The 288,358-nt window shown below is 41.9% G+C and overlaps 6 protein-coding genes and 1 long non-coding RNA gene across 17 annotated transcripts; 3 read left to right on the forward strand and 4 right to left on the reverse strand.

Annotated features, from left to right (window-relative positions):
* The first annotated feature begins 14,028 nt into the window (after positions 1–14,028).
* Positions 14,029–17,446, forward strand: SMIM36 (small integral membrane protein 36). 2 transcript variants are annotated; one of them, XM_062612715.1, is made up of 2 exons: positions 14,029–15,756; positions 16,783–17,446. In XM_062612715.1, exon 1 carries the CDS (start codon positions 15,333–15,335, stop codon positions 15,660–15,662), a length of 330 nt encoding a protein of 109 aa, XP_062468699.1. In that variant the 5' UTR covers positions 14,029–15,332; the 3' UTR covers positions 15,663–15,756; positions 16,783–17,446. The 2 variants fall into 2 exon arrangements, with proteins under 2 accessions (XP_062468699.1, XP_062468698.1); XM_062612714.1 differs by having other exon boundaries at positions 14,030–15,756; positions 16,720–17,446.
* A 22,219-nt stretch (positions 17,447–39,665) lies between these two features.
* Positions 39,666–58,544, forward strand: MMD (monocyte to macrophage differentiation associated). Its single transcript, XM_062612716.1, has 7 exons — positions 39,666–39,910; positions 45,947–46,028; positions 53,498–53,658; positions 54,474–54,548; positions 54,926–55,027; positions 55,499–55,568; positions 56,275–58,544. The coding sequence occupies exons 1-7, from the start codon at positions 39,882–39,884 to the stop codon at positions 56,473–56,475; spliced, it is 720 nt and encodes a 239-aa protein (XP_062468700.1). The 5' UTR covers positions 39,666–39,881; the 3' UTR covers positions 56,476–58,544.
* An 8,789-nt stretch (positions 58,545–67,333) lies between these two features.
* On the reverse strand, positions 67,334–102,556 carry HLF (HLF transcription factor, PAR bZIP family member). The gene is made up of 4 exons (XM_062612717.1): positions 102,200–102,556; positions 100,600–100,935; positions 74,533–74,753; positions 67,334–71,550 (listed from the first exon to the last, which is right to left on the reverse strand). The coding sequence occupies exons 1-4, from the start codon at positions 102,303–102,305 to the stop codon at positions 71,335–71,337; spliced, it is 879 nt and encodes a 292-aa protein (XP_062468701.1). The 5' UTR covers positions 102,306–102,556; the 3' UTR covers positions 67,334–71,334.
* A 1,263-nt stretch (positions 102,557–103,819) lies between these two features.
* On the reverse strand, positions 103,820–105,362 carry LOC134160498 (uncharacterized). The gene is made up of 2 exons (XR_009963567.1): positions 105,280–105,362; positions 103,820–104,181 (listed from the first exon to the last, which is right to left on the reverse strand). It is a non-coding gene; the product is annotated as an uncharacterized LOC134160498 (long non-coding RNA).
* A 15,830-nt stretch (positions 105,363–121,192) lies between these two features.
* On the reverse strand, positions 121,193–189,983 carry STXBP4 (syntaxin binding protein 4). Of its 5 annotated transcripts, none has more exons than XM_062612721.1 (23): positions 189,846–189,958; positions 186,056–186,104; positions 183,126–183,199; positions 182,842–182,937; positions 181,803–181,872; positions 180,924–180,998; positions 178,669–178,754; positions 177,726–177,855; positions 177,042–177,174; positions 174,900–175,006; positions 173,817–174,000; positions 172,733–172,811; positions 169,993–170,075; positions 169,404–169,476; positions 168,328–168,440; positions 167,579–167,665; positions 166,604–166,669; positions 160,858–161,034; positions 158,622–158,738; positions 158,064–158,113; positions 157,176–157,309; positions 139,308–139,365; positions 121,193–124,276 (listed from the first exon to the last, which is right to left on the reverse strand). In XM_062612721.1, exons 1-23 carry the CDS (start codon positions 189,850–189,852, stop codon positions 124,165–124,167), a joined length of 2,160 nt encoding a protein of 719 aa, XP_062468705.1. In that variant the 5' UTR covers positions 189,853–189,958; the 3' UTR covers positions 121,193–124,164. The 5 variants fall into 5 exon arrangements, with proteins under 5 accessions (XP_062468705.1, XP_062468703.1, XP_062468704.1 ...); XM_062612719.1 differs by having other exon boundaries at positions 169,404–169,500; positions 189,846–189,957; XM_062612720.1 differs by lacking the exon at positions 186,056–186,104 and having other exon boundaries at positions 169,404–169,500; positions 189,846–189,983.
* A 1,794-nt stretch (positions 189,984–191,777) lies between these two features.
* LOC134160580 (cytochrome c oxidase assembly protein COX11, mitochondrial) lies at positions 191,778–194,092 on the forward strand. Its single transcript, XM_062612723.1, has 4 exons — positions 191,778–192,072; positions 192,155–192,310; positions 193,169–193,294; positions 193,784–194,092. Exons 1-4 carry the CDS (start codon positions 191,791–191,793, stop codon positions 193,964–193,966), a joined length of 747 nt encoding a protein of 248 aa, XP_062468707.1. The 5' UTR covers positions 191,778–191,790; the 3' UTR covers positions 193,967–194,092.
* A 1,818-nt stretch (positions 194,093–195,910) lies between these two features.
* TOM1L1 (target of myb1 like 1 membrane trafficking protein) lies at positions 195,911–223,307 on the reverse strand. Of its 6 annotated transcripts, none has more exons than XM_062612727.1 (16): positions 219,380–219,674; positions 219,142–219,226; positions 216,828–216,906; positions 210,734–210,883; positions 210,199–210,318; positions 208,716–208,823; positions 207,915–208,031; positions 204,387–204,520; positions 201,933–201,993; positions 200,407–200,524; positions 199,481–199,562; positions 198,915–198,975; positions 198,054–198,126; positions 197,705–197,777; positions 196,929–197,000; positions 195,911–196,462 (listed from the first exon to the last, which is right to left on the reverse strand). In XM_062612727.1, exons 1-15 carry the CDS (start codon positions 219,435–219,437, stop codon positions 196,937–196,939), a joined length of 1,383 nt encoding a protein of 460 aa, XP_062468711.1. In that variant the 5' UTR covers positions 219,438–219,674; the 3' UTR covers positions 195,911–196,462; positions 196,929–196,936. The 6 variants fall into 6 exon arrangements, with proteins under 6 accessions (XP_062468711.1, XP_062468710.1, XP_062468708.1 ...); XM_062612726.1 differs by having other exon boundaries at positions 196,935–197,000; positions 219,380–219,673; XM_062612724.1 differs by having other exon boundaries at positions 195,911–197,000; positions 219,380–219,673.
* Between the last annotated feature and the right edge of the window lie 65,051 nt (positions 223,308–288,358).

Below are 288,358 nucleotides of genomic sequence, written 5' to 3' on the forward strand. Positions count from 1 at the left end.
ATCTTCAAATCCCGTTTCTTCCTTCCCCTCCCGTGTGAGTCAGGGAGCTCAGTTTAGAGCCACCAAACTCACTGTAGTTGTCACTTCCACACTGGAGATGGTGGCACCGTCCTGCCAGCCCAGCCACAAAGTGGCCCTGTCACTACTCATCGTCCCAAAAACTTGCACTTTAACCCTAATAGCAACCCTACTTTTACCCATGCTATTGACCCACTCTTTCTTTTTCCCCCAGTTTATCTGAGTGCTTGAAGCTGTGGGATTCTGGCAGGGTTTTTGGACAAGCAGGGCTTGCAATGCCCCAGGCAGCACTGCCAACCACTGGGTTGGACCAGTCTGCACAGCTAGTGTGGGAGCCCAGTTAGAGCATGGTGCAGCTGATACCACAACCTGGCGAGAAAGGCCAGATCATTCTTTGTGGCTCCCCCTCTCTGTGTTTCGATAAACACCCAGTTCACTTTTTTCCTCCACTTTTTCCTTGGTTTATTCTTCTGGTTCAGCCCCAGCTGGAGTGGGAGAACTGGATAAAGCCTTTAGCGAGAGCCTGTGCCCTGGACAAGCTGCAGGGCTGCCAAGTGTTTCTCCTGAGCGTGCGTGCACTCATGAATACAAGGGAGTTACACTTCTCATCTGAATGAGAAAATGAGCTTCCTCTTAGATATTTTATTCTCAATGATCAGTCTCATTAATAAGTGCACTTCTCCCTCTCAGGTGGAGTGCTCTTGACTGGGTGATTTTTGTTCTGGGAGCTGGTTTATTTTGCACAACAGCTGCGAGGAGTCACCAAAGGCTGTAAACCGAGCCATAAATCCAGGCTGCAGTCCTTTGTGCCCAGTTGTGAAAACACAAAACTAAATGATGACGCTGTCTGCTTCGCTGGCTCCACTTGCATTCACTTGAGGCAATTTCTTTTTTGCAGCAGAGTTAAGCCATCCAGGGAGATGGTTGCTGCAAGAGGAGCTGTGTGTTAACTGGGACCAACACCTCTCTGAATAACCCATTGTGTGAGACCATGCCAGAGCTGATTTTCTATAGAGGAGCTTCTCAGGAACAAAGCCTTTTCCCTGAGATAAGCGATTTTGCTCAGAAAGGGAAGGCAGAATTCCCTTTCAGCTTCTTGCCTGTGGGGTACAAATCCATACATAACAAGCACCTACAAGATGCATCAGTCCTTTAACTGTCACTGGGGCGAAGGGCCAGTGGAAATGCTGTGTGTAGGAAGATAGGAGGTGGGAAAGCCTAGCTGGTCCGGGATCTGGACATCTTCCAGCACGGCTCTGGCCCACAGGGGTGGGCTAGGACTGGGAGCTGGAAGTGCGGTTTTAAGAAGAGACTAAAGAAGCTGCATGGCCCATGTTAGCTTTGGTGCATGATCTGGAGAACCCAGAGTCTTTCACCACTCCCGTCACAACAAATGAGCAAACAAACACACACACACAAAAGCACAGTATAAAGAGAAGTGTCTGGTGAGCAGGAAAAATGGAACAATTTATTGCCAGTAAATAAAGGAAAATAAAACCAAATGGGCTTAAGGGATACCAGGAAAACAACCCTCCACATTCCTCTCACCGGAGAGACAGACACATTGTAGGGGCCTGAGGCGTATGATTCCTACCAGAACTGGTGTGGGTTGGGTGGCTGTCTCCTGGCTGGCTGTAAAAATCACTTCCAATCCATATGTCTGTGGGGACATGTGAATTATGGTAGGGAAGGCAGCCCGGCTGAGCTCACAGCCCTGATCCAAATGAAGATGTTGTTATTTCCTGCTCTGCTTGAATCCCTCTTGTTGCCACTGATAGAATACTCTTAACCGTTGATGCTCAGGTTGTATTTACTGTGAATCTGGGAACTCAGAGAGGCTCCTCTGCACACCATGGGGCCAAGAGGGGCCCAACCCACTGATTTATCGGTTTGCAGTTATATTAACATCTTGATGGCTGGATTTAGCATTTCCCCCAAATAAACATGGTGGTGTAAATGGGCCAGTGATCAGGAGATGGGATTAAGGGAGCATTGCTGCAGTGCAGGTCTGGGACACTGTGCACACCCCACAGCAAGCTCTGAGCACCTTGGCTGCGAACCTGCAGACAGAGCATCTGCTTTCTACAGCGTGGTTTGAGTTACCCACTTCTTTTTGCAACTTCTGGGAAGAAAACCCCAGGCTGGTGGTGCTGTGGGCAGTGCTGCAGTGTCGTCACTGTGGTGGTGGGCAGCTCTTGCCCAAACCATCTTCACAGGTCTCATGGTGTTGCTGCATCTCCACTGGCACATGGCAACCATCCTGTGGCCGGAGCTTGAGTTTCTGCATCAATGCACATAGCCTGCACCCAGCCAAATGATCCTGTCCCCATATTTTGCCCTGTGGCACAGTGGAGGGCTTGTCCTTCAAGAGCATCTCTTCATCCTCTGGACACACCAGGCAGGTGGGAGATTTTCTTTGCAATTTGATGGGGATAAGGAGCAGCTGTGACTTTCAAGAACATAACACGTTAGACTTACCTAACATGGACACTGTTTTGGGTTACAGCAGGGTGTGTGCTTGATGCAGTGCTGGTCTTATCATGGGATCAAAAGGACCTTGGCCCCAGTTTCTTTCAATCCACTGAACTGTGTTTGCAGGACTGATGTCAAAGTGAAACGTGAGCAGGTCAGAGGTTGCCACACTAACAGCCACTGCCATCTATTCGAGGACAAATGCAAAGGGTTTGGCTGCAGAATACAGTTTTTTTATATGTGTGCATGGAATTCCCACAAACAAACCCATCAGTTTTCATTTTTAACATTTCCAAACATTTTTACTGTTTAATGTGTTGCAAAGTGCTGGTGCTGCAAGTTTGGCCTCTCCTGGGTTAAAAGGAATGAGTGTCTTGCACAGGCTTTCACAGGCTCCTTCTCTCAGTTTGTGGTTGTTGAGTTCAGCATTTTTGGTGTGTGTGTTTTAAGGAATGATTCACTTATTTTTGCTCAGGGCTAGCTCGGTTTCAGTAGGACCAGGCCAAGGAGGATATGGGTTTGGTTTTGCAAAACCTCATCAGTGACTTTTAATTTGCTAATCCAAACCCAGAACTAAAGGGTGGCTTGGGTCCAGCCTTTTATTTATCTAAAATTTATCTAAAATGAAGTGATTGAAAACCAAAGCTGAGGTCTGGGGACATGGATCTCCTTTTAACCCGCTCTTGCTCCATCATTTTATCTTCTTTGCAGAAAAAAAAATGAGGAGACTTTCTAAATGAGCATCAAACACCAGAAAACCTTTGATGGCATCTTTTTTGATGACATGCTTTTTTCCTGATGGTGACTTATTTCCAGCTGGTTTCACTTTCTGCAGAGCTCAGCAACACACTGCTCTGGGGGGCTGGAGTCTCAGCATGGAGCAGATTTGCACCATGGGGTCGTGGGACTGCAGTGCTGATACCAGCTTGCTCACACCCAGGGAAGAGCCCAGGCTCTCTCAGGGGCCATGAGTGCGCCCTTGCAGCCCCAGCCATGAAACCTCTCCCCAGCTCTGCCCCTGATAAGCCCAGGATGTCACTGGCAAAGGGACATTGTCCTGTCTTACAGCTGAAAAACAAGTCTGAAAGGCAGAAACAGTTTGCCCAAGGATACGTGGCAGAGCAGAATGCTGAATTCAGGTTTCTAGCTCTTCTGCTCCCTCTGACACAGGATCCCCTTTCCTTGCTGGTCTCAGGACCACTGCTTGTGGAGAATACAGGGGACTGTTGTGATTTTAGCCCTGGCAGGGGGATCCTTTATTCTCCTACATAGGCAGGCAGTACACAGTATAACCCTTTTGACTCTTTTTAGCTGATCTCTCCCGAGGCACTCTCCTGGGTGAGCAGAGCTGAGCCCTCCGTGCAGCCCATGGTATGGAGCAGCTCAAACAAAAGAGTTCGTGTCAGAGGGTTTTATTTCCACTTCAGCATTTTAGATTTCTGAGAGCCTCCAAAGCACAGTGCTGCAGTGCCTGCGAGGGAGCATGAATTGAACATCTGGTAAAGGTTAGGGTCAAACATATAAATGGGGGAAGCACAGCACATTTCATTAAAATACTCGATCTGTGACGTCAATTGAACTGATCAAGCCCTTCTGCGTTGCAGTGAGGGAACCATTAACTTCATCCAGTGGAGAGTGTTTATATGGAAAATATGAGGCCAGGAAGTTTCTCCTGATTGTGATATTAAAGCTATCAAAGGAGCTCGCTCTCCTTTTTTTGTTTGTTTAATCTCTACATGTTGCTTTTCCACCCCATTGCCATCACACCAGCATCTTCCCTGGCTGCTGCAGGGTGCCACTTGCCATCTCCTGCCAGCCAAGCTGCTGGCAAGACAGCTTCTGCTTCTCCTGGACTTGGATGCCATGAGAGCTTGTGGAGCCACTCTCAGTTGTCCCGTTTTGCAGGGAGCCGTGCGAGACAGCTTCCTACCACACGTGCACAGGTTGGCCATGGTCCAAAGTACACTTGGAAGAATTAAGATTAGGTTTAGGAGTGTAATTAAAAAAAAATAGCTTCCATGGGAACAAAATTCCTGCTCTTGCAGTTGTTTAAAACTCAAGACAGTATGTCTGCATGGACCTAAAATAGCAGGGATCGATGTGTGACGCCCCGGTGTGCTCACAGAGCACGTATAGCTGTTGGTCTTCTGTATAAAGCATTAAAGTCCTTACATTTTTCTCCAGCAATTTTGATTCATTCAAAGCCTGTTTGGTTCCTGCCAGGCAAGAAAGGGCCTTGATTTGTGTGCTGCAGGAGAGAGGAAAAAAGCTCCTATTAAATGACTTGATTACAATATTTCTATTGCTGAAGTCTTCCTGAAGTTCTCTTACTTTAAAGAGGCAATCACATCTCAGCCACTGCACACACCTTGGCAATGGTTGTCATGGGCCAGTTCAGCCTTGGATGTCTTGCAGCCAGGCCTCCAAAGCAAACTCTTCTTTCTGGGAGAAGGGGGCTCCCTGCAGGTGGACTCTTTTCTTTTTTCCTTCTTTTTAAACTTGAAAGAGCTTTTGTTTAACTTCTAAGCAAGCCCTTTGCTTTCAGTGACCTCAGCTCAGGCACATGAACCAGCTGGGAAAACAAGGTTGCTGTAAAAGCAGCAGTCCAGCAAAGACACGGCTGAAACCATGAGAAAAATGGGGTTCCTGCCATGCAACTGGGTGGTCCACATGGAGCAGGAGTGCTGTGCTGAGTCTTGTGAAACTTAACACACCTCTGAGCACAAACATCTCCTCTGCAGGATCAGGCATCTCGTTTGCCTCCTGTTACATCCCAAGGCTTTTACTAAAGCCATGTGCTGCTGCTGTAAAATCGTGCCCTTTGTGAAGCTGAAGGACAAGTACTGGGGGATGGCTACTGATTTCCACCTGAGGTATCTCTAGAAAGTGGTGGGGTGAATGGAAAGACCTAGAGCAAAATTGCCTTTTCTGAGAAAAAGATACATCCTCCTTGCTTTTTCCACATGAATCTGACCTTTAAATCCATACTCTTACAGACACACATTCATACAAGTGAGCCATTCCCTTCAACACTGAAGAACTGTCCATGGCTTCTTGTAGACTGCTTTGTGGTTCAGGGTCATGCAGTTGGGGATGAGGTTGGGGTTGATAACACGCCAGTGTGAATCATTTGAGACCTCTGTGTCCTTTGAAACAGTGTCAAGGGGGAGAGGGGCAACTCCTCTCACCTTTCTACAGCTGTGAAGCGTCTTCATCCAGTTAATGAGGCAAATCACAAACCTTGTTTTCACAAACATGTATGTGGAGCTCTCGAGGTCATGATGCGGGATGGGTCAGCCAATGTGCTGTTTGAAAAGCATTACAGTGTTCAAAATGAAATAGTTTTTCTCCTTTGAATCACGACAGTCCACTGAAGTGCTTCAGCCCGGAGCCAAGTGTTTGAAATTGGATATTTGTTTTGTGTAGTTGAGCACTGAGTCTCCATGTTGTCTGGGAATAAAAAATACAAAATCTTTCAAAGTCCAAAGGATTTGCCAAGCATGAGAATGTGATTTTGCACTCGATTTAGTTGATCTGTCAGAATAAGAGTGAAAACAACACTTGGCTGCACTTAATTAAGGTACTGCCTCAACTAGGACAATACTGGTGGTGGAGTTCAGACTTGTCACTATCAGGAGGTTCAGCCATTGCTGCCCAGATGTAGCCCTCAGGTTCACTGAAGTGTGGTGACACCAGAGAGGAGGATGGCATTTACCAGTCTCACATTACACAGTGTTTTCCTTTGGTTTGGTTATGTCTCTGCACTGATTGGGTTCATGTGGGCTGCAGCTGCTGGAATGCATCATTGACTCACAAAGATGGCACATAGCTAAACGATTTGACTACAGCATCTCTGTCCCAAAGGACTACTGATTATCTGAGTATAATTGTGACCAAAAACTATTAAACATCAGACAAAAGACAGGTTTGATATATTAAATTGAAAATAGATATCCCTATATAGTGTGACAAGAGCATAAATTGTTGTGTCATCTTCCCTTTTCACAGGAGGACCTGCCTCTGACACAAGTGGTGGATTTAATGCCTGGAGGATTTAAAGCTTAAGCTCTCATAATTTCCTCTTTGGCCACCTTTGCTACATGAAGATTAAGTGTGCTACTAATCAAAAGAAGTTGTGGAGCAGTTGGCTCAAAATGTTGTAACTGTTCTCAGAATATCATGTATTTGTCTGATTTGTCTCCACTGAATGACCCAATACACAGTTAAGTGCTACTGGATAGTGAATTACTTGAAAGCATGAGCTGTATTTTAGTGGGAGTTCACACAAATGGATCTGTGGAGCATCACAGGGGTTTTAGCCAACTGGGCTCAGCTCCATGGCTCTGGGGAAAGCTCAGGGCAAAGAAATCTTCATTTCATCTTGTGCTTGTGAACATTTTCATGGTCACCTTCCCACCACTTTGAGTTCCACTTTCAATCAAAGGACACATTTAACTTGAGTTCAGCTGAGTTTTCACTCAGGGAGGTTGAAATACATTAACAGGAACAAAGAGAAACCAGAATGTTATGAATTAGCACTAACAAGGTGTCTGATGAATGACATCAAAACTTGACTAAAGCTAAGCCTACAGTGGTACACAAAGAGCCAGAAGACAGATAGGAACCGCAGAGGAAGCCAAGAGAGAACAACACAGCAATGATAAGACAGCAGCTGGGAGAGAACAATGCAGAAATGACTGGGGCTAAATGTGCAGCAGAAAACCAAGCCTGGTGCCAAGAAAGAAACCCAAGGAACACAGCAGGACTGATAGCAGTATAACTGATGGGTCTAGACAAGAAGTCAAGCCCAAGTGTCAGGAGCAAGGCTGGAAGGAGGAGATTAGAGGCCCAAACCTCTCAACAGCATGGGGACGTGGTTTCCTTTTCATCAGAGATGAAAAGCTCCCAGGAAAAGTCCCTTGCTGCAGACAGGAGTCCTGCTTTTGTCCAAGGGAATACAAAATTAAAAGGTGGGTGTGGAAGAAGCAGAGAGAGCAAAACCCAGAAGCTTGGTGGAGAACAGAGTGGAAGTGGGTGAGGCAGGGGAACAGGATTCAGTTCAGACTGACACATCAGTTATTTATTACTGTTTGTATCCCCATATCTTCCATCTCAAAAGGAAGGCAAAGGCTTTGTCCTCAAGGGCCGGTTATCTGCACCCGAGGGCGGCTGGCAGCAGCGGGGTTCCGGTGGCAAGGGACCACATCCCTGGATGGAGGTGGCGCCAGGCCGGCCTTGTGCGTCAGCTGAGAGGCGCAGTGATGGGAACAGGGGCTTGGGGTGCTGGGACGGTCACATTTAACCTTCCCTTGCAGGCAAATGAACTAACTATAAGAAATGCAGGTTGCTGTGAAGGAGGGACAAGAGAGGTGACGTGGCTGCTTAGGTTTGAACATGGTGGGAATGGCACAGTTCAAGCATCCATCTCTGCTGAGCAAAGATGTCCACATGTGCCTAGCTGGAGGCATCGAACAAGTCCTGCAGTCTTGATTGAGGATTAGGTTTAAGCCTGTTCTGTTTTTCTAAATTAAACTGTTGCTTTAAAAACACTGAGAACTCGAAATCAGGGACAGCAAAGCCAGTCTTGCTCTAGTTTTCATATTTGTTCCCAGAGGCTTGTTGGCAAAATTGTACTCTGTGTCCTTTTGCAAAAGAAATCTAGGACAGAATTGTTTGAATAGAGAGCTATAAGTGATAAAAATCTGTTTATACCACAACATCTCCAGCCAAATGATTGACGTATACATTTCTGTCCTTCCATTGATGTAACTTTTCAATTTCCTGTTGATGTCTAAGCTTGATTTATTTTTCCATTTATTTGGGTTTTACAAAGAGCACTAAAGAGCTTGGCACTTGGGTCTCTATTTTTTTTCATCATTCAACTCTCTTAGTCCTCGATTACTTCATTGTTTCTGCAAACAATGAAAAAGAGAGATGGAAAGAACAGCTGTGAACAGCTGGTTTGTTCACCAGGTGTCTGACTGGTATTCAAGTATCCTCTTTTGAGGGAGGTCTGTATTCCCTGAATAACCCTAAAAAGGCAAAATTCAGAGGTCACTTTATTTGCTGCCTTTGTACATGATGTAACACAGATCTGCAGGGATCCTAGCAAGGAGCCTGAAAATCAAAACAAACCAGAAAAGCTGCTTCAGGAAACCTCAGGGTTTTTCCTCTCCAGATGCACCCCAGCTGAATAAAGCAGAGAGCTCTGCAAGACCTTCTCAGGCTGATTTTGCCAAGTTATTTTTAGTGAATCTTCCTCTTCTCATCATCCAACTCCTCTCTGCCTCCTTCACCCAACATCACATTCAACAAAGCCGTGGTCAGATCTAGAGACCACTGGTTCTGCAGACATGTCAGCTGTGGCTGTTCACAACCACGGCGCCTCCTGCACGCTTGGGCAAAGAGCCTCTATAGAAATCCTCTGGTTCCTTGAAAAGTAGCTGTGTGTTGCCAGTTGTCCCAAGGTAGCAGAGTCTTGAAAGCAAATCAAGGAGAAGCAGATTGAATTCAGAAGCAAAACTGATTTATTGCCTGCAATCTGTAAGATGATCACCCCAGCACTCAAACGTGCCCCAGGAACACTGATGTATTCCTTACATCCTGCCTCACAGAGGTTTATTCAAGGTAAACAGAGAGGCAAACGCACATAGATCATAAATCATAGAATCATGGAATGGTTTGTGTTGGAAGGGACCTTAAAGATTGATATGTCACATATGTCACCCTAAGGATAGATGTACGGGGTATGTGCCAGTCAGGACCAGGGAACTGCTCTGCAGCCCGTCTGCAATGGCAAAAATGTGTGAGCAGCACTGCCAGGAGTTGGAACCTTCCATTCCTGACCTTCCCTCTCCCAGCTTGGGCCCTGGAGCTTCTCTTGCATGTCTTTAGCACCAGGCTTTTCAGGGAGGTCACCTAAGGGTGCCAGCACCTATTTTCCTCTTGCAGGCTGCAGTTGTGCTGGTGAAGAGGTTACCATCCCCTGCACAGCCTGGCTCTCAGTGCATCAAGTGCCTCTTGCTAACACGCTCCAGCAGCTCCAGTCCCAGTGAGCCAGATCAGCAAAATCCTGATTTACTGGGAATGAGGAAGGAAAGAATATAGCCCTTAATCTTCATAAGCAATAAACCAAGAAGTTGTAGTGCTCTAAACCAAGAAGCTATAGCTTTCATTAGTGATTTCTCATATTAAGTGCTTGACTACCTACAATAATACTTGTATTCCTGGCAGCCACACTGTAGTTAATAGCCCAAGTTCAGCTGAACACACACGCCTGAGCTAAGTGCTGTGTGTGCCTAAATCCATCCCAGTTTGGCAAAGCATATGAGCATATAGTACAGTGCCAGGGAAATCAGGGAAGTGCATCTTTAAAGTCTTGGCTAAAGCTGTTTGTGCATCACCGAGTCAGAACAGTGGGAAGGAGGGGATAGTTTATGCGCTGTAATTTTGAGTTTGAACTCAGTGAACTCCAGTGGGGTAAGCAAAAGAAGATTCATTGAATTTGATGCAACCACATTTATACACTTTGATTTTAGATCTGCATTGTGTGCATTAGCTCTTGCAGACGATATATTATGGGACAGAAGACAAACCAAGCATGCAGCCCAGCTCCAGCAAAATTGAGACCCAACTGGAGACTGCTTTACCCATGCGTGGCCCATTTCAGGAGACTTGCATTCAATATCAAACATCTTCATTTTCTTCCTCCTGTTTTAAGTCAGTCTACCATTAATAATAACAAAGGCATTCACAATTGCATATGCTTCTCAAGCAGCTGAGGACAAGTGGACTGACCACATATTTCACAGCACATCAAACTAGATCTGCTACAGGATGACTTATTTGAGCTCTCACTGGAAAGTTACCTAGAGATGAAAAATAATGTTGCCTTTCTTCAGGTACTAACCCTCTATAGGCGCTCTCCCTACAAGCAGCACTGACTAAAATGCACTCAATGCTCCACTGATATCAGACCAGTTATGTTTGTAAAGTTATACAGAGAAATTTGTCTCACATGAAGGTTTGGGTCACTGTTCTAAAATCAAGTGGTGGGTTTTACCTCCCATATCCAATCTGTCTTCTTGGTTAACAGAAAAAGTCGATTGAAGTTTAAACTATTTTTAATGAACATTCATCATCATTTGAATTACATCCTACAGGGACCATGAAAAGGATTGCAGTCGGATGGTCACACCTTGTGAAGCTCCTGGCTAAGGTCACCTAACTCCAGTGTCACGCATCACCCTGGACTTGTACACACTCTCTTAGGAAAATTATCTTTTTGTCTGCATAATCCCTATCCAAAGTGAAACCATCACAGCACAAAATCAGATCCCTTTGGGTTTTGCTTCTTGCAGCACCAAATAGACCCAGTTCTGACACCAGCAGAGCTCTTGCAGGGAGCTGGGGTAGGAGTAAGCATCAGCACCCCATGTCTGTTTGATGTATCTCAGCTGGGCCACGGGTTTGAAGCATGCATCTCACCTGGAGCCCTGAGATGAAGAAAAAGCAATCAGAAAAATAGCTGATCAACAGCTGCCACCTTATGGCAACTGCCTTTCTTTTACCGAGCACCAGATCCTCTCCAGCTGAGGCTTTTCTAGTAAGTTGATTTGCAGATAAGCGAAATTGGATTTAAGTCTGTGTGTTTGTCTGCTGGGCACAAGGGGTTGTGGGAGAATTGTTGTTTATGAGTGTGGTAGCAGTGGTGTTTAAGGTGAGGCGCTAAAGACATGCAGGTAATGTTTGTGAGTGATGCTTAATGTGATAAGACTTCAGCCTTTGTTTTGAGCTTCTGTTTTTTCTCAGTGTGATTCAGCTTCTCTTTCACCTGTGTAGGACTATTCAGCGTCTCAAAGTCAGACGCTTTACTGACTTGTGTATTGCAGGTTTAGGGTCCAAGGAGGGAGCTGCAATGCAAGTAACAAAGTAGACTAATTCTGTATCACGATGGCTATTTTGTATTTTTCCTTTTCATCTTCCTACTTGAATTTCTATTTCTTTCTCAAAAGCAGCATTTTAGTAGCTGTTTTCTAATGTTGTCGAGGTCAAATAGGTAACAAATGCACCCCTAAAGCAGGAAATAGTTTAACCACTGCACTCAAGTGCCTCCTGAGAATGAGGACAGTATAAACCCTGCACAATAACGGTGGAAGCTCTTTTTCTCTTGTCAGATGCTGACGGAGGCTTGACACCACTGACCAAAAGGGCTTATGAAAGTAGAGCTCTCCTTCCTAGGAAGCGGTGCTGTATCTCGCACAGAGGAGTTTGCTTGGTACCGAGGGGTGCGGACACTGCCCGTGGTCTCCCAGCGCCGCGCTCAGCCGCTCCCGGTGAAAGCCGCTCCGATGCTTTCATAGGGAAAGCAACAGCACCTACGTGTGGCCAGCCCGAGCGCGGCGTTTGTAACACTGGGCATGATCCTACAAAGGAGCTGAAGGAGATCTCTAGGGAAAACCCGAGTCATAAAATCGGGATACCGCGGGTCAGTTTTGGTCCCTGCTGTACAAAAAAAGATGGGGACACGATGGAGAGGGCCCAGAGAAGGACCACAAAGATGATCCAAGGACTGAGAAGCCACATGAGGAAAGGCTGAGATGGGTTTATTCAGCCTTGAGAAAAGAAGGTTTAGGGGAGACCTTAACGCAGTGTTCCAGTGTTTAAAGAGTGGCTACAAAGAAGGAGGAGACTCCCTTTTTGCAAGGAGGCACATGGAAAAGAAAAGGCAGGACAAGGTGTTATACAGGAGGTAGGCCAGTCCTTTCTGATACTTCAGAAAGGGACAAATGGTCTCAGACCATTTGTTATTCTGTTTGAAATATGCTGGGATTGTTCTCATCCATATTCCCCTCTTTCACACTGCACTATTGAGGAGATTTATTTCCTAGGGGCTATTTTTAGCCATGGCACTGCAGTTAAGCCAAACGAGCCTGGCAGTGATGGCTCCCTCACTGGGTTGCAGCTCTGAGGTGCAGCCGCTGGTCAGGCATGTTGAGCAGCGTGTTCTGCAGCACATCAGGCACTCGGGCTTCATCTAGGAAGCACCAGGACTGGAAACTGCTTTTTGCTTTCTTATGGCTCAGTCCAGCAGAGCTTGCTCCCTTTTGGATGGTCAGCTATGTACAGCCATCCCGATGCATTGTGTGATGGGTCCCCCTTCTGAGCTGCTGCAGCTGGGATCCACCAGCCAGAATGCTGGCGTGATCAGCCGTGACCTACTGTAATCAAAGAGAGCTGGCACAGCAGACACCCACTGTTGAACTCTTGTGTTAGATGAGAAGATGCCGGAGTTTCTCACAGACTGATTTCAGCTACGAAGCTGTAGCTACAGGATGGGCAGGAGGGAGCAGTGTTGGGCAGCGGAGGGCTCTGGGATACCAGCCCTGGGAATAGTGCCAGTGCTGGAGCGAGCCTCTGCTATAAAAAGCCCCAGTGTGTGTGCAGACGAGGTTCCCAAGGTGGAGTGATGCTCCTTCTTCTGAGCAGGGGTGCTGGCAGGTGGAATTAGACCCTGGCAATCCTTTGGCACAGGAATATTAAACAGTGAAATGAGCTGGGAGGAGGGAAGAAATAATGGTATCAAAGCCAAGTCCCCTCATAGACTTCAGTTTTCAGCACTCTGACCTCAGACATGGGCTGCTGTGAGCAGGTCTGGCTCAAGGGCAGGGACCTGGGAATACAACAGCATTAATGTGAGGTCTTGCTGCAAACAGGCCCTGGATACAGCCTTCTTGGGGTGTTTTGAAAGTATCGTCTATTTTCACTCTATTTATTTTCTCTGAGAAGCTGCAGAGATGTAGGAACATGGAGACTTTTCTCTCTCCAAGAGATTGTGTCTGCAGCAGCATGGAAGGTGGTGCAGTAATCTAGTACCAGATTTGACAGTTTGAAAAGTCCCCTAGGAGCTGGCTCGATGCCTATCTAAACTAAACACTTAATGGCATGTATCTTCCAGCTGCAATATTGGACAGACACCTGAAACCAGCCTGGAGGACTTTAAAGGAGACAATTCAGATTTGGCAAACTTGCTGGTACTAAATAAATGCAAAGGGGAAAAATCTCACAAACTCTCTTTTGTGAGAGCAGTGTTGCCATTTGAGGACAAGTTTAAAAGACTTAAAGGAATGTAAAATCCCATATCTCTCTCAGCATAAGAGCTATACAGTATTTAGTACTTTGGTACTAAGTTTTTGTAGTGCAACGTGATTGAAACCTAAGACCATAAACTCTATTGCCTTTCAAAGACGCCTGTGCTTCTGGGGTGTTTTGGAGGGATTTTCACAAGACTTTTGGTTTCCCAGCAAGCATGAAATGAAATCCCAGCTCTGAGCATCATTGCTGTGGAGGGGAAGTGTGTAATCAAAATCCTCAGCCTGTCTTGAAAAATCTCAGCCTCATCAAAGCTACAGCCAATAGCCAACTGCCTGGTCTGCTTCAGATGTAGTACATGGTAATGTAACAGGCACAACATGAGGGTCACACACATGCCTCTTGTGTTTTGTGCTCCCTTCTAAGCATGCCTCTTGCAGTGCCAGGCTTGGGATTACTTCTCAATACAAGCTACTTCTCAGCTAAAAAGCCATGAAAGCAGATGGTGGGGAATGCAGCTGATGTTGGCCTTAAAGCAAGTGGCATGTGTTGAGGTCCGTGGCAGCAGGATGGCCCCATGACATATTTCTTACAGCTTAGATGCACCAGATCGCATTCCTGCTGACACGTAAAGCCCTTCTCCACAGCTCTGGCAGTGCTAATTGCTGGGACAGCCTAATCTTTTCCTAAACCCTTCCTGTGCTGTAATGCTGGCCAAAACCTTGGAGTTTTGTGTGGAAGGCGTGAGCATGTTGACATAGGGTCTGTGGTGCTCATCAGCATCACCTCCTGCCCTTTGTCTGCCTTCCTGGTATCTTATACATCTGGGTTTTATGGAGGAGGAGAAGGAAAGGTGGTCTCTCTAGCACAGTCTCGAAGCAAGTGCTGTGTAGGCAATGTGTGGCTGCTGTGTGTGTTCCTACTCGCTCATCAGCTTCAGAGGTGTAAATCTGGAAGATGCAGAAAGTACTTGCAGGTTTTGTGGCTGGGCAGTGGGGCACTGCTGCCAGGCAGGGAACAGTCACATCACAGACTTCACCCTTTGTTTTAGCAAGCAGAGGGTCCATGTAGGAAAAAGAAATGAGTGGTGCCCAGGCTACAGAAATGCTGCAGTCGTGTTGCACCTTCTCGCATGTGGGAGATTGAAAGAGGACAGAGCAGCTTGTGGGAAGCAGGATCCTAGAGCTGAGTTCATGCAAGGACTGGCTGGGCAGCATGTGATATGATATGGTGTGACATGTCCCCGTAATCCTGATATGGAACTTGATAACAGAAGTCTTTAGTTCACTTTAAAAGCCCTTCTGTAGCACTAGTGCAGGACAATAAGGTCTTAGTTGAAATCAGAACCAGTGAGAAATTACCTTGCAAATTACTTTCTCCCTGATTTGTTTCTGTATTCATTTATTAATTACATAGCTCGGTTCTCTTCAGCCCACGGTCCCAAACCTACTTGAGGAAGGGAGATTCTGCAAAATGCCCTTAGATGAAAGCTGGTTTGATACCAGCCCAGTAAGGAAAGAGATATTCCCTGAGCAAGGAGGATGTTTTCCTGTCAATGTAGCATTCAAATTTAGCTTCTGCCACTGTAGGCAACGTGGCATTAGAAGAAGGAGCTTAAGTTATTAAACTGAGCTGCTTTAATCATCCAGTTCAGGGAAATCCATTGCTACAGGAGACCTGAGGATTAATGTATTTTTACCGCAAAGCCAATACATCTATTCTGATCAGTTAGTGATTGCTCACTCGAGCATATGAAACTTCATTCTCCGGGTTTGCACTCAATAGCATGGGACCAAATGGAGTTTTATTTGGAGATTGACCCTGTTACCTTGAATCTCATAATTCTGGTAGCTAGTTATGTTATTTTGCTTCTGGTTTTCCTGATCTCCTGTGTGCTCTATGACTGCAGGGGGAAGGATCCCAGCAAGGAATATGCTCCCGAGGTCCCTGCAGACACCCAGCCTCCGATCCGGTTGGTGGTGATGCAGCAGGGCTCCCCCAGCACCCGCTGGGCAAAGGGGTTCATCTCTGCCTACGAGAATTCCTCTGATCTGCCAGGGAAAAGGACTACTGTTGTGTAAGGGGACCTTGCCTCGGAGCTCGGGTTTCTGCTGATCCGCTTGCCTGCTCTGCTATGTTTACTCTCCGTGTGCAGAAGGATAACGTGTTCACAAGGTAAGATGAGATGCTGATTTATTTGATACGGTGCCATTGTCAGGGGGTCATTTTACATTTAGCTGTTTTCTGCACTGATATAGGCTTGCAGTCCTGCCTGCCATCCATGAAGAGACTAATTTCCATTAGCGCTGCTGCTGCCTTGCAGCCCTCTAGCAGTCAGAATCAGTGATGCTGTATCGACTCAGGCACTGAAAAAGGGCCTTGGTTTAATCTGGAGTCGTGCTTGCTACTGTTGGTTTTGCAGGAACACGGTGTTGTTCAAAGCATCCCACCTACAGCACTGCCCTGTAGCCTCAGCACGTCTTCTTCAGCCAGCAGAGAGCAAATGACCTTGGTAGGCTGTTTATCTCTCCAGTGAGAAAAGAAGCACAAAGGATTTCAAAGGGATAGAGATAGTGCCTGTCTGATAGAAGCCAGCTGCTGCTCCCATCAGAACTTAATACTTTCCATATTGTCCCCAGAGGGCAGTGCCAAGCCTGTCTTGGCACTTATTTTCCATACGGAGAACATGAGCTCTGCTCTTACCGGGCAGAGTACCCCTTGCCCTGCACAAATCCCCTGATAGGATACAATATGCTTCCTGGAAAAGCTGGGTACGATGCTTCCTGCCCAAGGGAAAGTGTGAACCAGGGTAAATGTACCAGTAATGCAATATGTGTGAGTCATTGCTGCTGTCTGCCCCATGAAACAGGAATCTCTGACCCTTTGCAGCAAGTCTGACCTACGTCCTCACTTTCAATGTGCATCTCCACGTGTCTGACCCTGCTTCTTGTCCCCAAGTCTTCTTTCAGCTGTATTGTGCTCCACTGGGCCACATGAAGGCTCTTATTGTATCTCCAGTAAATCTACTCTTTATCTGTGTCACCTCCTGTTATTCTCCCCATCATTTGGGAGCTATAAGCTAGACATCTTTTTTGCCTAATATGTTTCTTCCATGTCTTGCTGGTTTTCTCCCTGTAGGTGTTTGATGGACTAAAGTTCGCATCTCTTGAAAGGAAGGAAAATGCTTTCTTTGTCCTCCAGGTAAAGCGCAAACGGACAGAGACAAGAGGATTGTTGATCCTGTAGCCACAGAAGTGGCTGCAGTGTTATCTAGCTGTTCCCAAGCACAGCCAGCTCAGGTCCTGCTCTGTCCCCATCAGGCTGGGCTGCAAAACTCACCTGAGAAGCTGGGGAGACGCTGCCTGGGTTGGTTCCTGCTGTGTTCCATGCTGGCAGAGGCACTTTGTCACTTGTGGCCAAACCAGATTTTAAAACTTATCTGGCTACAGGGAATTTGTGGCTTAAATTGTTTTTTCTACCCAAACATGCTGTGATCAAGCAAAAATCTGAAATTTCTTTTCTGAAATCCAGAGATGTATAATGCCAGCTTCCTGTGTCCCTCTGGTTAACACAGAGTTACTGTGTGTGGTACTCTTTAACTGCTGAATTTTAACTGGTTATTAAGGGAAAAATAGTGCTGGACCCACACAGTTCAAGATATTTGTCCCCTATGCTATTTTACATCATCCTAATGTGAAGTACCCTCAGAATCCTATAGAAAGCTTCAGTAAACATGCTGAGATTTATTACCTGCCTACATCAGGTGTCATGGATGACTCACTGGACGCAGTGGTCCTACTGCCTTCAGCACAGGCATTTTAAATACTTCCAGAAATAAACTGCAGTGAATTCAAACCGCAATCGAGCGAAGCTCTTGTTCAGCAGGGTTGCATGCTTTGTACCTCAGCTAGGTGGTAACCATCTGCCTGCGCTACATCCCGAAGTGGTGATTTATGCATCAGCCAGCAGAGCATCCTGGTACAAGCAGAGAAATCTCAAGTATCTTTTAATGTATCTGTATTTTTAAAAGCAGCCAGTCGCTTTCATTTTGGTTTCTAAATTCTTAGGGTGAGCCTAGTATTGTATTCAGTCTGTCCTCTGCACCCCTGTGAGTTACATATACCCCTGGTTTTGGAAGGAAGCCTGAACTGGAAGGAAGGCTTCTGGGAAGCTTGATTAAAACCCTTGGTGTGATGAAACTGGTAATAAATCAGAAGTTGGAGGCATGATCCTTTGCCACACAGACTGCAATAATTCCGTTGAATGTCATGTTTTGGTTATTTAGCAGTGAAAAAGTTCAATTAGTAACCACAAGTTGTAGCTGCTTTGCCAAAACTTGGCAGTGACTAAGCTGCTGGTATGTTATTGCCACTGTCACCGACGCAGGGCAGTGTTATCTTTTCTTGGGCTTTCCTATCTGCCTTATCTTTAGCTTGTAAGCTCTTGAAAGCCTTTTGTGTGTTCATATATCATCTAACATGGTAGGAGCCTTCTCAGTGATAAGCGATTCTTGGTGTTAGGGAACAGAATAATAATCTTTGCTAAGAAGACCTTGGGGGATGAAAACCAGCTCAAAAATATCACAAAGTGTGTGGCACAGCTCTCTTCATTGGTGGTGAGATGTCATATAACATGCCACAATGCCAGAGAAGAACTGTGCGGTTCTTTGACAAAGGTCGTGCAAATAATGTAATGATACCAGGACACATTTTGTTTCCTTTCAACCTACTGGAGTTAGTTCATAAAATGCAATTCAGGTGCAGCCCCTGCACGCCGGTATTGTAGTAACCCCCTTAGGAACCACACTAATGTCTAAGAAGAAAGCAATCTCATTGCAGAGAAGGAAAGATTTAACACTGAGCAGACAAAAGGGGTGAAGTGGGAACTGAGCTGCCCAAGGATCTTTACCACCCTGTTGTTTTTCTAAGTAACAGTGCAGCGATAGAGGCTTGCAAGGCTATGTGAGTAAGTACTTTTACACAGCTGCAGTTCTCCAGATCTGCAAACCTTTTGTGTGCACCAACCACAGACTCCTGGCTCCAACAACTCAATGGCAAAGTCATTGATTTTCAGTGTGGGCAAGTTTCTTTGCTTAAGCTTTAAGCAAGCAGCTGGAGCGCGCAGGGGGGCTGCAGGCAGGGGGGCAGCTTCTAGGAGCACAGTGTTCACATCTGTGGAAATTTATCAGTTGTGATAGAGTTGGTGCACTCTGCCCTGAAACATGGAGGTAGAAGCAGTACATGACACTTTCCTCCTGATAGTATCTCTACTGTGGGTAAAATCCCCTTCCAGAAAATGAGAGACTAAAGTGCATCAGGACTTCGTCTTTCCAATGGGAATAAAATGGCTTTCTTAGTTTTGTCTCTACTAGAATAATATTGCTGTGTGAAAGCAGTTGGAGAGCCCTTGGGTATGTACAGAGAATTGCAAGTAATCAAGTCGCTGTGAGTGAAATTACTGCTTTGCAGTACGTGGGTCTCTGCTACAAGGCTTTACTTAATGACTGTGGCAGGATTAATGCATGCAAATGGCCTCTTATCAGGCCAAGCTTGGAGGAAATCACCTGTGAAGCTGCATTCCCTCCAGCATTTGCAGTCCTCTGCCACGTCCTTTGCATCATTGTGAGAAACTGGGCACAAATATTCTTGTAGCAGTGCAGCTATTTTCCCTAAATTGTGCCATGTAAAATGTGTGTCCCCTGCTGGAATTCACACAGCCTAAAAAGCATCCTGAAGCAAGGCTCTGCCAATAGCTGTAACAAACCAGCCACTCAGGGAAGTTGTGCAGAGACTGAGGTATCCCTTTGAGGTATCTGCAGCATCGTGCAAGCTCTGGTCCACGGCTGGCAACACGGGGGAAGCACTGGGATGGAAATGCTGTTGAGATCTACAGCTGCAGTAAAACAGCACTCCTGGAGCTCTTCACATACTCTGTCTGGCTCTTACATTGCTGTTCAGTTGATCAGGGTCTGTGCCTATGTAGAGGTGTTTTGCTGAGAGGATTAGGTGGTATTTTAAGGCTTGGGTATCTAGCATAGAAATACTGTTCTGACGTACGTGCCATGTGCAAATAAGATGTTGGTAAGAATTGTGTTAACATTTATTCAGAAGCAGTATGATCTGGAGAGTGTTGGATGAATGAGGATTTAGGAAATATGCTCTGTTCCCAATTCTGCCCCTGGCTTGGGCAGCTCAGTTCCCACCTTGCCCCTTGTGTCTCTGCTCTGTGTTAATTTTCCTGCTCTGCTGTCCTCTGTACTGAGATTGCTTTCTTCTTAGACATTAGTGTGGTTCCTAAGGGGGTTACTACTAAACCGGCGTGCAGGGGCTGTACTTGAATTGTGTTTTATGAACTAACTCCAGTAAGTTCAAAGAAAGCAAAATTAAACTCCAACAAAAAATGACTGGAGCTGGTGGAGCAGCAAAACTGGAGAACAAACCATGGTAAATCCAGGGAAACGATGGGCACAGAGCCTCAGGACACTTGCTTTGCGTGAGCTCTGGTCATCGTGGCAGTCTGATGATCTGTAACTGTGGCTTGAAGGGAACTGACTGGTGGTGGAAGGATTTATTGCTGTTCTGCAGGAAGCAGGATTTCAGTCTGCTCTGGCTCGCTTTCAATTGGCTTTAGAGCCCTTTTAAAGTTACGTATTGCTGCTTCTTGTAAAGCCTTTATTAAAGGGCTTCACAGAAACAACAGCAAAAAACCCCCAAACCAACCAGATTTCTAGATTTCTCCGACATGAATTCAAGTCAAATGTGTCATTAAATTCACTGAAAAGACATCTTTCATGTGAGCCTGTTCCACTGTAAATATACATCTAAGCCTTCAGGGGTTTTTAAATCCCTAATAAGCCACTGCATATGAGTAGGGGATTAGTCCAGACAGACTTAACCCATACCCACAAGGGAAAATTCCTTCCCCTGCAATAATTTTATTCTTTTTTAATTGGAAAAGGGATAAATCTTCTCTTCTTCTTTTTTTTTTTTTTAGCACATTGTTCTTGTGGTACAAATGCTCATCCTCTGATAGTGCTAAGTATAGAAGCACAGCAACACATCCAAGTCAAACCCCTTGGCTCTAAGAAGAGCTTAAGAATAGTTTTTATTGCCTAGAACCACATCGCCTTGTGTTATCAGCTATTCAGCTTGCGTAATGCTGGTGCTTTTGTGGGAATGCCCAAAGAAGAACTGATATTGGGCGTTTAATTGGAAATACTGTTCTCCCAGCCATAAACCTATACTCTTTGTACTTAGGGGAGCCTTACAGCCCAGCATGCCATCTTTTAGATGGGTTAAAACCTCCAAGCCCTGTCTCCCAAGCTACCTTTGTCCTTTTTATAAGGCAAAGCATCAACCTGTCTCCTGCTCCTGCTCTAGCCCAAATGACTTTGTGAGTCTCCCAAGCATTTGACTCCCTGTGCTGAATTTCAGGGTCTGGGTGTTGAAAGAAAAACACATGAGTACTGCTGATGTCCCTAAGGGACTGCTGCAGCCTGTACCCAGAATAGCTGAATTTCAGTGGGGGGTGAAATGACAGCCAGAGCCATAGTGAGGATAAACACATGAGGAAGGTGGGAGGATGTATGCTGGGGTTATTTGGTGGCTGCTGCTGTCCAGGAGGAAAGCAGGGTGACTCCTGGGGCATTTGTCAGGGCTCTGGGGTAGAGACCTGATCCTTCATGCTTGAGTGGCAGAAAGCTGAATTGTTCATAAGTAAATTGCTCTGACATTCACAGCAGGAAGCTGCCTAACTTAGTAGAAAGTCACACCAGGAATATAAAATGTGGGACAATAGATACGGCTGCCATCTCTAGCTGCAGTTCCAACTCCTGGTTTTGCTGCCTCTCTCCCTCCATCTCACATGTTCCTGTTTCCTTGGAGATGCTGCTGCTTCATTTCCCCCTCTAATAATGACACTGTTTGACATTAACCTTTCAAAGAAGCATTTCCACCCTGATGTGACAATTTGGGTGCAGCTTTTGGAGGCAGATACTTGTCATGAGACATCCAGATCCAGCACTGGATTGTTCAACTTGGATAGGTCAGTCTCTTCCCAGCTCTGCAGCAGATGCTCTGTGTGGGCAATGAGACTGTGCCCTAGTTTCTCCATCTGTCAATGGCAGTAATAATTGTTACACAGCTGGGTGTTGGGTTGATTTAATATTTATGAAGGAACATGCAATCCTTTCACGGGTGGTGCTACAGAGATGTTGTTAATTATGAATGATTATGTATTTGCATCTCTTCCTGAGCACAAGGAGACTTGGACATATTGTTTAAACACCCACATTTCACACTCCTTCAGTATTGAAGCTTATTAGGCTCTTCATTACCCTAAAAATACACTGAACTTAAGTGCTATTGACTTCAGCATGAGCAAAGAATATAGGCTTAGCATCCACCTCTATTTGTATTAATAAGATTGCCTAAATTATCAATATATTTTAATATCCCCACCACCTTTAAATAAAATAAATGTACAAATTCAGGCCAATTCTATGTCAAAACCTTTGAAGAAAGGGATGGGAAGGCAGGAATCGGGCACAACCTTCACCTGAGCCTTCTCCAAATGACACAATGGAGATCTGAAGTTCTGCGGGATTAATGTAGTTATCTCAAGTCTCTTGCTGGAAACTGGGCATATATAAATCATATCTAATAAGAATAAGGTTGGTAGAAAAAAGATCTGTGAGTAGCAGTGCTTGATTGAATGTCTGCATGTGCCATGGTCATTGGGTATAGCCACTATACCACTTACCTTCCCTAACAACAACAAAAAGACAGTACTTGATGAAAGCATATTAATAGTGCTTCTTGGAGGGGATTTGTTTCTGTTCTCTGAATGTTCTTTTTGTACGTAAGTCACATACTTTTTTCCTCAAAGAGAGAAAACCACCTTGTTTTCCTTCCAAAAGAAAAGAAGGCGGCAGCAGCTTTGGCTTGCTAAAGGACACACACTTCACCTGGCTGGAGCCTGAAGGACACATCCCTTACCAGACAGAAAGGACCTATCCGTATCTCAGTCTGTTCCGGGCTCAGAGCAGTGCAGGGATGTGGTTTGCTATCTACGGGGCTCACAGCAACATTTCCATTGAATCATTTCTCATCAGCCACCAACAGCTCTGCAATTTCCAGCCCTCCAGGCAACAAACACAGGTTACAGCAGCAGATAAGGCATGAACCCAGGGACACTGGAGGGCAAGAAAAGCTTTGTAATTAGATGGGAATAGTATTTGATCACTTTTCAGGGCTTTAGTTTTACCGCAGGTTTACACTGTGGTTTGATAACGGGTGGGTGTTTTTATTACTAGCAAAACTCTGATGCAGGCATGATCACACCAGGAAAAAGTAAGTTGACAATAAACTTTATCATGTTTGCTGAAACTCTATGCACTAACTTGGCAAATAACCTCCTTAATTAATTGAAGCTCTATTTACAGTTGATGGAGAGAGACAGCTTGTAGGGGCATGCCATTAAGTCTGCTCTAGTGCAGACAAGGCTCTGTAAAGCTGCATTTTTATTTATATACATCTGCAGAATTGAAAATCGGGGCAGTGCTTGTGAAGCCAAGTGGTTTGTCCCTGGGGTATTGAATAGAAGGCAAACCTTTGGCATCGGGAGGCACTGTGTTTGTTTTGGGAAGGAGACCTGGCAGGGATCCCAATGCTAACTCCGAACATCTGAGGAAAAGGATGGCTGGAAAGAATTATATCGTGACGCAGACAAGGGAAAGCCAGGAAATTCAAAGCCAGGACAGAGGCTCCTACCTTAACTCATTCTGGCATGGAAAAAACAATTGTGAAGTGTTAACACTGCGTCCTTGGGACGCTGTTTACTGGTGTTTTAGTGTTCCTTGGGAGGATGGAGGTTTTTACCACCTTGTTGTGGTGGCAAAGGGGTTAGAGAACTGCTTGGACAAGTAGGAGCTTTAAGACATAACTGAAGGAGAAGATACAGCTCATCATTGTCAAGTCTGTGTAGTTTTGCAACTGTCTTGGCAGGGTTATTTGGTCTGGAGGACACATGCTGCTCTCCTGTTACTATCTCTATAGAGCTGAAAGGACAAAGGGCCCTTTTTCTTTCCCTTCAACTAATTCTCTCTTGCTAGCTTTGCAGTGTGGCAGATCCTGGGGTTCCCTGCTCTTGTGATTTTGTGTTCTCAGTGTTTCAAAGGTCCATCAGCTTGGGGTGACAGTTAAAGGGCCATGAGCAGGGTGTAAGATACTATTGCAGGATGGTTAATGGGAAATGATTTTATACATGGACTTGCTGCTCTTCCCCTTCTGCAAGCAGAAAATGCTTAGCCCTTCTCATCTCCTTAAGGTGAATATGTGATGTGATTTCACTGCCTGTTAGCATGCAGTGGAAGAGAGAGTCCACAGCCTGGTGTGCAGAATCCAAGAGGAACAGGCAGCAGTGCTTGTGGCAAGAGGGCAGAGAAAGGTTCCAGCAGTGGTGGGGCTGTTGAAGCTTCCCCCCAAAGGTTACTGAAGCCTGTCCCAAAGGGCAGAGCTTCAAAGCATGGTCACACTGTAGGGCTGCTGTTTCCTGTTTTGTTTAACAGCTGCTTGGGAGGAGGTGGGTTGTGAGCACAGTGTTTCTGTGTCCTCTGTGCTGGGAAGTGCACAGGGTAAACTGGAGTAACAGCCACTAGAGAAGCCAGTTCATTCCCACTTGTTTTACAGCAGGAGTCAAAGCATACTTACTGGATGAAAAGGATGAAGGAAAATAGCTTAAGGCCAGGCTGTGCCCTTGGCACACAAGGTGAAGCACCTCTCTTTGTTCCTAGGCTTTGCAAAGTCTTTCTCTTACCTGAGCTGGCCCAGGTCCAGCTGTTTGCTCTTCCTTGCTTCCCAGGCAGGTGTACAGCAGCACTCCTGCCTATCTGCAATGCAGAGGGCACCCTTTGATCTCCAAGTACCTCCCTTCCCGTGCAGATGGGTCTCAGCAGCCACCTGCATGTGCACAGAAGCCAGACCCCGTGGGGTGAGCACCCAGACCTCAGCAAGATTGCACCAATGCATGTCCTGAGCAGGGCCAGGCAGGACGTGTGGGGCCAGTGGCATAGCTCTGAGTCGGAGCAGTGTGTGACAATGCTGTAAGTGTGGTGCAGCTTCCTGTCACCGCATCCTGCCCAGTGCAGGGCTTGAAAGCATCTTTGTGGATCAGACGTGTTTTACCACTCTTGTTTTAAGTGCTAACCCATCAGATTAGCTCTGCTCCTACAGGGCACCAGCTTTCTTGCCTTAACAGATAAACCCCTGTCAGCCAGATCACGTCCATCTGAAACTCACAGAATAACCTGCCAAAAGGCAACAAGGGCCTGGATAATCTCTGAGTTCAAAGGGCTGCTTTGCCTGATCACAACTTTAACCTGAGGTGGGGACAGCAAGTGCCCAAGCTGACTGGAGCAGGGCAAGGCTGCCGCACTTGAGAAAGAGAAATAGGTTTGTAGGTACAGCCCTGGGTGCTGGCACAGAGCAGGCTCCTGCAAGGGGCATGTGGTGAAGTCAGAAAATGCTTTAATGTTTTGCCATGGATTCAAAAAATTGAAACAATCATAATCCATTATCTCCTAATGAAAGATAATATCAAAAGAAAAGCAACTATATCAGTTTCTTTGGTTGTTATGCCCATATTAATATACAATGCATGCATACACCTACACATGCAGAGACATATGTCTTCGTGCACATAATTACAGATTGCATAAAGATTGCAGGTGTTTCTGTTTTAACTGTGTATTACAGTATCTTGAATTCAGAAGTCAGCCCAGCTTCATTCTAATTCTTCACCTTCCCTTGGACCACCCTTTCTCTTCTCCAGAGCTAACAGGACAGGGCAGATGATTTGACAGTCAACTGCATCAAGCAGCTACTGTCCTAAGCATCATCTTTCCAAAAAGCATGTTGTGGGACACAGGCACAGCCCATCAAGTGCATCCTGTTTCTCTTCACAAACCATTGCTCTTTCCAGGTTTTGGATTTGCAGGGAACAGATTCTGCTGCCTGGGGCTCGGCTGTGAACCTGGCCAGGCTTCTAAGCCACAGCTGTGCTCTGCTCTTCCTTTCCCCATTGTGGGCAGGAGGTTACTCGAGGTAATTCAGTGGGATTTCAGTGGAAATACCCAAGGGTGACGTGAGTGCAAGTACAGTGCAGGAGAGAATGTCCAAATTTGCATGAATACACCCACAACTGACATTCAGCTGCCATGCTTCAGAGCCTGTGTCAAGGCACAGTTTGGCTGCTGGGCCTGTTTCTGCCATCCCTCTCTGGTTTCAGGATGAGCAGCTCTCAGCCTGTTGGTTTCCACACTCCTTTTATTGCTCTTTGTACAACAACATGACCACTAATTGCTCCAGCTAATTAAGTGTTAAAAAGACACTGTCTTAGTCCTCAGACTCAACCCATGGACTCCAGGAAAGCTTTCCTGAGAGGCAAAGGCAGTTACTGTTGTGAACACCCTGAAGCCATGTCATTAGGGTGTGCACCTGCAGGACAGTACTGTGCTTTGTTTGCCTTTTGAGGGCTTCAAGCAATGTTTTTTCTTAAGTCAGTTAGGATGCTTCAGTGGACATGTGGCCCTTTTCAAGTGGAGATGGGTGGAAGATGAATGAAATCAAGTATTTGATTCAGTTTGACCTAAACTAATTTGTCTCATCAGACTACCTTCCTCTGGTATCAGTCCATGGAAATAGAGTGGCAAATAACAGCAAATGACCCCCTGAGAGGCCGAGTCCTGTTCAGCAGAGATTTCACTGCATTCCCAGGGCCTTCTGGCATCAGTTGAGATTTGGAGCAATGCTAAAAATGGCTTCTTTTGAAGACTTTTTGCATCTCATTTTCTGAGTAGCTTTGCACCTTCAGAACTGAGGTTCTATGGATATAACCCCCACAAAGCCTCCTGTGCAAAGGGGGTGTGTAATGGTACCATTATAGCAGCTCTGGCTGCTCCTCACCCAGCTGGGGCCAGCTGCTGGTAACAAGGTCTTGTTTTTGTTAACCTGAGATCTCATTTCTGGCAGTCCTGTACAATGGCCTGTGCATCACACAAGGCAGACTTGTACACAAGCTATAAATCATCAGGTCCTTTCTTCCTCTAGCTTTTGCACAGAGGGTAAGAGCAGTCCTACTTTCTTTTGATAGTGCAGTAATTTATCATTTGACAGTGGCTTAATGAAAACCATGCTGTTCTCCCTGGAATTTGAGAATCAGCGTTACAAAGAAATCCTTCCTTGACCTTTCCCTCTTGGCCACTCCTGGAAATTAGAGTGTCTTCATCTTAATGAGCTCAGAGGATTGGGGAGTTGCAAGAGAAAAAATATCAGCTTCAAAACTACCTCTTGTGTATAAGTCAGGACATGTTTTTAGATACAGAGTGCTCTTACCTGAACAGGCTTGTGCTCTCCTCATTCTTTGACTTCTCCAGCTGAGCTATTTCTTGGCTCCAGCCTATGGTTTATGATGCAAGGCCATGTTTACTTTGTGTGAGCTTTGTTGCAACATATAGACCTCAGCTGGTATAAATCAGTCTTTGCTCCCCTTTCTATCACTTCTGCAGTCAAATCTAGATGGCAAGCCATGGATGACCCGTCTCTGAGTGGGTATGTATATACATATACATGAATACACACTCATTTGCAATACACATATACATCTTTGCAAGGCTTCCAAGAGCTGGGTCTAAATTGACAATGCAGTCATCCATGCAAAATGGGAGAGAATGTGCTAAATGGAAATGAGAGTAAGAACAGAATGAGGTCAGGAGGTGCTGATTTCAGGTTTACCCTTGTTTTCCCAAGGGTAAACAAAGGGATCCTGGAACTACTCAATTCCCTCCCCATGGGTCCATTCCTTAGACACGTGGGCTCTGGACTGTGCCCATATGCAGGGATGAACCATAGGGGATGTGAACACAGAGCCCAGCACTTGAAGAGCTGCCAGTCTGAAGTCCCATGCTCGGGCCAGGCAACTGCTGCTCTTCTAAGAGTGATGGTTTGTGATGGTACCCACTGGCTGGTATTGACAATTTTCCTTATTTTACCTGTTTTGGCAGGTGAGATGATTTCTTCCAGAATTGGTGTTATGGCTCAATCAGATTTCAAGCCCAATCTCATGCCTGTGGAAGCACTCCTCTCTTCTACCGACCTGAGTGCCTGATTAGAAATCCAGTGTGCTTCCACAACCAAGGGAGAGGGATGGGTACCTCCAGAGGAAATTCAGCCCTTAGCTGGGTTTTGTTTCTTCTGATAGAAAGCTGCAGGTGACAAGGCACTTCATTTGGATTCTCAAGACTCGGTGGGAAGAAGGCAGTTTGGTCTCTACTGTGTATTTTGGGTTTCAGGTCTTGGAGGTGGTGTGAGCACAGCTGTATAGAAGTTCCATTGCAGCTCTGTGTCTTAGGAAACGTTTGTTGTGAGCTATACATTAGGTTTGGATGTGTAAATAACAGTCTTTTGTAGTAATATACACAGACTATCTCACATACATATTTACTTAGTAGCAAGACAGCTTGGAAGAGAACCATGTTTGCAAAGGGCTGTAGTGGCAAAGGTTTCCTTCTCGTGTCAATTTACAGCACATAGGGGAAGCCAGTATATAATGGAGAATCTGCAGGAAAGCTAATTTTCATTCTATCAGTGTGAAAAACACATACAAAATGGCTCTATATTTAGATTTGTAGAGTTTATTAGCACAAATAATGGTGAGGGGGACAAAAAATAAGCCACAGTGAACATAAAATAAACCATACTGACTATGGGAGCAGTGTCAGTAAACTTTTCCTTGCTGCTGCTTCAGCACCTTTATCCAACATCAGTGCTGAGCATTCCCAAAACAGGACTGAATAGTTCAGCTACAAGGAGAGCCAGGGAAGAAAAGATAGTGATTACTGTTTATGAAATCAGGGTAAGACCTGGGTGGAGCAGCCATATGTAAGTGTGAATGTTGTTATATGAAGGGATAAATGTGCATATATAAAATGGCTTTAAATGGTTTTAGCCCACTTTTAGTAACAAAAAGGAAGAGTTTCACTGCCTCACCTGCAAGCAGCAGAAGACAGAGCTCACTCTTTCAATGCTGCCTGAAGTTCCAAAGTAGGAAACATGCTTTCTTATGAAATTACATGAAAAAAGTTAGCCATAGCAAACAGTTTCTGACTGTGGCCTCTCTGGGTGTTAATTTCCAAGTGGGATGGTTAATAGATACCAGCTTTGCCACTATAAAATGAGGAAAACAGCTGCTGTTTTTACTGCAGCCAGGTGGCTAAGCATGGTCATCCCTGAGTGGGAATATTGTGTTCTGCTCACCTGGCTGTGGTGCAGTAAAAACTGGACACGCCTCATCTCCGCAGGGATTTTAGAGCTCTGGAGCTGAGGCACATTCATTATCCTGCCGTCAAAACAAACCATTCTCCTGCACTGAGGACAAAGCTGCTGCTCGGAGCTGGCCTCAAGAGCTGGAATAACAGGGGCTATGTGAGGTCAGGGCTGGAGGTGAGCTCACAGGGCTCCCCAGGGCAGGCATGCAGAGTGGCTGCCTGCATTCCCACGTGCTTAGCTCAAGCTGTCCCCTGCTATCATGCCCATTTTTGACAACAAAACCGCCTCCACCACCTCCTCTGTGTGAACACTGGAGGAAGGATGGGCATTGTCCCATTCTCCTTCCAGCTGGGAACACTCTCCAGTGCGAAAACATTTCCATCTGGTGTAGATATCCCCTAGCCCATGCTATGACCAGCCCTTTTCTGGTAACCGGATGAACAGTGTTTGTGGGGTGTCAGAGTGGGAACCCCCACTGGGAGCCCATCCTCACAAACGAAACAGTAGCAGATGACTGGAATGCAGTCCCACATAGGCTGATTGGTCCCTCTTGGGTGCTAAGACTGAAGTGATGATGGGCAGAGCTGGTGTCTTCATGGTGCTGTTCTCCATCCCTCCACCATCAAACCGTACTTGCAGTGGGTAAACTGTGACCGAAATAGAGACTCTGAACCGCTTGGTTTGTGTTTTCACAGTTCAGGATAAAAAGCAGGATTTGAGATGTAAAGCTCTGCAGAATCAGGCAGAATAAAGGTGCAGAGAGCAGCCCTGGCTTGCACCGGCTGCCCTGGAGTCACAGCTCTCGACACCGACTGAGGATCTGCCCTTCACACTGAGCAGAAGGGCTGGTTCATTCCTGTCATGCCATGTGTGGTGTTGAGTGCAGCACGGCTTTTAGAGGCAGGCACGTCCATCACCCGCAGCAAAGTTTAATGGAGAGCCAACCTTTTTGGCAGCTTTTTATTACAGGGAGGGGAGAGGGTTTATGTGAACAGGATTTGTGAAGGCGGGTGAACAAATATTTGTTCTCTGCTCCTTAGCAGCAGAGATGACTACAAACAACATCTCCATTTAAGGTCCCACTCACTTGTTACAAAAGACTTGGTCCAATTTTGGTTCTGTTATAGATCTCCAGCTCATTTTGCAGGTTGTGTAACGTGTAGCTCAGCCCCCGCTCCATAGCGCTGTACAGAGGCAAGAGTCTTGACAGAGCCATTCTGCAATGATGGAAATGATGGAAATCCTCCACAGGGTCTGGGTAGCGGCTGTAAAAAGGACAGCTTTGTCTTGTACAATTCCACCTATATCTGGTTATCACAAGCATCTGTCTGCACCCCATGAAACACAGGATCGCGCCATAAGCATCCATGCCAACAGCACACCAATGCAGGTGGTTATTTACCCAGTGGGACTGGGCTGCTCCAGGCAGTTTGCTCTCCTGCAGTCACTGCAGCAGAAGATACTGTTCTCGCTACAGGGGAAAAATGTGTTTCTAAAGACAAAAGAAGTCAACAGGAAAAGATCTAGCATGCAGATTCAGTGCTCAAATTAGATTAAGGCTGCCCTACAAACGACCAAGGATCAGATCAGATTATCACAACTGCAGTTTCTAAAACCTCTCCCTCCCAGTTTGGATTAAACCTTAGAAGGCATACAGAAAAGTAAAGAGAAAAATTAATATTGAATAGCTGTGCCCAAAGTGAACATAGGCTATCCAGTGTGTGATTTTTCCTACAGGAAAAAATAGTTTGGCTATGGCATTATGTACTGTGCCATGTTAGATGTATACAGAAAGACTAAGCCAGAGTTGACTAATTCTGGTGCTCTCTAACATTAAGGCCTTTGATTTGCAACTTTAGTGCTATTCTTTTATGCTGTAGGTGGAGAGATTTTGTGCTTAAAAATGTTTATTTTTAACCCACCCCTTGTGTGGCAGAGCACAGGGCTCTGCTGTGCCTGCAGGGAAGCTGTAAGAAAAACAAGTTTGAACAAGCTCTGTTAGATGATCCCCAAACTAATGACATTTATCAACCATTTATTTTAACCTTCTACATCGCAGGCATACCCGTGGAGGTATAGCGTAGTCCTCAGTTTGGATGAGATGAATGTAACTGCACAAAGGTTGGACCTCTGCTCCCCAAAGCTCTAGAACGAGAGGAGAGAGAAGAGCTCCTCCAGACTATCATCTGTCCGCTGCTGAGGGGCGTCTTTCCTCACAGCAGATTCTCTCCTTTCAGTCCTGAAGGACACTAAAGGTCTTTTAAATAGTTAACGTTAGTCCAGATGTACCCAGCAGAGCCCTCCTGCCACAACAGGGGAATTTGGGTTTCTGCTGAAATGTGCCTTTAGAAAGTTTGGATGAAAACTTTGATCATTTTCACTGGAACCTCCACAAAGGGTTTCCCAGTGCCAAAGGAACTGATGGCTTTGGGCTTCTTTTTGTTTAAAAGCTAATATTTAAGTAAAATACTAGGACAAAACTTCACTAAAATTAACAACTAATTGGTAGCCATTCAAACCCCAACATTCCTATTTATGTCAGATGTGAGACTGGTTGAAATGAATTGCGTGCAGTTGATAACAGCAGTGAGGGGCCGGCTGAGGGCACAGGCAGATGCCACCATGGTGGCTGGCTGTGCGTCACACTGGGTGAGCAGCACCCACCTTCCCCATCCTCGCTCTCACACCGGGGCTGTATCTCACCCTGTAATTTATAAAACTGATCCTGCCAAAACCAAACAGAAAGGAGGAGAGCGGTGTGATCTCAGCCAGGAGGAATGGTCCAAGCACAGCGCAGGAATTCCCGGGCTTTGATCTGGTGCCAGCACCACATCCCGGCCGCTGGGGAAGCTACTGAGGAAACACATTTTGAAAGCGTGGCCTTCCTCCAAGGCCCTGGGTTCCATTCCCAAATACGTGGCCTTGCAATTTTGCCTCCACAAGCTACAGATAAGAGGGTTGTAACGTCCAGTGCGGCAGAACAAGGTCAGCCCCGGTGAGGATTCCTGCTCCGCTCTTTGGATAACCAGAAGCAGCTCAGAAGTGACAGCCCTGTGGAAGGAGAAGTTTCTAAAGAGCCATGCTCTGTACATACGTCTCTGTTGCAGCATTCACCAAGGACACTGTCTGTTATTTCTTGAGTTTGCTGAACCAACTTATCTTTGTCCTTGTATACACTGCTATTGTGCCACAAGAGTCCAGGGGACAGGAATTTGCTGTTTGAGGGTCCAATCTCAGAAAAACAGCTTGAGGGACTCCTGTGCCCCTCTGGATGCTTGTTTAGCCATTCACTCTTCAACTGGCTCCTAAAAACCTCCCAACTGTAGGGTTTTTTCCCTGTAGGCATTCCCACAGTTATGCAATGGATCAGCCTCACCGCTGCAGGTCCAAGCACTCAGTTGCACCACAGGAACACTCCAGACTTTCATCCACCACAACAGAAAGAACAGTCAGGTCAGCGTCTGTCTGAAAACTTCTCTCTTCCACCAAAGGTAACATATCTCTATCTTCACTTTTTCTATCTCAAGAGTGAAAATTGGCTGGATAACGGAAGCAAGGCCTCACAAAGGTTGCCAACAGCAGTTACATCTGTTTTGCAATCACTATTTGCCAGCTGAGTAGACAAATTTGCACTGGAATCAAGCCTCTTGATGCCTCTGTCTCTTGCATGTCCTCTAACCTCTCAGCAACTTGGGCTGTCCACCAGTAATTAAATGGTACATACCAAGAATTTCCTGCTGTCCAAAGGAATGTTGTGAAACAGAACTCCCTTTACTCTGTGTAACAGACCACAGCCAAGAGAAAAAGCGTTTGGGCTTTTGTCCTTGAATACCATAAGTGATTTCTGCAGAAACACTGGGGAAAACAAAGTGTCTCAACCTACCAGGGGAATTGCAAGTCAGACGATCTCCAGCTTTTCTTGTCCTTGCCAGCCCTTCTGCTCCCTCTTTCCAAGGCTAACAAGCATTATTTAGATTGGGAGATATGCTAGGAACAGTATGTCTAGTGTTTGTTGGGCTCTAGTGAAGAACATACTCATTTTGCTTGTGAGTTGTGTTGGTAAACATTTGCCAGCAATGGATTCATATTTTATTAAGTCCATTTACAAATCCTTGCAGGCCTGAGGTAATTCTGTGCATTGGAATAGAGAAGTTTTCTCCCTTTCCAAACCTAAACCCCAGAAAGCTAACAAGGTGTCGCCAAGGTGCTCCGTGAGGAAGTCCATACGGTGCTGGCAGGAAGGACAAAGGGAGTTCAGAGCCTGCCTGGTCTTGGACTCCACCCAGCCCCTGCCAGTGAGGCCAAGCTCCCGCACCAGCCTGCCCCTCACATGCACCTCTTTAGCTGAACTGACTTCATTCATCTTCATCTTTATCTCTTCTATGTGTTTTCTAAACTACTGAGAAAACGAGCTGCTGGTTTAAGCTAAAATGCAATCATCAAAATACAATTCAAGCAAACTTACCTTTAAAATCTCAAAATAATCCAGAGTAAAAGTTCACCCCTTTAACCACTGACAAGAAATCAATTTGTTTTCTTTTGCTAATTATGTTTAAAATCTCTAAGCAGTCCAAATGGGATGTGGAAATCATTTCCTCTCAGATGACAAATGATGGGCTAAATTCCACCCCCTCCGTTCACTTTAGGCTTGACCTAGAGCTGATAGGAAACAATGAGAGCCTTTCTGTTAACTTAAATGGATTTTATGTCAGACCCATTAAGTAACAGCTTATTTCACTTCATTGATTGTGATGTCGAAAATGAGGTATTAAGAGTGATTATGGATGGCAGACACGTTCACTGAGTGAAGCCCCAATGGTGGGAAGAAAAGAGAAGGGTGAAATGTTTTTGCATGTCAGTGTCTAAAGCAATGATTAAAGATGGTCAACTTTACCTGTGGAAAGGATTTAAACATGGAACTGGTTTATTGTGGCTTGGGTATAAGTGTGAACATTTTTGCCTGTTAGCTTAAGTTACATACCAATTTCATTTGAAGGAACTGATAGATGTTCCGAGGGCTATGTGCCACACAACCGTCACCAACAGGTTAAAATCCTTCATCGTATTTTTTTATGGTGCAATTACTAAAAGCTATAAACGCCTGACATTTGTTATTTCTAAACAAGCCTTGAATTGTGGCACCTTTATGACTAAAGCTTCCCAAAGGAAATACTACAGAATCAATGTCTGAAAGCAGAATATTCCATGTTTTTTGAAGTAAAAGTCATCTGCAGTCACTAACAGACTTGATTCATCTGATGACTCAGAATCTGTGCAGCTGGTCCAAGGCCAGTACAGAGACTGACAAGTGCTGCTCTTCCTCCTTCTCCTCTAAAGATGTGATCTTTTCTCAGTTACACAAAGCACCTCCTGCCCTTGCATCAACTTCATCTAAGCAGGAGGTTTAATGCGTAACATTCAACAGGAAGGAACTTGATTTTTCACTCCAACAGAAACTTCCCTTTGTAACAAATAAATCACTGAAAACTGTTATTTATGGAAAGATGTTTGGGGTATATCATGAATCCAGATAAACTCAACTCTATTAAGCAAGATAAAAATACCAGTGTTTGTGAAACAGTCTTAACAACTGATACAGTAGAAATGTGCTTTTAGGATCAAGAATGCCATGGGATCTTAGCACCTTTCAAAAGAAGAGACCTTTTCATATTTTCTTTTATTTGAAAGATAAATTAGTATCAAATTTAATCTTTGGTTTTCTCAATATGGATTTTCAAATCTGTGTAATTTTGTTTCCTATCAGAAATGCAATACATGGTACAACTATTATTTGATACATAGACCAAGTGGCTGTGAAATGGTGTTTCTCCATCTTGTAGGTCTGAGGCCATGAAAAGTACACTTTTATCAGAGTTACTGACAAAAGAGAAACTTCAAGCAGAATTTGACATTTCATTTTCTAGCCTACTGTAATCTAAGACAAGGCACATCCCTCCAGAATCCCTTGTTTTGCTTGCTGTCAGTCTTCTCTATTCTGTTAGGTAATGCTGTAATCCAATTTCAGGTTTAATGCTGGCAGCAAGAGCACTGTGACATCAGGTACATGTTTATGTTTCAACATTTCTACCCCAAGCAGCTGTATATGCCAAGGAGCCAGCCCTTCTTAGATACTTGTGTCACCCTGGAAAAGTTGCCCAGGCCAGAACTAATTCCATTAGTGTTTGGAAAGCTATTTATAAGCCTGCCTTCTGTGGGATGACCTTATTAATTAGATTGGGGAAGGCTGAGGGAGGGAGAGGTGCTTGTTTCACAAGCCCATTGACATGCGTTTCAGCAAGAGATGCTTCTCCTTCACACTGCTCTCAGAAAAGACTTAGATAAAGCTGAATCTGGGTCAGTTTGCAACAAGAGACGAAAAAAAGTGAGCTACATCCAGCTGTCTGCAGGACCATTGTCCTGGTTCAGATCCAGAGCGTAACTTTTAGCAGGGCAGCTCTGCTGCTGCGTGTCCTCAGACACAGCAAGAAAGCCCAAGCTCTTCTCTGAAGGGCTCTGTGTTGGTTTGCCCACTTGATCTGTACCACAGAGATGCGTTTGAGGACACATCTCTGCATACAGAGGGAGCACAACCTCAAGCATTTCCCCGGGTGAGCATCCCACTGCTCATACTTAAGCATGAGCTTGTGCCCGAAGTGGAGCACACTGCTTTATCTTGGGCTTGCCTAAGACCTATTGCTGCCCTGGTCTTACAGTCCACATTATTGAAAAACTGATTTTTATATTAGAAACCTGAAGAAGAAATAGAATTTCCTTCAAAAATTGCACCAGTAAGTTATGTTCTAACAGCCAAGGTCTGTTCTAGAATGTATTTCTACAATAACCATGCACACATCTGTAGCAGGCACTCAGTTACAAACCACTTACTTCTGAATTTGTTCTCTAAATCTAAGGAGGGGAAGGAGCTTTCCCTCTAAAGCTTCAAAATCTAACCTTCTTGCCTTATCACATATATCCCTAAGAGACTAGGTCCTCATTCTCTGTTTGTTTTTAAGTCAAAAGGAAACAGAAGGATATTTTTCTCCACCCTCATTCGCCACAAATGCTTCATTTATTCTCCCATGAATACTGGGAGTGGAGTTTCACCTGTCAAACTTGTTTCCCATGCCTCATTAGTGCCCGTGCTGCTTAGCTTGCCTCCCTGCTGCATTAAACTGGCTAAGAGCTTCCCAAACCATAGCACGCTGTTCTGCTCCCTCCAAAGTCAGTCTGTCACCACTGGCACCTCCAAAAAGTAAGTACCTGGGAACATTAGCAATGTCTTGTCACCAATACATCTGTTTTGGCAGCTGCGGTGCTGCTTACAAATGTTTGTTTCTCTGTTATCTGTTTAACAAATCAGGAGACTGGATATTGTGCAGGCTTATTGTAAGAACTTGTCTGTGCCAAATGGCCAGAAGAAACCCAGCTTTTGTGTGAGGTGTTTAGTTTTATTCGTATAACCTCCTGATCAAATTTCATTCACCACTGACATCTCATTATCCTCTTGGGTGGGGAAAAGGAAGCTTTCAGCAATCCCGCCTATTTGTTTCACAGATCTGTGCAACCCAAGACAATTTTACAGTGCAGGAAAACAACAGACCCCGCTTTAGTGTCCCTATTTGCATAATCCTATAAAAGCATTTGATGTCCGCTTCAGGAATTAGTATGTCTCTGTATGTGTCAACTTAATGCTTATAAATAGTCCAGGAGAACAAACTCCCCCATCCCTAGACAAGCAGATAGTGCCTGTGAGGGACCAGCAGGAGATTCAGCATGGGAAAATTTGACCTAGAAATAATAAGGGCAAACCACATAGCTCATGTACTCATTGACTTCACTGCTGAGACTGTCAGGAACTGCAATTACTAACAGATTTGCTACACAAGTACCTTCTATTAGGTGCCAGAGAGGGTCTATTAGATATCAAACTGGGATTGCCTAGTTCATTTTGGGCAATCCATTTTACAAATACCTCACAGGCCTGATCAGAACCAAATTCTTTTTGCCCAGTGAAAAAAGAATAGGTTAAATTTCTTATTAATGAATTATTCTTGGCTGTTCATTTTCAATACATTGCTGCTTCTTCCAAATGCACCATGTGATAGTGCCCTACAGCAAGGATGCATTCAGTAAGGAAAGTTCTTCCATCTTCTCATAACCCCGACTCATTTATTAAAATACATTTCTGGCTGAGCTCACTATGACATAGTTCCAGTCTTAAGAACATTTTTAAATCAGATGGACATTGGGTATTTGAAGGCTTTTTATTCTTTCTTACTTGGTAAATAAGAGCAATCAAACTAATAGGTTTTTGCTTCCTTAATTTTGCATACTTAATGCCAGTGCTTAGTGCCAGTTTTGGGGATTTAAGTTTGACAGTCACTTGGCCCATAATAAGGGAGTTCTTTTGCTGTGATTGTTTTTAAGGACATTCTGATTCATTACATCATAAAAAGCAATTACAGAGATGAGTTCAACAAGAGTCACTGGTATTACAAACATGTTACTAGTCAGGATGGCTTTAGCAATATCTATGCTGAGTAATCTAGTGGTCTCCTTAAGAGACATAGACATTCAGGTCAAAATCTTCCAGTCTCGTCATTGCTGTCATGATGGTTGCTGGTCTTATCCTGGTTCCATTTGGTTAAGCTTCATCATTTGAATGTTCTTGTTTTCACTCAAAATGAACAAGCTGGGAACAGTACTGGTTTTTTTTAACTGTATCTTGAATCTGTAAATCTTTGATGCTCCAGCAACAGGAAGCCACAGCATTTGTTGTTTTAAAGATCTCGCCATTCTGTGACCACAGAATGAAGGTGGAAAAACAGGCTTTGAAAACTGTGAGGAGAAAAACTCTCTGAAACATTTGCTGGTTGAGTCCAGCTCAAATGGTAAAGGCAGCAGGGAAGGAAATGAAAATGAAAGTGGCTTGGAAAGAGACAGAAGAGTCAAAGAAGAGCAGAGGGGGTGAGAGGAGACAAAATGCAATGCCTCTGTGCACACAACTCTGAAGGTCTCAGCAGATCCATTTTATAAGTCAGTCCAGCTTTTCACCAGAAACCCACAGAAGTCAGCCTTGCAGCCATGGTGTCCACAGCATCGCCCATTCCGGAATAGTTTTATAGCCTGAAAGAGCAAATGACTGGGGCAGCCACAGGGCAATGCAAGGGTGTGTGGTATTGAGCAGGAAGGTAGCTGCGCCACCACAACTTCAATCTCAAAGCCGTGTATTGGGATGCTGCTGAAGCTTCAGATGTTCAAAGGCAGCCATGCGCGCATGGCTGGGTTCATCAGTGGTGTCCTCAAACTCTGTTCCTTTTGGATTAACAGATAACATAAGCAATATGAAACTTCATAAGCAGTGACACTGTTAAATCAGGTGACAGATTGAACTAATTTATTAACAGTGATACCTCACTGAGATTAATGGAAGTATTTCTCAGGGAACTAGCTTGGCTTTGCATTTCGGGAGCTCTCCTTTTCAGCAACAAGCTCTACCTCCTCTTTAAGCAAAGCTGAGCAACCTCCTGTCTGCAGTGGTCCTCTGGCCCAGCCCCAGCTGTCCTTGCTGGAGACCAAAATCTGCAATTTTGACCAGAAGAGCTTATTCTATCCTGAAATTACGGAAACTGAGGGACAGTTTACAAAGCTTTTACCACCCAATCAATTCCTCACTCCTGGCATGAAGGATAAATTAGTAAAGGGACTGAGCAAAGGCAGATTTGGACTGACGGCCAGCCAAGTCATGATGCTCACACTTCCTTCTGCTGCCTGAGGTGACAGTTCGTCTGTGGAGATAACTTACAAACCATGGCAGCAGCAGTCAGCAGATCCTAACTGTCTGTCTCTGTCCTACCATAAAAGATGTTGATTGTGAGTATAGTTTGTCTAAACCAGTGGTTGGCTTTGGTGTGCCTCTGCTAATCACTTCTATTGAGGGCTGAAACCGTTCGAAATCCCATTGCAAACAAGACCTTAGATTAGAAAACAGACGTTTGAATAGAACTTAATATTCTTGTAATTCATGTTCTGATTTATACCAATCGAGGAAACAGCATTAGTCTTTCAGAAGCACGCTTGACATGGCCTTTTCTCTTAGTAAAGTAACCCTTGCTTGGAAAAGTTTGGTTTCAGTAGATAAGATGATGGTTTACAGCTGGGGGAACATGGAGGAGAGCTAACCAGTTTATCACAAGATGTCTAGCCCCTGTAATCTTGATTTAGAGACAAGTAAATTATTCCACATGCAGCTTTATGCCACAGCAGAGCCTCTTTTGCCAGGCGCAGGCTGGGGGGTAAGGGCACCATGGGCCAGGGCCTCCCTCAGCCGATGCTGTCCTCCCAAAGGAAGGGCTCTTTCAGCTTCCAGAGTTTAAAAATCAGGCATGTTTAAATCGCTAAATCCTCATCTATGTGCCTGTGTGGGTGAATGCGTGGAGACAATGGCAATGCGGACACCACCTCCTGTCAATCTCTGCTGCTAAATCGCGGCCGCCGCTCCCAGCGCTGCGGGGTTGAGCTGCAGCCGCGGCGCTCGGGAAGCCCGGAGCCTCCGACATTGATGCTGCTGCTGCTGCTGTTGCTGCTGCTGCTGCTGTTGTCTTCCAGGCCGAGCCCGGACACCGGCTCAATGGGGGACCCTCAGGGCGACCCCGCTCCGCGGTGCCTCCCTCCGCCCCGCGCCCTCCCGCCATTGCCGCGGTGCGGCGGGGGCGGGCCCAGGCGCTGTAGGCGGGCAGGGGCGGAGGGAAGCGCGGGCCGGGCGGGCTGAGGGGAGCCGAGAGGCCGGTTAAAGCGGCCGCCCGCCCGCCCGGCTCCCGCACCTCACGACGGACGGCGGCGGCCGTCGCTGCGCGCCGCGGCGGCTCGAACGCCAATGAGGGCCCGGACTCCGGCCCTCGCCGCCTCAGGAGCCGCCCGCAGCCTCCCGTCCCGACCCCCTGCCCGCCGCCCAGCCGGGGCGGGCGGCCCGGACCCATGCGGCGGCTCCAGGAGAGGTTCAGGAGGTGAGGTCCCCCCTTCCCTTGGCGGCGGGGCCGTGCTGCCCCGCTCCCCGCGGCTGCTCTGGGCCATGGGAGCCCCCCGCGCTCCCTCCACGGCCGGGCGGGCGCTCCGGGGCTCGGGGTCGTGTGAGGGCTGGGCCGTGGGTATCCGAGGTCTCGTTCACACGCCCCACACCGCGCTGAGGCGCCGGTCCCCGGAGCATCGCCGGCGCTGGGTGGGAAGAGCGGGGCCGGCCCAGCGCGGTGTGCGGGGTGTGAATGGGGGCTCCTGCGATTGCTCTTTGTTTATGATTTTGTCTTTCTTCCCCCAGTTTAAATGGGTGAAGGTTCACGCATCCGGCCCTGTCACATCCCCGGCCCCGCCGCGGAGCCCGACCTGTGGCTCCCGGGCAGGGCTGGCCATGACAGGCCGGGCTGGGCACAGCAGGGCTGCCCCGGCCCCTCAGCACAGCGCTGGAGGTCTTCGTTCAGGTGTCACTCAGGGAGGGCTGAAGATGCTGCTGGTTTCACGGCGGGTCGGTTGGGTCGCAGTGGGATCTGGGTTCTCGGGTAAACATGGATGTATGTGGGCTTTAGGTACTGAACTGCTCGAAGTCCAGGTGCAAGGCCGGTAACTGTTGAGGCTGGCGCCCAGAGCAGACCAGCTATGCTGCTGTAGGGCTGCTCCGCTCTCCTTTCACCAACTTGCTCAAGAAACCAAAGCCTAAGTATTAAAAAGGAAATAAAATTGAAAGAGAGAAGGATGTGAATGTGGTCACACCTGGTACTAGCCCACACCTAGGCTACTATGCTGGCTGATACCTTGGCCCTGAGCTCAGATGTGCTGCAGCACCTTGTGTGACTTGTGTTCACTCCACACTCTTCACTTGACATTTTGCCTGTCATACTTACCAGAAGGCTGAGGAGGCTTTGGGGAGGTCAGCGGGATGCACAGACACTTTTTTCCATGACCTACTCTATGTATGATACCACAGTTGTTAATGGATTCTCGTAGTATTGCAGATTTCATTTTATCTTGAGTATCCTGCTGTAAGTACGTGAACCTTTACGCAGCATGTGATTTCACTGATATTTCTAAAGAAGTGGTCTGCTGCTGTGCAGATCTGAGTTATTTCTGTGACTCAGTTGTTTGGTGATAGCAAAGATTATGTGAACAGTTACAAACCACAACTAGATGTTTTCTAATCCCGGAAGGAAGGTGCTAGTCCTGAGGAATATGGCTCTATTTTTAACTGAATGGAACCAAGTTGTAAATAGGGAATATCTGCCAACTTGGTCAAAGAAAGCAAGCTTTTCATAAACCTATTTGTTTCTTTTCCAGATCTTACCTAAATGGTCATCATGAAAATGTAGTGCTGATCTATTTGACATGCTTGTGATTTTTTTTGCTTTGTTTTTTCCTCTCTAAAACAAAAAGCCTAGGTAACATAAAAATTGCTTCAGTGCCTAAATATGTAACCCCATTTAATGTATGCTGCTGCTGCCGGTTTTGTGGAGTTATCACCGCCTTGTTGCAGTTCCTCATATGCTGTTATTTGTGGTTTATTACATCTAAATGGCCTCTCCTGCTGCTGGAAAGCACAAGAAAAAGAGCTATAAAAAGGGGTAATGTGCTTTTAAGCTGGGAAAAGGAAGTATGAGGCCTTTTGAACTGTACAAAGGAAATGGACTTCCTGAAAAGTCTAGAAAATCCAGATCTTTGAGGTTTATTATCAGTGGCTTGCTGTTTTCACCGACATGCTTAAAAGAATAACTAATTTAGCACATGGGACTCAAGAATAAGGCAAGATTTGAAAGGGCTTTTCTCTTCTGCAGTTTGGGTTATAAGCCATGATACCAGACAAATTCCAGACGCATACGTACAATAGATTTGGGATTTTATCATTTATTTTTCTAAGCTGGTTTGCATGTAAAGACAAAGCACTAAGAAACCTCAGATTTTCCCCCTGCTTGCGGGAAGCACTATGAGACATACAGCATCTGCTCCTAGGAAATGAATAGGAACTGGAGATCAGGGGTCTCACAAAGAATGGATCGGTCCATATGTTTAACATCATAAATATCTGAAGTGTTTCAAGATCTATGTTCAAGTAGTATAAAGGGAGAGGTATGAAGTTTTTCTTTCTTGTTTTAAACAGCCATAAGTCTTTCTCAGTACCCCTTTTCCACTTACATTGGGAATGTGCTCATCAGAGGTTGTTGCGTGCTGTGAAATTATGAAGCTTGGGCCTCCTTGGCTTCAAGTAGATCTTGAGCTTTAAGAGCGCACTTAAATTGTGACAATGATCTTGTAACTCAGTTCAGTGCAAAAGCGTTCTGCGCCCATGTTACTAGTCTGATTCAGAAATTTCATATTCTGATATTGCAGGAGTTAATAATTTATCCTTAGAGGTCTTAGATTCTAAGTATCTTGAATGGAGACATATTTCTGTGTTCTTGTGATGTAATGCTGCACATCCCCTGATTAAATCACTTCAGTTTTCACTGGAGCCCCTATTAAAGAATACATTAGAGATTTGTTAGAGAATCAAAAGGCTTCGCTTAAAGATGTTTCCTGTAAACTGTAGTCTAGTTCAATGGGATCCTCTCCTGCATTTGATAATAGTCTTAATGGTTGTGTTATAGAGAGCATTTATTTAAGGGTAAACAGCATCTGAAGGTTGTATATCAAGTTTCCACTTTTAGGAAGGTGAGATTATATTCCTCACAATTATCTTTCCCAGAAGAGGCAAAGTTGACCTGTAGAGAGGAAGGAAAACAATGTCTCTGTGTTGCAGCATTCATGTGGCAGAAAACAAAAAGCACCCATTGTTGGTGGTGGTGTGAGGCTTATTAATTTATTTATCTTTAAGAAAGAACAGAACAGTTTTTGCCTCTAGACTGTGAGTAAGTCTGCAACCAAATTCTTCTGCCCTCATATTACAGTATCATGCATGCAGGAGTGTATGACTGACTTTTAACAGTATGTGTTGAAATAATTGTTCCTGGGTTTGGTGCTTACTTCAGTGTAGTATCACAAAGCAGCTACTTTCAAACTTCAAGTCTGTTCCTTGAGACATTAAACACCAACTGTCAAACTGGAAATGAAACAAACACAAGAGAAGCATTGGCTGGAATTATTGCCCTATCTAGCTACTTTTTAAATGACCCTTCCTCTAAAGTTGTTTCCAGTAACTTTTATAAATAGTATTATAAAAAGGTATGGGGAAAAAAAAACCTGAATTTCTGCTTTACTGAAAACGGCTGTGAGCAGTGACCTGAGCACATGTGCTCCAGCATTTGCAGTCTGGGTCTTGTTGTTGATGTCCTTCAGAAAGGACAGGTTCAGGTATGTCAAGTGTCCATCAGAGTTAGGTCCTGGGGTGTTGCGAGATCCTTTTCTTTAAGGCAGAGGTAAAGTCTAACACTTCCTCTGCTGCCCAGATCAAACACAGTACTGGTGCTGGTGTTGTTAGCATAAACATGTAGGTGAAGGGGATGGGTAAAGCATTGCTAATGGGGGTGTTCTGCTAGGACTCTCTCTGCTGGAAGAAAAGCAAGTTACAGCTGCTGTGGGAGTCCACTAGAACTTTCTGTTCAACAACCATTTGTTGCTGTTGTTTTAAATAATCAGAATTGAAATATATAATAATTAAAAAGAAAAAAAAATTGAAATGTTTTGTAAGTGTGAAGTCTTCTGAAGCCAGGTCCTTGTCTGTTTTCCAGCCTGAAGTCACCACACAGGTGAATGACCCTTTGCATGATTCCTGTGCTGGCACAAAGAAAAGGGGAAAACCCTGACCGTAGATAACAGAGAAAGTATAGCTTTGTTCATGTCTGTGTTCTGTTTTACTGTAATAACACTGTCTTTAAATCAGTGAAAGTAAGAGGTCCTAATAATAAATGGACTTTTCTGAAGTGTTTGTTCATAATTCTATCTAAAAATCTAACGTTATCCCAGGCTCCGTTGTATTTTTTCTACCAAATAAATATGAATGAAAAGTAAAAAATACCAGAAGTAGTCCTCTAGTGGGTAATGGAAGGTCCCATCAGCAGGCTTCCTTCAAGTATTTATAGATTTTTAGATAATAATAATATCTTCTGTAGAAATTTGGAACAAGAGAAATGGTAAAGCTCATACTGAGGACAAGCTTATGCCTTTTGTTGTTTATTTATTACTATTTTTTACTTCTTGTGAGACTTCCAAAGTACCACCATGGCCTTTGGAGAAACATAATAAAATCATAGATGTCATCAGGGAAAGGTTTCCCATGACTCTGGATTTATGGAGTGGGACAAAGGCAGCCTAATCCTGGTCACTCAAGTGAGCCAACAGATGCTTTTATTTCACAGTGATTTCCTAACTTGGAAGCAGAGCTGAGTAACTGAATGTTCCATGTTTAGAGGATGCTGAGATGGGCTTCAGCAGCTGTTGAAGACCTGCATGCACTGGGCAACAAAATCAGTTTCCAAATGTGTGTGAGTGTGATGGCATTATCCTCTTGGAGATGAGAGCAAGGTGTCATTGCCACTGACAAAGACTTGCCAGTTTTTAACAATATATTAACTCTCATGAAATTGTTCACTTGCCGACAGCCATTTATACTCATGGGCTGTGAATGAAATACACATTTTTCTTATCCTATGTATTAATGACAGTTAAAACTGGGTTTTGAAATTGCCACAATTTGAAGAGCTATCATGGCACTGTTGTTTTATAAATGATGTTAAATTTTCATATATCAGTTTAGAAATGAAAAGTTTACAAATAAATCACTTAATAAATCAGTCAAGAAAACCCAGTGTTTGGTATCCCAGAAATCTGGAACTGCTGACACAAACTGTAAGATTCTGGTTGGCTGTTTTGGGTTTGGTTGGTTTTATCCTGGTTTGAGATTGGCCAATATTTTATGGGGGTCATAAAAATAGGACTGGGTTTGACTTAAACCAGGAGGGACAAGGGGGAAGGCCAAAGTTTGTCTAACAAGCTCTTTCCATCAAGCTAGCTAGCAGAGCTGCTCTCAGTGCTGAGCACACAGGCATATCCCCTATTTGTTGTGAAGCTGTTCCTGGCTTGTTTGATGCCTGACTAATTGTCAATGCGTGGTTTTCTAATAGTCTGCAGTAAACTGGAATTTATTAGTGGAAGAGAATCCCTTTTGTATGATGGTAGGCTGTGCTGGGATAACATACATGGTGCTGTAGATGCAGTAGCTCATGGCTTTGATTTGGCTGTCTGGTTGTATGTATGTGTGCGGTCTTATAGAGGTTTTTAAATTGTGTAGTCTCACGGAAACAAGTGTTTGGTTTTTTGGGATAGTTAAATGTGATGTTTGTGTTGGCAAGCTCTTCCAAAGCTTTCTCAGGTTTCATCATATTCCCTTTGGCTTGAATAGGCTGTGTTTGGTGTGATTGTTGGGTAACATTTGAAAATTCTTAGAGAAAAAAGTAGAAGTTTATGGTAAGCCTCTTGAAACTTTTCCTCTTCGGAGTTAACCGTTAGAGTCTCCTTTCATCCCTGTGTAGCTTGGATCTTATTAGAAGCAGAAGATAGCATTAGCCTCAAAGAAAAAGTGAACCATCCAGTGCTCTAAACATGAATATTGCTTGCTGTAGGAATCAAAAAGTCAGTGTTCAAGTTGGTTTATTCCAAGGAATACTGCTCTACTTTCAGGAACTTCTTTAAAGAGTATTGTGGTTGAACTCAGGACAAAGAGTAACCCTTGGCAGTTATAAAGTCCATATTTCAAGAGTAATTTGAACCCGTATTATGTAATTTAAATAGGAAATAGTTGATTCCTCAACCAAGCTGTCAGAAAAGAGGAGGTCTGACTTTTGTATGCAAAGACTTGGTTAAAGATAATGATCCCCTGTGACAGGCGGTCACAGAAATGTATTTAATGTACGTTTCTGTTAAGAGCTCTTACAGTTTAAATAAGTTACTTTTAACATGTCTATACTTACGATTTTTAACATGACTAGGTTGGAAGTGTTCCTCCATGATACTCCAAAGAGATGGTTTATTAACTTTCATAAAAATACCTCCTCTTCATTCACCAGGTTCATGAACCACCCAGCTCCAGCAAACAGCCGCTACAAACCCACTTGCTATGAACATGCTGCGAACTGTTACACACATGCAGTAAGTACATTTCCTTTCTTGTTTAAACCAGCTGTTTTGGTAAATTGTTGTGGGTTTGGATGGCTAAATGCTTACTTTTGCCTGGGCGTATAACAGTCCAGAAGCCATAATGCCAATTAGGTGGTTGGTGATCACTACAGTATCACAGTATCACAGTATGCTGGAGATTGGAAGGGACCTCAAAAGATCATCTAGTCCAATCCCCCTGCCAGAGCAGGAACACCTAGATAACGTTACACAGGAATGTGTCCAGGCGGGCTTTGAATGTCTCCAGGGAAGGAGACTCCACAACCTCCCTGGGCAGTCTGTTCCAGTGTTCCGTCACCCTCACTGAGAAGAAGTTCCTTCTCAAGTTTAAGTGGAACCTCTTGTGTTCCAGTTTGCACCCATTACCCCTTGTCCTATCATTGTTTGCCACTGAGTAGAGCCTGGCTCCATCCTCGTGACACTCCCCCTTTATATATTTATAGACACTTATAAGGTCACCCCTCAGTCTCCTCTTCTCTAAACTATAAAGACCCAGCTCCCTCAGTCTTTCCTCATAAGGGAGATGCTCCACTCCCTTAATCATCTTGGTTGCCCTTCGCTGGACTCTCTCCAGCAGCTCCCTGTCCTTCTTGAACTGAGGGGCCCAGAACTGGACACAATATTCCAGATGGGGTCTCACCAGGGCAGAGTAGAGGGGAAGGAGGACCTCTCTCGACCTACTAACCACCGCCCTTCTAATACACCCCAGGATGCCATTGGCCTTCTTCGCCACAAGGGCACAGTGTCGGCTCATGGTCATCCTGTCGTCCACTAGGACCCCCAGGTCCCTCTCCCCTACACTGCTCTCTAGCAGGTCGTTCCCCAACCTATACTGGAACCTGGGGTTGTTCCTGCCCAGATGCAGGACTCTACACTTTCCCTTGTTATATTTCATCCCGTTATTCCCTGCCCAACTCTCCAGCCTGTCCAGGTCTCGCTGGATGGCAGCACAGCCTTCTGGCGTGTCAGCCACTCCTCCCAGCTTAGTGTCATCAGCAAACTTGCTGATAGTACACTCAATTCCCTCATCTAAATCGTTGATGAATATATTAAATAATACTGGTCCCAGTACTGACCCTTGAGGCACTCCACTAGTTACAGGCCTCCAACTAGACTCAGCCCCATAGACTACAACTCTCTGGCTTCTCTCCTTCAGCCAGTTCACAGTCCACCTCACTACCTGGTCATCCAGTCCACACTTCCTCAATTTAGCCGTGAGGATGCTGTGAGAGACTGTGTCAAAGGCTTTGCTGAAGTCAAGGTAGACCACATCCACCGCTCTGCCATCATCCATCCACCGTGTTATTTCCTCATAAAAGGCTAAGAGATTGGTCAAACATGATTTCCCCCTGGTGAAGCCATGTTGACTGCCCCTCATAACCCTCTTATCCTTGATATGCTTTAAGATGGCACCAAGGACAAGGTGTTCCATCACTTTCCCAGGGATGGAGGTGAGGCTGACCGGTCTATAGTTACCCGGGTCCTCCTTCTTGCCCTTTTTGAAGACCGGAGTGACATTTGCCTTCCTCCAGTCCTCAGGCACCTCTCCCGTTTCCCAGGACTTGGTAAAGATGATGGCGAGTGGTCTAGCAATGACTTCCGCCAGTTCCCTCAGCACCCGCGGGTGCATCCCATCTGGACCCATGGATTTATGGACGTCCAGATTGCTCAACTGATCTCTAACCCATTCCTCATCGACTAAGGATCACTAGTCCCTGTTCTGAATCTCTAGGAGCTCCAGATGCTTCGTAAAACTCCTTTTCACCCAAGTAAGTTGCATGTCTTTAAGTAGATGTTTTTCCTCTGTCACAGTCAAAGGGTGACTATGGTAAAGTGAATACAGGCCTGTGCAAGTTAGTCTTGCAAGGCAGATTTCCCAGTACTGTGCTGACATAATACTGTGCAAATCATGTTCTGCAACTCTAAGATTTATTCATGTTAGAAGTAGAAGGCTTCCGAAGACTACCATGTGGATGTTAGCTAGAAGATCAGGAACAGCCTAGTTCTTACACTTAGTATCTGTGAACTGATTCCTTGAGAAAACTGCTGTTTTGAAAGAGGCACTAATAATGCTGACAGCCCTACTAAAAACCTTACTCTGCCCTTATCTTCATACTGTAAGGACCCATACTAGATTTGAATATATGATATAGACAGAATAAGGAAAGCAGTCATGTTGATCCCCCCCCTTTTTTTTTCTTTAGTAATTAGGAAGTTTAATTTGCCGTCTGGCACTTTGAACAAGACTTAAAAATGTGTTTGTTTGTTCTTCAAGATAGCATTTGCCCTTTTATAAAAGCAACTTGTGCTTCTCCTCAGCCCCTTGTTTAACTCCAAACATCTGAAGTATGTTTGACTTTGTCCTTAGTCTCTTATCTCCAGTGTGTCTGAGTGAGCTACAGATAGGAATGCTCAAGGTAGTGCACAGGACTCTTCAGTTCTAGAAAGAGCTCTGCTCTTAAGGACCCTTGTGTATAAATAACCAACATACAGCTCAGTGTTGCTGGTAAAAACAAGATCACCTTGGTTTACATATAGAAAAGGTAATTGAAGCTTAAGTGTTTTGTAAGCCAAGGGTCTCATGTACAGCATTATGTAAATATATGCTTATTTGTCTAGGGAATGAAGCAACATTCTGTTAGTTAGCACAAATATGTAGTTTATCTCATAATCCTTGTGCAAATCTTGTTTACTCTGGGCAAAAGTTAGATTTCAAAATACCTGGCAGAAGTTGCTGAACTCCTTAGCAATTGTAGCCTTCATCTAGTTGGAAAATAGGCACGTCTTATTCCTGCCTGTTAGCAGTATCTTGCAGCCAAGGGGTTCTCTCGGTGTTTTCTGTTATGCTCCAGTTGCTGGTGAAGCTCTCTCATTGCTTTCTGAACAGCCAAGCTACATGCTAAAACCTCCCATGAGCTGTTAACGCCTTGGGGATATGCAGTGTTGGCATACCCATTGGAAGAAGATAGTGTGGTATAAAAGAGGGATTGTTACTCCTTAAATACAATTGTGTGCCATAAATAACTTTTAATCAAAATTTAAACCCTTGAAATAGGAGTCTGATCTGGGAAAGCACAGTGGATTATACAGAAAAAGCTGTGGGGCATGCTTGCTTCACCTCCGTGTTGCAGATTGGTTTACTCAATGTTAGATAGTCAAGTGGTCTTTGAGTCTTTGCCACTAGATTACAGCATGAGTTTTCTGTTTGAGATTGATGTAATTTTTACAGAACAGTTTGAAAAATACATGGAGAACCCCCGCTAAAGCTTTAGTCATGCTTCAGGAAGTAGACAGCTTGCATTTTATGAGCGTAGCTGTATCCTCAGTAGCTATCCTGTCTGGGTTTTGACTTAAAAATACGCAGTTTATGCAGCTGCTTAAAAACCAAAACCCCCAAAACCAACCAACCAAAACCTCCTGAACAGTAAATGGGGATACATAACCCCATGCATATCTTTTTGTTACAATGCTTGAAAGGTAATTTTGTGTAGCATAGTAAAGGTACTTCAAATTTCTAATTAGTAAGGCTGTTTAAAATGTCTTGACTTTTTTAGCTTTAAATGAAGCACTGACTTGTCTTTAGACACGAGGAGAGAGGAAGGGCAGCTAAGCAGTTGAATACAGAGACAGAAAAGTCTGCTCGCTGTGTTTAGAAGAACAGGAAGGAAACAGTGTATGAGAGAAGCAGGAGTTCTAAGAATTTGAGTTGTAAGGTAAACTAAATCTAAGGGGAGGGATAGCTCTTTCACAGTGAAACTTTCTCATGTACGTAAGGTTTATCAGACAAAAGATATGATCTGCTGTATTAAACCCTCAGGATTCAGGCACAGCTTGCTTTATACTGCTCTAAGTTTCTTCCAACTGCCTTAAAAGGAGGAACTATTCTTAACATAAGTTACAGTCTCTACATTCCAGTCTTGGTTTGTGCAGTGCATGGAAAAAACAAGAAATAAGTATAAATATTCCAAAAATGAGGCCTGGAGCACTTAGCAGGCCATTTGAGCATGGGAGAAGGGCTCATCAGGTTTCAGGAAGACTCTTGTGTTGAAAAAGTCTCTGTTCTACCTGACTGATACGAGCAGTTTCCCTGCTGTCTGTGTATTGACCAACACAAGTAGGTGGTTCGTTTCCCACTCTGTCATGCACATCTTCTGATTTGGGAAGAGAAAACTGGTGAGTAGGGAAACTTTGCTTCAGGACTGCGCTCTGGAGTGGGCAGCTTGAGATGGACACAGTCCTTCATGGCTCCTTCTGAGTGTCACGTGTGCTTTTGGCTCCCTTGTTGATCATTCCATTGTCTTTCCCAAGAGGAAGTGTGGAGAACATCTCTATGTTACTGTTTCTCAATGAAAGGCACATGAGATTGCAACAGTAACTCCATTACAACCATGACACCATTGCAACAAGAACACCATGCTTTGCAATGGTGGCTTGTGCATCACAAGTTGTTGCTGGCTACATGACGTGCACAGCCTGTGCGCAAAGAAAATAACATTCATGGCAAAGTAAATTATATACAAAAGCACAAGTTTAACAGATTTTTAAACCTCTCAGTGGGAGAGATTGTCTGCAGAAATATAGAAAGAATACGGTAAAATAGGGACCAACGTACTAGTATCCTAAGCAACCCCAGATAGGTGGAAGATGTAGCACCTTTCAGCATCTTTCTTTGTGCCTTAAGGCTTTTTGCAGTGGCTGCAATTGCACTCACATTCTATTAGTTCTTACTCTTTGGTTGAATACCTCTCATTTTAAGGGACTGATTGCTTGCTTCTCCCTTGTGAAGATCAAAATGCCCTTCTTGCACTAGAGATTGATTTTTTTCAAACGAACATGGAAAAATCTGCCTTATTTTGTTGATTAAAGTGTTACATTTATCTTGAAAGATGGATGTTAGATATAATGAAGTCCATTGTAGCATATGTTATGTGTTACGACGTTAGTATCTGAAGAACTCTTTTCCAGTTGGCTGGAACAGCAGGGTATCATTTCTGGATTTTGTCTTTAATCTAGCTATTTTTAGTCAGAAAAAGAGTAATAAACCATCTCTTGTTTAGTCTAACTGCTCTCATGATGCATAGCGGGTACAGAGGGAAAAGTGTTTCCAAATAGAATGCTTAGAAAAAACAGTAAATCCTTCTTATGGTAGTATAGTGCTGTTCCCTGTGAGAAGACATGGCAGAACAGAGATTAATTCAGGTCTTCATTCACATACTTATTTGTAGCTGCATTCTTCATTCTGAAGATGCAAAGAAGACTGATTGTTTTAATCCTGTAACTTTATATACAGTAATTACTGGAAGGAGTGATTGACATCAAAGCCTGTGTTGGCCCATTTGAGCATTACACATTATAGCTTAAGTTGTGAAATACTTACTTTGGTAGACTAGGAAAAGCTGGGATACCTGTGTAAGAAAGGCAAGTTGTCCTGTGTAATACCTAGTTTCTAAAGTGGCCTTCCTTCCTATAAAATGGTCTCAGTCTGAGCTCCAGGCAAAATCTTTGAGCAGCTTACGCCCAGGCTTTTAATAGGGAATTAGTAAGGATTTGCTATTTTACCCAGTACTTGTGTTCATGATACTTGTGGGTGCATAATCTCTCTGAAACCTTTCAGTTAGTTTAGTCAAAACTGGAATTTGCACTAGAAATTGGGAAGGAATCTGAACACGGATACAGCCTGACTGCACAGCTTAAAGAATCATGGCTAAAAAGCTATTTCTGGAGCTCAGTATCCTCCTGTCTCCTGCAAAACCTAAATGAAACAACTGCCACAGCTAATCAGACCCTTGCTGTCTCAAGGGCTTCAGCCACGCTTTAAACTGTATGTCGTATGTGGAAACCAGGAGTGACTAATCCCCTGAGGAGTAAAACACTTTAACCTTTCCTGAATCTGGGGGCTGTCCAGGATATGTAGATGGAAATTTATGGTTTGTGATAAACGAGAAGCCAGGCTGGCAGACTATTTTTGTCCTGAGAGTGCATGAGGTCAACTTCCATAGTCTCATTACAGAAACTCGGAAGGTGTTTTCTCCTCTGATCCAAGTGCTGTGAATAGAGGAATACCATACTTTTCGCTTGCATGGCTCTATAGCTTTTGGTATAAATGTACTCAATTCTTCAAAAAGGAAGAAAACAGAGTAATGAAGCTACAGTTCATATGCTTCAAAAGCCAGAAGTAAAAGCCCCCTTCGGTTGTTTGGGGTTTTTTTACAGCTCTGGATTAACAAAGTACTCTGCGTGTTCTGCACTGTAGCTGTGATCAGAACCTCAGTTTCTAGTCCTTAAGCAGGTAAAGGACAAAGACACTGCAGGCTAGACCAGAACTCTGCCCTCTGAGCTATCAAACCTGTAATGCAAAGCAGAGCTGCGGATTCGTTTAAATAGTTTTTGTTCTAAGCATTATTGTTTAGCATGTGGGACTTGGGTTTAACTATGAAGAATTTAACCTATGAAGGTTATTCACAATTCAGCATCTTAAGATACACCATAAGGACCGGAAGGGAACTTGTGTGGTGTTTTTAACTTAGAAGGCTGACAAAGATATGAGGATATGCATTGGTAGTGGAAGGGAACAGGTAGAAATGGCTGAGCCAGCAGGTTCTTCTCTTAAAATACTTGTTGGACATGCCTTTTTCCCCCACCTTCTTCCTAGTTAGCTTTTCTCTGAATGAGGCAAAGGTACCTAATACAATTTATTCTGGAAAGGAGTTATTCTGTAAATGTATATGAAGCCTGAAGCCTACTTCTTAGATATGTCATATAAGCATGCTAATTCCATCATGATGTTCTAACAGCGGTTGCTTTGGAAGATCTGAATTAAAGCTGCTTGAGAGGGAACTGGTAAGGAGAGCAGACTTGGATACACTGCATTAAAAAAACATCTTTGTAGACTCTATTAATAAAAGAAGTTTGCAGTTAGTTTATTTATGATATCTGAACCCCAAGTTCTGCAAAGCTTTTGCTTAATTCTCTTAACCTCATACTTGCAGATAATTTGTTTCATCATTTGGAATTTAAGTTTATTTTGGTCTGTCCCATGCTCTGCCTTTATGCACAAGAGGTGGTTTAGGGTCAAGCCTAGAGTAAGGTCAAAACACAAAGCAGAATGTGAAAATAAACCCACTATTAAGATGTGGCAGATTCTTTTGTCTCGTTTTTCATGGCTAGAGGAGCTAGCAACCTAGCCTAATACCACGTGAGGAGAAATTTGTCACAGACGGGTATAACATGGATGTCTGAGACATTGGTGAAGTCTTGATGCTTATGTGTCAACACCCAACTGAAGGAGAAACGTGCTCTGGTTCAGAGCACGTCACCGATTGTCGGATGTGTACAGTCTTACTAGGCACGCTGCAGTTGTCTCTGCCCTGCTGGTGCTGTACTGTGGGTGGTACTGCGCTGGCTGCCAGAAAAGACTGAACAGTGGCCTTTTGTTTCCTTAGTTCCTCATTGTTCCTGCAATTGTGGGCAGTGCCCTTCTCCACCGGCTCTCTGATGATCGATGGGAAAAGATAACAGCATGGATGTACGGCGTGGGGCTCTGTGCGCTCTTCATTGTCTCCACAGTATTTCATATCGTTTCCTGGAAAAAGAGTCACTTAAGGTATCACTGTAAGATGTAGGAGGTGCTTTATTTTCATGTCCTGTGGGGGGTTTTCCACTGTGTTGATGGCTTTAAAGAAGGCTGGAGTGGTACCGTGTACTGAATCATGCAAAAAACACCCTTGATTCTGTTGGAAGAAATAGTGAGCCAAGCTTTTGCACAAATGAGCTTCAGTGTCTGCTGTTTTTCTAGGTCCTAGTGGCTCTTAATCCAGTATTTGGATGGGAAAAACATTATCTAAGTGCATAGTGAATATGATCCCACTGCAGAAATGAGAACACTGTCTGGGACTATGGCATGCTCAAATACTTTGAGGAACAGAGAGTTTGCCAAGAGAATTATAATACCATACACAGCTAACTGGCAGGAAGCCTCCTGGGGAACAGGGCAGCAGCAGCAGAACTAAGATGGGATTTTTTTTCATTATTACTTATGTTTATATTTTTGGTCCCATTAAAATTCCTGTATAATTCTGGGCCATAAATTGGATTTAACCGGTGGTCACTGAATAGTAACAGCTTCTGCATTAGGCAGAGTTGATGTGCCAGCTTTTTGCCTCCTTGCCAGAGAGCAGGATATATGTTGGGGTGGAGAAGGGAAGAGAAATGGAGGAGTGCTCATCTCCTTGCATCTTCCACTTAGAGCCTCCTGTCAGCTGAACAGTCCAACAAATAGTTTTAGGAGCTTATGGAGCTGATGGTATTTTCCCTAAATTCCAAAGTGTGTCAGGGATATAATACAAAATTGTATGTGTGTGTGGTATAATACAGAAACCTTTCAAAAATCTAACTTCATGACTTGTTCTCTCTTACCAGGACGATGGAGCATTGCTTTCACATGTGTGACAGAATGATGATCTATGTCTTCATTGCAGCATCATATGCACCATGGTAAGAAACCTGAAGCGCAGCTTCAGAATTAAAGCTTTTTCCAATATAAACAGTTTATTGTTGTGGCTTTCCAAAATCTAGAGGTATCTTCTTAGGTACAGTTGACTACATTTTGCATTGCAAAATGCTACATAATGTAATCTCCTGGGTTTTGCTGAACAAAAAGTAATTTATCTGTATCCCACATCCATGCTTCCCTCACATTAATACAAATGCACCTTCTTCCTCTCTGTATAGAATGTCCAAGTGTCTTCTCCCCCATCGTGCCTATGTTATAGCTGTGAATATTTATTTATTTTTATCAAGCCCTACCCTTCTTTTGTCAATATGGTCCCTTTGTTCATCACTTTTGTCTCTTGAAATCTTTGTACCTCCAGGTTAAATCTACGTGAACTTGGACCTCTAGCATCTCACATGCGTTGGTTTATCTGGCTGATGGCTGCTGGAGGAACCATTTATGTATTTCTCTACCACGAAAAGTAAGAATTATTATTTGCATTTAAGCTTAAACTGAAAGCTTAAAAATTGAAGGATGTGGGCTTTCTTGCTTTATGAATGTTCTTATCCAGCCTTCTTGGTTTTGTTTTGAGGTGAGTCCTTGAATTCAGATCTGAATTCTTGAGCTGCTTTCAGTACTTGTCCTCAGGGAGCAAGACCCAGCTTTTTTGTTTTGGAGATGAGCTATTCATGTTCTTGTCAAATAAAAAAATACAAGTTGTTTCAATGTTTTATTCTCACTAGTACTTAATGCAATTGAATGCATCTGGGCAGTATTTAGAGAAGAAGGTATTGGCTATAATTGTACAATGCACAGATAAATACTAGCTTTATTTTTGGTTATCTATCTGCGTAGAAAGCTTTTTGAATAGTTAAAGGGACCCATGCTAATATAAAGTTTCTGTTCCTCCTCTTGTACACCTCCTTAAATGACTCCAATCCTTCCTTTTTAGGTATAAGATCGTTGAACTCTTTTTCTATCTAGCGATGGGATTTTCTCCTGCTCTGGTAGTGACATCCATGGTAAGGAATGTGACTATTAACATTACAAACACACAGACTTTCCTTTTATAACTAGCTTAAGTTCCATTGCAGGTCTCTTTTATCTGAAAAGATGTTAATTTTAGTCTCTCATAATTGTGAATGTTCTCTCTGCAGAAGAACCAAATATAGTCATTGTATTTTGGGTTTATAGTTTACATTTCAGTTGAAATGCTACCTTGTTTGCTTCAATCTGGGCTGCAGGTTCTAGATAAAAAGAGTTTAGGTTTCAGACTTCACTTTTGAGACACTTCTGAAAGGATATTGGACATACAATTCAGTTATCTCCATTTGAGTAAAAACAATGCAGATGTGAAGTACCTTTTGGTATGCCAAAACCTTGCTGGATGCTTCCCCCAACTAGTAGGAATTGCATTAAAGGCACCCTTACACACAGTAATGTGGTTTTCTTTCTCTGTGTGTGACTGCTCTGGTAGTGAGCATGAAGCAAAACATCAAGCTTGTCATAATTCTCAAGCTGCCCCACTATTACTTCTATAGTGCACTGATATATTACATATTTCACAAAATATAATTAATTTTCTCACTTGTCCATCTGTCATATCCAAGATGTTCTGAGCTATAACAGCCAGCTTCTCTTGGGGAGGAAATCACTTTGTATTTTGTATATAAAATACCCTTTTCCTTCTCTATACCCTATCCCTAATCTTTCCTTGTCAATTGACAGAGCAACACCGATGGACTTCAGGAGGTTGCCTGGGGAGGCTTGATCTATTGTCTGGGTGTGGTGTTCTTCAAGAGCGATGGAGTCATCCCATTTGCCCATGCCATCTGGCACATATTTGTGGCCACAGCAGCTGCTGTTCATTACTATGCCATTTGGAAGTACCTTTACAGAAGTCCTGCAGACATAATTCGTCACTTATGAGATATATATGTATATATATATATATAATAGTCTGCATTTGGCCTCTGTAACAGTATTATTTGACTTAAGGAATTCGGGGGGAGATTGGAAAATTGCACAGAAAAACTGCACTGACTTTGGTAGTTCTCTGAACACAATTACTGTGAACTGATGTCGTGTGTGTCCTGCAATTGCCCATCGAATGGCAAGTGCTGTCAATAACCAAGATACTGTACTGCAGTACCAAGAGTCCATTCCACATTAGCAGAACTGGCTACCTGATGTTTACAAATAAATTTTGTATTCTAGTTTAATTTTACAATTTTTAACTACTTGGATTTTTCTAAATTAGTGATTCAAAAGGTGAAGTCAGTGCAAGAGTGAAAATGTAACTCTCTGGATTTGCAATTGGTTTCTATCACCTTTCCACTAATCATGTATTAAACACGAATCACGGACAGATAATCTACTTTTACCACCCATTCTCTTGGTATGATGTGACTTTTATAGAAACTTTGTGTTTTTGGTAAACTTTGAAATTACACTTCTTGAACTGAAACCACACAAGCGTCATCTATGCAGTTCCTCATGTTGCAAAATCTTGCAAGAAATGGTTACATTCCGCACACTGTACTGACAAGCAAACGTTGTACCTCTTCCAAAGGTTGTATTACAGGTGTAATTGTAATAACCACTTTTACAAACTAAAATCTAAATGTGATTCTGCTGATTTTTAACATGATAGCATCCTGCTCATCTATAGTACCACTTGAACAGCACTTTAATTTGGTTTTATTAGTGATGGAAATGAAGTGCTTCAAAGGAATAGTTAATGTGATTTTTCTTCTCCAGATTCCCAGTTCCACACCATGCTGCCCAGCCAGGCAGCAGCTTGGATGAAAACTGACTTAGGAAGGGTTGGCAGAATTAAGGAAGGCTAACAGCCAAACCAGAGTCAGTCATTTCTCCAGGATAGATATACGTGTATTGGTGCTGTAATAGTAAGGCTTGGATTTTCAAAGGGATTTATATTGTCCAACAGAGCCCATTCCCACCAGCTTCTGCTGGGGTTATTCTGTTGGGAGATCCTGGTCAGAGCAGCAGCTATAGAACAATTGCTGACCACTTTGAGTCATGGTTACTGGTTCATCACAAGCACAGCCTTTCAAGGGGGAGAGCTTGAAGAACCTGATGCAGTGTCACTTGTCACTCTGAGATGTTACACAGAGCAAAACTGGTCGTTAATTGTGTTGATGTCTTTCTGTACAGGAAAAGCAAATGTGGTAGCAAATCATGATTGTAGAACATGTGCATTAAATGACCAGCTGTAGAAGAGTCACTGTAATACTGGTTGTCCAATAATTGTATCCTGTCCCACTATATAATGAATGTCTTATATTAAGATTGACTTTATCCTTTTTCTAATTTACTCAGTTTTTCATGACAGTATTTAAAAGCAAAACCAAAATGTGTTGCCTTTTTCAGATTTTGTTCTGGATATTGCCTGTCTGCAAACAATGAACAGCAAGATAGGGATGTTTTTCAAGGTACCATTTAATACTGCACCTGGGTTTGCCAGTGGGTTCCATATTTTAGAGCACACACATTTGTATACAGAATTTACAAGAGGGACAAACTTTAAAATCAAGGCATTGAAGAGTTGCTGGATGGTGCTGGCAGGTGTAGGAGAAATTGCACCACCACAGCAGACTAATTGACTGCCCCAAAAGAGAACTGATGGAACATCTGGGCAGGTGATTCCTAGTACAACACTCGCACATCTGGATGCCTCAGTTTTTTAACATTGTGTCTATTTTAATACTTTCCACTTTTTGTGGGTTCATCTGTTTTGTTTAAATGCAGTACTGTTAAAACCACTAAAATACACATAAGGGGTTTCTGTAGTCAGAAGTGAAATTATTGCTTGAATATGTTTGTTTTAAGTTAATTTTTCATGGCATTGCTTTTTTGGAGTATTTGAAATGGTTTTTAAAGATTTCAATTCGCCAAAAGTATTTTGAATTACTGTGTTCTAGTCAATACGATACTGAATGTACCAGACTAACAATAAACATTTTGTGCAATTTGGACATTCTTGTATCCTCAGTGGTTGTTCTTCCCCCCCCCCCCCCCCAACACTTACGCAGGAAAGTAAGGGACTGGCTTGGTACTCCTGACATGAGAGATCCAGAGGTGAACCAATGACCCTCAGCCAACTCTTCAGAATAAAAGCAGTAGGAAAGGTTACAGCCCAAGTTATTCAATTTGTGGTATGGAAAAATGTCTAAATTTGGTCAATATTGGGAGCTTGCTGCTTTCTCTTTTGCTGATATGGATTACTTTTCTTATCCTTTGTATACTTCTGGGTTTTTTCAATGATATAGCACTAAAATACATAATTATGCTCCTATCCCTATAGCAGCATCATTGCATAAAATACATGCAAGCTGAATTAAAAATGCATTTCTGTGTGGAAAACAAGTATGTCAGAGAGACTTACTTACTTATTCCCCCCCCTCCATCTAATTCCAGCTCTCCAGTCAGATTGCTCCCAGGAGTAGCAGCAGTGCTTTTCCCAGCAATGTTTGCTGCAGTAGCAGAGATGGGATTTCTTTGCCTTCTGAAGCAAGTGTTTTTAAAGCGCTTGCTCCTGTATTTTCTATGCCTCTACATTTGGAAGTACAACACCGAGTCTGAAGCAGTGATAACGTGTGTTTTGCAGATGGACTTTTCTGGAGGATGTCTAGGAGACAACAGGTACTTTGAATACCACATGCTCTCAGTCCCATCACTTTTAGGCTGCATTTTTCTAACATGATCTATTATGTTCATCTAAAAAATAATTCAGTTATCTGAAGGGATTTATTTGTTTATTATAGAGTGCACTTCGAGTTGTATTCATTTTCTTATTCAACAGCATCAATATACAGGTATACACAAAGAAAATAATTGCCTCTTTTCTGTCTGCTAGCAAAAGCAGTCATACAAGCAGGCTGCTTTTCCAGTGCTGTCTTTCCCCAGAGCCCTCTGAATTGCTTGTGATTATGGTAAGAAACTGTACTACTGTCTCCCAGTTCTAGGGAAGTAATGAAGTCCTTTCAAAGGAGGCTTGAGTGTCCAAACATGGTTACTGTGTCCAAACCACAGTGAGCTGTGGTGTGAAAATGGGGTCCTTCAGGGACTCTTTGCATCAGTTGGTTTACCAAAACTTAAAAAAGCTAAATCCCAGATCAGGCAGACAAGGCACTTCCTTTTAATGTGCATGTTACACAGGTTTGTTCTAATTGGTTTTCTGCCTGAACTGAAGCACCAAGCCTGGGTCAGGCATGCAGGGTTCTGGTTGTTCTATAGACCAGCAGTTGTACAGTGTTGGCTGGATGGAGTAATGTGCTCCTGAGGCTCAGGGTGATCGCTGTGGCAGATCATGAATTGCAGTATGGGACTTTACATGACTTTCACAGCTGGTAACTGAACTCTTCCACGCTGATATGTGCCTTGTTTAAATCATACAGGTGGTGTAGCATTTGTAGAGCTGCTGCTTGGTGCAGTGTGTGTGTCAGGGGCTGGAATGAGCAAGTTAAACTTTTTCATAGACTTTTTCCTATTAAACCTCTTGCTTAAATGCCCCTCATGCTCAGGACCCCTACACAATTCTTTATTTAGGGGTGTGGTGTATTCAGCCCCGTGATTCCTCTGGAGGATAAGGCTGTCATGTTCACATCATGTGCTTGACTAAGTCTTTTCTCTGTGCTTTGCTATTTTTAGTCAGTCTCTGCTAATTGCTTTCACCATCAATAGGTGTCACAAGATTACAGCTAAAAATAGTTAACAAAGGAACGATGGGGATGGCAAGGCTCCACTGTGGGCGCTTCCAGCCTTTTGCCTTCCCTGTAGAGCTGAGCAGGTTGGTGGCCTGTGGCTTGGACTGTTGATAGTCAACAGCCAGAGGCCGCTTGCTGTCATTCTGCTGTTTGAAAAGGTTTCATTCATCATTTGCCTGAATAAATTCACTATCACAGGCTGGAAAGGGAATGCACAGGAGACACCTGAAGTGTTCACTGGTGGCTATTTAGAAGTGTTTGGATGCTTTGGTGTTAGAGTGGTGCTGAGGGAAGCGGTGCTGGTCAATCATGGCACACCAGTAGTGTAGAGGTAACCCTGTGCCTTGGGCTGAATGCTCCAGGCTGCTCAGTGTCAGGTGTTGGACCTTCTTTGCAGCCTGTCTTGAGGATTCAGCACAAAGCTGTTTGACGTGAAGCACTTTCAGAGTATCCATACACACACAGTCTGAGCCAATGGAGCAGTTCCTTCTTACAGGTCCAACCTCTTGGGAATGTGCTGGCTTCTGTAAAAACGAGCTTTCAGATTCCTCTTTGGGTGGTATTTTGAAGTAGGCCGATGTTCTGTTACCAAGCTGGGTGCCTGCTTTCACACCAGGCACCCTCCTCCTGTCTGTGGTGAGCCTGACCACAAGCAGTAAGGGTGGCAATGCCTGTTTCCTTCAAGGAACCAGGGCGCTTGCTGCTAAGGATAAGCTGGGGAACCAAAATCCTCTTGCAGAGGTCTAGCAGGAAAGGCAGCGCCGGTTTTGTAACAGAAGTTACATCACTGACTCTAATGAGGCTAGCGTGCTCTCAGGAGGATAGAGTCAGATGTCTTTGTTGCTTAGCAGCATGAGCCCTGCTGGCAGTGGATTTGGGTGTCCAGATCCTTCAGGGGCCTTTGAAAGTCTCCCTTAAATTTTCATGTAGGTGGAAAGCCATTGGTAGAGACCAATTGAGTCAGTGGTGTCCGCTCCAGCAGCTGTCTCCTCGCTTTCTGGTGTGTTTGCTTCCAGGAGTGACACAGAGGTGTGGTGAGCAGTGACCAGCCACAGAGTGTAGTTCTGTCTGCTGACCGAGCCTTGTCTCCAACAGGACGTTCAGAGGGACCACAGGATGTTTGGATGCAGAGCTGTTGTTACTCAGGAGGTCAGAACACTGGAACCCGACCCACAGCACTCCTGACCTTGGGGAACCCACAGTACATCTGGATTCAAACAGCAATGCTGTAGGAGCATCATAAAGGTTTGAACATTGCTGTTGTGGAGTGTCTGCCATCTTCTCAAATTAAAACCCATGCACTTGGGAAGCTGAGGATTAGTTTAGGAAGGGAATACGGGGTTTATGTTTTTAAATACCTCTTCATATGTGAGCATGCTTGAATGGAAATGCCTTTTTTCTTGAAGCAGACGATGGCACTGGGGGGTTTAATCAACCTTCTGCTAAACCACTGAAAATAAAGCTCGAGGGGCTCTGAGGTATTTTTAGCCCATCCTCTGCCTGCAGGCAGGCCCAGCTCTGCCTGTCATTCCTGATGTGCTTGTCCAACGCGGTGTATAAAGCCTCTAACAATGGGGATTTCACAATCCTCCCAGGCAGTTTATTTCAGTGTTCCACCCTCTGCCCTCTGAGATGGTTTTCTGCTGTCCAAGCAGTATTTTCTTCACTGTAATTCAAGCCCGTTACTCCTTGTCCTGTCTGCAGTGGGCACAGAGAAGAGCCCTTTATAGGCAGCTTTTATGTAGCTGGAGACTCACTTCTTGCCTTGCTTTTTTTCTCCCCTGGATTCAGACTCAGTCCCTTCAATCTTTCCTTGCAGCCACCTCATTTAACAGAACCAGACGGTGTTCCAGAGTGGCTTCAGGCACTGTTTCCCTGCTGATAATGTGACACAGGGACCTGGGAAATTTAGTGACAGTGCAAAAGGGAGGAGAGCGGGGAGCAGGAGCTGTATTCCTGGGTCCCGGAGAGGGGGACAGAGAACCTGGCGCAGGCAATACCCCTGAAACCAGCGGAGAGCCAAGAGGGAAATCTTCATGGAGGAGAAATCAGCCCCTCCTGGGCACAGCATCATCCTCGAAGGAGGGGAGTTCCTGAAGGACTGGGCAGGAAAGGAAATGGGAGCAAGGCCTTGATAATGGGGACCAGCTCATCTGCACTATGGATGTAGGTTCCAGGGCTGAGACAAAGCCTCGGGGCTGAGCAGGTGAAGGTGTCTTCTGAGTGAAGGCTGCAGAGATGGAGAGGTTGATCAGAGACTGAAACACAGGTGAGAGGAGCAAGGTGCCTGGGTCAAAGCCTTTATCAGGAATTACCTCTGGCTGGTTTCATCAATCCCAGGTGAAACTTGGCTGTTATTGCTGCCTAGAGGTGGGGCTGGTTCCGTGTCTCCCAACTAAAACTGGGGCTGCTGATGGAGTGATGCTGCACTTGCCCCCTAATCCCTGGTGCCTTTTTGGTCTTTGGCCCCGCAGCCCCTCACCACGGGCTGCAGCTTTGCGGGGTCTCTTACCTGCTGCAGCGCCATGGAGGAAGAAAGGCACGAGGGAGGAGGAGGAGGAGAATTTACCAGACATCAGGAGGAAAAACCGATGGTTTTGAGCAGAGCCCAGCGCACGGCTCTTGTGTGACCCCTTGTGTCGGTGCTGCCGCAGGGAGCTGGTAATGCTGAAATGAAACACGGCCCCGCATTCACACCCATGGGTATCTCCCGTTTCCATCGCGCACAGTTACAGTTAAGGGATGATTACATATAAAAAGGTGTAGCAGAAACGCAGCGGTCTTAGGCATGGCGACAAATCCTATTCGTTACCTCTAAGAACCACCTTCAGGCTTCTTTTTGCCCTGGTCAGACTTACTGAGGACACCGCTGCTGCCTGACGTGCTGTGGGTACGGCTGCATGGTTATTTTGCTCCTGAATAATTGCTTTAAGGAGAGGGGAGAGTTTAACAGGGACCTAAAGGGGCTCAAAGTGGGGGTCTGGGGCTGTGTCTCCCTGTGGGCAGCTCCAGAGGGCACCAGGCAGTGGCTGATTAAAAACACAATCAAAAGTTGCTTTGATTGAGCCTGGTCTGGGTTAGGGGGTGGCTGAGGGGACCTGCAGGTTTGTTTCAAAACAAGTGTGTACATGTGCATATATGGACATACATGTGGATATATGCAACTAGGTGGAAGTATCTCTAAATATGTATCAATACACATAGGTTCAGAGCTACCTACATGCATTGAAAAGTTTGATCTATCACCATAATCCCTGTTACAGACCTGAAATAGTTTATTTTATATATTTATGTATTGTATTAAAATGCTGCTAATGACGCTGTATTAACAATAGCTCTGAAATTGTATAGTAAGCCATTACCATGACTGTCTCATTGTATGTACAAATATTTCATTGTGTTAGTGTATATAAAGAATACAAACATCTCCAAAACCATGCTTTATATTCTGACTGTTATGAGGTTATATAAGAATATACTAATAAAAAGCTGGTGAACAGACACCCTATACAAGCCCGCATGGCACACGGCACGATTGCAGTGTGGTTGTAGTGACTTACCCTGGGCTCGGGGCTTGGCCAAGGGCACAGCCCCAGGAATTTGTACCTGTGTATTAAAGCCCATTTTATACCACTAAAACCTTGTTCCTATATAGACATATCAAGTAGATCTATTTAAAATATGCTGCTAAATTGGCTTTCTGAAAATCTGATTATTAAAGGTACCGCTATAAATATACGTATGCACGTGCACAGAGACACTCTGCGTGTTAAAACAGATGCACTTTGTGCATAATAGCTAATGTATATGAAACACAGACCTTTTATAGCAATACATTTTATAATTACAGATCCATACAGACCTAGATTGTTAAATTATATGTTTTATATATAGATATAATAATATAGATGAAAAGATAATTGTATTTATACCTGTATATACAATGTAGATGTTGTATATACAGGTATATGTATATATACATATACCTGTATATACCTGTATATATATATACCTCTGTGTGTATATATATATATACAGGTACATGTATATACAACTTATATGTTGTATATACAAGAAGTACATGAATATATGGTGATACAGCTATAGATACATGGACACACACGTGTGAAAGTGAGAGTGCACATGCATGTGTGTATTATAACCATTCTATTTTGTGCCTGATGTATCACATATATTGTAAAACCAAATCTTAATAGCAATAATATGTATGTATGTATCTAGCAATCATAAAGCTATGTTAATCAGCAAATTGCTATATTAAGGATCATTATTAAACTTATATATATGCATACAGGGAGAGAAAGCACGTGCTAATGGCACGTGTGCACATGCACACACACACAGAGGCAAAGTCAAGGTGCTTGTGTATTGCAAGTATATTTTGTGCATAATATAGAACATATATAGCAAAATTAGTGCCTTATATCAATAAAATCCACGTGTGTGTATCTATTAAAAGCTATAAAGCCATCAGAGCCAAGGACCTGCTCTTAGATGTGCTATGTGGAAGTCTAATTATTGAATTTATAGTTATCATTAGCTATGTGCCTTTACAGGTAAATGTGCACTTACACAGGGGTGAGTGTATGGGTGTTTGTTAGAACAAATGCCCTTTGTGTTTCATTTTTCATAAAACTCAACTCTTCATACCAATAAAATCCAGTTTAAATCTTTTTAAATGTATACAAAAATATAAACCCAGCTTTTAAAGACTGCAGCCAATTATGGGGCATAAAATACAGGGGTTTTACCTTTATCAAATGCACATTATTCATATGTGCATCTGTGAGTGTGTGTGTAAAAACATATCACTTTAATACAGCTTTTCCTCATGGGTGTGTACACACACACACGTGTACACAGGGGAGGAGCAACTGAGCGTGACTGGTATTAAAACAGATATTTGGGTCATAATATATACACTGCATATTCAGACTGAGCCCTCTGTATGTCAGTTATGACTCTGTCATCTTTATTCAACTAATTAAAAGCTTATTAAAATTAATTGTTACATACACTATATGGAAGTTAAATCACTGAATTGCTGTATGGGTAGACAGACAGTGTCTATGCATTCATATGGGTGCACGCGTGTGTGAGTACTTGCACATGCATCTGTATGGTGTAACAAATACTACTTTGTGCATAATACATAATGGCTATTAAACACAGACCTTTACAGCAGTAAAATATGTAATTATAGATATATGAATATAAACCTAGATTATTAAAGCCTGTTAAGTATGCTGTATGACCATATATTTGTATTATTTATTAATATATATTTTATGTATATTTTTATATATATATAATAGATGTATATGCAGCAGCATATAGGCATCTAGATACACCATTTGCAGGCATATATGTGTATTATGGCAAATCGTGTGCATAACACACAGCATTTATCCTAAAACCAATAAAAGCTTTAAAAATATCTGTTTTAAAGCCATATTCAATTAGTAAATTCTGGTGGTGCAAGGTGTGGTGTGTATTACAGCAAATATAGTGTATGCATAAAAAAATAGTCATAGTAATAAAGTAAATGCTGCTAAATACATGCTATGTAAGTTCAATTACCCAATTTAAACCAGTACTCTACAGCTACATAGAGAGCTCAGTGTGCACCTGTGTGTCTGTGTTGGAACAAATACACTTGTGTCGCATTAAAGCCAGTCTTTATATTAATAAAATCTACTATATGTATTGATAAATATAAAGCTAACTTTTAACAATAAATGCTGATAAATACGGTTCATGAAAATAGAATTTTTAAGTGCTTTTCAATAGTCACATTCTTTTTTAATGTTGGTGCTTAAGTGTGTTAGAATGTACCATTTTTATATATTATATAGCTACAACTAATGAGCAGATGCATGCACACAGGGGGGCTGAGCAAGAGAAGGACTGTGTTATTTAAACTTTTTTGTGCATAAAGATACTAGATATTAAAACTTGGCCCTTTATATATATATAAGAATAGAGATATGTGTCTATCACTTGTATATATATATGTATATGTTTATATACATATGTGTGTATATATACACGTGTCTTATCACATATATCTATATATGTGTATATATGTTTATATATGTGTATATATATATACACATATATATGTGTGTCTATCATGCGCTGTATCTACGTGGCTGGAAGGACAGCAAGAAGAGAGAAGAGCACACACGTGCACAGGTACATGTGTGTATAGATGTGCATGGTTTTGTATGTGTCTACGCACGCGCCTGTGTGTATGTTCATATATGTGTGTGCACGTATCCGTGTGTGTGTTAACAAATACACATTGAACATAGCAGATAATAAATTAAACATATTAAACATATTAAACCCAGGCTTGATATCAATGCCCTCTGCATCTGCAGATGCGTGTCCTGTATAGAATCACCCATACACCTATTTAACGACTTAAAATGCATAAATAGTGGCAGTTACAGTTTTTCTCTCACTATCTGTATTATATATAAACTCTATATCTATAAGCATGGTGGTACATATTACCTATGGGCTATACAAAATATTAACTATAATGGAGATGAAAATTAATGCATTATTTTGAATGCTAGAATAAAAAATACTCATTAAGCAGCATTTTAATGAACGTATTGCTGGCTGTGCAGTGTGTAGTCATACATGATCACCTCCCATGATATATGAAGTGTATAGTGTCTATCTATGTAAATGATGGAATATAGCCTACACTGTTATCAGTTTAATAGTTATATAGTGTGATATAAGTGCATTATTAAATGGCACTAAATACACCACAATTAGCAATTTATGCTCTAATCCAAGTGCACGGTTGCGGTGGTACTGGACGATGAGCCCCCATCGAGGCTGCCGGCAGCAGCAGGGTTGGGCTGGGGGGAACACTGCACCCCATTACCTGGGGTCCATCCCCCAATGGGACACAGCCCCAGACCATCATTTTGGGGGAGAAAGGTTCAAACACAGCCTCCCAAAGCCCCGGGGGAAGCGCTGACAGAGCAGAGCAGGCGCTGAGAGACCAAAGCACACGGTGAGAGAAGAAAAAGTTCAAAGTTTATTAAACATTAACGACAAAAAATAAAATAAAAACAGAGAGGATCTGGGCCGAGCAGCGCAGGCTGCATCCACCTCATGTCACACAGCTCCGCTGAGCTCGCTGCTAAACCTGCATTGGAACAGACGCTGCCTTGTGGTGTTGCCAGAAATACGATGGTTGATCACTTGTGAGTTTTAATACATTTTGTTTTTCTCTTCACATATAAAAAGAAGTCGACAAAATCAAACCGAACGGCACATCTCTAGTGTGTCACATGCACAAACAGCTGTAAAGCGTCAATGGGGGCATTACAAACCCACAGAGGCAAGAGAGTCAAACGCCGGGTCCCTTGGCCCTGCTGAACTCACCTCCTGTGCGGTTACAGAGCACAGCCAAGCACGGAGCCTCTGGCACCGGCCTTTCATTGGGAATTTCTTGCTTTTATGGATTCAAGTCCGAACGCTATTCCCATGGTGTGAGGGTCAGTGCCCTGAGCACCATTTGGAAATGAAAAGGAATAATCCCCCCCAGCCTCGTCTGCCATGGGCTTTCCCACAGAGAGCCCTGCAGTGCTCACAGACACGTCCCAAACACCGTTTGATTTTAGAGGGCATTCCTTTGTAAGTGGAAATGATTCACTTCTAAGTTTCAGCAAAAAACCAACAGAAAAGAAAGCAGCATTTGATCAATGCTTGTTTACGGTTTAATACAAGTCAGTGAATTATTCAGATGAGCTAGTCATTATTCTGCAAATATATATATTTCTATTTTTTATAAAATTACAATTTCATATACCTACAAGCTCCTTCATGAGCAACAAAGCCACCAGAGGTGTGATGAGCCCAGCTGAGCTGTCCTCAGGATCTGGAAATGAGCTGAACTGGCCTGGATTTACTTGGTACTGGTTACAGAACCTATTCCGAGCTTCAGCCCCCATCCTTTGCCTTGGCTTTTCCTCTCATTTTAATGGTGAGCATTTTGGAGGCACCAGGAGAGCCAGTCCTGCTCCCCCTCAGCCCGTTTCCAGCCCCCAGCCACACACTTGCCCTCCTGTCCACCCGCAGAGCGGGATGGGGCCGGGAGGCACGGCAGCAGCTTTGGGACCGCTGGACGAGGTAGCTGCTGGAAACCTCTGTGCTCCTCTGTGGCTGTGACTTAACACATCTGTGCTCTCCAGCCTCCAAAAACTACCGCCATCTCCCACCCCTTCCCTGCCCAAAGCAAACAAAAGAATCGGCTGTGATTGTTTTCCCAAGCTGCCTTTTCCATGTTAAAGGAAGTTCTGTGCTCACACCACAGCCCACCGATGGCTCGGGCTCAGTACAGCTGATCTCATTCACACCATTGCCTGTTCTAGCGTCACCCCAACAACAACCACTGTCAGGGTGACTCTAAGCTGTTGCCGTTTGCTGTGCTGCTGCTGAAAGTGTCCTCACAGCAGCAGGCGCTGAGCCCTGCCATGGTCACGCTGCTTCTAAGAAGAGAAATGAAGTTTATCTCCTAGAGGCTGCAGCAGACCCTGGGTTGTGCCCAACACCGCCACTCTCGTTTCTCTACCCCTGCATCCAGTGGCTTACACTCACCTTTAGAAAAGAACTTACTGCGCTTTAAACTCTGCTGCAGCACACGGAAACTCAATCTGCTGAATGAGTGGTCCACTGCAAGTCCTGCACGTTAAGGGCTGCTGACAACTCGGGTATGTTTGAGGAAATATACTGGAAAGAAGCCATTCCTGCGAGGGTATTTTTAATGCTGAACAAATGGGGAGTCCTTTGTATCAACCTCCTGAAGCATGAATAATGATTTAATGGAATGAACAACCTCTTTATTTGAAAATAAGGTCAAAACACTGCGAGAACTGTGAGCAAGACGTAGCACCATGTTTTCCTCACCTGTTAATAACCAGATGCAGCACGTACAACTGTATACCCCAAACAGAGCTAGCTGTAAGAAACATTCCAGCTGGAAACAGATTCTAGCAGCAGCAGCAGATTAGAAATGACTGACATTTCTTGTCTTATACATCATTTTTCTGCCTTTACAAAACATTGTCCTGTCCCATCAACAGTTGACTAAAATCCAGGTTGTGCTTTGTCCCTGTTAAACCATTCCTTTATGTGTTTTGGATGGGAAATAATAAAGAAGTCTCTCTTTTCCAGTAATATGGAACATCCTGGAAAGCCATATCACTGCCATCAAAATTTAATGTAAAGCACAGAACATGCCAGTGTGCCAGCAGTAGGCTTAAAATATTAAAGAATTAGTTAAGAAAAGAAAACCAACCAACAAACCCCATAGCATTTCCTTTCTGTACAATATGGAGAATATATATCTATCTTTGCTATATAGTTTTAAACATGGAATAGCTTTTTCTTCCTTTTTGCTATATATATGTCTGTCTTTCAAAATACATTGTCAGTATTTGTACTTGAAAAATACTGTACAAAACGAACATACTATAATTATTCTGTATAAACTTTATACACTTTATAATCTCTATCCTTTTGGTCTATAGTAAACACTTAGATTGATTGGATTAACCACAGTATATGACAACACCATCCCCTTCTGAAATACACCAGTGTCTCTTACATTCATTTTTCAGAAGTCCACTTTATATTAGAACAACATGTTCAGAAGCAAACAGAGTTTAAAACAATAAAGTTCAGAACCATCAGTTCATGTCACACTCAGAACAACAATCACTAGGAAAAATGGGCTTTGCAAACCAGTGACTTCTTCCAACTGAATAAAAGTGATCTTTAAAACAGCAAGATATAATCCACAGAAAATATATTACAAAACATGGGGGGAAAAAACAAATTAATCAGGGTATTTGTTTAATTTTCAACCACAAAATGGAACTTGAAGAGATGCAAAACTAACTGAAGACAGAAAAGCCCCTCTGATTTTGACATCGGCTCTGGGTTGACACTATCGATTTTGTTCTCATTTCAACTCATTATCCTGCTTCTCACACATGCGCTCCCTAGAGCAGGGACACAATCAGCATGCTCACGTGAAGGTGGCTTTTACCTTTAGCTTTTTGTTAAAGACATTAAAAACTCCTGCTGGGGAGGGAAACCATCCTACGTCCACTGGGAACACCCGGGCAGCATGCGCGCTAGCGGACAACAGGATTATTGCTTCAGGTACAGACAGTGCAAATACACACTCTGTGGTCCATCGACAGGACTCCTACCTACCTGGGGTCTGTGGAAAGAAAAGGAACCTTAATAGCTACAGAGAAGCCATTATGGGCTCTATAATGAGTACAGCTAACTCAGTCTAACAGCACTTTAAATCTGAAGACAATTACCACCAAAACTTAAAATACAACAAAAGCAATCTATAAATTAATATTTCTGCAGTGTAGTACTAAATTATGTGTGCACTTTATTAGCGTGTTAACGTTTCTGATTAGACAGACTCAAACACGAGCTTGTTGCTCTCCAAAAAACTGAGATCTACTTTTTTTTTCTTTTTTTTCTTTTTTTTTCCTTTTTTTTTTTTCCTTTTTTTTTCTATAATTTATACTGGGATCTTTCCGAGTCCCTTGGGATGGAGCTGATTACAATAACATAAAACCCCTACTCTGAAGCAGCACTGAAAAAAAAACCGTATGTAATAAAAAGCTTACTATGGTGGCTCTCACCAGTCCAGGTAAAAACGTGGCACCCTCTTGAAGAGGGCTTCATACAAATGGGAAGTGCTGAGATGCGCACGCACGCACACACATGCACACACACGCACACACGCACACACACGGGTACAGACGTGTGAACACACGTACGCAGGTACACGCATACGCGAACCAAAGAAGAAGTTAACGTTTAAGTCAGTTTTGTTTCTGCTTCTGGTAAAGTGCTGAAGACAGAAAGGTTGGTTTGGGTGTGGTGCTATCAAACAGGAAACACATCGTCCATCTAGTCAAACGCCAACCCGCAACGAAAGAAGAAAGAAGAAAGAACCCCCCCCATCGCCCCCCTTTTCGATTTACAGGGGCCCGTGTCGAGCTTCGTACTTCGCAAGGACGTTCTTGCACTTGCCCAGCTCTTTCCGTAGGTCGGCCACCTCCTGGCGCAGAGCCGAGTTCTCCTTCTCCAGGAAGGAGGCGCGGATGGCGATCTGGTTCTCCTTCAGGCGGCGCGCGTCCCGCGATCGCTTCGCGGCCATGTTGTTCTTTCTGCGCCTTGCCCAGTATTTGTCATCCTGCTCATGAAACACGGAGAGAAGCAAACGGGGCGTTAGATTTCAGTAAACCGAGCAGCCACCAGGATGTGCTCTTAGCCACAGCCTCGGCTCCGGGGATGACTTCACTTCTCCTGCTTGCCCGGCTCAGCCAGGCGCTGCCGGGACAACCGTTACAGATGGACACGGCACAACCCATCCGGGGAGCACAGATGCTCGTGCCTCCTTCTGTCAGAACGCTTACACCAACCCCCCCATCCTCCTGACTGTGAATTCCTCCAAGGAAAAGGAAGCGATATTCCAGCAGCACAATGCATCTCGGCTGACCTAGTTAGCACATCCACCTTTGCGTGCCATGACTCACTGCCTACCGTTGCTGGAGCGGTGCTAATTACCTCTTGTATGTCCCTGCTCATCTCTGCCAGCCAACACCTGGTTCACTCTGTTCGCTGGTATCATCCATTTCATCTTCCGTGCAGCTCTTTTTCATGTTCAAAGCTCTTTCTCTGCAGAGCCCCAGAGCATTCCTGTTTCCACCCTAGTCACTGGGAGGGGAGTCCTTGGCACTACAATGACGGCTGCTTTGGTACCATCCGCAAAGAGCACAACAGGCTTTGAGCATGGGAAAATAAGCTTTTGCCAGCAATAAGTCCATTAACACCGAAGTTTCATAAGTTAACACATTCCCAAAGCTTTATCTCTAAAGGCTTGCCTCTAGGAGATCACTGCATTGGTGCATCAAAGGCTCTAGGCAGCTACAGCATTTTACCTGATTTTTCCCACTCTTCCAAGGAAGTGGCCTTCAGTGAAATGGCAGCTTCAATGCTGTGTCGAAACTGAATTAAGCTCTAGAGATTTGGAACAACGCAGTAAATACAGAATCTCCCATGAGAAGTGAATTCAGTCCCCTGCAGAGTAAGGGGACACACCACAAAGTGATGCAGCCCTTCAGGCCTCAAACTGCCTGCTCAGTAGAGCTCACACTTCCCCTCCCAGTCATCCCTTCATTTTCACATGCTTCCATGTGCTTGTATGGCTCCTGTTTCACCACGCATGGAAGCACAGCACCATGTCCATGACAAGGCACAGGAGCCAGGTCCTACATTGCACTGAACACACCCCACCACTCCTGTGTCTTTCAGCATAAACCAGGCCAAGCCTAATACTGCTGCTCTGCATCTTCTCCAGCTGCTCGCGTAAGGCAAAGCAAGAGCAACACAACTGCTAGAAGTCCCCTAGAAGTGCTCTGTATCAGTTTAGCTTCACCAGGTGTGCGGCAATGGTGGAGCCAGACCATCTCTAAATTGCTCTTCACCTGTACTTAGATGGGACCCCCCAAAATCCTCTTAAAAACAGCATGCAGCAAAAAGCTATGACCCAAATCTTACTTATAATTTCCCATCTCATTCCACTCCATAAAAATCAGCTTTAAGCAATTTATTAGTGTGCCACCTAGGCTTCATCCCTCTTTATTTTAACAAATTGCTATGGCAAATCCCTTAATCCAGGCCTGAAAGAGGTAAGGCTGGCATTTCAAAATCACATGCAACCCAGAGACGATTGACTGATCTAATCTGCTTACCCTCCCCCAGACCTCAGCAGCCGCTCCACATGCCAGGGCAGAAGCAGCACTTGGGTCAAGCACTCTGAAATGAGTCAAGGGCAACGGATGGGATTATCTCAGGGAAATGCAAGACCCTGAACTTCTAGCTCAGTCTTAGGCTAAAAACTTATGTGTCCCGCTGCTGCATGCAAGATGCTGGCACTTTCCACCTCTGGCATGGGGTAGTCCAACAGCATCTTTGGTAAGTTTTGCTTTGATGAGTAAGGATATGTAGGAGACACCTCAAGATGATAAATGGCACCAAACTCCTGTCCCCTTACAACCATTTCTGTACCACACACCTCTCTTCACCTCTTTATTCTCTGCAGTAAAATTTGCCTAGGTAAGTAATGGCATGATGCAGATAGGCCTGTGTAAAGGAAAGCTGAAGATACCACAGACCAAATGACAGCAACACACACCACCTGAACACTACTGGAATCGTGATTTCTGTGCTTTTAACTTGCACAGCAGTATCCTTAGGGATAAAAATAGCAAACAGCATCAGCTTCTTTCCCTAATGCTATCAATCTGGTGCGAACACGTGGCATCCCAGCCTCTTCACACGCGCAGCCAGGGATTCCCACCAACTCCAACAGCCTTCAGTCTGTGCCCTGGGGGGCAGCGGCATCCTGCACTGAGTACCTCTGATAGAAGAGACCCTCTTGGAAATCACGTGTTGAGGACAGAATTTTGCAAATCACAACAATTTTCACCGTTGTTTGATGGGCTGAATCTGCTGATCGATTTGTGCTGCTCTCCTCATGCTCTTTGCTCTTCATATCTCAGAAGCAGTGAGAGGCATAGACAAGGGTGCTCTTTCTTTTAAAATATTGTAATATTATCCTTATAAATATTGTATTAAAATACACAGATCAGCAGAAGAGTTTTGTTCTGTTTTCCTACAACCAGTTTAGTTTCTTTCACCTAGGCTTCTGGTATATTGCTCTATATTGCTCCCACTCATTACTGGGATATAGTTACTGGCACAGAGCTAAAGCAACTCCCAAACAAGACACAATATACTTCATTCTGTTACTGTCAGGGACCTCCATGAACCCTGTAAGACACAGATTCTTCCTTGCAGAATTCCCCATTTACGCTGATGGGACACCCTGAGGCTGGAGGAAAAGGAAACATGATCAGGCTGTTTCATTAGTGGGCAATAAGCTTGTCCGAGGTCACGCGGAAATGAATATTGATCTCATGAATTTCGACTGTTGCATAACTAATAAGGGACATCCTCCCCTCAGCCTTACTCAGAACCGCTGACAGTTTCATTCTACAACACAGTCTGGCAGATCTACCTTACAGGAGAAACCAGATTGATGCTGCAAACCTGTACCTCAGAGAGGAACTGTTACAGAGCACAACCAACCTCGTCACCAGTTCCAATTTACCTTCAGGTCATCTGGAATGAAGACTTTGCGAGCTTTCTTAATCATCGGCTGTGGTTTCAGCTCCTCTTCGGAGAACTTGCGCTTACGAGGGTCAAACATCTCCTGGCCAGGAATGCTGGAAAGAGCAAGATCTGCAGGATCAGGTTCGTAGCCAACAGGAACTTGGATAGTCTCAGGATCAATGGGACTCGGTGTGTTTCGGTTTGCTGGCAAGATCTGACCTACAGAAAGAAAGGATAAAGCCAGATACGTTAGAAAATATGTAAATAACATCACCAAACAAGGATTTTAGAAGATCTCGCAATGCTTTACACGGATTAGTTCTTCAAGCCTTACTGTGAATTCGGGATCTACTCTTGCTAAAATCAGACTGCCCATTCTGCGTATTCAGATTCAGACATACTCATGGTGTTATGTTCAGAATTGGTTCCCAAATCCAGCTGCTAATCATCGTGGATGCCCACATAAGATCAGTGAATCCAACACTGATTGCACTAGACATTGCTTCGACTCATGCCGCTTCATTAAGATCACATCCTCGGGAACAAATCCTAAGTACTGTCGCTTAGCTCCGATTTATTCACCACACTGTAATGCCTCCCAGTTTTCTCATACACAGATTTATTCATAGATACCTTTGGGGGTACATTTAGTTTACAATGATGTACAGTACTTGCAATAGGCAATACCTCATGAAAACGCACTGTCAAGCTGTGCTGAAGCACTCCGCTAAGGAGATCTGAAATCCTACCTGTGATACTGTAAATGACAATGAAGAAAACTTGAACATGAAAGGCTACAATGACTACTTAAAGATGCTCTGCAAAAATGAACACTGATTCATGCCACACTGCTCTTTTATGGTATATAAAATCTAATGAGAAGGAGCCTATCCCCAGCAAAGAACGATATCCCCCCTCAGTTTTCCTTTTTTAATCTTAAGATATTGCCTTCAGGATCCTCCAGCACCAATTCAGGCACCATTCCCACTAAAAATCCAATTTAAAATCCCAACCAAAGGTTCCCAAAATAGGACCCTGAAGTCAGCTGCCTAAACAGGGACTATCCCTGGGGGCAGAATCTTCAGAAGTTCTCACATGCCTCAGAAGCACAAGCCCCACAGGCTTCAGAGGCTGGACTTGTGATTGAAGCCCATTCTTCTTTACCATTTTGGCTATTAGCTAATTCACTTTGCCTTTAGAAATACGGGCGGCTTTCGGAGCAACGACACAAACATCCTGTGACTGCATAATATTTCCTTATTTGAGTCTGTATCTGCACTATTTAGGGTGCAAAATGATCAACGTTTCTAATTCCAAGCCAAGGCTGGTGTTAACAATGCATTATTTTAATCTAGGTGATCACAGCAACACTGGAACTGCACAGAAAATGCACCAGGGGATTGCACTGCGCAGAACAGGCTGGCTAAGGGACAGCTCGGCTTCTGTAAGTCCTGTTTTAACACAGCGCTGATAACATCAGCTTCCAGGAAAGGCTCGCGAGGGCCTGGGAGAAGAGAAAAGGAGGATCAAAGTCATTAATGCGTCTCCATGGCTGTAGGAAAGGGAGCGGGCTTTCACTAGCGGGCGCTTCGTGTTCAAAACCCCGCAGCAGCGCCGGGGGGAAGCCCTGGTCAGGAACTGCCCTAACGCCGGCCTGACCGGCTCAGAGCACCGAGGCACGGCCGCAGCCCTGCTCCACAGGGATGGCTAATCTCATTTCAGATACACGGGCTTATTTAAAGGCTTAAACGCAGGAAAGCTTCCTTTGATGTGAGCATGCTGGTACCACAACAGCCTGACATGTTCTTTATGCAGACAAATGTATAGACACACGCACCGCAAGAGCTAAGACGGAAGCAAGACACCAGCTCTAAATACTTCTGTATTATTTCTGGTGAGCATGCAGGGTGTTTCTAAAAGTCAAGTGGATTGTGAAATCTGTCTCAGCTTTCTAATTGCCCTAAACAAAAGAACCTGTATTTACATATTGCCGAAGCTCTAGGTACACAGTATCAGTTTACATATTATCATTAATCTATAATGTGCTGTTATTACATAACCACATGAGCTTTGTAATCATTGGCCTCAAGAAATTCTACAGTATCTCTCTGAAAAAGGGCACTTTTTAATCATGGGAAATTGAGGGCTTGCACCAATGCAATCACGAAATAAAGGGAAGAGGGACACATCTCCAAGGTGATCTGGGAGCAGAATCTACAGCAATCAAGATCCTGCCTCATTCCCTGTGTGCACACATTTCACTCCCCTGGGTCTTAGAAGCTCTCACTACTAAAGATCTGGTTGCTTCAGCAAACGTAAGCCATCCCAGGTGCCGGTGTGAAGCTCAGTCAAGGTGAATGCTTTTCACCACTGCAAAGCCTGAACACATCATGCACACAGCTAAACGTTATCACCTGGAGCCCAAAAGATACTGCCCTGTAAGGCATCCCTCACTCGCGGGGTACACTCGCCTCCATCAGTCTATGCAGGCTGACTCCGTCCTGTCACACTCCTGCAGGTGAGCAGGAACTCCACTGAGAGCAGAGTTACACAGGGTGTCTGAAACCCCAGGCAGAAAAACCAGTATTGCCGTGTCCAGCGTTCTACATTAGGCAACTCCTGGCACTTGCTACCCTTTTATTTATTCTACCAAGTTTTGCCAATAACACATGCCAGGAACCTGTCTTCATTAGTTTACTGGCTAATGGCCATTACATCTATGTGGTGCTGGAACTCGTTGTAACCCAAGACAGCGTGGGCTGCACTGGATTTGGCACCGCTGTTACTGCAGGAGTACAGGACATGGCCTCATGTTACGCTGCTCTCCAAGCTCCTTTCCCTCTGTGTGCATGGCTCTTCAGCCGTGCATCCTTCTGCCAAATTTGTTCTGGGTGTTATTTTTATGCACTAAATTCCTTGCAATCAGAGGTAGGTCAAATAAGCACAAGCAATCTGAACGTCATGTGCCCAGCAGCAGACTAATCCTCACATCAGCAAGCTCCACAGCTGTCACAACATCCAGAGACAGAGCTGGTCAGAGGCTGCGATGCGCAAGGAATCAGCCAAGGAGGAAGCCCGCAGCACCAGGCACCAAGGCCAGTGAAGGTGAAGCACCTCACTGCTCAGCATGGGCAGCCAGATGCCTTTCTTGCCAGTCTGTGTTATTTAACCACTCTGCCAAATCTTCACAGTGAAGTGGCTGGACTGTTTCATGTGCTGAGCTTTGTTCTCAATGGGGGTTGAGGACTGCCAAGTGTTTTGGAAAGAACTTAGCCCCTCTATTTAAGTTGCTGCAATGAGAGCTTTTGAGCGTTAAGCTCTTCTGGAAACCCAGCTGCAGAACTCCACGGTGGTGCTGGATGCAAGCTGGGAACAATGGTTAATGGAAACTTCCCCTCATACCACCCTAGTGATGTGTCACAACCGTGGCCTGGACACACCACAACTATGTCAACACTGGCCTTTTGTCTGGAGACCTTGCCGCTTCTCTAGAGCTCCACTCAAGCAACACTGAGTATGCCAGGACAGACAACAGCTCCCGGTGTCTCCTGGCAAAGGGACCACCAGGTTTTGGCAGCCCCGGTTGCTCCGGCTGCCCCAACATCTTGCCTTCCCTCACACTCTTGGTGTTGCCCTGGCAGATATGAGCAATAGCAGAAAATTTTCCAGGTTGGCTGTTCCAGCCCTTCCAGTCCTCCTCCCAGCAGAGATGCCAGCGAGGAAACCCAACGTAATGGCAATATTTTCACTGTGCTTCCTTGTTCAAAGAGAAATGAACTGAGGCCATTCACTTGTGTTATCTAGGTCAGCAACGGCTGGTGAAAGAAAAAGAACAGCAGCTTTTAATTGCTTGCAATAATTAAAATTCACTATTCAGAAGTCCAGTCGCTTTGTTTTACACCTACAAAACCAAAACGCTGACCTGGTATCGTGGGGAGCTCAGTCACTGCATCCTCACTTTTAATTTCCCCCTTTTGAAACATCCCACCTTCCAGCTGTGCCCAGGAGAGTTAAGACGGAAATAACCTCTTCAACTGCAACCACTGCTTGACAGACTTATCTGTACGGCAAGAGATCCCTGCTAAATTATGTGGAACTCAATTTTGCATGAGTCAACTCCCATGAAAATGAGCCTCATTTTCACAAAATCTCCCTTCTCACAGCCCTTCCACACTTTTCATCAGCTCAGCAGCTGGCTGGAGAACAGCGACGACAAAAAGAAAAGGGAGTGGAAATTCTAATCAAAATATTTTCCCCTATTTTTCACGCATGTATTGGAGGGAAAGAAAAGAGGAGCTTCTTATTCAATTTATTAGCAGCCCAGAGATAAAATATGTGTTTGCTAATCATTTCTCTTTATATAAACTAAAGGCACTTTGGGAATGTCAGTCAGACTCTATAGTGCAGCAGTTAAATTGACAGATAATCCTCACCCAGAGCTGCTCCAGAGAACAACACGGCTCTGCCGATAAGTTTTCCAAACTGTCTATCCGCTTGGTGCCTGGCCAGCTATTTGGAATAGTTCTCTTACTCCAAATCACAGCCTGTCCCACACTAATCTGTCATCTATTTCTGTGTTAACTCCTTCAGCCTCCAGAAGTTACCTCACTGCAGAACACGGGGCAACAGTCTCCACCTGCAGTGAAGCAAAAGGAGTATTCTGGAAGTCAAGATATATCTAAGGACGGTATCTTATCAGGTTGTAATTCCTCCCTTACAATATTATAAGCAATGTTTTATCTTCCTCTCCAATTTTCCTACTATTAGGATTTTAGTGTCTTCCAGAAACGGAACATTTACACAGATAGTAAGACCATAATCCATACAGGCACTAAAGGGAATGACAAGCTGCACTGTATTGACCTTCCAGCCCTCCCACTGGAAGAACAAAACGAACCACTCTGCCTGGGGGTGCAGAAGACACTTCGCCTCTGGGGGTATTTATGTAAGCACTTATTAGAGGAGCTTTATTTTCTTCTGAACTAGCAATCCGTGTATTCTGACCAGTGCTCCAACCTGGCGCAGACATTCCTCTATTGCTTACCTTACACAAACTTTCTTTCGCTGAACACGGGGTGACTGCAAACACTTCCTGTAGAAAGAAGGATCTTAATCCAACACAACCACAGCATACTCACTGCTCTTAACACACACTGACCGACCGGCACGTTGAAGCGCTTTTAGAATGTGTACTTTTTACCGATATCAGCACTGCTCACAAACCTTGTGCATTTAATTACGACAGAATTGTCATTTCCCCTCTCGACATTGCGTGCCTCCCGCTCTGGGCCCCTCCAGTACTATTACAGGCAGGACTGGCAGTCTTACTAAGATTGTCTGACACTTCCCATTAGAGGACGCTGTCTTCAGTTCCTTAAGACTTTTGCCAGATTTCAACCGCTCTGTTTGGATTTAAGCGTGCCAATTATGTTTCTGCCAAAATGGTTCTACAGTTTCCCGAAAAAGGTTTAGCAAAAACACTTTGTTTTGAACCTGTTACAAACTGCTGGCACACCTTCCAAAGAACCGTGCTAGTGGCCTGTGCACTGGAAGCGAGAGCAGCTCCCGATCAAGGCTATTTCCCTTTTGGTGGCTGCCTTGAAATCTACTGCCTGCATGCAAACGCTGGGTGAGAAAGCAGCAGTTTCCCTAAGTGATCAGGACTCAAAGCTGAGAAGGGGGTAAGGGGGTGAGGATGAGGGAGACTGGTGGCCGAAGAGGAGAGCGGGAGAGCCTGGAAGAGGAAGGCTGCTTCAGCAAAGGCTGGGATGACTGCATTCAGTAGAAGAGCATCGTTGGAGGGAACAGGGCAGAAGAGTACCTGTGCTGATGGTACAAACACAGCTCCAGATGCCCGAGTCCCATGGATCCTCTTTGATCAGCAAACAGTGCACTGGCAAAGTGCCCTGTCCCCCTTCAGCTCCTAAGAGTGAGAGTACTCCACTCAATCTGAGCAGCAGGACACTGAGGGTGCTGTCAGACCCATTCCTACTCATTTCCAATGTTTTTGTTGTTGCGGTGGCCCATGAGAAAATCCAGGTTGACTTTTCAATTGGTTTTTAAAATCAAGTTTTAAGCAGCACAGTCATGGTTGCAACAACCTTTAAAGCTTGGATCACATTACTTTTTTCCAGACTCTTTCCTCCATTTAGGAGTCACTCGTTTGACCCATGTGGTTTATCCAAATGGATCCGTACCTTATTTGCCACAACTTGTTTCAACCTCCTTTAGAGACACAAATAGCAACCTCATAGGAGTTTCCTCTAGCTACATCTGCATGCTTCACAGAAACAGGTTTTCCCCACAGTCCCCCAGCCTAGGCTCCTCACAGTACGGGAAGCAAGCACGCCGTGCGCAAGCTCCCATCATCGAACGGCTTGCTCAGAGTTCTGCTAAAACTCTGTGGCAAAACCCAGTCTCTGTAGATAAAATCCTTCTGTCCTTCCTGCCGGATTTTCCCTTCTCCTCCTGCCGCTCCCCGCATCCTCTCACATCTGCAGTAAATGAGGTCAAGATCCAAGATCCTACAGACAACCGCTTCCTTCCTGATACAGCCCTGATTCAACTCAGAGCTGGTCTGACTTCTGCATTCAAAAGGGAAAAGGGGAAAAAGAGGATATAATGTAATTAAAGCCTGCGAGATCCAAGCAAACAAGGGCGGGGGGGGGAGTTCTATCTGAAGCTGCACACGTGGCCTTCAGTTGAGTGCAGGCTTTTGAGGGCTTGATTTGCAGCTCCTGCATGTGGTTAGAATAATGTGCATGCAATATGCTATGCCTGCTCTGCTGGTAATAAAAGCAATAAATAAACAAGTCTGAGGCACCAGCAGGTAAAATTTTCCACTATATCCACTGTATTTAAGACTTTTCTGTATGATCAGCATTCTGCAAACCTAGCCCTGTGTGAAGGCAGCTCAAGGAGGCCCCATTTCTGAAAGCTATCAGGAAATCCAACTTCCATTCCCTTCCAAACCAGTCACTGCAAGATGCCTGAAAGTAGTCGCTCCTGTTCTGAATGTTTCCCTTGCAGAAGTGCTACACGTGGAAACAGAGGGGTTGATCCTGCTCCCAGGACACTGCACAGGGATTTTCACGTTCTTGAAAAGCATGAAATCCACAGCCCTCTTAAATGCCTGATTTTCTTGTAGGGTGCTGCTTTTCTCACAAAGGTAGGCAAAGATGGCATTCAGTGGGGACAGGAAAGCTGCAGGAAAGAACATTCAGACAGGTATTTCATTTTGATTTACATTTGGCTTAGAAGCACGTTTCACTTCAAGATGCTGCTATTCTCTGGTGCATCGGAGCTTCGTGACATCCTTTGGCATAGCTGTGTATATTTTTGTTAATTGGCAATTCACACATATTACAGTTGTTCAAAAAGTACAATTCTTCTTTCTTTTGTTAAAGGGAAGGTTCCAGAGAAGCATCAGAATTTTTAACCTATTCTGAAGGAGACAAAAAGATCCGTTTTTCTTTCCTTGGACAATTATGTACCCAGCTTTCATAAACCAGTCTGAAACAGTAGATTTTAGATAGAGTTTCTGCTTTAGATAACAGCCTCATATGACGTCCATAAATGTACCCTCACGTGGAATCCCACTCAAAACAAAGGCAATGCTTGTTCTCAAGATGGGTTCATGCTACAGCCAATGTGCTCTGCAAGGCTCCAGCCCAAGTAAGCTCGTCTCACATTGTTCTATTTATTCGGGTAATGAACACCCAGGACAGCATGCTCTCAGTGAGTAAACAGGTCTTGCAGAAAGCCATCATGTAATCCTGAAAGCATATGCCACCCGTGACTCATGTATCTCTTACCCAGTTCTGGTACCCAAGCCCTTCTTGCTTGGGTGTGTTATCAAAACACAGCCAAGTGAGATTTCAAACGGCATGGAAAAGCCACGTGAAACAGGTACATTTCCTCTGACTCCCAATCGGTAGCTAATGGCAAGGCTGAGAGACAGACAACAGATGCTATCAGCTGCTGTCTGAATACATCCCTTAAGAAAAAGGGGTCACTGGGCAGAGTTACAGGAACTTGCAAATCTCTTCTCTTTCGATCCGTTCTGCACACACAAACCTGAGCTATGTGCTGCAGGAGCTTTGTGTTCTTGCTTTCTTACATTTTTTGCTCGCTAAAGCAAAGTACACTCCTTTTGTGACAGAACTACAGCAATGCTTTATAGAGGGTGACCTGCAGGAAGATGAAGGTAAACCATGCCACCAGAAAAAACAACACACACTGAAATCTTTACGTTTCTATCTTTCAAACAGTAGCAGTGAAAAAGGGTGGCGATGGGATCTTTCCTGAAGAAATCCTGGAATCCTAATACTTTTTTTCCTTCTGGGACCTCCTCTGCAAACCGCCCATAGCCCAGAACTGTGATTCCGAACACACTGCATGAACCTGCGCAGATTCTGAACTACATAACAGATGAAATAAAAATGCCACAAGACACCAAAGTCAAACCTCCTTCCGTCTCCTGAGCAGTGCATTTACTGTGCTGCCTTCAGAAGGAACCTCAGCAAAACGGATCAGGGAAACTGGACTGCTACTTGAGGCTGCTGTTTCTTTCAAGCTCTTTTCCCCCAGTTCACAAGTAACAAGAGATTTTACTTCTGTTATCACACACATTTTGGCTCTCCATTGCCAATCAATCATACAAATATGACCAATACACCAAGTCGATATATATTAAAAAATCAATATATTCAAAATAAGAATAGATTTGAGTGCAACCTTGAGGCCAACATGAACTGGCAAATCAATTCACTGCATATGGGAGCTTTTAAAGACACACATCATCTGCATTTTATAAATATACACTGAGGACCCTGTTCAGTGAGAATTATCATTAAGAAGAGTGCAAGCCAACAGCAGCCTTACTGACAGCAACCATATGTTTAATACAGGGTTTCTCTTCCAGTAACCATAGCTGCAAATTTCAAAATGAGTTGTCAATCCAGACACACCAAATCACTTTCCAACAACGTTTGGCACTGAAACGTTTCTCTAACAGAGACCCTTCTACTCCCTTCAGTACAGAACATTTTGCAGTAGTCTCTGCCTGTCCTGTCCTGAACAAAGCCCTCTGCAGCAGCTCCTGGGACAGCAGTCAGACAACCAGCTCAATGGCACTCTGATGCAAATCAGTGTGTTTTCCTACTTTACATACTACTGGTACGGAACACCGCTATTTTGGGTTTATTTGGGAGGGGGCAAAGTGCCAATGTCATAGAATCATAGAATGATTAGGGTTGGAAAGGACCTTAAGATCATCCAGTTCCAGCCCCCCTGCCATTGGCAGGGACACCTCCCACTAAACCATCTCACCCAAGGCCTTGTCCAGCCTGGCCTTGAACATTGCCAGGGATGGAGCATTCACAACCTCCCTGGGCACCCTATTCCAGTGCCTCACCACCCTAACAGGAAAGAATTTCCTCCTTATATCCAATCTAAACTTCCCCTGTTTCAGTTTTAAGCCGTTACCTCTTGTCCTATCACTGAAATCCCTAATGAAGAGTCCCTACATCTGATGTAATAAAACATTCTGATAATGAAGATGTCCCTACCTCTGACACCTTCAGTCTCTACAATACTTAACATAACACTGCTTTACTAAAAGCTTATTCCCACAAAAGCAGATTAAGTGGTCTGGTTTCCTTTTACAAAAGTGGTCATCCCATTCTCTATACAAGATACCTGTAAGACAGCAAAGGCCTTACAGCATTTTGTTGTCCAAGGCTTTAGAGAGGATTCGGGAGGGAGGACAGGACGTGACATGACACAATCCTTCACGTTACTGCCCTCTTATTCACCTGGTCAGCTGGAGGCAAAAACACTGCAGGCTTCATTGCTCCTGCAGAACCCCCACTGGGTGCCCCTGCTGAATACAGGATTGGGTCTGCAGGAGTTGGCCATGCAGAAAAAGGTGTATCTGTGCCCAAATGGAAGGAGAAACACCAGAGAGTTGGAAAGCAGTGCAAGCTGAGGGCAGCAACAATTCATAGGCTTGGAAAATTATGTGGGCTTTACCTTTTACACTCCTGTTAACTCTGATTTTCATGAAGTAGGTGGTGTTGCTACAGCAACTGTCGTATCACATCATTTCTGCTGTCTCTGTCACAGAGATCATCTTATTTTATCTTAAACTCAGATATGCAGCTTTTCTTCTTCTATTCTAAAGCCCTCTATCTTTTGGACATAAAAAATTACACAAAATAGAGCTGTGCCATAGAAATGGTATTTTAAAAAAAATGTAGCAGGACATTTTTATTAGTTTTCCCATTACAAATGCAGAAGGAATAAAGAAAATGGCACTGACCAGATCTGTGGGGCTCCCGAGTGTCAAAAATAAATTAAGAGCTAGTTTCCTGATTAAGAGGCTTTGCGCCACCTTTAATGTGTTCTTTCTACAGAAGCCAACCCTGTGCTCTGGTGCACTTCACCAGAAGTAACTCATCTATTCACAGGTGAAACCATCTTTGCTTCCTCATGCCCAGGCCATTTATGTGCATGCATTCCACCCAATTCACACCCAGTTTAGATGCTGCTGCCCATCCACCGCACACAACATGCCGTTCAACCCGTGCACCTCACCACATCAACCTGCAGCCTGGAAGAAGCATCTACTGAAGCAGAAGTCTCAACCCATCTTTACCCACTCCAAGGCTCGCTCTAGCTGCTATGGATGGGGAGGCCACCCAACTTTGCAGATTACTTGCTCAGTTAACCTGAGAATTTGCTCTACCTCCTTCGCCTCCGTTTTGATGCCTGGGTAAGGTCCTTGAGGACTCAGTGCACAAGCAAAACTCAATAAAATCCTGATGACAGAAAGCCTCTATTAAATTTTTGTTATTAACAGACATTCCAACTCGTGCATACAAAGATTTTCCTTTATAAAACCAAACAAACCAATGTGGAACAGTAGTAAATATTCAGTTACGCCCTCAGGCTACTCACGAAACAAAAGAAAGCCTTATCTATAGTCAAAGGATATTGCAGAGACAACTCGGCTGCTAGCACAGCTCAGACCACCAGGTCATGCTCTGCAACAGCCACAACCTAAGCTGGTGAGTATTTGTACCTACTTCTTCATAAGCATTTCCAGTCACTTCCAAAACAACCAAAGCAGGCACCAAATTACACTTCACTTCTGCCAAGCCAGGTCCAGGGCAGATGGAAATCTGCCTGTGTGGATCTAACCTGTGGGCAAGAACTTGTGTTCCTGGTTAAAGGCTATGTACACAACTGAGATACCAAATGGCCTTTCCGCCCTTTCAATTACTTTGCAAGTTCCTTTCAGTGTCCCAGTAGTTGACAGTTACTCTTTAGCTGAGTTTCCTGGAGAAATGAGGTTTGTGCAGTCGTGCACATGCCTGTCTAGCCTCCTCCCAACAGCTTCTGAAACTGCTGGCCAATTCCAAACCAATTTGGCAGTGAGGTATCCACATGCATTACTAACAAGCTTTGTGAAAACAATGTAAATGAAAGGAGCTGGTAACCCCCTGGCTGAAGGAAGGCTGCAGGAGCCTCCTCACCCATCACAGGACCCACAGAGACGCTGTTGCTCATGGAACAGATTCCTTGGGCAGGTAGTGGGAAGGAGAAAAGTATTCACCATGTTACTGTTTGTTAGAGCAGTCAGAAAAGTCACTTAATGCTCCTGTTCTCTACTGGAATTGAGAACGTCTTTGCACGTTATCCCACCCACCCATTTACTATTTCCAGTAATCACGAGCAAAATTATTTGTTTGACAACTGCGCTGTCACTTTGCCATCTCTGCGAATTCCACACAGACACATCTGGTACTGATAGCCATGAAAGCAGTCATGCACACGTCCTGCCTTAAAAATCAATGCAGAAGGCAGTCAGATGCGGACAACCCAGCTGTCTGCTATCAGCTGAGCATTTATTTATTCTTAGAATATGTAGAGGAAACCAGAGCTCTACTTGAAAGAGCTTTTTCATATTATCCACAGCACTTATTACACAAGCAATTGAAGTCTTCCAAGCAAGACACAGTAGGAGTGTTTAGGAATCAACAAATTTGCTCTGGCAGCAATGAAACATTCATTATTGGAGTGGGGAGGGGGCTGATTGGAGGGGGAAATTTATTTCTTTATTTCTAAGATATTGTTAAAATGCAAGACCAAAAGCTAGGCGAGGGGCACGAGACAGGGCTTAGACCCAAGAATCCGAGTGCTCTATGTTTCTGCTGGAAACTGCATGTCTCTGCCCACTTGAGGGATGCAAATACTGATGTGTGTGTAAGATCAGAGGTCCCTTCTAACACCCTTCTGCTTACTCTCACTGCTGTCATTCCAGTGTTATGAACATCCACAATTACTGAAGCCTGGGGAAGAACGGGTTAAACTTAGCAAAGAAAAAAACAGAGAAACACCTTTCCTCTTTCTGCTTAACTGGATAATTGGTTAGCAAGAACCTGCTTGATGAGTTTCAGCAGCTCCTAGAGATCAGGCAAGGCTGTTTCTGAGAGCAGCTGAAGCTGCTAACTATACAAACATCTTTAAGTCAACCAACAGGGTACCCCCTCACTAAGGTTGTGGTTTTGACAACTAAAACTTCTAGAAGGCAATGAAGCAGTTTGTATACCAAAGATCCATCCAAACCCAGTAACAGCAGTGAACGGAGTTATTTTAGGCAGAGTATTTTATGGCTGTTATACACATAAAACTGTCTTATGGTCAGAATAAACAGATGATTTAAAAACATGTTTAAGTGAATGAAGAAAGACTAAATCATTCTCACTTCAATGGAGAGAGTGTAACAGTGAGATTCAAATGAATAAATAACAGGCTCTGCCTTAGTAATTCAAGGGGCTAAGAAAATTCTAGTCTTTAAGGTCCAAGTGACAAATCAAAGGGCTTCACTGGATCTGTACAATCCTCTAGGCTTATTACTTGATGCCGTTTATCTATAATGCAAATATTTTACTCAAGTAATCAGTGATTCTGAGTCCAGTTAGCTAAAAAGAAATACAGAGGGTTGATGTTTTTCACATAAGGATCATCTTGTCCTATAGATGTCTGCAAGCACATGAGTTTAATTAAAAAAAAACCCCAAACTCTGGTAAAATCTTGCTGTAAGTTCAACCCAGTCACAACTGTATGATCACCAAAGCAGCACCTATAGCCATGAGTATAAAACACTGCAGAAGATTTACTTAAGCACTGTCCATATTATTATCTTCATTTCTATCTATTCCCCTTGATGTTTTCGACTACACTGCAAGTGATAAATGGACATTTATACACGCCGAGATTTAACATTAAGAACCAAGCTCTCCCTTCCTGAAGCACTCAGCCAACACCAGCCGAGGGTCTCACCATGGCGCTCTTTCTCCCAGGTTCTTTTCTGTCTGAGGATTCAAGACAGACTGAGAGAAGGCAACTGTAAATTATAATGCTAAAGAACAACAGACAGATCTGGGGAAAAGTCTGCAGCTTTTGCCAGCATTTATCTGCTCACACACAGCTCTGATAAAGTTACTGTGAAAACAGAATTCCAGGCTTGGTACCGTCCATATAAAACCAACCAACCAACCAGCCACCCTCCCTCACTCCTATTTCAACACAGATGTCCCTTTATAAAGTAACAGGCACTGCTCCTAAACACTACTGCTTGTTTCGTACCCCCTCCCCAAGCGTTATGTCTTTCTGTACTATTTTTTCACACAAGGGTGCCCTCAGAGATGTTTGGGTTTCAAACCGGAGCCAACTTTCCAAAACACGCCGTATTTTGAAAAGCCCGTTTTCATTTCACACAGAAATAAATGAGTTTGCATCATAAAGCCTTTATGCCCCCGAACCCGAAGCCTCCCATACAGTTAAAAATCAAATCCAGCTTTCTTTTCCTGCGTGAGTCAGGCTGCATGCAAACAGCTTCAGAGGAAGGCAAGGCTTGGGGTGGGGAACAGAACTGAAGAAATCCAGAGAGGGATACTTGCTCTCCGAACAGCACACTCCTATTTTCCCAAGACATTTGCTAATATTTTCGAACTAGAGGAAAGCCACCCCCTTCCCCCAAAAGAAGTTTCAAATATGATAAAGACACACAAGGACACACTTTATTATTTTAACAATTATTGCTATTTTCAGAGCTCCAGCACAGCTACTTCCTTCCATAATTGGCCTTCAATCAAACCCTAGTGAAGCTTTTGATCTTGGAAAGAGTAACAACACAGCTCTGTTATCAGCACATAGGGGGCAAAGAGTCGGACATCCACAATTTTTCAATAGAAGAAAGTTAATTGCTTTGACTTATATTTATCAAAGGTCACGGCTACAAGTTCTGTGTGCACATACATAACGGTGCACAATGAGAAATCTTGTACCGACTGGCCACAGTAAGTGTTGGGATTATACTATCTGTGTGCATTAACCAAAAAAAAAAGAGAGGAGAAGAAAAAAAGCAGCAAAACAATGCTAGATTACTATCCAAATATACCCCAGTGGATGTCCTGCCAAACAGCAAATATGTGGCTGTAAGCTCCAAACTGAAATAAAAGCTTGGCCAGAAGCCCAGAGCTTCACTGTATTTTGCTCAGCTAGCCATAATCTGGCAGAACAGAGTGAACACATTCTCAGCCACGTGATAAAGAAGCCCGTCGGGCCAAGCTGATTTCCTTGTGTTGGTTAAATGTGATCTTCAGACTGTACACACCAGCGGCTTTGGGAAAACGTGAGAAAGTGGGAAACAAGCAGCCAGGGGCTAGAAACTGAAGGGCAGCAAAAAAAAAATCACTTAAGGAGTTCACTTAAATACTAGCACTGCCAGTGCTGTATTTTAACTAGGTGTTAACTGGGCTTAGCACATCCAGTGAGGGTGCTGAGCACCAGATATTCACCTGGATTTCGATAGGAGATGAGGATGCAGACCCTGAGAGGACCTGCCTTGGAAAAGGCACTATAAAACCTTCATCGCACAGGATTGTGAAAGCTTCCCATCAGTGGCTCAAAAACGCAAAACATTATGACTTTAAATTCCATACTTAGGAGAACCAGAGGTACTTCAGCCTCTCAGGATATGACCCAGTACAGGAAAGGTATGAATCTGATGGTGCTATATAACCCCTATGGTTCAGATTTTGCTGACGCTACTTAAATAGCCCCCAAATAGTACTGCTGAACACAGTAGTGTTGATGAAGTGAGACAGAATTTGGCTGAAGGATTCAAGCCAAAAACCATGCAGGATCTAATGGGATAAAAGCTGCCCTGATGGTAAGGTATCATATTTTGATAGCAGTGATAATAATGTTTTTAAATAACTGACTTAAGAAGAGACAAACAGCATCCCCAGCCAGTGTCACAGGTGCACATGATTCGTGAGAGCATGTTGCACGTGGAAACAGAAACTAAAGCCTCCAAAAGCAAGACCTCAGAAGTACATCCCTGCTATAGATAAGAGCCACTCGGCTGAAACAGTCATGAGGATGCTGAAGAAAAGTGAGATTTATTTACTTTCCAACAGAAATAACTTGATAACCCAGACACGTGCAGCAGCTGGTGAAATCAGAGACACACACGAGTTTGATAATTACACCTCCAGTTCTTCTATTTGGCTAATGATTTATTTTCACGTGTTCAGAATAGCTTCCAGACAGAGACTACCACAATTTTCAATGATGACTTCGACCACGCCACACTGAGAAAACCAAGCAGATAAGAGTTTGGAAAAGTGCTCCTTAAACCTGGCAACGAGGCCAGCCCAACAGAAAGATCAGGCTTTCTGAGAGCAGCCATGTGATTATGGATGCATGAACAGGAGGTCCCTAAGTTTGGGCAATGCCCTGAGATTTTAAGTGCTGAGACACCAACAGCTCATGTGTTTCAAGCAGACACCCAGACCACAGCTGCCCAACATTTATAACTGAAAGCTTGGGGATTAACCTCAAAAGGTAGCTATACAGGTTAATTCGAAATAAGCTGCACTCCTAATTCTTTCATTGCAGTACACAGCAGTGATGCAGATCAAACTCCTGCCCCATTTTACTTGGTTTTTTGCTCTCAAAAAATGGCTCAAATACCATTCCATGCTATCACTTCAGGAAAACCTACAGCTGATGAGCAAACCACACTATTTTGCTTATGTGAATTAGAGTAAGGCACTGTAAGAACATACAGCTAAGGAACGTGGCACTCTCTTGATACCCAACTTATTTAACCTTATCTGCTAGTTATGCTCTTCTCTTCCCAGAGAAATAATTTTCACTACAGGCAGAAGAACCAATTCCTTGTTTTTCAACTGATACAGAGGGCATGTCCCTGGACAGTTGGAGACCACACTATGGTCAGTCCCCTGTGACTAACCGGCTTGGGTATCTGTGATCCCCAGAGAAGTCTGGGAATCAAAAGAGGGAATTAACCAATGGCGCCCTAAGGTATTCATAGTTTCATGCCCTCAACTCTGCACACTCTTCATTAGTCCTCAGAGCAGTGACCACCCAGCTCAACAGGGCTCCAATTCTGGCCACCTTTCTGCAGCTGACTAGCTGCAGTCACTCATTACTGCACCCCATGCTTTGCAGTAGGCAAAGAGAATCAGGTTACTCCATAGGGCTAGCCTGGCATATAAAATGGATCCACCAAATTAAATTATCTCAGGATGTATGTAACACCAACCGAACAAACACATGCTGCTGTGAAAATTTTACTTTGACATCGATATGCTCCTGCAGTGTACTTCAAACAACAGTGAGCTCAGTACTTGCAGTTAGTTCAGATCTGTATCTGATTTTCTTACTCTTCCAAAGTCGATGTCTTAGTTTAAAAAAGACAGAGAAATAAATCAAAAATTACAACATTTCCCAGTAAACTTTCTCCAACTTAATCCTGAGAAAGCAGGAGGAAACTCGAGTGTCTCCATATAGCAGTCCCTTATTTTGTTTTTAAAAAGACACTTCATATAGTGTGCGCCACTGCCAGACCAAATGGACTTTCAGGCCTCAGATAAATCTCACCTTATCACAAAGTGTATTCAAATGTCTTGATGCTGTGCTGGAAACAACGTAGGAAGGTAGAGAGGTTCTAACAGATTTGTAAATGCCCCAACAAGTATTTGTGTTGAGTGGTAAAGGGAATGGGACGCAAAGGGAGCAGGGGAGTCCACCCAGCAGCACTGCATTATACTGTGAGCATGTTGTGTCATTACAGCTTTATCCCAACACACCCATATTTTACAGCACACAATGTACTGTACAATTCACAATGCCAAGAAACTCAACATATCTAATCTGGCAGAAAAACAAAGTCATATCAGGTTAATCCAATTCTTAAATTGCACAACTTTGAAAAGCCAATAGGAAAACAAATCTTCCCCCTACTTGTGCTCCCCCTTGTCCTCCTCCCAACACACATACCCTGCCGCGACCTACTTTTCCTCTTTGAGCCCTCAACATTTTTAGCCCATTCTTGCTCTCCCCTGCTTCTCATTCACTTCTAACCTACCTCCACCCCAAACCCCAGTGGCAGAACGGAAATTTGCACTGATTAGAGCAAGCCATGAAAGGCAGCTTTGAGCACAGAGCCCCGGCCGAAACAGGCTGGGAAGGATGAATGGCCAGATGCATACACAAGGTCACTTGGACATCTGCCCACCTGTGAGACTGCAATAATTGTGATAACAGGCCTCAAATTTGAAGCTGGCCGACTACAAGGTAGCTTCAGACTTGCTGCAAAAGAGGAAAAGCATATAGCAAGGCTGTGTAAAAGTTCAGAAAACTTTTAGGTAAAATAACTGTGCTTGACTTTGGAGAGGATCTAGAGCGCTCCATTGCCTGGGCTGAGTGTTTTCAAGAGCATGCCCTACAAATCTCATAGCTGGTTTTCTAGCTTTATAAATGAAACCTAGGAGTCTCATATCACAGGACCCCAGGAGCTGAGAGCACTTCAAAGGAAGAATGGTGGAAAAAAGTCTGTGACACCCCCCCTAAAACACACTAAACCAATTAAACCTGGTTTCTTTCATACACATTTCTCAAAGTGAATTGACATCTCATGGTGTCTAAACGGGTGTCAGCTTTCCCATAAGCTTTTCACACAGATCAGGCATTTTAAAGGTCTTATGTAAATTTTCTGATGTAGAAAATGCACATTTACATTACAGCCCTCCCTGCTCAGTAACAGATTCCCACCCTATCCACTCATCTACTTTCATGAATTTTTAGGAATGTGATTATTCTTTCAGGATCACAACTTCCTTGACACAGTTGGTTAACATCAGCCAATATACTCAAAAATCAGGATCAAGAGGCCGCACATACCTAGCATGGCTGGATATAGTTTGTTTTCATAGCAAATCAGGCAAGAAAAATACCCCAATGCTCATCTACTACAGCAAGGAACAGAGCCGCAAGAGTTACATACACAGCACAGCCAAATGCCCCGCGCTGCAACAAGGGGCCGCAGCTGCGGGGATTACAGACGTCAGTAACATCTATATTTCCACTCTGCAGCACAAAGCAAGAGGGAACAGTGGTATGTCTGATTGCTGCAGGGGCCTTCAAAATAAGTCCGTTTAACCCTCTTTGTTTTGATGAGGAACAGGAGTTGGGTTTGAGAGCTTAGTTCCTACTTACTAAGCATTAGAATCTGAGCATACAGCTGGTTTTTAAGCAGACTTCTTGATGGAACCCGACTCATTTCAAATGCTGAAATGGTGAGTTTGTAAAAAGGACTAAATTGTTTTAAGTTGCCTCCTCCATTTCAATGCAGCCCTCTTGCTTTGAGCCTGTGCTTTGTATCTTGCAGCCTTGAGTAATGTACTCTTCTACGAGAAGGTTTAGTGCTGTAATTTCAGTATTCTTGCTGTGCTAAAAATATTGATTGCTCCATCAAGCAGAGTGCTGCAGGAGTATTTTGTGTGCAGAAGTTTCACATTATTCTTCCTTCGGTTTTTCAAAATGAAATCTACAGTTTTCTTCCTCACCTCCTTAGAATCTCAAGTTATAAGCAGTTACTGGTAGGCCTGCATTTAATTTCTGGTTTGAGTGCTGTATCATGATTGCAGAGTTACCAGGTAGCCTCAAATAAAGCAACGTCCACATACAAGAATTAAGTTAGTGGGGAGCCTTGCAAGAGTTTAAAAGAAAAACAATTCAGGATCCAATCATTGCCACACTAATGGATCTTGCAATGGATGGAGAACCCTGTTCATTCATTTGTTTATTAAATTGAGGACTACCAATCAGTTCTGTAATGAATTACTTAATCTTTGACCTATTGTCCACAGCCATGTTCCAGAACACAGAATTTATAGCAAGCTGAGCTCCCTAAGGCTAAGTGGAAAAGAATGCTTTTTCTTGTTTTAAGCCATTCTCCATCCTCAACAAATCTGTCAAACTAAGTATTTTTGCCTCTCTGCTTATACACCTACATATCTAAGGATGGTATTTTGTCACAGATGAGTTACTGCTGTAGTTCACTCTAGCTTCTACTTGTAGTAAATGCATGCGAATGCATCGATCTGTGGTTCCTGTCAAGTTTTGGTTCAGTGATAATCTCAATTTGTGTTCCAGTAATAAGGACCTGAGCTCTCTAGGACCCTAATGCAATTTTTTATTTCCTCCTACAAACAGCCATACCCCAAAACACAAGCAAAGAGCTTCAAGATGCTCAATGCCTGTTTTCATTAAACGGCAAATAACATGAACAAGAGAATAATACCAGTAAGATGAAGAGCTAAAGCCACTTCCCCTCAAAGTTGAGCGGAGAACCCTGCAGCAAAAGCACACCACATCAGAGAAGCTAAGCAATGGTGCTGGATGGTGTGCAATGAAAATCTGGGCCAAATTTAGCCCTGGCAAGATTTAGCTCAGAAAATGGGACTGGGCAGCCTAACCGTACAGCGGCTTCAAGCGTGTCAGGACTGTGAGAGGTTGAACAATAACTTGTATTTGTTTAAAAGTTGATGGATAGCACCTCAGTTATGCAAAGCTGAAGTCCTGTGAAAAGCTCTAGGAGAAAAGAGAAAGAAAAAAGACAAAAAATAAATACTGTTGCAACACATGCTGCCATACCTACCTGTGTTACCGCTTCCCACGCGAGCTCTTAAGCTCTCAGGACCAAATTCAGCTTTGTGAGAAACAGCCAGCCTCTCTAATGCCATTTGTTCATACATACATATTAAAAAAAAAAAAAGGTGATACAAGCTACAAAATGTTTGTCATGTATTTGTTTTGACACTGCCGAGTATTTTATATTCATTTTCCATACTAGCTCATCATGCGTAACTTACTCCATTTAATGGAGTAGATTTGAGGTTTAAGTAAATGTTTTTTTTTCAGAGCTTTCATTATCTACTTAATGCAGAAGAGCTCAAACCACAGGGTTTTTTGTATATAACTCCGTTGAAATAGCTTTTCTGATCATCACAAGCTTCTGCGGAATTCAGACAAAATACTGAAAAAATGTTTTATTCGTCACGAAAGCAAGACTTCAAAAAAAGGAAATTTAAGATTGTGTTTGTGCAATATAAACACTAAATAGCTTCACAAGGTACTGCCAGGCAACCAAGCTTCTGATTTCATAATGCTCTCAAGTCCTCTTTACTGATGATGACTACGTCTTTCCATCCTGAGCAAACTCCACTGGCACTCCAAGAGCTGTAACCCCCCCTTGAAAAAAGAAATCCAGAAAGATGAATGACAGGAGTGAATGGTGACATTTTACTGCTCCACCTAGGAGTTGACAGAAAGCAGTCAACAAGCTGCTCACCTGCTGAGCAATACTGAAATCAGTAAGACCACATGAGGAGTAAAGCACTCATTGCCAAGATTAATTGGGCAGAATCTTGCCACTGCTAACTCCCACAATTGCTAATCTGCCATCGTACAAACATGTAGAGATTGAACAATTTAATGTGCTTCCTAGGAGCTTCATCTAATCAGATAACGTCAGCGTCTTCACTGTATATATCTCCTGATGACATCTTCTCTCTTAACTATAACATATTGTTTTATCAAAGACTTCAGGGCATACTTGCTTCTTAAAAAAAAATTAAAAAATAATCAGATCACTGCACTAGAGCATCATTCAATCAAACGCTCTCCAAAACACTTTAAGATGGGAAGCACGGCTGCAAGAAAAAACACCGCACTCCCGTAGGTAAGAGCAACAAGATCGACACTCAAACATCCTTGAAATGTCTAAGGTGACAAAACCCCTGTTTGTTCCCTCCGTGTATTCACTTCCTAATGCTGGATAGCCCTTACTTGCCCAAGTAGCTCCGTCTGTGGGGAAAGCACTATTCCCGATGAGAACTGAAGGTATATTTTGAAAGCACAGCATAAACCCCAAGATGTTTCATGCTGTTTACTATTTGAACTAACTTCAAGCGTTTTCATACAGTCAAGCAATTATTTAACCAATAATCAACATTTAACAGTGAATATTAAAATTAGATCTCTTGAAGGAGACATAGTGTTCTTGCTTCTAGCATTAACTTGCTTGTGCATTCAGCACTTTTTTCCCCTGTTGTCATGTGACGGGCTATTTTTAATATTTGCCTGAATATATTTTGCATCTTCCTTTGATCCAGAAAGCAGTTTTGTGAGGCTTGTCTGCAGATCGCACTTCCCTTGCCATGGCATCCAGAGCGAAGCTTTTCCATTTCAGTGTGATTCGGCATCGGCTGGTAATGGCAGGAGCACACAGCCCTGCGTGCGTGCCTGCAGCTCTCGCAACAGCCATGCTGAGCAGGCTGCACAGGGGACTGCCACGTGCCTACAGCACATGGTCATGCAGGCAACAGCCACCCAGAGCCTCACGTGAGAGTCAATGTGAAGAGCAGCTCTCTGTACCAGCCTGCCTGATGGTTTAGCTGGTCATTCCCATGTTGTCACGTGGGAGACCAAAGGTCAGGAAATTCCCAGCTCCTCTTGGTGCTGGAGGTAGAGTCCTTCGACTCTAAGAAGGGGGGCTCACAGTGTGGCTCATGCAACACCTAGCAACTACTTGTAAACAATGATGAAAGCACACGAGAGGATTCCACATAGAACCTGGCTGCTGGGAATGCTGCCCTTCGAACTACAAAGGCTGTGCTGGAGGAGGAGGGAGGTCACGTTAAGAAACACAAGGGAAGGAAGACTGCAATAAAGGGAGTGTTGTGCACACACCCTTTTGTGGGCTGCCCCCTTCACCAAGTCATCCCCAGCACGCAGCTGAGAGGCTGGATGGAGCAAGACCAAACCTCCCCCACTTGGCTGTAGTGCCCATTACAAACAAGAGTTAAAAGAAAATGCTGAAAACCACCCAATCACGCCTAGTGTCAATCACTACAGTTTGGTATCTATGTAAGAAGTAAAAGGTAACGGATACTGCACTGTAGATAAAGTATCTTGGCTGAATAAATAAAACATGGCATGTAATAAAGTCTTTTGTGTTCTTGGGGGAAGGTGCAAGCACACTTTAAATGGAAACAGTTTTCAGCTTTGATTAAGGTACTTCTGAATATATGCAACTTCTTTTGCTTTTAAACTGAAAGACTTGCAGATATTGCACATAGGTGTGTTTCTGCAGCCGACTACAAGGCTTTATTTCATTTTTATCTTCCCTTAAATAACCTTCAACAAATCCTTTGCAAGTAGTCTAAGGCACCCAGCCATCCAGGCAACACAGACTCAAAACCACTGTCATAGGGACACAAAGAATGAGCGAGTTTCTCCAAAGCCCATGTCAGCCCCATCCTCCTTAAGGAGCAGGGCAGCAACACCACACAGGTTATCACTGTGCTGCAGCCCTACATCCAAGGCTTTGGGGGCAAACAGAACATTCATATCTAAACCACAAAATCCCCAAACCATTCTAATTAGGGTCTTCCACCAAACGCAAGACAATGCTTCTGAACTCCAACTCACTCCGCTTAAAACCTTTACAGTAACTGCCCCATTCACCCAAATAAGGGCTACACAGGGAAGTGAGCCAGGTAAAAGCAACCACCAACTAGTTACCTGTGAAATATGAATCTCCCTTTACATACAAACAGCTAAAATTACTACAAAATTCCTTAAAGGGCTCTGCAGTTAAATGAGAGATTTACATTCCGGCAAATAAAAACCGGTGAAAGACAACACAAGGTGTGCAACAGATGAAGAACCACGAAAATGCATTTGCAGTAACAGGTTCAAAAGCCAGCTTTTATAAAACCTGGTTTTGAGGGAGACTAGATTTCAACTGACGAACCAGCATCCAACACAGAAGTTTTGAACGTGTCTACACATCACGTGGTGGTCTGCAATGCTAAAATATATCGAAATACTATTTATTAACAAAGTCGGAACTGTAAAAAAAGAAATACATGAGATTGGAATCTTGCAACACCCATTATGCCGTCCCTCCTCTTCAAAAGAGGCAAAAAGCCAGATTTGCTATATATACATCCCCTGAAATTCATGGAAAAGCAGATGCTTGCTTTAGTTTTTGCTATAGTCCAGAAAACAGATGATAAACTGGTGAACCTAACCGTTTTTCCATTGACTAGTCAATCCAAGCCAGAAATACAGAATTAAGTTAAACTTACAACAAACCTTTTTGTTGATAGGTTTTGTGATTTGGGTTTTTTTTACCTTTAAGAAAAAAAAAGCAGCAGTGAGGATTATTGTATTGTCAGGTTTACAGCCAGGGTCAGCTCAGCCTTGCTGAGCCTGATGACACTTCTTGGTGAAAACCAATGCATATTTCCCAGAGATGGCATAAAACACATATCTGGGCAATGCCATTAGCTTCTAAAGACAGATAAGGCTTGTATTTCAACACACACACACACACACTTAAATCTTCTAATGCCAATCTGCTATAGACCATCTATGTCCGAGATATACCACGTACATACAAGAGTCACATTTGGTGTTCCATGTGTGTGCATGCATCCTCCCCCATACACAGTACATGCAGGTACAGGAGTTTTGACCCACTGCACGTGATACACTGACTCCAAGTGCTGCAGAGCCAGCTAAAGTAAGCACATAAGCAGCACAGGATTTGACCCTTCCTTCAGCCAGAGCCCACACACTCAAACAGGCTTCCATTGTAAGACAAAATTCAGAGGATACAACGATGAAATGATTATAGGAGAATTACTATCACCTAAAAAAAAAAATAAATCTCAGTTTTCCTACAAATAGGAAGATCACATGGAATTAATTTTTATTGAAGTCTTATACTTTATACTATTTGTTCTTGGGTTTTATTACAGTAATACAAATCACAACAGGTATACCTGCACGGTAGCTCACACCAGTTAAAAATAAGAACATATCTTCATGTGACAGTTTAAAAAGAAAGTATTTTTAAAGTCTTAAGATACATTAACCAAAGGGCTCCACTATAATTATTTTAACATCTACCTCCAGACTATCTTCATATTGCAAAGCAGCACATCGGCACTTTCACAGCCACCTTAAATACTCATTTTGACTTTTGCCTTTGACTTTTAAAATACATACTCTCTTGTATTAAAACTTGCTCAACTCTAAGATTCTCTTCAAAACAGATTGTCAAAGAAAGATTTTTATACAACAGCACAACGACTTCAACAACCTGATGAAAAACCAGACTAATGTTAATTTCCCCTGCGGTAGGTACTACGGCTTAGCACTTGCTACAGGGGAAATAGTTTAAGAAATGGAATGAGCTCCCTTTTAAAAACACATTTAACACAAAAAGTGCATTATTCTTCAGGCAAGATGGCATGGGGAAAACAGACCTGAAAATTACGAGGTTTTATCTTGCCCTAAGAGACAGGACTTCTTTGACAAGAGTGAAGAAGTGCACAGTTTCATGAATCAAGCTGTAACCCTGAGCTGGAAACAGCCCAGGAAAAACTCCCCAAAAAATCAATTGAGTTGAAAAGTCACAGAGACAGCTGATTACAAACAAATTCTGACAGGTGATCATTAAAAGCCCAGCTTATAACCCGGCTCCTCTGGAATAAAAAAAGAATGAGGCCAGATTATCTGCCAGATAACTCGTGTGTGCACATGCACCAGAAAACAGTGTAGCATATACGCACTAAAGTGGCTCAGGAAAAACAAGGAGTTTTTTTGTATCCTGCTTTTGCCAACTCCAAATACATTTTAACTTTGGAAACCCGTGTAAGTTATTAGTCAACTATGGAATGCCTCAAAACAAAACAAAGTCAAATCCACATGAAGTAAAAGCAAGTAAACGAAATCCACGACTAAACACACACTTCTGACTCGGGGCCAAGGAGTCTGTTGCCAGGTTTGGGGTGTTTTGGGGGGGTGTTTTATTTCTTTTGAATGAGAAAGGAATGTTACAGGCTTGTAAGACTTTTCTATTTCATCCTGCTCCACAACTTTTGTCCTTCTATTTATTTATTTTGCCTCCTTATCAGATGATTCTGACAATGACTGCGCACGCTGAGCATGGCAAATGATCAAGCAGAAGGGAGAGGAGTGGTTTCCTGCTGCCAAGAGCACACTTTGCTCTCGCAAACCTTGTGTGAGCAGAAGAGCACAATAATAAGTCACCCTTGGTCTTTAAAAGAAAAAAAGAAAGGCAAAGCTCCATGTTTTCCAAACTTCAATGTTGACACTACTCCACTGACCATGATCTCAGCCATGCTGGTGTCAAGCCAGAGCAGTTATTCTGGATTCATACTAGTGGAAGCAACGTCTTTAAAGTTTTAACTTCAAAATAATCGCCCACTCCTATGTTCTCACATCGAATATTGGCCAAAGGAATAGTCTCCTTCTTGGTCCTTCTCCCTGTTCATTTAACATCATGGCACCTCTGCATTACTGTTCCATTTGTGGTCTTTTTACATGCTAATAGCTAGCCTACCAATGAAGAAAAGATAGGCAAGTTTCCTTGGAATTCCCACAGCTTCCTCACATAGCTTAAACAAAAATCCCTATGGAGCAATTTAGCAATAACTACAGCTATTATTTTTATTCTTCGGAGTGCAAGTGACTTGAACCATATTGGCTCTAAGCTGCCTGTCAACCATACAGGGAGAAGTAATGATTTACACAGGGGAGGAGGACTCATGCCAAAATCCACTGGAAGTTCTTAGTGCTGATTTACCTGGTCTGACCGGGCTCTGCATGCAGTTCTGCGACACCATGCCTGGATGGACTGAAGTAGAAGCCCTGCTGCTGAGGTCCATGACTGAAGGTGATGCTGAGGTAGCTTGCTGGAGACCTGACTGGTGCGGGCTATGCTCGTGCTGGTTTGGGCTGGGTGGAATGCCATTTTCCGAGAGGAATTCTTCCAGGTCCATGTATTCCAACTGGAAAGTGTCTCCATCATACGGCAGTGTCTTGTCCCATAATGTTGGACCCAAGAAAGCTGACTGAGGGACTGTGGTACTGGTGCTGTCATCATCTAACTTCTTCTCCTTGTCTTTTTCTTTACCAAATGCTTAAACAAAACATACAATAAGGGTGTAAGAGCTCAGAAATTAAAATATTAGGTACTATTATTTCCATTATTTCTACTGCACTCGGTTGTAAGAAACAAATACTTCCTTCATGAAAATAACCCCTTTGATTCACTCTTATGTGGTAGAGAATCAAAGGCTCATGCCAGCTGAGCACCTCTGCTGGATCCAACATCAAGATTTTTCCTCTATTTTTAGTTAACAGTTCCACTGCATACATGTTTGACTGTCAGCTTCAATCGCTCAGACTTAAAAGTGATTATTTAAGCAAAACAAACTGGAAACTATGGCTGTATTGTGTTGAAAAGGCAGTCTTAACCTAAAATCCCAGCAATTTATTATCCTGTCATACTTCTGAATTAAGGTCCTAGTCTTGCTATTCCTTACATGAGGAAAGCAGTCCTCAAATCCCATACTTCTTGACACTACTTAGCACAGCAGTGAAGTCTGACAGAACACATATTTTGATGTGCAGAAAAGTTAACAAAAAATTCAAAAGTAGAAGTGAGGAAAAAAAGTTAAAATGATGCTTCCTGCTCATTCCCACAACGTCCAGAGGTTTCAGTACGCACTTCTGAAGCGAAACACTCACTTTTGCTGCAAGACTTGCAAGATTCCGAACCAACAAAGCATCCTGTCACTACCTTCAGAACGTTTTCTTTTTAAGCACATGCAACAAACCCCGGTAAAATCCTGAGAACCGCTCTGCAGTGGAACTGGGAAAGCCGGGAATACAAAATGCCTTGGCTCTGGGAGACCTCTCACAGGTTTCTAGTTTTAACACGCGTTTGATTCATCAGAAACACTGATAAACCCGCGCATCGCCTTAGTTCTCCCAGACAGTTGTTAACTTCCCACCGTCAGGACACCTTCCCGTCGCACGGAAGGTTTCTGACCGGCGGATACGACCGGGCAGCTGCGGGAGAACCCGGCTCCGGCTGGGGGGTCCCCGTCGCCCCATTTTGCCCAGCACCGAGGCAAATCGCGCCCTTTCGTTTGCTTTTCCAGGCGGCCGGAGCCGTCCCTTCGGCAGCAATGGGAAACCCGGGCGGGCAGGCTGCGCTCAGCGCCCCGACCGAAATCACCCGGCACTCCCTCGCCTTGGGGAGCGGGGTCGGAGGGAAGGGAAAAGGGAAAGCGAGGTAGCGGGATGGGGCCGCCATTTCGGGGGCCGGGCTGTGAGGGGGCCCGCTGACACCGCCGGCCCCAGCGTGAGCGAGGGACTGATTCCCGAGGAAGCCTCACCGTCTTCGTGAGCGAGCGGCAGCTTGAGCGGGTTTTCCAGCAGCGACTTCAGCACGCCGTAAGTGGGAGGTAGGAAGGTGGGGTTCAGCGGGAGCGGCCGCGACATGGTGAGCGCTCCGCCGGGGCAGCTGCGCGGTCAACGGTTCCTTCCCCTTGCCTCTCGCCAAGCCGCTAACGCAGCGCGGTGCAACGGGCGCCCGAGCCGAGCCGAGCCGAGCCGAGCCGAGCCGAGCCGAGCCGAGCCGAGCCGAGGAGCGGGAAGGGCCCCTCGGCCGCGCACCTCCGCCACCACCACTCCCGCCGCCCGCTCTGCCCCGCGCGCACCGGCCGCGCGCCCATGTGCAGGCGCTACCGGCGCTGACGTCAGGCGCGGCGCGGCACCGCCATTGGCGCTGGGGGGGAGCGGCGGGCGGCCACGCCCCCCCCCCTCCGAGCCACGCCCCGCTCTCCCCGCGGCACGCGCGGCGGCCGTTCCCCCGCGGCGGGGGCAATGGAGGGGAGCGGTGCGCGGGGGGGGGGGGATCGGGGGAGAGAGGCCTTGTGTGTCCCGCCCTCGCCCCGCCCCGCGGGGACCCGTGTCCCCGGTAATCGGGAGCAGTGCCCATGATCCCGGCTGTTTGACCTCGCTCGGACCCGGGTCGGCCTCAGCGCAGAGGGGAGCAGCGGGGGGGGGGGGGGCGGTATCATCCATTCCTGAGGGAACCGGTTACCGGGCCTGTGAGCATTCGCTGGGGGAGCCACCATGACCTTCCGCACGCCTCATTTCCCAAAGCGGATCGCTTCTGTCACCGGTTACCGAGACAAACCGGTGTGAGATAGCAATTGCCCTGCAGAGGTCCCGCTGTCTCATCGCAAACTGCATAGGAAGGAGCTTCCCTCTCCTCCAAGGTCCTCGCTGCGAGCTGGGCTGGCTTCATCCCCTCAGTCCTTAAGCCACCCTGTCAGGAGCGGAGCCCTGTTCATGGGCTGCTCAAGAGCCGCAGTCCTCCCACACATCAGTGCCTAACAGTGTTTGTGTCTCCATCCTTCTCAGCCTTGCTTTTTGGGTGGCATTTTGCAAAGCTTTACTGCCCATATTTAGTTGTTAAGCTTTCTTCAAAAGTCATTTTTTTACCATTAGCAAATATAAATAAATACTCACTGTAAGGAAATAAAGGTAAATTAACTGCATAAACGTTTAGCTGGAGTGCCCAGTATTTAGAAATAAAGCAGCCTGAGGAGCAGAAGTCTGCCTTGGAATGCGCTGCTCTCCCCTTACATACCTGTCTATAATTATGTGCACTGAATAGGGTCTAGCCAAACAATCCAACTCAACCAAGTAACTAATCAAAGTCCAAAGTACATTCAGATCAATAAAATTGTACTGGCACAACCGAAATCTGAGGACAGGCGTCTGGAATTGCCAGGCCCCGAGAACCAGAGATAGTGTAGTACGAATACGGTGATGGACAACTGAGCAGCGCCTGTGGGAGAACCTCCAAGGCCGCAGTCAGTGGCTGGAGAGGCTGGGAGCAGGAATGTCACAGTAGCAGCATGATAGTTTTAAAATCACCTAACCAGAAACAAGCAGTGGATTATTAAATGATTGTACACATACCAACGTTGCCTCAGACGGCCAAATTGCTAGTTACTGGAAACCTTTAATTGCAGGGGTGCACAGTGAGTGACAGAAGATTAGGGCAACTGGCAATCCATATGAAGATGTGGTACAGAATGTTTTTCTGTGCAGTATAAAGGAAAAAAAAAATCCAAACAATACATGTAAGAGATTAGGTAAGCAACAATGAAGAGTAAATAATAGAATGGAAGATGTTTACACTACTCTTGTGAGACCTCACCTGCAGTCCTGTGTTCAGCTCTGGGGCAGCCAACACAAGAGAGACGTGGAGCTGTTGCAGCAAGCCCAGAGGAGGCCACATATATTCTGAGGGCTGGAACACCTCTGCTATGGAGCCAGGCTGAGAGAGCTGGGCTGGTTCAGCCTGGAAAAGAGAAGCCTCTGGAAGACCTTCGAGCAGCTCCCAGAGCCTAAAGGTGCTACAAGAAACCTGGAGAGGGGCTTTGGACAAGGAAGAACTTTTTCCCTGTGAGGATGCTGAGGCCCTGGCACAGAGTGCCCAGAGGAGCTGTGGCTGCCCCATTCCTGGCAGTGTTCAAGGCCAGGTTGGATGGGGCTTGGACCAACCTGCTCTAGTGGAAGATGTCACTGCCTGTGGCAGGGGGTTGGAACTGGATGAGCTTTAAGGTCCTTTGCAACCCAAACCAGTCTGGGATTCTATGATTCTATTATTCTATGACAGGTAAAAGCTATGGGGATACTGGGAAACACCAATAACAAACATGGTTAGGGATGTGATGAGAGCTCAGCTTGAGCATAACTACTTATTATTTTATGCTTACTGACCACTACAGTCAAAATACACTCGACAGCTGCATTTTCAGCTCAACAGAATGACAGTAAAACTGCACTGTGTCACCACTTGACATTGAGTAGGCTAAATTATGTGTAGATCTGTGCAAGCACGGAGCACAGTGAAGCAGCCTGCATACAGTTACAGACCCTGCACTCCCAACACCCAGAAGCTTGCAATTTTCTGGGTGAGAACATTGGAACAACCCTTCCGGATATCAGCCCAGCCAGAAACTCTAAGCAATGCACCTGAGCAGGGTGCTAGAGCTGTTGTTGTCAGTCTCACGCTACAACTGGAGCAGTAATTTAAGCCTAGCCTTGCCACACAGGCAGGTCTCATACCAAGTTGCCTAAACTGCCAGGCTGTCAGGACACTGTGTTCTTTCTGAACACGTGTGTCACATGTACCTGTGAGTTACCCAAATATTCCGGCTACGCCTCTCCAAAGGTGGTCCCCCAATTAAAAAAGATAAATCTCAGCCAATGTTTAATGTTTCTGCTGTTTTCATCACAGAAATATGATCAGTTACATGCCCAAAGATCCTGTTGGGCTCTGTTTTTCAAACTAAGTACATTTAGGTTAATGTTCTGTTTTCCAAGAATACCTCTTTTTTAAATGTAATTCTTTATCAAATACATCTGTGGGGATCTTATCCCCCTCTACAGGTACCTGAAAGGAGGTTGTAGTGAGGTGGGGTCGATCTCTTCTCCCAGGTAAAAAGCAATAGGACAAGAGGAAATGGCCTCAAGCTGTGCTAGGGGAGGTTTAGATTGGATATTCGGAGCAACTCCTTCCCCAAAGGGTGCTCAGGCATTGGAACAGGCTGCCCAGGGCAGTGCTGGAGTCACCATCCCTGCAAGCGTTCACACACCGTGTAGAGGAGGCCCTCAGTGCCATGGGTTAGCGGTGGCCTTGGCAGTGCTGGGATAAAGGTCAGACTCGATGATTTTAAAGGTCTTTTCCACCCTAGCTGATTCAATGATTTGAAAGCACAATTTGAACAGCCTTTACACGTTACACGGTTCTTTCCACCCGAAAGACAAGCAGATCAGGTCAGGCACCGGTCACAGCACAAGACCCGTTGACACCCGGTTATCAGAGCCCTGCCGTTGACCGGAGCGCTCCGACACCAACCGACACCCGCACAGCACCTGCCGCTCCGCTCCGGGTCAGCACCGCGCTCCATCCCGCCCGGTGACCCCCGGCACAGCCGGGCCGCGGCGCGGGAGTACCGGCGGGACGGGGCGGGCACTCAGCGGGCCCCGCTGTCACGCGGAGGCGCGCGAGGGCCGTCACGTGAGCGCGCGGGCTGACCTACTTTGGGCCAATGGCGGAGGCCAGGGCGGTCGCGCGCTCCCCCGCACCGCCCCCCGCCGCGGCGGGAGGCCCCGCGCTGACGCCCCGGTACCGGCCGCGCCGCCGCCGCCTCGTCCCGGGTTCACCCCGAGCCGCCCGCCCGGGGCCTGCGCCTGGCGGTGACCCCGGAACCCGAGGGTGCGCTGCGGTGGGAGCGCCCGGGCGGTGCGGGCCGCGCAGCCGCTGTCCCGCTCGTGTGGCACCCCCGGAGCGTGTCAAACCCCGGCTCCAGCGGGACGGAGGACGGAGGACGGGGGCTGCGGGTGGGGTCGCTGCTCGCGGTTGGGTATCCCTTAGCAGAGCATCCACCTGGTAGCCCTGCTCTCCAGTCTGCCCTTACCCAGCTTTTCAAACTGAGTAAGTGCATTGTTTTCCCAAATGAAGTAATTTTAAGCATGTTTTACAATAAAGGTTCTGCGTATTTAAAGTAAAACAAACAGTTCACAACAACCGTGGCATCTCCACGGTGTTGCTGCAGCTCCCATTCTCTGACCTATCGCGTTTCCATGCCTTGCACTGGCAATTGGGAATTCTGCTCCAAAATACCTTTTGTAAACAAGGTATTGTGTTGTAAACAAGACTGCCGCTTTTCTTCCCTATGCAGAAAGCTTGAGTGAAAGTTTTCTTCAAGGATCCATTCAACCAGGATCTTCCAGGGGACTTACCTGTATTTCCTCCATAAACATGAATAAAAGAGGGCCAGGAAGGCTGTGCAGTAGTCATGGCTCAGCATAAATATCGGTACTGATAGATGGAATCTGATACCTGCTCTGGTGCTGTAAAACAGCTATATCATAGGCACCTTATAATCTGCAGTTTGCATGTATTTAAATATAGATTGGTCTGAAGAATCCAGTCCCTTTTCCTGATCATGTCGTTTGCCTCTGGGTTAAAAAGGAGCCAGCCCTCCACATGCAGTTTGAGAAATCCCTCAAACTTGAGCAAAGCTTCCTCTGATCAAGTATCCACTTGGATACAGCTGGACTGCCAATGCCAATTCCTCGGTTAAGTGCTTTCTTTTAAGTATGTTCTGTCTGGAGAAAAGAACTGCAGAAGTAGGGGGAAGAAAACAAGCAACAGGGTGAAGAGGATAAATAATGCAGGAGAACAAGCTTTTGGGTCAAGACACAGGACACATGGGAAAAGCAAATGGTTTGCAGGACCTTAAATACCACCTGGGTTACTGACAGATCCTCATCTCAGCCCTTTGGGAGACAAAAGATGAAAGGATTGAGTGAGATGCACAGAAAAAACAAGAGAATTTGAAGAGGCTCAAGATTCAGCCTTCGTTTTAGTTCAGATTTGTCCTGAAACAGAGAAACGTTCCCAGATTGGCCTCAGACAGCAGGACATTTCCAGCTGCATTATGTGACGCATAACTCAGAGGTACATAAAAGCCACACGAGTACGATCAGACACCTACACCCTAACCGGAGCTGGAAAACAGCAGCTTTTGAAGAGAAGGTCGAGGAGCCCCACGAGCAAAGCCTGTCCCCTGCTTCCCTCACCATCGTGGAGGTGCTGGAATTAGCCCTTGCTCAGCTTTCCAAGTGAAAGCCGCTACCAGCAATGCCGGATTACTTAAAAATTGATGTTTATTGCCCACATGGTGTGCAGCTGAGTGAGCTGCTGCGGCTCCTCGCAAGGAGGAAAATGCTTGTTGAATGAACCATCATCTGCCCCCGCCTTCTTTTATTATTATTTTATTTATTTTTTTAAGGTTTAATTGAACGTGGGCGAGACAGGTTTGGAACTGCTTTTGGGTAATGGCAGAGGAACTTCTTTTAAGTAATCTGGTGTGGTTCCAAAAGGCATTCCAGTTCTCAGAAAAATAGGTATTACCAGTCATTGCTTATATGCTGTGAGTTGAAAGATTAATAATCTTCTCTGCCAAAGTTTACAGTCCGCCTTCACCATGACAGTAGATCAAATACATGTACTTGCCTGGACAGCTGACCTCGTTTGAACTCAGCAAGTGTTACTCTCTCTGATGACTGCATTTTGGGAACTAATGCTCTGCTATGCTTTTTAAAGCAACCTTAACCTTGTAAAGCATTAACCAGCCTCTCAAGTCCATTTCAAGCACCCAGTGCCCTTGGTGCCTCGGCAAATTATTTAGACCCAGTAGGTGTGAGCAGCCAGATGACAGAACTGGACTGAGACAAGCGATAAGGGAGTAGCTGGCCCGTTCTGCAGTCAGACCTTTCCCTGAATAAGGACAACTCCCAGCTGGTGCCAGTGGGAAACAACTTGATCCCTTCCATTTATTCCTCTGCACTCCATTCCTCTTTCTGTCTCACTTTTGGCTTGCACGCTGCAGAAAGACAGTTGGAAATAGCTGTTCTTACATGCTCAGGCTGTTTGATTTCGGAAGCTGGCACTGGTTTTACTGGAGATAGAAGAGCACCCAGGAGCACAGAATAAAACAGCCCATCCACAGGCAGGGTTGTAACAGAAGGGTAGAGTGAAAGGTGCAGGAGCTGAGCATCTCCTCCTTAATCAGAGTTTCTATTGAAGTCAATGACCCAGATTTCTCTGACTTCAAATGGCTGTTTTCAGAGAGCTTGCCGGAGGCATGGTGCTGGGGAAGGTCAGGAAGAATTTAGCCTGAAGTATTCTGCATGCATAGGCTTATCAGATCTGGATCTGTACAACTTGCAGCTGAAAACCCACGTTCTTCAGTGAGGTCTGTGAAAGTCAGTGACTTGACTGGTACCCTGGGCTTCGCGCTTGCAAGGCTGCACTAACTTTGGGATTTCTTTCTGTCCTGAATTTCTGGATCAGTTCTGTGCCATCCACCTTGGTCCCAAGTTTCCTTCTTAAAAATAAATGTAAAGAAAGAATGCAGAAAACCCAAACTGGCTTGTAATCCTGTGGGGTTTATATCATTAAGAACCCAGAAGTGTGGTAAACCTCTCTTGTCTTTGGCAAGAAAGCCTGACCTTCTGCAGAAGATTGGGAAAATTCCTACAGACAAAAACCAGGCTTCTAAATATAAAGGTAGTAAAATCATGCCATGTATCTTTATGAAAGAATCACTGTAACTGCACATATTTTAAATGAGCAGCAAATAGGGCAGAAACACACATTATTAATCTGTATGCACTTTATTCTCTAGGTTTAGATTCATTACATCTTGCAGATGAGACTGGCTTGGTTTTACAGATTTTTTCCCCCCTCTTTTTTTCAATGTACTCCCCCTTTCAGTTATATGCAGCAGCAGAGCAGGTTCCTGATACGGATGCCAGCCTGCAGCACCCTTCCTTAGCCCAGCCAGGTGAATTCTGCTAAATTATCCTTTGTCTTATGGCCCATTTTATTCTGTTTAAATCTCTGATCAGAAATACCATCTGGAAACTAGTTGCTGTCTCAGTATCAGAATATGCACACTGAATACGTTCAGTATCAGCATGTCAGCTTCCTGGGTTTTTGGAAACCTACTTATGCAAATACCATAATGCAACACACAGACACTAACAATGAACACAGTCTTAGGAGGCAAATGTACCCCGGTTTCTGTGCATGTATCTCCCTATTTTAGCTGATACAGGGAAGTCTGATTAGATCTCTAAAGATTACAGTTTAAAAGGGCTTGGAAAATATAGAGTATTAGTAATGTGGATTTTTAAATGTACGTCCAACCATAGAATCAGCTTTACTGATACAGAGCATCCCAAAGCTGGATTTGTGTTTATCAAAAGGAGGTATTTTCCCATAATCATACATTAGCTTTGTCGTACCAGTGTGCAGAGCCGCTGTGTGCTGTGACGCAGGATGGAGCAGCTGCACACTGGGGATTGTGCTCCGAGGGAGAGGAACGGGTTCAGAGCGTTCAGACCATGAGTTACTTCTCCTTCCCACTGGAGTCAGCAGCTCTGCAGCAGTCCTGCTGCCCGTTTCATCATCTGAAAGACTCGACTAATTGCTAACATCTCCTGCAAAGACAAATGCGTACACATGAGACTTACACCGAAAGAGATGTATAATGTTTGCCATCTCAAACTGCTCAGCTTTGTAAAGTTGTTTTTATGCCCTTGAGTGAAATGTTTAAGTTAGTTGAGATGAGCACAATAGCTGGCAGCTATATCGTAATAACCCTTCAATATGCATGCAGGCACAAGGAAGCATAGACACTGCTATTGTTGCTTTATTCTGCCTTTGACTTTTTTGTGTCATGTATTGTTTTAAAGTGATCTGCTCTGAGCTGCAGTAATGTGGGTGCGTAATTGACTGTATTTGGACTAAAGATATTCTCGCCTCTGTGTTTTCCTGACCAGGCATTTGGACTATAAGCTATATTGTACACATCAGGCAGACATCTATACAGAAAACATCAGGCACAACTAGTTTAATATTAAACCAGCTTTGTATTATTTTTATTTCCATTAATTTTTAAAGCCTTTCAACACAAATCTTTAATTCCCTTGCAGAGTAAATTGGTTTTGAAAGCTCACAATTAGCATTTCCGTAGGCAGGTTTTGTTGTTTCTTTTTCTTGGGTTTTTTTAAAACACCAAAGGGCATAAACATACTTACAGTTTTGTATAGCCATATGACAGTGTTTATGCAAGGAAATAAAGATGTCCCTCTTGTATTTTCCCTTAAACAGCTTTGACCTGGAGAATGCATTATGTTGATTGGCATGAGAATGAAGGCTGTGATCTTATTTGTACTGTTTGTTATAGCAGTTTCAAACTTATCAAAGGAAGAAATAGAGGCTTTTCAGATGGCTGCTTGCCAACATCACTAATCAGAATTTTAATGAGGTTTTTCAAGGCCTAAATTAGGTCTAATTAACAATATATAAAGCAAATATATAATGCCACAGAAGGGATGTAGCCTGCATATAGAATGTTGCAGTCTCTATACAAAAAGAAATGTTGAACAAAATGCACATTCTTGTGGTGGTTTAAACATACGCAGCTGCTTTTTCTTTAACTGTTACGCCTTAATTAACAAATTGCCTTTGGAAAACGTGGTCCTAGATTTTTATAACATCTTTGGCATCTCTGAAGGGGAATAATGCAGGTGCTGATGGCTGAACCCCCTCTGTACTGGTCCCGGAAAACCCCAGGCTGTGTTGATGACATGAACTGTGCCCTGTTACTTCCCCCAAGTGCTCCGTTTGCCATCATCACATCTCTGGATGGACCATGTGTTCCTATTGTTTGTGGGCAGGATAACTAGCCTGCAGCTTCCATTTCATCACAAAAGGCATGGTTATATTTAGTCTACACACACAGTTTTTTCCTCCAAGCATTTAAGACTGAAAATGAATAACAACTACAAAACGTCATCCTCAAAACACAGTGTTGGTTCTTCCCCTAAAGTATATTCTGTGCAAAGAAGGATAAGCCAAAAGGGCTTTTCTCCCCCTGCAAGATTTTGTTATTTATGGTACCATAGTTCAGTTTTCTCCTTGTCTGTTCTATCTCTTACATATGAAATACTTCAAAAAAGGAAAGCATCTTTAATCAGAGTTGCTCAGATGCAGCTTAATGCAATTGAACACCTCAAAGCATGGAATTGCAGCTTCTGCCCAAACAAACCATTTTATTCACGTACTGAGACCATTAAGCAGGAAGTTTTGCAAAGCCTATTTGCAAATTTCAGGCTTAGTCAACATATCTCATCTCTTTAGCCTAGCTAAAGCAATCTCTCTTCTGATTCATTTAGCCCAAGAAATGAAATATAAATAACAACAGTAACAACAAGGGGTAAAAACCCCACCAAAGCACACCAGAACATGATGAGGACGAAACCCAAACCAAATACTCCCCATTGCACAACCTCCAGGTCATCATTTCTAGTAGTGTTTGACAGGAGTGTTCTGACCACTTGTGCAGGACTTTTAAGTGTTGCTTTAAACCAGGTTTATCTGGAAAGCTGTAACGAGTTTCTGTTAACTGCTAGAACCTGTAGTTAATGCGACAGTCATCAACTGACCGGTAGTTTGAACTAACATCAGCCATATTATAAGTGTTTCTTTAAGTGTGTAAATAAATATCTTCACAACAACTTTAAAGAAAGAGCCAAACCACAGGGCAGAGGAAGCCAGAATAATTTTGCATCTGTTACAACACTCAGGATAATGTTTTGGTTGATTTATAGTGGAAATATTTGTTTTTCAGCTGGAACTTTGGTAACTCAGAGCAGATGTTCACAGCGACGCTGGAATACTGGCTACCCATGCTTCTTTCTTAAGTGCTGTTAGGCATTTAATCTAGGAAAACATTAATAAACTGTGAAATTACTATTCTCACAGAAGTTACATAGTAACGGGATTCCAATTCGATTATCTTTCCATTTCACCAGAATCTCAAGACATACAGGGACACATGCAGAAAAAACCTACCAAAGCAGCTAGCTTTCATCTGCTTTGTGACCTTGGACAGAGGAGAAGTGCTTGTCTATCACTGTTTGCTTTTTTCCAAAGCCTTGTAGCATTGAACCATCTCAACTTTCTTTCTTCCACATTCACTGAGCTAGGGAATATTTAAACAAGGGGAGCAAAGAAGGCTCTGGCAATAAGAGAGTTATTCTTATCTCCTAAAAACCACTAAGAATTCAGTATATTGTTTTTTGAAGTCCTGTAATCAGACCCCTGACTATAGTGCAGCCATGAGACCAGCTCTCCCTTCCCCATGATTCACTCATGTCCTGCAATATTCAGCCAGAAGAGCTGGCTCATTAGTTAGGGGAGCACCACGTTCTGAAACCCATAGACATCTTCTCATTTGCTTCAGGAGCACCAAGCTCCAAAGCTCAGAAGTGAACAGCTCTGTCCGTTCGGAGAGGCTGCCTTTTTTCCTAGAGGCAAGTTACAGTCTCCTCTCCCAGTGCAAACATCCAAAGCTGTTTGCTGATGTGAATTCCATATTGCCAGTGGGGCTCTGCCTGATGTCTTTACCTCATGAGGTCTGTTGTTTCTTCTAGGAACTTTCAGATAGTCTAGTGCACCGTTCTTGCTTCCCAGGAAAGAGCCACATGAGCTGGCATGCAGCTATTTAATGGTTATCCCATTTGCAGCTACCTTTCTTTCCAGGTGGCATCAGTATATTCCTAATGACTGATAACGCTGACAGCATCAGAGAGGAGCCAGTGGCTTGACTCTCTGTGAAGCAAGTATTTTGAATTACAATTACTGCATTAAGCATCTTGAAGAGGTTTCCTCACTGATTCATAGTAATGCATGCTAACCTGCTCAGCCTGGGGAGAGCTGCCTGCTGCCAGAGGCACAATGCCAAGCTCAGTACTCTGCTAGTGGCAGCGTAGTGATCATTCCTGAGTGCCATCAGCTGAAGAAAGGCAAGGCAGAGTGTGTGAAACACTGCTTCCCTTTGAGCCTCAGGTGTTCTGCACCAGTATCTCATCTTGAGAGATGCATTGTCAGCGCTGGAAGAAGCGGAACCTCAGTACAAGCTTGTTGGGCAAATGCAGTACAAATGCAGATTTTACTAGAATATATTCTTTGCAGGCAGGATAGTATTTATAGTGGTGACATGAGTCACCTTAGATATCATGGATACAGCGTTTCATCCCCTAACTCCATGAAGTACCATCAGCTTTTCACAGTATTTTGCACTTGCATTTGTACAACCAGCTTATTGTTTTGCTCCTCAGGGTGCTCCTTCCTCTCTGTCCTGGCGAGAACTGGAGCCAGTGGACACTGAAATGCTTCTATGGCCTAGAAGCTTCCATGTAACATGAAACAAAACATCAACCTCTATAGACTTTTAGACAGGATTTTGGGAGCATTTCTCTGATGCTTTGCTCAGACACCCATTATTTTAGCTTGGCTGCTATCTAACTGACTTATCAGCTGTTAGATTATGCAAAGTCTTCCTTGGAAAAGCTGTTCTTTCTGCAAGCAGGGACATACTGTCTCATTTGAATTCCCTTGAGCAGTAAGCATTAGACCCAGGCACTCCCGAGATACTGGAATGCTGGGCTCCCATGGCCCTCTGCATCCTGCACATGGGTCCAAGGAATGTATTCACTCTTTGTCTGATTATAATCCCTTATATTGGGGCTCTAAGCTACAGGGAACCTCCAGTCTGAGGCCCCAGCTGGGTGGGAAGAGCCATGCAACAACACTGAAAGGCACAGAGCTGCATCTGATGTTTGTCATCCATGTGGTCCTGGAGTTTTCATCCCTGGAACTGCTCTTCTGTGTGTTATCAGGTGGAAATGTTCAGAAGCATTACTTTAACACTGTGTTTGAAGAATACATTTTTCTTCTAACTTAAACCTTTACAGTAGATCTTCAGCCTTCACTTAACTTCGGATAGTTCAGTACAGGGGTCAAAGCACCAGGTTGGAGACTTGCACTCATCCCTCCAGCCTCTGCCACCACTTGCTGCATGACCTTGGACAAGTCACTCGGTTTCCATCAGTGTTGTCTCATTGTTTGTCCCTGTTTCCTGTAGGAGTAGGTAGGAGGATCTTAAGGGAGTAACATCTGTATCCCAGATGAGTATTTGCAGGAGTTAGCTGTGTGATTTCACATATAAATAAGGTAATGAGGTCTGTTATGACACTGACAGATTGCAAGCCTCTTGTACACGACAGCCAGTTACTTCTTTCCAGTAATAAGTCCTGGAGCAGCACACTGTACTTCTGTGAACCTCGCAGTAATATCCTCTTGTTGCTCCCTCAAGCCCTGTTAATGGGATGTTCAGAGGCTGGGAGAAGGCATCTGCTTAGTAACAGAGTTGGCAGGTTCATGCACTTCGCTAGCACAGACAAACAGTCTAATAATGGTTCACCATGAGAAATCTGAACGGCTTAAATCCCAGTTAGGGTGTGATCCTGCCAGGTGCTGAATGGTTGTTGAGAGCTGAGCCATCCTCCGCCTCATAAAGGCACTCGGCATGCTGCAGGTCCAGTCTGGCTCAGACAGGGCTCCTCTGCAAGATGCTGCCCTGCAAGAAAACTCTGTGATTACTCTGGATTACTACTAGGCAAAACTAGTTTACTTGTGAGTTGCACTGAGGTCCTTTGGAAGTCAGTCAAAGGCTTTATTATGCTAAGATTAGTAGCTCACGAGTAATCTCTGCTAGAACAATTCACTCTCACTAGGCTGTTGGAATTTGTCAGGTGCTGTACCTGAGCCACAGGGACTGGTTTCTAAAATCAAAGAAGTCTGTGCAAACAGTGTATTTCTGGCATAAGGGTCAGAAAAGGGCTCGTCGTGGTCCATGAATATGTCTTCTCTGGAGAGGTGATGCTGGCTCTGTTATAAATATGGGATTTGCTGTTATGTGAAGGTGTTTGTGTATTGTAACAAAAATGTGCATGAGGGAGAGGATTTACACATTGCAGTTACAGACACAAGATGTTGTGCTTTTGGTTCATGTAGAGAATACACATTTCAGCTCTCGGAGGCACCCTTATGAAAAGGCATCAGCACAGACAGTGCTAATGAGACTTTGCAAATCAACTGAGAAAGAAAATGATTTCAAGCTTTCCAGTTCTATAATAGGTAACCAGAGATGGGATTTCCTGTCAATATTCATAAGAGTTCCCCTCAAAGTTAAAAAAATCAGCCTGATTTAGCTTTTGTCCAGGTTGCAGGTGCTTCAGGGGAGTAACTGCTGCTCCTTCACAGAGGATGTTGCATACTGAGAAGCAAGTGCCCTGACAGCCCGTTCCTGGCCATCCCTGCTCATGGGTGAGTAAGGAAACCAGGAGCTATTCCGAGCTGGTGCCACCCTAGAGTTACTTTCCTTCCATTCAGACATGGGGTATTTTTCTCCTCCGGTACCTGCCGTTCCCGATTGAAAACAAAGATGTCGGCCAGGTTGTCTGTAGCAGAAGTTTGCTCTGCTGGAGCCCTGTGTGAAAGCAATCCACGTTTCCCTTTTCCTTGGGTTTAGGTACTGTTTTACAGCTGTTCATGCATTCACGACCAGAACAACAGCCTGCCACCAGGCAAACCCATCACAGTACTGCCACTGGGTTTCCAAGGGAGGTCGTATTTCACCCTAGCATCCCTACCAGATGAAGTTAGATTTCATGACTTCTCCTTATGCCTCGGTGTTTGGACAATAAGGGCAATGTTTGCTTGCCTTGAGAGCTACAGAGGAACTATGGCATTCCCATGAGCACCAGCCTTGTTCTGAAGGCAGGCGAGGCTTCCCTGGAAATATGGTACCATTTCAAGGGGGGACTCCAGGGAGAAGTCTGCTGGCAGCCTTTTCATCTTCCCTGCACCCCGGCTCATGAATAAACATGGGGAAAGAAGGAGCTAGATGAAAAGCAGCTAGGACCCTTGTTGCTGCAGAGCTGTGGATCTTCCCAGGCGTAAGCTGTAATTGGCTCCTCTCTTTCTGGGCTACCCAGTGTTTTAGCTGGAGTCTCAGTGTCTCCCCGAAGGGAGGCAGAGCAGCCCATAGCACCACGTGCTGAAGCAGCGCCGGCTGCTTTTAGGTCACATCAAGAGCAAATCAGAGGGAACAGGAAGCCTTGGTGGGAGAGCTCTGCTCCCTCTCCTGCCTCGACTCCAGACATCAGCCTGCTTGTGATCTGGCTTCAAGAGGCTTGAATCTATTTGAACCCCACTGTTGTCTGTAATTCTAACATGTCCCCCACTTCAAAACTGTGTCACCGGCACAGGGCTGTCACAGCTGAGGTTCTAAACCAGAATCTGCATCCAGATGTGCAATAGTCTTAAACATCTTGGCAGGTTAACTTGCAAGAAAATCTCTTGCTAGGCAGTAGTCACTACTAGCAATTACCAAGCTTTTATCTGTAGCTGTCAATGCGCTGTGAATAGTGGCTGTTATTCCCATTTTATAGCAGAAACAGCTGTTCTAGGGGTGTCTGAACACATTTAATACAGAAATTGCATGCCTAAAAGGTGTTCTAGAAAATCCCATCATCATCACATGACTGATTTTATTCAGTGCACCCAGGAATTCAGCGGATCTGCTGCTTGTGCTGCGCTTCTCCTCTTGTTTTAAAGCAGTAGTTTTTGGACTGAAGTTTTCGTTTTACCCGTTCTGGGGCAGAGGAGAAGCTGAGATGCTCTCTCCTGATGTTCGTGTTGAGGCACACTCTGAGGTGGGGATTCCTTTGAAACTTCATGAGGTTTAACTTGGTTTTGTGATCAAGTCACATTTGTGAAATCCAATTAGGCTCCAGCCCTGGCAGGGACACGTGACATAAGGCACGTACATCCATCTGACTCCCTGCCCTTCCCTGCTCTTAAAGCCTTCAGTCTCCACGCCAGAGCCGTGCTTCTTATCTCAGGTATTTGGGATTACTGCAGGCTCGGTTCACCTGCAGGATTTCCCTTGCAAACATGGCAGACGGCAGGGAAAAGGCAGCTGAGTCTCGCCTCTCTCTAGGGAAGTGATAAGAACCAGGTAGGGCAAGAGGAGACTCTACATGGTTACTGGAGTACCAGAGTCTATATTACAGGCTACTTCGGCATCTAAAATCTGAATGGGTTAAGCACATATGTAGAGAGTTTAGGCTCAAGTGCTTCGACTACATTCCCAAAGATGGGAAATGAATGAGATTAATTGCATTTACACATTTCCCCTAATAACAAAATGATTCCTTTTGGTTGCATCTTGCAAATAGCCACATAACAAGACAGTCACAGTTCAGCACTGTTGGCATCTTATTTCCTGTTCCTCTGCATCTTCATTACTTACAACACTTTTGTATTTAATTTGAGGGAATAATGCGATCTGAGCATGACAGGCAACTTTCTTAATGGGCTTCTGTGCTCCTGCCATAACATCAATTATGTACAGTTGTCTTTGACTTGGAACGTGTAACCCCCATGGTGACTAATTACAGTATCTAACATTAGGATCCCAAGTGGCAGAGACTGGAGATTAAAAAACACAGTTCAGGCTGCTGCTTGGGGGCTGACAGCTTCACCATCCCTGGAGAGCTCTGTGCTGTTGTGTTTCTCAGGCCATTGGGGTTGGAAAGGAACAGTGATGAATTACCAGCCTTTGGAGTAAAAATGAGAAGATTAGAAGGAAGCCCAAAGCTCTGCCTTTCCTAAGATCCTTTCACTTCCCAAATCACTGTAATTGTTATATTTTTATTTTAGACCACAAACATATTTTAGTTTATTTTCCCATTTTAGTGCTATGTTTGAATGAGTTCTTTTCATGGAAAAGAGAAAGGATTGTTCTTGACAATAGTAATAATTGGGACATAGCAAAATATTGACTGCTTAATAGCATCATATAGTTGCAGTTCAGTATCTCTATATGTTCCTCAATATCCTTCATAACTTGAAGAACATAGCTTACCTATGCTTTAGAAAAGATGTTGAATTCTATGAGTCTTGAGCACCACTGTAACTACTAAATGAACATCATCCTTCCTGTTATGCTGAGACTAGCTGATGTATATGCTCTAATGCAAGAAAATATCCTTAGACAGTAGTTAACTCTACACATATTTAAGCTCAGCTAATGCTTGAAATTGTGAATGGAGATCTGTGTCATATACATCAGATCAAACGTGGCCTTATGGCCTCAGGGACAGAATCTGCAGGGGACAGTCCAACCACCCGTAAGTGGGAGCAGGAGGGATAAAGGGTCTTTTTCATTGACTCTTTTTAAATGAACAGCTTTCACTAGTTTGGGTTTGACTTTGACACTGTACCACGGGGGCAGAATCAGCAGTGGGTATGAAATTCCAACTTCCCATCCTTATATTTGGAGACATGAGGCTCAGTTTGTAAGAGATTTTATCTGTTTATCTAGGCGCATTCCATTTCTTTATCACTTAATGGATGGTACAAAACTCACTGCAGCTTTGTGGGAAGAGAATTCCATACCATTATCTTGCAATAAAATAACTTATCTTAAAAGGCTGTTATGAAACATCAACCTATTAAATCCATGGCAACTTCAGCCATTGTTTGGGGGAAAAAATCCAGAATGAGCAGTAAATAATCAAGCCATCAAAAATATGAACAGAATCTGGCGGGTACAACCTGTGGGATGGCTGGTACTTTTAGTTTTACATGAAAACAATCCCCAGGGAAAGGCAAAGCTGGTTACAGAGGACAAAGGTTAGGCTTTGTTCCTTACTGTTTGATTTTTGGTATGCTATCATTGCAAGCAGCAAGGGGAAAGATTTGCTAAGGTATTTAGGTACCTAAACATGCCTAGCAGCATTTATAGCAGCATCTAAGTAGGTTAGGTGCCTAATTCCCATTAACTCCATCAGCATGTTTAAGCTGCTAAACATCTTTGCAAAGCTGGTACAGGTGACTGTGCGAGCTGCTGGGCTGCACTTGTTTGCCACAGATGAAGCTCAAGCTGATGCTCCTTGGATCAAGGGTTACGGATGGTACCTGAGCACAGAAGCGAACAGCAGCTCCTGGGCCTTTCCCACTAGGCACAGCCTGGCCTGTTCCACACCCACAAACGTTTGTCTTAAAGGATTTTCCCTGCCTTAGCTCAGTGTCGATAAACGCCCTCCTGCGTGTCAGAAACAGACTTAAAGAGATGAACCAACCCTTCTGTTTCAGGTTCATAAAGCAGCCAGTCACGAGAAGTGTTTAAATAGATGGTAAAGGTTACGTGGGATAGATCAACCCCAGTGAAACACTTCCCTTGATTGAGCCTGTCTCTGGCTTTTGAGGTTTATCTTCCACGGCCAAACACACATGGAACTGTGCTCTCCGGCAGTGGGTGCTCGAGGTGATTCCAGTGCCACTTCCTCTGAGGAGCAGAGGAGGCCACCCAACAGGGAAGAGTGCACAAAGCAAATATTTTCTCAACTAAACCAGCTAAAATGATGAGTTACGGGAATTGCCCCTATTTTATTGTATTTCTCATTTTAGTGTGATTTCTTAATCCTTACAGTAGAGGCTAAAGCTTCCAACTTATTCCTAGCTAGAATGCCATTAGCTTTTGTTCTATGAACTACCATAGGGAGTGTAAATAAAGTAGGTGAGGCCCCACAGAGACCTGCACAGGAACTGTAACAAGGCAGGTTTGATTTTTATCTTCCTTTAGAAGTTGGATTTTGGTAATTCTGACAGATTTTGTAAGAGCAGGAAAAGTGGGATTTGTTCTCTCTCTCCCTGGCCAACCGTTGGGAGTTCTGTCCCATGGCATGCCTACAACAGCTCTACAAAGTAAGCACAATGGAAAGAAGTGATTTGTACTGTAATTACATCAGAATAAAGTACCTTCTACCACCAAAATCTGTACACAAGAGACTTCTACCACCAATGCTTTTGAGAACAAAGAGGAACTGCAGTCTGCATCAGTTACAGTTTTAAAGGGGATGGTATTAAACAGGGATTTCAAGGCAAAGGCTGAGGGGGATCATCCTTTGAGAGTAACACTAGTTGAGAATGACAGTGAAATTCTCTGTACAGAGCCTGGCACTGTCACAAACCCATGTGAGCCCCCAAGGCATCAGGGCAGGTTTAGTGCTCTAAGGTTGCATCCAAGGTGGTCCTTGTTATGCACTAAATGTGCAAATAGCAACTGTTGGTGTGTCATCCCTCCACCCTGACTGATCATAAAAATCTACAGTGATTTTTGTCTTTATGTAGCTTAGAGTAGTGTCTTTTCTGTAGACTTCACTGTAGAAAAGCACAGTGCAGGCACTGCAGGGCACTGTGGCTGTGCACTGGCCAGCACATACGCGCCTGGCTACTCTGTGAGTATTTAAGCAATGGTTATGGAATGGCCACTCGTGTATGTGTGCTTGTATTTATCTGATACATATTGATTTATCTGATACATTCTTTCCTGTTAGGGTGGTGAGGCACGGGAATGGGTTCCCCAGGGAGGCTGTGAATGCTCCATCCCTGGCAGTGTTCAAGGCCAGGTTGCACAGAGCCTTGGGTGATGTGGTTTAGTGTGAGGTGTCCCTGCCCATGGCAGGGGGTTGGAACTTGATGATCTTAAGGTCCTTTCCAACCCTAACTATTCTATGATTCTATGATGGTGTTGACAAAAGGATCATCTAATTTACTGAGGCACTGAGTAGCGTTACAAGGAAGTTATTTAGCACCTGTGAAGCCGTGTATCTAATACGCCTGTGTAGGTATTATTTGTGTGAAGCTATTTGCCTGATGGGAGAATGTGCCATTTAAAATTTACTGGCTCTTTGCAGTATTCAAAGGGCAGTGGGGTGCAAGTATTCAGGTAAAGATTAACACCAGCGTGTAGCCCAACAGTATTTATCACAATGTCACCTTTAAATAGAAAATAAATAGAGGTACAAGAACAATTTATGGCCCTGGGGCCATTATTAGCTGTAGTCTCATTATTTTAAAGGATATAACGTGCACTTTCATTTCTTTTCCACTTATTTTTTTAATAAAAACAGAGAGTCATTGTTTATAGGTTGTATATTTTGACAACTGCTCTTTGCAAATCCTAAGTTATCCTAGAACCATTGTCTCAGTATACACAGTTCATCTGAATCAAAATTAATTCCACAAACTGTTTCACAGAAAGGAAGAGACAAGGGGAGCTAAGAGAGAAATAACCTAGGAAACAAGTATGCCAGCGTACAAAAATAGACTGGAACATTTGGAGATTGTAGGTATGAAAATGTAGTCTCAATAACGGAGAATCTGAATTAGTGGATTATCTGAAGAGGTAATTGCGCACTGGAGGAGAAGCCGGAGAGAAGCCGAGATCTGTTTCTAACGTCTTTAATTTCTAGGCAAATTTATGAGGCAGAGGGAGGAATCGTCTCCAGGTTTCTCTCTGTGGGTGGAGGCAGCAAGCAGAGCAGGCAGCGCGCCAGCGCCGTGTCTCGGTTTCTCCCCCTCTCGTGCACAGCAGGCTGAGCACTGCGCGCTCCGAGCCAGAGATCGTCACCAGCTCCCTGCGAAGGGCAAGGCAATGGGCACAGCTGTCCTCCTCCAGCTCACCCTGCACAAGGAGTGCTTTAAATATCTCTCTGAAAGTCTCCGCTCATGCAGCCTGCCTGATCCATAACCTCTGTCTCCAAATAGCTCCTGCTGTTTGAAGCACCCAGCTGGCTGTCACAAAGCCACTAGTGGATAAGTCAAGGCTGTGAGGGTCAAGTGGAGATTAAAGCCTTTCAAACAGAACTGTAAAACTGGAATCTATATGCAGTCTGGGTATCACGGACATATGAACTCAGAGTGCCTGTCATAAAGCATCCAAACTACTACAGCTACAGCAAATATCACAAGGAGTTCCAAACCTTAAATATCCTCTATGGGTGATGAGTCCGTGCCATTTTCAGAAGAGGGCTTTAAATAAAAATGCTTCCAGAGTGTCCAACCCTGAAACTGGAGCACGTGCTCTGTCCCTTCAGACTGTGTTCTGTGAAGCACGTAGGAGCCACTGGAGCAAAATATGGCTAAAGCATTTATGTGTTATTGCTATGAGGAGTTTTCTTAGAAATACAGGTTACTCTAGGTCTGCTGAGCAAGCTCTTCTTCCTAATCCACACCACCTGTGTAGATTCATGGATAATTTGGTTCTGACCTAGTTAAAAGTACAAAACAGATTTTTTCTGGTTGCTTATTCCATGTATCCTGACATCCAGTTCCAGCAAAGCCTGCAAAAAACTCTTTCATGAGCTGCACTTTGTTCCTCTGGGAAGAACATTTGGGGATGTGCTCTACAGCTCCCAGGCCAGATCACTGCACTGCCATTCAAAGAAGAGACTTGACTTGGATTTAAAAAAAGAAGGTTTATTCGTTTTGATTCAAAAGGATCAACAGCTACAGTGTGCCTGACTTGGCACAGCTCGGTAATGGTAAGGACAGAGAGCAGGACATAGGCACCAGAACTGCAAATAAGTCAGGGCTTTCTATCCATTCCTCAGAGAAAAAGGACTTAAATCCAGTGCTACACCTGCTGAAGACAGACCTCAAAAACTGTGATTGCACAGCCCCATCCCTTTGTATCGGCCAGCAGAGGTGACCTGGAGTGCAGGAGCGAGCCTGAACCTTTCCAGTGGGGTTCTCAAGTCCTTAAGAGTGGCAGATTGCAGCCTGTCCTCCCTCACACAGATACAATCGCATTACCCATCTCAGGCTGAAGATCAGAGATAGAGTTCTCCTTTGATGTACTCATCAGTATGATGAGAAACTTCTGCAAAGTTTCAGATCTGTCTTTCGTTCGTTAATCAACACCTACCATATGTATTATATACATACACACATATGTAAAGAGCCTCCAGAGAAACACAGCATAAACTCATATATTTCAGAGAGCTGACATCATACATTGTGCTGTGAATAATGAGATTTAAAATACCCTGTGCTATCAAGGTACAGTGAAACCTGCTCATTAGCTTGCACCAGCACCTCCTGGCATATTCTTTATCCTCTTTAACACATCACCAATGAGTACAAAATGATTTTGTTCTACTTAAAGACCAACTTTGAGGAGGTGACTGATTTCTGCTGATCCTGGAGGTGGTTTCACAGGTTTCATTGTACTTGAAACTTCACAGCTTCCACTGAAGTATTTGATGCATGTATGTACCGGTTTAGCAGAGTACAAAAGTAGAATAATTCTCATTCTTGCCTCACATTGTTGACAGAGTATGATGTCCTTTACCAAACTGTTTCTTTTTCTTGACAACTTATCAAAGACTCATTTTTCTAAAGCCCAACCACCGATCTTCAAAAGTATTTGTCTTAAAAGTCATCAGGGCTCCAATACTTGTAATAAATTGATGAATTTCTGTTAGCAAAGCTTATTCACAAGTGTCTTCCATAAAAATAAAGATTTTCAGTAGTTAAAGAAAAGGTACATTACATTCACTAGCACTGGTTAACAAAACCCCACCACACGTCACCTTGCAGCTTTCAGTCAACCATGCTGGAATCCAGCACGTGAAATTACAACCAGTGGTCCCATCTTAACTCTCCTGCTGGTCAAAGCTGTGAAAATTACACTGCAGGTCAGGGGAGTTAAGCCAACAGAGATGTCTTGAAAAGCCTGGATTGGGCTGCAAGATAAGACTGGTCCCTAGACACTGAATAGTAACAGATTAAGGACTGAAGGGAGACTTCTGCAGTGCCTGCATCTTCTGTAGCACCCATCAATAAACCCAGCTAAAAAATGGCAGAACTTCCTCTGACTTAAAAGGGAGAAACATCATCAAGTACTATTAACATTAGGCTAGAAAGTATGCAGAAAGTGTGCATCTTCTCACTAGTGTACTGAAACTACACGAACTACAACAATGTCAACAGATGTCCTCAGCTCTTGGACCTGGGAAGCTCTCTTATTCCTTCATCGTCATCCTCAGAGCAAAGCAAGCTTAGGGCGCTTGTTACGGGATGGATCCATGATGTTGTCTGTGTCACGTGGCTAAAAAGAAACAAGAAATGCTATTAGCAACCCAAAAGAGGTTTACCAATTTCAAAGCAAGAAATACAAGATGGAGCCTGGAGTTGTCATGGTGATTACAACACTTTCAAATACAGAATCCTCTTTTTCTTGTTAACTATGAGATTTCTACAAACAAGACATGGAGCCTTCTGGGTGCTAGAAATTGGACCAAAGTAGCATTAGAGACAATGCTTTTGTAAGAGACTCCCGATACAGCCTGGTGATACTTCCTGATAATGGAGCTGTAGACAAATAACCCAGCAACACTGTACAGCCCAGAGTAGCAAAGACTTAAAAAACGCCAGGTATTGACACAGGTATTAACATTAACGTGCCATCATACCTGACAAAGCCTGAGGCACAGCGGTCAAGAGGAAGTTGACCAAATGTGGAATCACATCATAGAAATATACTCAATTTGTTAGAACATGAACTAATACTGTAGCATCATTAAGTCCTTCCTCTTCTTGCAGAAACAGGCTGATGAATAAATGAACAATATTCTTCACATGTCCTCTAGACCAGACTCTGGACGTGCTTCCACAGTCTTTACACGTGTAAGAAAAGGGAGTCAGTGGTACTTCTGAAGACTTAAAGCCTACATTTGACATGCAGTTTAAGCTGCTTTATAGTTTTTGGTAAACTTCTGTATGAATGGCAAGAAGCTGACCAAGGCTCAGTAAGGACAGATAAATGGAATATGCTTACTGTTTGTGGGTGAGAACATTGCACACCTTATGGTTGGTAGTATGCACACTAGCCATACTGTGTGTGGGCAAGACACAGCCTCTTCTCCCTTCTGGAATAATGTGTTCTTGATAAAGGAAATAGCTTCTTTTCACTTAAAAAAAAATCTTGCTAATAAATTCACAGTTTTCATAGTCAAGTCAGTGCAAAGATGAATTTTGTAATATAAGTTCATTACAAGAACTAGCAGAAAAATATTGTACATCTAATATACACCATAAAAGGCAAAGAGCTCTTCTCACAACTTCTGACATAGAGCGCACCTAAAGCCCATGCCTATACTCACCTTTGAGGTGCACTGGTTTAATTAAACATGAAGTGCCATGATGGAACTACTCTAGATTTACCTTTTTAAGTGAAAACAGATTTTGTCTTTGTCTTCAGGAATGCTCACTTGAGTATCCGACTATGGAAATGGATATGGTGAAAGCAGGAAACTGAGTCAATGTTATGGGTATGGGAATCGCTATTCCACTCAACATGATCATGGTATGATCTGACCTTGTATTCACACCTTTCATTTTGGTATACTGAGCTTAAGCTGGATATAATGAGGACAACAATACTGTTCACAAGAGGTAGGTATGATGCTAACATAAATCACATCGCCAGCTGATGAACAGACCTACCTTTGAACTGGTAATTTTTTAGTTAAGCCACTACATCAACTTAAGCAACGCCTAAGCAAGGACCAATCAAGGTAAACAAAATGTGGCAGATAAAGGCCATATCCTCACTTCTTATCCTTAAATAAAACCAAACACAAAAGCTCCAGTTTTGTGTAGAAACAATTCATAAGTGCTTTTTTTTTGGTCAGAGAAGCACTGGATGGACTCCATTCCTTTATACTACAAAAATGTGCACCACCTCATCAGAGCTGTAGACACAGAAGTAAGAACAGCCTGTAGCTATAGAAAGTACAACGCAGCGGATACTGACCATTCTCAAGTACAGTAATCACTTCATTCTAACAAAGTGAAGGTACCATATTTTGCTAGCAATGAGAGCAACTTTCCCAGCCTCCAATGCTTACCTTTAGAAAGCCAGACAACAGCCAACAATGAAGGATACGAAGAGTCCTTTTACAGTGTTTTATGAGATTTGTGAATAACATCAGTCTAATCAAGAACATGAGTCCCACTATCCCACAAGACAGGGAAACATTCATATTTATATTACATATAGTATGAATACATTTGTATTTGTAAATATACAAAGGAAAATATCTTTGCTGTACTTTTCTGCAATGTTTTCTGTAATACCAGGAAATGCCATATATTTTAAATTAAACAATGTAATCAGTATGGCTTAATACAGAAGATAGCACTCTAAATTAAAGTCCCAGCATGTGATTTCATTTATCGGCATAACAACACAGAACTCCCTCCAATACCTGTGGAATCATGGGAGCTGAATAAACTGGATTCCATCCATTCCAGCTCTGCCAATGCAAGATTTATTGCCTGCAGTACTATTTTAAGTGTTTATATTGCTTGCCTTTATCGAGCCATTTCTCAGCAATCCATTGCTGAATTTAAATAAGAACAAAATGATTTGTAAAGTCTATTTTTTCCCATTTGGCTTCCCCACGTAGCATGACCTGCTGTGTACTTACAGCCTTAGCTCTCTTTGCTTATGAGCATGTATCAATCCTGTGAAATGGGAGAAGCTGCACAGGAGAAGGGTTATGTGGAAAAGCATCCACAGGTCTTTAAATGTAACCGACTAAAAATTCTTTGTTAAGTGTTTATTCTTCACAAGATTTTCCTCCTACATACTTGAGGCCCAGGAGGCACACGAGAGCATGCCTAACTTCCTGTTAACTGCTCTAAGAACTTGATTTTGGTCTCATACAAATTCAGTGCAAAAATCATCCAGCTCTTCAACAGTGCAGATTTGTGGCACTGAAATCAGGGTTACTATTGTCTACATTCAATAGCGTAACACTGGTTAATTACTGTTAAAAAGAATTATTTTCATCCATTTTCAAAATACGAGGCCAAATTTTGCTCTAATGTCAATCTGCTCTGAATGCTTCTGATGTGAGCTCAGTTCTTTTAAACTTGCTCTAGACTTTATCCCATGAACGCTGCTTCTAGGACAGTTTGTTTAAAACCCACTGCCAAAATCCTCACTGGGAAAAGTACTCTTATAAATAAACTTGAAGTCCAGATACTGTGTCTCACATTGTAGACAGACACACACAATATGCACAGATTATTTAGGTACAGAATAAATGTATAACCTCTCCCCCACCCCCCAATTTATTTTTAGCTCTCCAAAAGTGCTGTGGCTAAAGAGCTTTGACATAATCAGTCCGAGGAGATAATCCCAGATTTAATGGTTTGCAGAGCATTCTTGTATTAGAAATACATCCTCTCCGATTCACATCTGAGGGCCAGCAATAAAAAGTGAACTCAAATCTATCTCTAGGTTTTGGTAAATCGATAAAACTGAATATTGAAGGAATATTTGGACAGCCAGCACTACAAATCCTAGATGTAAAATGTTTTCCATTTGCAAAGGTTCCTGTTCAAAAGATTAATTTCACATTTTCAGGGCAATTAACAATAATTAAAGATTTTTAGGTTTTCAAACAAGTCATTGCTATCGGAGGGCAGCCAAATTTATTGTCAGAAAACAGAAGCATTTGATCTGGAAATATGTCAGTAGCTTATTCCATCTTTTTAACATTAGCAAATTGCAGGAGAAATTTTAGAGCTTGGAAAAACAAAACATCAGAACACAAGTTTTTTTTTGGCAAAGAAATGCTAGTGAATTACTTAAAATATCATTATAATTAACCTCCTTCTGATTCTTACTTCTTTGCAAGGAAAATGCTTTCTTTTAAAATGAGAACCTCGATCTTTTAAGAAAAGATCAATTCAAAGCAAAACTAATGGAAAAAACGCCTGTACCTTTGTTAGCTTTGAGCATCATCAAAACGTGCTTTTTACTAGGGCCAAACTCTGGAGCCTAACAGGGATTCACATCTTGCAGACAATACAATTGCTGTAGGTCACTGCACAGGATGCCGAGCTACAAAGCAATCATGCAATATCTGAAGTTGGGTTTTTCCCCCCTTTGACATGGGCTGACATTCATAACACCCGGATGAATTTTTCCAGTTCACCAGGGTTACTTTGCGTTAAAAGGAGCAATCTTGTGCAAGACCCATTTGCTTGACACCTGTTCAGGAGACAAAATGCAGACTTAAACAATTAATCAGTCAAACTCTCATACTATGAAGGGGCCGGTACTCATTAGAGACCAGGCAGGATTTAGTTGCATCTGAACCTAGAAAGCCCAATTCTGGCCTCGTATGAACCCTTTGCTTCTCTACCAACTTGAGCGGTATTGATGATGAAAGTGAAAGCAGGACTCTGCTCATATGAAATAACACAAACTCCAAGGTAGCTGTTTTCCTCCCTAAATGAACATACCCCATAACCTAAATGCACAGTAGTAATTTTGCTATACTTTTCATCTTTCTTACCTTACTTTCATATTTCCCAAACTTCATTATCCTTTAGAATGCAGTAATGCTCAGCTAGAGTATTGATGCTTGATGGAGGCTTTACTCATCTATGCTCATCTGAAAACCCTTGCAAAGCCATTGTCACAGTGCCATACTGCTGACAGCTCTGAAAGCTTTACCCTTAGAGCTTTCACTGTTGTTACTGAAATAATCATTAAATAAATGTAGCAAATAACACTGCTAGATGCAGATGTAATGGGTTGGAAGGGGACGTGCTCTATACTATCCAGAAATGTACTCCATATTTTTAGTTTTTATACACTTATCCCAGTGGGAAATTCTGAAGTTACTGTGACAGGAGTATATCCCATCTGCTAGAGGATAGCAATACGGGAGATTATGTGTTCCTTTGTTACACACTCATATGCAGGCCCCCATAAAGTGGTGGTTTGGAGGCTAATGAGAGCCAGAGCAACAGGAAAACAAAGAACAATGCCACTGAATGAAGATCCTGAAACCTAATCCTTCATCTAGAGGTTATATCATCTTCCTTGCTTGCTCTTGCACAGAATCTCCCTGTGTAGCTGCTTGCTGGACTACACACAGCTTTGCAAGATTTGTTTTAATTACTGCCTTTGTCTTTGGTTGCTGGGGCTTTCTGTTTCTGTTCCCTTTGAGCCTGGAACAGCCTTTTGCTTTGCAAAGATCCTTTTCTTCTCTTTAAAACTCACTGTCCCAAATTTTGCACCTTTGGGAAAGTACCAGGCTCTTTCATCTCTGTTTTACTCATACTTCTCTAACTTGCTAATGCAAGTCGCTTGGGCCATGGATCGATGTTCCTTATGTACCTTCTGAAACACTACATAATAAGAAAGCGTAACATCAAAAATAGATCCTGTTATTAATCTTTTGTTTCTTCTATGTCAACGTTTATCATGAAATAAGCTTTCAGAGCTATCACATGCTTGCAAACCCAGTTGTGATGCCTTCCGTGTTTGGTATCCTCCTTGAAAATGCTGTTAAGGGAATACCAAATCAAGCAACAGAAAACTCCTGTTGTTTTGAAGAGCAAATGCTGTGAGGATCTGCAAGGAATAACCTGTTCTGAACCGTAACTGAAGGATTTTAATTTAGTAGATAAGCAATTAGAACAAATAAAACAAGTATAATCAATCAGCCCTGAGAGCATTTAGGGAAGACAGTTTCCAGACACGGAACCTACAGGCAGCTTGGGAACGGTTTTTGCATTGTATTTATCAAAAATCAGATTATCTGAAATTAAAAGCTCTTTTTTCTTTCCCCTTTTTGTTAAAATTGGTTTTACACTGTGCCCTCTTTCAAGACAGCATTCCACAAGGAACATACCACATGTAATAGTACCCCAGGAGTTGCTGGGCAGGTCCTAAGAAGGCAGTGACCTCAACTTTTATTGTCTGCAATAAAATTGAGATCACTTGTCACCTCATGGAACCGTGCCCTAAGGAGGCAAAATCGTTTCCTGTATTTCCCTTGGGGTTCACAGATTTTGCTTGAGTATTAATTAAAGATTGAAGGATATAAAATGAAGCCCCAGAAGACAGTCTCGCTATTTATTCCTTGATTAAACTGATTAAACTCTTGTCTACTAAGAAGAAATATGAGCAATTTTGTAAAGCAGTAATCGCTAGGAAGAAGATTTATATAGCCAAATAGTGTGCTGTATCATTAAAAATTGCCAACAATAAGCAAATGACCCAATCTAAAGATAAAACCAGTAATAACAGAGGATCTGAGCCAAGGCTGAATATGCCCAAAGGTCTGAGTGATAGGATATGCAGACTTTTCAGTTTTAAAGCATTACCTGAAATCTATCTCCCCCCAGTATTAGCCATCTGCTCTTAGTCTAAAAGTGCTTGATGTATGCAGTTACTCCTAATCCTGTGTCTTTAAGTGATCATAAAAAATCTGGTGCAGTTGATTTGCAAATGCATCAGAGCGTGCTCAAGGCTTATGTTTAAACTATACGGGTACTACAGTGAAACAGAGCTAGAGCAGTGGCTTAGGCCCATGCTTCAGAGGAAGCACATACTGAAAACCCCCCGCTGTGCATTGTTCTGCTTCTTATGGCTCTCCCCAACATTATTCCCCAAGTGCCAAATCCTGCCGTAACAAAGGAAAATGAGGAGTCTGAGCTTTTACATTTCCAGTCCTGCTCACAGAAGTAGGGAAGAGTTAAACCTTGGGTCACATCAGTGTAAGAGTAAAACAACCCAGCAGAGGCAACAAACCCATCACACTGATTTCAGTGGGATCTGCAGCTCTAGAGTGAACAAATAATCTGTTTCATGTGTTTTCTCACAGAAGACGTTTTAACAGCTGCCTTATGACAGCCCAGAACCTGGTCAGTGTGCAGTGCCTGTGGAAGCTGAAAGACACCAGTTTCCAGCTTCAGTTTCCTGTTTCTCCAGTTTGGTTCTTGATCCTAAAACCAAACAAAGATTGCCCAACCAAAAGCAGCTTAAGGTCTTAACATTCTTGTGTTACAAGCTCATGTTATCATAAAATCCAACACCAAGTTCCCTAGTTTTACATCTGAGATTATTTTCCTTATAGTCATGCAAAATGATTTCAGTGAAAATCAGAGACGCTGAGTTCCCTACAACACAAATGTCAGGCAATCAACCATTCCTAAGCCTTAGGAATTATCTGCAATTTGGATCTTGCCTATCTATAAGGCTTCATGATTTTTTAGATAGCAAAATGCCTTGCACTAAATCATGGCTGGGTTTTTTAATAAGAACTCTTTCTTTACTCTACAGGGACTGTGAACAAAGAACAAGTAGGAGGTACACTTTTCATAAGAGGACTATTACTTCTGGATATATTTATTCCTGGTGACCAGCTTGAGACACAGCAAAGTCCTGTACTTCAGATGGCAAGCATTAACACTTCATGAAAACAGAAGTTCTCTGGGATGTCTCAAGTTAGTTATTCAAAAACCAAAAAGAACAATGCCAGGATTACCCAAATTCATACAGTTACATCTGAAAGTGTTTGAATTGACGTGGAGCTGATGGATGCAGAGCGCTTTGGATCATTCTACATTAAAAAGTAGTAATAACAGCTACCCCTGGGCCAGTTTTATTTAAATATTTGCAACTTTTTGTGACTATGTAACTACTCTTTACTTTCAGACAGGAGCTCCAGTTTTAAGAGATGCAACTTAATTGCATCTTTCTTTGAACTCAGTGAAAACATAAAGCACTCCATGCCTCAAAATACCCCGTTTCTACTCACAGAGCATCAGAGTTATTAAGATGGAGACACCTACAACAATGATTTTGATAACTGATTATTCTGGTGTAACAGACTTGCCTACTGCTATACAGGGGGCTGGGAGCAGAGCTCGTACTGGATTCAATCCAGAGGGATCTCAATTGCACATTCAGTCTGGCAGATCACAGCTTTGCTTAGTTTGCTCCTCTGAACTCTGAAACTTCAGTAGAACATATAGAAGTCCACTTCTAGATCAGCTCTGCTATGATCTGAACTTTGTTGAACTTGATTACTTTTAGGAAGGGCATCTCCAACCACTATTTAGATAACCTGCAGATAACTAGTATATTGTAATATATTAGCACATAATGGAATGGGACAGCAGAGGCAAAACTGAACATACCTCACTATGTTGGGTTTTGGGTCCTTCCTTTGTAATGTAGTTGAAATGTGTAGAGTAACAGTAAGAAGGGAACAGCTTTGTTTATTCAATTTAGCATGCAGTAAGCAAAATCGTCTCTGATTCACTTTCCTTTTATGATGATACCTTTAGTGTTCTAAACCATCGAAGTTTACACTACAGAAGTTCTTCATCTATCATACATGCTTTGCTATTCTTAGTTCAGTCATAAAATCATAAACAGTTTCCATGAATGCCCACCTTTCAGTAAAATTAATGATGGCTCCTTCCCAAGCAAACCCAAATGAAACAGAATATTATAAAAGGTAAGTATGATGTGTTGGCTTTCGAAGTGGCAGCCTGTTTTGCCAGAACATGCCATGTATGGTTTTTATCTATCTGCATTTACAAGTATTGACTTCAGGCTCCTACTTAACATGAACCAAATTCTATACCTTCCAATGAAGGCACCTTCACTGCCTATTTTGTTACACTGAAGCACGCAGTGCTTCCATATGAAACTCCTGAAAGTCTAAATCACGTTATTACCATTTCCCTTTTGTTGTAAGACAGAAAACATCACAGGCCCTAATGCATCTAAGGGAAAAGATCCCAAAAGTTTAAAATACTTGGAAACTTTTCCTTGTCTTTCAGGAAAATTTAAGATGAATGTGTCTGAGGAAAGCAACAGTTAATGCGGAATAGTTGGAACCCAGTCCTATTAAAATGCTAGAAGAACAGTGTTTACAGGGGCAAAATTCACAGCTGGTCCTTACAAACTGTACACATATGCAAGGAGTGGGTAGGAGTAGGATGGAGAATAGCAAGGCCCTACCTAATTTTAGGTGCCAGTCCCATGATACAAAGCTGCCATATGTTAAAGGTGAACGGAGTGGGAGGATGGAAGAGATTGACTATAATGGGTTTCTGGTAAAAAAATTACAGTGTCCCAGCTATGATTTTTTATACTGTTCCTCTGTGATCCGAAAGCACCAGTGTATAACCATTAATCAATTAGCATACATGATACTTCACTTGCAGAGCAGTTATGCCTGCACACTTTCTCCTATTTGAAAATCAAACCCAGAAGTTACTGATTCACAAAATCTGCTCAATGACAGAATACACTTTCTGTCTGCATTGCTACAGTTCCATCACTTCCATGAGGACTTTTAATGCCAGAGAATACAACCGAAGTGCTGAACTAAGCCTAGGCAAAAACAGCCACATGACTAGCTTTAAAAGTGAACAAGACAGACTTTCTCTTACTTACAAAACTCTTCCCATCCTAATACCTCCCAGCTGACTGGTCAGTGCATTGTACACATCTGGATGCAGGTGATACTTTATGAGGGCTCATTAGCCCCATTGTGCTTCTGGGATCTACAAATAAAATGACTATTTGGGACAGGAATTTCTATTAGAAAATCAGTAATTTCATTTCTAGCAACAGAATAGCCTTAATCATCTAATAAATAAAATAATTAATATTGATATATGGGGTTTTTTACCTTATTGTGCGGGGTCTTTTCAAAACGCTGGTCCTCCAAGTTCAAGACAGACAATGGGAAAATTGGAGAGGATCCAGTGAAGGTTGGAGAGGGTTGGAGAACTTGGCTCAGGAAGAAATGTTGAAGGAATTGGGAAAAGGGTTCAGCCTCAAGCAGAGAAAGCTTGGGGCATTCTTCACTGAAAACAACTAAACATTGGAATAGCGTGCCCAGACAGCTGACAGAATCTCCCTCACTGGACATACCCAACACTTGGCTTGACAGGGCTCTGAATAGGGCTTTCACAGACATCAAATCAGATATCCCTTCAATCTGGACTTTTCTATGATTTGATTATATGATTTTGGAACTGTAATGGACTGCCAAAACCCCCATTAGGATGCATTCAATTGTCCCTGAGCAAATGAGGTCAGAATCTCAACTCTTCTTAACCAAGCTGGCTGATACAGTGATAGGAAATGAGAAATGTAAGTTGGTGAGGAAACGGGCACCAGTAATGTGTTTCTATTCCGCATTAATTGATGGGGCATGAATCTGATGCTAGGTATGAATGACTGATTGTGTTGCTACAGGCAAAATAAAAGTGTTTGCTGTCTCCATTAAAGTATGCCAGCTTATCTTAAAACATATCTGGGGCCAAATTCAACCTTTACTCTCCAGCAGCAGAGTAATGCAGAGTTACGCAGCAGGAAAGCAGTTATACTGGCAATGAACCCGATCCCTACCTTTTAGTCAACTGGCTTAATATCTGTGCTTCTGATAACTGCTGTTACATTAGTAAGACACTTGAACTCACTTATTTTCCAGTGCATACAGAGGTGTAACTCAGAGGGGCTGACATTACTGTTTGCTATTTCATGGTAAACCTATACACGACCTTAATGCCTAGCACAGAATCATGTGAGTGTTTGACACACCAGCAGTCTAAAATGTAGTTTTCTCACACTTGTGGCTGATCTTAGCAACCTGGTTGACTGAAAACGACTTACTGAGAGACTGAAATGATTTCCTGAGGTGATTTCAAAGATTGTCTTGAGGTGAGGATGCATGGACAAAATACAGCTTTCCCCAGGAGGTATAGAGAGCTGTTCAGCTCCTTAGGATATAGCCATGTAAATGTTTTATTCATGTCAGTTATTCACATAAGTGGGTTTCACTTTAGTGTGTAACACAAGCCAGCTGGTTTGCTTCTTTTAAACTCTGATTTCTCATGCACTTCATATTGCTACACCCCCTTCAGAGATATTTATGGAAATTTCACAGCAAGCTCTCTCAAGCTTCTGTGCCATTAAGATTCCATTCTGGGGTGTTTACTGCATTAGATTTATAACATACAGATTTATGGACTCAGCTACTTGATGGCCCAATAAAGCATGTTGGAACTGAAGGCAACTACTAATTAAAATAATACTTGATTGTCCTTAGCATATTGTAAAACTGCTGTGGATTTAAACAGAGCCACTGCAGCTCCTATAAAGCCTCCCAGCCTAACTGTGTAATAAGAAAACTGACAGTTTGCATGCAAGATCAGTTTATTTGTGGCTACACTTAGGGAATTATAACGTTTGTCTATCTGTTTGTATACATGGAAGTGAACTAGCATTGAAATACTTTTAAGCACCCTGTGGCTTTGGCTGTTCTAAACACCAAAGAATGAAACTTCACAGCCAGAGGGAACAAGAAGGTTACAGTATTAGTTCCAGGGTTGTAAAGTATCAACTATTCCACTAATCCCCATTTAAACAATTAGCTTAAATCCTACTGAAAAGGATCAGCTGTTAAGATGCACCTGAAGCAAAGTTCCTCATGGAAAAGGGTACTTTCAGTGTTGGGTAGATTTTCATCTTGAAATCTAACATTCAGTGTTAGAAACAAGAGACTTGGCAATGCTGCTCCTTGCTCTAAACGGTTAACGTTCTCAGGCTGACTTCATACACATTACAAAGTGTAGTAAGAGGTATGAATTTTCAAGCATGCAAACAGCCTGGCTTACACTGTAATTAGGAAACAGTGATGAAAGCAAAATACTTAAATAGTTAAAATGAATATTAATTACCATGATGCCTTATTACAATGCTCAGTTAATTCCATTCTAATGAACTGCATTAAGAGCTCTTAACACCAGCATGGTGGCTCCATTCAGAATAGAATTTTTTAGCAGTGGTCATGAAAGGTGACTTCATACCCTTCTCTGCAATTAAAACAGAGATATTTTACTTGCCTGCCACAAAGACTGACATGCAGAACTTTACAGAACAGGTAACGATGGAAAACTGAGGCACTGTCATTTGAAATGCCAGGAGCACATTAAGAAGAGGGAAGAACATTCATGAGTCCTTAACAAGCAAAGATCAGATACTCAAAAACTCCTTTAAAAGCCTTTTCATGTCAAGTGTTGAATTAAAATCTGTAGTTTCAGCAAGTGGGGGTAACGTGCAAGCCATCTACAAATGAGGGTTCTGGTGTCCTCAACATAAAAAGGACATGGAACTGTTGGAACAAGTCCAGAGAAGGGCCACGAGGATGATCAGGGGACTGGAGCACCTCCCGTATGAAGACAGGCTGAGGAAGTTGGGGCTGTTCAGCCTGGAGAAGAGAAGCTGCGTGGAGACCTCATAGCAGCTTCCAGTGTCTGAAGGGGGCCTAGAGGGATGCTGGGGAGGGACTCTTCATTAGGGACTGTAGTGATAGGACAAGGGGTAACGGGTTCAAACTTAAACAGGGGAAGTTTAGATTGGATATAAGGAGGAAATTCTTTCCTGTGAGGGTGGTGAGGCACTGGAATGGGTTGCCCAGGGAGGTTGTGAATGCTCCATCCCTGGCAGTGTTCAAGGCCAGGCTGGACGAGGCCTTGGGTGCCATGGTTTAGTGTGAGGTGTCCCTGCCCATGGCAGGGGGGTTGGAACTGGATGATCTTAAGGTCCTTTCCAACCCTAACGATTCTATGATTCTATGATTTACATTAGCTGAGATGCTGGTGTTGCTCATCTGAATTTACTGTCACATCTGCAATATAGGTCAGTGTCCAAATGCAGAACTTTGGAAGAAATTTCTTGCACATTTTCAGCAAATCCAGCTTTCTGCTGAGTCACCAAGATAAGCACTTATATGAGAAGCAAAAAAAGAGGCGAGATGTTTGAAGAAAATGAGATTTCTTCTATTCCTCCTCTAAATTATATTTGCTATTATTGCTAGATGATACTATCTTCAATCTCAGTTTCCAATTACACAGGTATAAACCTGCAGTATTGCAAGTGTTTTACCCAGAACAGAATCCAGCATCCACCTTTCTAACTGTCCTATAATGGCTCCCTGTACGAACAGATGGAGACCAAGGAAATAAGTGCTCTATTTTAATAGTTGCTCTTGCTTTTATTTCCATTGCTATGAAATTGGCTTTTAATTCACTTTCATTTCCTAAGTTATTTTCCTACAATTTATTTTGGTATAAATCCCATGTAGTAACCTACATCTGTCTGAAAGAAAAGCCACCCTTTGATTAGAGCTGGAATGCAGTATCATATACCGTGTGCTTGGAAACCTCTGCAGAAAAAACCATGTCTGCTTTAATACATCTAGCTCGAGGCACCACGGGGTGAGTCGAGGACAACAGAGCAGTGGGTTTGAAATAAAGGAAAAGCAATGTCCCTGCTTCTCTTGGCTCGCCCATACATAAACTTCACTGCTATTTATGTGACTTTTATAACAGTTTGGGGTAAAAGTAATTCTATCTGCCTGCAAAAATTGATTTGCTGCCTTTCCTGTCTTTGAGGAGACTGTGGAAGTCCACCTGCAAAACAGGGGCTTCCTGCACCTATAAGAATTAATCAATATGCCAATTTCAGCAGCAAGAATAAATTGCTCTTCATTCAACAACGATTCATGATATATGTGCAATGGAGATGAATTATATTTTTCACCAATTATTTTAGTCTTTTAAAGGAATAATAAAAAATCCCTATTATATTAGTTATTTTTCACTATACTCTAAAACAACAACATACTTGTTCAATTCACTTCCAGAAGCTTCTGGAACACACAATGGAACTACCCCTTTTTTCATGCATCTTTCCTCCAGCATCAGAGAATACAACTGAAAGAAAATCTTTCCTATAGCTTACAACAAACTCCTACAGCTTTTATCAAGCAGGTCTTTGTAAAAAAGCTTTCAATTCTCTATGTAGCAGGCGTATTATTATATCCTGCTGACATTAGCAGGATAGAAACCACAGTTTGGATTTGGTTATAAAATATAATACCCCCCCCCCATTTTTTGTAACTAACGGATTTGTACTGCATTTTTTCTTCTAGTCTGTCAGAAAAGTGATCACTACGGAAACCTTACCGTTAAGGAAAGCCAAGAAAAGCTTTGTAACAAGGGCCCAAGCTTAGTGCTTCCCTTTTCTGTTTTTTCTTTCACCAGATGATACATCTCCAAATGATTACTGCCTCTGAAGCTTTTGTGGAGGTTTTCTTTATGCTTCAGCCGCTGTGTGATTGTAACATCTTATCAATGGCACCTCTCCTCTGCTCCAGTCTCCCGAGAGCTCGGAGAAATTTGTTTGCAACATCTCCTGAAAAGTCCCAGGTAACTCCTGGTGCAAAACATTTGCCTGTAATTTGGTTTTTGGCTGCACAACAACTGCTCCCTGGTGCAGTGTCCACCCTGAGCACCTCTAAGTGAGGTTCACATTAGTTATTATGAGTATTCCTAATACGCCACTATGCAAAGTATGGCTTTGTCTTTGTCCTGTGAAAACATAGAAAGCAAGCCCTATGGACACCAGAGGTATCATTTTCACAGGGTAGAAATCAGGAACAAAAAGTATATATGCAGAATATGAGAGAAGGCTTTTGCACCTGGTGCAGCTTCAGTGACACGATCAAGGGAATAGAAGCTGCTTAACCTGCAGCAGTGATACCATGAAATGTCAGTATTTGGTGATGCTCAAGTTAGTAAACTTCCATTTATCATCTGAAGTGTAAAGATTAGAGGATAATGACTTTTCTTCTACATGAATGGTATGGCAGTTGGAAAGCTCTTGATTGTTTGATAAATGTACCTAAACGCTTTCTTTCCTGTTCTTTCACCCTCCTGCAGCAACAGAACAACCTATTCCACACAATGGAGCAGGATATGACCTCACAAAAACCTATGAGTAACTAGATTTAGATGAAACTACAGCATTACCTTCTAAAAATCTAAAAGAATTCTTCCACTCCTCCAAAATATAAGGGCATTTTTAAAACCTGGTATTTATACTTGTAAACCACTCAGGGGACAAGATTTTTCTTCCTTACCTCCTGGGTCCATTATAGGGTCAAACACAGAACTGGGGAAACTCTCAACATTGCAGGCGGTTTTTCAAACCCATGTGAAAGCTTGAGACACACATTTCATACTGAATTTCAGCTGGTTTTGTGACTGACCCTCTAGGAACCTTTGGGCAATGAAGTCACAAAACCCAGGAAAGAACAAGTGATACTGGCAATAAAGATACAAATACAGCAGATGGCAGCTTTTGTTATTTTACTCATTTTTCCATTAATTCTAGGTTTAAAATATGTTTAATGTGCTTTTACTTCAACTCTGACCCATCTTCCCCCAGAAGTACTCACTTGATGAAATATTTGATTCCATCTGCTGTATAAGCTTCCTCCCATCCGTAAGGCAGACCTAAGATGAAATAAAGAAATAAGATGTGTTTCAAACCTTAACTGACTCAAAGAACATAGTTTTGAGATGATATAAATCAGAATGCTGTCATTTCAAACCATGTCTAAAAAAGATCATAATTTTTGCTGTTTTGTAACAAAATAATTTAAAGAATACAATTTAATAACTGTTCGCTGTGCTGCAAAGCTACAAACCATTTCATGATACTTTCATGACTAGCATTTCTTTTGTAGAAGCTGACAGGCTGGTCAAATCACAGTGTAGTAATTAAGTATTTTTGAACTTTACATTGTAATTTACACCTACATAAAGTGACCAAACCCCTCCTGTGCCTGTCTTCTGTTGAGGTCTGGTTTTACAGCTGTTAAATACAGATGCTAATAACGATACAAGGTAGTAGTATGGGCAGAATGAAATCCTCTGCCGTTTGTTTTTTTCACTAACTTTTGTGTTTATACAAAATTTGTGGGGATTTAGGCACAAATTCCACACAGAGACAGATTTGGAGAAAATATGTACAGATATTTCTGTTATATATCCTAAAAAAGGTTAATTTACTAAATGCATTGCTTAATTTTGTGATTTACACTAATGTAATCAGTCACGCTAATCTTAAAAACTCAATCTTGGATGTTGTTCTTAGGTTGAAAGTCCTATCCATGAGACTGATCAGTAATACATAATACTTTTATTAGGGTACAATACTATATCACTTTAAAAACTAAATTTCCATAGCAAACCTCTGCCTTTTCAACTACTGTTCACTCAATACCAGCTCTTTGTAGGGTTTGAAAAGTGCTGGAGAAAGAAGCATCAGTCAATGTGCAAAAACGCTCCTGATGGACGCTTTTGTGACACTGCACTGTAATGTAGATAAAGTGAAAGGTCCTGAAAAACCCCCCTTTCTTGGAGACTAGAAATATGCATATGAAATTAAAATATGCATGAAAACTTATTCTGGAAGTGCTTTAGCTTGGAAGCCATCTCAAAATGTGTCTTAGGAGTTAAACTATTTTTGTGCAAGTCACAGTATCTCAAAGACCAGCTCATTAGAACCATCTGTGAGCCTGCTTTAGATTTAAAACTCTTATTTGGAAAATGTGCTGGCCTGCAAGCACCAGATGATCTTTGAAAGCTGCTTCATACCAAGGAATGCCCTAAGCACACATGTTTATTTTGGAACTTCTTTCTCAAAAGGCTCCTTTTCTTCTCTCCCATCGTCACAACTTTGTCTTTCGTGTGGTCCTTCCCAGTCCGGAAAGGGCTAACTTCAGTTCTCAAAGATAAACAGCATTACAGCTACTGAATCATGACCTGGCACAGTGAAGCAGGTATAAACCATCTGAGAAGGAACTATACCTGTAGGTACCAAGTGAAGAGCAAAAAGTCAGTCAGGCAGGACTCCAGAAGTCAGGAAGGAAATTTGAGAATTAGAAATTGTAGAACAGCGCCATTACTGTTCAGTACAGCTTGAAAAGCAAAAAGCTCACTGGCTTACTTCTCCTTTCATTTCTACCCCATATTAGTCATTTATCTCAGACTTCTTCCCATTTTCAGTTTAGAACAGAGCTATACAATCTGTTCCTCAAAACATGCCACCTACTACCTTTCAGAGAGAATAATCCACAGCTACTTCCCTTTAAATACAAGGTAGTTGCTGCATAACAGTTTTCAGGCTCTGACTCCATCATAAAGAAAGAAAGAAAAGGATGTTTCAAGTCACAAATATGCTAGACATGATCACAAGTTCTTCCTCTCCCATGAAATATGGGACCTTCCTTCAACACGGATATTTTCTAATCATTTAAATGGCAATAGGGTTCATCCTTCAATTGATTCCATCTGCCCTGGCCTTTCCTCATGCCTGCATGCAACGTGCATACCCAAAATAAGTAAGAACATCTCTTCTAAATTATAAATAGAACCTCAGCATCTGCTCTGTGCTCACACGGATCCCCTCTTATCACCTGTTTCATTCATCAGTGATTATAACCCTTTTTTCACTAGAGAGTTGATTAAAGTTATGTCTTTTTTTCTCATTTCTAAATGAAGAATGGTACGTAGGTAGCAATGAAAACTGATGCTCTGTATTCTTTTCTTAACACAAAAGACTGTGCTTTTCAAAAACACTGAATGCATCTGTCACCTATAAATTAAACTCCGGAGATATCTCTACAGTTTTATTTGCCTTTTTGACTATATATGCATTAGATTGTATATCCTATCCACTCTTTATATGCGTCAAAGTTCCACCTACATCTGCAGGTTTTTTTAATGCCTTTCTTTTCCACATTTTTACTTTTTCTCCACTCGTTTTTCACTGCTGTTCCCTTTACTCATTTCCTTCATGGTTAGATTTGTACTTGTATCTCTTGGTATTTCCCATGGTAGCCAGAAGGCTCTTATGTTTTGCATCGTGTTTCCCTAGACATCATCTTCACTTCCTTCAAGCTCCTTTCTCCATGAATCATTCATAAGTTGATCTACTTCCTAGTGCTCTATTTTTTCACACCCTCCAGGGTCAGATTTGTTGCCTGTCCTAGGACTTGCTTTGAAAGACTGCTAAGCTGTCACCTGAAGTAAATGGGAGGTACAGGAGCTCAAACCATCAGAAATACAGTCTGAAAGATACAAGATTTAGCCTATATAAACCCTGGCAGTCTTAGGTTTCCTACATATTTATAATTTCTTCTGTGACTTGCTGCAGTCTTTGATGAAATTTCATGAATAATATATCTTGGCTGCAGTTGTCTGCATAGATCATCTTAAAAAAAATAGAGAATTACAACATTTGAAAGGAATTTCAGCAGAAAAGACAGGACTTCTTCCTATACAAATATTTGTGACTATTTACCTTTTGCAAGGTAAAGAAAAGGTAAAACTGCAAAAGTGATTATGCCTGCAAAAGAAATGGATACAGTCCAAAGCATCCTTTGCCCAAACAGAATGAACAGTCTCCTGAGAGAGCGTTAGCCAAAATACATTATTTGGCTACCATTATTTTCCACTAAGTATATGCATTTAATTAGGGTTAATGCAAAGGAGATTTCTATAATTTGATGTGAAGAATTAAAACAAGAAACCACTTGCTGTCATCTGTATACCAGAACTGTGAGCTGGTTACCGAGCAGCAAGGCAGAACCCCCGGTGCCTGCCTGCCTCCTTGGCTGCAAGATGCCTGCTGTGATAACACGATTGTAAAGTTAACATTATATAAAGCTGAAAGGAAATGAAACCCTAGGGCAAGCAAAATTTTCCTGACACTTGATAAAGGGTGGATCGCATCGATCTGTATCACTTCCTGGGGTTAAAAGGACAGAGAATGCATCAGCATTGACACTTGGCTGGTTGCAGTAAGGAGAAAGATCAGCATCAGCCCAAGTTATAAACCTATATGAAACAACAGACATTGAAGATTTTGTCTACTGTTTCCAGTATACACACTTCCTCAATAAAAGCTGCATACAGCTTGATCAAAGTATGTCCCCAAAGCAAGAAGGGGGAAAATACAGATATTAGGAAAAAGCCTCATTTTACTGGACAGTTAACAAAGCTAGAAACTGTGCAGTAATGTACTTGGATGGGGTTCTCTCCCAGTATATTAGTTAAAAAAATATTAAAGCGAAAGAAATGTGGAGATGAGCAGATGAAAGTAATAAAAGCAGATCCCATAGCCTGAATGTTCAGCTGGCTCAAAACTGACAGTTATTTCCCTAACATCTAAATACTGCTGTTCAAATATGGTTTATTTTTCTTCTTTTCTGACAGAATTATTCAAAGGAAATAAGAGATTTTGAGTCTATAGCAAGAATTGCTCAAAAATTTACTGTTCATTAGGACTCTATCCAGATTTGGCCAAAGTGACACTATTTAAATGCTTCAAGATAAGCATGTCCAGTGCTTTATATTGACCTTAAGGCCAGACTAAAACCCTGCTTCCATTATAAGCAGTCATACAAATAGTACTGATGAGTTTGAAAAGAGTGCTTAGGGATAGCTGCCTACCAGAGGGATAATCTCACCTCAAAACTCTTTTGTGAAGCAGGAACTTATTTCCAGTAGCATTCACAGCTTTGTCATCCACCATAAAAAGGATGTCTGGCTACAACTGGCTGCTGTTAAGGCTAAACAATCCTATGTTTGTATCATTAAACCACCTTGTCTGGAACTCATATTAAGTATTGTGCTTAAGGGAGGTAATATCTCTCTGGAATTTAAAAGCCACATAGTACAAGTATTCTGTTTTACAATGAACACATTCTTTGACCAATTACTGAAATAGGGATGTCTTTTTTCATGTATCCTTTTACCTAGCTTGACTGCTCCAGTTATACATACTTTAAGGTACGTATACAAAAAGAGCACAAGCTAGCTCCGAACTACCCTGTATTTGCCTCCTTATAATTTATTTATACTTTAGGTTCTCAAAAATGTTTACTTCTTTTAAGAAACAGAAATTACCTGATAAAAGTATTTCCGATACGCAAGACTTGCTAAAGGACATTATGAACAGCTTCCTCTGTCACTTGACAAATGAGGTTTTGCATTCTGATCTCTTTTCAATACCCACCAATTCCAGCTCTTACCAACACTTAAACCTTCCTCACATGGCCTCAATAATGATGTAAAATTTGTTAGTTGAGATCCCAAATGCCTTTGGCTCTTCACTCTGAGCTATGTAGGCAATGCAAAGAGGAAGAAAAGCTGACTTGCTGATGCTACTTTAGCTGGTCTTGGGCTCCTGAGTGCTACAGGAATATGGCAATATCCCACATAGGAGACTAGAGGTAACAGATGATGCAAGACCAGCAGAGGAATTCCTTGGAGTCAGGCAATTTGGCACAGCTAAAGCAAAAATTTGTGGAGAAACATCCAGCCTTGCTTATCAGGTGTGTTCAACGAGGTGCAGGCATAAAAGGGCTCTTTATTTTTTGAGGCTGTCAATAATACAGACTGTATTTTACTACTTATTTGTGAACTGAATATAAAAACGCGGGTTCAGAAAAACAGCTTTCAGAAGGGAGCACGCACTCTGGCATTTGTTTGTGTGCCACTTTATTCTTCAGATCATTTCAAGGGCTCTTCCCACAAACAAATGTGTTTCATTTTATGAATAATGGTCTGCTAAGGGGCCATGCCGTTCCTTTCTTTCATATATCAAATCCTATTATAAAGAAATTGCTCTTTTGCTTTTGTTGTTGTTAATTCAATAAAGCAAAGATGGAGTAAGCAGTTTTCAAGTGGAGACATCTGGGAAATACCAGCAACTGAAATCTGTGCTAATTCAGAATAGGGTTGGCACATTGGCTTGTCTCCCTTTGGTCTTGATCCTAGAAACCATGCTTCAGGGAAAATATTTTTCTTTGGATGTCCAGGGCATGGTGACCTTGTGTTTTCCCATCTCTTATTAATCATAAGATACTGACCTGTCTATGCTGGCAAACTCATTAATCTCTTATTAAAACAATTACATCCTATCAAGTTACAATTCAGAACGAGAGCTATAAAATCATTTGCTTTGTGTGCTGAAAAATTATATGATCAATTTTAAGAACTTAATTGTAATTTTGAAATTACAGTTATAAATGTGGTTGTTTTTTTTTCTATTCTAACATTTGTCTGTGAATAACTTGGCACAGTTAATTAGAAACAGTATGAACACAACAGAAACTGTAATATATGAACGATAACCAGCCAACTGACTGATTGAAGGAAGTAAGAATGACCTCAATCAGTATATGTGATCAGACACTGCTGTAGACATACTGCTCTCCTACCTAAACAATAAGGAAATCCAAATTTAGAACAAACTGCCCACCATGTACACTTGAATTCTTCAGAAATGAGAGCTACAGCCATCCAAGCAATGAGGTTGCTGCTATGTGTCCTCAAGAAGGATAAACTATTATCTTCCTGAAACATTGATTTAAAAATATACCTTTTCAGAAGCTGGATATTGGAAATACAACAAAAAAAACCTGCCCAAACCAATTTGGACTGTTATTAAAATGAGAAGCAAAAGGTGTAGTGGATGCTTATTTTTAGCCATGCAGGAGGTTAGCAGTGAACGCACAAAGCAAGCACAGCACTTGAAAAGGCAATAAAATACTTTCTTCTGCTTAGTTGATGGCAATCAAACATGTACAACTAATTATGCAGAAATGGCAGAAGTCACTGGAGCTTGCAGGACATACTTTACAATAACATGACTATAAAACATCCTGACTTCTAAAGAATAGAAAGAATACAGCAAATGAAGTACTGAGCTGTCTGCTTCATCAAATACAAGCTGTTCTTTCAAGGTAAAGTCCTCCTTTTAGCCCAGAGGTAAACCAGAAGATTTATCCATTACCTGCTGTCACAGGATAGAATCTGAGCATCTACACCAGCTACTGATGTGAAACCAGGGACTTTTTTTAGCATACAAAAACCTGAAAAAAGACTGAAATTGAAATGCTGACATGAAAGGAATTTAAAGTACTACTAATGAGTATTATTTTTATAATGTAATCACCTTTCTGAGAAAAGGAATTATTTAGCAACTTACACTGAAAAAAACAAGCTTATTATTTCAAGATACTTACAACACAGTCAAGATGCATCCCATTTGGCTTACAATGCCTTTTCACATACCACACATCTGATAGTCAGGAGTTCACAATTGATTCTTGGGAGGCCTGACATACCATTAAGCAGTACATCCTCCAACATTACAGCTACTTTAGTCATGAATGTAATATGTTTGTTTAGTCATCAGGTCAGGACAGCGTAAGCCCTCAGAGGTGAGGGATAATGAAGGCAGAGAGGAGTTTCAGACTGCTGAAGAGAAGACAGGAAACGTTACGGTCCACAACTGGGGATCTAGACAGAAACGCCTAAATGTAGGCTAAAGGAATTCATAGAAGTACCTCTTGAGAACATTCTTGTTCTGATTGTTGGTCCAATCCACTTTCAGCTCATTAAAGAGAGGCTGGAATAACGCGTTCTTACTCCAGAAATACAAGCCTCTGCACGCATTCATCACCAGGACTTGGTAATTAGGAACAGCCTGGAACAGTTCACTGTATGGCCCAGCTCTAAAGCATTTCTCTTTTCCTCAGTTGTCCTACTCTCTTGCTCTCCTGATTACCCTGGTCCAGAATCCATCCATCTCCTCCCTTCTTTACTGGATCAACTTCTCTTGTCACCATCTATTGTGCTACCCACCCACGTCCATCACTGTCATCTCACATTGCTCACTGACGCATGTGATAGTTAAATATAAGCTTTCTAAAAGCATTCATTGGTAACAAATTAAAATGACTAAAATTAGAATTGAGCAGAAATTGTCTGAGATTTAAAAAGCAGTAGTATTACATGATATACCTTTCTTGCTAAGTAATATCTTACTTTTTTGCACTGATGATGAAATTAAAGTGTACAGGGGGCTGGCATGAACCACCTACAATTGAGAGACACAGAACTACTCTGCTGAGCTCATTTCACACTAAGTACAGACCAAAGCCATACTTCTTCCTTTTGAAACAAGAATTGTGAGAAGTACTTAACGCAAGATATCCTTTTAGCCTGTTACAGAAAACACTGTAGCTGCACATAGGTAAAAGAAGGGGTTTATTTACAGGAAGACATGACTTTAAAGCCAGCATATTTTAAAATGAATGTCAAAAGTTCTTAGACGCTAGGATAGATGCCTTTCCTTTCTGATATAAAACTGATGGGGAAAAATAATCCACCATGTGCCTAAATTATCATAATTCATTTTACTTCAACTGTAAAGAATTCAAACATAATACCCGCAGCAATCACTAATGCAAAGCAAAATCTCAGTCCTTAACTTCCAGTTACAGATTGCCTTTAAAGATGCTTATGGCATAACAGATCTAGTACGAGACTTACGCATGTTTTCTACCTCATGTAGGTCTCCTTCCTAAGCACCAAGCAATTATGTTTTCCTCTTGCAAATTCTCCTGAAAATATACTTTTAAGAAACTTCCTATATCATCCTTGGCAATTGACTTTCTCTGTACTTCTTTCCATTTCAATTATCACACTGTGCACCATATCCAAGGAGCTCTGCTAGCCCTCAGCTTCTCACTCCTACCCACTGAAAAGAAGTGAAAAAATGTGACAACTGAAGGAACTGACAGAAAAGCACACCAACCCTCTGAGGCAAGATGAGCCCCGATAGCTTTAGCATACATTGACACTCGAAACAAAGGTCTGATCGTTCCCCTCTCCCTGACAGCTTGCATCCAGCTCTCTCAGGATGCTCATAGTTGTGAAGCCATAGAAATTAACTCAGCATTAACTGCGCAAGAGTATGCACAACTCCTTTGGTTCAGCTCCATGCTATAATGGTTGCTTTAAGGTTTGGTACCTGACATAATGAGACAGTTCTCCTGGACTATCATGCAGACACATATACCCACACGGAGACATGGGGTTACCCACCTTCCGATAACCAGCCAACTACGTCTGAACTGTACTTCAGTAAGACCAGAAGACAGAAGAGGGGTGTCAGCCTTGAGACTGAGACCTCACGGTTCAATTCCTGTCTCACCTGTGTATTTCCTCTGACTGTGAGCAATCTGCATCTCCATGCTACACAGTGTGGAAGGTTTATTCCTCCCCCCTCATGTCAAAACATCACGTTATAATGAAGGATTAAGGTACCAAAAGTCTAAGCATTTTGTCAACAGAAATTAGCTGATGGGCTATTTAGAAAGTATTTACCATCCAGTAAAATTTCTAGAGGGTTTTGACTTCAGTCTCCATAGTTACCAGAACCAAGCACAACTTGTATGGGAAGAGACACAAAGTCAATTACATTTTTCATAGTGGGCTCACAGTATGAACTAAACGAGTCCGTAGATTTTAAAGGTCTGCTCTTTAATGAAGTCTTCCTTCAGAGATGCTGAAAATTAACCTAATGAGCAAATCTTGATAGCTCATCTGCATTTTAAGGTATAATATCACTTACTTGGTTTTCATTATTAAAATGTTTTGATTTGAAAGTCAGTACAGACAGTGCCTATTCAAAAGCTGACTCATCTTTTCTCATTAAAGGTAAGTGAATGGAGAGAGAATAAATTGCTTTTCTACCAGCAACAACAGGGTTCTGAAATCTAGGTCACATTAAAGAACTGTCTTATATACAAGCTTTAGACATTGAATTGGCTTTTTCCTTGCTGTGAAACATTAGAAATCACACACATGTTCAATCACCAATAAACTGGCTAGCAACATGTTCATAATTGGTAATTCTTCATTTGATCAAGCTATATTCTGCCCTTATTAGCGTCACCTTTTATCTAGCTTCTCTGCTTGTACATAATTACTGTAATGCTCTAACCCTCATACATCAAATTAAACAAGTGGGGTCTAATTTCTACATCCTGTAACAATACCCACAAGTAAGACCAGTTACGTGAAAACCATGTCATTCCTTGCTCACATTCAACAAAATGTGCTTTTAGCCCAAATAAGGAGAGGTCAGGGATAATTCAGGATTTAAAACCCATTTGTAAATGGACATTTCTTGGAATGTCACTGGAAACCAGGATTAGAATTTTGTAAGAGCCTGGCTAACTGGATTAGATGTCTGAAATAAATAGGGTGTAATTATATAAAGCCTACAAAGACAAAGTATTACCCTGGGTGCAAATAATCAGCTGCACAGAAGCAAGTGGGGTATGTCCAGCTAGCCCTTGGTTCAGCAGAAAAGCCTTTGGAAGTCCAGGAAAGCCCAAACTTCATACGATTCAGTAACGTAAAGCTATAAGGGAAAGGGAAAACCATTCGGGGATGTAAGAGCTGGTGTGTCAGATATTGAAGCAAACAAACTTATGCCATTTTTGTCTCCAACAGGCAGGTCTCAAGTACAGAACTCAATATAATTTTGATGAACTGGAGAGAACTCAGAGAAACACAAGGGTGATGAAATGGCTAGGAGACATGCTGTGTGAGGGAAAAAAAAGAGCAAACTGGTATCAGTTTAATTTGGGGAACAGAAAACAGTGTAGAGACGATCTGGTCTTCAGATATGTTAAAAGCTGCTACAAAGAGAAAAACAGCAGGATGTTTTCAATAACTATAGGGATGAAGACAAGTAGTAATGTGCTTAAGCTGCAATAAGGAGGATTTATGCCAAAGGAAAAGCTTTCTAATGGCAAAGATAACTAGGGATGGGAATAGTTAGCCTATAGAAGCTGTGGAATATGCCAGACAAATACCTGTTTGGATTAATGCAGGTATAATTCATGTTGCTGGTGGGTGACTTACCGAATTGTTGGAGGTCCTTTCAGGCTAAATCTTTTCTGATTCCTTGGTAGCAAAGTACCATCTAAGTGCTAGTTTCCTAAACTTTTGTATAATTTACATCACACGCAGACATTTCTGCTGCTTCCCATTTGCAAGGCATTTTTAGGTCTTGTTTCACAGGAGTAATATATTTTACTTATATTACATTCAAAAAAACTCTGTTTCTCTCTTTCTAAATATTTATTACAAAACCAAACCAGTACTGGCCAAAGAAACAGGCTTCATAGTACAGGGTTTTTTTAGGCTTGTCAGTGCCTGAACTTACATCCCGCTAATACTAAAACCAACCAAACAACAAAAACACTGCCAAAGGTGAAACTGTGAAAGGTTTTATTGCTGTCTACTGCCTCACTAATAAACTACTCAACCTTGATTTGGCTTCACTGGCCTTACTTATTTAGGTAACATTATAGGCACTGCTTTTAAGCACAGATATGCACTTAAACATTGCTATTTCAGCAGTGATGACGCTCTAGCTCAGTGATCTCACATTTGTTTGAGTCAGGGATCAAAAATTCTGAGAGGTTATCATTATGAACCCTGCAATTGAAACGAACATGAAAATGTTAAGGTTCTGTAGACAAGCTGTAAATTGGCTGCAAGAGATTTGTGGTCCAGTGGCTGTTGACAAACTGCAGCTTGGAAACCACAGCTGTAATTCTGAATTACTTTGAAATATGTGGATAACCGGGCATTAAAAAAACAATTCAGATCAAATACACAGCAATAAAAGGTTGCAGTAAATACAGAGTACCAAAATACAGCCATTCAAAATAAAAAGGCAAGAAACCGAGCCCAGTAGGATGGAGCTTATGCCTTATGGCTGCCTCTATTCTCAAGTCTACCCTTCGCAATTAGTCATTCTCCTTTTCTAATGCAGACTTCAAGAGGTTAAGACAGTGTAAAGGTGCTACTTAAATGGGGATAACAATCCTAATCAAGGCTTACAAATGATGTAAATAAAGCAGATCCTATTGGATTTATAGACTGAAAAATGGACTTCTCACAGGTCCAGTGCTCCATTTTTAACTCAATTTCCATGCACACTCATTTTAATTTCATTTATATTGGAAGTATTTTAAATATTATATACTACTACATGTCTGAAGTGGAACTCTTCCCTTCCATTGCAATGAAACATTTTCAACTTCTTGAACAGATTTTCCTTTTGGAATCACCGTTCTATGAACACTGTCACAATTAATACCCTTCATTCTTATTTACCATGCAGGCAAAATTGGAGATTTAAATGATTTGCAGAAAATTCAAAGTCTTGCTGCAAGTAAACAGTTTTGTAGAACAAGCGTTTAAATTGTTGTCTGTGACCTTGGAAAACTGCATTAAATATGCCTGGATTTTTTTTTCTTCCTGGTGGTTATAGAATCCATTTTCCCTGTATTGCAACTTTGAATTTTATTTCTTATTAAAGTACATCAGTTGTTCACCTCTGGCTTTCTTATTGTGATTGGATTTGCAGGGTATCTAAAGAGCTGCTGATAAGCTATCGATTTTGTAATATAATAGTCTCATTTGCAGAATGAGGCAAACAATATTACAGGGCAAAAGGGATCCACTTCTCATCCCATGTGTATGTGACGTTATGTGCTGGGACAATTAAAATTAAGTCAAGGGTTATCCTCAGTTTACATCATTGAAGACAGAATAAAAGGAAAATTACCAAGTTTTAGTTCAAGTCCCAAACTCTATTCCTGTGCTGCACCAGCCACGTTTTCAGATCAGTAGAAAAAATGTGGGTATGAACATTTCTTGCAATCTTAAGTGTGATTTTTGGACAAATTATCAGCTTGTGAATTAGCCACTGCTCCTGCATAGAGTCACTCACAGTGCACGGTTGACAGCAGGGACCTACAATCCAGATGGAGCACATGTTGAACTGGAAGACAAGTGATCCCAGTTCCTATGAAGTTTCCCATTCAGCAGAGCTGGAAACCAGAAAACCACTGCCCCACAGAGACCAAACCAAGTGATGCATTCAGCAGCAGCATGAAACTCCTGTCTTACTCTATCTGGTCTTACTCTATGCTGTCTTTACAAGATGAGACTGAGCAAACAAGAAAGCAACCAAATTCCAGTTTCAAGACCAAATTGGGAGATGCTTCAGCCACATAAGGAAGAGGATTTACATCTCATGTTGTCTTCAGAACTTAGTGGAAGCCAGGAAGATGTGCTACAGGCACACCTAAATCCTGCTCTTCTGTAAGGAAAAATTGATTTTGGAGCATTGTTCTTGAGAAGATGACAACATCTGCTATAACTCCATGATGCTACATGAGGAATACAGTGCCAACATTTTGTGGTGTAAGACTGCAGTACCCATAGCTCAGAATTCCACATAATTCTGCAAGTAGGAGCCACAGATGACCAGGTCATATTCCAAAATTACTGATGTGATTCTGGGACATTTCTTTTAAAAATGTCAAGTCAGAAAAAAATCAGCAGTAAAAAGTTCTGTTAATAACTGAATATTATGACTTTTGACAAAAATGAAATGACCCTCCCATGAGGTATGTTTGTTTTAAGGAAAAAAAGTTCAGCCTTCAGGGACTTGCAAAACAGAGAATTCATCCACTGGATAGAAGTTGATAAATTCCCTTTCAGGAAAATTCACCTCTTTTGTTAAAAGTTTCAAAGGAATAAGAAGTTTTAATTTCACCAAATGAGTATTTTCTAATAGAAGCACTGTCTCAGAAAATGTTTAGCTGACAAACAAAACCTCTTTTTAAAGCACGTGGCACTGATTTTAATTCTTTTGCTAGTCGAAAACTATTAGAAAGAGGAGCTGTACAGATGTGTTCAGGATGTACACTGTATTATTTAATAGGTCCCTTCTACTTCTGATTTCAATAATCCCCTGAAATATTTATGGCCTTGCCAGCACCATGAATACACAGACAAACTATCTCTTTATTTATCATTATGCTGCTCCTTCCTGAGCAGCTCTTCGAGAAAGGAAGTAAAGGTACAGTTCTAGTTCATTAGCTGAAAGAACATTGAAGGTATGCTACACTCCCAACGCAGTTCTGTCCCCACAGAAATTATCTGGCAGGAAATAATCTTCTCTTTCTAATACTAACAGTATAAAAAGACATAGCAGTGTGAGTTTCAGCAAACACTGGCAACCAGACAATATTCCTGGGGTCAACAGAAGACTTGTATTTTGATATTCAGCCTCTGCAACTGCATTTTAATATCATTAGCCTAATTATCAGAAGTCAAGTTAGCCAGGGTATGCCTACCCATGCTACAATTACATCTGGATTTCGCTGTACAGGCAAACACCAAAAAGTGGGGGACAAGCCCACACTTGTATGTCAACTACTTCAGAACTCTCATGCTGAACTACAGCCAATTATCTGTACAAAATATAGCGCTGTTTTTCAGGAACAAACCAGTAAAAGTCTATATGGCATTAATTCTGTTGTAATAAACAACAAATAAATAGAGAAGAAAGATGAATACTTAGCGATATTAAGATTAAAAGTTCTCAAAATAGCAAAACTGGTATTTGTGAAGACTTGCTGCTTTACCTTAACTGTGTTTCACCTACGCTGTCAAAAGAATTTGTGGGGACAACTAACACTTTGCTAAACATGCAATGGTTTTGGCAACTGACTATAATATAGTTTAAAAGACTAAACTGAAGAAATGGGTAGATTGCATATTTCAGCCTGAGACCTTAAGACTTTGGTACAAAGATCAAAAGCAACTTAACTATCAAGAGAACAAGCACTAATGGACACTACCACCAGCAGCTTCCATCGCCTTCTTTTTATAGGCAGATGGTATACAAAGAAAAGTAATACAAAAACTGGAAAATTAATCTTCTGCCTGTAGAATCTTCATAATCAAAGGCATAGTAACTACTGTGACTAGCAAGATCAATATCATAGAATCATAGAATAGTTAGGGTTGGAAAGAACCTTAAGATCATCTAGTTCCAACCCCCTGCCATGGGCAGGAACAGCTCACCCTAAACCACGTCACCCAAGTGATACAATATCAGTAAGGGAATAGGAACTTTGGAAGCTATATTAATTTGGAGACCATTTCAGAGGACTTCAGCATGACTGCCGTGTGTCAGATCCCAGGCTGGCAACAGATTAAAGGAACATATGGGCAAAAAGTAGTTCAAGATGCAGTGCTTGAGTTCCTGCTGAGCAGAGAAAGAGGCTTCATAGCACTTAATGGATACTGATGACTGGGATTACATCAACAAAAGCAAGATTGTATCTTGGATAGAAATTTCAGAGGCAGAATGAGGAAATCAGCCGTCAAAATACTTGAAAGCTGCATTATGCTAGTGCACATTTCAAAATGCCGATTGCCTGCTATTTTATGAAGAGATAAGCATGTTCCAGGGTTAATCAGATTTTGGCCATTACCAGTACCAAGGATATTTCTTTTCTAATTTTGTAATAGGAAAGAAGAAAATGCTTTCTCAATTTTTTTTAGCATGATTTGCACCATATGGTCTACTAAGTGCAGCCAGCAACTACTTTTAAATGCTACAGTTCTTTCACTGATGCATTATTACCCTTTGTATGATGAAAGTAATTTTATGTCTTCAGGAGCTGCTCATATACTACAAAGCAGAAAGGCCTCTCAGGACTTTGTTTCTAAAAATAGCTTACAACCTCTCAAGAAGATGAAGGATGAACCTTTCAAGGGATGAGCTTGATTATTATTCTGTTTGTTACTTTCTTATTTGCATTTCTGGATCTGGAGGATCCTGTAGTAGTAAGCACTGGAAAACAAGTTTGGTTTGGTTGGGTTGTTTTTTTTAAACAGAATCCTTACTTGAAGAATTGCCAAACTGATTTCACATAGCTGTCACTCAACCTACACAGCTGAAAACTGATCTGCGGCGTTATCACAAGGCAATATGTGCTTAGAGATTTTCAGGAATACACTGAACTTCTTGAAACCTCTCAGGCAAAATGTTGTGCTATTATGGATGGAAAAGGATAGTTTGGGTGGCTAATAAATAAATATGTAATTTGGACCTGGTTCTCAAGCATGATCTTCAAGAAGGGAAGCAGTTTCCTTTTGGAAGAACATTCCACAACCTTATCCTTGCATCTAGATTTGTTTCACATGTAAATGAATCAAAAGGTATTTTGGTTGGGGCTCCTTTACTTGGTGTTGTAGAAAATGAAGCAACTAATGAAAGAGAAGTTCTACTGAGAAGGTAAAATGGTTGCCCAGCTGTACATTTTCATGCACTTAGCAATCTCACATATATTAATTTCAATTCTCTAAGAACTTATTAAGAAATTATTACATCATGGGCATCTTTGCAGAAGAAAGAAAAACCTTCAGTCTGCAACGTAAAGTCTATTGTACTTTTCTCTTTGATGTATGATATTTACGAGATGCTACATACTTGAGAGCCCCCTCTTTATGACAGCCCATCTGGAAGAAAATGGAAGATCATACAGGAAACATTTTGTGAGAATCTGGCATAGAAGACTGCAGACAGAATGCTACTAAACAGCTACTCTGCCTTAACTACTATATTTTGAGCAAGAGGGACAGAGAGAGAAAGCAAGCAAGGTTTAAAGCTTTAATCTCATACACAAGCTTGTCAGAGCCCAAATCTATCTGTAATACTCTCCAAATCAGAATGAACTCAGAAGGATGACGTTCAATCTTTAAATCCTTCTCTGCAGAGCTATATTTAACTCTCAGGTTCACAAAATGGATCCCTGCTGTGGCTCCAGAGCTTTCTAACATGTATCCTACCTATTACATGCAACACAACGAGATGTTAGAATCCAGTCACATTTAGAACTAAAAGTTCTCCTTGCACGATTTCCTGTGCAATGTGATAGAAACGACTCAATGTGACAGAACTCTACCACTGTCACTAATGGAAAACCAATTATCTCCTCTCCTGGCCACTGTTATTTTTATTTCCAACAGTAACTCTAGTTCTAATATTCTGGGGCCTTCTGAGCAATTTTTGTATCTTACTCCCCCATAGGATGTCATAGTTAGCCAGAAATACTGAATAGTTAACCATTAATATTGTCAAATAAGGCATTTTTTGTATCTTGAAACATTTCCTCTACAAATATATTTATTCAGTCCCTTCTAAATGAATTCTCAAACAAGGTAAAAAAGATATTCAAGTCTTTGATACAAAGATTATTGTCAACCATAACTCACCAGCTTTCCAAAAACTCTTGTAATGTGTCAGACCATTTCTGTTTTGTTTTTGCTGGATTAGAACTGACATTTGTGCCCAACTACAGGTAAATACAATCAAAACATACAATTGTTTCAATGATCTGAACTGGGTATCATATAATAAGGCACAGCTGTTTTTTAGATTTGCAGCTGCATGCATGTATTACAGTAACTGCTCATGAGCTCGCATAATGTTTACCAATGGGAACAGATTTCTGTTAACGACCTGAGGATATACATGCATCTCCCAATGAAACTGCAGGCTGCATTCACTCCCTACAGCAAGAAAGTCTTCATTTAGATACTTTGATACATGTAAATTCAGCAGAACAACGTTTTGTAAACATGCCCATACGAAAATAGAGCGTTACAGCCAGGAAACTGTGCTAACTCCACGTGATTTGGGAAATGTTCATATTCCTCACTTTGGCATTAATTTTCTGCTTTGAGATTTCCAGGAAAAAATGTCCTCTAGAATAACTTAATATTTTAATTAGTTTGATGCAGGTGCATTCTGAACTGACACCGAACCTGCCCTGTCCCTCTGGTGCTATCAATGATTTATTCTGCCATTTCACATCCAATTTGAAATCAAAGTCTCTATCTTCTGATTTGTTTCCCCAAGGACGTTTCCTGACTTCAAAACTCACATTAAAATGTCCTTAACAATAATTCTCTGCTTTTCTAAGAACTTGGAGAAGTCTTCTCATTCTGATGCATCCTTCAGGTCTTGAAAGAAGGATCTCTTTCTCTGTGGTTTAAGATACCGAGTTATTAAAGCTCATGTTCCAAAATCCTGTTGACTTAATCTGCATTCACCACTTTTGTTCAAAGCCCATCAAGATCAATGTAAATATTCCCACCAGTGAGTTGCAGGTGATGTCTTTTGAGACAAGGAAACCCAAGTCTCTAGAATATCTTGTGCTGCTTCCTCCTAATGTTTAGACCCTGAACTACAGAAAGTCCTCTGTATGTTGTATTTGGAAGAGTGATGAATGATATTAACAGCATCAAAATAACTTCTTACTATTACACTTTCATCAGGTCTTTGTTAGATAAAAGCCTGTTGATGAACACAAAAGTAAAGAGACTGTGCAAAAGGCAAAGGAAGCAGAATAACAGAAGTGAAAAAAGGAAAACTGAATCATGGTGACTACTAAAACACTGCTCTCAGTTAGCAAGCAAGATGCTAAATCAGGACATTTGATGGAAAAAAGGAAGTATTTATGTGTGTGTGTATACATGCAGGCATGCACACAAAGACATACATGCTCACTCACAATCTAGTTCCAAAATGGCACGGACAGACTTGGCAAGGTCTCTGGCTTCTGCTGCAAGAGCTGTTGTGACAGTAGGTCCAGTCCTTCCCAACCGTGCGAGAAGTGCTTTAGCAGGCAATGTTGACGTTCTGTCACTAAGTGAACAAAAATTACTATGTATTTGTAAGGTTCTAAAAGAAATGGTTACTTTTGATAAAGCAAAACTGTGTTTCTAGATCGGTTTTGATCTCATTGTATGAACAAAAAAAGATTCCCACTATCAAATTGATGAGCTCGCCTCAGAAGCGGCTCTGTCTGTACAATAAAGGCATTAGGAAAGTTCAATTCCAGCAACATTCATGACTCAAAATCCAGCGTCAAGAACTAGTGGGTGTCAGGAAAGTAACTTGCTTAAAAGTGATTTTCATATTAACATTTAAGAAGGGACGCTGCTTTCAGGGACCCAATTGTTCTATGCTGTTAACCATACTTAAATTGATATCCATATATTCAATTTATATATGTGCTACTGGATTAAGGATGATGCAAAACCACTTGGACAAACCTAAAAATAAAATAAAATTATAACCCACTATTAAGGTTCCTTGCAATTTTAACTAATCCTTAACACATTATAATTACTTTATGGAAACATCCAGACAACCATAGCTATGTAATTACTAACTGCTTTAATTTAATGCTGAGGTTTTTAATGAAGCTGTATCCTGAAAGCCTCATTTATAATTCATGCCATTCCCTCTCTTCCAATAAGATGACACTCAGAAGCATACAGCAAAAAGTAGAGAAAAAAATAGTTACAAGATGTTTTTTAGAGAATTTGAAACAATGGTAGAGTTTTTCAACATGAATTTTGTCAGTTCAATATTAATAACTATGCCATTCCATTACCTTAAAGCTGTTGAGGGAGTAGAGTTATCTGACAGTACTTCATGCACGATCTGTTGGCCATAACCAAAAGTTAACAGTTTATAAACCACCACAGTCAAAAAGTTAATAGCTTATAATATGATGTTCTACTTGGGTGAGGGGGATTGGATTTGTAATTAAAGATTCTAGCCTCTTCCAGCTAGAAGGGTAAAAGTAAAAACCAAGATATTACAGCCACTTTAAATGAAGTGAATATAACAACATCACTCAGTTCCCATAACGTTTCAAAATATTATCAAATATTACTTTTGCCTCTGGGAAACTTCAGAAATTGATGGGTTTATGACAATCTAGGTGAAAAAAAAAATTACCTGATGTGTTTCATTTGTGTAGAAGAGCAAACCATAAAGATTAAGTAAATTCCTACATGGATCTGTACACTTACGTGCCACCTTTATTTGTAACAATAAAGAGATCTCTGCAAACTAGTTTTAGTCAGTTTATTACGTCCTTTCCTCAGAAACATCACCACAAAAATTTTCCAAATAAAATACTTCAAGAAAGGAAAGGCAAAGTTACCTCCACAAACTGGAGTAACTTTTCAGTAGCCACCTCAAAGGTCTTCCTAGCCGATTCCGATTTCCGCAGCTGGCAGTCAAGCACTGTCACTCTCTTTCTCAAGTCTTGGATATTATCCTGGGAAAGATATTTTAAGGCTTTTATTCTAATCATTCTCTGCTGAGGCTCACAGAGATAACATGGTGTGAATGGAAATGGATGTCTGAAATGTTTAACACACACTTTTCCATGTTCCTGACAAACACAGCTGCTCCTGAGGCAGGTATACGTGATCTGCTAGTAAATCAGCTCCCACACTGCAACAGCTCTGGGCAAATGATACAAAGGTAAATTGAAATTGGCAGCTAACAGCAGTGACAGGGCTGCAACTTCAGTTTGAACTGATTCATGAATGGATCAAAAACACCAGCCTGATAATGGTGACAGTATCTGTCAGCAGGGTGGCGTAAATAGCCAGTGAATAAGGTGAATAAAGTCAGTCTGTTGGTTTGTATCTGTACATCCTTTGGGAAACTGAATAATTATGGCATCTCTTGGAGAAAATTACCCCCTAGTATTTCTCTACATGCACTTGTATAACCTATTGATCAGTGTTATGCATCTCTCTGTACTTAAGCTACAGAGAATGTGAGCCTCATTAGCTTAAGTTCTGGAGGCTCTAAGTTTCAGCTTGAGTTCCTAGCACTGTTTGTGCAACAGGACCACGAGTGAAGTCTTCACATGTATATGGGCATATTTGTTTAGCTAAGCTGGCTGCTGAACAGATCATTTACACCAAAATACTCTCCAAATTAAAGAAAATATCACTACCATTAAAAATAAACTTTAACATCCCTGTAGGTGATCTTGTCTGAAAGCCCACTATCTACTATAAAATCCTTATAAAAACCCATTATCTTTACTTGAAGCAAACGAGTAGACATATCTGTTTGTACACACTATATAAAGCAGCAACATCATGATCACTCTGAATGTCAAAGAACCTGTGGATTAAAACACCCTTTTTTTTGCAATCTCACTGGCCACTATTGGAGAAGTGGCTGGCAAGCCCTCACATGGACCTTATTCTTTTATACCAAAAAGAGCATACCACAGAATTGACACTACCTAGAGTACACTACCTCCTTGATACTGCTTCTTTTGAGTAAGAAGTGCAGAGAATCAAACCTCAACTCTGACATTCAAGTGCTCATTCAGAATTTCAGGAATTCAAGCTAGCATCTGAAAACCAAATCGTTGAGAAAACAACCCACATGCTCTGAATGTCTTCAAATTCTGGTATTTATTCAAGTCCTAGAAAACAAACAGTGCTTTGAAAATACCAGACATTAAAGATGGGGCATCTCACCCAGAAAGAAGAACTAGGGTGTGATTCATCTCATCACACACACTGAGGATTAGATGAGAGGAATTCCTCCCTGGGAGCTACAAGTACTCGCTATGTCACTTCTTGGCAAGCTTGTATATCACAGAGTTCAGTTTTAGCTTTCAATACTAATTCTCATGATGAAATAAGATGATGTTTCAGTAGGTTTTCTTCATCAATTCATACGCACACTCCCGTACCATGAAGAAACCAAGGTAAACACACAAACACGAACCTGTCTACACTTGTTCAAACTGTGCGTAGAAAATGGATCTGCAATTATGAGGAAAAGTTTAGAAAGACCTCAAACACTTTATTCCTTAGTGTGTTCTGAAATGCCTCAGTGGAGATGAAGTGGTCTGAAAATATGAGGCTCAATTAAAAATGCTGTGGGTTGGGTTTGGTTTTGTTTCTGCAGGATACTGTTAGTAGCCTTAAATCATTATCTTGATTAAATCTAAATTTACTTCAGAAGACTACTGGATCTTACACTGTTATTTGCCTAACAAACATATACATGAAGGCCATTTTTATATAAATACAAAAGCATACAAATACATGTATAGTCTTTAAAGATAATAAATCTGCAGCCTGGAAGCTATTCCATGCTTTAATGCTTGAGATGTGCCATTTTGACCCATGACCCACATATGCTTCCAACTCCTATTTTTTCAACCCAAAGATATATGGATAAAGGAAGACGCAATACGCTCCACATTACCTCCTTCCCTACGCACCATTCCAGTTATTGAATAATACAAGACAAACAGTGACCTACTTTGGAAGAGCAGATGAAAAGAAAATGAAAACAAGATACATGACAACAGCAGGGAAACCATGGTAACTACGACCAGTGGCTGCTTTGCTTACTTTATTTTGGCCAGAATGATCTGTGAGCTGAGCCTTCAGCTCTACAATTTCAGCTTCCAACAGGCGAATAACTTCTTCATAGTCCATTTCCATTCCCCGAGCCTGCCTTTGTGCGGCTTCTGCAAGATGAATCCTACTTCGCAGGGCTCTTGTCTCTTCTACAGCTGCCTTGGCTTCCTGTAGGTGATGGAATTTAATTGAGAAGTTATAACTCCAGTTCACAAAGTAGTACAGATTTAGCTCAAAAGTGCTGCAGTTGGCATTAGGGCTACCTTTTAATATTTATGGTTAAATGGTTCAGTTGTTGATCTTTAAGTGTAGTATTTGCAAGCAAAGAATAGGTATTTACAGAGAGAGATGATTCTCCTAATAAATTAAATCACAAATTCTATGATTACTGCAAATCTAATTGAATGAAAGGTTTTATAGAAACACACCTGATGCTGTTAAGCTGCCCATCATTTCCATGCTAAAAAAGCACTCTAATGAGATGTTACTTCATTTTATTATTATTGCCTGAATTCACACTCAATTCACAGTTCACACATCATGTAGGTGGAGTTCTAATGCAAATATTCAGTCCACACTATTCTCAAGTAAGTGTTGGTTTCTATTTCTCTGCCTAGTTCCTGCTCTTATAGCGTTATCCTGTATTATCACAGAAGAGTGTTAGATAAAAATGATATATAAATAATGTATGGAAAATCAGGATATTAAAAACTGTTGGCTTGAATTCAGCTAAAGTAATCCCTGAATGTCATGAAATCTGATTTTGAGAAGGATATTGCTCAGTTCATTTTACTATTAATTCAAGTTAACTTTGTTTCGTAAATTTAGAAAGTCAAACTAAAGGTCTGGTGAACAGATGAGTTTACACTAGGAAACAGCAAACAAACTGCTCATCAAAAGTGCAGACGTAGAGGCGCACCGGCACCAAAACCCGTAAACCATCCTTCCCTCAGCTTTTGATGAATTTTCTGAACCAGTAAAGTTATAAATTGAAATATACAAATTCACAGAGCTAGAAATCCTTCAAGTCCTTCAGGGCAGGATACTCAGGTGAATATTCTACTCCTAGTCTACCTATTGTAGACTTATTATCAAAGCTATATCCTGGTGGGGAACAGAACTAGTGAGAAATAGGCAGGGAGAAAAAAAGTAAACCCACTATGAATCCATAACAAGCAGGAAATAACCCTCTAGAAACTAGTGCTGAAATCACAGCTTCTGAAAAAAACTGAATGACCAAATCTTCCTATTTTTGTGGCAGAAAAGTCATACAATGTTTAACAGGTGTCATAACTGTCTAGAGAGGTTAGTGAAGCTTACAAAAGCAGATTTAATTCTATTCTTTCCTAACTTAAAAGCATTTGCTCTGTGCAAGCAACATCCTTCAAGTCAGGTTTTCCTATACTTTGTCATAATGTAAAATGATCTACCAATCTCAGATTCTACAAGTTTTTAACCTGTACACTGTTAGTCTTAAATAATACATATTTCCTTCAAACTGTAAGTAAACTGATCTCAATAACATATATATAGGCCATCATCTTCCTAATATTTACGAGGGTTTTGCAATATAATACCTATTTGGATGATTGCCAGGGACATTCTGGTCTCTTAGAAAATTAAGCATAAAACAAGTCATCACACATGTAGCAAACAGCAACATCATGAGTGAATCCACGTCACATTGGTGTGATGTAGTTTAGAGGTTTCTGTTATAGGCACACAAGTGATTAGGGACATATTTAAATAACCTTTAATTTGACAGCAAGTGTAATGACTTACTTTTTTCCTCTTTTTACTTTTGGAAGCACAAGGCATTAGATGAGCCTATTCTACATGATACGCACCTCCACCTGCAAACACAGACTGTTCAACAGTTTATCACTGCATGTCTGTCTGTTATCCAGGTTGTTAGAGCGCTGTCTGTCTGCACAGCACTAAAAGCAGCGCAAAAGGCTATCACTGAAATCATCCAATGAAAGAATGGAACAATCCAGCCCTCCTGCAAGCTGCTCATTGCTGTTCTTCCTCCTAGAAGCAATTCAGAGAAAGCAGGGGCTTCGGAGAAGCGAAGGAATCTGTAAGGTAGAGGACAAAATCACTGCCCAGGTAGAGGGTGCCTTCTTGCTGCTGTAAGAGATGGTGTGACTCAGCAGCAAGAAAAGGTGGGCCCACTGATACAGAGGATGATGGGTCAGTGAAGGTATCCTTCAGCAATAGGCTGGAGGTGGGAAAAAGACTCAGAGACAAAAGCGAAAAGACGGTCTGATATTAAATTGGACTAATATAAATGAACATAGAGGCCTTGACAAAGGGTGGCATTTTAAAAATGCACACATAGGAATTACTTAAATAAACTGGCATCAGAAAAGTCATGGGAAAATTGCTGTAATGAAAAGGGAGGTCTTAATTTTGAAACAAGACCTCCTTGAGATAAAGGTTTAATCTCTTATAATCCAGAACTGCCTTCACTCCTCCATTGTTTTTTTGGAAGCCCAATTGTTGAATATTAATTTCTCTGTAATAGCAGACTAAGTATGACCAGATTTCAACAGTGAAAGACCTAAAGGAATAATTAATGAACAATGGATTCTTCCATTACAATGAAACGATTATTCACACTACAACTGAACTAGCAAAATTTCCTGACAAACCAGAGCTGTTTGTAGAGCAGGGAGGCACAAAAAGAAACGATACCATCAGGCTTCCCCACCCTACAGTTACTGAAGCCGGCATGGTGGTGATCTTTCTTATACAGATGAGGGCCCCCCACCAGTGAAGAACAGATGGATAACAGCATGCTTCAGCAGCATCTTCTCTTGTCCTGTTCAACTGCTTGCATGAAAGAAGACGCAACTGAAATGGAATCTGCAGCTGCTAATATTTCATGTCTACAAATGCCTGATGGGACCATTTGTCCTAATCTGGTATGAAGCCACTACAACGAATAAGAAACTGCAGGCTGGATGACAGCAACTGAATCCTTACAGAATCAATTTCAAGGTACAGATTTCTTTGAAAGCCAGGTTCTATTTCTTTCTTGGATAAATTCAAGTTTATCAAAGTTACATTCCAGCCACCACAAACACTGGAACAAAGGTATTCTTTTAAACAACATGAAAAATTGTAGTTACAGTTGAATTATGTTTGTTCATTAACTTTACCAAAATTATAAGCTGAAAACATTCTTTACAAAAACTTAAGAGTATCTTTATTATGTATTAAAATAAAAAAGCTAATGAAACAAAAATAAACCCAATACTTCTTTCAGGCATGGTGAAATAAATCTTACATTGCTTCTAAACCAGCAGCCATTCAAGTCCTGCTCTTCAAAGCACCTTTTTTCCTCTTAGAAAACATAAGCACATAACAGCAAATATCAGCCCTATGAAATACAAGTCCAGCAGTATGGGAGACCACAAACAGTATCCTACCTTTACAACCTCTCAGATTTATTATGTTCAGCTGAAGCGATTCAGTGACAATTAAGTGCACCAAAGAAGCTCTACTAAATAAGAGATCATTCAGGTTGGTATGACCCAGCATTTTCAGCCCCAGAGAATACAGTCAAACTCATCCCAGAAGATAAAAGACACCATTACAGATCTCACATTCACGGTGTTGACAAGACTTCAGATACTCAAAAGTGCCTTTCTATGCTTTGTGCCAATTTCAGTTTCCATATGATTTCAAGGAAGACCCAAAGATAGTGCAACATCACCATCTTAAAGTAAAAAATATCAATTAATACATTTTAATTCTCACAGATCAACATTAGAAAATAATTACTACCTCGTTTCAAATGTAGCCCTATTTCCAAAGAGTTTGTTTATGCTGTCAGCTACTGATTCATGCACTGTTTAATGAACTGCTACTAACAAAACATGTTCATTAACCAGAATATTTGTATGCCTGTCCTAATTAAGATGTAATCTCAGCAATTCACAATTAGTTGACAATAGAAGAACCACACAAGATACTCCAAGATATGATGGGTAGCCTGTATCTTCACTTAAAACCTTGCTTTCTCGGGAAAGCAGTGATTTAAAAAGAAAAAAGTTAAAATTATATTGAATTCAGAAGACCTTATGCACATACTTGAGCCAGTTTGTAAGTTTGCTTTTAACCAGTCTCAATAACGTACCCATTATTTCATTTCACTTCAGCAGGAATGCAACATCATAAGGCAAATAGCCACTTGTATTCCAAGCAGCCTCTTTGTACTCCAAGTAGCCTATACCACCATGAATCTCAGCGTCAGCACTGGTTCTGAACCACGGAAATATATGTAAAACACTTGAAAATGCACCATGTATAAACAGAACTAAAATTCCCACTAAAGGCATGCTTGTATCTCCTAAAATAGTGCTGTCATTACCTATAATTTATTATTTCTCTTTCATTTCACTATGCGGAACCTTTTCAACAGCACTCACTTAAAATCCTTACTAGAAAATCAGAGGGCTGCCCTGCAAGCTGACCTACACCACCGCATGATGGTACTTGAGAGAAAAATTAAAGTTCGAGGACCTCGTGTGGTAGAAAACAGGCATTGCTGCCACTTAGAGCATCCTAAACCACCTTTGTCCAAATCCACCTTTGCAGTAAGAGCAGGTCTGTGAAGTGAAACACTCGATGCTGAGGACCTGATATCCTCACTGTCTACATTTTAGAGTCTGTACTTTGTACCAGCTTTAGTCTAGACTGGTAGACTGAACATCTGCTCTGGTTTAGAGCAACAGACTGAACACCCATTAGTGAATGGAAACAAGAGGTGCGCTACTGGCACATACTTCCAGTTCAATTTTATCCAAAAAAGAATCCATTTTATTTCCCTGCTGTCCCACAGTTTAGTGAGGCTACAGCAGAACACTCACGGAAAAAGCTTTCAAACAGTTCTTTTATAGTCAAGGTGATAATGAAGGTGCTGAAGAAATCTACATACATGAGCAAAAATGTAAACCTAATCTTAAGAACAGTACACAGATTTTTTAACCTCTATCTTGCACCTTTACATATGGCATCTGACGGAACAGGCAGCCATGAGAAACCTACAAGGAATACGTATAACAGTACAGGATAGCAGAAAGGCAGCCAGATCACAAGAAGAAAACAGCTGACAGAATGACAGTCAGTACAAGCAGGAAACAGGAAAGTTACTTGGTTTTGAATCCAGGCTACAAGTTACATGGGATTTACATATAATTGGAAATTTCCTTAAAGAGACACAAGAAGGCTAAATTTCATACGAAACTCTGATTTCTTCTCTCATGGATAGGTATGGAGACGTAAACAAAACACTACCATTTTTTTCCTGGTACGTATCAGGAAGAATTGTCAAGTGTCTATATTTTCATACTTAAAACTCTGGCTGACATATGAAGTAGTTAACGTTTGGTCTGTAGAGCAGGCACACTGTTGCCTAAGAACAGGAAAATCACTTCAAGAACACCTAAGACAAGACAGGTACTACTACATTATTACCCAACTTACCTGATCCAGCTTATCTTACAGTTTTCAGCCTCAATTCAACAGCAGAGAATTATTGCTCTAAAAACTTAAGGATCAGTATTCTCCAATTCTAATCAAAAGCTTTGTAGTTACAAAAGAACCACTTTGTGCTGAAGTCACTGGGGAAGTATAGTCTATATGAGATTCAAGAAGGAAATGCTTCCTTCTCCCACAAATAACAGTAAAAAAAGGAGAATATTTTCTGTTTAAAGAAACTTCAACATACTTGCTTGACAATCTGTAGCTGCTCTGTTAACTGTTTCTCTAAATTCATGGATTCAGATAATTTCTCCTGTTAAAAAAAGAAATTAATAATCAGGTCTGAAATCAGAGAGTTTTTATTCCTAAAACCCAATTAGCTTTTTCACAACTACAGGTAGCAACACTTTGGTTCTATCAATGTACTGTCTTGTACTGTGTTTCTAGGCCACAATGTAAGTCTGTTATTAACGTTGCATCATCAGAAACACACCTATCCAAAAAGTTCTGATGGAAATAATAATCAACAGCGTTTACAGAACCTGTGACAAAGCCAAATCTTAATCTAAAAGGCAGTTTTTCAGAGGGTTCATTGATAACTGTTCAAATTTCTTGGGCATTTGAGGATTACTCACTGAACATTCCTGTGAGACAAGTAAAACACACATTTAATTCTGCATCAGGACTTCTTATGTTTCTGGTTGTGAAAAAAGAAATTCAGGAGCATAGCACAACGGGTGTAGACCAAGTTATTAAGAAACAACAAATGTATTTGTGGCTTTGGGTCTTAGGCATTTTGTAATGTCTGTGAAAATAGGTAGTAATTTTGAAAACAGATTAATCTATCCTTCAGTTCTGACTTCTTCCAGAAGTATCAGCAGATGCCAGGGAACTGCAGTTCCCAGGATCACACGTTTCTAAATAAAATTGCTATGCAAATCACTTCTCTAAATTCACTTTTGTTAAAAGTCTGCTTAGACTCATTTCTCTGTGAATCAGATAAAAAAATGCCCTAGTATTCAACATAACAAATCAAATTCACCGCCTCCAGAAACATATTGTAAGCAAACAACCTTCAAACATTAGGGCTGTTTGCTTTGCTTTTTTATGTATTCATCAAAAATAGCACATAAAATTCAAAAGAAAAATAGTAAATTACTATATACACTCAAAAAGAAATTAGCCTCTTGAGTAACTCAAAGCAAAGGGAAAGTAAGATTACCTTTAATTTACTCATTTCTTTTAAAGCATCATTTCTCTCTTTCTTAAGTCTTTCCACATCATCTTCCAAAGAATCAGAGGTTACAATCTGTGCATATTTAAATACTAAAGGTTAGAACATGTTTTTAACTGTATCTTCCATAACATCTTCTCTTAAAAGGTCGTTAGTAAAATAAGAGGAAAATCTTATTTTTACAATACTTTAAAGCTCTGAAAATAATAAAAATGTTTAAGAAAATTCTGCCCAACTTATCTTCCAAAACAATCAATATTTTTCCTGTTAAAAAGGATTAATAATATGTTTTTAAAGTATCAAGATTATACCATTTACAGCCCCTGTTTTCTTCAATATTTTAATAATACATGATTTTATTTTACTATTCCTATGCTGAAAATGCTCTTTCTTAAAGTCAACCCTAGAAGAAAGCGATTTTTACTACAGCAGTTGTGGAAATCACTCGACCCAATAACTGTTTATCACTCACACAGGTAGTTGCAATACGTATTCCATTAAGAAACCTCAGTAAATCACTGCTGTCCATACTTACAGCAAATTACAACGTAATCATGTGAATTGCTTTCTGCAAAGTAGGTTGCTTTAAAAAGCTTCACAGGAACTAGGTTATCTTAAAGAACATTGCAATATGGAGCTGTTCTAAATATCTGTCCATGATTTGGAGTAATCTTATATGTAAGAAACTCTCCAATAGTCTCCCCCAAAATTAAACACTGTGCAGGCACGCATTTTACCTGTGAATCCAGGAAGCTGGTAATTTCATTGACTCCAGGTGTTGGAGATTTTTGGCCATCATCTGTTGCATTCAATTGCATAGAGCACAGATTCTTTGAAACTTCAATGAAATCTAAAAAACGGGTTAGATTTTGTTGCTGTATTTCACAAGTTGAGTTTTGCAGCAGTATCGCTAAATACAACACACTAAAACCACAATGTAAGGCTACTCTTATAAATGCAGCGTCTGCCCTCCATTAGATTTCTATAGGAAAACATGACAATGAGACAGAGCCCTCTGAACAGAAACATTTGGTAATGAATCAGAATATTCAACAAAGACCTTGGGATAAAATATCCCTGAGTCAAGGTATGAAGGAGAAAACAAAAGGTGGTGTGAAGTTCACATTCCAGTGTCTTTCTTGATACCTGATTTGAAAATCCAGTGTCTTTTTGGGTGGTTAAGTACAGAAGTTATCTTTATATACTAGTGTTTGATGCTGTTTTTCTTAAACTTTAGGAAAAGTGAAATTTCCATCAGTTTTAGCATCAGAACTATCATGTCTCACAGTTTATAAGAAATATTCTTAAATTGTTAGTGTCACCTACCAAAATTGTCATAACCAACAGAAGCGACTCGTTCCCACCAGAATTAGACTTAACTAGAAGAAAAATAATGATGGTCTGCCTTTCTATATGCAATAGTTGAAATGTTCTTGCCTCTCACAAACTAAAGAAGTTAAAGAGCTGTCAGTGCAGTTCCTTCAAGAAGTCTCTTTAACCATGAATACTATCCCAGGTGATTTTTGGAACAATTAACCTATTGTCAAGGCAAAAAATGTAGGAATCTGTGAGCACTAATCCCAAGTTTCTCAAGGCTGCTCTTATCAGACAAATTCGTGATTTCCTTCCCCATTACTTAGTTTCAGAATTCCAAGCTTATTTTCATACAGGAGAATAAAAAAAAGCCTCAAAGTATCATTTTAGTTGCAGTAGGAACCCAACACTGACACAGAAGATATTAACGGTTATTATCTATCATCATTTCTATATTCCCACATCTCATTTTTTTCCATGGTAATTAACAAATTATTACCTCCAAAAGACACTGTTCCTTTAGAGTCTTTCTGAAGTTGCTGCCTTAGGGCTTGCTGCTGTTCATCTGTGGGCTGAATCCCAAGATAATTCAACGCCTGGAAGGAGAAAACTTAATTTGGAGGAAAAAAAAAGAGAGGACTGGGGACAATGACTGCAGGGACAAGGGGGAGTAATTAAAGAGCTATACTTCAAAGAGCCTTTGTTTCATAGTACACTCTCACTGACAACACTTTTATTCCAGAGACACTCTGTGACTTTTCCTTCTAATTGAGTGATGCTCAGATATTATTTAACCTTGAATACGGATGAGTGTAATAAGCAAACCCCTTTGTCCTTAATAACTGCCTCAAAAATCCTGAGGGATATTCAGATTCCCGGAAGAGTTTCAGTAATTAGATTAACAAAAACAGCAATTTGCCCAATACATAAAATGAGACATCAGCTTGCAACCTAAAAAAACTATTCAAACAGAAAATTTGGTGTATAATTCATACCTTAAACCTTGTCAGCCTAGAAATACGCTCCAGATGTTTTACATGGATCATGAAGGGATAGAAAGGACAACTCAAGAGATTACAAGTATTTACCCTTTCCAGCTTTTCTGCTTTGAGACGAACAGTGGAGTTCCTTCCTTGCAGCTCATAATCATCATTCTGGCTGGGAGCAGTAACTAAGCAGAAAATAATGAACATTAAATAATGATATAGTTGTAACTCTTCCTTATAAAGATTTGTTCTGAAGATCTGCTTATCAAAAGGATGGCAGCTAAATGCCCATTTGCCACAAATAAATGTTAATATTTAGATTGACTTTTTTCTTAAAGGACATAATTGTAACAAACAAAAAATTTTGAGTATCAATCACTTAAAACTAGTTTTCCCCATCAAAAAGTGACAAGCTGCAAATTAGCAGAAAGAAACCAGAATAACTTTGATTGATCCATCAAGCATATGGCTTACACTTGTGGTATTTTCTCTCAGAGATACACAGTTACTCTGGAAACAGAAGGGGAAACACGCTTGTGAATTCTGAGAAAGACCTTCAAGACACACCCTTGGCACAATCAACAGTTCCCAAAAGCGGATCCAGTGATCTGGAAAACACTGTGGAAAGAGAGGGAATGACCTGTTGCCAACTAAGGGCTGTAGCTTAGACTGAATTCCAGTATTTTCTTCCTGGGAAGGAACTCTTTTTACAAGAACTATCATTCATTAAGCCATCATCCATCATCCCCCTCTTCTCTGGTCCTTACAGACTGCATAGTTTTAGCTAGTTGCATTAACAACTCATGCTGCATCTATTTTATTTCCAACATACCCAAATGATTAAGCTGAGGAAAGGAACAGAAGTTAGCAGCACCAAGCAGTTCATGTGCAAGATTTCAGAGTAATGGACTTCTTTGTGTGTGTGTGTGTGCCACACACTGGTCATGTTTCAAACACACCTATGGATACAACATGAGAAGCAGCACGCTTTGAAAGCTTCTGATCACAGACAGTAGGCAAAAGGAGCAGTTAACTATCAATTCCCTCAGATTTTAAACGTGTGGCAATAGAACAAGTTCATTGACTTGTTTTTTTTTCAGAAGAAAATGGAATACTCATTTTCATTCATTATTTATAAATATAATGTGCGTCTTAATTATTTCGTTAATGAACTAGAGTTGTACTGGAAACAAAACCAGCATTTGAGAGAACTAAAGGCTCTTGCAGGTTGAGATTCTCTCTAAAGGAACAGAAGGAATCTCATAGAATTTTTTTCCCACTTTCACAGCTATCTGTTTCCAAGCTCAAAGTGATTTACATTCTCCTTCTTTGCCAAAAGCATAAACCAAAACATCTTGAAAATCTCTGACACTAACACCTCTCACATGCTATATTAAATTCTGAAGACAGTGGGCTAGAACCTCAGCTGAATTGGCACACGTCCTTTCAGCTCAGAATGAAACAGCCTTGTGTATGAGTTTGGGCAAGAATTTCTCAAAACTATGCTGATTTTTCTTACAGCACTAAGAAAAAAAATCATCTAAGAGCTACTTTGAGTTTTCAAGGTTATCTTTGAGAGTTTATCCTTGAAAAAGGGCAGCAGGAGAGAGCACATAAGGATGTGCTGTTCGGTAAGACTAAAACTTAAAATGACAAGAAACAGTACAAACAGGAGCTGCAGTATTTCTGCTTTCCACTCTACCAGCTAAGCTCTTCAGATGTGTTAAAGAACTGTGGCCTTCTTGGTCTTTTTAAGCAACAATGATGCTCTTGTGTATTGCATTATATTAACCCAGAGACTCATATTCTGAATACATTAAAAAAATAGTCTTTTGTCTTGTTCCTCTGATTTAGTTGCGGTGTTTGTCATGATCAATGTGAAATAAATGTGTGATCATTAAACTCCCGGTGGATTCTACACTACGAGTTTTCAGTTTTAAAAGTTCACATTCTGTCAGCTCACCCTCCAAGGAATGAAGCCAACTGCTCAGATGTGCAATATGGAGACTGCTTCATTTTAAATTAGAATATCTAATACGTGACATGATAAATACAGGTACAATTTAAATAACATCTAGAATCAATCAGATCCTGTATGTCTGTCCTTCCTTTTCCCTGTACGATAAACACAGGTTATGCTTACACACTACTGCCTGAAGCTAAAGAATATAGTTCAGGTATTCATATAGAAATACAGAACAGAATCAGGTCTATTATGGTATGAATTGAGATTCATTATTATATCAGAGGACTGAATTTTCACTGCGTGTAAATACAACACATATTTGTTTCTCAAAGGGATTACAATTGTTCAGTGGTGTTGGGTTTTTTAACCTATATAATCAAAGTGACTATTGTCTTTGTTTAAATGTCATGACTCTTAAATACACACATATGCATTCTACTTGTTATTAATCGAAGAACTGTTACAGAGGCCTGCATGTTATTATCCTTCCAGTATGCTGCCCTGATCAAAAAAGAAGAGCACAAGCAGTATACATCCCCAGAATCTCATCAGATCAAGAAAGCACAGTTTCTATGGCAACCTAATCTTGATCTATATGTGAGTCTTCATTATCTGGTTTCTACTGAGTATATTATCATTACTGCTGTATAGCAAACGTTGTGATCACTCATTTGGTTTCAGCTGTTTGTTAAAGACAATGGAAGTTGTATTTGACAGAAGCTGCTAAACAATCCATTGATCTCAGTCCTTTATTTAGTACTATAAACCCAGTGCAATATTCCTTTTTTAAAGACTACTGAGTCTCACTCTGTACTATTTTCTCTATGGCAGTTACTGAAGGAAAAATGGGTGGCAGGGAATTAAATCAGCCTTTACCAGTGGCAGACACATCAGTAGGATTGCTGTCTAGAGAAGTAATTGGAGACTGCTCTCCTGTCATGACTCCAGTCTGGATCTGTAAAAGAAAAGCAAAAATCACATAATACCATTTCTAAAGCAGATCACAAGCTGAACTAGAAATACACATTAATGTAAATGAGAGGGAGAGGAAGGAAGACGCGGCGAGAAATAGGGCTGGATAGATCAAAACAGCCCTAGGCGAAAATGGAACACATAGGCAGGTTGGGAGGTAAGAAGGAATGCTGTTCAATAAAGTTAGATCAGGACCTTATCAAAACCTGAGTTTGGTTTTGAATATCTTCACAGCTTATGAGAGCACAGTCTCTCTAGGCAACCTGTTTCCGTATCTCAAACAGGAAAGAAAAATGGGCAAGAATTTAAAGTACAAATGTAAGAACAACTGAGGATGACCTGCTTTGACCTTATGTTTGACATGAGGCATTTATTCTTTCTTGTTCAAAGACAATAGTTTAAAAAAATACAAAAAATGAATTTTTTTTTTAAATTGAAATAATAGTTTTTAAATCTTTCTTATGGTCAACATTATTTCTTTACACTAACAGTGTATGAGCTCTATGAATTAAAACACCTGCTGCTTAGCCGAAAGAAAGGGAATAAACCAGAACTCTGAATTTAAGTAAAAAAAGAATCACAGAGGAAGTGTAACATGTGAGCTCATGTTGTACTCACATATGTGAAGTGATCAGAGAGTACTTTATCTCCGAAATATGTAACAATAGGTACACCTAATTCTGAAACTTCACTCCTCCAAAGTGAGGAGAACTTTGTACCTAAGAACACAGTTGATGCTTATTTTATTTGATTTGTTTTCTTACCACAAGTCAAGTCATACTCTTAATCCTCTCATCACTGTGTTTTACTCTACTGTTACACAACATGTTTTCTGGAAAAGTCTTGATGACTGCCAGGAAAAAGAGGCAGTCATTCTTTTACTGGATGGAAACTGAGTTAAAACAACCCTATATTGAAATTCCAGTGAAAATAGGAAAAAACAACCATCTGCTCACTTTATACTAAGAGGAGTAGTACGTATACTCACCGCATTTGGAATGAATGTGGAAACAAGCTTCCCATTAGGAGATGCAAGAGAACTAAGTAGTGCAGCCTGTTGGTCTCCATATGCTATAGAAGATGTTAAGAGGCTGGAAGGACGCTGCAGACTCTCTGAATAACTGGGAATATTTTTTTGCCTAATAAAAGCTATCTCCCAAAAACTTTCAGACCTAAAATTAAAATTAAGAAAGTTTCAGCACATTGTTCCTATCCTGTTGGTAGGAATCTACATTACTCTTGCAAAAATCACGTTTTCCCAAGCACCATGTATGCTTTAACCATTTTTCTAAAAGGATGTTTTATTCCTCATCATTAAAAAGGCAAATACTGTGGATTTGGGTTTTGTTTTTTCTTTTGAAAGGAATTAATTGTGTACAGTTCTGGTGTCCTCAACATAAAAAGGACATGGAACTGTTGGAACAAGTCCAGAGGAGGCCACGAGGATGATCAGGGGACTGGAGCACCTCCTGTATGAAGACAGGCTGAGAAAGTTGGGGCTGTTCAGCCTGGAGAAGAGAAGACTGCGTGGAGACCTCATAGCAGCCTTCCAGTGTCTGAAGGGGGCCTATAGGGATGCTGGGGAGGGACTCTTCATTAGGGACTGCAGTGACAGGACAAGGGGTAACGGGTTAAAACTTAAACAGGGGAAGTTTAGATTGGATCTAAGGAAGAAGTTCTTTACTGTAAGGGTGGTGAGGCACTGGAATAGGGTGCCCAGGGAGGCTGTGAATGCTCCATCCCTGGCAGTGTTCAAGGCCAGGCTGGACAAAGCCTTGGGTGACATGGTTTAGTGTGAGGTGTCCCTGCCCATGGCAGGGGGGTTGGAACTTGATGATCTTAAGGTCCTTTCCAACCCTAACTATTTTATGATTCTATGAAAGTGTCATAATAGCACAGGTCTAAAAGACACATTTCTGTCTTTTTCTAGGAAATAATATTGCAATTGAATAGCTTAAAAGAATTAATATCCCTTCCATTACCTCCAATGAGAAGATATTTCCCATTAATCTGACCATAAATGTCAAACAATAACCATTTTGGTGAGCTGATTTAGAGGGTTACCAGATACCTCATCTTTGTTCTGTTGATTATACTTTTTGCCTCTTCATAGGAGACACCAATCATTGACTCTTTGTTTATGGATACCAGTTGATCTCCCGGCTTCAATCGTCCATCCTAACATAACAAATAAAAAAGAAAACCCATAACATTTCTATTAACTGCTAACACTCTAAAAAGAGCTGTATAATCATAGCAGTTTACCTTATTCCTTTGGATCGGTTAAGAAAATAACTAGCAAGAACAGCTATATGTTTTGCCTGCCAATCTTCCAGAAATAAACAGATCAAATGATCATCTAATCACCATGATAGCAGTCATTAGAAAAGTTCATCAGACAGAATGGATCGCAGGTAGTGTGTAAAGAAGAAATTTGGATCCAGACGCATGTTTCTGTTAAACAAACCAACCACAGGTAGTAATTTCTCCAGTAAGGAGTACCAACCCATCTGACTACAGGAAGGTTCTTTCCTAATTCATTCAGTTGTGACCTGGATTAATTTGTATTTCAAAACCAAATGTTCTTGGCTAAATACGGGACTCTTCAGGCACTTACTAGCCATATTCATCTTGATGAGAAAACAGATTATCCTATTAGAAATTTACCAGTCAAAAATGCAACAGAAATAATATTGACTTTGTGTTTCCGTTGAATTCATTGCAAACATCTCACAACACAGTAACGTATCACATTCCGCTCTTGGAGACTGTAAGACAAGACTTCAAGCATGTGAGGCTAGATATCTCACTATGATAAAGCCTTCTTTACTCACATTTTACAAGAAGCATCAATAACTTCACTGAAAATTCATGTAATTCACCTACGGTTAGAGTTAGTTGGGACATTTGTCTAATACACATCAAATTACAAATAACATGTCTGTGTTCTTCAGCTCCTAACAAACTGACCACAGAATCAATCTGACCATATGATACAAACTGCTCACAGATGTAAGTAAAACACCTTTCCAAAACCAATATAATTTTATATATTTAATACCAACATAGCATCATTTTAACTGTGTTATTTCAAACCTATGGTAGCACTTTACTACTCTTTTTTTGTCACTGTTTTGGTTTTGATGAAAGAAAATGTAGATCTTCTCTTTCACTTGCCTCCGGCCTATTAAAATATATCCATTTCAATGCTGCCCTCATGTGGCACACATTTAAAACATGCCTGCTACTTGGGTTTCTCAAACAGGATAACCTGGATTGGGAAATTACCTCTACTGCTAATATCAGAACCTACTGCAAATTCATGTCTCAGTCAGATTATGTGTGATAGGCTTTAAATTACATGTTTACAACGAGAAAAAATGTTCTGGAAACCCTAATGAAATAGGAGAAAAGAAGAATGATCACCATTTATCTACTAAAAGTCTGAAGAAACTGCATTTTTTCCTTCCATTTTGGCATTTTAGGATTAATCTTCATCTACACAAATGCAGTCACAAATAGTTATAGACTTTTAGGGCAAAACTCATTGCCTCTGAAATTAACTCGCACCTTCTTGCTTGGCAAGAGGCAAAAACTGGTTATCTACACATCAAATAACCGTAATAACTCAGGATGCAAAAGGAGATGCTTGGATAAACATTTGTATGTACTTGAAACAAACAACCATTTGTTCATCAAAACTGACAAGCCCTCTTGATTTACATATTGCATTTGTCATATATGAAAAGTAACCAGGACTGATTCATACATTTTATTAGTCTGTCCTATTTTTCCTCCTGCTTTGCCTACACAAAGCTTTCAAACTGCAAGGATCCAGCTAAATGAAGTCTAAGGGAAAAGTGATTTTTTGAATACCAAAAACCAAGAAGAGAAATGCAATCTGTAGCTTTGCCCCATCCTTGCTGATTTACTTTGCATCATGCAACCTCTTATAGAAGTTGGTTTCTTACTTTCTCATATGTAAACTGGGGAATAAGATCCTCGTTTACCCCAAATGAACTCATGAATAATTGTCATGGCCATGTAACCATGATACAGTGCAATGAGATAACTCTGTTTAAAGAGAAAGCAAAGAGCAACATAAATTTTGTATTTAAAATACATCTGCATACATAAAACCCACTGAAGTTGGTACTAAATGAAGGCAAAAATAGAGGTGACTGAAGGGGAGGGAGTGAAAAAAGGCCTTTACCTTGTGACAATCACCACCAGGGATAACTTCTTGAATATATACCAAAGGTCCTTCATTTCTGTTAATTCCTCCTACAATATTCAAACCTAGGCTTGTTCCTTTGCAAACAGAGATCATCTGAAATGCACTATCGCTACAAAGAGAAAGAAAAGTAGAATTACTTCACAGAACCACATACTCAATAGAGACTCAAGTGATGCAGTATCTTTATCTTACTGATTTCACAAATACGTATTACAGCAACTAATACAAACAGTGGACATGATCTCCATGTTCAAACATTGCTCTGCCTCTTTACTACAAAATCAACAGCCACAATTCTGGCAATTACAGAAAGAATTAATAGGTTATTTTACAAGGCTAAAAGCTCCTCTCTGCTGTATGTATCTACTGTATATATCCAAGGCTTATGGGACTACCTGGGTGCACACACACCAGAAGAATCAATTCATTAGAAGTCAAAAGTCAACCTGATTAATCTATTTCTAAAGCAATAAATAAATGAGAATAATAATTTATGAAAAGTGAAATTTTGCAGTATCAATGGTATTGCAAATTATAGGAGTTAAGAAATGAATCAATACAACTGAATACTTAGTGCTCATCCCAAACGTTTCCTGACCGACCAAATACAACATTTTCTACAGTTCATACAAGAGAGTTACAATTGGGTTTGGAGATTACTTTGCAAGCTTTGGGAATGGTGCTGGGCCATAATTATTTCTGCTGCTGGTCGTGACATTATCCTTCGGATGCAGCTGAGGGCTCTGTGACCTTGAGGATGACCCAGAAGAAGGGCTGTCATTAGATTTTGCTTAAAAAAAAGAAGAAATAATGAAAAAAGAAATTAAAGCACACATTAGGAAAAAAGAACACAATTTCAGCTCACAGAAGGAAGCTCAGTAGGACTATTTTTATATTAGGAAACACAAACTGTAAGCAATCTGACAACCAAGAGACAGATTAAGTCTAAACAGCGTAAGAATTGTGAATCACCCAGGCTTACCTCTTCAGAACATAGCACCTGATGGGTTTTTCAAACTGGGTGCAAAAGCCATTAAATAGATTTGAACTGACTTCCCTAAAGAACAATCATAGAATCATAGAATAATAGAATAATTAGGGTTGGAAAGGACCTTAAGATCATCTAGTTCCAACCCCCCTGCCATGGGCAGGGACACCTTACGCTAAATCAATCATGCTACACATATATATTGATATGTTGAAGCTCAGGCTATATAAAGGCATCCTAATTAGGCAACAATTTCACAAGGATTAGAATTCATGGTATTGTAGCTCAAATTCTTATTAGTATTTTGAAATGCGCAAACACCAAATACTTTTCATGCTGCTCATTAATTAAACTTGCTGAAAGTAGGCATTACTGTATTTATTTTAAGAGTCGAGCAAACTGACACTCAAACCCCACAAGGTGCATGCTTAGAGTACAAACTGAATATTAATGGCTAAACAAACGTGTGTGTTTTGCCCGATTTGCAGTCACTTCCTTCAATATATCCTCCCCCCCCCCCCCCAGATGAAAAGAGTTTTAAGCGCAGGTTTCTACTCCAGCGAAGCAGGACTATTGTCCTACAGGATTACATCAGGTTGGGAAGCAGTCGCTCACCAGATAATGGTTGTGTTGGAGAACTTCTGGCTGAGTTGATGTCGCTGTGAGAGCCGTACTTATCCATCAGGTCATGAAATTCCTTCCTGTGGCAATAAAACGATACTCTGCAGGTTTAAATGCACCCTTTGAAACCTCCTACTGTTTCTACTGGACAGTTTCCCTTCCTCAGAGAAGGCAGCTCAACCTCAACTGAAAGAAGAAAGCCTTATTGAATATTCAGAAGGGGCAAGGAAAAGTTGGTGTGATACAGAAGGCTAAGGGTGGAATAGCAGCAGACTGTGAATGAAATGGACTATTGGTAGAAAAGCCTAATTATTACCCCCAATTTCAAAACTTTTAAAACTTCTAGTTCAAGTCAACAACAGATAATAGGACAGTGATATACTTAGGTCCAAACCAAGTTATTACTATTAGAAGCCATCACATAATATACCTATAGCATATGAATATGCTTAAAGAATGCTTTTAGTTTAACTACACTAAACAGGAACCCAGCAGAGGCTGGCAAACAGAGATGTAGCACCTCAAAAAAAAAAAGACAGAAAATATATATTCATTGGTTATTCAAGAATGAGTAAAACAGATGCAAATTTTTAACTTCTCTTTAGCTTTCTCAGGAATACACAGTCTGAGGTAGATCTCATTACATATTAAATACTGTGCGCGCCTGGGCTTTGCTTATTTTTTTCATTATGAAACCTGTTTTTACATCCCTAACTGATGAAATAAAGGGAAATTCTTGGTTAGAGGCACTGTGGAAAAAACAGTGATAAAGAACAAAAGGAGAAGTTCTTTGCTGAAACCAATCCTATTGTAAGAAATGCGCAGGACAAGATGTGCATCCCGTACCACATGTATTGAAGAGAAAACAAACCCTCTTGATTAATCTGGGTGCAGCTTAATTTAGAGAAGTTTATAATCTGAGCTATGGTTACCCCAGTGATAAGAGATTATTAAAAAAAAGAGATAATAAAGAATGATGGGAGCCAGAAACATCAGCAAATTAATACCGTAGAATTAAAGAGAGAACATAAATTAACTGATTGCTGGGAACATAATTCCCAAGTAATTCCAGTGACTGCAGAGGGCTGCTCCTATCTGCTGGATGCATTGAAGACAAAATTTATTAAACTAATGCCAGAGGCAGGGAGCCGCCATAAACGCAGCTGAGTGTAAATCAAACAAGCTTTTAGCACAGGATTTACAGTCACAAGGAATTAATCCACAGGTGCCTGAGTGAGGACTGAGCGCAGTGACATCTTCTGCGCAGGCCGTTGGGCACACACCAGAACAGGAAAAGGACTGAGAGATTTGAATTATTCAAGGACTTTGGAGGAACTAGGTCAGTATGCTTGAGATAAAAGCAGATTAAGAGTGGACCTCACATATATCTAGGCAGTCTGAAAAAATAAGGAGAGGTCAGAGGTTACAGAGGGATTTAAATGTCTGGCAAATACAAAATATACAAGCGCAGGAAGAGGAAGCTTAAATTGGGCAAAAGGCTAAAGGAATTTAGAGAAAATTCCTTTATGAAGAGATTAGTCTGTAAATGGAACATCCCAGGAAAGGCAAATAACAGCAGGTACTCTTGCAATGATTATCAAATATGGTTACATAACAGCCATCTCCTCCGGAGATTTGAGGGGATAGAGACCTGGATCCTGCCATTTCCGACGATTTGCTGCCAATATTGCTTTATGTGCTTAACTTTAAAGGGCAAGATTAGAGCAATATTTAACACAAATGTCCTTACAATGGATGTATTTTCGACTACCTACTGCACTGAGCAGTTTAACCTACTTACCCGAGCTAATTCAAAGGCTCATGAAAGACTAAAAAGTAAACTTCTGGGGTGAAACAACACCTAAATCTGTCTTTTTTCAGGAGGCAAGACCAGCTTAAACCATGCAGTCTTGTGGCACTGCAGGTCTAATGGGTTCCTCGATTCTTTGTGAGAAGTATAAAATAAAATTATCACAGCAAATGATTTTTAATGGCATTAGCTGGTAACATAACATTTCAATCCTCTTCATTAAGCTGAAATTGGCCTGAGCTTGCTACTTTAATTGATGCAAATGGTCTCAGAATGAATTGGTATCAAATCCTAACACAGAAAAATGTGACATGTGGTGTGATTTTGTGATTAAACTAATCTGAAAGAAAAACACATGCAAGCCCACCCCCCCAACCTTAAATGTAGCTCTGGCTTTTCATTAGCTCTGAGGTTAAAGCAATGGTTTATCTTTTCTTACTTCGCTTCTTCATCTCTAGCAACCAGCAGAGACATGTGGTTAGATGCTGATGCTGTTCGCAAGATGTCAACAGCCCTAGAAGGGGGGAAAAAGCCAAATAAATAAAGCAGGGTGCTGGCAAGAAGTCCATGGTGAGTAATGCCTAAAGAGCAGGAGAATGGACAAACTGTTAGTGCAGTTATCATTTTCACTGCCAGAAACAGAGAGAAATGCTTGCCAGCAGCACAACCCAAATGAAGCATTGGAGAACTGTGGTGAGTCTGTGCCAGGAATAAACTGGGATTGCCCTCTCTTCCCCTTCCCTTTTGTTCTCATCTCTCCTTGGCCCATCCTGCTGCCTTCCTGGAATTCCTTCTGGATTAACAGCCTGCACCAGAGCAGAACATCTGCTCAGGTACTGCCCTAAGCAATAGTTACTGTAATTTCTCTCTGAATTTTTTACCTATGTCTTCAGCTAAGCTGTGCTGATCCCTGGTGATCCAGCTACAGAAACCATCCAACACGTTCTACAGGTTTTCCTGAACAGTTTCTCCTTCATTACTAACAATGATACTTGTTGGCTGCCTCATTCACATTCACCAGTACTGAACCAACAGATAGTTATACAAATATTTTAACAACTTAATGTATTTTAATATTATTTTCACATACATTCTGTAATCTATGTCATTAAGAAACTATCTTATTCTGTCATTATAAAAGCTTATAAAACAAATCCAAGGTAGTTTCGCTGAATTAGATTTACAGGATAAATTAATTGCTAGTTGAACCCCAAGGAACTCGATGTGCTCTATGAAATCAGTGCTCAATAATGGCCAAAAAAATCCACATATAATATTCCAAGATCCAATAAACATTTAGGAATCGGAATAAACATACCTTTCATTGGTTACTCCAATTAAGTTTTCTCCATTGACATCCAAAATCAGGTCGCCAGTGAGCAAACGGCCTTGTAAAGAAATCAACAGTAATGCATGAATCAATAGGAAAACAGTAAACATATTATATCACAGTAATAAAACAGGGACTTTCCTTTCAATTTTATGTGACCTAATGCAATAAACAACGTCACATTTACTGTACAATGTACAACCTTATTACTTGTAGCAGATCAGGTTCAGATCCTAATTAATCTAGGTTACTGTGATAAGACTAGTAACTATCAACCATTTGTACTAATCACAGCATAGTCACTGAAAATGAATGTTATTTAGCTCTTTGTATTATTTACACTTGTGGGACTAGAGTTTACATTTCACTGCTTAACACAGATGTAAGCACGTATGAATGCATTAACATTTTATACATCCATAAGGATACCTACAAGATGTTTTTAGAACCAATTTTATTTGTAACCACCTGTAAATCTCAAGCTCAGGAACAACCACTTTTGAAGTAGATATAGATTATTTTAAATGATCATTGTGCACAAGGCCAGCTGGAATCTCAAAACCCCCATATACAGACCTATGACAGAAGTACAGTCTGTACTAACAACTTTATTACTGCAAACTCTGCCTAGTATAATTTCTTCTGAACATCTTAACCGCCATTAAAAAAATAAATAGCCAGAACTTATTAAAAATCACTAGCTTTATAAAGGAAACACTACTCTTATCCTTTAGGAATTAAAAGGCCAGAACCTCAGTGCTCATTTAGCAGTGCTGAGATTGCCAATGGCTTTCACACCAGCCAACTCGAGATCTCAACACGTTTTCAAGAACTGACAGTATTAAAATCTTCTCCCATGAAGGGTCCAAATTTTGTTTCTCCATTTTAAAGTAAGCCAAAGCATCGTGAACTCTGACTAAATCAGACTTTAAATACCCTTATCCACGAAGTAAAACAAAGATGACTTCTTCTGACAGCTTTTCATATCCCTTATAATATATATAATAAAACCTTTAAAATTACTTACTGTCTACAGCAGCAACTCCTCCAGGTAGAATTCTCTTTATGAAAATCCCATAATCTTCTGCTGTTTGTGCCCGATAACCTCCAATAATTTTAACTCCTGAAGAAGAAACAAATGAAACAAGCAGGAAACTGGTTATTCCACCACTGCCCTGAATGGATTTACAGCCAAATTCATAAAAGCTAGACAAATGAAATTTCCACTAATGACAGTGTGAACTGGAAAACCTCACCAGGTGTTTTTATATTTGGTTTACCCTGAATCAAGAGAATGTGGAACGTGATTACCTAATCCATTTTGACAGTCAGAAAAAGAAATGCGGTGCACAGCTCGATTGATTCCATGAGGGCCCATGATAGTCCTAAGGAATAAAATAAAATCCATTAAATCCCTCTGCAGCATCCCTTCTTTCCCCAGTGAAAAATCAGTCTCCTCACAGCTAATATTAGATGGCAAGGTAAAACGAAGTACACGTACTTTAATTCCTCTTCCCCCAAAACATTTCAGGCTGAATGATGAATTCCACTTTCTTTATAATAAAAGGATTATAATTACAGAGGAACAAAATCCCACAGTCTGGATCAGCTTAGCTTTTGGGCAAAACCCCCATAACATCTTAGATCAGGTAATGAATATTGAACCAAAACCACAGTGAGGACAGTGTATACAAAAATGTTTTCTAAGATGTCTAACATAGAATTTTGAGGTGAAATTGTCTAAAGGCAGACAAGTATTCTGGAGGTAGTTGATAATGCTGAAGAATTAAGGAAGGATTAAGAGTTCTGAAGCCTACACTTACAGCTCCATCAGAGACACCATCAGCATCAGCTCTGAGAATGCAAAGAGTCAAGAATTCCTATAAATCCAGGTTACCCATTACCAATTTTATTTTAATTTAGATGAATGATCATTAATAATCCAAGTGTCTTTTTTACCCAGCTCCTTTGTCCTCTCACTTTGGAGTAGTCTCACCAGATCCCTTCCAGAAAAAAGCAGAAGCACCACTTAGGTTTTTCTGCTTTGACCTACATATTGGTCTATATTAGGTAGGGAGTTGCATTTTCTAGAGCATAATGTTGAAGTGAAATGGAACAACCAGAAATCATTAGCAGAGGGGAAAAGAAGATCACAGTGGAGGACATAGTGACCCAAATCCTCCCATGCTACCAAATCCAGCACATAGCCTGAACTCCGCGCCTGAAACTGGGGATTTCTGTGAACCCACAGTACATGGCATTAAACAGTGCCATGCCAGAGGGAAGAGAGAATTCCAGAAGGTCCAGATGTTCCTAAATTCTAGCCCCAGGCAGGAGATCCAGCTTCTGAACAACGTACATAATTCTTTCTGGCTTTGTGTAAGAAAACGGGATGAGATTTTTATCAAGGGATAAGCACTTGCTCTGAAAAGCAAGAATTTGTTCCACAACCTCAAATTCCCAAGTATTTGCAGAATTAGCCCTTCCTTTAGAAATGCTGGCTGTAAGAATGGACCTAATAATTCAGCCTTAGAAACACAGAAACAGGAAGGCTGTGCTTCAAACACCCACCTTCACTGCAGTATCTCTTGAAGTGTCTGTTTCACAGGCTAAAAAGAACTGATGACACCCAGTTAGGGTATTTGGGCACTGACAAGACTGCACATGACCTTGCCCCTATTTGACAGACATAAAGTACACTTTCTAAGGCTAAAAGTGAATCAAACTGCTTTTACTGAATCACAGTCTGAAAGAAATAAATCCTTAAAACTGCTATTTCTCTAACAGAACTTTGCTGATACGATTACTCCTACAACAGCAGAGTACTTGGAATTCCTACCTAGTATTGCCACTTCAATTATCCCATGAATTTAAACTGTTTTGAAGCTAAAAGGCAACACACTAGTCATGCCCTTTACAGGTCTGTCCTGATTTGTACCCACCTTTGAAAACTTAAACAAGGTACAATGATCTTTAAAACAGACAGACAATTATTCTGGTTTTCTGTGTCTTGCCTTTTGCTACTCCTAGTCTGTTCCTGGCTCTGCCACCCTCTCAGCAGTTCTCACATAGTGGCTTTTAGTACAATAAAAAAGCAAGAACAAATGTTATTTCAACCTCACACAGAAGTTTACTTCAGTAAAGCCTGAAAAGATCAAATCTCAGATTTGAAAGTTCAGAGTTCACCAGGAATCACAGAACCTACCTATATGCAACCAGGCAGCATGACTGTATAAATATGATCTAATCTAGGCACAGAACACTTCAGAAAGGATCCACATTTCTAGAAATAACAGGCAATACTTTCAAAAGACACATCATAACCACAGACAAAGAGGATACAGAGAATAAAGAAACTGCTAATTCACAATGGAGAGGAATAAGATATCTCTGAACTAGTGAAATTGTCGTGATTTCGCCACACAGAATTAAAAAGAACTGACACTTTGACCAGACACCTTTACAAAACATTCAGTTTGTATTTATGCTTTAAAGATTAAATCCCTTCAATACACGTGGTTTAAAGTAACTTTATCACATAAAAGACAAGGATCTTCAAGTGCCCCAAATTCGTTTCGCATACTGCCTCTTGCTGACTTCTGGTGTTAGTTTTGAATCCCATATAATGTAAGAGATGGATCTTCAAATTAAACAATCGGATGTCATGGTTCATGCCTTGAGAACTCATGCAAAACCACTTGTAAGCAAGGGTTTAGCACACAGAAAACACGAGACAACACATCAAACAAACAAGCAGTGCTCCATAATATTTAACCGTGTAACACTAAAATACACTAAACTCAATGCTCTGACAGAAGTTCTGCGATGCTGATAGACTGGGCTAGTATCATTTTGTGTAGATGGTCTATTAAAGGCAATTAAAATGAAACCTTTTATACTGTTTTCTGCTAGTTTTTAGCAGCATACACAAGGAAGTTCACAGCTTTATGTTTTGTATGTTCTAGAGCCTTAGCAGAATATACAGCTGTGCACATTCCTCTGATCTATATTTCACCTTATTAGTCATTTTTGTGTACAGACAAACTATTTACCTAGGTTTACCAATGGATGAATAATACCCTTCCCCCTCAAAATAAGTATTTGACACAAAAATCTAAATTATAAACTTCATCTGCTAATGAAAAGAAGCTGAGAAAATCTACAGCTTTTAAATTATCTTTACTGTACTTTCCCCAATTACAGACTAGAAAATGCTATCAGTACCTAATGGTTAAGCATACCAGTATAAGAGAGAAAGACCATCAAAACGCTCTGGTTCATCTTCATCTCCTGGTGAGAGCAAAGACATTCTTCAGCACAGCAGCAAAGGCAGTGACAAAGCAACCAAAATACACCCGAGGTTTCCAATTCAGCCGGATACAGGGTACGTGCAGGACAATTTCTGCTACTAAAGAAAACCCCAAACAGACAGAGCTCGAGACGAGTGTCTCTGCCTACTTAATCTGCTCTGAAACCCTCTGCGTCACATGGACTAATTCACCTATCAAGGTAATGTTTACTTTTTCTCTCTTTCAAATGGAAATGTATAGCAATTTTAAACACTGATAAATGCAAAGGAGAGAAAATTGCCTTGCACTTGGTACGGCTGTGATTATAGAGTCTCTATCCAGCAGCTGAAAGCAAATGCAGTAATTAAAGCAAACTTATTTTCTCATGTGCTTCCAATAGTTCATTTAGACACTCCCTCCAAACAAGGTCAAAAGCAGTAACTCATGACCTTTCTAAAGCAATCTTCCTAGCAGACTGGATTATGTACATCCACACACAAAAGGGAAAGCCAGCAAAGCAGACAGACTGAAAGCATTAATGAAACAAATGCCAACATGCTATTACTTTACATTCTCAATCACAGCATTCACTTGTGGCATGCTTTAATTTGGTTTTTAGAAGTTCAATATTCAACAGTCAAAAGATAGCACAGAAGTTCTGTATTTTCTCTAGAAATGGAAGCTGATACATGGTTTTGGTGTTGTTTTTTTTTGTGAAATCAAATAAAAATGGTGAATTTATATCATTACACTGAGCATAATCCAGGTGATAAAAATATATACCACCGTTCCCAGAGGTAAGACTCTCTTCTGATCTGAGGCTGGCTCTTTCAGAGATGCGAGTATCTTTAGGAGATCTGAGCACTCGCCATCAGCTCTGTTAACTGCTATTTCCTTCCACGCTTGCACCAGAACACGCACTCCCATTACTCCCCCTCTTTCAAAGATCTTACAGAGATTGCAGTTTAAAAAGAAAGCCAAACATTCTATCTTCACCGAGTTTCAGTAGAAAGGGAGTAACCCTGTGATGAGACAGCATCTGTTAGCGTCTGGAGCTGCACAGCAGGACAGCTCGGCTATGCCAGGAATGCACACGCTGAGCTCAGGCACCTTCTTCTGTTTTAAAGCTGTAGTGACTGTGGTTTCATTCTGAGCAAGATCTGTTTGCTCAGGTGATGTGCTGTGTAGTGTTCAGTCCACTCTGAATGCCTGAGGTAAAGAAGGGTGAAGCGACCCACCACAGATGAAGGAGCAAAGCAGTGGTAGAAGTGGGGAATATGAAGCAGCCTCCACAGTTCCCAGAGTGTATAGAGCTCCACTGAACTGCTCACACCCATTCAGTGAAGAAAACCTGACCCTTTGTAGACTTTTCTCCATCAGTTTAACCCTGCTGGCATCACAGTCTGATATGAAAGAAAAGCTACTGATATTCCAAGGATTGTGATCAATTAGATGTGCTGCAGGCCAGGTTACAGAACATAAAATGCCAACAGCCTTTTTCCGACAAAACTGTCTTGGCAGCAGAGGAATTCAATCAGTGGTATCAGTATGAGGAACATTCATCAAAACAAATCACTCAGACCAATACAACTTATTCCCAGAGATGTGCTTTCTGCAACAGAAACGCACCCACCACCCACCTCCCATTAAAAGTACAGCTCCAGGCTATGCTCTTCCATTATTAAGCAGCAAAACCTTAGTTTTATTAGACCAGACATGACACGCTTCCAAACAATTTAAGCACATATAAAATAGTATTAAGCTTATTGCTCTCAGCCCTTTTTATTAGAGTTATTATCAGTAATACATCACTTGTTCAAACAACTGCTCCTCCATCCCTCCTTCAATGTAAATGATACATCCTGAACTCACCCCCAAAGCTTCAGTCCCTCTTTACCTGAAAATTCTGCTCCTGTGCTGCTTTTAGTGTTCCTAAAGGTCTCATATAGAAAAATGGTATCATTGCTCCTCTTGCAAGTTCCCTTCCATTCAAGAACATACTCAGGGGAACAGAAATTACTTCTTCCTTCCAGAAAGATCTAGGAATACTGTAACAACTTCAAACTCCATAAAATCTAGTATCAGTAAGGCTAAATTTTCAAGAGACATTATTTGTTACTTTATGCAGCAAACAAACTGGGACCTGTTCTCAAACAGCCAGTAAACTATTCTATTCTGGCAACACTATTACAACTCGCCTTTCCCAAAGGAAGTTTTGTAATGCTTTAGCAACTGAGACAGATTACAGGAGGATTTATCATGACAGAAAGATGTGCAGAATCTTCAGAGCCACGATTCACGAGATCTTTGTGTTATAAATACAACAAAGGCCTGTTAGAAAAATCCTGTACAAGTCAATCATACCTTTCAGGTTCATTAACCCTAAACGGGTTATGGTACTAAGGACGACAGCCAAGAGAACGCTGTATCGTACGGTGTGAGCAAACACTGCTGATCTATCCAAACCCGCCAATTATGCAAAATACATTTTGCTGATTAGGTCATAAAGATTAAAAGAAAACACATGTCATTATATGGCAATTGTTAAACATGAAAAAAGGCTTGAGCAACACTGCAATTGGAGGGAGGCATGAATGGTTTGGGGCTAAGCCCTTGTGTAGAGAAGAAAGGTATTATTTAAAGTTTAGGTAAACCTCAATTAACATATAACCATGCGCATTCTTGAAGCATTGTGCATTGATACTGTCTCCCAGAAAATAAATAGGTATAGAAAATGATAGTCTTCCACCACCATGCAGCTGAAGTGCAGTTATATGCACCTTTCATGAGTCTCTTACACTGGAATTCAGTGCTCTAGTACCTATTCATATAATGCACCTTCCACAAGTGTGGCAAGTCACAGCTGTTTTGTAGCTGTATCTTTTATCACATTCCCTGCATTTCCAGCAGAGAAGTAGAGTGTTTGCTTCCCAGTAAAAACCAAATGCACTTTTTTACTATTTTGTGGATTTATTTAAAAAAAAAACCAACTTATTTATGAGGTGGCATAAATCAAAATCTATGCCGAACTGTTTGACAAAGCTTTTGAATACCATTTGCTGGATTCTATTGCACAAGCACAGCAAACACGATAGTCCAGCAAGAGCTGCCTGTGCCTGTTTGTAGTTAAGGTTTTGATGACAGTGTTGGCATGGTTAGTTAGATGTTTGGGAGTTAGGATTTTAAATCACACTGAATCCATGTCTGCCACTTCAAATCTGATCCAACTTTTAAGTGGATAATATTACAGTTTAGGGAATTAATATAATTACCATTTAATATCCCATGGCACTGATAAAAACCAAGGTGGTTCCAAAGCACTCCATACAAAATATTAAAGCATGCAGAGTATTCTCAAAAAGTAATGCATTTTCATACATAAGCTCTATGCAATGTCTTACATTACTGTAGGTGCCCTAGATGTACAAGCGAGTCATTTGCTATGTACTTTACAAATATGTTTTCATAGCTGGAAAAGCATTGAGGAATTTCTATGTGGGGTTCTAACTCTACAGAACCAGCCCAAACCAAGTGCTGATTAACTTAATGAAAAGCTTCAGAGCTATTTCCTCACTTTATGTGTAAATTCACTGGTGTTGGTATTAGCTTTTCCAAGAGTTTGCTTCAGGCTGTTTCAATAACAAAGCTATTTTATCAAAACAAGATCCTACTAATGAAACTGCAGATTACAACCCAGCAATGGTACCCCTGTGTGTGTGCATAAGGGGATAAAAGTACTTACTTTTCATCTGTATTTGGTAGGGGGTCTGTACTGGACATCTTCTTAGGCGCACTACTTTTGTTAAAGATCAAAATGAAGGATTCTGACACAGGTAGCTCTGGCTCCTAAGCAGAATAACTGCTGAAAGAAAGGAGAAACCACTTCTTGAAACCTACAGGGCAATGTTTATTATCAGACACTGACAACTATTCTTGTTTGTTACTGACCAGCTGAAAGCACATACTCTTCATCACAGAGAACATACACTTCATCACTGAAGAAAGGAAGCAGTTAACTCAGGCTGCACTACATATTGTACCAAAACTTCTGACATCTTAACTTCCTCTTCATTTATGAGACAGGAATTAGGGTCAACCTGAACCCCATGTGATTAAAATCTAAGAAATGAAATAGCTGAGATTACAACTCCAGGATAAATCAGTGTAACTGCTAAAGACAAAGCCAATCTATTTCCAGGGAAGGTTACTTGGGGAGGGAATCTTGTTTTGAACATGATCAGGTGTTTGTGCCATGTTTTCTCCCTTTTTTAAACTTAATGTTTAGTGTTTGGGCCTATGGAATTCTCACGTGAAATATGTCAGACATAGGCCAAAACGCATGGAAAATGGGGTTACTCACCACTAATGTAGCAGAAAACAGCAATTCACATTGTACTTTTATTAGTGCATATGACAGAGTGACAAGAAATACAACCCTACATGTACTGAGCTATGATCATTTGAAAGATTACTGCAACAGTGCTAATGCAAAATTACCCCTTTGCATCAGTAGCAAAACCTCATGAGCCCTCACACGACCACCAACCAGGAAAAATCACTACTCCTAAGACATGATACAAGCAGGACAAGGAACTCTCTGAACAATGCACAGGCAGAAGGCAGCCACAGGTGCTACTGGCACCAGTGGTATGCTACAACCTGGGCTGAAACACAACAGCCTCCCTGGGTGCACAGTGCCAGCCTCCATAAAAACCCACTGAACAATTCCTGCTGTATTTCTGCATGAAAAAAAAAAAAAACAGTGGGAAGTTCACTTTGGAATAGCACAAGTTTTCCTGCAGTAAATGTTTCAGATCTCTTGCTAAAGGGTCAGCAAAAAAACACCGTTTAAATAGAGGAGACCACACAATATCGCTTCATTCTGGGCTTTGTGATCCTCTTATTCAGCACACCTAAATGGTAAAAGAAGTGGTACCAGGAGCAGCAAAGGCACTGAATGATTCACGCTACTGGAACCGGCACAAGAGAAGAGCAGCAGCGCCCTGAAGCAGCAAACTCGAGCACTGCTACGGCAAAGTTTGTTCTAGCGCAGGGGCCACCTGTCCCGGTGGCTGCTGTTTGCAATCGGTCTCAATCACTGCAGCGTGTCAATACCTGTGCCTAAACAAAACCAAATCCTTACACCCTACAGAGTGAACCTGAACGGGGAAACACCGGTGTCAGCGTCCAGACAACAGCGGGAAGACGAAGGGATGGAGTCTCCTCTCCCTGTTGGTACCCCGCAGCAGTGCCCGCTCGCTCTCTACACACAACGCTCGGTGATGAGGCGCCTCAACACCTCCCTTCAGGGGACCGTGAAGGAGACTTCACCCCCGCCTGTCCCGCGACCGCCGCCCGCCGCTCCCCGCCGCGGTGTTCCCTCAGCGGTACCCGGGCAGGACCCACCGCTCCCGGCCGCGCTTCGCTACCGGCAGAGCTCCGTCGGCCATGGCGGCAAACAAAGCCGGCGCGGTGCGGGGCCCGCCGGTCCGCACGGCTGCCACCGTTACCTCGATTCGCCCAGCGCCGCCCGAGGCAGGGACAGACCGGCCGCGGCGGGGCCAGGGCGAGCCCTCAGCTCCGCGGGAGGGCGGCGCACGGCAGCCGGGGCGGAGGCACCGGGCCGGCCCCAACGCCGCGCCCCGCGTCTCGCGAGAACAGCCGCGTGCGCGCGCGCGCCCCCGAGCATGGGGCTGTGCGGGTGGGGCTGGGCGCGCTGCGGGGCGCTGCGGCTGCCCGGGGGCACGGGCCCGCTGTGGGCGCTGGGGCTGGGCCGGGTGTCCCCGCGCCTGGAGGGGAGGGCTCGGTGCGGGGCCCGCGGGCTGCGGAGCTCCAACCCCTTCACCCGCAAGCAGGAGGAGGAATGGCGGCGCCGGAACCGGTCGGCGCTGGCGTACATCGCCGCCGCCGCCGTGGGCATGGTGGGCATGTCGTACGCGGCCGTGCCGCTCTACCGCCTCTACTGCCAGGTACCCGGGGCACCGCGGCCGGGCCCTGCCCCGTCCCCAGAAGGGGTGCGCGGGGCTCTCACTGCTGCTCTCTCTGTGCCAGGCCACGGGCATGGGCGGCACGGCGGGCGCTGGGCACAGCTCGGAGCAGATCGAGAGCATGCGGCCGGTGAGGGACCGGGTCATCAGGGTCACCTTCAACGCGGACGTGCACTCCAGCATGCAGTGGAACTTCAAACCGCAGCAGAGCGAGATCTTCGTGAGTGCCCGCGCCTGGGGTGCCAACCCCTCCTTGGGACCGCACAGGCACCGGTTTGTGGTCCTGGGCCCTGGTTTGGGAACCACACGGGGATGCTCCTGGAGTGCTCCTGCTTCACCACTGTGGTGGTGCGGGTTGGGAAGGCAGGGCCAGCCTCTGCTACTCGGGCAGGACTTGGTGCCTCTTACCGTAGTGTAATTGAAGCGTAGCTGCTCCCCTGCCATCCCATCAGGCTGCCAAACCCCAACTGCTGTCACAAGTGTATCACTTTATATAGACACAAAATACATACACCAAAATTATATACACAAAAGTATATACACCATAAAGGATGTGTATTTGGTATATGTTTATATGCATAAAATGTGTGTGTATATACATTTAAATCTATATGGTGTAGCCATATACCTAAACCTCTTCTTGCTTCTATCCTTGTAGGACTGGTTTGATTTTTGTAGTCTAACCTTACCGTTTAAAAATAGCTCTTAATGAAAACTCTCAGAAGGAATTACGCTTCTCAATTGGTTTCAAAGTCCAGCTCAGAAAGAATAACCTCAAATAATAAATGTACATCCTATATAAATCTGAAAGCCCTGTGTGCTGCTAAACCGCTCAGAATAATCAAAGTCTTGCTGGCAAACTGGTTAAGATCAGAAATGCACACATGTAACATTACTGATGCTGCATTTGATTTTGAATGGGGGTGAACTGAATAAGCAGAATGTTTGTAAAGTAACCAGACTGACCCAGCAAAAGAGAAAATCAACTAATTCTGGCTGAAGTCTAAAGAACTCTGTTTGAGGGGTGCAATGCTGTGGTATATTAAAAACAGTACCACTGTGCAATTGCTTCATACAGGTGGTGCCAGGAGAAACAGCACTGGCCTTTTACAAAGCGAAAAACCCAACTGACAAACCCATAATTGGAATCTCTACGTACAATGTAATACCCTTTGAAGCAGGACAGTACTTCAATAAGATACAAGTAAGTGTGAACAAAGCAAAGATCACATTTTCCTCTATGTGACTGAGAATTTATGACTCTCTCATTTTAATCCTGGATCCATTTCTAGTGCTGAGCATTTTGAGAAGATACCTTAATTTTACCAAATGCCAGCACATGAGTTCAGTTTTAGTCATCCTACCTTAACAATAAGCTGCAGCACACATCTGATTCGAGTGGCTCCTAAATAACAGGGTATTTAGTAGCCATGCACCGGGGGCAGGTGGCAAGGACGTGAGCCAGCCTGGCCCCTTTGGACCTGAGGACACTTTGTTCAAAGCTCATTTTGTTCCCCTGTAACACAGAAGGAACAGAATTGCTGTCTTGTTGCTCATAGGGTTGATCCTTCCCAGGATTATAGGGGTGTACGGGGAGTAGATTTTGAAAGATGAAGCTCTGTCACATTGGCAGAGATGAAGTTTACCATAGCTAGTGTTGTCTAACTATGTTTTTTCTTTCCACCCCATGCAGTGTTTCTGTTTTGAAGAACAACGACTAAATCCTCAGGAGGAAGTGGACATGCCTGTCTTTTTCTACATTGACCCAGAATTTGTCGAGGACCCTAAAATGGCTAAAGTTGATTTGATCACTCTCTCTTACACCTTTTTTGAAGCAAAGGAAGGACAGAAGTTACCACTTCCTGGGTATCAGTAACAGGCAGTCTCTACACAAATCAACTTCTGGTACCTCATTACCAGTTTAGACCATTTTTCCATGGAAGGAAGAACTGTGGGAATACTGTGTGGTATGAAATTATATTATTAAACCACCATGGGCACATGCTGCTCTTATGAAAGGATATATTTTTATTAAAAAAACAAAACAAAAAACATCTGTAGTTGGAGTATTATTTCTTAGGGATGAGTATTTCTTCATCAGACAATAGAAGGGAACACTATTGCTCAGAGAGGAACAATCAGTACTGTGAGGCAAATTTTTAAACCCAAGTGTAAAATGAGATCTTCATTTAAACACAATTCATTAACCACCTAATACTGCATTTCTGCCTCTGAAGAGTAACTTCCATGTAAGCTACTTGATAAAAAACAAAATCAGCTCATGAAGTGTCAAAGCTGAACAAAGACTGCATTGCTACATAACCCTCCCATGGCACAGAAGGTTATAATGATTCAGAAGGTGATGCACCATCTTGAGTTAGTACTGCATCAGTAGTTCATTTGGTAAGAGCAGACTGTTATCATCTGAATGAGGAAGAGTAGATGTAAGTGCATCAAATCAGTGGTATGGGTTCCATTTAGAAATGCCACCTTCGAATTTTGATGCTGTGTTCAGTTCAGTACACTGGGCACTTCCCCAGCTGTGTATGAAATGCTTTGAAGGGAAAGGTGGTACCTGAACAACTACTCTACACTGCAGCCTAAATTAGTATCCTAGGAGTCTCAAAACCCCAAAGGAAATCAACCTCATTTAAGTCCAGCAGTGTTATCAGTTGTTCAGAGGTACTCGTAGAGGCTCTCTGTACCATCACAACATGCAAGTCTATATTCAGGTAACTTGGTCATTATCTTGGGGTAGGGATAATAACCGCTTATCATAGCTTTGCAAGTGAGGAGGGAGTTGCAGAGCAAGTTTAAAGTGACCTCTCATTTTTAGGCAGGAATGAACCTTGGCCCAGTACATCACCTGCTGGGCCAGTTCTTTCTACCCCTTTCAGCAGATGAGAGCTAATAAAATAAGGCTAATGTTGGTTTGTTTGGACACTAAGAAGGCAATGTGTATATCAGAAGTAACCTGCAGTTACTTCAGTCTCAGTTATGTTTGCATGCAATAATTTAAGTGTTTTAAGTGGATACTACCTCTAAAATGCATTACTTTAAAATGCACCTAATGTACTTACTAGGTGATTAAATAGATTCTGGATTATATTCCTGTCACATCCGCACTGTAGTAAAGTTTTAAAACTTCATTCTTTCATCTTTCTAAACCATTTTATCCAGCAGAACACGTGGAGGCCACACAAAGGACACAGATCTGTATGAATGAGCTTTAAAATCTATGATTCCAGTTATGCTTCAATAAGAAAACCCAAGACAAATCTTCAAATCCAGGCTAGAAAAAAACAATTCTTACCTGGGCTGCCTTTAGTTCATTGCCTTTTTGGAAGCTGAATGGATTACAACAGTTCTCTCACATTGCTTTATTCTGGCCACGTGTTTCAGGAGAACAGGAGCATCCTCCCTGGCAAGTGCCAGTCCCCTAAAAACTTAAGTTCCCCCCCTCACAGAGACTGAGCACATTCCAACCATCAAACAAGATCCCTGACCTCAGTAATCAGCCAGTTCCCTGCCATCTATCTATGACCATTTTACTTCACACATGGAAAGTTCAGTTCACCATCATCCACTATGAATCACCGCACTGAAATAACCTTTTCTGTTATGCTTCAGTGTCCCAGGGTTTTACCAGTAGAGCTACGCTGTAGGGAAAAACTGATCCACCCCAAATCCCATTGCTCAGCAGTTTTCTCAGCCTGCTGTCCTCACCATTGCAAATAATAAAAAAAAATAAGATACTTCAAATATTATCTACATTTGGTATTTCATGGGATACGCATGCAAAAACTCAGACATGACGGGGTTAACTTCTCAGTAAGCATTTCATTTTATTTGGCATTTTATGCTACAAAGTTGCAGAACCAACTGAGAATTCATCACTTAAATCAGTTTACATAGTGAACGTGTAAAATACAGTATTTCACACCCCCCCCAGCTTATCAGCTATGAACACCAACCAAGTTCTCAAACTTTATATCAATTATAAATTCAGAGAACTATACCTGTTAAAGTGCACATTTTACATTCAGCATTAAAATAGATAAGGCACTTTAATTATTAAGGTAATTGTTATTAACAGGGTTACACAGTTCGATTAAACAGATAACCACTGCTCATCTGCATTGTAGATGACTATTTTTTCCTTCACCAGAACCACCTCTGCAGGGCAGGAACACTGAAAGAAATTACTCATCCCTCTCCAATATTTACTGAGTAAGTAAGAGTAACAACAACAATGGAACAAGCAGGGGTTTTTCTGTTCTGCTCATCATGGATGACAGCACCTCAAGTCCCAGCTCAGGTTCTTATGAAGACAAAAATCCAACTATATTGTGGGCTTGTAGGAGGAAAAAACCTGCATTCAGAATATGAATGTAGGAGAGTTAACACTGTATGTCTTCAGACATCTATCAGCATCCTACATACCAAAGCCCCCTTTAAGCTTTTAGTGAGGTAAACACAGACAGCAATGAGGCCGAAACAGAAACTGGGTTCACAGAGTCTGTAAACCTAATATCCTTTTTGTTTGTGTCAAGAGTTACCTGATACACAGATTAATTTGGAAATCATATTTTAAAGGCCCTCAAAATGCTTGAAAAATAAATCATGAAAGTCACCTTGAAGAAGACACAGTTGAACACTGAGGACAAGTTATCAAGGTGCAGAACTATGTAACACTTCAACTTCCACACAGCTCAATAAACAAGTATTGGAATACTATGTCTAAACACAAAACCTGTTCTGTTATGCACTTCTATGTTACAGAAGCACTGCACAGGGCCAGCATCAGAGAATAACTTGCATTCAGCCGAAGACTTCACCTCCACCTTCAGCATTCAGTATTCTTTTTAGCTTCCGCCTTCAGCACAACATCAATTTCTTCATAAACAGCTCTGAAAGAAGAGGAACAGGGCAACTCCAACATCACATTTGTTTCACCTTGACAAAGTGCACCAACAAAACCATGAACTGCCAAGAACGTGCAGCGTTTGCCCGACGGAGCAGCACCAGCTGCAGGATGCCCAGGTTTCCATGGAAGCAAGGAGCAAATCCTATGGTGTGTCTGTGACAATACATTCTTTTGATGAGATACCTTTGGACGTGGTCACTTTCACTGAAATAAATTTGGGGAGTGCAAAATGCAAATGGCAAAAGCATACTGTGTGCTGTGCAATTAAAAAGAGAAACCTTTGATCAGATTTTTCTACATCAGAATTCCTCAGAAATAAGTTTTGTGTCGATGGCTCAAATTTTCTACAATTTACTGGTACAAAAGGAGAGTTCTGCCATCAGTTTAGTTTTGTATTTATTTTCTGTAACTGGAGAGGATTTTATGAGACTGTTTGACTCGGCATCACTCCACCATTTTTACAGATGCTGTTTAATGAACATATAGGAACTTATTCCTTAATTGGTCATGCCAGAAATACTGGAATAAAATGTACAAAACACAGCCACTCTCATTTACATTAGCAATCCAGTTGGTCACCCAACTCAGCCTAAATAGCATGATGTGTTTTCTCATTTAGAATAAAAAGCCTTCTTGCCTTCAGCACCTAAGACAACTGTATTACTAGCTATTGTAAAAGTTACTTACTCAGTAGGAGCCAAGGGATCAAACTCCATTATCTCATAGTAATGAGGTGATTGTGCCTTGTTCTTTGATGCAGCTGAAGAATAAAGACAGGCAGATAAAATACAGATTTAAATGTAAATGAAAAGCACACTTGCTGCATGTTACTTTTGTGTATCTTCCTGAAAGTAGCAGATTATCTCTTATGAATCTAGCTGCTTATACACAGATATGTGTAGGAGAAGCTATGGGTAATATGATATTTCATCAATGCTTGTTGCACCTAGTCTTTAACAGCCATTACGTAGCCCTTAAGTTCTAACAAGAAAAACATAATCTCTGTAGAAGCTAGGTGGTCTGCAGTATGTATTACCTGCTGCTGACAGTCCATTTGATGGTGTAGTTTGTCCTGGATTCAGAGGCACTGGGCTTAAGACAGTCGCCAACTAAGGACATCAAGCAAAAGACCACATAAAGAGACTCTTCTATGAGAACTCGTTTGACTTAACTTCCACACCTGTTGACTTATCATTGGACTCTATCACATAAATTCTAAGGCCAACAGTAATCAATCTTATTAATCTTGATTCTGCACACAAACATCAAAACATCTTTTAGTGTTATCTACAGCACAATTGTATAAGGTACTTCTGCGTAATTTGTTACCCTACACAAAGACCACAGTATTCACAATACAGGTATCTGCTTTTACCTGTGGTTTAAAGTAGGGAATACGCACATGAGCTTGAGGACTGCTTCTCATCTTTTCTGTTTCATGCTGTCTACCACAGGACAGCATAAAATTCCTAAAATTACTTCAAAGCCCCTTCATCGTATTCTTTTGTTTTTTTAATTCATATTCATTTTGTGTTGTTTTTTTTTTTAATACCTTATATGAGAGAGGAAATACACCAGAGTAACATAATGGCAGCAGGAGGAGTTCTCAGCTTGCTTCACACAGCAACAGATTAAACTCAAATAATAGAGGAACTGCTTTCTGCAAACTCCCCTGTGATTATGCTGGACCCAAGAAAATATACTTCCATACTAGCATCTGTGGTATCAAGAGTGGAAAGTTGGCCTGGTCACCAAATAGAGAGTCTTCACTGACAGAGCAGAGCCACAGAAGACACCTTTGTATCCCATTTGGACAGCAGTCAGGGCAAATCCTAACAGTTTTCATTCTGACAGTTGCCAGCAGAGAATGATTATTCTGAACACGAGCACTACTCACGTTGCTGTATGTGTGCCCAGCTGGATCACTGACACTATTTTTTGATGCTTCAGTTGCAAATCTAGGAGAGAGTAATACAACACATTGGCAGTAACTGAGAAACTATTAAAACTGTACATTCTGATTGTTACGCTGTTTTTTAGCTGGTCTGTCTTTACCTTATGTCACAACTGAGAGCAGAATGGGCGGATGGGCTAGTGTCCCATTCACATTGAAGTTAAGGAACTACAAGGACACCTCTCATCTTGAACTATTCTTACTGACCTGTACAATTCATCTGTTTATCCCTTTCACTGCACTCAAGCACAAAGCCCTAGGTATCTCAAGAATATTCTGACTGTTGAGATGAATTCATGTCTATGACTAAATGGTGCTGCAGGTGTATTTTAAGCATGTTAAGCAATGTCTGGCATACAGGTAGTTTTCACTTGTTTTAATGAACTAATGTGTAAAAGTAGAAAATCTGTGTTCTCAGGGCTTTCTATAAACTCAGAAGATGAACTGTGGAGACTGATACCTCTGAAGATCTGTTGTCTGTTACCATTTCTTGATAAGAGATTACTCACGGGAATTGCTGAGCTAAATCTAGCTGTGGATAAATTGATGGACGATGCTTGGTTTTGTCTTCAGAGCGTGCAGATACGCCATCTGAAATTCAAAGTGATAATTAACGATCGCTTAAATGTTATTAAGCAAATGTTAGTTACTTGTACTATGAACACTGAAAGGGCAAAGTTTTGTTTGGAAGGCATATAAAGTGTCTGAAACAAATTGCTGTTTATAACATGAAAGGCAAAATTTGAATAACTAAGAGGAGTTTTTGGATGCAATATATTTATCTCCTTAAAATGTCAGAACAAAATCAGTAGTGCTGTACATTGTAGATACCACTTAAAGCTTCTTCCACTACCTCTAAAAGATTAAAATAGAATTATAGGCATTCATTCCTGGAGGGACATTCACACCTTTAACTTCAGTATACGGACTCCCCTCGAGCGAATAAAGGAGGGGCTTCTGCAAACAGTCATGAAGGGTACCAAACTTAGGGTCTTTACTCACCCCTCTAACTATGAAAGAAGTCTAAAGTTAGAGGAGATGAGTACCTTTCTCAAAGTGAACTGTTTCTAACACTGTCTCCTGAAAACTCAGGACATCAAGGACATCTGTGTTTCTTTTCTCCAGGTCTACAGAATAAGCAATGACCAGACTGTTTTACAGGCTTCACTGTAACAGAAAACAGAGCACGTTCTCCTGTGCAAATTTATGTAATGGGGGGAAGATTATTGTTTCCACCATAAGCAAATCACAGGCAACCTTATGGTAACTTACATTCTTTCTCCATGTACATATATCAATTCTCCTTTCAAGGAGATTTAAGGAGCAGCCTTAAAGTCAAGGAGTATCTTTGTTTTCTTTCTTATAAGGAACTTGATTGCTCCACTGCTGGTGAAGCTTTAGGAAACCAACGGCAAGAGAAATATGCATCACTTACTACGGCCTGAAGGAGACGCTGCAGAGTCAATAAGCACCACTGCAGACACAGCAGATGGCAAATCCAAGGAGAGGTCAAGTAGATCACTTGAGGGAGCAGATGGTTGTTTCCTGTAGAGCTTAACATTTGAAAAGGAATAAAGTTTTCGTCTGAGTTGGTCTGGTTGGTTGGGTTTTTTAGAGGAACTTGTACAGCTTAAACAAATTGTGGGTTTTTTTCCCACAGAACATAAACTTTTAGAATCACAATATTAGCATTTTAAGTATGAGAGAATACCAGGATTTTCTCTCTCTCTGTGTGTGTGTGTGTGTGTGTGTGTAAGATAGCTAGTGAAACAAAAAGTGCTTCCCAGAGAAGATCAGTTTCAGCTATTTCAAGTTTCTAGTTGAAAAGATTAAGGAAAACAATTCTGAAGTAGGAAACAGAATGAACTCAATTCTAAAAAGTAACCATGAGCTTGTTTAATACAGGTTTGATATTGATCTTCTGATTGATCCTGTACAATTATTTTCATGCCTTTTATTTGTGTTACTGAGGTTTGGTACATACTTGGGAAATTGATTTGGGTAGGGAAAGTTCAAAATCACAACAGCGTTTCCTAGGACACAGGAAAGGGCTCCCTTTGTTTCCCATCTGAATGTGTTAGAATTAAAAATGTAGCCAACCAAAGATTTTAATAAACTCACATGCTTGAATCAGACAGGTTTGGTCACACCAGGTTAAAACTAAAGATGATGCATTTTAAACTTGGGGACTCCTGAATAATGAAAATGTACAGACTGCACCATTTAGGCTATTAAACTAATCCAACAAAGCATCCATCAAGCAAAACCATCCACCTGCATAACCAGAATGCAGTTACAGTGGCTTTTCAAGGAAAAAAAGATCATCTTCTACCTTTTTTTAATTGTCAGCTGTATTTCAGCATTCACCATGCAGTCATTTTCATATTGAGCTCTAAATGATGAGAGATTATGGCTTAGCAGAAACTGAAACATCTGCAAAACTACTCTGGGCAATATAATTAACAACCATAATTAGCAATCAATAAAGGATAGCCATTAAAGATTTGATACAAGCCATTATTCACAATTCAGAAAAAGATTTGACTCAGGGGAAAAAAACCCATCAGGAATAGCGAGTTCTAACAGTGTAACAGTATTTCGGTCTATAAAATGCCTGAGAACAGATGAAAAGAAACATGATGGCTCCTCATTTTGTAGATAGCAGATAGTAGTGCTGAGCTGTAGAGGTATTAAACCAGCATTTGAATAGATCTCTCTCTCATTTTTCCTAACGAAGCTTCCATCTTAGATTTGACATTATTTGCTACTTCAGTTAAAAGAATCTGCATGAAATTCTACAAGTTAGACTTTAGAAAGATCAGTAGGATCTTTCTAAACAGCCCGTTGTCTCCTCTACTTCAACTAGAGGATAAAGTTCTGCATATATCAAAAGTGTATTTTTCATGATGAACAAAAAAAAAAGAGTACTGACAGCCCAGCTGTTCATCTGTATTTACTCACCTCTTCGCGCTCGCGTTGTATCCTCTGCTTCTCCAAAAAACGCACTCTGTTTCGGGAGAACCTGTTGAAGTTGCAGAGTTAGATGTTCATTTTTGCATTTCTGTGAGGTCATTCATAAAACTATAAACCAGGTACAATCAAAGTTTTGATTATCAAGGCTCCACAAGTGCCAAACAATCACTACAGGTGCTTTTCTCTGGGGCACTTGTCTCTGCACCAGACTCTTCCCCAGAGCTGTGGTCCTTCAATCACCTAAACTAACACCAACCAGCTTGTTCTTGGGCTTACTTTTGGAGACAGCCACCTGCTTCTTCCAAAATAAAACCAAGGCACAGCTGACAAAGTTTGCCTCTGTTCATGCCAGGGTAGTAAATATGAATGCCCACTGTGCCAAACCTGGCTCCTTCTCACCAGAACACACTTCCAACTGAGTCCCAGGAAACCTTCTGTCCTCACTGGTCCCCACATTCCCTCATGCCATCTCAGGACAAACCACATGACTATTATGGTATGCACCCTGCTCATTACTTCAGGCATTTGTAAAAAGGGGGAAAAAAATCCACCTGCAGAAATATTTATGTACTAGGAGTAAGAACAGTGCTACACGGGGTCCAAAGGAGACCCAGCCAAGTGATATTCAGCATCCATAAGGTCACCCCATTTAAGAAATACGAGCCCTAAGTGGTATGGCCATGAGACTGTCTATACAACTGCACTGGCTATTCAGGGTTACCAGACTAGCAAGGCTCACATAAGACAGTATAATGCAAGGAAGAGCAGAAAAAAAACCCCAACTTTCCAACTGCAGAACATGAAATATTGATCTGAAATACAGGCAGAACATGGAAGTTGCTGATGCCACTAGAGGGAGTCATTGTTACATTCATCCATGTTCATTGCACAACGGTGATTGCTCCGGATTTAATTTGGACTCCACATTAATAATAAGAAACAGAGAATGCAGCATGACTTGTCTTCAAACAATACACATAGTATGAAACAGATGCAGCTGGTTAAAATCAGTTTGTCCTTTACATATTTCATTGCGCAGAGGGAGTTCCACAGCACCAATCTTCTGCAGCAAACATTAACCGAATGCATTTTAATATTTAGCAACTCTCAAGTGCAATGAAACTGCGCCCAGGAAGACTCATTAGGGTCCATTAAACCATACTATTGCAGTACTAAAAAGCTGTAGTTTTCTGTTCAGTCTCACTATGGCAAGCTAGTTGCTCCTTCAGTCACCAGGCAAGTCATTCATACGGTACTTCTTGAAGTGTACCCACAATCTGTACCTCATAGCTGAAGAAGTTCTTGGCCTTGCCAGTATTCATCCGTTGTAACAAAACCATAAGCCTGCATCTGATTTCAGTGGATTTACAGAAGCTAAAGACAATTCTGGTTTTGCTTTACTCAAATGAAAAACTTCCTAAAGCAAAAAGTGATAACACAATTCTTCCAGGGCAGTTACTGTAAAATATGTCAGCACTGCTGCAGACATAAGATTTAAGGATAAATGAAAGCTAAATGTTGTCAAGATTAGGCCCAGTTTGTGCCACAACACTCAGAAGAATCAGTGATATTTTCAGTGCGGCGTTCAGAAAAGGATTAAAAAGAAAAGATGACTAAATTCTCTAAATCTGCTAAAAACCACTGCATTCAATGCAGAATGATTTCTAGAGCACATCTTAGCCATAGAGGAGATCAACTACTTAACATAGAAGGCTAACTCCTATTAAACCAGAATACTCTCCATGAGTATACTTGTAATATTTTGGGGGATAATACTGGAATTTTGAGTTTAAAATTAATTTCAGTTTTGCTGGCACCCAGTCATGCTACCAATGACGTAATAGATAAATATATAGGATGTCAAAGCAAGCCTTCTGTTGCTTCCACATGTGAAAGAAAAACATTTTCTGCTGTAAGATAAGTAGAACAGCATGTTTCAATCTAGCTGAGAAAAGCAAGCAACTCTTAAGCATGCAAGGAGGCTACTCCATAGCCAGTTTCTGCAATAAAGCTGTCAAAGTTGTTTAGAAAGGAGAACAAGTATTCTTTCCTGGAAGCATATACACTTAGCAGAGATAAGGACTATCATCAGTACCAAGGGGCTTGTAGCAGACTGATGACAAATTCACTCTGTGCTACCAAAAAGGAATGTTAAATTCCTAAATGGTTTTTGTGTGCCTCCATCTGACTTCCTGTCTGTGCTGTAAACTTGTTTTACCCCATTCTAATGGTTTTCCATCTACCTTTGTTAATCATTTCTGAGGTGTTTGGGAGCAGGCAAATACATAGCTTTCTTATATTGAATCGTTTTCTGGATTTAAGCGTAAAAATCTGTCTCCTTGTGGAGGATCAACATTAAATGTAAGGACTATCTGCATCTATTAAGGGCACTTACTCAGCGAAGATACCAAGTGTGAGGAGAGTGGCTATGTACTTGCTTACCTCTCATGTCCCAGGAGGACATCATTCAGATCTTCATTTACTTGTATTAACTCAACTATCACATCTTCATTCTCCACTGTCACCAACAAATCCATGATCCTCTCCTGCATCATCCGACAGGTCTTATACAGTTTCTGCCCAAGGCAGAGGAAGAAAAAAAGAAATATATAAATCGTTACTGTGTCTCCCAGCTTGTCAGTTCTGTAGAAGAATGATAAGACACTTGAGCACTGCAGCCTCATGTGAAACATTCCCCAATTTACACAAACCACACGCATACCAAACATTGCAAATAGCATAATTTTCATGTCTTTGATCTCTGCAAGGCAGGTTGACAACTATCATCACAACCAGCACTCCTACCCAATCCCTACCTCCTGACCCACCTTTGTTTCTCAAGATATATCTGTCTCTAAAGTCTAAATTACAATTCGCAAAATAACGAAGACCCCTCTGGGTGATGCAGAACAAATTTGATTTGATCCTGTTTGCAGCTGATTAAACTTAACACGATACTTCACATGGATATAATGGATGTCATCCTGCTCAACGTCTGCTTGAAGACAAGACAACAGTAATCAAAAAGATAGAAGTGCTCCATGACACCAGACTAACTATTCCCTTAAATGGGAAAGTTTGGCAGCACTTAAATCTATTCACTTTTTGAGGACATAACACAAACCCAGCAGAATCAGATGATAGAATTATGAGTTTGTTGAACAGAATTCTGCCCTATTGCCAGTTGAAATAGAAGACAGTTTATTTATATTCCTCTCCACTGCAGATTTTGCATGCTCAAAGAAACAAATTCTTTAGCAACAGGAACTGCAACTCAAGCCAACATTTTTTGCCCCCCAGTGTGCATTTGCAAATGCTGGCTCTGTGTCAGGAAAAGAGGAAAAAAAAGAGGGAGAAAATTACTCCATTTGCATAGTGCTATTCAGAAATTGCTCTGGTATTCTTTTCAAAGTGATTTTTTCCTCAAAACCCACATACTTCACATAAGTAAATGCTTTTATTTATGTAAAAAAACAGTTTTGCACCCATTTGCTGAATCTGCAAAAGGATTACAGAGTACTGCACCTTTCAGCACTGCATCTTCATAGCCCAGGATAAAACATACACAAATGTATTCAGCTTAATGTCTGTAATTAAGTTTACAACCTCTTCAACTCCAGACTTTACTACCATTTAAAAAAATGTGTATTTCCTATGACTCCATTATACAGGCAGACCAGCTCCTTTGTAAATACCCATATTCAACAGAGAAGAAATTGAGATACTTGTTTTTTGTAGCACGGATTTGCTACACTTTGCTCCTACCCACAAACATTCAGGCACTCCTCTGTTCTGAAAGCTGGAGTTTTACAGCGGTGGATGACCAGCTGGAATAACAATCACCAGTGATTCCAATGAATTTGGACTAATTCTTACCAGCTGATGACCTGGACCCAAATTCTTGCATGTCCATCAAGTACATCTATTCACTATCCAGTACGAGTTTGTTACTCTTCCTTGCTGACACTGAGCTTCAGCTGTTCTTTAACTACTGCTCCTGGTCAGCACATTATTTCAACAGAGATCTGCCTTGTCCAAAACAGGGTGGAGAAAGGGAGGAGCCTGGCCACTAATGAAGCTGCGGAACTGAAAATATGTTGCACTGATCAAGTTTACCCTGTTACAAGTTTTTATTGAGGGACTCCAGATAATCAGGACTCAAATTAATGTCTCCAGCTCTCTCAAAGGCTAAACAAGCAGTTTTTTTAATAAAGGACTTTGTTCTCTGACAACAAAAGTCTAATCCAAGTAGAGCCACAAACAAAGGGGAACATTAAACACTGTTAAAGGAACAGGCTAGCCATGCTTCATGCTTTATACTACTCGGTGCACAGCAGAAAAGAACAGAAACAACAGTGAAATTAACATAGAAGGAATGAATTTTCAGTCACTCTCCCACAAATGGGAACTCCACACCCTGTCCTCAAACTTTTGCCAACAATTTTATGACTGGGAGTGTCAATAAGAATCCACTGGTTTACTGTGGGCAACCTAATATGTGCACCCACATGCAGAATGGCCACAGTAGGAGACAAGAAATCAAAGACATACTTTTCCTGTTTGCAACCAGAAACACTAGCTTTGTTATGGACAGGACAGAGTATATTAAACCAGTGTATTCTCCCACCATTAAGGCCAGTCTGCACCTTGGCAACCTCCTTGGTGTACTTCGCTACAGAAGTAATGTGCACAGAACAGCCATGAAGTAGTTGCCTAGGTGGTGTCCAGTGCTGGAACAACCTACACTAAGCCCTTCAGTGTAGGCAAAGCAAGCCCTCTGCAATCTATTACAACAGCTATTTTGCCCGTGTAAAACGTCTGCTCTCCTCAGCCCCTCTTTTTGCAGGCTCTTCCTCTTTGGACTCGTAGCTCCACAAATCTCTGCAAGACATACAGTGTTGGAGATGTGAGGAATGTCCAGGAGAGCAAAACCCCTGGAAAGATTGCAACCGTCTCCTATCTGGTTTCCTCAGCACTGCCTGTCATTAAAGATGTGAGGCAGCAATGCCATCTCACCCTATCTCACCTCCAGTTGTGAGCTAGTCCGTAAGTGGACACAGATGAACAGCACAACCTTGAAAGTAAACCAACCAATAAAGGTTCCTTGCAAAGGAAATATTCTCCACTGAGCAAGAGCACACTGAAAGCTTGCAAAAATTAGATCAACTCTCCAATACATTTAATGCTGACAAAGTACCCAAAATACTTCCTCATCATAGGCATTTGGAAGCAAGTTTAGAGACAGAAGGATGTGATAAAAGCTTTTTCAATTCTTGCAGATAACATGAAACAGAAAAATGTCCACTGACACAGGTCACTTGAAATGCTAAAGTAATAATGGACTTTTAGTATTTATAATAGAAAATACAGCACAACCAAGTAGAAGAAATCACAGAAAGAACATCTTCATGTTCACCATCAAATCTAAACTAGACTGTTGCAATACACTTCCTTCAGGCTACACTTTAAGAGCACGTGGAGTCATCCATAGCACAGCAAGCTCCCAGTCTTTGAGGTCACGCACTTAAAACCGATGCTTCATATTCTTCACTGCCTTTAAGGTACTGGTAATAATAAAGAGAGCACTGAAAACTCCAGGACGGATATGAGGGAGAGAGACTATGTTATCATCTATTTTCCCACAAGGCAACCGCGTTCAACTGGAATGTTCTCCGGGCTGTTTGACAGAACGTGCTTAACAGAGAACGCTCCATTATGAAACTCCTTTGCCCTTGGAATTCCCTAGAGCTTCAATTTGCATTTCAAGCTGTATTGTCCTTTCCTGATTACATAGATGTCAGGGAAGGTGAAGGAAACAAGAGAAAGCTGAGCAAAACCAGTGACAGAAACCTGTTGTTGGTTTCCATTTGGCAATCTGAATCCAGAGGTTAAAAGAAAGGATATAACGCATTTTAAAATCAACTTTGACTAAACCAAACCAACATACCCCACCAATGAATTATCTTATACCTGTAAAAGATTCATGTCATCTGGATTTTCAGAGCCAGGGACATTTTCTTTCAGTATTGATGACATGACTCTCACATTTGTTTTTGCCATATCCAGTTCACTGTACAGTTTCCCAATCTGTTGAGGTCAACAGGACAGAATATTGTATAGGTGAAAAGAGCGAGCAGAATAATTCTTATCTCTAATATGTACTTTCTTCCCCATTAGGTATAATATAAGCCTCATTAGCATTATTTCACTCTGGTGATATACCACGAAAATGAATGGAATCAGCTCAGCTTTTATATGTGCAATCAAACTATGATCCAAGTCTGATAGCGCTATTAATTTTCCTAGCAGCTAATCCCTCTCACTAATGTTACTGTTACGCTTTTCAGTTAACTACAGGCCAAGCAGGAAGGAAACTGTTCTTTCCTACCTGCTTTTTGGAGCAGTTTCTTCACACAAGCCTTATACAAAAGTAAGTCTGGCTTTCTCACTTATCTTTGAAGTAACTTTCATCAACTTGCATGACAACATTGTTAAGACATCATTACGTACTCTCATACTTGAGTAAACAATTCCACTTTTTGGTTGGGATGCAGCCTGTCATTTATTGAACTCACTTCTGCCTAGTTTGCTTTGGCACACCATCACATAAAAGATCTTCAAGAAAATGAACCTAAAACTGTGAATATAGAGCTATGCTGCTTGAACTGATGGTCCCTTCACTGCATCTGGTGGTCTATATACCCAGTTAAATCACACATTAGCACTACATTTCAAGTGGACCCACCATCCTCTAAACCTGCAGTACTGCACCTGATCAGGAGTCAACAACAGTGTTGGGCCTGTGGGAAGAGGCGGTGAAGGCTGTTTTGGAGGATTAGAAGAAGGTGGTGATGACTTTGTAGAAGGCCGAGATGAAGTCTGCAGAAAGACAAAAGAACAGAGCTCAGGTTTAACAAAAGAATTGAGGCAGACATACTGATGAGAGAGCTACAGAACATCTTTGTCAGACCCGTGCTCACAGGGAATTTGTTGAGCAAGGTTCTATTTACAGGAATAAATCTAATGTTTTTTTTTTTGTAATGAAATGAGTTTTGGAATTCAGGTACCTTTTAAATGGGGTTTGAAGCAAATTCTATCATGGAAAAAGTGGGAATGGTTAAGAACAGGCTAGCTCCTTGAGCTCTTAAGCTATCTAACAGCCAAGAGTCCTTCCCAAAGTGCCACTGCAATTTTATAAGAAAGGATAGTTTAGAATGGAATCACACTTGGAAGCAGTGGAAAAGTTGGGAGCTAAAGTCTGGGTGTTTCCAGATAACAAACTATAAAGGCCTTACGGATTGAAAAGCTGGAGTGCTTTATCTGCAGAAGGCTTCACTTGCATGGCATTTGAATTGACTGTTGTAAGACAAAATAAACCCAAACCTAAAACCCCATGTGCAGAAGACTACACACATCCAAGTCCTTCACTTCCTAGAGAGTGAGGTAAAAACTGTGCTCAGGTCCAGCGCTGATGAGATCAGCAGAAGGTTTGCCACTGATCTGAATTGGCCCATACATGTGGTAGACACGTATCATCTGTACTGTACTTGGTGAGAAAAAACAATACTGTCTATTCAGAATGTTCTTCACACAGCTTGCTCAAACAACCTTTACATACGTAAGCTTTTGTGCATTCCACTATCCAATCATCAAATCAAACTCAGGATAAATCCCAGTCATTCTTGTCTGCACTGATTACAGACATCCAATTCTGCAACTGCAATTGGCTGATGGCTTTCACATTCCCAAAACTCTTGTACAAACAGCTGGAGGTACAGACAACAATCTCTTCTTATAGATTCCTACCTTCTTGGTTTAATTTTAAAGGTAGATAATGTTCATATTCTGAACAGCATATGTTTCCATAAAAAAATCTTACTCCTTTTAGTTGAGGCCTTCAGAAGTTGACATGTTTAGAACACTCAGCTCTCATTCATCCTGAGATAAACAGCATGCCCAAACCCTTTACACATTTCAAAAGTCTCAAGAGAGATGCTTCCTTTTTGAGAACATAGTCACTAATCTGCAGTTTGAAATAAACTATTATATAGGCCAGGTCTCTTTGTTGTTATCTTAGCTGTTATAATTGAAACTGATTCCTCCTCACATGCTTAAGTAGGTTGGTCATATTCTGCCCTGGAGCACTTAAATAAAAACAAAACAGACACACCTGCTTTGTCTACAGAGCTCATACAATAAACACATCCTGTTTCTGATTTACAATGGATAATGAAATATCCTTGTGCAACCCCACCTTAGGTTCCCCTCTGCTGGTGTCAGAAGATGGAAACTCCACTCCTTTCTTCAGCAGTTCTAGATAAACTTCTTTGACTTCACTCACATCCACAGTTCCTGGGAAACCTCGGGCCCATGTCTAGTTTTAAAGTAACAGGAACAGTAACAGTCACAGAAATGGACAGTCAGTGGGTCAGACAAGTGTTTCTAAAACACACAGTCCTAAAGGCAGGTCATGTCCTCCATCCACTCCAGCTAACTCCACATTCAAAGCAGCAGGAACCACAAGAGCTCTATCATCCTGCTTGCTAAGTGCAACCACAGTGGAAGCACATACACAGACCGGGAAGGGAACATAAAAGGTGGAGGTTGACAGTTTTCCAGTTCTCTCCCTTTGTCTTCCAGTTTGTGCTACTCATGCATGAAGCAGCGAGAATAAAGTCTGCTTTAGGAAAAGGTTCCCATGAGCATGTTGCAGTACAGAAATGGGCTGCACCACTAAACGTTTACCATACAGCGGAGACACAAGCATGTATTGTTCACTTTAGACTTACCATGATGAAGGACAAGATTTTCTCCTGCATGTCAATTGGCAGATTATATCTTGGATTCAGTAGTTTCACTAGCTTGTCCTTACAGAAATCTTTCTTCACAACCAAAGACTGGAATCTTGGGCCACAGTTCTCTATACACATGTCAAGCAGCTGCACACACAAAAAGCTTCAGTTACACAGATACTAGGAATAAAAGCCAACTTGACTGCTTTTGTGTCCTTTGGTTTAATTTGTTCCAAGGTGGTATGGGGAAATAGATACAATAGATTATATCCACCTAGATATCTCACTAGAATGTTTGATGGGGTTACTACAGGGAAAGAGTAACTCACTGTGTGCACAAGTATACTTACACAATACTAAATTATGTGTGTGAGATAGAGTTACACTATTTTTAAGAAGTATGATCACCCTTGTTTCCATGTCATGGCAGTTATTGAACATACGGTACCTTAACAGCATGAAATATGAACATAGCTTAAAAATGGCTTGTACAGATTTGGTAATAGAATTAATTCACTGCCTAGCATAGAGGTACCCTGGGCTGAGAGATTCTGAAGAACTCTACAAGAGAAAGTAAGATTACTAAATGCCTCTCTTGTAATCTGCCCTGTGAGAGAGAGACAAATGAAAAAATAGAAAAGAACACATTCAACATCTTGGAGTACAATTTCTTCACATGTTTTAAAGGTCACATTGATTTGAAACAGAATAGTTGAATTGTTCCAATTGTCAGATTCATCTTTATGAAAAAAGTCTACTTCCAAAACTCTGCTTTGAATGCTCAGAGTAGGACCCCTGCAAGCAATGTGTCTGAGCTACGAAATAGAGCAGTATGCGATAATGACATAATACTTCTCCCTTATACACCTGGAGATGCCTGATTACAATTCCCATTTTACAGAAGAGATATCAAAAGCTGTCACTACACCCCAGTCACTGGAAATCAGGCCAGTACAAGTCCTGATAGGAAACTGGGGTTAGTCAGATCAGGTGCAGAATCAGAAACAGACCTTCTCTTGCCTGGCTCAAATCTGGAGATCAACCACAGGACTATGATGGCCCAAGTAGAGAAAACCAGTCACTCTTGTGCTTTTTGCTCTTCAACCATATATTTACTTTTCCTCCTATTTTAAGAGGGAGGATGGAAAGGTGAAAGCAAAGGGTTGAAATTAACAAAAGTTTGCAAATGCAAGACAAAACTTCCCTTGAATCATGCAACAAGCAGATTATATTCTCAAAAGGATACACAGATTTCAAGGGACACTACTGTAATCTTGGTAAGAGTAGGTTAAATATACTTTCCCGTTCAGAGCAGACTATATTTGACAAAGTCAAAATAATTTTAGTAACTCATTTTCTAGCCTCGGGATTTGGGGATTTTTCTCCCAGCGTGATCAGGAACTTATGGGAAAACAGGTTTAAGACCAGAATAAATTGCTGAAATGAAAACAGGGTAGAACAAAGAGATGCTGGCAGACTGCTGTGCAAAAAAAACAACTAACTGAGAGATAATTACAAAAAATTCCTGGCTCCAATCATTATTTTTCATTTGACAGAGTACATGAAACATATGCTAATAAGCCAAGCCATTTGCTTGTGCAGCACTTCAAAGATGATCTGTGTAAAACACTTCCAATCCAGTGCACGGGAAATCTAGTATGTTACTCGCTTTTAATTCGCTACTTAAGAGACTGGGTATTTACTCTTTGAATGAAAGTACTGAACTAATGGGCTAGACCCTCCACTCAATTACACCAGTCCAGCCCAGTCCCTCAGAGTGAAACTAAGCTGGTGTAAAAAAAAAGAAGAATTTAACTCAATTATTTTTAACTGGACTATTCATGAACAACCCACTTTTGTGCTAATAACACCTTTCATTAGAATTTCAATATAGTTATTTATCGCTGCAAATAGTTCTTCACCTTCTCAAGCAGTCCCATTGGAATGAATAGATCCAAGGCGACCAAGTCAACCACTGTTTCACATTGCACACTGCTCTCTCAATAGAAACACATTTTAATAACAGAATTGGCAAGTTAACTTCAACCAAACCATTAATGGCTGAAGAGCAAATGACAGGCAGGACCAACGAACTGTTTGAAGAGACAGAGTTGCTATGTTCCAGACTAGCTGATAGCAGATGTCCAGCTGAGAGATCTGCACTGAGCTAAAACAGGGGTCGAACTGCAGTAAAAGTCCTCTGGTTCACCTGACAGCAATACAGAATTAAAGTGATAAAAGGCATCTAAACAGAGGTGAAGACAAACTGTAAGGCAGAAACAAGATGGGAAGAAGTTGGTGGGTATAACAGAAAGTCAGCTACACTCCTTATCAATAGAGATCTTGCTCAGAAATCAGTAGGACTCTGCCCATCTAAAGCAGATAGGAATAGTCCATAAAGTTGCAACGAATGGATGTAGTTTGTGGTGGATATTTGTCAGACCTAAGTGAATGCAAGAAAACACAGATGGCCAGTTTGCTTCTTTGTTTTTCTGACTCAAAGTAAACAACTCATTAATGCATCTCCAGGATTGCACTCTACTAAACATATAGTGATGTCTACCCAGAGAGGTTTTGAACAGTAAGACACTATTTCCAAGTGCCAGCATTTAAAATAAACCTGTACAAGCAGCTTTTTCAGCTGCCATTCATCAGCTACAGTGTAGTGGCTATGTAGATTTTACCAAGATTCTGCATTTAAAAACTGTTTTTCAGAAGTCTTGAATTTTTCAGATTTTGCACATGCATATATAAACATATATATATATATATATTTAACACTGAAATATGGATTTCTTTTGCTCCCACTCAATATCCTTTTCTTTTCCTCTTTGCTCATATATACCATAAAGTGTAATAAAATTGACTGGGACTTTTTGATAGAGGAGCTGAAGGGTGCTCTCATACTTTTGTTTTTTTAGAGCCTCTGCTTTATGACATGTTAATTAAACAAAGGAAAATCTGAAGACCATATTTGCCATGCTAACATTTTTTTACATCTGAAAACTTACAGAATATTAAAAGCAAAAATAGGATATTTTTTTTGTCAAGGCAAAATAAAAGAACAACCAAACTCCATTAAGTCTAACCAAGGAATTCCTCTAACAAATTTTCCAACAATGCAAAGTGAAACAACTTCACCTTAAATTTCCGTCTACTGCTTTGTATGTCAGAGTATGTGTGGACACAAGTACAGAGAGGGACACATTTGATAAACTATTTCCCCATGTACTCTTCAGCTCCTAAGACCTTAAAGGTATCGGAACAAAAATGCTCTACAAACTCAAGGGAAATCTACAGAGGCAACTGAACAGGTGTCTCAGCATTCACTGCATAAACACAGTTTACGTATCCAAAGTGTATTAGCAATAAGAAGTCAAATAACACATACACACTTTGTTGGATTCCTGCTTAGAAGTTCTAATCCTCTTCACTCTGATTGCAAAATCACCACTGCCAAGCCTGATTTCTTGGCTTTATCAAACTGTGCATGAAGCAACTTCATGGGCTGGCACACATACACCTCTATCCATGTGACTTCACAAGCACCAGGTTGTGCTTCAGCAGATCAAAGTACATAAAGTCAAGCTATAGCCAACACCTTATACAGCTGGCACTCATCCTTCTTCCTCCAAGTAAATAAATCAACACCTATGAGCCAGGAGGAGGAAGATATTGTTGAGATTTAACATCTCTCAATGACAGAATCAGGGCTAACACGTGCAGTGGTGCTACTTCAGATGAAGACTTTCACATTTCACTCCATGTGTATTCGCTGGGAATAAGCTCTGTAAGCAGTTTCATTAGAAAGATTAAATTCCAGAATACCAGGGTTAGGTAAATAAAAGTGGATCAAAGTACATTTCAAATTAAAAGTGATTTGTAGATCTGGTGCTTTCTTAGTTGTATCTAATGCAGGTTAAGAGAGACAATTTTGTGTACAGTCTCAAGAGCAGGACCACCACATTTACTCTAGGAAATAGAAGCGATAACTTATAGTTCGTCAAAGAAAAGAGCCCTTATTTTTTAGGAATTTGGGACAAAAACAATGTTAAGAGGTAAGTGTTGCAAGAGTGGGTATGTGTGTTTTAGGAATTGAAAACTATGTCTGCTGCTCCATTTGCAACGATTTGCTGTTCCAGTCTAAGCATTTCAAAATGGGAAACAGTTTCATTAAGGCAATCAAGAACATAAAACCAGGAGGTACAGCACAAAGAAAGAATGATTTGAGAGCAAAGGAGTTAAAAGTCACACAGAGTGAGCAATGAGATTATCAAAGTGAAGCTTTTATACACACTAAACTGATGTCAGTACTGATAGATAACGAGAAAAAGGAGACAGGCAGAAGGAGAGGCAAAGGATGGAAGATCTTACACAAGAACAAAAAGCATGAAGAATTAGAAGAAAAGCTGGCACTTATTAGTAAAGAATCAAGGAACTCAGGGAGAAGAAACCTGCAGTCAGAAAACAGGAGCTGGGCCAAAAGGATGGGTTTGCCTGGGAGGCAGTTACATGCATACATGTGGGTGGGTGAGAACAGACATGGAGAAAGAAACATGAAATGGTAAAGAGACTGCGAGAAAGTGATGAACTACAAGCACAACTGAAACCTGGTACACACTCCCATCTGCGAGCAAATACGGTGAGCTTCCAGGCTGAGAAAGTTCTTTGTTGTATACACCTGAAACAAGATACTTCTCCCACTTCTATGCTCTTAAGAGCTAATCTAACCTTGGGCATATCGGCAGAGTAAATAACCAAAGCAAGGCTCTTAAATGTAAACACTGGGTTATTATAACTCCAGTTGACTGCTTCAGACGTTGAGAAGGACTGAGGTGCACAAAGACTGTAGGAGAAAGAAAGAAGATCTGATACAGGGACTACAATTACAGCGGAAACCAAGTGTTTCTGTTATGCAAACATATACAGCACACAAAAAGGTGACTCATGAGACAGTGGAGGAGGAAGCCAGGAAAGAAGTGCGGAAATGGAATGAGCAGAAGGTATACATCGGTACGTTTAACACATTTATCTGCACCTCTAACTTGTCAGGAGACACTTGGGCAATCGCTAAGCGACCTACAATTTGACACTATCAATCACCTATCTTCCTTAATCACTTTGCAGCACACATTGATACAGACAATGATTTTGCACAACAAATGCCAAACTCATGAGCAATACTATTAAGTGCAATGCAGACAAGCCCCTACTACCTCAAAAGAGGAAATGGCGAAGAAAACGCTTCTAGACAAATAATGAAAGACAAATCCTCAACAACTTAAAATATGAATGGTATGGTTCTTCTGACAGTTGCACTATTGCTAGTCAGAAGTAATTCAGGTTGGGAACCCTGGACTTAGGACAGCGTTGAGAACTTCCTGCTGCTGCCTACATTATCACTGCAGTGGAAAACAGAACTGTGTGAACATGCTCCTCTAAATCTTATGTTGAAATCAAACTCTTAGATAGTTCCGAAACACTGTCGGATTCTGGAGGCCAGGTTATCTCAACTGAGGATATTCCTAGCTATTCCAACCTTTAGTCATAACATTTGAATCTTAAGTGGCTTACCCTGAGTCTTGCTCCCTTGCTTAACTCACCACTGCTACCCTTTCATTCAAATTTCTCATTCATATGTGATAACACCTTTACAAAACAGGTACTGCACATTCCATGTGGGATGTGCCATACTGCATACCTTGCTCAGCCTAACTAGGATCAGTACCACAAGGCGAGCAATAGAATGGCCAAATGAAGCTTTTATGCAATAACTCAACCTCCGTATCTTTCACAAACAGGCGGGGCACGCACAGAGGGACAGCTACTGCAGTAAATAAGAACTATACTACTTTTATGTACTTTTAAAAAAGTTAACACCCCCCCCAATGCAACAATAAATCTGTGAATTTGTATCATCTCTGGAATGCCAACAGACCATCTAATCTGCACTGTGGTAGTGCTGCACACACAAACAACAAAGACAGAAAACATCCTGGGGAGTTGTGTCAGTGATAATTTGCATGCCACCTTATCGTTTAAAATGTTTGCCTTCTTAGTATCTAATTAATATAAATACAGCTGTACTTACAGACAGGGTAAGCCTGATCTCCTTATGGTTACAGTTTTTTGAAAGCTTTTTCTTTAGTGCTTTAACTGCATCTTTAGGCCTGTGACAAATTAAGTAGAAAAGGTTACCAGTGAAGTCAGACTGCTTTTCTAGTTCACAACTTCATCCAAGAGCCAAAAATACCTGCTGGAGGTACAAGACCAAATTCATCCCTGATTTTACACCCAAATAAAACTAGAGCAATTACCCCACTGATGCCAGCAAAATCATTTCAGCATTGAGCCAAAGTGTCAAAGCAGTGAATCAGGTTTGTTACTGCAGACTCTGCATTACTCCAGAGACTTGTGCAGAGAACTTAAGTTATTATCCTCTGAGAAGTCTCCTCCAAAAATGTATTATTTCACTGTTTTGCAACAGATTTACTTTTCCAGCTTTTATTGCTATGAAAGGGAATTAACAATTGCCAACTGTGTCAAGAGCTGACTGGTACCTATTTTTCATCTATGATGCAATTAAAAAATACTCTCCTGGGAGTGCTGTCAGGAGTAGGGGTGTCTTGGCTAACTCCAATCTTATAATTGCAGGATGCTTTTAACTCATCTGAGTAATTACCACGTACGGATGGACAACCCATTCCACCCCAAAGATAGTGGCATTTCTAGCCCAGTCATTTTGATGTCTATATATATATACCCCATATCTTTTAACTATCTATGTAGGAGGAAAAGGGTGGAAGATGGTATCAAGCTTATCGCATGTGGGAAACAGTTTTGCCTAATTAATATGGGCTATCTATACTGTACAATTATTAGGGCCAGCTCATGATCAACAAAAACAAGATGTCCTAAAGTCTCTTTAGGATTACTCTAGAATCTAAGATAGAGCAATAGGCACAACCACCATATTTCAATAAGAAAAAAAGAAATCTTTGTTGAAAATATTTCAAAGCAAATAAAATTAAACGGGTATTACTGCATTTTTTCAGTTTAAATGTTGTTTAACTTCATCAGATAAAACCAGTGATATATCTGTTTTTCTTAATCCTATGTCATACCCAGCCATATCAGTAGAGCATCAAGAGCTGGATGGGAACATGAGAGTGCAGAAGAGAACCTCCCCTGCAGAAAGCTGAACTACTATTGCTCCACTCCTGCTTCTTTGCCTCTCTCACTGAAGCATCTGGAACATCTGGTCAGGAGTTGGATACTGCATAAAAAAAACCCATTTGCCTAATTAGATACAGCAGTCCTGCTGTTCTTAGTACCCTGTTACAGACTGTGACTAGTAGTTGCCTAGGAGGAAGTTATAAGGAGTTCCTCTGTAAGCATAAGCTGTGCACATGAGGAAATGTTTAATAAAAAGCTCGGCTGTATAGAAACTCCACATAGAAACTAACACTGAGGGTCAAAGTGTGCTGTTGCTTACGGCAATGACGAGAAGAGAGTTATTTACCTTCCAAGCTCTAAGAGCCATGGGTGAGAGTGTGGGATCCAAAAAAAATGAAAGGAAAAGCTGATATAAAACCACCAAAACCCACCTGTGCAGAAGCTTAGGCACAGCTCACTCTCCCAAAGCAAGTTTTCCAGTTGGTGTTAAACTGTGCCACTGCTAGCAGGAAGTTCTCGCAATTCAACACTAAAGCACATCTTACATGAGAACGAATTTCATTCTACATGTAAGAACAGGGAAGCACAAAGCAGCAAGTGGCTGAGTGAACCAGAACGTGGCTGTTCAGCGCAGGAGGCCACCTCTGTCCCGGTTGCCCTGGGTACGCACCTTGGTACGATGGATCCCACTGAACGGAAACCCAGCCTTAGCTTTGCTCCTGCTGTGACAGAGGCTGGCTGAGACTGCACAGTGGGCAACTCTGATTAAGTTAAAAGCATGGAGCTTTAAATAAGCAACCAAATGCTCAAGGTCTTTTTTCAGGCTGGGTTTTGCAGAGCACAAGGATACCCGTTTTGCCCGACAAACAGTACAGCTTACACAAAATACATCAGACTCGGGTGAGAAACCTATGTTACCACCTTTCTTTACGGCTTGGCTACGGGGAACAGCCTACACATCTAATCTACAAGTCCCGATAGCTGAGCAAGGGGCACTGAAAACAGACAAAACTCTTCACTAGGGACCAAAGATACCTGCTCTCTGCTGCTACTTTGTTTTGGGTAACTTCATATACGCATCGTACACCGCCTGCTCGATTCTGCCTTGCCCTCGAGCAACGCCGGTGCTACCTCCGAGACGAAAAGCGGCTGTTCTCAGCCCTGCAGGTAAAGGGGGCTGCAGCAGAACCTCTGACACTGAGCCGGCCGCTGCCCCCCGCACCGCTCACCCCTCCTCCGTCGCGTTGATCACGTCGCAGATGTGCATGAACTGCCCCCAGTCCTCCGTCTGCAGCGATCCCAGCGTCGCCCGGTCTGAAAGGCCAAGGGGAGCCGCGGTTCAGCCGGACGGGACGAGCGGGGACGCTCCGCACCGCCGCACCCCCCACGGACGGGGCCAGCGACAGGGGGGGAAACGGCGCCCCCCGGCTCCCCTCAGGCGGGCTGCGGAGGCCCCTCGGTACTCACCGACCAGGCTGCCCACGGCGGTGCCGAAAGGGTCCTTCGGAGCCTTCCCGAAAGCCATGGCCGCTGCTGCCGGAGTCGCGCGGCCTCTGAGGGGCGGCAGCCCCGTCCCGTCCCGTCCCGCCGGATCCGGCCGCTCCCTTCCTGGGCCCGGGGCGGGGCCGCCTCCAGGTGCCGTCGCGGCTCCTCGGTGGTGATCACGTGCGGGCCGGGCGGGCGGCACCGCAGCGGCTCTGCCCCGCGGCACCGCGAGGCCGCTCCGGCTCTGCCGCGCACCGCACCGAGAGCCCGCTGCTGACCCGGCCCCTCACGGCCGGGCTGCTGGAGCCAGGACCCCCTCAGGCAGCTCCGGGCGGTACCTGGCAGCTGGAGGCGGGGGAGCCTGGGCACGCTGCAAAGCAAACCTCCGGAACACCCGGGTCGGACCGACCCAGGGCTCCTGCCGCCACCTGTGGCTTGGAAACCAATGTTAACAGCAGCAGAAAGGGGAAAAACACCCGTGCAGCACTCACGCACAGACCTGCTCCGTGGCACAGAAGAGTGATGGTAATTTTGTCTTTACAGGTGTTTTGAACAACTTTTCATGGCATAACCGGCTTAAAGGATCAACTTTATACAGGTGTGAAGATCTTCAGGTACAAGACCATAAAAAAATCAGGTTTTCAAGTGCAGCAAAGTAGAATGTGCGCTTGTAAGCTCATACCTGATGCAATTTGCTGGTTAAATTGAGTGCATATCATTCATTCATTTTAAAACAGAGCTGCAAACGCAGGGTGGCAACCTCGGCTACGCCGTACAGCACACTGTGTGCAGGCGCATTTCAGACTTGAGCATCCCGCGCCATGAAATCACTAGGACTGACCACTGCTCCTGCAGCACTCATACGTGTTTTCTCAAACCCATGTATCCTGTTTAACAGGATTTAACAGGAACAGATGCACATATCTCAAAGAAGCAGAGACAAAACAAACAAACAAACCAACCACCAACAGCGTGTGTAAGTTACAGTCATAAAGTCATCCTTTGTATTATGCAGGAACCACTAACACGTTCCTCTCACCACATACACGCTTCCACATGTGGGACTCTCTTGCTACAATTACTATCAATGCCTTCCATTGTGTCACTTCATCTCGAGTCTGACTGTACCTCAGGCCTGTACAATACTTGGGAATGAATGTGGCATGAATAAGAATTAAAACCTCAGCTGTAATTTTTGTTGACTGAGAGTTGTAATTATTTCAGTATCAAACAAATGTGGAATCATATTAACTAGCATTTGAGTGCAGCTTAATCAGTTATACAGTCAGAACATGATATAGCCAAATAAATTATTTGCCTGATATTAGAATTTCATGAATTAACAAAGCTCTATTTGCACTGATTACGGAAGGAGTTCTTAGGATAAGCTCATCTTACTTTCTTCTGCATTTTGTATAACTCCATGGCCCCATCTACTGGATAGCTTTAACAGAAAGGCTGGAGAAGAGCATGTTTGTGTACCTACAGTATCTCTACAAAAGCAAGTTGTTACAAGAACTTTTTGGCAAGTTGATTATGTACAATGAATGTAGGAGCTGAGACTTTTTCTTACGCTCTCTATAGTTAGTTCATCACAGAGCTTGGTGAGGTTCCATTCTAAGGAACGTATCTCAATTTTCCCTACTCTGATACTCGTCATTTGGTTATAAGCCAGACATCATCTGTCAAAACAGGAGTTTGCTTATTCTCGGTTGCAGAATTTTGAAAGACATGCTCTAAATTTTTTGGTATTTATCTCATTTGCTCTTTAACACCAAAACTGAAAATACTGGCCTGTTTAAATTAGCCCTTGTTAACCCTGCAGTGCAAGTCAGAACTTGTTCCAGAGAGCATACTTCATTGAGCTACTAAGGGGAAAAAAAAGTCTGATGAAGCCTTTTTGTTTCACTGGAATTTACTGAATAAAGTTACTCATTGCAGTCAGCTATTAGTCTAGATCTATTAACTGCTAGCAAGTTTCAGGTTCTAGCTTGAAACAAGCCTGCTTGACTCTTCAGCTTTTCCCTGGAGTCCGTGGTATTTATGAGTTGGGGGTCAAAGAGTCCCAGGAGGGTCCTTGCAATTTTACTGTTATTACAGATATACCATTATACTTAATTATTACTACTAAAGGACATTTGCTATCTTTTGCAAGCACACATAATGTGTTATAAAGAGAAAGAAGGAAGAGGGTAAATAATTTCTCTTTGCAAAATGTTTTCAGACGAAAGTGTTTAGTGGCATAGTTTATGTCCTCCTCTTGAGCTAACATGTATTATGCCAACCTAGGCAAGCTTGTCAATGTACTTTTGTTTGTACTAGAGATATTTTTGATGTTGCTATGTCAGTTACAAATATAAAATCATATCCCGAATTATGACAGCGATGCAGAGATTTTTTTCAATCTAGTTCTGCAAGTTTTAGAGCTCAGAGTTACATAGCAGTAATATAGATTTTTAAAAAGCACACCTTTACCTTATTTAGTCTTCAATCCTATTTTCAAGGAATCACACACACATAACACATCAAGTGAAATACTTAAACAGCTGTCATGTTCATAAACTGATTTATGATATTGACTTGTACCTGCTGTTATTTGTTAAATGAAAATCATAAACCATGGTCATGACTTGAGGTTTAGTTTAAAAACAAGAGAGATTCTTAAAGGATCATTATTCAGCAGAGATTAGGTGAGGAGTTGTAAAGTATTGCCTCCTCCCATCTCCCAAGATCTGTGTTTACTCTCACAATCTTTACCAGGTGAGAAGTAGTCCATTTTAGTGTGATTCTCCCTTGTTATCCAGTACAACAAAGACGGGATCTGCGGGATTCTCACTGTAGCTCATTAGACCATATGCTGGTTATGGCCTGTGCTGGTAGCTCAACTTGAACAAACAGCTAGAGGGCTAAATGAAATCCCTTCTGCATCATCTCCATTTGCTCAGTGCCTTCAGATAATAGCAAACCTAATCAGGAGCTACTCGAGCAAAGTAAATTACTGTTTGGGACCCAGTCTCTCTAAGAATACTGAGCTGTCCCCAAATATCTATTTAATTAATTACTAATTTATTGAAAAAAATATATAAATCCAAACCCTGTTGTGTTAACAGTGTTTAATTTGCCTGTGTAGAAAAGGGGAACGAGTATTAGCAAAGGAGGGAGGTGTCTGTGGCCTGCAGAGGGCAATCTGGTTCAACGAATCTCCTCGGTTTTTCTGCGGGTTTACTCCAAGCGAAGGATGGGTTATGGGAAAGGCAATTCCCTATCAGCCATATTGGCTTTTCTCATATACACAGTGTGCTTCAGGTGCAGCTCTTTAAAGTTATAATGCTCTCTTGTCATTTGACATGTTAAAAAAGAATCGCTGTATAGGCAATGCAAAGCTCTCAAAGGGTAGGAGAGGGTATGAATGGGGTGTTTCTCAGGGCTGTTGACAAGGGGATGACAGTTAGGTTGTCTTACTCTCAGTTCTGTGCTCTATTTCCTGGAGCACACACCCTCAGCACACTGTCACTGCTTTGGGACTTCCCCATAAACTTGGACAAATCTATATTTCTCCCCCTTCTAAAACACTGAGAATTCCAAGTGAAAAACATCTTTTTAATAACACACTATGGGAGCCACAGCTGATTTGAAGCTAAAACCATGTGTACTTGGTTTCCATATGGCTGAGTGTAAAGACTTTCAGAAACAAGTATTTTACATCTATTAACTTTTTTGTGTTTAAGTAAGATATTAACATTACCTCACTCTGGGATTCTACCCTCATGCTGAAGTGGTAATGCAAAAGCTTTCCTGCTTCTCCTCCCTTTCCTTTTAGGAAACAATCCTCCTTTTTCCCTGGATCAAAGGCTGGAGATAAATATTTTGTTGTATATTTAGGGAACTTACCAGAGCCTTTTCTCAAGTTCACCTTCTCAGAGACAAAAGATGCATCATCCAGTTCCCCCAGCTTCTCTCCAGAGGCAGATTTTCCTGCAATGGATTCCTGGTTTATAAAGAAATGATGAAATCGTTATTATACTGCAGAATACTGTGAGTCTTGACTCAATTTTCCTGTATGAGGTTAATTATTAAATATACCTTATCCGCTGAAGGCAGAATCTTCTGCTTGAATCTCACAGGAAAACTTATGAAGAAATCAAAAACCTGCCTGAATCTTAACTGGCAGGAATTGTAGCTAGTTTTCTCATGAATGGGATGTGACTGCTATATATATATACTGCTGCATAAAGAGCAAGCTCAAAATGGAAAATAAGGTATGAACTCAGTAATTCAGATTTACAGCAAACTAGCATGTGAAAAATTGGGAACTTTTCTATCATCTTGTCTGCAAAGGAAGATGGCAAATAACTGCGTCACATTTAAGCTGACAATGAGGAATATATGAATTGGCGAAATGTCTCTCTACATTAAAGCTATTTAAAGAGCTTTATTTTGTAGGAGATCCTTTGTGAATTTTAGACAGCTGTAAAACACAGTTGTCCAATTAAACCAGGAATGCCTTCTGAGTTACCATGACACTTTTTAATCTGTGGTACACAGCAGAACTTCCAGATTACATATGGTACATACATCACTGTGTGCTACAAGCTTAGTTTAATTTTGTTTCCAAGTTACTAAGTGCATGATAAAAATCTTTCATATCTCCCTCTCAGCTGCAATACAAATCCCTTTGTCTTCTATGAACAACCTTGGAAAATTCTGGGCTATTGGTACACTTGTTTAAAAAATACAAGTGATGAGGTTTTCATTTCTAGGTGTGCTGAAATGTGGTGTAACAACAAATAGGCTTCTCTGCTGTTTTAAAACAAAACAAAAAGCAAAAGAAGACTCTCCAAATCCTTATATATCAAGTCTGTGGTCTAAGGATTCTTTCAAAAGCTGCAGGAATCAATCTACTTCAACTTGAATCAAGCTGAAACTTTCAGTACCAAGAACGATGTTGATTATTTGGACACCACGGCAATGATAGCATAGAAAGCAATCCTGGAAGAAACCAGAATCCTTGCACATTAGCAGCAGGTATGGCCTTTACCAGGAAGGCAATTTTTCTCTTTGTGACACTCCACTTGAAGTGCAAAACAGTTCTAAGCAAGAGCTTAGTTCAGCACTGTTCTTTCTCACTTTCTTAGTATTTAGAGAATAGCAACAACTAAAACCAGATCCTTTAAAAATACACAGTTAAAGAAAATAGTTTTCAGGCACTGCATCTGATTAAATATTTTCAGCAATATTTGGCTGCCCACAAACAGCCATACTGGCTACTGGAACAAATATCCCAAAGCTTCATCATTAAATTATGGACTGGTAAATCCATGTCACCCACAGAGCCCTGGTTCAAATCCAAACCTTCTCCAACTACTGTAATGCCATGCTGCTCACATGGCTATCTCCTGTCCTAATTAACCAGGAATCTCAGCTGAGCTCTCTGCTGGATTTTAATTACAGTATTATTAATTCATGGGGAAAAAAATGACAGATGTTTCAGGTTGGTTGCAGCAACTTAAAAGGCAGGTGCTTGGCATGAAAACTCAGAAATGATTAAACAAATGACTCATGGATGTTTAGGTGTTTTAAAGTGAAGTGAGCAGTGTACATAGTACCATGTAGGATATTGTAGCACAGGGTGACTTCTCAGATAAAAATAACAATAGCAACAGATTTTGCTCAGTCTAGTTTTTAAAGAAGCTTATAAATCGGTGTTCCTAATTTGATTTGTGGCTTTTGCTACATTTTACTCCTTTTTCCTCTAAAAAGAACATCAAGTATTTCCTTAGGTTGGTAGTTATGCCAAGGTAAAGGACGGAACTAATTGGTTACTCAGTAATTACTGTTACTTAAATTGAGCATATAGAAAACATGAAGTAGAAGACTAGTTTTCATCTATCTCTTGTAAGGGACAACAAATGTAATAATTTTACTAATAACTTCAATCACTTGACAAAGCAGCTTAGAAAATTGTTAGCTCACATCAAATAAATGCATTGCAGGAAACCCAGGCATGGCCTGAAAAGCTACCCAAGGACAGCATTTTAAGGAAAGCAAGAAGCAGCCAGTGCCATGATTGTGAGCTATCCTTCAGTTATGCTGTTGCACAGGAGTCTTTATCCAAGTCTCACCTGTGGTGATGGTGCACACAGGCTCTTAGTTGAACTGGGGAAAGAGGTAGTAGGATTTTGGTTATTAAAGAGGATAACAGGGAAGGAAACGTTACAGAGTTTGTGTGGCTTGTTTTGTTTGTTTAAACTGAACACAAATACACAATTTATGGCACTATCCTCTTCAGAATGAGCCATTTTGTAATCTTTTTTCATGTGCTAGTGTCATATAAGAAATGACAAAGGGTTTTGCCCATGCTAGGGTTTTCTTAGTGCTTTTGTGTTTTTCTTAACAGAAGGCCAGTTCAAAGTACATTACTCATACAAGTCAATCAAAAAATGATTCAAAGTCAAAAAATCGTTAGGTTTCACTGACAATTCAATGAACCTGGATTTGAATGAAACCAGATTCCCAGGAACAGCTCGGATTGAAAAATCAGTATTTGATTATCAGAGGTGTTTTGTTGGAAGAACTTCCCAGCAGCTGTAGATTTTACCACACTCTAATTGCCTCAGAGCTTGGAAGTTAAAAAGCCCCAAAGAGAACCTATTTCCAATAGTGAAGACAGAGCTATGGGGACCTACCAAAGACCCACTTGAAAGGCAGTGCTTTTCCTGCTGTCAGTGGAGAAAATTTTGCCAACTTGATAAATGGAAAGAATCAGCTCCATACCTGCCAGTTCATAGAAGAAACAAAGAAATGCAGATTTTAATGCTGGAACTCGGTGAAAGCTGAAGAATATATTTCCCTGTTGCTAAGGGAGGCAAACGTAAATCCAGTTTCTCAACCTGAACACAGAAACAACGTCTGCCTGTGTTTGGACTGAACCCTCTTCTAAGGAAGAAAGTATTTGGATTCCTTTTACTTCCACCACATTTGTGCCTGGTTAGTTACTGCTATGCTCTGATCAATGGGGCTGCTGCACAGCTGATGCTAATAGGTTAATACATGTTACCTAAATGGAGATTTATGGCACTGCCACCTCTGTGTCATGTTAAGCCTCAAGTACTGTGGAGTAGGGGAATCACACACATTTCTCATGAAGTTCAGGCTCTTACTTTCACATTGCAGTTCACTGGGTTTTGCAGCATGTATATGAACCAACCTGGTTGTACAGTGACTTCTCACAGAGCTTGAGCTCACTATAATTAAGTTCAGTAAGGAGAGCAACTGCAGAAGGTGTGTGCCCTGTATCAGGATGGAGCAGGGTAAAGCTATTGCTGGTTGCTCCTCTGAAACTTAAGGTTAAAATGTCTGAATCTCTGTTCAGAAGAGCTGTAAACCTCAAAATATACCCACTGCTTTGGCTGCATCTCCAAACTGATGTTTATGGCAAACATTCCTGTGCAGTACATTTTACCCAGGGAGCTGGAGCACTGGCATTTGCAAGACCATGCAGCTACTAGTGATTTAATGCTGTGTGAGACAATTCTCAGTATGTCTAAAAGATACAGTTTACACACCGCAGGAATCCCACTGGTGTTTCTAAAAGCAGAGAACAGTTTTGGATGCGCTGCGTGCGCTCGCTCTAACAGGCAGCATGTGTCCTGTAGGCAAACTGGAAATTTCAGCTTGTCCGTACAGGGATTTGCACCACAGCTATCTCTGGGTAATGATGCACCAATGTCAGCAACACAGGGTTTTTTCACTGAAACATTTAATGCAGTAGAAGGGCATCAAGATTATTTGAACTGTTTGTTGTGAAGGCAGCTGTGAGGAAGAGCCTCCAAGAACTGCTTTTTCCACTGTGATCTATGTCAGAGCTCTTCCCATACAAAACCATTACACCGAGTCTGTTGCTGCTTACTGATGTGGTTAGTTCTGAAAAGGAGTGAGAGTTCTTCCATCTTTTCTACATTTCTCCTTCCAATTACATTTGCTTATGTGCACGCCCTACTTCTGATCTTGTGAGCAGAGAGTCTGCTAAATTGTGCACGCAACTCTGTTCGAAAAGATGCATGAAATTCAGAGCTGAGCTATGCTTTTGACCTCTCGGCTTGGAAGAATCAGAATCCTTGGTTGGGTACTGATGCTTTCTGAAAACCACTGCTGAATTTCAGCATGAAGCAGTCTTTGTGAAACCAGGCTAGTAAACAGCAAACCTAAATTTGGGTCCTGCTCTGTTATGGTCCATGTTTGTTCTGGCTAAACACCAAGCAGTCCTGGCAGGGACAGGAAGGGACACAGGTGTTTGTATTGCCTGTGGAAGTAGGTATCAGAGGTTGTAGGGAAAAGTAAAAGGAGCGACTCATTACACATGTGCTGGACGGTGAAAATGCCTGCTTGGGACCACCAGCCTGGGGAGGAGAGGAACCCCCGTCTGAACAATCCCTGTTACACAGACAGGGAATGCCTAACGGAGTTCACACTGATTGTGGTAGGGACCTTATGTAGCTTAACACCAAATGCAATGAATAAGAAAAATATGCCAGCTGCAGAGCAGTAACCGTTTCTGCCTTTTCTGCTTGTCTTGTACAGAAGGACCTGTTTAAGATGGCTGGAACTCTCCCTTACATGCTTTGTTCTATGCCAGGGGTTATCAATAGTTTGGTGCAGGTTGTTCTCATCACTAAGAACAATGCTGGGCTCTGGCTGGCACCTGACACATCACTGTCTTTTAGCAGCCCTGCTTAAAGGAGCTTTGAGTTCCAGCAATAAGTAACTGTTATGGTTTAACCCCAGCTGGCAACTAAGTACCACGCAGCTGTGTGAGCTCAAAGGAACACAAGTGATGCACACCACAATTGCTGACCACCCACTGACCAGTACCCAGCCAGACCCAAGCAGCAATCAGCGCTTCTTTGAGAACTCCCCCCCCCCCCCCCCCCCCCAGTTTCTATGATATTCTACAGTATGGAGTATCCCTTTGGCTAGTTCAGGTCAACTGTCCTGGCTCTGCTCCCTTCCAGCTCCTTGTGCTCTCCTCAGTGGCAGAGCACGGGACACTGAAAAGTCCTTGACTCAGAGTAAGCACTACTTAGCAACCACTAAACCATCAGTGTGTTATCAGCATGATCCTCAGACGGAAGCCAATGCACAGCACTGCATCAGCTACTAGGAAGAAAATTAACTCTATCCCAGCCGAAACCAGGACAGTAACTCAACTGTAAATTGCCACACACCTCTCAAAGTGAGCTTTTGTGTTAGAAAATGTCCCTGAATAGTCATAGTGCATATCAATACCTCTCCTTCGTCAAATGCAAAGAGGGGGAGATGAGGCTGGAGAAAATGCTATCAAGAGTGACAGCAAATAACTTTTCAGTTCATGGTGAGTATCATTTGACAAAGCAATGTCCTGGAGGTGGGAAGCATGAAACTGGTTTCCTGATGTACTACAAAGCCACAAAAAGGGCACTGACATCACTGCTCACTTGACCCCTTGCTTACAGAGCAGCTACACCCTGTGCTTGCATTGCTGCTTTGAAAGTGCCTATTCTGCAGTCTTGTCTGCAGGGTAGACCTTTATAGCCTGGCACATCTCCATACAATGGCCCCCCAGACAGCTTTACCTGTATGGATCAGAGACCAGACTAGTAACTCTAAAGAGCTCAAACCTGCCCACCATACTCACTTATCATGCACTCTGGTGCTCAAACTCTCAGCAATTATAAATGACAGCATCTATTAATTTTAGCTACTTATATGGTCCCCATTGCTACAGTAAGTGAATGCTTTATACTTCTTAAAGCACTTAGCTTCCAATTCCACACTGAAGATGTGAAGCAACAACAGAAAGATTAAATGGTAGAGTCATTATGCTCTCTGAAGTCACTCTTTTGATGTCTAGCTCCAGAGATCTGATGCTTGAAACACGCTCTCAGCTGTGGCTTGACCAGATAGTGGAAAATTTTACTTCTGTGCCTGCCCACAAAGTCTTTTGTCATGACTGAACTGAATAGCTTGGCCCCTAATTCACACTTATCTTCAGGAGTAGTAAGGTACACACTCACTAGGTTCTCTGCTGTTGATGTAAGCAGTACCAGAGGATTCTCATTAGAAATACACAGGATTATGCCCTACTTCATAGAATTGGCTTCTTAAAACTATGCAGAAGTTATGTGAGGATGCTGAGAGTGCCTCCTTAGTGCCCAGCCACTGTGGTTTTTATTTTGCTTTCCATTCAACGAGCCTTGCTCTCCTTACACATCATGTAGTCAGTCTGAGCATCGTCAGGATTCAAACTTTGTTTGATGCCTGTAAACCCCCTTTTTATCTAGGTATAAGAAATTTGCCCAAGGTTACACAAGAGATCTGTGGTAAATTAGGGAATTGAGCCTAAGCCTCTTATATCTTAGAGTACCAGCCTGACTGTTGCTTTCAGAAGAGCTTCACTACATTACACCAGCTAAGTGTCTGGCTCAGTCACTATTCTGTGGATTACCAGAAGGCAGATTAACTGGAGTCTATTGAATTTTTAAAACATAAAATAAATACCTGCTATAAGCTCCTAACAGGTTTCTCCCAGCAAGGTTTTGAGGAATTTCCAACACTGTCTTAATTCTGTATCTATATATGTGCCCAGGAATTGACAGTACTTGTACCTACACAGTAGTAGAGCAAAGCCTCATTACATTTTTTAAGGTTAATGAAAAGCAAAGTCATTCCTGACATCCCAGATAAATTATGTTTTCCATCACTATACCCAAATGCACTGAAATATAGTTAGCAGTTCATCTGCTAGGCAAGAGTAACCTCAGCCCCTTTCAATTTGGAATCCTCTAACCACCCATGGACGATGTTGTGCATTTACCATCAATTTTCTGACTTTGTGGGGAATGAGGGCTGAAAGCAAGACAGAGCCTCTCATGCAGTGGCTTGTTACTTATACTTTCTTTACTGTGAGTTCGTGCCTACCTCTCAGCTGAGCCGAATCCATACTCAGTTGTATCTGGTAATACAACACTCAGCTCAAGGTCACCAGCTCTAAGTTTGTGCTAGCTTTTTAACTGGTCTCAATTGAATGGTAATAAGCTTCAAGTAGTGCTTAGTCTTACCTTTGACTCAGTTAACAAAGCACCATCATCTTGTGAACAGGGCACTTGAGCTGCAGTTAAAACTCTTACTGTTTCTGTTGCTCAAATCAATGGCAGGAAATACACAATATTGTACAATGTTGTCAGCAGACTTCTGACTACAGATGTGTTTTCCTACACAGCAGGAAAGTGATCACTGGATTTGGAGCATTTCACATCAGTTCCAGTTTTTCAGTAAATTCTGTGCCAATGGAATACAGGTACAATAAAGGAAATTAATTCTACTACCACAACTTGAAACAGCAACGCAATGGTAATAGGTGCAATGACATTGGTGCAGTGCACAGCACACTGACAGGATGAAATCCCAGTTTTGCTCCAATGGAAGACAAAATAATCTCTCCTTTGCTCATTTTTCAGTCCTTTTATTTCTGAGGTCTAAAGGCAAGCTCAGTGCAATACGGACAATTAAACCTCTGATCCTTAACCACTGTGGCTGGTGTAGCCCTCACACACAGTATCACAGGGTGAAGCTGCTACAGGTAACATCCTAATAACCTGCTGGTATTAATTAACATCTGTTAGAGGGAACTGGTTTCAGAGGCTCTCTGTTTAAGATAGATGAAGACCTTTAAGTCCACACACTGAAACTATTCTTAAAGCACTGGCTTAGCTGCAGAGTGAAAGAGCTAAACCCTATGAGGAAACAGTAATGACCTTTGCTGGTATACAGTTTGCTTTGCCCAAGGATGTTTAACTTCTTGATACAGTCAGCCACTTTAGACATTTCACAGTTTGGCAAGTTCTTTCTTATTTCCCTTGTTCTTATGAACACTGTTGATATTTAATATTTAGCTATCAGTTAAGTCAATCTTTATTCCCCTGTATTTTTTTTCAGTTCTTTCTATAGTTCTAATGATTGACTGTAAATTTACATTGCACAGAATGACTGATTACATATTTTTATCCAGAAAATCTTAGCTCTTTGCTTTTTGAAAGGAAACTTATTAGGGGTTTCTTTTTGATTAGGACCATGATGTTGTTCATCAAACCTCTTGTCATTCAGTCGTCTCTCTACATTCTCAATTAAAAATATTTTACTTAATGTTTACATAAAGTTTACATTATCTAACACAAAATGTATGATTTCCAGCCAGCATACAGTTCTGTAGCTGTGGGAAGCACTGCTGTAGCTCATAGGAGCTACAGTTCAGATGCTCATAAGTTCCTACTCCATGGATAGAAGAGTCTTTGGACTATCTTTATCATGAGAAGTCACAGCTTTCCCACAGGATGAGGCATCACATGAAATCATAGGTTATCCATGAGCTTGGTAATATGGAAAGCTTTTCAACCTTTTGGTATTACCAATAGCTTTCCAAGTATTCCTTTACACTGTTGGCACCAGAGTAACAACAGACGCTGACTAGTAAAGAGTATTTTAGGCTGATTGGCAAAACATTAGCAACCATAACCCTACTGAGCAGCACCTCCTCCTTCTCTTTTAATGCACAGGGACTAGCACCAAGCATAGATACATCTGACTCATAATCAGACATTATATCTAATGCATAAAAATTACTTACCAGGACTCTGTTAGTGCAGGTTACAAAACCAAGCTGGCTTGCTGTGGTCTGAGGGAAAGAAAAAAATCACTTACCTCCCTATGCGGTAACTTACTCATCTGATAAAAATGGGATAACTTCACAGATCTACCTCACAGGCGCTGTGTGAGACTTCAGTAACATTTGTGAAACTATACAGCAATCTCTCGGCAAGAAATGTTCTAACAGCATAAATGTCAAAGATTGCTTTCAAATCAGGCAGGTTTGGGAGTAAGCAAAAAGCATGGACCAGACTGACATGGATGGTGCTCTAGCTATTTCCACCATGATGCCTCTCTTATTGTTAATCTCTTTTCACTGGGCATCAGCAAACACTGTCAAAGCTGATAACCTTCAGCTGGGAAGGTAACAGGAGTTTCATTCATGCAGTCATTAACCTATGGTACTGCAGGTGTTACAGGTTTAGAGAGTGGATCTGGGCTAAGGGCATGCTCAGCTCAGCAGAGACAGAGCAGGCCACTGCCATGGAATTGTGTTCATAAAGGTGAGCACTGGCCATGAAATTCATGTATCCACATAACTCATATCACACACTCAGGAAAACAATCACCTTTTGAAGCAGGTCGGTCAGTGTGGAACTGGAAGAGCTGTGGTTATCCAGATACACGCACTGTATCGTGATGGGGGAGACATGAGGCTGGGACAGGAGACGGAAGGATCACTTCTATGATAAAATATAAAAACACAGACAACCATCACTGCTGTCTCTTGTTGCTCTTTCTGCACAATGCAAGAGAACTAACTAGACTGACCTCAGAAGTTCAATACTCTGCTTGTGCCTTGAACTGAAACCTCTTAAATACAGAAAAAGGCACTGTTATATCTTTAGGTGCTTTCCTTAAATATCCACTGTTTTTCAAAAGGCATTAAGTACCTACCTCCTTCAGCATGTGGCTAAATCTTATTAAAACCCACTGAAATCAGGCATATGCTTAAATGATTTAGTAACTTAGATTCTTAAATGAAAAAACCACCTTGTTTGTTCTGCTTCTTTATCTGTATCTCTCTGTAAGCTGTATGTGGTAAAAGAACAACCACCCCATAAATAGAAATGGCAAAAGGAACTAAAATTACTCTAAGGTGAACAGATTGATCTAATACTACATTTGTTTAGAACTTTCTGATGATACCAGATGCTGCTGCTGACTAGCAGATCTACTCCAGGAAGGCATAAATCTCCTTTACTCATTGCCACAGCTATAAATTTTGTCCCATTTATTCTGATTTTTCTTTATACATACTTGTCTGTCTTTAATACAAAGCACGTATATGGACTGTTTGCAGTATTTTCTGTGTGTTTTCAGTCCTGGTCAATGTCTTGTAGGTGCTACAGAAATGATGATTTTTGCCCCTACATTTTAGGGAATAAGAACCAATCCAAAGTTATCAAATGCTCAACACTTTTATGACCTCTAAATGTTGCTTGAAACCTGAACTTCTTATGTCTCAAAGATCCACTTAGAAAACCTTGTAGTTATGAACATAAAAAATGGTAGAATTAAAAGTAACATTTCAAATTGATTCTCTTCCATGAGACACATGAAAATGCTCCAATTCAGAATCAAACCAACTGCTGGAAAACCAGGAGTCTGATCTGTACATGTCCAGGGCCAGCTTGGCTTTGGAACTGAAGAGAGCCTTGCTGCGTTCACAGCCTGTGCTGAGAAGTAAGCCTAAAGTCCATGCCAAATGATGCACAGATGCAGCTTGTGTGTCACTTTTGGGACCTGAGCTGGCATCTTCCTGCAGAGCAGTGCAGGTCTGCACTAAACAAAGTAGGAACTGCACCAGATCTAGCCCAGAAATGGACAGGGGCAGACACTGTTTTCCCCTTGGCATAAGAAGATTAATATTGCTTCTGCTTTCCCCCTGATTCTAGTTCTGAAAAAGTGCTGAAAAGGCAAATTCAGCTCCACTAGAGCAACAAGAAGAATGCAGCAACAGAGTTAACACAGAAAAGTAATGAAAGATCAAACTGTTTCAAGTTTTGAATTTAATTGAAACATATTTGAAACACATCAGGCATTTTTATCTAACCTACAATATCCCACAAACACAAGCAAAAACCCTCCTGAAAGATTTCTAGATGACTGTACAGAAAAGCATACATCAAAGCAGCTGACCAGCAGGAAAAGAATAAGGTTAGGCACATCTGATTTTGTAACAAGAGACTAGAAACATCACATTTCATTTCAGACCTCCTTGTTTCAGTCAGCTCTGCCTTTCTTCTAATGCACATCCCTTCCCTTCCTCTGAGGGCTTTCCTCCTAACAGTCTGCATCAGCAGAATGGGTTTAGTTTGCATCAAGCTGGTTTTTATAGTAGTAAGCACACTTGGAAGCTACAAAGACACGCTGTGTTTCTTGCTGCCCTGCTCATCAATCACAACAAACGATTTATAGCTGCTCTTAAAAAGAATTCATTAAATCAGTACAGGCTCTAAAGAGTGCAGGGCTTAAAAAGGAGAGAAGTGATTCTCTTCCAAGGTTTTGGCACAAAACCTACTTGGGAGTCCGGTAAGCTGAAAAATTACTGCATCTTGATTTTTTGAACATGTTTTAAATGACTTAGTGAGACTTCAGCCTTCAGTCTCAGCAAATCTGAAAGCTGCTGTGTTACGTTATCCATGTAAAACAGGATGTGCTGAATTAACTTTGTATTAGAACACAAGCTTCATTATTGATGGGGCTACAAACCCTCAGGCTGACCCTTTCATTTGCTCCAAAATCCAATTCAGAAATCTAACTTGTGACATGGAGGCAGTGGATAACGTCAGTATTCCACATTGGGGCTGATGTATTTTTAAAATCCTGTTTTTCCCTCCCCACAATCCCAAGGAAAGCACACAGCAAAATATAACACTGAACAAAATCCACTGCTAATACTGACACCAAAGTTACTGATTTGTTTTGTACATATTTAGGTAATCTACCTGGGGTTTTCATTAGACCTCAGACAATTTCACATGGATCCCCAGACCCCAAAAAGGTCTTCTGCAAGGTCTCACCTTCAGTTACAGCTAACCAAAAGTAATAAAAGCTGGAACATGAGGTCAGTTTACCGAGATTTTCCCAGCAAGCAGTGTGTTTTGTATTGCTGCAGAGAAGATGCAGTCAGCCAAATCTTTCACAGCCCTTGCCCCTTATTTAGAGCTTGCTGCTGTACCAGCAGAGCTGTTAAAAATGTTTTTTTTTTTCCTGGAAACTGGCTCACATTAGACTCCTTTCATATGTTTTGCTTTCTTCTCTATTAGAATTAACCCTCTCAAATATCCACCTCTCTCACATCCATCAGATGGCTTGCTTTCCACGGCCAGTGTTTTTGCTACCACTGATCCGGATTTCAGCTCAGCTCTTGCCAAGCATAGCTGCCATGCTCACATAATATTAATGCTGCTTCTGGAGAGAGCCCAAAATCCCTGCTGTTTTGCCTGTGTGCCTTCCATGCTTGCCTTCCATTCACCCGCTGATCTATCTGCATATATACATGCTTCTGGCTTTACAGGGAAAACCGGTCTGAGCATGGAGGGAGTAATGCCCGTATAATCACTAAAAGGGCACTAGGAAGCCGAAGTTTTAGAAGTCAGGCCTGAGACTGGAGCCTGCGGAGTATTAACAAGTGTTGAACTTGGTACCTGCTCTCCGATCTGTTCAACAGAGACAGATGGGCAGCTCTAGCAGGAGATGCAGCATGCCTGTGAGGAGGTTCTTAAACAACTTAATCATGAAGACTTCAGCCAGCATTCACCTTTTCACAAGCCTTTCTTTGCAGAAATCGTGAATGCAGTCGATAAAACTTGTCCTAGGTATTTCTTCTGCAGGTAAAGCAGAGCAGAAGGCAGTGTTAATTATATTGCCTTAAGCCACAGAAATTCTCTTATTCTTGTCAATCACATTTCAGTTGTCTTGGGCTATTATGTACTACTCACAGCTGCTCTGACACTGATTCTTTGGAAAGTGATATTGGAGATGCTTAGTTTGTGTGGCAGTCACATCGGTGTCTGTAACCAGGGCAGGAGTTTGCTCTTCTGAGCTATGCTTCAGCTTGATGATAGGGGTACGGTGTGGATCACTATTACCCAGACAATGTGCACATATCCCTCATTAACTCTTTTTCTAATTGTGCTAAATCCTCCTTAAATTAGCTTTAAAATGCCAGCGCTGTAAACATTCCCTGTTCCTGTTTTGCTGCATGGGAGGACGATGTTTTTCCAGCATCAGGAATTACTATTTAATAGCTTGGCTATTTAACCAAGATTAAAGTGAAGGCTTGTAGGGATCATGTGTACATTGATATTATTATAAACAGATCTCTTCCCAGAAATAGCATGAAATTTGCAGATGACCATTGTGTCAACAGCAGCAGCAGAATCACAGAGGGTAATCTTCTCTGGTGCTGCATGTAGGGAAGCTGTCTTGGCTTGAATACTCTTTGTAATTTAAAGAAAGGATTAGAAGTCCAAGCAGCAGCAGTACCAAGCAATTAATGAAATTACTCTTTTGGGAGGGCTCAGTGTACACGCTTAAATACGTTGAAAATTAGCCACAACTCCTTAAGGAGTCTACTTGGAACAAAAGCTAAATTTAAATCCTGAAGTTAATATAATAGTGTGGAATAAATCTTCAGACAGCTGGTCCACAAGTTCCCTCCACTCATTTGCTTTGTGGGTTTCTTTAGTATTTAAAGTTAGCATTTTACCTTGGGCACCTTGCTTTATCTCTTTATTACATTTAGTTTAATAATTTATTCCTCCTAATATTTCAAATGTAATACATTTAAATGTCATAACCTCCCTGGTGATGGCAGATAAAACAAAAGTGGGCAGCACGCAACACAGGATCTAGTTCAGAGCAGGCACAGCCCTGTACTGCTGCAAGCCACAGCAGCCCATGCCACCAGATGATACCTTTGCAGAGGAAGGTGGGAGATTTTTTTGGTATCACTGGGAAGAGCCGTTCTGCAGCATCACTATAAACTGCTTGAGTAGCATTTACAGTGGGAGAACAGAGAACCACATCCATGAACTGTCACTGGCAATTTATGGTGCTTATTGACCTTTTGAAACTGTTCCCCAAGTAGCTTCAGGCAGATTTAACAAGCAGATATGGATGGAGCTGTGCTGGTGCCCAAGAACTGAACTGTCATCAGAGCAGTTCTGCCTCATGGGAAGTCGGGGTTTCAGCTTGTACGTACATGAAGATGCTCTGTGACAACCATACAAAACTCTCCCAAACATCCTTCAAGAAGGATACTTTTAAGAAAAGAGATTCAATTCTTTGTGTCCTTTCCTTTTTCCGTATGGTTTATAATGTCCTAACTACAACAGGCTGCCCACTTTCCAGTGCTTCATTAAAATGAGTCTCCATGTTCATTAACATCTGTCAGACATGGTTTATTCCTTTTTCTTTCATTCTGCCTCTACAGAGCACTGTGTGAGACATGAGGTGCTCTGGTTTGTTTTCATAGGGTGCATGTGGCTTTGGGTTTTTTACCCACTACTCTGTATTCAGTGAAGAGTAATTCAGAGATGCCTGCTGGGTTTTGATAGGGAAGATGGAAAGCTCTGTGGTAATCATTTACTTTTAGTACTTTGCAGCTTCAGACAGTAGCTGAAGAAGCTCTGCCTCCTGCAGCAAAGAGGTGAAGTTGCCTTGTATCAGAAGAAGATTCATGTCATGAGGACAGATTCACTCAGGTGGAATACTCAGGTCCAGGAGCTCAGGATATTTTGCAAGTCACAGCCTTGTCTTGCAGCAGTAAAACTGGATATTTCTATGGCTACTGGAAAAAGCTGGGTGTACTGACACAACATCATAAAGGTAAGTAACTCACCAGTGCAAAGCCAGTTTCAAGTACAGAATTGGACCCCTGTCTAGACTGATGTTCTTCACTTAAACAGCAGAATTTTGTTTCAAATGCTACTGACAATGAACTTTGTTTGGGTTCTCTGTAAGAGAAATGGGAGTTGGAGGAAAGAGAAATTTTTGCCTAGTATTGGATGATGATCCATACGCCAAGGCCCAAACAGCCTTCCAAAACAGCTCAAGCAGCAGTTTTATTTATGAAGACCTTAATTTACCAGTAACTGAGATTTATTTTATACCAGTATAATGTTGAGTATTGCTTTTACATAGCATCTCCATCTGATAGAGCTGATGAATGTCTGACTGGCTGAAAACTAAAGATTGCTGTCACAGGCCATGAGAATAAGGGACCTGCATATCTTTTGCTATACTGGAAGTTGCAGCTCTGTGTTTAAGAAACAGACTGTCTTGACTGGAACTGTAAACAGAAGGGCCTTAGAACTGGCAAGTTAGATTGGAAGGAAATTGATAATTGAGTATTGAGCAAGACAAAATAAACTACTTGTGAAAGCAAGGCCTAGAAAGATGTACTGTCCGCACACGGGCTCCACTGTTGGGCAAGAAAGGCAGCTTTACTTGGACTTTAAGGACTTTCCTCTAAGGAATGTCATTGCAAGCTATGGTGTTTTTTGCCACAAAGCGAAAAATAATAATAAAAGCAGCCAACCCATCATTATTTTCTATCTTTCCTTGGCTAATTTAGGTCTGTGACGGATCAAAGTAGTCTTTTTTTTCCCCCATTACCATTTCAAATCCCAAGGCAGCTAGAAAACTGAACAACTGGTGTAGGTGGTGGGTTTTGTACCAGTGGCTGCTTCACTATATAAACCAGGGTGAAATTATCTTGCAGTATTTCAGACTGTGACCTTTCAAGTAGACAGACCCAATGATTTTCAGTCAATGCTCCCTCTGCTTGATTTAGAAACCCATTCAGAAGGTAAAAAGGCCAGTTCATTGTGGCAACTCATTATTCCACTGTTCTGCTACATCCTGATAGATAACAAATCTGACCTTTGCTACAGAAATAGGTTGTTAAGGGCAGTAAAAGTTCTTTTTGAGTGACACCACAAATGCTAACTCTCCTGTGGACAAAGATGGCATGGGGGCAGAATACACAATCAATGCTCCACCTTCAGGAGCTCGCTGAAAACCTGTATGAGAAAAACTTGTGTTGCCTTCCTATTTCAATAGTCAGAATTGAGTCTATGTGTCTCAGGCCTTAGTTTAGTGTCTTAGGAATATCCAGAAAAAAAACCCACCAGTATTTCACTTTTCTTTAATGAAGTGAGGATCAGTTGAGACTAAAAATATACAGTGAGCTCCTTAGACCTAGAAATGTATTGGCCACATTCTTGGTGCCAACACTAGAACTGTGCTCTTGAAATCCTGGCTGCAGCTGATGATGGTGAGCACTTACAAGTGGAGCTGTAACTATATAGTAAAATGAGCCCTGAAAAAGATGTGCTAACAGGTTTATGAGGAATGCACTAATTACGCCAATGTTCAGTGGTTCCCTAGTCAGAAAATTAGTTCTAAGCATGCAAATTGATTCTTGATATTCTTCATCACATCAATTTTATTCTAATGTCATCTGGTTTGGTATAATGAGATATTACTTGTTCTCAGGACTTTTTAGTTAGGCAAAAGCTTAAATAATCAATTTTTCATAGGTGAAACCATGATATTATCCAATACCTATCGGAGTTGAGAACATATAAGCTCACAAAAATTGTTTCTCTGTTCCTCATGCAGCTCTCTACTAAATCAAGGTACTTCTATTCCCTGCCTTCCAAGTGAAAACAAACAAAATCCCTGCTGAAGCCATCTGGTGAAGCGTGACCATAATATTCACTTGCAAACTGCAAGACTCTGTGTGCCAGAGATATGGCTTTCCAGCTGAAGGATGGACCATTCTCCAAGGATGGCAGCAACAACGCTGATGAGATCTGCACACCTCTTACTGCTTCACTGAGAGCTTCGTTATTCATGAATGTTGACATCACCTCGGCAATTATCTAAAACCCCAATATAGAGAAACTCATTGCCAAATTAAAGATTCTCCCTAAGAGAAAGGTCATTACTGCTTTTCCTCTTTAAGGCTTGAGTGATAGCTTGAAAGTTTTTTTGGCCGCTGTTCTACTTAAGCTTCAGATATGTTTTCAATGACACACATCAGTGGTCTCTTTCTTTTTATACCAGCTGAAGATCTGCTCAAATCATGCTCTTCTTGAGCCACCATTTAGGTGATTTGTGAACAGCTGAAACACTGAAGTTTCATTTCTAGGAATCTGTGCCTTGAAGTTTAGCTGCTGTTTGGGACCTGCAGTGGCTAATGAAGGTGGTGTTTGGATGGCAGGGTTGGCTTGGTAGGAAGCAAGTGGCATCAAAAAGCCAAAAGACTGAAACCCCACAATTATTTTAGAAACAACATCCTCATCCTTAATGGCCACAAGACTGAGGCCCGTGATCCTCCTCCCTGACAGTGCCGGGCTGCTCATTAAACACCGGTAACTAGAGTACCCCTGTTCCCTTGTTATAGTATTGATAAGAAACCATGAACTTGTCTTCCTCCCGGAATAGCTTATTTGGGGGCAGTTCCTCCTACTAGGCTTTCTGTTGTAAACCTTTTTAATCTGCTGACTCAGATATTGCTTTAAGGGCAATCTCTTTGAAAAAGGGGAAAAGAAACAAGATGAGAAGGCAGCTATTTTGTGGAATTTTTAGCACTTGAAAGTTCCCTTGCTCAGACCTCTAAGGTGCTGTGTGACTGGACACATGGACTGCAAGGCAGAAGTTTCAGAAGTGTATGAGTGATTTCGGGACTCACACCCTATCAGTGCCCAATGGGCCTCTGTTCCTAACAGACACCTGAAAACCCAGCCTCACCGACTGCCCTGGTAAACTTGCCACCATGCCTCTATGGAGAAGAGGTACATCAATTCTGTAGGTTAATGCCTTAGCACCCCTGGGGATCCACTAGAAATGACTTTTAAAAACTAATACCATCAGCAAGAGGGTCCAGTGAGAAACTACCATATTTGCAGCACTCCTTTCCACATAATAAATCCCCTGCAATGAGACATTTTACTGCCTGCACTGACCTTACATTTTTTAATGAAGCTGCACAGCAGCTAAAACACAAGGGCTGATCCAGGTGCTCGTCTGTGTCATCCAAATGAGTTGCAGAATAACAGCAGCCGTGAGCTTACAGCCTGGTTACAAGAGGAATGTCCTAAATGATCCTTTCATAAGTTAACAGCAGGTTAACCAAGAGGGTGCATAATCCTTTGCTGTCTTCACCGAGTCAACACCGGAGGAAGAAATACATTAGGGTGAATGATCTGAGGGGTACAATATCAGAGTTGAAATATCTCATCTCTCTGGCTAGAACCATGCACCACATCTAGCTTGTGTTGTGTCTTACCATTCAAAATTATGCATGATTTAAGCCTCCTTTACTTACTTCAGAAAGCTCATCAGTGTTAGATCTTCTATTTCACAAAATCTTTCTAAACACATGTCAATCCACGTAGAAGCAAAAACACAAGCAAAACCTGGAAATACAAGAAACTGAATACGGAAAACTGCTATTTGATACATCATTTTATACTTTTCTCCTCTTGCATATTTTCATATTGTTTTATGCCAAGCCGGTAGCAGTGATTCATTACATGAAATTGGAACATTATAGATTCAATACAGAAGCATTTGTCTTAGTGACAGGAAAGGATCCTTTGCATGGCTGAGCCACTTCCCTGCAACAGCAGGAAATCACATAAACGACACATAAGCTAGAAATACCCCTGGAAGCTTAACTCCATTCAGCTTTGTACCCCTGGATTTACAAACCCCTCGCTATCCCACAATAAAATGAAAGCTGTCAGAGGTAAAGAAAAACCTCAAAAGCTAATCTATGCTGTAAACCTATGCTATAAAACAGAGTCCAGAAGCACTGACAGTGCCCTAGGTTCTGGCACTGGCACAGACTTCGTGAGGCTCCATAAAACAAATATTCAAATCACAGACGTGAGGTGGGCTGAAAAGCCCAGACTTAAGAACAAGGCATTAATGTCCATGTGAGTTGCCTTCCCTTCAGGGTCATTTAGAACATGAAAACCCCTCACAGACTCTTTCATCCAGTGACCTCCATGCCCTTCCTATTGTTGTATAATGCACTATGAACTTGAAAATGTTGCTTCATGTCTCCACGAGCAGCACCTGGGGCTGCGTACACATCATTTGACACACGTGGGAGTGAAAAGAGCTTCCTAAAAGTAATGGATGGCCACATCAGTTCCTATTCTCACAGCAGGCCAAGCCATAAGAACAACTTACTGAGCTGCAAAGGGTTGTAATATAAACAGCATTATTGTACCATTATTTGTATTCCTTTGATATTCTGTAAATGAATTTGCCATAGACATTTTACTATGTTGGATTAGAGTCTTATTAATCCACATAAAAGAACCATGAAGTCTTTCAGAGATGGAATCAAAGAGTAGGCATGGAATATCTAAAGGCAGGAGCTAGGCAGTAGTGCTTTGAGGCTATACAACTAGCAAAGGAAAAGTGGGTTTGTATTCACAACAGATACTGTTACAGTGACATAACTGAATTAGAAAATGCCCTGAGGTATCCTAAGAAATGAGATGCTTTAAAACTATTTGGGATCAAGAACTGCTTCATGTCTTTCAAGGAACAGCAGATTGCCTGGCAGAGATACATTGCTTACCTGAAAATGCCCTCTCAGAGCATCAGCTCCACTTCACTGGTAGAGATGCCCTTGTACCAAAGCTCATACCCAACTGCATTTGTACAGTAAGAATTATTAGCAGGGTTCTTCTAATGTTTTGACAAGTGAAGAAAACCCAGAATTTGTGAAATGAACAGAGGGAAGCATGGACTTTGGTCTATCATCCCACAAACAACTGACCTGAATTCTGTACCCAGCTGTTTCTATGCAGATACCTAAATGTAAAGAGAAGAATTATATCATATAGGCGTTTCAGAGCAGTCTATGTAAGGGCTCGTGCAATTAAAGTATTATTCATTCAAACCATTTGGAGGCTCTGAAGCTTTGTCCAGCTTTTTGCAGAAGCAAACAGAAAACTTTTGGTTTGGCTGAAATCAGCCAATACAGGTGAGCGTTTGTAATGCTGCCTCTTGAAACAGGACGAGCAGAAGTCCCACTCTAAACCAACGAACACATGCCCAGACCTTATTAGTAACATCAGTCAGTAATTTACCAGTGATGCACAAATTTGTTCATGGTAGTCTTTACGTGCTTTCTGATACTGAAAACCTTATGAAGAGCACACTGTGATTTTAGAACGTGCTATTTAACTCACACTCCGGTGGGCAAGTAGAATGTCTAGCTGGCTGGTAAAAACAACCAAAGCGTTACCTGGTTTGTCTGTGGACTTACTATTGAGAAAGATGGAAGAGACTCATGAAATCTTGCTTTCCAGGCAGGTGCTCCAAACCCCCACCAGACTGCTTTTTCACTTCTGAGGCTGCCAGCCAAATGCGTGCTTAGAAGTACTCATATCTGTACTGCAGTCTCTTGGGTTGTATCTCTCTCTTGCTAAAACTCTAAGAGGAAAAATGCACTTGGAAGTGTGATATGATTATGAAACCTGCATGTCTGATTAGAGGTGCAATTACATTGCATTTTGATATCTGTCAACAGCAAATATGTTCTTGTAGACCACCTCATAACATATGCACTCTCAACTCTACACCTCATGAATTTCTCAACTGCCATTTGAAGGTGGTAACAGAAATCCATGCTTTAATTTTTAATGTTTTCAGTGCCTGTTCTTACAGCCATTATATATTTTGGGAATGAGCAGCTGAATCCATCATCCTGTCTCCAATTGAGTCTCTGGAGGCATTTTACCTGAACCTGCCTTTTTCTCCCTCCTACACAGACCTGCTATATTTTCATTTTTTACAACCAGGCTGTATATTAACAATAAAGACATAAACTCATGAAAACATTAACTCATTGGGGTGAAAATATACCAAGAGAGAGCATCCAACTCCCCCGTGTATTTTGACATTCCATTTAGCAAATTGTGTTACCATTTTAAGAGTGAGTAAGTAATCTCAGCTCTGAACAACTGCAAGGGAAGTAGAAGGCATGTGAAGAAGAAAAATATAAAGGCAGAGACACATATGAAGTCTGCTTTAAACAATGTCAGAACCAAGAGTCAAAGCGCAGAGCTTTATCTCCCACACAAAAGACCTGGACGCTGAAATGCTAAGGGGCAAATATCGCTGTGCCTGGCTGGTAACAACACTAAGTGCTGCTCGTGTTTCTCTCAATCACTAAAATACACTTAAAGCTTGCACATGTTGGTATTACTCTGCATCTGCCACTGTTCATCCTGTTTCCTACTGCTATCAGATTGGAGCAGGGACTTGGCACCCCTACCCCTAACTCTGTCAGCCTTATACTTACATGGTCAGCAGAAACTCAAGGCTGTAAAGGGCCAGTGGTCACAAAACCTGTCTCATATTGCACTGAAACCAATGGCAGAGAAAGCCATTGCTGAACCTATGTGGGGTGGTGCCAGTGGTACTAGTAACAAGCAGCAAGGAGCTTCTGAATTCACCCCAAAAGCTTGCAATCATAACCAAGTTTTTAGGGATGGTTTTGCCTTCAGGAAAAGGCAAAAGAGGCAGCTTTGGGCAGGGTGAAAGCAGACAGAGAAACTCAAGGCCATGGAACAGTGTAGAGCAGGGGAAAGCAAATAGTGCGCGGCTGCTTTGGCTGTGAAACTTGCTCACGCTTAAAGATGCTGTCATATATAAAAAATACAAACCAAAACAGATCAACACCACCATTTATCAGAGATCTGCTAAGGAACCATGACTAGGAAGGACTGGGTGTATGGATGCAGGCAGAGCACACTAGCTTCTGTACCCAGGCAGTTCAATAGCACCCATTCAGCTGCCTGAGCTCATGGGCACACACAAGACACTATGGGGTCTATCCACTCTGGAGCAGCACTGCCTCAATGCACCTCTATTTGCTTCCAGAAGGATCTGGACTGCACAGGAGCCAGAGCTTTTGCAACCATTGGTTTAGAAATGCCTGAAGAAACGTAAAACTGGAACCAAAGGGCTACTAACTGGAAGGTTTGAGTTTTTTTAATGAAGAAATGAAACAGCAGAAACTGATGGAGGTTTTGATGTTACCTCTCAAATCCCATGTTAGCATTAGCACTAAACAGATGTCCCATATTCCAAAGAAATGGCAGGTTTGGCACCTCTTCACGCTTAGCAAATTTAATTATGGCTTCAAATGCAATAATGGAGCAACCTTGCTTGGCTATAATTGGATCTGCAATTGGCACCAGCTTTCCTTCCCTCACTGTGCCATATGGGGAACTGTGGAACAAGGTGCTACATATGTTCCTGCTGAATTATACTGGGTCAGATTGGGGTCAGGTGAAAGTATTACAGAAAGGAAGGGAGGGACAATCACAAATGAAGAGTGGGGATAAACTCAGTGTTTTCCTGCAATTCCAATTTCTCTGACCAAATTACGTGGGATCCAACTGGATGTGAGCTCCAATAAAGCACCTATTTTAATTAGGAGAACTCCCAGGCTGTCTGAAATAATACCATGTTCTGGGCAGACCATCAGGAAAGACAGAAGAGCTGGCATTGTCTGAATACAAGACAGTCCTGAGATAGGCATGCAAAAAGGAAAATAACCCTTCAAATATACCACAGACACTGGGGATGGGGAGCGGGGAAAAGAGTTTTCTCCTTTTCCCCCGTCCCAGAATCAGTGACATTTCAGATTTGGAGCAGGGGGTGGAAAACCCCCTTCTTGTCAATTCGCATTACATGTCTGCAACAGCACAGCAAGTAACAGGAGTAAAAGAAAAATAAGGCATATCTTGTTAATTACATAAAATACCCACCTTAGGCGGGCCAGGTAGCAACATCGATGAGTACAACTGCCTGACACTTTCATTACAAGGCCCTGTTCTCTGTTATTAGTAACTTTGCCAGACTTAAACCATTTGGGCTGAAATTCCCCTTGCTGACTTTCTGTCTTAGGCTGAGGTTGCCTGCAATGTTTCCGTGTCTATGCATTTATACCTAAATTGGAATGGCTGATTCTGTCCTGGAGTAAGAAAAAGCAACCTATAAAATAATTGCTTCAACAACTTCATAGCCCCAGAAAGGATAAATAGCATTAAAATAATTACTGTGACATCCTTCCTGCCAGAAGAGGAGGAAAACTCGCTATGTGCAAGGCAGATGCTACTGAAAACATTCTCTGATGCTAATGCAAAACTGCTTACCTCCAGCCGATGTCAGCAATATACATGGGTAATGTTCTAACCCCACTTCATTTTAATTTACTGATATTCTGACACACAGTCATTTTCTTTCTCCTGTTGAAATTAATGGGACTTTTCCATTAAATTGATGGAGTCTTAAAGCCACATGTCTGTATGTCTCTGTAGAACTGTGTCCTCCATGACATCTCTTAAGGCACCATGAATTACAACCCACTTATGCTATTTACTATTTGAAAGCCTAGTTTTTAGCCCTGACACTGATGAGAAGTTAATTATTATTTTTTCTTTTTCAGTATTTTTTGCTTAATAATTTGAAATTATAATTATTACAGGTTTAGAATAAAACATGAAATTACCCCTGGTAACACCGAGACCAGAATCAACACATGGAGTCAAGCCACACTAAACCACATGACAGTTATCTTCACGAGTGGGCCAGTTGACTCTGCAATTAACTGATGTTGCCATGGTATCAGGTAGGACTAAGGAACAGAGCAGTAACACTGATTCTGGAAGGCACAACTGGGAGACAGTTGTGGGTGAATGCTGCACTGGAATTTGGTGTCTATCAGTAAACAACAGGTTTATAAATATTAATTACAATTTGCAACACCTGAAAGTAAGGAAAAAGGCTGCACATTACAGGGGAGAATAATGAAGTAAGAGAGCTGCTGCTTTGTAGGGCAGCATCTATCCAGGGTTACACAGCACGTCATGGGAGAGCCAAGGCACTGCAACCCTTAACTCCCTGCCCATCTAGATTTCTATGTTATTCCAAGGGAAGTGGGAACCTCCCTGTCACCTGGGGCCATTCCGTGCCCCATCCTGGGCTGCTTTCACTTGGAATCACTCATTGAAATCAAACAGACTGAAAGAGAAGACTCCAACAATGTCATCAGCTGCTGCAGCCGACAGCACCTATTTGTTTCTACAAAAGAAGCAAAACCCATTAGCCCCTGGAAGGAGGCATGGGGGATGAAGTGTCCTTTCAGGGGTGCAGGGAGGCTGAAGGAGCACGAGGAAGAGGAGTCAGATGCCACAAGTCCCTTTCTCTTATTTAGGGAGAGTCTACCAGCCCCTTTCCTGTTTCTGTAACGCCAAGGATTCTCCACTATCACTTTTGCTGGTGCCATTGGTGTGGGGGACACTGATGCCAACATCATCAGGCCACCACTGAACAAGTAAGGCCAGACAGAGAGCAGACAGCAAAATAATGATCCTCCCTTCCTTCCCCATTGCTCAGTGCCTGGGGTGTCTTTCCGCCAACAGCCCCTGTGAACTGAGGAGCATAACCAGCCAGCAGCTCTTCTTACCTATTTTAAAGACACTTCTTTGAGCATTTTAGACAGCAGATGGCTGGAAGATTACCAGAGAAAGGAATGAGTTTTTATATCACTAGGGACTGGTCTTGGATTCATGCCCCCTTCTTTCCCTTCCCTGGTTTATATCTTCAACAAAAGGAATGGGAGAAATCCAAACATGAAATATTCTTGCTTCACCTCAGGGGAAAAAAACACAACCCAAAACAAATAATGAGACCTGAAAACCATGCAATTTTGAGCTGAATAACTTACAACTGTGCCCATCTGACAGCTCTGCATTGAAATAAGCCGCATGTTAGCATCATCCTTGAAACAGCACAAACAGAATGCTTAAAACTCAGTAACCAGGAATAAGGGCAAAAGTCTGGAAGAGGTATTTCTTCATTCCTGTACCTGGATACATTATGTTATGAAATAATTCAGTACTTTCAGAGAGAGAAGCAAGTCTGCAGTGATGTCCTGCATTCCAGTCTGAATCCATACTGGTACTTTCTGCGTTCTTGAGAGCAGAGACCTCACTTGACGAGCGTGTCTCAGCTGCAGCACGGTGTCAGTTCTTTGCCTGGCTCGTGGCAGACACTGCTGATAACTGTCCCCAAAATGCACAGGGTGCTAAAGAGTGAGACAGACCAAAACATCCTGCCCACAGCTCCGCTGTCTGGAAGTAGGAGATGGAGGCCAAGAGACCAAGTCTCATATTCACAGACTTCAAAGGTCTCTCCAAACCAACTGAAGCCAACATGTGGATACATAACAAGTATTTTAAAGCCCATTTCTTCCTTTGAAGAAGCATTCCTCACCTGAGAGCTATCACTGATGCCAGGGTTGCTATGGTAAGTGGTTTTCATTTCTTAGACTGAACATAAAATCTCTTGGGTATGGCTGTTCCCTGGGCAGAATGGCTTTTGGGCACCTATAAATTTATGCTGTGGCCTTTTCATCTAACATTTCCAGAATAAGAGACTTCACGTGAGACAACATAAAGCTGACAACAGCTTTATACCTGCGAGCTTCCCAGCACACTTGCAACAAGTATTTGCTCCGAGAGAGAGAGTTTATCCATCTCACTGCAACCCAGCTGGGCAGCCTTGTCCGGAGCCATCACCACTGAGTACACATGAGAGTGTTTTACTGAACAGTTGGAGGAATTCCTTTGTCTCCCTCATACATTTGCTGTATAAGCAGATAAAAGACAGAGCAGAATGTTCCTACTTCAATTGTTTTTAAATAATGATGGCAAGAGTCAGTGCCAATGTCATTTGCCTCTTGCTGTATTAGTTCAGCACGCCAGTGTAACCTTCCCCAACATCTACTGCAGCTAAGGTGATTATAGAAAGATTATTCTGTGCCAGATTTAATGCTACAGCTCAGCAATAGCAATGCAGCAAAGGAGCTTCGTGCCAGGTTCTCAAACCCTGCAGTCTCTCACTGGCACTTTCCAAGGGACATAAATGGAGCCTGTATGTCTTTGGAGGACACAAGGGGGAATTCGATATACTGCATCCTACTGACAGAATGGGTCTTGCCCTGTGTACCAGGTTCAGCTGGTGGACACTCCAAACCTGCTACTCTGGAATAAGAAGAGATCTGGTATATGAAAAAACAAGCACTGGGACATGTTATTTTTGCCTTCCACTTACTGTACAAAAGATGTTCAGTTACAGCTTTCTCGTATATTGCAGTCTCAGGCTACTCATCACCAACAGCCAAGTGTCCCTGCAACATGGCAAACCATAAAACACAACACAGGCATAAATCACGATGAATTCACAGTCCCTCTTAGGTACAACACTGCTGATAGGTAGTACTTTTATGTCAGTATTTTGTACTTGTACCACATACTCATATGAGATGAGATGAGATAGCTTGTACCATTTTCCTGAAGGGGATACCATGGTACTGAGGAGTGGAGTGACCATCCTCTGGCAGGTGAGAAGGACAACCCATGCCTTACATTCCCTTTCTTTCATGGTTAATGATTTCACTAAACCTTCAGCTCAGTCAAATCCCACATACAATTCCGAATGCAGTACATAGTGTAAGGGATCTTTGCTAAAATTGAAGCTGTGTTGGGTTTTACAGCCCTGGCCATTATGCTGCTTATTCCATTAAAAACTATTAGAGCCCTGCAACTGCAAAAGTAAATGACTTTGTTCTCTATCTGGCACATTGAGTTCACCAAGGAAAGTACCTGGAGGATGGGCCTCAACCTGCAGCTTCCAGAGGTAATTTGGACTCCGTGACTAAAACAATAACACGAAGCAATTTTTCATTGTACTGTAGCAGTATCCCATTTGTATGAGCGGGTCTTACAGAATGGAAGATTATGATTTATTCTCATTTTAGTAGGAAAATTCCCTCTTCTCATCAAGTCTTTTATAACGCTGTAAGAGACCTTCTGGAGATAAAGCTGTGCTAACAGCACCTGGTAGAAGTCCTTCAGAGGAAAGAAATGGGTTCCAGTGGCTTTTTGATTGAATTCTTACAGACAGAAATGAAACATAATACAGTTCCCTGATGCCTTGGTATCGTAGTGATGGCTTTACTAGTTATTAGATGGATATTCATGTCAGAAGCATTTCTGCAGGTCTGCTCTATGCAACTCATTTTACCTCTCCACCACTCTCACATAAAATGTGAGAGAACCAGCCTAGATTATTCAAGGATCTTTGTTTTAAAATATGGGATCTTTCAGCATTTCAGTTAGTGAACTAGCTCATAAATTCAGTATTTTAGGTGGCAGCCCTTGGCAGAGAACCACCACCCCATTAAATCACACTGGGCAAGAAACTGTCAGTTTGGTGAATCATGAGAATTACTAATTCTATTATAATGTGTGAGTGTATGAGGAAGGTAATTCAGTGGGAGTTTTAGTTTCATCTTTACGGCGTCCTTCAGAAGATTATGATCCTTGCTGCTTTTCCCTGTTGTCCGCCCAATTTCCACAGCGGCTGTTAAAGAGTTTCAACAGCGGCAGTTAATAAAGACAAGCAAAGTATAAACCTTTGTGAAACTCATTCCTGTTTGCTGCTCCCCTGATTTCTGGCATTACCATTGAACCATCATGTAAAACTGATAGTGTCTAAGCAAGCTGCTCCACTTTCCCCACTGAGTGTGCATTTACGGACACAACACAAAGCACAGATCCCACATGTGCTTTAATACCCATGGGCCACATTCATTGTGGTCTTGTACAAAAGCAGACACTCACATTTGGAGGTAGGTCAGGAAAACTGGGTGATCACCCCAAAAGAGAATGGACTGACATGAGCCCATGGTTGTGCTTGAGTCAGTGTACATCCAGAAGGTGAGGTCTTTGCTTGCATGTGAGCCCTTTGTATTATTTACAGATCAAATTAGTCACGACTGCACTTGATATATTATTAAGGCCTTCTTTAAGTTTTAAATTAGAAGCTATTTTTAGCCTAATACAGATCACAAAAAATTATGACTAATTAGAGAACAACTATTAACTATGAACTAAAATTCTCGCAGTCCGGTAGATAAAGAATTCAAACAACCCACCCTCAGAACAAATTCAAGAGCAGAGCAAACAGTCATATCTGACCACTGTGCACAGAGCTAACTTCTGTGGTAGGTTCTGGTACCAAATACGTGAATTTGCACTCAATTGTTACTTGGTGAGAGATGTGGCAGTAACTTCTATTTGATCTCAATCGTTCTGAGATGTACAAATGTATGTGGAAGACCCAAGAAATTCTGCCATCTCGCCACTGCACATTAAAATACATGAATCTTCTCCCAGATCAAATACATTTACACTGTTCAGGAGATACTAAATGAACGCAGACAGATTTGATGTATTAATCTACCTGAAATAATACACGTTAGATAATTCCATATTATCACATTTAATGGGAAACTGCAGGAGTCCAAAGTGTTGGTAATTTCAGGTCCATAATTTAAAAGTACCTGATTTAATTCAATGTAAAGGAAGAGATAAAAGGCAAATTTGTTCTTTCCTTCACTAATGAAATAGTACTTCAAGGTGCAATAAAGGCAAGATTCGGCTACACTCTTACTGCAGTCTGTGTCTGGAAATGGCATACCCTGCTCTTGATTCATAACATCTTGCATGCGTTTAGGCACTAAAGAAGAAGTTGATGTCCCCACTATTTGTGACACAAGTTTATCCATTTTTGCATTAGCAGATGTAAATTGCTGGAGGCAACTATTAAGCACAAGTAAACATGTGTTGCCTTTTAAACACTGTCACTGCTGTAACAGACCAATGGTATGTTTATAAATATGGCCAAGGGGCTTTCTGTGAATTATTTTAATTCATTTCCAAAGTACTGCTCACAGATGTCCTGTCTTGCTTCCTATATGGTCCCTGAGCCTTTTGTCTTTAGAGAGCCCAGTGGAGCAGAGAGTTATCCTTGCTTTGTATTCCTGTTAACTCCCTCTCACCTCATTTGCAAGACACTTAACTACGCTTTTATTTCCCCCTCCTAACAAACCAGAAGATGAGCAGAATAATCTGGGATTGAGCTATACAACATGTCTGCAATGGAGCACTGCAAAAACAGTTTTAGGGAATATGTGCTTGTGTTTAATAGCTGCCACAAGCAGTTCTGCCCAACATACGGTACTATGTTAAGGCACTACTCAGGTCCAAAAAACCAGGGCTCAAAGTCAGTCGGCTCTCTCCTTGTCAAGCGCAATAACCCTCCCTTTGTAGTACACAGACAAGCGCTGGAGAAGCTGCACAACTTGTAACACATGCAGAGAAAAAGCATCACACGCAAAGCTAAATCACAAGAGTACCACTTACCAACAGACCGTCTGGTCCAGGACAATGGAAACCCTGTCCCTTTGCCTCCATCACCATGATGGACCCGTACAAGTGAATTACACCTGTATTAAACAGTTGAGAATTCACACAGCCTTGAAGAGTAAATGAAGTTTTTACCTGGCTACAGACTGACACATTTGCTCATGCAAGGGCCCCGAGAGGCAGCCCTGGCTTGGGATGGCACAGTGATAAATCCCAAGGCTCCCCAGCCACTGCTGAGTCTCCACTGGAGATCCTCTGCACTCGCACTTCTGTGGCCAGCAGCAGGATCTGACTCGTACTACATGAACTAGTGACACTTAATGCCTAGAAGGAGAAATTCCGTTATCCACAGCAACTAAAATAACACTGTGCAGCTTGTCATACCCAGTCCAATTTGTTCCACAGCTTTTCAGAGACACCAGGGAAATACTCCATCCTCCAGTTCAGCAAGCTTCATCTACAGTATATATTGCTTCCTAAAGAGTTGCTACAGTGCTGAAGATAGTAAAAAAGAATAGAGGTTTAAAACAAAACTACAAGCTTTCCACCAACTTCTGTTACTGAATTTAAACCTAAAGCTATATGCTCTTTGAGACAATTGCCAGTCTCTTCTGTTTTCTTTACTTGCTTTAGTACATTTTCTGCACTGATTTATACTTGCCTTTGACTTCACTTGTTTAGGTATAAGTGATGGGAAAAGTGGTCTAAATTTCACTGCTTTAAACATTTCTTGAACTACAGATAACACAAGCAGGCTGACTTTGTAAGTTATTGTCATCTTTGTTTCCCCCAAATTGCAGTAGTTGAAACCATTATGGTTTTTTTCCATGCACAAACAAAATTCATATCCTTTCAACTTAAATTATTTTTAGATGGCGAGATGCAGAAGTAAGTGCAGTGACAAAGCACAGTGGGTTTCTCTCAATACATTTGGAGCAAAACCAAGATGGAGCTGTTTCCAGCGCACAGCAGAATCCCTGAAAATTGCACTCACAGTACACAGCAGATGTAATAAATTTCCATGCCTCTAGCCAGAACATCCAAGCTCTATTTCTTTGTCCCAGACCAGCAGAGTAGGAGGGAGGGAGTTCAGAGAAAAGGTTCTTTTTGGGGCTGTTTTTCTTCAATTCATTGCCACTGACAAAGAATTCCTCCTGATTTTGTAAAAGCTCTTTGTGGGAAGTTTGCCTGGCATCTGCTGGCACAGGGGGAAAGCAGGGGTAACTACCCCATTCCCCACCAATACCCTCAGGGCTCTTGTGAGCAGAACTGGGACTTTCTGCAGACACCAGTGGAGATAACAGAGCACTTTGAAAGGAGATTACAACAGCAAGAATGAACTGGATGAGCAGTTGGGAAGAGATGAGCAAAGGAACCATCTATTTTTTCTCTTGGGTGTTTTGTTTCATAAATCTTCAGACAAGGCAACAACTTTTCCATTTTGGAAATAAAATCTCAACTTGATTCTCCTTGCCAATAACAAAACAGAAGAGGCTATATCCGGCTGCCCGCAGAGCATGCTACATGGCCCGCAGTTACACCATCTCTTCTTGGTACTAGTACTGAAGAAGCAAAAACAAGAGCACAGAAGAAATGTTTTTGATGATGTGTGAGTCCCAAAAGGATCCAGACGATGCTAATTTAAGATCTCAGTGCTAATAAGGCACAACTATTACTGTGGGTTCTTATACACCAGAAGAAAGGGATCATTCAGGGGAAAGAACTCAACAGCTGCTTCCCTGAAGGGTCTTAACCTTTTCAGATCCTGTTAAGGAAAGGGGAAACCAATAAATACACTTGTTAGAAGAAGTCAGAAGCTGTGGCCCACTGAGGGCACTCCTGCCCCAGGTTGCTTAAAGATGGACCCACAGTAAGGCCTATGGACCCAGACTGCAGAAATACAGCGAGGTTTGTAGGGAGCAGGGTGCGTCTGTGCCCAGCCTTCCCTGGAGAGCTCTCGTGGAGGCCCCATGGCAGATGCTGACCTGTTTTCTCTAATGGCAGTTTTGTTTCTCACCTGTGAAGTCATCCAAACAAATAAATCACGTCTGAGCACTCCCTGCTGTGACTGCACATATGGGCTTTGAGAGCTCGCACTGTCCTTGATGGGAAAGCAGGGGAGCAGGTCTTTGCCCTGCATCACTCACACCTTACTTGTGACAGCCTTTCCTTTGTTAATAGAAAGCATTACTGCTTCTTGCAGAGCCGGTCCTGTGGTGTTTCAAACCCACTTGCTCTGCTCATTGTTATTTCAACTGTGTGGAAACATGAAAAGAACAGCCAAGAAACAAAGCTTTCTATGCTATCACAGAGCCCAGTGCTGGCTGCAAACCCGGCTGCCCTCCCAGGATGGACTCCTCAAGCAATGCACATCAGAAGGCAGCAAACATCCTCTGAACATGCCACTTGGCACCACTGCTCATCGCTTCCTAATCCTCCTGGAACAGCATTTTCCAGACAACTCCTACCATACACAGAGGATTCTCCGGATGTTTGCAAAATGAAGTCAAATTCAAATATGGTTTGATGTCTCCTGCAAGGATCCTTTATCATCAAAATCTGGCAGAAGGAAAAGACAGCTGTTTCTGACCAAATGGCTTCCCTCCCCCTTCAGGTAAATTCTTACACTGGGAGACATTTGCATCTCAGAGCTTATTTTTCTTATCTACTGAACTAACTCCATGCAAAAATTCCAGCCCAGCAGGGTTAGACAGAGGATAAAATAGATAATATAATGAAATATTATAATAGATAATATAATGAAATATATAATAAAATAGATATATATAATGGTAGAGGATAAAATGTCAGCTTTCTCCTCTGGCCTAGCTGTGCTGAAGGCAGACAAGTTTACAGCAACTCTGTCCTCTGCACCTCTCCAGGTTCCTCCCTGATCTGTGTCAGAAAGCTCCAAGTCAGAGCTGATTTAACTTACTCTGCTGTGGCAACACTGCAGGAACTATTGCAGCAGCTGGGGTTGCAGAGCTCAAACCATAACTGCTGTTACACATCTTTATCACTGATCTTTCCATGCACTGACGTTATTTCATGGTGGGCACATCTGCTGCATTTATGGCCTCATTCTGCAACTGTGGAGAAGACATTACCTTGTATTCCTGAACAGCAGCTACTAAGGGAAGGGATGAAAGCCTCCTGGTTCATGCCAAGAAATGTGAGGATCTCGCTGCTAGTAATGGCAAAATGCATGGCCTCAAAATGAGAGGGGCCTTGCACAGAAATGAATGGCTCCTGGAAAATCTGACCTCCGAGTCAGCTTGCAGCAGTAGTGAAAGGAACTTGCTTTGCAGTTTTTGCTATGGAGTCCAGCCTAGTAGCAAAGAGTAAGATGGGATAAATATACAAGTCCCCAGCTCCCACAAATGACTGTGAAGTTTCCCTAGCCAGATAACTGATGTATGGACATCTGATGGACACCTTTAATCCCATACACAAGGAACTGACTTTCTGGAGGCTGCAAGTTCCCCACTTTCATACAGCAGAGTTGCATCACAAGCAGAGAGAACAAATGTGATTAACATGTCAGTAACATCATGAGGAAAGTGCAACTCCTGCTACAGATTCATGCTATGTGCCTCTCTTTCCCACTTACAAGCTGGCAACTGGAATTTGCCTGTGTCCTGCTGCCGGTGTTGACTGCAAAGTCCTGGAGGCAGGAACTACTTTTTAGTTGGTGCTTATATGGCACTGTGCTCTAGGATGTTCCAGCCTCTGTGGGGTCTGTGGCCTCAGCTGCACCGCAAATGGTAATACATCTCCTCCAAGGATGACCTTGTCTCCTATTCCCTCATCTCCTCCTTATCTCAGCAGCCTGTCTTATAGTAAGGTTTGTGCAGGGTGTTGAGGTCCTTGCTTGAAGTGGTGTAGAAATTTTTCAATTACTTCTAAGCCCAGCTATTTGCAATTCAGAAGCTCACGTTACAGCATTAAAAGGCTTTGACAAAGTGACGTGGATTTTCTGGAGTAGGCTCCAGCAACATTTTCTCTTTTTTATCTTCTATTTCAAGGAAGAGTGACAGCAAAAGTTAAATGCTGTTTTTATTTAGTGCTGTCTGATTGAAAGATTAAGAGCTGAATTTCTAATTTGAAGAGCAAGTCTCAATGGAGATGAAATATTTGTATCTATTAAGGACAAGGTGCCCCTGAAATTGCAATCTGCTGCTCTTCAGAAGTTTTAAATTTCAGGAAATTACAGCTTTCTACCTTCTCCACAAAAAAAAATCTCTGTAGTTTTATGGTAGCAAAAGTGCCTTAAGCAGAATATATATGTATTTCAAATAAGAAAGGTAACCCATTTAACCTTCAAACAAGGCGTCTCCTCCAGCCACTAGCAGACTCACAATAAAGCAGCTGTTGATCCTATTTCATGGCCACCTCCCTTTGTAGCATGCAAATCCTTTTACACGCAGCTGTATTCCCTATTCTCAAGCCAAATCCTTCCCAGTTCCAGATCATCCCAGTTCTGCTGTGCAGCAAGCGGAATGTGGGGACAACTACAAGACAGACATTTGGAAACTGTATTAAATCCCCCAGACATCACCTGCATGAGGAAACATCTTCTCATCATCCTGCAACATCCTCATGCCAAAGGACATCCTTTCCTCCTGTGCCAGGGGGTACAGAACAAACAGACTCTCCTCCTGATCCCTGCATAAGCCAAGAATGTCTACATGGCCCTAGGAATACTACTGCAGTGGTAATGAAGATGTGGGGAACAAAACATTTTACATTTAGGCTATAAGGGGGGGGGGGACCCAGATGCACACGAGCCTGCTTTAATCTAACCAGTCTGCATAAAAATGAGGCAGCACGGATTTCAGCATGGACTGATGTCCATCATTACCCCAGCTCTTACACAGACTCACAGGGTACTTTGGGTTGCCATAAGCTCAGTTTTTTCACCTAAAGTAGCTCAGCCATGCCTACAAGAGTGTTCCCCACTCCGGTTGTCACACAGCCGTAGCCTGAGCCACCCCATCTATAGGAACTTGTGCAGAGAACAGACAGCCTTGGCTGGGTACAGGGTGGTGGTGTTGAGATTGTAGTAATGGAGATGTCCCCGGTCCCCTTGTGAAAGGTGGTTTTATCTTAAAGGCTGCAATTACAGCTCAATGCAATTGATCCTCACCATGAGAGACCCTGGGACATGAAGCTGTCAAACTCCTCATTCATCACCCAAACAAAGCACTAGTGATCTACAAGCAGACCTCTCCTCCTCCAGCAGATTAATTCAGATCATTACAAAAGAGCTGTACCCAGTCTGCTGGCTGTGATTAACTGATGGAACCACCAGAGGTTTCAAGAACATAAGTCAGGCTGGAGAGAAGAGGAAATGAGAGACAACAAGAAAAACCCCAGACATTTTGAATGGGGAAAAAATGTTTCAGCCTTACTCACAACAGAAGCATTTCTGTCTGGAAAGCACTGTGGTTACTTATACAAAATATTGTGTTAAGTTCTGTATAAAGCAACTGCCCCAGGGCAGAGCAGCCTGAATCCTAGACCGGACAAAGGTGGTGTTGTCAGCCTCGTTTTACAGATGCAAAATACAGTCACGGAGAGAAGCGGTGACTTCTACAAAGCACGCACGACTAACACATGAACTGAACTTGAGCTCAGATGGTGTACGGGAATGCTTTAACTGAAAGCCGTCCCTTTCCTCTCAGTGAATTTCCTGACTGCATACATCTAAATTCCTGTGGCTTCTGCTGCATGCACAGATTTGGATTCCTCCTGTTTCTACAAAATTATGTAGGCTGCCCACTTAGAATAAAAACTACCAAGGCTGTTGGAGTTATTTCTCTGTCTTTCCATTTCCTTAAAGGAAACTGACTCCAGGCATCAAATACAAAGGCAGTTCTTGTGGGAACTTTCAAAGTTGCTTTTATGTCCTCTCATCTCTGTGCTAAAGTCACAGGCTGAATAACTGCTGGCACAGGAGGATGGCCAGAATGTGAATCCAGGGAGTAGGCGTTTTTGGGGACCAGCTACAGGCTCTTTCCCTGTATAGAGCAGGCAGGATGCTCCTGGCCCTCAGCTGAAAGACTAACTCAAAACTCTGCTCGCTCTACCTGTGGGAGCTGGTTTGTGGGGTATTCAGGTATGCCTGGCAGGCAGACACCATGGCGTGGTTGAATACCAGCGCCCTGATAGCACATCTTGGGAATCATGCATCTACATTAACCACTTGCTCTCTAGAAGCAGGAGATGAGTAGTATCTTAGGAGGAAAATGGGTTAAATGAATCTTGGTATCTTTTTCTTTCTGAGTACAAGGAAGTAGCAGCTCCCCCCTTGTATGGACCCACCAATGCTGGATTACATGGCTGGAGAGTCTGGCCTGCTTTGAGGGACTCCCATTATGCATCTGCAGGCATCACAGGTCCACTGGAGCAGGAAGTTTATAGTACACGTTCTTGATGCTAAGTAAAACCATAACAACATCTGGCATCCTGCCTCTAGCATAACCTAAAATGAAGCTTCCTAAACTGATGCTTCAGAGGGCAGCAAGATAAACAAACCCCTTAGTAATATGTCTGCCCAACCGTACAATGCTTTACATGAAGAAAAACATCTTTCCTGAGCCCAATAGGAAATCATTTTGTGCCCTGAAGCATGAGATTTGTTTACCCCTAACTTAACACGCACAATGCTAGTTTTGTCTTTTTGCAATGAAATTACCCATTCTTTTTATAAATCTGGCACTTCAGATGCCCCTGAAGGAGCTTATGGCATAGCTTGGGGAAAGAAACCACTGGGATGAAACTGTCAGGGAAATTACGGTTATTTCTCCCAGACTACCTCAACAGTTCTACTGGCAAAAGTTCACACACATATCCAGGTGAACACCTCCCTGAGCAGTGTTTTGCTGTTAGCAGTGGCATACTAAAGTGTTGCCTAAATAACAAGATGAGCTTTGTATTTAAGTCTCCTTGAAATGCAGCAATGAAAGTACAAATAAGAAAGAAAACTGGGCACTGGTCTACATTTAACACTGGAGAGGCTGGATTCTTTCTTTTGTGTCAAAACAGTATTAAATCTGGAGGCCGATGTTGGGAATACCATGGACACTTCAGACAGACTCTGTTCCTTAGTGCATGGGGGTCACACCACTGAGGACCATATCACAGGATGGTTTAGATACCCAACAGTGGAATTCCATTGCATATTTTAAAGACCTATAGCTTCATAGAGGAGACACAGCTTCTGCAGGGTAGTGAAGGACTTCCACATCAAGATTCTGGCGGAAATGTGGATTTACAGCAAAGATTAATTTGTTCTAGCAGCCACACGGTGTTTAGGAATCCCCTGAGTTCCCCACGTGCAGATTTAATCAAATCTCAGATGCTCATTTTTCTCTCATGGGAGGCAAAAGGGTAGACAAAGCTGCTCGCAAAGGTTAAAGATCTTCCTGAAGGCTCTCCGGTGAGAACAGAAAACATTACCCCAGAGAGAATGAGTACTGCTAATGCATAGCTGATACACTTGTAAATATTGACGAGAACAATATTTGCTGAAGGGCATACCAAATATATTTCATATTCACATCCAAATAACAACGCAGGAGAGTAAATAGCATGGTCATAGTAGCACAGCTAATTTTTTTCCTTTCTTGTACCTGTTCATGTGCGGTGGTTGTGCATCTTCATTACGTCCCCGGTTTTCAGTCTTACGAGAACTTGTTGTAGATCCCAAGGGCATTATTTCCATAACAAATCATGACTGTACTGTAGCGAGACACAGAAAGAAAAGGGAAAAAAATATTCATGGGTTGAGGCAATGCAGAGATAGTGTGGATTCATAAAGGCTACTGCCAGCCTGGCGAGGTTAAACCCCCAGGCTCCTCTTTGCAGTTCATAAAGAAAGATAGGCCCTCCCAGATGGTAAGTCTGAGAAGATAAATTAAGCTCTCTGTCACAGTAACCTCTGAGGTGCAGGATCCTGTCTTCATTAACTATAATGGGAGCCTAGGTACATTAGCTGCAGCGAACAGGGGTCTCACACCACCTGTTTCAAGCTGACACCAAGATACGACCCAGAGCATGCAAAGTTGGGAGGCTGGGTCCTACATCGGCTGTGGCCTTCAGGCAGTGCTTCAGGACACCTGAATTGGGGTGTTTTCATGCCTGGTATAAGCCAACCCCAGTGTTTCTTATTCATTTATTTATTTATTTTAAATGGCTTTTCATTTGGGGTGGCTGCTGTGTTAAATTGCCCACACAAGCATCCAAGTGCCAACCCTCGCGCAAGGGAGGCAACAGCTGAGTAGCAGCTTGTGTTTAAATTACCCTAAAGCACTTATGAAACTGCAGTCTCAGGTACTGGAAGTCAGATGGTATCAATATCCTGCTTTTTTACTGCCATCACCATTTAGATCACTGTATCTTTAACCAGTCTCCACCAGTCACCCTTTGCTGTATCTCACTTCTTGCCAGTACTCAAGAAAAGGAATTTTAGAGAAAAACAACGAATATCAAAGTTTCATGATTGCTATAGGAGAAATTCTATAATAGAGGCTCAAGGCAGGATACAAAACCTGCATGGGAAGTGAACATCTCCACTGCAGAGCCCTTGTGCTAGGAAAGCCAGATAAAGGCATGGAGAAGAACGCCTTATCCTTTGCTGAACAAAAAGCAAACCGAGGGCTTACCTTCCTTTCCATGCGAGATTTACAAATCCCACCCAGCCAGAAACAAACAAAACACCCCCTCATGCAAGCATTTCTGCTGGAAGCGTTTGCATGTATATCCCCATACAAACAAGCCAGATCACAGCTCAGCTATCCCAGCCAACCAACCCAAACCACAGCGCGGCTGGCCACAGCCTGCTCAAAGGAGGACATAAAGGCAATTTTCAGGGAATCAGTTGCCTAATCAAGTCAAGGTTGTAGTATTATGTAAATAGATAAGAGATCACAAAAGCCCCAAACATGTTAACATCCACTCATGCAAATATTGACAGCAAATCCAATAGGATTACTCTCCTGAGAAATGTTAAGTGTACACGTAAGTCCCTGTGGAATTTGGGTTTAGATTTGTTGAATAAATAGCTTTCTGAGAATTATTCATTTTGTTATATATTGCACCATCTGTAGGAATACTGATACGGTAAGTTGAATATTACAGAAATACTGATTTTATACAATATTCAGCTGGCCTCCTAATGCAAGCGAGGGATAAAACAGATACTCATAAAATGAATTGAGGAAAAATAACAAACTCAGTGACATTATAGCAAACATTATTTGTTTCCTTAGAGTAATCAGGTTTATTAAAAACAAAGGGCAGTTAATATTTCATATTTGCAAGCACCTTTTCCCACTAATGCCCTAAAGCGTTTTGCAAGCCTACATGCTGACAACATCCTAAGTGCAATGTCTCCTCCTGAGAGCCCCAGCTGCAGAGCTCTCAGCCGATACCCAGCTCCATGCCACACATCAGCAGCAGCACTGTCAACCCCTGCACAGGGCACAAAACGAACCCCTTAAATCCCATCTAAATCCTACTGCTGACATCCGTGCTAACTCAGAAATCACACGCTGAAGCTTTCCATTTGCTGTACTGCAAAGCCTGGACTCTCAACGGCAGAGGCCGGTGAGTGGGAAGTGGAGGAAAGCAATTCCTCTAAACCAGCATTTCTCATGGGAGAAACCCATCCATGTGGCAGGGTCCAACTTCCAGGCTCCATCCTGGCTCTCTCCAGGTTATGGGGAAGCCCCATGCATAGGACTGGGAGCTCCATGGGCAGCCAACAGAGGGGTTTGGAAATGAAGCACCACTAGAGGACAGTGGAAGCTAAGAAATGCCTGGCATTCCCGTGGTGCTCGGGAGCAGACTGGGGGTCTGGAGGGATTCGCTCCAGGGAATTCTGTCAATCAGCAACTGCCACACATGTTTCAAAGCATCGTGACTTCTGTGTGCTGCAAGTGGAATTGACTGGAGGAGATCCTCCGGGGGAGAGTGCGAAGTGTTGCTAAGGTGAAGTTATGCTAAATGGTGTGGAGATTAATCAAGATTCCCCACCGAGAAACTGCCCCCCCCCCAGCCTCTGGGTGAGCAGGAGCTGCAGCAGTGGCAGTGTGATGGTTGGAACATGCTGGAATGTAATTGTTATGACTCAGGAAGAAATTAATCAGCTTGCAAAAGAGGTGACAGCTGTTTCTCTGATTCAATTTACATCTAATTTGTAGTGTTTGCCTAATATTTTCGGTGCATTTCCAAAGACAGCTAAGAATACCTTTGCGTTTCAGTGACTGACGAGTAAAAGGTTTAATTTTATGTGACTAACGCTAACATTTCTTGCTAAACAGCAGTGATGCAGGTGGGGAAAAAAGAAAGAAAAAATAATGAAAATTGAAAATCTCAGTTCTGGATTGCAGAAGATGCTGCATAAACTCACACTGGATGTATCTGTCCACACGAAAACCTTGCAAAGGCTCTGTAAAAGATGACAGAACCATAGAAGATGTAAAAGATGTTGTCACAGATCTAAATACAAGCATGTCAATTAACCATGATCCTGAGGAAAGTACTTATCCAGGTAAACACATAAGGTATTTAACTAGTCAGCGTAGGAGTGTGGTTAACCTTAGTTCCACCATATACACATCGTTAAGTGACACCCCTTGGATGGCAATATGACACCCCCCCTCTCCTTCAGGGTACCTCCAGCTTGAGACATCTCATGGTTTTAGCCCAAGTTTTGTGCCATCTCTAATGCAATTTCTATTTCTGGTTATGTTTCTCCCATTTATTTAGGACTCGCTTGCTGGTTCCAAGGCAAATCATGTGTAAAAATACATCACAGCAGCCATAGCATCTTTCATATTTAAGTGTCCTGGATCACTTTACAACCATGAGAAGAGCCCCAGCATCACTATGAAATGGTTGCATTTAGATTTACAGCTGTAATCACCTCTGTCCAGGGTGGGAATAATCTTTATAGCACAGAAACATTGCAGTGAGTGGCCCACAGCTCTGTAAGGAGTCAGTGGCAGAGCTGAGGAGGGATGGCAGTGTCCTGCCCTTTGATGCTCTGCTCCACTCCCTTGTGGAGGTAAATGCCACAATTCCTCCAGAGCTATTAATACTTTACTGGCTATTTATAGGTCACCATTCCTGCTCCTCCCCTATTGTTCTCCAATATGAAACAAAATTAAAACACCCTATCATGTGGTTTTGCATTTCAGTTAAGTGCAATGGAACAGCAGCTGGACTGGGATGTGCTGGCACAGTCTTTTTTGAACAGAAGCAGGACAGATCCCAGTTTGCTACTGTGATAAGTACAGTGCCTGCTCTGCGCAGAAGGAACCAGATACCTGTTTAGACCTGCAGTAGCGTCACCTGGGAAATACCTTTGGAAAGGGCATCATGTGGAGTAGGATTTCTATACTTTCTCTGCAGAAAGGACTGGATTTTGAGGACTCTTTGAGGACCTCTGTTCACTGCAGGGTCATAAAAACACCAATTCTATATGCTGCTAATAATCCTTCTACTTAAAGCAGTGGAAGAAGTGGAACGCACAACATTCAGTGCCTCAGAGTTGGGTATGTTGGTCTGAAAAATCCAAACTTAAAGGAAACGTCTGAAATTTGGCACTCTGTGGTCACGAAACATATTCAAGGGACTATTTCAAGTGTCTCCCCAAGAGAAGGTATGCCTCGGTCTCTCTGAAAAGTCTTCTCAGTTCACTCCTGAAGCAGTGAAATGCTTAGCAGTAGTGACTTTGTGACTTGATGGAGAATAATGCTCTGAGAAAAAAAAGAAGAAATTAATGGAAGGAGTAAGAAATGCAATGCAAATGCATTGTAACTCCAGTATATTATCATTAGTTAAAATTCCCAAGGTAACCTCTCTTTCCACACAGATGTAATAGTTTTCAATTTCAGTAGGTCTAGCAAGGACTTTAAAACTACAGATGAGCACCAGGGAGCCTGGCTGGATGCATCACATTGCAGCAGACCCTTAGTACCTCAATATCTGTGATCCTTCCAGCACGTGTATCGATGGGTATTATGCAGCAGGGAGAACTGAAGAGTGATCATCCTCCCCCCATTTTTTTCCTTGCTAAATAATTTCTCAGCAAATCCAAATGGTACAAAGGAGCCTGATGAGAAGAACGCCCTGGCTCTAAGTGTGGACGTTGGAAGACATAGCCTCCATATCTGTGAAACTGCAAATGAAGTAGATGTTCGCCATCATTGCCCACTTCCAAAATACAAGCAATTCTTCCTCACTAACCACATGCTGCAAGCAGCAATTGTGCATCACCTTCTTCTCTTCTAATAGCGTGGAATAAGTTGAGTTTCATCTTGCTGATGAATCTTATTTCAGTTGTTTGGCATGAGAGAGCAGTTCTTTGTTCCAAAGTGAATGGAGACATCTGGCTGTGGCAGGGTGACTAAAATGAGCTGCATTTGGCGAGCGTCTCTCCTGTTTCACCTTAATTTGCTGACACTAGATCCAGCAACGCTTGCAGACTCAGAACAGGCAAGCAAGCTGCAGAGGTCACCCTTTAACACCTGCCCTATTTTGCCTTAGACAACTTTATCTCCCACAGCGTAAAACGCCTCAGGTATTCCTCATGTCACTTGGATGGTGCCAATGCTGTATGACCCGCTAAGCAAAGGCACTAAACCTGTAAGCACACAGAAGATATTCCCATTACTTATGCTAGCTCCACTGAGTACAGCATTCCTGTTAGCCAAACAAGCAGAGAGTTCAGCTCTTTCTTGACCACTTGTCCCAGCTATGCCCTTACACAGAGAGGCACGAGACTGTTTTGCCTCATTAGCATCTTGCACAGTTTGCAGCAGTGGTGTAAGTTACTGCAGAAGCTAAAGGACTGAGAATCAGACCTGTAATCTAGGGTCACTGGTGAGAGACTGCTGCTGTTTCATCCCCCTTGTAATAGCTTTCTTCCTTCACGATGAGTTATTGCACTCCTATTTTTGGCTGTGCTCCATTTGGAAAGTTGGCACAGAAATATTGGTTGGCAGACACAGACCTGTCCTGGCAATCTCCTGTTTTGGGGGTTGCTTGCTTTTAACTAATTCATTATATTGCTGTACTGCAATATGTACCCCTTGTTTTCCCCTCCAGCACAGAGTGTTTATTAGCCAACTACTCTCAGGAAACTTCCCCAAGACAAACACAACCCTCAGTCTCCTCGGAAAGGCTGGCAGTCCTTATTCCCAAGCACTAGAAAACAAAGGCAGCTCATGTACATTAACAGGTACAATTATTAATAATAATATTGTGCTAGTTATTACTGAAGACTTGCATTAACATCAGTGCCTTCACCTGGATTTACCCCTGAAGTAACAGGAGCTCATTACAGAGAGATTTGTCAGATGAAGCCTGGATTTTGCTGGCTTTTCTCTCTAACTTCCCTAATGTGACTGTTCTCAATGACCCTAATAGATGACAGTCATTTTAATGCTGGTAACTACCTTTTGACTGGAGAAGTTAATGAATGCCAAAGATACTTTAAGACATCACCAGCCAGCCCTGATTCTGGAGCCATGAAACTGTTCATGTTCTTTAAAAGCCAATTCCAGCAATTTTCTTTTGGTGCACTGTTCATCACAGAGATCTGGTGCAGTCCCCTTGGCATTGCCCATTCCCATAACGGGTTATTGCAGATACTATTTACTGATCTCAAAACAACCCTGAAACTTCTGCCAGTTCAACTGCAGGTCTGAGGGCAAAATACTCTTCAGAAATGCTGGAGAAGCTTTAGAATCTCATCTCTGTTAGCAGTCATACAGATTGCTCTAAGTACACTGTTGTGCTCATGAGCTTAGACTAGCAGCAAGGAAGTTATTGCAGCAAGTGGCTGGTAATTTATAAAGACATGATAATACTATACTTAGGATAACATAGGCCAAAATCCACCCCACAATAGAATACTCACTTGTCGTAGAGCAGAGTTCCCATACAGAAAGAGAAAGCAATGGAAAGTAGCACTTGATGCCCTCTTCCATATGCAGGTGCAGGGCCTGGTGGTGCAGGGTGAGCTCCATCCTCCTGCACTTTACAGGGGAAGCTGCTCTTGACCCTGGAGAATCACCCCTGTGGTGGGAGCCAGACACTGGAGATCCTGAGCCTACTGGATACCGATTTTCCATTATTCCCAAATAATCATCAAATTAAAATTGTTCCCTAAAGCCAGCTAGCTGCCTGTGTGACACAGGTACAGAAGGTCCCTACTGCAGAACAGCCATGCCTCCCTGCGGGCACGGCCAAACGCCATGCCAAGAAACCACACACAAGAAGACATTACAGGCATCATTGATCTACCAGGTCTCTACCTAACATAAATACATCAGTAAAGAGCATTCTAGACCAGAAGCTTTACACAAGAGAAAACTCCCACCCTTTTTCTCTTGCACAGCCACCATTGCAGAGTGGTCCTGGTTCCGCTGAGACTTCATGAGTTCTGCTGCGGCTCAGACTAGTATTGGTAAGAAGTTGACTTTTGGAAGTAAAGATCTGACACGTCACTACAGCCTGTGATGCCTGCGTCACAGTATAAACCCAGGCAGCGTGCTCATTGCTAACTTTGTTGTCATTTTGGGCATCAAATTCTCCTGCGAGTCACCCAGAGGACTACAGATCAGCAGAGAAACAGCAAAGAACAGAAATGCTGTTAGTAACTGCCCCAACTCTCCCAATTTGCCTCGGTTTTAAAAACATGCCTTGTAACAGGAGCTAATAAAGCCCCGCACAAGGAAGCATAGCTTCAATCTTTGTATTGGATTCTGGATTTGTAGGAGGTTTGAGTGAATCTGTTTAGATGGTTAAGAAAAGCCTACAGCAACCATCTGGGTCCATGCTTCTGCCTTGCCATTCGTTGACATCAGCAGTCCTTGAACTGTTCCCAACAAAGCATCTCTCTCTTTATTTTTCACACCTGGGTAATTAAAACAGGTATGCACTGAACACTGGGACTCGTTTTTAAAAGACATCATTTTCTCAACCCATAAATGTAATCTGCTATCAAATTAAGTATTTCCACACCCCATTTCTCCAGCACTTTAGCATTTTAATTTGAAATACAGTTGATAGAAATCGCTATTTTCCAGTGGCAGCCAGGTTAGGGTGCAATTCTGAACTGAGTACATACCTGCCTTTTTCTTATGCACCTCAGTTTTATTGCCTTGGTGTGCAGCAGAGACAGTGAGAAATGGAAGAAAAAGCAATAAGAAGGGGAAAGGAACCTCATAAAATGGAGAGAGGAGGGCAGGGAGATATGATTTGTTTTACAAGAGAGTTACCACTATAAGCCTTACTTACTACTGTATGAAACTTGGTTTTCAGAGCAACATTGTGGAGGTAAGCTTGGCCAATTCAGAAGAAATAAGACATAATCCCTACAGCAAATTCATCACCTTCAAAAAATATCCTAACTTGGATACCTTGGTGTCATCCACAGACTCCAGCTGAGACCCAAACAGGTAAGTTACCAGTATAACACCAGAAATAATTCTCTGACATTATTCCAGGCAACATACATAACGTAGCTTACCTTATACAGATAAATTGTCCTGGAGTCCAAAGATAATAATTTAGGTGAGAAAGGTTACTGACACTGAGTTTTAAGAGCCAGCTTTCTTTTTAGGGGTGTAGAACACAGAACCTCTGTACCTGGTGTTACAGTGACTTTTCTCCAATGATCAGATCACAAGATGCAGCTGAAATTCCCAGATTTAGTTCCTCTGCTTTACCGGATTGCAGTCTAACTGTAGCTTAATGCATTTTATTTTTCAAAGCACCAACTTCATTAGATTTATTTATAGTTGCAATGGAACGGTGACAAGTTACTCTATAATTCATGGATCACTAACATAATAGGAACCATTAGCTGTCACATCAGTGCAGATGAGTGAGCTTTGACCTGTGAATTACTGTCACAATAAACTCAACTCCTGCAGATACCAATGTTATTCTTGTGGATATAGTGGATGTTAATTTGAGGTAAGTACTTTAGTGAGCAACCTGAGGAATTAAAAAGAATCTATCCGCTCCCAATCTTTGGTTTTATTTGAGAGCTGTATTTCTAATAAACCTACTTGAATATGCAGAAAGTAATGAGTTGCCCAACAAGGAGAACTGGGGAATAACAGCACAGGGAAGGACAATTCGTTGCTTGGTAGATGATTTACTGCCAAATATGTATTCAGGCAGAGAAGAACAAAGGAGCACAAATGTGAACTACATTTTTGTCACCAGTAAAGGAACCCAGAAAAGGAAAAAGGATAAAAGAAAATGTAAAGAATAATTGGAGATAATTATGGTAATTTGTTTCCCTATTCTGAGATAACTGATCCACACTGAAGACATAATTATAGTACATTAAAGAGATTAAACATAAGGTCTGAGGCACAGAGTGAAGACAAGCGTGAGCTGAGATACTGCAATTATGACATTTTGGGAGTCACAATATTTTGATGTTGGCCTTTCAAAATTCAGGGACAATGGCAATACAGCAAAGCATTGCTTCAGTTGTCAATTGTCTGCTATTTCCCTTCCTTTTCTTGTTTTTTTTCAGGCTGTAGTCTCTGACAGAGTGCCTGCTGCCAGCAAGAAGCAAGTTATGTGACAGTCCATTTGGATAGGGACGACAATTCCGCTGCTCGGGTTTGTCTGCTTGTGATTGCTAATCACACTTCAGAAAGGCGATTCATTTCCTCAAGGGGCTTCTAAACCTTCAAGTCTTTGCTTGTTTATTCCAGACCTCTTTCTTCCCTCTAGGTGATCTTGTGCCTTACCCCTTATTGATGCAATACCTGCGGTGATGTATAGTTTTGAGCCATTAATGTTCCACCTCTCATGTATGTGACACGCAGGCCTGGGCTATAGCAACAGCCAGTAGACTTCAGTCTTTATTATCCTCTTTTATTATTATTAGCCTTCGAAAAGCAGCTGAAACATGGAAACCCTCCATCCCTCCTAGTACAGGTCTGGATATTCATTGTTGGGGCATTGCGGATACATGCACTGACAACACCTTTTAACTATTTAGAATATAACTTTCTGTGCTGCCAATCAAGCGGCTCCTTAGGAAGGATAAAAGGAATGACTCAAATACAGAAATTCAAATCCTAGGGAGGAAGGAAGACTCCAATGAATTCCATACTAGCTATTTGCTGTTAATTCTATTATTCTGTGTCAGTATATTTTTTCTGTGTAAGGCATCCTCTACTTACCTCATTAATAAAGATTACAGAAAGCTGATTACTGACGATACCGAGGTTTGGGCTTATTTCAGTTTGTTCATTTGGCATCATTTCCTGATGGATTTGGAAGTTCCTAATGAACTAGTCTTTAAATATGTCAAAATGGAAGTTATTCCTTTCTGAGCTTGCACCTTTGTGACCAACAAATTTCAAAAGAAGGCTGCAAAAGATATAATACAGCTGCTCAGGAAACAAGAGACAAATCTGACAGGTCTACTACAGCCAGCACTGAGACCTGGCCCATCAGGCATTTCAGAAGAGATCAAAAGTATTATAACACATAAACCACAAAAAAGTTTAAATGCATTCAAGCTACAGCCAACACTGACAAGTGCAAGGAAGAGGTGAAAGCCTTGGTCAATAACCCAAGTGTTGCAGGAGAAGGAGAAGCAACTACACAGATAACCCAGACTAAATTTCTGAGGCTGTAGCTACCTCCTACCTGGTCAGTGGATAACTTGGTCCATGCACTAATTTGTCTTACGAGGGCTGGAAATGGAAGCAAAGCCAACTAAAATGCAGCTTCATGTGCAAGTTTATTCCCAGGAAGCTGTTCCCATCCTGCTGAAACCAAAGCACCTTACAGAAGCTTTCACAAGACAAAAGGGCATTGGTACTAATGAGAACAGACAATTAACTCATAAAAACATAGCTGGAAAAGCTAAAAGTTTGCTTGAGGAGACAACTAAATTAAAATCCAGGTCTGCTGTTACATTTCCTACCAGAGTCCGTACAATAATAACCCTTTAGGATCAATTTTGCCTTCAAAGCAACAATTAGGCTGCAGTTGTTACTACAACAGCTCTTTCAAGTATTTCCTTTATCCTTTGTCACATCTAACCTAAAGAGGCTGAAACTTGCCCTTGATCTCCTCCAAATTCTGCTTTTTTACCTGAGAGTTCCCTAAAAACTAAGAAGTCACAAAGTTCTAAAACCCAATCTGTTAAAAGCAAAGGTTCAGTCCATTGCTCAAGAAAGTGAAAAAGTTGCACTTAAGGGAGGAAAACCCAGAACCGAAATAGATTAATGGAAGAAAATAATGAAGGCAAGAAACAGTCCAGAACAAAAGGCCAAATGCTTCGTATTAGACAGGAGGAGAGAGGAAACTCTAAGGTCATATATCATCTGGTCAGTTGAAAATTGTAAACAGATGCATAAATGAAAGTAACAGTGAACAGGATCTTAGGACGAGGCTGCCAGAACTGTAAAAACACCATAAAAAGTTCTTTCATGAGCAATGCAATTCATGAAGCCCATTTTCCAGTGGTTCTGTGTTTTGTGGCCCCTGTCCTCCCCTCCCTGCATTGCTCCAGGTCCCTGCCATGGCCACAGGGCCCGGCTGGGCAGCGTGGTGACCCAGAACTCTTGCAGGCTGGGTGCTCTGCTCCGCTATGGGTGCGAGGTGCAGCCTGTGTCTTCTGACCCCTGGCAGTACCTGCTCCTCTCCCCACTTTCTGCAGAAGATTTATCAGGCCTTATACCTCTCTGTCAAACAGGTTTGGGTGTAAACAACTTCTTTTAGTTACCAAATTCCTTTTTCTTCTTAAATATTGCATCAACACAGAACCACAGAATCATCTGTTTCAAATTTCACACAACGTTTAGTCTTGTAAACTCCCTAGGACAGGGGCTGCCCTTTAACACATCAAGCAATGGGTGACAACCTAACTGAGCTCTGCAAGTTTAGTGTTCATAATATGAACATTAAATCTTATTAATAATAGAAGAACATGGAGCTCGTGCCCAGACAGTCTTTACCTCTAAGCTCAAGAACCAAATGGAAAGAAGAGAGGGGAATTTCCTCCACATTTTCTCCCTGCCTTATTCCTGAAGCTGCGGGTACCGATGGGAACTCCATGAGCGCAAATAACAGTTTAAATCCTCAGCAGTGACAAGAAGCAATTCAACACTGGGGTGGAGGGTAGAATAATCAACATCTGGATTTTGCTGACTTTTCTAATGCTACCCTTATTGAACTTCTTTCCCTCCTTATTAACCAGAAGGAAGAAAGAAGAATGAATTGTCATTGTACTCCACTGATGAGCAGAGGCACAAACTAGCTTTTCTGGTCGATAAAAAAATATTGTACCATTTGTTTTGGAGAGATCCGGCCCTTTGGTTTTTATGTTTTAGTGAGAGATAAAACTCTTGGCATACTATGTAAGTAGTGAAATGGCTTTCTTTGAAATTCTGGAGACGACAAAGCTCTTTTATCAAAAGGCGTGCGTTGCACCTCTTTTCACCTCCCTGCTAGCAGAGCTTCTTGTTAACTGGCTCAGAGCTGCGGAAAGATCTATTAGAATTTCACTGATACCATTTACCACTGGTGTTCAACCAATCTCGGCAATATCCGTGTCTATCAATTACAAGAAGAGAGGTGCCGTGCAAGTTTAAGCAGAAACATGCAAAACATTTTCCTGTGTACGGGTGCAGTCTCAGTTATAGGAGACAAAAGGGAATCCCATGCTGACAGATGCCACTGATGCCCATTTTCAAATAGGAGAACAAAATCATAGCAAAATATATGTGCAATACTTCATCAGGAAACAAGAGTATCCTTTGCCAGTGATCTTAAGGGGCTTATGGCAGGAAAATGGGGCTTGCTTCTCCCTCTCCCATTTTTAGTTTCAGCAATGACACCTTAGTGAAGTGGAATGTTTTACGGATCAAACTGAGGCCCAATGTTGGTGCCCAAAAAGGGTGCAGGGATTTAGCACAGGTACCAACTCCCAGACTGTAGTGCTTAAACCTCTGCCTTGCCCTTACGACACTTAAGGGTTTTCTTATGAATAAACTAGGAAAGAGCAGTTTTGCTTTCCTACGTGCCAGACCTGCCTCCATCTCGTGTGAACTGAGCTGTTTGGCCTAACCTTCCTATGGACACACAAATCAGGCTTTGCCATGTCTTATAATTAAAGCAACAGGCCTTTAGCAGCACTCTCCTTTCTAAAATTACTAGCTCAAACCAGGCTTAAAGTAAACCATTTTTTGACCAAATATATCTTACAAAATTTTAGTATGTTTTATCATAGTTAGAGAAAGAAGACAGAGAGCCAGAGGTATCTTTGGAGGATGAAATCTCCAACCTTCTAAAATGAACAGACACCAAACGTATCTCTAGTTATTGGATGATGCTTTCCTACTCTCTCTAGTCTCCTACACCAGCCAGCAAGCGCAGATGCTCACTATCATTTCCTAATTAAAACCCTGAGGCAGGAAAACAGTTACTGTGTACTATAAACCACCCTGAAAAGCATCTAAATACGTGTTTAAACTCTAGCAGGCATTCAAGAACCCTTCTTAACAGGGATGCTTCCTTGAACTGGAGTGTTGAGCTGCAGCCCCTTCCATCTCTCTTCAGCACATTTAAAAGGAGCTGATAAGAGAAGATTGTTATTGCTGGTGGTGACAGAAGGGGATAACCCTCTTGTTAAAACCACACTGCACAGAGAGGGGTTGTCGATACGTCCCAGCTTGCAAAACCACATAATGATATTGCCTACTTCGTTAACATCGAGGGCTGTCTCATCTCTAGAAAGAGCTTCCTCCACCTGTTTTATTTATCGAAAGACCAAATTAGTACCTTTTTCTCCTACTCACAAGCAATTCTGCAGAAGGCACAGAGATCTAGTGCTGAGCTGCTACACACTCAAAATACTTCTTATGGGAAAGTGAAACTTGGCTGACTGCTCCGTGTATCTGCAGGTAGGTCATTCATTAATCTCCAAGTTTTTATGCTCAGGTCAGGTCTATATTACTCTGTGCTTTGTGATAAATGCAAAGACAATGTTTACACTGACCACATGAGCTCAGCTTGGCTGCAGTCATTATCAGTTATTCAGATACTCCCTGTTATTACTCCAAATAATAAAGAAAATGTTTTTTTCTTCACCATTATCTAGCTAGGTCAGTGAACACTTAAAATTCCCAGGAAAGCAGAGATCCTTAAAAAGCCCCAAATCACTGTCAGCTACATTACAGATTCCCTCATGTAAAGAAAGAGGAAAAGTCATAATATATGACCATACTCACAAATAAGGTAATTGCTTTTTTCCTTTCTCTTTCTCCCTGCACTGTAGAGAGATCACAGAGAATAATTATAACTATTTTTTAATTCTGTCAAATGAACCCAGTTTTGCTTCCAAGAATCAACCCTGTGCTGCTGCTGCTTTAACATTAATCTGAAGGATTATTTGCATGACTGAAATTTGTCTTGAAGTGTCAGGGCAACTGTGCTCTGAATAGGGATCTGACTTCTGAATAGAAGAGCTTATGGTTGAGATTCACTGTGACTTTGACTGTTGGATGATGAGTCTGGTTTGACTTCCATGTAGGTTAAAGGCAATAGCATCTTCAGAAAGAAAGGGGAAAGGATCCCAGAAGCTTAGCACATGCATATTCTCATCCAAGAGTTCCCAAAAGGGATATAGACACCTAAGCTGTACTTACATCCCTGACTTTCCACTGACATCTCTAGGCTATTAAGTGTGAACTAAAGTTTAAGAGACTGAAGTTCTCTGTGCCAGCTAGTAGTGCAGGAAGGGTGGAAGATGCTGCTTGTTGTTATATTATGGACTCTCGAGTGTTTTTTTTTTATCCAACTGGGGAAAAAGCACCCAAAGCAGCCACAAGCTTGTGCAGAAGAGAAGAGCAAGGAGTTTGATTATGTTCTCTTTTATATTAAGCAATTCCTCCATCCTCCAGAATGATAATGCAGTGCAATAGCTTCTTAAGGAGGCTAAGAATTTCTGTGCTGTTTTTTGGTCAGGATACACTGTAAGACTAAAATCCAACTTTCAGTCCTCTATACATCTGCTAAGACACTACAGCCCTTCTTTCCCAAGACACAGCTGCTACAACCAGTTTCACTTAAATTCTTGTACTCTATAGAGGCAAAAGGTAATTCGGGATAATTCCACTGTCTATGCTTTTACCTTCAGTATGGGACTTTCTAGGAATTAGAAAACTTCTATGCTAGAACAGCAAAAGACTGTCCCAAAGTTACCTAAACTCAGGCAACACAGTATTACAAACACCTTGTAGGAACATGGAAAATGAACTGCCTCAATATAATTTGATCTATTTTTCTAATAACTTTTCTAATGAATATTTTATTTTCTGTAGTGCTGGACTTAATTTGCTCGGAAGACAATTGTCATTACATTAAGGAACAAACGGCTCACTAGAGCTGAGGAGTGCAGTAATTGATTTTTCAACTTGGTGGATGAATTTAGAAATCATTATTTTCATGTTCCAAGCCACCTCAAAAAAAGCTGGTGTGGATTTGGAAATCCTTCACTTGGAAAGACCAACGTTTAATGTTTCCTCATTCTCCAAGTGTGTTTTTAGCTCTGGACAGCTGGTTAGGCCTGGCTACTGGTGCAAGTGGCCCTTCTAGAGAGCAAAGCTACTATTGGTATCTCTGGAAACATCCTGTCTATCAGTTATATGAACTGCCATGACCAACAAATAAGACATGTTTTAATTTATAAGGGGTAAGGCATGGTTCCGAGCTCTGTGCTTGATGCCTATATGTGTAAATCTTTCAGACTAAGGATTTTAGCACCATTCACTTATTCTGATCTCATGATTGAATAATCTCCTGATTTAAAATATGTAGGTTCTAATCTTTCTGAGCCTCCATTTCCCCATATAAGAAAGCAGAAAAATCCATGCAGCACTGCAAAAGTCTTTGATGTCTTCAGATGAAGAGCAATGAGCATTAATAGGATTCCACTGCAGGCATAAAATGACTGGTATATCCTCGCTAGCCCCTGAGCTGCGTTAAAGGCAATGACACATAATTCATTTGATGTAACTATGTAAGAATGATCGTATATGCACAATTTAAACCAGAGTTTTTATCAATTATGCAATATCATCTCATCTGTACTCTACTAATTAGAAAGGGGAAGAAAAAAGATAGTGGTTGAAAATTAATTATGACAACATTTCTATACTGTTTGGAACCTAGTTATATGAATTAAATTACTATATCATTATGGTTTCTATTATGCATCCTAATGTGATTGCCTAAGAGAAAATACTGCAAGGTGCTCCCAGCACTCATACAAACTTAGAATTTGGATTCTCCCATGAGCTGATAATGTTGACAAGGCTGTATCAAAATTTGACATCATCAGACAAGGATATTCTTTCCACATACAAGCCTGCAACTTATTCCAAGCTCCTGCTGTGTCAGACTGCTATGAGAAAATAAGATGACTTCCTTTCCAGTTAAGAGTGGCTTGAGAACATGAAGGTATTGAAGTGGTTCCACGTCTAAGTTATGGATCATGGGCCAAATCCAGAGTCTGTTACAGAGTCATTCCTCAGAGCTGAATGGTTGTTACAGTATTTCAGGATTAGAGGCTAATTGTGTTTAGAAGAAAGAAGTTAGAGTTTTTTGAAAGCTCTCCATCCATCTTCTATTTGCATTTGTTTTACATCCCCCTTCTAGTTTTTATTTGCCGGGGTCCTTTTTTACTTCATTTCACCTTTTGCAGTCTTCTCTCAGCAGCTAGAAACAGAACTTTGTAATTGCATCAAAACAAGGCTGTTCACCTTTCCATGGGCACATTCATCTCGGAATGCCAAGTGTTTATATAAAACAGGTTCAGCCCTACAGCTCCTGGCAACTTCCCAGCATAGCTCAACACTGGTGAAAATGATGATTGTTATTCAATGCAAGAAGGCTTTGCTCTTTGCAGATAATTGTTAAAAGGTGAAGCCCTGGCCCCACTCGTTCCAAAATGGGTTATTGTCCAACTTCACCCCGAGGGGCTCTTTACTTGCAACTTTTACAACAACTATAAAACAAACCTGCCTTTTCACTGAGTAGGCTGTTCCCTCTGCCATTTTCCCCACAGAATTTGGTGTCCTCTCTAACTTTCCTTCATTTTTAATGCTCATCCTTCTATATTCCTGCTTTGAAGTCGTTGAGGCATATCGCAGTATGCTTGGCTCTATGATCAGATCATTTCTGGACAATACAGAAAGTCCTAGACTCTACATTGCACACTACACTACGCTATTTTCTAATGAACTCAGAGGCATAAACAGCAAATAGACACAGATATAAAGTCTCTCTTACGAAATAAATTTCACTTAAACACTGAGCAATTTAGGCTGCCAAAAAGGCACTTGAACATAGAAGTTGAAAAGAAAGGATGATTTAAGAAATTATTTTAGGTCTTCAAGAAAACACAAACATATGGTTAGTGTTAAATGTTTGTATTCATGATATAGCAAATAGAGATGTCTCATGAGTTTTAAATCAGATATTTAGAGAGATAGAGAGGAAAAAAAACCCATGCTGTGTCCCTTCTTTAGCACAGTCTAGGAACAGATTTCCTTAAGACATGCTCATCTGAGAGAAGGTTTGATTAAGAAAGAAAATTAAATCCCTGAGACCATCATCAAAACTTAAAGGGGTGTTTTAGCACTTTTCCCCAGTCATTCCATTAAACTCCTTTGGCCATAGCAAGCACAGCCCTTTGAAGGCAGGGGCCCTGTCTGGGACATGAACTCAAGAGACTTTGAAGCTGGACACAACCTCCAGAGAAGCCAAGCCCTTTGAAAGGGAGGGCAATTGATGGAAAAGTCTTTGAACAAGGAAACCTTCAGGTATGTGAAGTGTTTAAGAGCAAAGCTTTTCCCCCAGTGATATCAGGCCCTTGATATGAGAGAGTAAGAACTCTTTAATTTGGAGAATCCTCAGATATTCTGTCTTTGGGGAAAAAAATGGGAACATTTCTGAAACTAACAGCAAATAGGAAATAAAGCAGGGTAGCTCCAGTGACTGAACCCTCTGGAAACATCAGTTATTCTTAAAAGCAGCAGGATGTTATTGATACTGTGCAATCAACACTCCCATTCTGAATGGCTCCACGAAAAATGCCTCCCTCCTCCTGGGGGACAACCTGCACCATCAGACAACCTTCCCATCACATACATAATCCCTGGCTATCGGACAAGGTGCTCTTGGATCCCAAGTGGAAATGGCCAATTACAGGATACAGAGAGATCCAAGTATGTCCTCCTTCAGTCCCCCAAAGGTAGTATTACATATATATGTATGGAGGAATCTCAACCACATGGTTAGAAATATAAAGATAGTAACAATAGCATGAACTGAAAGCAATGGTCATAGTTCAGTATCAAACTGAAAATGACAGCTTTGCCTGTGTTTGTGGGGACGTGCACAAGCACACATGTATGCATGGAAAAAACCTTTCTGTTTAATTCTCAGTATACAAGAACCATTTGGTGCATTGCAAAAGGAGCAGAGAGAAAAATGCAGCACATCAGTGTTACAGAATGTCACCTGCATATTTATATCCAACAGTCTCTTTACTGTTTGATTCTGCAGACAGCTGCAGTCATACATGGAATGATGTAAAAGGTGCTCTGGGTTGACAGGTACCTGATTAGGGTATGTCATTATAATAATAGCAGTCATTTTCTTACTGCTATCAAATGGGATTTTTCTGGCAATAAGGTCAGGGGAAAGGGGTTGCCTCTTCCCACTGTCTTTAAATTGGGTTGACATCTGTTTACTCACCCATTACAAACAATTGGTCCAATGAAAACCCAGAATGGGAACATGCCAGATCAATAGTAGAGACTGGTGAAAAATGGAACATCAAAGTGATGAAAGTGAAATGATTATTTTGACCGTATTTAATCAATCCTAAGAGGTAGATTATCAATGAAGAGTTCAAGAGGAGGCAGAGACAGATTTCACGCACACACTCAGTCTGGTTAGTGAGATTTTCTGTTCACATAAACTTATGGAAAATAGCCTACCTTCACTCCTCTGAAGCTCACTGAGATCAGGGCAGTTGTAGGAGGGATGAAAGCCATACTCATTTCATGTGACTGATTTTCTCTTTGGTGTGAAATGAATAGAGCCAGGTCTGTCCTGCTGCTACAGAAGGGCGATGCCCTGCTGAGAGCATCATACCAAGGCAACTGCCAACAGCCAGAGCTACCCCGGTTCAGGATTTTATTCCATTCTGTCACTTTGCTAAATGGGACAGTGAGGAAGTTGGTGACACTGCCCAAAGCGCCCTTCACCCCCACCTCTTGAACTCTAGATACTTGCTAAGCTACCCTCTCGTATATCTAGTCCAAGCAAGTTCTGGTAATATATTATGGAAGCAGGAGTAAATTCTCTCTTGGGGTTAATCGTGCTTTATCTTCTCTATTTTCTGTATCTGATTGAAAGACTAATGTTACGGATGGCAAAGAATTCATAATTAAGCAGATGCCCATCAATACTTTTTAAAGAAGAACCTCTATTTGAAAAGCAATGAATATTTTCCCTACTATCCCACTTCAACAGATGTTCTGCCTAATCTACATTCACTTTACCGACTGTCTTACCTTTGACCTTTCTTTTGAAGGGATTCATAGAAGAGAATGTCAGTATTTATCTACCTGCTGTGCTTCCATCTGTCTATGCAGTGCACGAATAACCACAAATTATATTTCCTTTGTGAAAATGTGAATGACAGAAGCATTTCTAAGGCTTCATATACATGGAATGATCAGATGCTATCTCCTTGTCTTGGAGGAATTATTCATCCTGCATCTGGACATGCAAACGAGGAACAGCTGCCAAATCTGGATTTGGGTTTCCAGTGTTTCCATTGAGATTTTTGACCAGAAGTCTTTCTTGGATGCTTTTCCACCATCCTTGTTTTACTCATTTTTCTTGACACGCAGTTGGAAGTTTCATACCCAAGACTGCCATAAGGAATGTAGAGCAACATAAAGCTGTGTTAAAGAAGTCTCCTTTGGGAGGTGTTATCAGAATAATGACCTACAAACCTGTTAAAATCTATACAGTCCAAAGACTGAGGAACAAGTCCTTTTCTGATGATTCCAGTGGAGCCATACAGGTCTCAGGATTTATGTGCTCTAAGGTGTTAAGAATTTTCCTATATGAGATGCTAAAATGTGCTTCTTTTCGGCAACTTAGACCAACATGAAAAATAAAGAGATGGTGTTCCTGAAGAAACTTTGGCCTCTGCATTTAATTTTAACTACAGCAAAGAAACATGAACATATTATATAGCAATAATACCAAAGTGTAGTATATTAAGACTGTTTTAAATAGATGAACCTGAAACAAATTCCTCATCCTCTGACTTTTTGAATGACTGAATCAAAATCTCATCTTCAGAGAGGAAGAAAATATGGTTTTTTTTTTGCTGTAACTACAAGTTAAGAGAGTGCACATTTTCAAAACTTTTAAAGCATACAAATGGAAGTGACAAGATAAAGTCTTAGATGACTTGATTTTCCACTTGCATTGATACCCATTAGACAATATTTTACTCTTCTAATACTAAAAAGTCTTTGTTTTTTAAACTAGCTGGCTATTGAATTGAAAACCAGAAGAACCGTACCTAACACACATATGGAATCATAGAACAGTTGGAAGAGGGTTGGAAAGGACCTTAAGATCATCCAGTTCCAGCCCCCCTGCCATGGGCAGGGACACCTCACACTAAACCATGTCACCCAAGGCTTTGTCCAACCTGGCCTTGAACACTGCCAGGGATGGAGCATTCACAACCTCCCTGGGCAACCCATTCCAGTGCCTCACCACCCTAACAGGAAAGAATTTCCTCCTTATATCCAATCTAAACTTCCCCTGTTTAAGCTTTAACCCGTTACCCCTTGTCCTGTCACTACACTCCCTAATGAAGAGTCCCTCTCCAGCATCATTGTAGGCCCCCTTCAGATACTGGAAGGCTGCTATGAGCCCACTAAAACTACAGAACTTGATGTATTTCAATTGCTTTTAAAAAGAGTTAACTATAATTGCATCTATTGGCAAGGATTTCCCTCTTCTGTTCTGACTCAGAGATGTCAGGTGGAAGGCAGGTACTACAAATCAGAATGCATTCAGGGAGAATGAAACAGTCAATGAATCACAGGAATAACAGCGCATCTGCCCCCTTGTGCTCAATATCATTGTAATTCTGCAAATTCATCTGAAAATACCAGTGTGAACACAGCGAGCAGCAGCTTCTTCTACTCAACATTTCATTTTCAGAAAGGTTTCTGCTAAAAATAAAAAGTGAGTTTATCATCTAAGTTCTTAATCCGTTTTCTTCAAAGCAGCTGTGCACAATCCTCTTTAAGGCTGCCAGGAGAACCACCCGTGCAGTGACATTTTAATATCTTGGACAGAGTTCCAGTGAATGGGGTAGAACTGATCAAATATTGATTTCTCCCACAAGTACTTACATTCAAAGGGTCCAGGCCAACCACTGTGCCACATAACTGTGCAGTCTTGATAAGAACTGCACAAATGTACAACAGTGAGGTATAAAACAGACTGGGTAATCTGATTCTGGTGTATTTGGAAGCAATTTAATCTACCACTTAGTTGGTCCATGCTACTGGAAAACATGTTCCAGTTCAATCTCCTGCCTCTGAGAGGTGTCTGATATTAGTTTTACAGGAGGCAACACTCCCACCTCTGAAACAAAGCGTGCCCTAACAGCTACTTGGGCAAGTAAGGCTCCTACAAAAGGAACAGTCGAATGAAAAGGGAAGGCCATTATCATGTTATCTTTAATGCTCCACAGCACATTTAATGTAAGTGCAGCCATCAATTCCTCACCCTGGCCAAAGTCCAGGATTGGCAGTTAAATCTTCCTGAATGTCTACATTACAGTCTGAAGCACATTCCTGGACACAATGGGACTGTGCCAAATTTTTACATATGTATTTCTCTCCACTGACTATAAAAAAGAATCTGGTCTACTCTGGCTCTCTAAAACACAGGCATCTCATTTTTATGTGCAAATGTTAGGATAAACGAATCTCATCCCAAACTCCCGGGAACAGAAAGTTGAAGAATCATGCCCAACATAATGAAAAGGTTTACCCACAGAATCATAGAACAGTTAGGGTTGGAAAGGACCAGTTCCACCCCCCCTGCCATGGGCAGGGACACCTCACACTAAACCAGAGCACCCAAGGCTTCATCCAACCTGGCCTTGAACACTGCCAGGGATGGAGCATTCACAACTTCCCTGGGCAACCCATTTCAGTGCCTCACCACCCTCACAGGAAAGAATTTCCTTCTTATATCCAATCTAAACTTCCCCTGTTTTAAGTTTTATCCTGTTACCCCTTGTCCTGTCACTACAGTCCCTAATGAAGAGTCCATCCCCAGCATCCCTATAGCTGAGCCTGAAGACTGAAGGAGGAAATTCAGGTGGGGAAACTAGGGAAAGAGACCAAATTGTATGAAAAGAAACAACTTTGGAATACTGCTGTAATTATCTTGTATCAACATAAGAAAATCTGGCACTAATTCAGTATCTACTTAGAAAAACAGGGAAACATGCACAGTGCACTATGCAATCAATGTTTTGACCAAGTAAAATACAAATCAATCTGCTTTTCATCCAGGAGTTGCCCAGGTTTCCAGGTTAAAGAGAGGCAATCAGTATCATTACAAAGGCTTGCAAAGTGAGGGGTAGGTTAGGCAGTACTTCTGCACTTGGTATCATAAGAGAATTACAGATAGTATGCCGAATCTGTTCCCTTCATCCATTAACAACACAGGCTTTTGAAGCAGCTCATTTGCTAGGCTCAAATAGCACAGGACCAAAATATTCATGATTCAATTATCTCTGAAGAACTGCAGAGGGTCAGGGTGGCTCTCAATGATGCCACATTAAGGAAGGCAAGGGAGAATCAGCATCTTTCCCACACTTGGAATTCTTGCACCTATCACAGGAATGAACTGTGCTGCTCAACTGGGCAGTACCTGGACACACTCTAAAACAGGTAAGGTTTTCCCTACCATACTTCAGGATGGGGTTGTCCCCTCTGATTTCAGCCTAATTTTCCATTCACTTGTCTTAAAACAAAAGGCTCTATAACTCCTTTAAGTCTTGGTGCCTCCAGGTTTCACAGTGCTTGAAATCTGGACCTAGTATTGCAAGAACAGGAATTGCTTCTGTTTGAAAATAGTAAATAAAATGCACCCATAAAACTCACAATTCAGTGGTGCATTACCTGTATCAAACCAAGAAACACATCCTTAACACCCTGACAGTGTTAAAGACTTGAAAGATTTTTAAAAGCTGAAGTCGAAGGTTGCTTGTGAGAGAATTCTAACTGAGACTTACAGGGAGGGCATCAAAGAGAATACATTAAATATCTCTGCAGATTAAATCATTATAAAGGAAACTACATGAAAGACAGTTTTTCTTATAAGGGAAGAGTTGAAAACTATGTCAGAAATTAGTCATGATTTTTGAAAACCAGATTTTCATTTCATTTGCTGTCTAGTAACTGGTGTTAAGTTATCCTCCCAACTGGACTGAACACTGGAAATTAAGCAATAATGGTGGTCCAAGCCCTCAATGGAAGTGCATTAACAATCGTGATTTCAGTTAGGGAAAGTAGCAAATGAGCTGCACAACTGCTGTTAACTTGGGGCCTGTTTCTGCTTTTGAAGATAGCAGTTCTGTTGACTTCAAGGAAAATGAAACTGAACTGCCTTTCCTGGCATTCACAGGAATTGAGTTCAAAAAGAAATCAAAGCCTCTGCCCAAAAGCTAGTCCAAATTTCTGAAGTAAAACTAATTAAAAGAAAATCCTGATATATGCATGCGTTCTTTGCATATTCTGGTTTCAGGCAGGTCCAGGAAACACCACCATTCAATGATTACGTATTTGCAGTCTTTTTGTCCTTAGTTAGCTATGAGATCTCCTGCCAAGGCACTGGTCTCATTTATCTGTACTGGGCTCTTGGCTTTTTCATAGCCTCAGGCTAATCTCACACTCCCTGTGCCCAGTTCTTGTTTCAGATAAGAGGCAGAAGGGGATCTTTCCTGTTTAGATTGTATGAGACCAGATGAAAGCATTATTATTTGCTGCATTATGTAGCATAACAAGATATCAACATCTGTTAAGGCTTTTGTAGTGTAGGCAACTTTGGCACAAAGACAAAATCTTCCAGGCAGAGAAGAGTTACTAGGAGTAATGTTTGTGCAACCCTGGTTTGATGAAACAGAACAAAAGGCTTCCCAAGGTACCCTCAAATAAAAGAACAGAATTGGTCAGAGGCTTGCAGCCACCCTGCAGCCAGAGGGAAAACAAAGAGGTTTCTGTTGCACACGAACTATACTTCCTGACATGATTACGGCAGCATCTCTTAGATAGTCAAAAGGACACATTTGAAAGCCAAAATGTGTCAGCCCTGATCCATGCAGCGCTACCTCTCTCCAAGGTTATAAAATCCCTAGAATTTCATGACACTTCTAAACTTTGATGGGGTGGGAATTTTGGATGGACTGGATTCATTTTGAGTGAGCAGTCAACTGGGGCTATTTTGGATAAAAGCCTCAAGTATTTAAGGAAGGGACAAGCAGAAGAAGGTGGCACTCTGAAGGTTTATGAAATGCTGGCTGTCTTGACAACACTTTCTGTACAGACTGACATTCCTGTTGATGCCTGATGATAAATGATACCATTCAAAGAAGCAGCTGAGAAGTAACGTATGCGATAGCACTTGATCACCACATTTTGAATAGGACTGCAAAAGTCCTAAGAAGTGTCCAGTATGGCCTCAAATCAATACCATTATGACTTTTGCACTGCTCACATTCACCCTTTTCCAGTTTCTCCCTCTCCACCATCAAAAAGCAGAGAACTGCTGGTGTCCAGGCCATTGGTCCTTATGAACGTATCTCACCTTCAAGACCACACCTGCCCAGGACAGGAAGGACTCTGGTACAATCACCAGCTTCCTACCTGGAAGACGCGATCAAACATTATCCCTTCACTTTGAAGAGGTTTCTCTACCACCTGAATTCCTCACAGCTCCCTTGAGAAGACTGCCTTTGCTTGCACAGCCTGGGCAGCACCCCAGATGGCTCCGTGCATGCAGCACCCAGCAGAGGCATGTCAAGACTGCGAAGAAATATCTTCTTCACAGCCAAGTTTGAAGCTAAAGTTTTGCTAAATCCTATGCTCTGAATGGTGCCAACAATGCAAAGCCGTCAGTGAAGAAACAAGGATAACAGACCTGTTATAAATACAAACTGGAATTGTTGTTAATGTGTGCTCCCTGAGGAGAAAAACAGGGTGAGGGTAAACACAACAAAGCAGAAAAAGTATCCCTGGGAAATCATTCTATCACCCTCCATCTTCACGTCAAATTTGAATCAGGCTGATGAAGGGAGTTGATTTTGGAGCACCTCAGCCCTGTTGCACCACTTGTGTTCACCAGGCTCCACAGGCTGGGGCTTAACTTTGGGGTGAGACCCATCTTGGGGGAGTTTCATTAGACACTGCAGTGCTACAAGCTCTAGAGGTGTCTTACAAAGCTCAGATCAGCAAGCGCAAGTACATATGCTGGGACAAAATCTCACAGGCACTTAACGTGAATACAACTTCAGTTCAAACCATGCTGTCCTGGGTTCAAACCACGACACAGGTAAAGCTTCAGTGCAAAGACATGGATAAAATTATTTCCCGGGCTCAGTACCAACAGATCTCTTGCAACCCTCATCACCTTTTCCCCTTGCTTCTCCTTTAGAACTGTACAGGCAATCTCTTCACCTCATTTTCTAAAAGAAAGTGTTAGGTGTATGCCATGGGATACAAAAGGAAAGGTGATAATAAAAAGGCTTAATTTTTATAGGCCCCAAAGGAGATTCATGTTCCACCAATTCTGAGTTTAAACAACATGAAAATGGGCCCAACCCAGGAGTAAATCCCCTCAGAGTGCGGCCTTTTGAGTCAATTTTTCATCTTAGCCTTTCTAGCTGGAGACATGACGCATAAATAAACATGTGCAAGTTATTGCCAGCATGCTCTGCTTTATTAATTTTGTGTAGAGCAAGCTGGCTTTCGGGGAGGTTAATTTCCTGAACCGAGAAGAAAATGGCACTTCACCAATTGGAAAATAAGTAATTGTGTGGATACCTCAGTTCATTATTTCTAACTCTGCAGAGCCTTTGCAGACTCCAGGAGCATGCTGACAGCTTAGAGAAACAGAGCTATTTTCACCACCCAGTCTCCCCGTGTGGTGTGTATTATACTGTGTTACATACAAATTAATGGCTGTTTAGAAACGGCAGCACCTTGTCTAGGTCTTTTTAAATGGAGCCTAGTTAATCTTGGGAATGTCTATTCCAAAGATGTAGCTACTGTTGGAGGAAAACACACTAAATACCACGTATTTTTAGAGGAAAGGCTCTTAAACTCTAGCAACACACTCATAACCTGTTGAGCTCCTGTACCTCAGGGGATATCACATCTTTGCTGCCACTATTGCTCTTTAGCCTTAAAAATCCTTAGGTTTGAGGAGCAGTGATTTGAGGGGGGTGTTTTTCCTGTTGGACTACCTGTGAATCTGGAACCAGGACACACAAACACAAAATGCTGGTTTTATCTGAAGTAATGAGAAAATGACATTAGTCCATATGGCACTGGAAATCCCGCATCCAACTTGTCTGTTGGTTTAAAGGCATATGGATGGTACTGGGCTTTGACAGTATCGCTTGACTGTGGCTATTTCAGAATTCAGGCAAAACCAGATGGCAGCATTTCTGAGGTTTTGAAACATATGCTGTGAAACATAATTTTTAAACATATTTATTAACAGTGGGGTTAATTTTACTGGAAATCTCCCAATAAAGCTATATTGGTACGTATTTTTAAGAAACATGTATCATGAAAGCTTGGAGCTGTGCAAAACCAGGGCTCCAGAATCATTTTCCCAGACTAAAAGTTTGATAGGAATTCTACATAGCACTCCTACCAATCTGCCTTTTTGTCTGTCTCAAACAAGAGTAGAGAAATAATGTAAATTTGAAAGCATTTAAGATTCCTGTGTCATTTTGAGTTTGCAATAATCTTTTCATCATCTTAACTAATGCCAGGTGATAGGCAAAAGTACATTAATTTATGTCTTATCAAAATGTTTAACACAGATAATGCAAGAAGGAGAAAATATTATCTGGCTGACATGATGCAAAAATGCCATTCTGTTCTTCTCTGTACAGATGGTTTTGCACTTCCCACGGTGTTTCACTGTGGAAAATCTGTTGTGTTCTTGCTATTTAATTTGCCTTTTCAATGCAGTTTTCTCAATTAAATCTCATGCAGATGATGCAGTCATTTATATTCAGAGGATCAGACTTTCTGCTCTTATTGGATAAACTTTAATCTAATCCACAGGGTTGAGGTTTAGCTGTGTGATATTAATTAATTTTAAATTTAGATAAATGTTTCTTTGGTGAAGATCAAAAGGTAAACGCGGTCCCTGGATCTGAAGCCGACAGGGGAAGCATGTATTGGATGACTTGCTTGGATTTTACTGAACTAAGGGGAATCAGGTAAGAGAAGAAGGGAGAAAAGGCTCAAATAATTAACTGATCTGTATAAAGGCGTTAGCTCCACTTTTACAGCTAGCATGTCTCAGCACTGCTCTCTGACCACTCATTAAGAGAAGGCCGAGCAGAGTGACGTTTTCATGACAAGGACATTTTCATCTAAGCACTGACTTGTGGCAAGGACATAGCAGGGGAATTTTTACCTGCTGATGCAGTACAATTGTTTTTTTACATGATTCTCAGACCAAATGACAAGTAAATCTGTGAGAAAACCTTCGTTTTCCCACTTGCAACAACACTCTCACCCTTTCCAGGAACTTCTTCATTCAGGGAAGAGGAGGGAGTATCCTGGAGGCACAACTCGAGTTGCACATAGAAACTTAAATACGATGCACTTGACTTTGCAACTTAAACAACTGTTGCAAACTTCTTCTATTTAAAACAAATTCCTCCATGAAACTGGTGCCAGTAACTAAACAGAAGCATGAAAGCTGACGATACATTCTGTACAATGAGCCAATTTAAACTTGCTGTTCCCTTAATTAGCCTTTGAATACCAAAGAATTTAGCCCCATGTTTTTCACAGGACCATAGGAAAGGTCTTTATTAAATTCCCTGTCTGGCCTATTGGAGCAAGTGCTTTTCTCTCCTTACTCTGTAAACTGAGAGAAAACCTAACAGCTGCATAGAAACTCTGATTTAAGTAGCCACAAGGAGGACAAGCAGGGTTTATTTCATGCTCATTAGGATCATGTATGGGGATGGCACAGCAGGTTAAATATTATGCCCATTAAAGTTGTAACCAATCCCTTTCTGTGTCACATGAAACAAGAAATTCAAGAAGAGAACGGGAAAGGGGAAGGTCTCTCTCCATCCATTTCTAGAACAGTTTCAAAATGCTGAGCTCCTCCTTTGCTCCTCAAGGCGAATGCAAAGAAGTTCATCCTAAAAGATATCTCATAATTTATTTTATCTATTTACAGAAGGATTTGGGTTTTTTCTCTGACTTTGAGTTATTCATAAGATATTCATTTATGTGGCTATCTGCATATAAACATTACCACTGGAGAGCAGCATGGTAGACAGCGAATATGGATTACTTAGTCTTATCACTGTACGTCTTTTATATCAGGTGCTCATTTAGACAGAATTCATTGTACATTATTCTCCTGTGAGAACATTAACTGGCCTCCAACTTTCCAGAGCTTGTTATCATTTTCAGAGTGTAAAAACCTCAAGGACTTAAAAGGACAGACAGGCAAGTTTGCAGAACATTTCATTAATTTGTGGGAAATTCCACTTACTGTAAGTGTCATG

The sequence above is a fragment of the Pezoporus occidentalis genome, unplaced genomic scaffold (assembly GCF_034315485.1).
Source record: "Pezoporus occidentalis ecotype Australia unplaced genomic scaffold, CSIRO_AGI_Poc_V1 ctg160, whole genome shotgun sequence".
In the NCBI taxonomy this organism is placed as follows: domain Eukaryota; kingdom Metazoa; phylum Chordata; class Aves; order Psittaciformes; family Psittacidae; genus Pezoporus; species Pezoporus occidentalis.

Coding starts and splice junctions, on each gene's coding strand:
- TOM1L1 (XM_062612727.1), bottom strand. CDS start 219,437: ATGGCTTTCGGGAAGGCTCCGAAGGACCCTTTCGGCACCGCCGTGGGC. Junction 216,907..219,141: donor ATCAACGCGACGGAGGAGGG/GTGAGCGGTGCG, acceptor AATTTGTCACAG/GCCTAAAGATGCAGTTAAAG. Junction 198,976..199,480: donor GATTTAGCTCAGCAATTCCC/GTGAGTAATCTC, acceptor ACTCTCTCCTAG/ATTTGCAACTGAAGCATCAA.
- HLF (XM_062612717.1), bottom strand. CDS start 102,305: ATGTCGCGGCCGCTCCCGCTGAACCCCACCTTCCTACCTCCCACTTAC. Junction 100,936..102,199: donor GCCGCTCGCTCACGAAGACG/GTGAGGCTTCCT, acceptor GTTTTGTTTAAG/CATTTGGTAAAGAAAAAGAC. Junction 74,754..100,599: donor GCAGAGCCCGGTCAGACCAG/GTAAATCAGCAC, acceptor TTCTTTCTGTAG/GTCAGATCTTGCCAGCAAAC.
- STXBP4 (XM_062612718.1), bottom strand. CDS start 186,123: ATGTCTTTGCTCTCACCAGGAGATGAAGATGAACCAGAGCGTTTTGAT. Junction 161,035..166,603: donor AGCTACAGATTGTCAAGCAA/GTATGTTGAAGT, acceptor CATCACCTACAG/GAAGCCAAGGCAGCTGTAGA. Junction 158,739..160,857: donor ATCATTCTGGCCAAAATAAA/GTAAGCAAAGCA, acceptor TATCTTTCCCAG/GATAATATCCAAGACTTGAG.
- LOC134160580 (XM_062612723.1), top strand. CDS start 191,791: ATGGGGCTGTGCGGGTGGGGCTGGGCGCGCTGCGGGGCGCTGCGGCTG. Junction 192,073..192,154: donor TCTACCGCCTCTACTGCCAG/GTACCCGGGGCA, acceptor TCTCTGTGCCAG/GCCACGGGCATGGGCGGCAC. Junction 192,311..193,168: donor CGCAGCAGAGCGAGATCTTC/GTGAGTGCCCGC, acceptor TGCTTCATACAG/GTGGTGCCAGGAGAAACAGC.
- SMIM36 (XM_062612715.1), top strand. CDS start 15,333: ATGAAACTTCATTCTCCGGGTTTGCACTCAATAGCATGGGACCAAATG.
- MMD (XM_062612716.1), top strand. CDS start 39,882: ATGCGGCGGCTCCAGGAGAGGTTCAGGAG. Junction 53,659..54,473: donor TGGAAAAAGAGTCACTTAAG/GTATCACTGTAA, acceptor CTCTCTTACCAG/GACGATGGAGCATTGCTTTC. Junction 55,028..55,498: donor GTATTTCTCTACCACGAAAA/GTAAGAATTATT, acceptor CTTCCTTTTTAG/GTATAAGATCGTTGAACTCT.